At 43.6% G+C, this 288,358-nt stretch overlaps 3 protein-coding genes and 1 long non-coding RNA gene across 6 annotated transcripts; 2 read left to right on the top strand and 2 right to left on the bottom strand.

Moving 5' to 3' along the window:
* Positions 1-112,866: 112,866 nt before the first annotated feature.
* On the top strand, positions 112,867-131,558 carry LOC128846611 (uncharacterized). 2 transcript variants are annotated; one of them, XR_008446802.1, is made up of 6 exons: positions 112,867-112,949; positions 113,052-113,136; positions 120,665-120,817; positions 124,715-124,880; positions 127,558-127,668; positions 131,304-131,558. It is a non-coding gene; the product is annotated as an uncharacterized LOC128846611 (long non-coding RNA). The 2 variants fall into 2 exon arrangements; XR_008446803.1 differs by lacking the exons at positions 112,867-112,949; positions 113,052-113,136 and adding an exon at positions 116,821-117,690.
* Positions 131,559-148,491: 16,933 nt separating this feature from the next.
* YTHDF1 (YTH N6-methyladenosine RNA binding protein F1) lies at positions 148,492-170,650 on the bottom strand. Its single transcript, XM_054045432.1, has 5 exons — positions 170,212-170,650; positions 169,847-169,871; positions 168,162-168,241; positions 159,884-161,404; positions 148,492-149,957 (listed from the first exon to the last, which is right to left on the bottom strand). Exons 1-5 carry the CDS (start codon positions 170,236-170,238, stop codon positions 149,931-149,933), a joined length of 1,680 nt encoding a protein of 559 aa, XP_053901407.1. The 5' UTR covers positions 170,239-170,650; the 3' UTR covers positions 148,492-149,930.
* A 17,087-nt stretch (positions 170,651-187,737) lies between these two features.
* BIRC7 (baculoviral IAP repeat containing 7) lies at positions 187,738-201,025 on the top strand. Its single transcript, XM_054046225.1, has 8 exons — positions 187,738-188,017; positions 191,741-191,840; positions 192,904-192,976; positions 193,073-193,118; positions 197,913-198,122; positions 199,156-199,227; positions 199,703-199,910; positions 200,643-201,025. The coding sequence occupies exons 1-7, from the start codon at positions 187,738-187,740 to the stop codon at positions 199,900-199,902; spliced, it is 981 nt and encodes a 326-aa protein (XP_053902200.1). The 3' UTR covers positions 199,903-199,910; positions 200,643-201,025.
* A 2,858-nt stretch (positions 201,026-203,883) lies between these two features.
* NKAIN4 (sodium/potassium transporting ATPase interacting 4) lies at positions 203,884-288,152 on the bottom strand. Of its 2 annotated transcripts, XM_054044905.1 has the most exons (7): positions 287,917-288,152; positions 246,606-246,743; positions 243,821-243,901; positions 228,763-228,960; positions 213,402-213,462; positions 209,528-209,612; positions 203,884-204,280 (listed from the first exon to the last, which is right to left on the bottom strand). In XM_054044905.1, exons 1-7 carry the CDS (start codon positions 287,968-287,970, stop codon positions 204,271-204,273), a joined length of 627 nt encoding a protein of 208 aa, XP_053900880.1. In that variant the 5' UTR covers positions 287,971-288,152; the 3' UTR covers positions 203,884-204,270. The 2 variants fall into 2 exon arrangements, with proteins under 2 accessions (XP_053900880.1, XP_053900881.1); XM_054044906.1 differs by lacking the exon at positions 209,528-209,612.
* Between the last annotated feature and the right edge of the window lie 206 nt (positions 288,153-288,358).

The following is a 288,358-nucleotide window of genomic DNA, read 5'->3' as shown; positions in this document are numbered from 1 at the left end:
ACAGCAGTAACAAGTGGAATATAATTAGCACTCCTTGTTCCAGTGAATTTTCAGTTTTAACTAGAAACAATTTGCAATGAATCTCCATGCTGTTGTAATTAACTTAACGAATGCACCACACATACCGACGACTGTACTGAGTACTGTAAGAAATCACTGAGGGTTTTGCTGATGGGGCAGAGCTATTGCCTAATTTTGGCCAGCTATTACATGCAAAGGATAGCTTTCCCGTTTGCTTCTCAGAATGCCATTTACAGTTAAAGGCGAGCGTGTCGTTCTTAAAACACGAGGAAGAAATTACAAGAGCTCAATTCCATATGCTTGATGGTTCTGGTGTCCTTTTATAGGGTAGAGTCAGGTCACATATCCTTTCCCAAAGTACTGGGTTTCAGAAAAAAACAACCACCAGAGCTCTGTGGCCCTAAAGGATAGAAAAAGATGCACCAAGCAAGTTTTTCCAAAAAACCCTTTCCTCCGGAGCTTTAAAGCCCCACTTCTACAATACCTTACACATGAGTAAATTTGCTCATGTGAATAGTCATCGACCTCTATGTGGGCTCCTGCCATAATTTAGAGCAGCCCCAGAGGTAGTTGTTAATTATAGTGGCTCCTTGCAGCTGCCCCGAATGGCTAGATCACAGAGTGTTCTGGGCACCCTTTCCTTCCACTATCAACACACTCCCAGTCTGCCTCCTGGCATGCCCTTATTGTGATGGTCTGGTCCTGCTGCCCCTTCTCAGGTAAGACTCCCAGTAGGGAGCAATCAGCCAGCTGCTTCACCAGACAACACGAACCTCGCACCCGCCCTCTCTGAATGTAATGCTACAGTCAATGCCAGGGTGACGACAGAAACAAAATCCTCATAGGATAAAGAGAGATAGAACCAAGGGACCCTGTAGAGAGACTGCAAAGGGAAGTCATGTAGTGTGGTAGATGACCTCAAAGAAAAGGCTCTGGGATAGAGACTGAGAGCGAGACACCAAGGGGTGTAGAGACAGTGTTCATTTCCCCCACTAAAAGAAGCATTTGGTGGTTCTTAGTATCCAAGTTAGCAAATTAATTCCAAAGCAGTCAAACTCTCATACACCTAGCAGCAAGCACATGCTTCCTAGCCATTCTGTGGGTAAAGGTAAAGATATGGCCACTTAGCAGTGTTGCCAACTCTCGTGATTTTATTGCAAGTTTCACAATATTTGTTTGCTCTATCCCAGGTGTGGTTTCCCTGCTGATGCTTTAATTTTCACTCCTTGGAGCCAGAAGGGCATGAATAGATATTAGGGTACTGATTATAAGAATCAGGGTGACTTTGTGTATGGTTAGTGGGCTGCAGGCTGACTTACCTGCTGCCACACCTAAATAACCAGCTATAGTACACATCCCCTCTGCCTCAAACCAGTTTTTCTCAATCTCTAGCTGCCCCAAATTCTGGTCTGAAGACATACTGTATCACCACAATGGGCACATGTCCTCCTGCCTCTTCTACAGGTGGAAACACAGCTTCTTGGCCCTGCCTTCCCTGGTATGTGCTCAAGTGAATGTTTGTCTGGGTAAGTGCTTGTCTCTATATTCAATATTTTACAGGTGTATGTGACCTTCTCTGTATTTTTCTATTCCTCCTTGTCTTCCCTGCACCAGTCAAAATTGCAAGAGGAGACTGGGGTGAAGCATTTGTATGAAACTGCAATGCACAAGACTATAAACATCATGATATTTCGAGCTATTTTGCAAAAAAAAAAGTATGGTCCTGAAAGTTCTATGGATAATGTTTCAGAGTAACAGCCGTGTTAGTCTGTATCCGCAAAAAGAAGAACAGGAGTACTTGTGGCACCTTAGAGACTAACAAATTTATTAGAGCATAAGCTTTCGTGGACTCCTCATTATATCTCCTCATTATATGTTCCATATCTCCTCATTATATGTTCCATTCTATATGCATCCGAAGAAGTGGGCTGTAGTCCACGAAAGCTTATGCTCTAATAAATTTGTTAGTCTCTAAGGTGCCACAAGTACTCCTGTTCTTCTTTTTATGGATAATGTTGAGGACTTTGTACGCAATCACAAACAACATTATAGTGTAAAATTTTACACACACACGCGCGCGCACACACACACACACACATGCACACATACATACAACTATCACTGATTTTGACCCATTCTAGTTACAACATAGATACGGGAAGGGGGGATTCCCACAATGCACCAGTTAAAGAATCTGTGCTGTATCTTTGATAGCTAGAACTAGGCCTAACCAGAGTTGTAGCCAAAATGATTCTAATCCCTCTTTTAAACAGGAGGTATACTAGAGTTGGTCAAAAAAAATTCTACCATAAACATTTTGACAGAAAATGACCTGTTTCCCCCCCGCACCCGCAAGTCATTTTTTTGTGGAACATTTTAATTTCTTCCAAAAATGTTTGTTTTTCAATGAAAAAAACTTTTTTGATTTTCAAACCCTCTACCCCCTTTTTCAGATCTTGTTGCCCCCTTTGTTTTTTCCTATGTTTACCCCCTTTTTATATATATATTTTTTGCCACTCGAAAAAAGGTGGGGCCAAGGAAAAAAATTGAAAAAAAATTCTTGAAAAATTTAAAAACAAATGATTTTTTTTGGTAAAATGACATGTAGAAAATTGTATCTGGTGTTGGAGCTGTGTCAATCCCAAGATATTAGAGAGACATGTTGGGTGAAGTAATATCTTTTATCAAGCTGGTCTTTCTTCCCAACAGAAGTTGGACCAACAAGAGATATTACCTCTCCCACCTTGTCTTTGTAAAAAATTGACAATTTTCAACCAGCTCTCACCTGAGTATTTTTCCCTGGATGGCTGGATTTGATTGAACATCACATTTTGTCTGACCCCAAAGCCAAGCTGAAATCTGTTATGAGCGTGAAAGTTAGAATAAACAAGGAACTGCCCAACCTTAGGATATTTTTCATTTTGGTTTTCAATAATTGGTTTCTTCCATTTACATCCCTGAAGTCATATCAGAGGCCCCGCTCCCAGGATGAGCTCCAATTTGTGCAGAGCTCGTTGCAAGATTGAGGCTTAATTTGGAAATTTACCTACCGCTTTACCTTTGAATCATCTCAAGAAAGAGACTGTGTTTGCAAAGTCACATTACCAAGCAATTGATTTGTAGAAGAGTCCATAGTCTGGAGAAGATGCAAGTCAAAACAAGTTTGGCTCTATGGCCAATAAAATACAATAAAAAAAATAAACTAGGACTTGAATATATTTACAAACCAAGATGACCAATATGAAGATTTCTCCAAGCAACTGCCCAGCCACCAATATAGAGAAAATGGAAAGGAAAGAGAAATAGGGTAAAAATGGTCGGGAATCTCTCTCACTTGCTTTCTTGTGAAAGAAGGGAGATTAGGAGATGGTCTGTCTTTTGGATACCTCAGTAGCAGCCCTACAGAAAGGAAGAAATGAGCTGACACTTTGTAGCAGAGCTTTCTGTACAGAGGGAAGCATTGGCAAGAGAAGTGATAGTTCAAAAGGCTCTGGTGCAGCCCTCTTTAAATAAGGTGTGAGCTTTAAAGAACCACATGGCCAAAACTAAAAGAAAAATCCTTCAGCCTGTGCCTGCAAATATAATTATGTCAAGTGAAAACCCCCTTAGCCGCACCTCACAGAAGAGGGCAGCAAAATGTATTAAGCCATGCTGCTGAAAAACAGTTTTTGACATCTAATTCCTAGAATGCAGGAGAGGTGGGATTTTTTGGTTTTTAAGTATTACTTCATGCCTTATTGTCTTTTTCCATTAAGATCCCACACACGTGGCCATTCATCCCCTCAGCACACAGGAGCCAGATTGTTTGCTGAAGTGATAGATTAAAAAATTCATTCTGTTTTGAGGATGTTTAAACATTCAAAGCAGGAGTATAACTGGCTGCTGCATAACCAGTTTCACAGTTTCCCTGTTGCTGTCCAGCACAGTAGCTGCAAGACTCAGGTTGCAGATTCCATATCGTATTTACGGTCAGATAAAATCAGTGGATTTTTTTCCCCTTTGTTTCTAATATTGATTTTTCAATTTGCAGATCAATTTGCATTGTAGTGTTCCACATTTTATTCTCCTGAGCTGGACCTAGGCTGATATCTTGCTGTGCATAAATGAATGGAAGTCTTCTGATCCAAAAGGAAGCGTCTACCTGTGTGTGCACACACGCGAACACACACACACACACACACACACACACAAATTTTGGTAAATGAGTTGACAGACACTCCTATGAGATCGTGCTTGCAGCCTGAATTTCATATCAAGAAATTTTTTCCTCCACCAGGTTAAATTGAGACATTTGTGTTAGGGAGGCAAAAGATTTGAATACCCAACCCTTCTCCATCCAGTACGTGCTTGCACGCACATGAACAGCAAAGGGGTGAAAATCAGAGTGCCTTGCCAGCAAATATATACTTCACCCCTGCAAAAATCTGTAATCTGTTTTTCCTGTAACTCGACTTCATGATGTCGGGATGCTGCTGGCAGTGTCGAGAAATCAGCTGAGCCTGTGATAATGGAGTTTACATGTTTGACACTTTTTTTTTGTTCTTTTGTGCATTAGGATTTAAAATTCACAGTTTAAGCCAAACCTAATACTTCATGTTCAAAACATAAAATATATTGTGCTGCAGAAACAGCTGGTGCTGTCCCCTGTACTCAGCCATTTCTGTCTTAGGCCAAAAGAAAGAGGTCACCCATCATAATAAGGTCACCCATCACCATGGTATCTGAGCGCAATTGGATTTAAAGAATGCTATAAAAGTCTATGGAAAATGTAGAAGGAAGCAAAGTAAAAGCACTCAGAGTAACTTCAATAATAATTGAAATGCAATTAAGATGTGCCACCAAACTGAGTATTTCAGATCAGAGCTAATCTGCGGAGAGGTTACTGGTATTATAAAAGTTAGAGCCATTAGGCCTGATTATTCTCTCATTTACACTTAAGTCAGTGGGGAATTACACTGAAGTCAACGGAGTTTCATCAGTGTAAAACCAGTGTGAGTGACAGTAGAATCCTTCCCATAAGATATGATCCTACCAGGTGCTTAGTCCCGGTCACTTCTGTTAGTGTCTCCAAGAGCAGTGGGTGCTGAGCCTCATTCAGGATTAGATTTGAAAAGAGAAACACTGCCGGAGGGTACCAGGAAAAAATGGAGCTGCCACATTGAGGCTTTTGGTATATGCTTTTCATGACTTCCTTGCAATTGCAACAGGAAACACATTCGGGATTTGCTTGAGGTTTAGGCATTTAAATACACATGGGAAATTATTTGTCATCAGATCATATTGTTATTTTTTGTTATTGCATTTTTACGTAAGATGAGCTTCGTTTCCACTCTAATAAGAACAAAGGCACAGAGGAGCAGAAGGGTGGTCCACCTAGTCCAGTAGCTTGACTCTGATGGTGGCCAGTTGCAGATGCTTCAGAGGAAGGTGCAAGAAACTCTGTAGTGGACAATTATGGAATTAACTGCCTAGGAGGAAGTTTCTTCTTAATCTCCTTCGGTGAGTGGATGGTTTATGCCTAAGGCATGAAGGTTTGCATTCCTCCTAAAAATAAAAGAGAATAGACGACGACCCTTATGTTGGCCCTATGCATAGGATGAATTTCATCCTTATTGTCTGAAGTCCTGATTCAGCAAAGCACTTAAGCATGAACTTATTTAACCATGTGAATAATCCTGGCCGTGTTCAGTATAGCATGTAAAGTGTGTTTACTTTTAAGCAAATATGTAGTCCAAGTCAGTGGGACTTAAGCACATGTTTAAAATTAAAATTAAGCATGTGCTTTGCTCAATCAAGTTCTGCATTAGCATGCTTTCGCACCCCGATGCATACGACTCCTAAGACCTCAGTCAGGATAACTCAGCAAAAGTTAAACACAAATCCATTTGTAACCGCCATGTTGAAAACTGTCTGTCAAGCTTGATTCCTCCAGAACTGTGCTTGCAACCCTTATCAAGCACGATTGTTGCAAGCAAAGATCTACCAAGGTTTCCCTCTCTACTGTAGATTGGAGTTCATTGTTTGGAGGGGAGGGCATGCTATAGATAACCCCTCCAGCAAAGTCTTAGATTGTAAAGATGGCTTTAACAAGTGTGGATGTAAACCAAAGTACAACTGGGCTAAGTTGTCATCATGTTTAAAATTCCGGTGATAAAATATAGGAACAGCTAGGGTGACCAGACAGCAAATGTGAAAAATCGGGACAGGGGGTGTGAGGGGGGGGTAATAGGAACCTATATAAGAAAAAGACCCAAAAATCGGGACTGTCCTTATAAAATCGGGACATCTGGTCACCCTAGGAACAGCATTCCTCCACGTAGGCTTATCTCCCCTGGAGTCATGGTAAGATGAAGACTAGTGAAAACTCAGGGCAGCTTTGTTGCCTTTTTTATGATTATGAATGTACAGTCTCTCTTGATGTTTATTATGAAATAATATGATTTAAGTGACTATAGTAGTTCATGAAAAATGACCCCAGTAAATGCTGCCTGGGAAACTAGATGCAGTAAATTAGCACATTTCTTAACATGATCATTCTAGTTGTATACTGTATGTTAACTTAAATGTGCCTAAATGGACAGTTCAGTAGCCTATACATAAAATCTTTAAATGATTATCCTATTAAGGGCTATCATTGAAATGGTTTAGGCGTGTGCTGTATCATTTAGGCAGATGAGAGAAAAACTGAAGTTACTGTTACTTTCAGACAAAGTGCAAATAAGCTTTTCGTTGCATATTAATGAATTGCTAATATCACAGCTCTTCCGGACCCATCTTTATGCATATTTTAGTAATGCTATTTGCACAGTTGTATAATTTGAACTCTCTCATTTTGAAGCACCAAGATTAAAAATAGGGAAAAAAAACAAAAAAAAACCCACGCCAGAAATGAAAACAAAACGAATATCCTCCACACACAAATACGGAACTGAATATAAACGTAAGGGTTTAAACTAAATGTAGCTGACCATGTTTTACTTTAAACGTACGCTAACTAATTTTTCCTAAAAAGCGGTTAGTGTAAGATCTAGACCCCAATTTGAGAAAGTATCAGGGGGTAGCCGTGTTAGTCTGTATCTACAAAAACAACAAAGAATCTGGTGGCACCTTAAAGACTAACAGATTTATTTGGGCATAAGCTTTCGTGAGTAAAAACCTCACTTCTTCGGATGCATAGAGTGAAATTTGAGAAAGCATTTACACATCCGCTGAAGTCCGTCTCTATTGTGCTTCCCTGAAAACAGGGCCGGCTCCAGGCACCAGCTTACCAAGCAGATGCTTGGGGTGACCATTTCGGAGAGGGGCGGCACATCCAGCTGTTCGGCGGCAATTCAGTGGTCGGTCCCTCAATCCTGCTCGGAGCGAAGGACCTCCCGCCGAATTGCCGCCGCAGACTGCGATCGCGGCTTTTGTTTGTTTGTTTGTTTGGCTGCTTGGGGCGGCCAAAACCCTGGAGCCGGCCCTGCCTGAAAAGAGATGCTTTCTTGTTTCAGGGCTCTAGAGAATAGTTTTGTTCTTTGGGCCCAATCCTGCAAATACTTACTCACATGAGTAATCCTTATGTAATGAGTAAGGACTATTTGTACAAATAAATATTGAAGATACCAGAATCAAAGCTATGTACTAAATCCAAAATGTTTATTGGCTTAAATAGGAGAAATAGCAAGTTCACATATATAAATGTAAACAATAAAGAAGAGTTAAATGATTAAATTAAGTGTTTATTCCAATAAGAACATTCTTCCAGGACAGAGAAATGTATTAAGAATTACACATTTGACTCTGCACAACTAATAATAAATTTTCATGTATTTTCAGCAAATTTTATTTGGCAACAACATCAAGAAAATAATGTATTTAATTTAGTAAATAATTATAAATTATGTCACCTTCATTGCTTTAGATTCCAGTTTTGTTTTTGTTTTAGTGCTTGCTAATATAACAGCCATATAGTCACTAACAAATATATTATTCCTATAGAAGAATTTTATTTTGAGAATAGGATTTTTGGTTTTCTTTTCCAAAGTCACCTGTTTAACGTGTGATTTTATGTCAGCGTTTCATTATTGCTTTTGATTAAGGTAAGTGCAGTTAGAAAAATAGGGTAATACTGGAGGCAAATAGCCCATTTTGAAACATGTCTTTTATTTAAAATCAATGGCAAAATTATTTGTCTCAAATGCAACATCATTATCAATTGAGCTCCTAAGAAAAAGCTAGATTTTCCATGGGCTGCTCTATTCTGCAAACGATAAAGTGCTGACTCCAGCTCTATTATAGAGGTAGAATAGTCTAGTGGATCAGGCACTGGACAGGAAGCCAGGAGACTTGCATTCTGTTCCCCATTCTGCCATTAACTTGCTGAGTGACTCTAAGTAAGTCACTTCCTTTTTCTGTTCCCCCTTTTGCCTTCTGTCAAAGGGGATAATGATATTTGACTATGATTTTTCCTTGAAGAAGTTCTTTAGGATCCATGGTTGAAAGGCTCTATATACTGTCAGAAATACTGTATGGTTGTTTAAAAGAGAGACATGAAAATATACTTCTTATTGGCACAAGGGCTACCATTAGGAGGCTGAGAAACTCAGCTTTTAAGTAAAATATGGAATTCCAAACATAAAAGCAATTCAGAGCTCAGGAAAGGCAAGACGTATTGCTTACTGGGTGACTATTTTGAAAGCTATGCTGAGTAAATCCAAAGTGATTTCAGCTGAGGGCTAACATTCAAATCAGCATGCCTCGGAGTTGCCATTTGCAAGAACCTGAGCTAAATATGGAGCTTTGCGTGGCAAGTCTGGGGGTTGTGGACACCATTTACTCTGATGTGGACTGAGAGCACCAACTCTTTTCACATGCGCTACCAAACGACTTTTAGAACCTGGTCCAAAGTGACTGCTCTGGCTCCTACTGAAGGCAAAAGCACACCTGATTCCACGTCACTTCTGCTGTAGGATCAAATTCAGCTCTTGAAAACATCCAAGCAATTCATTACCTGCCATATCAAGCGTAAACTTCTCATATACAGAGATCAGTGGACTTGCACAGGTACAACTGGAAGCCGAAGTTGGCCAGTAGGCTGCATTTGAACTAGTGGCATAGAGATAAAAGGCAGTTTAGATCCCCTTTCTGATACAGAGGACTGTCCAGTCCTTCACCGCTATGTTGACTTTCCTGACTTTGGATGGTTTGTGGCTTTACCTGAAATGTCAGTGTAGCGTGGCCTGAGCTCTGTTCTGTTTTCAGAAGATCAACTTATTATTTGTAGTAGTAATTGCTTTATAGCACCTAAAGGTGTATTGGATGCTTCATGAAAGAAAGATATGGTCCTGTGCCTCAAAGGGCTTACTCTAAATTTTATACTTGACACCATGTGTGGGGGATGACAGATAGTAGGGAGCAGATGGGGAGAGAGCAATAGAATCACACCATTACTCAGTTTAGGCATTTGCATTTCGTGGTGGTTCATTTAAGTTGCATTATACAGGTCTCATTCTCATTTTCACTAAGGTCATCTTTGACCCCTTTTGCAATGCAAAGGAACCTTCAAAGTGGGAGTAAATTGTAAATTATATTTGCACCCACTTTAATAGCCCTTTACCTGACTAGTGCAGCATAAAGTAGCTGTGTGTAGATGTATGTGTGCATGCGCACACAAACAACATGGTTAGTTTTCAAAGCGGCCAAAGCTAAAGGTTTTGGACACACAACACACTAATTTCAATGGAAGTTGGGCAATTCAATCTCCTAGGCAGCTTTGAATATCTTACCAGAAGATCACGAATATTCCTGACCCTCTGATTGTGAGCATTTCAGAGGAAAGCTTCACACAACTTTTGCATATACTAATATGAACCCTAACAATGATCTTTAAATCAGATTCCAGTGGCTAATAGTCACTGCTCAGTAAACACATGTGCAATAATTACCATTAGTATTAATGAATGTTCTATGAGAACTCAGAGGCATATGGCCCCTCATTTGTATTTATCCCAGTGATAATGTGAAATATAGCATTGTATCCAGATAGCTGAGAAAAATTAAATTCAGGCCTTTTGTAAATTATATCCAAGGTCAATGGTATTTTTTCAAATAGACACAAGGTTTCTTCTGTGCTTCCTGTTATAAATGAACAATTTAAAATGGCATCATTATTTAGGTTCTCCTTTTTTGTTTAAAATGAAACCTTATTTATCATAGACTCACATTACAGGTAAAATAACTAAGGACAGTACATGCATCATAATGAATATGAGCTGCAGCATTTTACACTGCATAATAAAAGGAATGTGTGCCCATATCAATGTAAAACATACAAATGGCAATAATTTAACGCTGAATATTTTTGTGCCTTTAATTAAAATAAACTAATAAAGATTTCAGAGATGCACTTATTTTAATAGAATGCAGAGTTATAATTGGTGACCTATTTTAAGCAATTTAATTTCCCATGACCTGCTTTCCAAATTAACATAGTAATAGAACAATGTTTATTGTGTTTGGGAATATAAGTTTCTCCTTCAAAGATGACATATGCTTTTGTGATTTGATTTAAAGGTGTATTCTTTTATTAAAATGTTCATATAAAGATCTTGTAAATTATGTAAATGTTTCTTTTTATGGCATTTAATGAGCCTAGAATTTTAAATCAAAGCAGAATCAAAGAAAATAAACAAGGACATCTTGACGATCCAGAAGATCACTATAAAAAATGGCTCAGTTCAGTCACTCTGAATTTATTTGAACTCTCTTTCTCTTAAAAAAAAACCCCATTCTTCATAAAGACAACTTCCCCCAACTATACCATGCAAGCACGCACCCCCACACACAGAGGTCCAACCAGAAACTGCTCTGTATTGGTCCTTTTTTTAATTATCCTAAGCTCTAGTGGCATCGTGTTCCAACGGTGGGTGGCGTAAAATGCATTCCCTATGACCGTGGGACAGCAGAATCATTCTCAAGTGGCCTAGTGAAACTATTATTTCTGGCTCCTGCCACTCCTCCATTGGGATTCTGGGCTCAACTCTGATCTCATTCACTCCAGTATTGACATAGGGCCCATTTCCCAACTTCAGAGCTGGCTTTCAGTTTTGAAACACCCCTCTGGAACTGTTAGCGACATTTGGATCCAGGTGCATTTTTCTGCTTGCCAGTAACGTATACCCTTGCCTGAAACAAAACTCCTATCGCCTTTTCAGTGAATTCATGTTTAAAGAAAAACTGTGACGCTTATGACTTGTTGCAGATAGTATTTATGAAATCAAGTCATTCTTTGAGAGGCAGGCTGAGAGAGACTTCAAGGGAAGTTTTTGTTGTTATTTTTCAACTAGAGTCATACAATGTCCCTGTGCGCCAAGAAGCAAATCATTAATAGGAAGGATCATGTTTATTTAGAAAGAAGAAACAAATGTCTTACCTTTTTATAGGTCCCATTTTATTACAAAAGTGGTATTGCTGATTCTGCATGCTGGAGAGTTGAAAACTACAGCAAAGAAACTTGGTGCATTTATTTAATTAAATAATTTGGGTGCTTTATTAATTATTATTTGCATTACAATAGTGCATAGGAACCCTCTCGATGGACCGGGTCCCCATTGTGCTAGGCTCTGTACAAACACAAAACAAAAACGGTCCCTGCCCCAAAGAGCTTACAGTCTCAGGGCTTGTCCATATTTGAAATGCTACAGTGGCACAACTGCAGCACTGCACCTGCACTTCTGTAGCACTTCAGTGTAGACATTACCTGTGCTGATGGAAAGGGTTCTCCTGTCAGCACAAGGAGCCCATCTCCCCAACAGGCAATACCTAGGTCGACAGAAGAATTCTTCCATCGACCGAGCGCTGTCTACACAGGGATTTGGGTTACCTTAACTACATCCCTCAGGGGTGTGGATTTTTCACTTCTGCAGTGACATAGCTGGGTCGATCTAATTTTCTAGCGTACACCAGCTCTAAGCATAAGACAACAGTTGGATACAGACAGACAGGGAAGTGCAAGGAAGCAATGAGACAAGATTGGTCAGCATGATAGTCCGCCACCTCAGCATACCAGCAGTCTAACCTCGAAATGAAGGAAATGAGAACCAAACCTGAGATGGAACAAGGAGCTGTTTAAATTTTGTGACAAGAACGCAGCCTGTGTTCCTCTGCTAGGAGAAAGACAGTGGAATTTTTCATACAAAATAGCGGTACCAGCATCAGTCCTCAGGCACAGATATGTGCTGGTAGGTTTTACATCACAGATAACCCTGCTGTTCAATACGGGATTAAAAACATGACAGGGCAATGATTTACAGGGCCATTAGCAGGGGCCTCGGGTGTGCTGGGAGGCATGGGGTGAAGGCCGACTGCCTTTCGCCACCTGAGAAATGTATTTATAGTCCACTAAAACACACCCTGGAGTACGGTAATGCTATTTTAATATGGAAGGGTCACTCAAATGTTATTAGATTTGGGGGGGAGAGGGTGTCATTGACTCTAGCATGCCACTGTAAAAATAGTTCCGCTTTGGGTTATTTTAAGTATATTTTGCACTGTTAAAACAACGTCCTTGTGGATCACTCTCATTCCCAGGTTTAGCCACAATGTGCCATTCCATCTTCCTATTTGAATAGGTTTGCTGTTAATCCCCTCTCGTGCGCTTGCACATTTTCTCTTACACGTACTCATGTATGTGTAAATTTGTATGTATTTGAATGTGTGCATATAACTCTTTCAAATGCATGCCTCAAACTTAACTCTAAATGAAGTCATGGCCATAATATGTATGAAATCTAACAATCTAAAAAGGACCCCTCCACATTAAAACAGTACTATTTGACATGGTTTGTTAACATACCAAGGAAGCATTTGGCCTGGCTGAAGATCTATATAGCACTCTAACGCCTTAAAAAAATCACATTTTAAACATATGACTTAATACAGTGAACTTTTAACAGGAGAAAATGCTCTTCACTGCGGTCCTTTCTCCATATATGAGGAGAGTAGGTGAGTGATTTTAACACGAGGTAGATTGTAGCACCAGGTCTCCTAGTGATGAGCATGATATAAACAACTTTCTCTGCCAGTTCCTCTCAGTTTAATCAGACTCAAACAGGCACGTTCATTAGTTTAAGAATGTATCCACCACACTACATGGAGATGTTCTCTACTTGTTATAGCCCCATCTGTTAAGAAGTTATGATCAATGTATCTTTTAACATGGTTTATAAGGTACCCAAGGAACATTTGGCCTGGTTAGACCTCACCATGAGCTTTGCTAGTGACCAGCTGTCTAGCACAATCATTTTAGTATTCTATTTTTTAATCATTTATATTTATTTAAATAAGAATATTGACTGTCCGTATCTCTCTCTCACACACACACACACACACACACACTCACTCGCTCAGCGAAAAACAGCCATGAAGACACAGTGGTATGGGCTTCGGTGCAGCCTGAACCAACCCGCCCGGGACCTTGGGAACATGCCCACGTTGCTAGCCCATGCTGCCATGGTCTGCACTGCAAGTCTGAGCCACATTAGCCAAATTAAAGCTAGCACGGTATGCCCACCCAAGCTCCAATCACAACTCCAGGTAGATGTACCCTTAAGCTCCTATCACCATGGGGACTGACTGAACCTTTAGCCTCAAACCTCACTAAGTGTCAGTGTGTAACTTCTGTTCCACTCCAGGAGCAGCAGAAAGGAATTGAGATTCCTAGAAAAATCACAGTCCCTCCCCGGGTCTCTTCTTCTTCCAGCGTGGGTAAGTTATGGTAGCACTTGAAAGGAGGAAGCTTATCTTTCCCACTCAGGCTTGGCCATATAGCCTGATCAGAGAATGGAGGAGGAGGCAGAACCAAAAGTTCCTATGATTCCCTGCCAATTCCCATTCCCTCCCCGCCCACTTGCTGACAGTGGGGAGTGTTGAGAGAAGAATGACTATGCTCTGATCCAGATCCAGGATCTGCAAAGGGCAAACAAAGGGGCTAGGACCCAGAGCCTAAATGATATTTATGCTCCTATCTTCCATTGTTTTCAGAGGATCTGGGCCCAGGTGACTAATTCCCCTTTACCCTACCAGTCAGGGCAGCAAACCAAAACCTATTAGATAAAAACAAACCATAAAACAGTTAAGGAATGAAAATATTGAGGACAAAGAAACCTGCTAAGAGCATTTATTTTGAGTGCATTGAGAGGTAAAATGCAACAGAAAAATGACCTGATAGAAAAGGAGGAGCCCCAGAGTGCAGACTTTATCCACCTAAAATTCCCCACTGACTTTAGCACTGGAGGATTGGGCCTTTGTAGGTTAAATGAAGTGGACAGATGTTCTGGATCAAACCAAAATAGGAGTCCCTGGTAAGGGACAGTCCTGTTCCAAGAACACTCGTCTTTCCAGCATGCTATGGCTGCAGGGTTGACAATTAAAGGCAAAGGGCCCAATTCTGCTTTTATGCTGGTTTTGCCTCCATGTAACTCTATTGAGTCCAGTCAGATTCCTCCTGATTGACACTGTGCTAAGTGAGAGATCACGCCAAGAACTCCTCCTTTAAATAGATCCTAATCGAAAGCCATAGAAAGTGGAATCAGCAGATCGTTGCATTTTATTTATTCAAGGGGTAACAGTGAAAAGCATTTTGTTGCTCGGAGGGTGTACAGTCAGTGATCTTACCAGTGTATTATATAACACTGTGGAATAAGTGATAGACAGCTGTGAGATATAAGGGAAACGCATCAAAGTACTGTGGTGACGACACGAACCACAAGAACACAGCTTGAGTGCATCGCGCTGTCACTGGCATCTTGTTTCAGTTTGCCTGTCTATTAATTCTTTGCAATGAATTCACCTTGCCCTCCAACTCCCCCCACTGAAAGACTATTCCTGCTCCTTTCCAGATAGTCTCTGCTTCCCTGATAGCCTGTCTCCACCTAGTTCCCAGGCAGCTTTTTCTACTTGGGGCTAGTCTAATTCTCATCCGCCTTCCCTCTCCTGGGAACACTTACATTCAAGATTTAAAAGACCCTCAAAACAAAATGTACCAGGCCTTATCTAGGGCAAAATTTGATGGCTCCGGTTCTTAGCCTGGAACATCCACATGGCTGTCTGCCCTGACCTTATGTGCCTTTGGTTAAGGGGATGTTCCATCCTTAATCCAGCTCAGAGCTGGATTAACTTTTAAAGATATAAAAATGCCCCAACCCAAGTAAGGTGATATATTTGTGGCCAGTTGGAACAGGCAGCCGGCTGTGTGGGGTTAGACAGCTTATGGGAGGTGCTTCTGGATATAAATCCCAAGGAATAAAATAACTAAAATAAATTATGTAAGCAACTAACACCCTGCAGGTCATGCAAGGCAGTTATGAGCTTGCGGAGACATCTGGACATTTCTCTGGGCCTAAGAAATACCCATAGGAGATCAAGCCTGCCCAGCATGGAGAGCAGAGTTACATGAGAACACAGTAGCTTTGATTTTGAAATGAAGGGAATAAAGAGAGAGAGAGAGAGAATCATTAAAAGAGGGAAATAAAAATATCCTGAGTGGTGTGACACTTAAGCACTGATCCAAAGCCCCGCAATTAATGGAAAAAAACCTCCCATCGACTTCAGTAAGCTTTGGAATGGGCCCTGAGCGACCAGTTTCCAGAAGAGGATGCTCTAATGAAACATCAAGAACCCACTTTTGGATGCTCAAAACCCCCCCAAAATCACACTCATTGCAAGGTCTTTAGCACAGAGACCATGCTGCTTTTATAATCTTATTGCATCTACAATGTGCTAGGTGCAATCAGATGCAATGACTGGTAAAATAATAATAATAATGATAATGATAAAGAGGGGTTTGCACATCTACCTGCACAGGAAGGATTTACATGTTCTGTTAAGGTAGCCAGCCACTTTTGAAAATTGAGGGGAAATAAATTATTGTTAATCAAAAGAAGAGAATATATATGCACCTTTTAAAATTTGCCTTAAAATATTTTATCATCTTTAGCTTATGCATCTCAGGCCAAATTTTGACTTTAAACTGCACAAACATTTTGTTTTCTTTCAACCAGTATCTTAACAAGGGAAGGAATGTGAAGATTACTTTTACTTTTTAAATAGATGCCAAGCAGAAATGATCTAGAGGATATTCTAGGAAGGAGATCCGCAGTGAATCAGTGAGACACATTTTAGGCCTACTATTGTTTTCCGCATTCTAGTAAAGTTCCTTGCTCATTGTTAGAAGAAGGTGGCTCTTCCTGTGAGTTTTCCCCCATTTGTCTCCTAAACAAAAATGTACGCAGAGCTGGTCAGGTAATGAGAAAAAAATGTAAATGAGGATCAGATGAAAAGAAGTCATAAAAATATAGCAATTAATTATTCAAGCAATAATAACATAAGTGACCACAAATTGTGGGAAAAGAGGAGCTTGTATCATTTTGTGCGGCATGTATCCTGTGATCAGCTAGAAGGTATATTCTGCCATTTCGAATTTGTGCTTGGATTCCCATGCTGCGCTCATGAAATCAAAGTGGAGCTACTGGCACAGAAGGGCAGAATTTAGTCCCCTTCACTGTACAGACTTTGCATATTTTTGGAGCAATTTTGATCTTCCCACACATAAAGCCCCTATTGAAACACGCCCAGTAGAGTCGGTTTCACAGGATCGCTGCTGTTCTGGAAACAAACACTGCAGCTTATGCAAAATTTAGATCCCAAGGTGAGAATCTGGGGATGGTGGAGCACAGAATCCCATAGAGCACTAGAATAATTAGGAATGCTAGGTGGGAAAAATTGTAATGTAAACAGCTTCATTCATTTTGTTATTGCATAAAATGACACTTATTATACAGAGGCACTGGAAAAAATTTGGTCTTAGTTACACCTGTGCAATTCCACTGAGGTCAATGGAATTTCACCATGCATGTTAGATTGCAGAATTTGGCACAGAACCAGCATCACTGAACCTCTTCTGCATTTTCCAGGAACCAATTCAGAGGACAGTCACATTGTATTATTTCACTGGTTTGGAACTGTGGAAGATAGAAAGACACAGAGAGAGAGAGAGAGAGAGAGAGAGAGACAGACACAGAGAGAATGTACACATGTCTTTTCTCTTTATAACTTTGGCTAAGTCAATCACTATATAACTTTACTAATGCCCAGTCACATTAAACTGATCCGAACCAAGTTCCTTTCATGTGTAACCATAGTTTAATTCTGTTCAACCAGTCACAGTAATTGAGCACAACGCAACTTCATACTGCCACAGTCCTTTATCAGCATCTACAGCTCCTGAGTTTATCACACTGCACCTTCCCTTCTTGTTCCTCTTCCTGCATCATCCTTCCACTCTCACCGCTTTTCTTTAAGGGCACAGGTCACCCTTTTTTACCTGCCTCCCCATCCTCAATGGAGCACATTTTTGTGCACGTTACTCCAGAAAGACTAGAGAGTCAGTGACGTCCATATCACAGAGGGACAGTTAGATCATAACATTCACTCTGCAGCCAGCAACACTATCCTCGGCTGTCTCCTGCCTGCAGGTCATTGGGCACTGATTTTTAGAGGGGGGGAAAAAAGTTGATTGAAAATATTTTTTTAGAGTTTAAAAGCTACAAAAAGTGCTTCCTCTGGAAATGCTGGCTATTTTCCCCAGACTGTGCAGGTGAAGTAATTGGGAATGCAGAAATCTTTGAATTCCAGTTAATTGTTTTATTTGAGCACCTCTTTTGTTTAAACAATTTTCTTCCATTTTAAATGTAAGTTACAAATGCACATGATGGATGTTTAAGAGTTTTGCTCTTTTCTGAGGGGGTATGAGCCTACTATGACTCTGAATCAGCCACATAGAGGTCACCTTGTTTATTCCCATAAATAGCTCTTTTTCTTAATCAGGAAAGGGAGCAAGAGCTGTTGAGAGGAACGAAAGAGAGGCTAGCTCGCTTCCATGGCACTGATTGTTGCCAGGGTTATAACATGCAGAGACCTGTCATGCAAACAGCACGGATACCATATATTTCCAGGCGCTGAGGTCACCTGGTTCCATGACAGAAACACGCGCCATCCAATTTTTCATTTCACTTTTCAGACAGGGATTTGGATGCCTTTAGGAAGCTGGGAAAAGAAACTCCATGGAACTTTCTGCATTTGGGACTGGAGTTTAAAACCCCTAGGAGCTAGACAACAGCCCTGGAGACCAGCCAGGCGATGGAAGTGGTGTTGGTCTGGATTCCAGGAGGTTATGGGCAGAATCTCTGCATTGATGGTTGGTTGGGACAGGGGGATGGATATTGCAGAGGCCGAGGCCAGAGGATCCACTGCTGAATGGAATCTCCCGCCCGCCCTTTTTAGAACATAAGAAAGGCCGTACCGGGTCAGACCAAAGGTTCAGAAAGTGTAAGGAACTTGCCAGAAGGCACTGTGGCCTAGTGGTTGGGAGATCTAGGCCTAAATTTTCAAACTTGCGCATCCAATTTTGCGCTATAAGTTATAATAATTGTTCTGACACTAACTTATTGTATGACCTTGGGCTGTCTGACCCTTAACTTCTCTGAACTTTAGTTTCCCTTTATGTAAAATGAGGATAGTGTTATTTACCTATGTTAGGGTTACCATATTTAAAAAATAAAAAAAGAGGACACTCCACAGGCCCTAGCCCTGCCCCCTTTCCCACCCCCAGCCCCACCCCAACTCCACCCTTTCCCCACCCCTTCCCCAAAGTCCCCGCCCTAACTCCCCCTCCTCCCTCCCAGCCACGCGAAAAGGGCTGCCCGAGTGCTACCGGCTTTACGGTTTGCCGGGCAGCCTCCAGACCCTGCGCCCCCGGCCGGCGCTTCCCCAGCACAGCTGAAGCCCGGGAGGGGAAGCGCCCAGCCAGGGGCGCAGGGTCTGGAGGCTGCCTGGCAAACCATGAAGCCGGTAGCACTCGGGCTTCGGGCAGCCCCTATGCCTCCGGACCCTGCGCCCCCGGCCGGGCACTTCTCCCCCCCCAGCTCCAGCTGCTCTGCTCCTCCCCGGACTCAGACTTTGGCTCTGTTTAAGAGCCAAGCTGTCCGAGCCAGCGCTACCGGCTTCGGGCAGCCCCCCTTGCCTCCGGACCCCAGCCGCCAGCAGGGCACTTCTCCTCCCCGGCTCCAGCTGCTCTGCTCCGGTGGCGCAGGGTCCGGAGGCACGGGGGCTGCCCGAAGCCGGTAGCGCTAGCTCGGGCACCTTGGCTCTTAAACAGAGCCGAAGTCTGAGTCCGGGGAGGAGCAGACCAGCCGCGGGACAGGAAGTGCCTGGCCGGTATTTTTCCCGGACATGTTCGGCTTTTTGGCAATTCCCCCCGGACGGGGGTTTGATTGCCGAAAAGCCGGACATGCCTGGGAAAAACCGGACGTATGGTAACCCTAACCTATGTAATGAACAGCTAATCAGTCAGTGGCATAGGTGGGATTAGTATGCAGGACTTCTTTGCTCCTAGACCAGGGATTAATCCAGTGGTTCTCAAATTGGGGCCGGCGCTTCTTTAAGGAAAGCCCCTGGCAGGCTGGGCCGGTTTTTTATACGTGTCAGCAGGGCCAGCTCCAGGCACCAGCCAAACAAGCTTGTGCTTGGGGCGGCAGATTCTAAGGGGCAGCATTCCCTCGAATCCTTTTTTTTTTTTGCTTCGGTCACCCTGCAGGTTTTTTTCTTTTTTCTTTTTGGTTTGCCGCTCCGGCCGCCCTGTAGGGGACAGCGGCGCAGAGGAGGGGAGCGCCCTGCTGGGAGCAGGCTGCGCACTCCGTCTGCCCCAGCTGGTGCCAGGTCTGTAGCAAGCCTGGCAGGGCAGCCCGCGTCCTTCCCTGCCCGCTGACCAGAGCGGTGTGGCGGGAGGGGCCGCGTGGTGAGCGCCCCGCTGAAGAAAGCCCTGGCCCCCCTTCTCTCTCTCCCCCCTGCTCTTTCCCCCTCCCCCCACTGCCCGGGGCATGTCTGCAGTGCCGGGAGTCCCCCTGCACCGGCGCTCCAGCCGCCCCACAGATTTTTTTTTTTTTTTTTGCTTGGGGTGGCAAAAAATCCAGAGCTGGCCTTGCCTGCCGGGTCTGCAGGTTTGGCCGATTGTGGCTCCCACTGGCCGCGGTTCGCTGCTCCAGGCCAATGGGGGCTGTGGGAAGCGGTGCGGGACAAGGGATTTGCTGGCCGCCATTTCCTGCAGCCCTCATTGGCCTGGAGCAGCGAACCGCAGCCAGTGGGAGCCGCAATTGGCTGAACCTGTGGAGCCGGCCGGTTAACAAACCGGCCTGGCCCTTTCCCTACACAAGCGGCGGCCCCAGTTTGAGAACCACTGGATTAATCCCTTAGGCCATCTGGCAGCTGCTGTTATAGCTTCCAAATTCACATGATTCCCCTCCGCTTCCCCCTCCAGTAAAGGTGGCTTTTTACTTTTCCACAAATATATGTCAAAGCCCCTGGGCACTACACGTTATTTTATTAGGAAAACTTTAACGGTGACTCATATCTGGAAGTGCTACTTTATCAGGATGGTTCTTCCAAGAGAGGTGTAATGCATGTGGCCAAAGAAGCCCAGGCTCTCGGACGGGGCAAGAGCAGCAAAGTCAGATCGGTCTAGAACCAGCTCCGTTCCTCCATATTTATAAAGCATTGAACAGTTATCCAGGTACATTCACTTTCCTCTGAAATAACAGGTGTTCGCTGCTGGAATTAAGACTAAGGCCTTGATCCACCAGCTTCCAATTGGGTCACGCTGGTGTCACCCTGCAGTAATGCAGGGGTGAATCAACCCTTCCCATACTGGGATCCACCATCCCATCTAGCCGGGATCTACCCCCCCTTTCCTTTGACAACATAGGAAGGTCATGATGGTCGTGACCCCCTGACATCTATTTGCAGCCCAGAGGCTGCAAATCACTAGTTTAATCTGCTCGGTAAGATGCAGCCTACGTGCCTTTGATTGCACGGCTTTACTAGTTTTATTCCTTCCTCCGATAGCCGTGACTATGGAATCGAATATAAAGGATGGGAACAGATGGATGTTCCATTGATGTATTCTATACCAGTTTATTCCTATGCCAGGTATTTGTTTAAGTGACTCACAGTATTTTCAAATCAATTCACCATACCCCTCTCTTTCTCCTCCCCCCTTACAAATGTTGTTCCATATCTCCCGCTTCCCCCTCCCGGATTCCCTTCCTTGGACTTCCGTCATGACAAAAAGTAGCAGCCCTCAGCTAGTGTTTCCTTTGTCTTTGCTCTTTAAAAGCTTCAGTTGCTGCTCAAATGAGGTAACAGGCCTCATAACACAAGAAGTACATTTTCAAAACCTAATGTCCTCTGTCACAGATGTCATCCCTGCCACAGGCTCATTAACACTTCGCAACAGCAAAGCCCTGCCCACAAAGGGAAGGGATCTAAAGAAGATACACAAACAAAGGAGGTGAATGTTAAAAGCAGCTAATGAGAAGAAAACTCCACCTTCCGATCGCAGCACTTCAGAACAAGTAGCATTGCCAAGCACTAAGAACCTGGGGATTAAAGAGACAATTTAGGAAGACTTGATGCAGAGAATGGAAATCTCCTGAAAGGTATTAAAGAACACAGAAGATCAGCACATACATTTGGGGGGGGGGGGAGGAAACATGGACAACTTTACAGGGACTAAAAGAAATGCTATTCAGAAATAAACCAGGCATATATCTGATTTCTCATAAGGGAAATTTAAATTAAAAAATAAAATTAAGGGAGCACTGAGAGAGGGGATGTGCATGTACTGTTTAAAGGGCGGCAGGGGAATGTAATTCAAAAGGAACTATTGCAAGAACAAATCTATTTCTTTGTAAACCTGCTTATTTAAAAAGAAATCCTGTTGGTGGTACGAGAAGAAAATAAAAGTGTTCATTAGACACAAAGAAATGAAATCTCCATTTTACTGTTTCATACCATTTATGTGATCTCATTTTTGAAATAAACATTTTCCATTTTTAATTTTTTTCTTCTTTATGTTGCCCTTAGAGAGATTCTGGTTTATCAGCCAGAGAAGGCATAGAATGATAGGACCTGAAGGGACCTCGAGAGGTCATCTTGTCCAGTCCCCTGCACTCATGGTAGGACTAAGTATTAAGCATGACATCTCCTCCTTAGACCTTCTCACCTGAGCATATCACAACACTTTACAAGTTGGATAAATATTATCATCCCCATTTTGCAGATCAGGAAACTGTGGCACTGGGCCAGATTTTCCAACACAGGTTTAAAACTTTTGGGTATTTGGTTATAATAAATACACTAGATGTTTTGTTTCATCATGTGATTTTAGAATGTAATCCTGTCTCAGTGGAGGGGGATAGACTAGATGACCTCTTGAGGTCCCCTCCAGCCCTACATGTCTTTGATTCCTAGAAAGGATGCCACAGATGGGGAAATGAAACACACATGGCTCTTCCTGAAAATTCAGCTGTCGCTTAAAAATAAAATAAGCCAAGGGTTCTGTGACATAGGATGGAGTCGCATTCTCTGCTGGGCTTTGATTGACATAAGAAATACAGATCAGTACACAAAGTTCACAAATCTTATGCCGGGCCAGATTATGGCCTCTCCTGTGCACCTACCCCCATACTTCCTTGCACCAGGTACTGGCATTGCCAGAATGGCATGGAATCTCCACAGGGCTGCTATTCCCTCTCCTGAGCAAGTAGGCAGGGAGTGGGTGGAGCCCAGTCTGCCTGCACACTGGCTGAGACACATACCATGCCAGGCATTGAGCTGGTACAGGGTCCATGTCCCCCCAGCTGCCCTCTGCCTCGGGTAAACTGCAAGGCAGATTGCGACTCTCCAAGTCACTTGTCATCCTCATTGAGCTTTTAAAGAAGAGATTTTAAAATCTGTGCTCACAACACAGGAAACGTGATGGACCTGTCTTGCACCTGGTGTTGTCACACCTGTGCAAAGTGTAAGCCACTCACACCTTAAGGGTCGCATTTTACATCCAGTTGGTTAATGACAGCACAAAGTTTACAAAAAAAAAAAACAAGTGGAGAGCTAGTCCTGGGGTTTTTAGCAGACAGGGGATGTTTCCTCCAGTCCATGCTTTAGGGGCTCAGTAGAACTGCCAGATGAAGGCTACATTGACACTACAAGCGAAGGATGTGATTCCCCTGTGAGTGTGCACACTCGGAGCTAGTGAGAGTACAAATAGCAGCATAGCTGTGGCTGCATGGGTAGTAGCAGTGGAGGCTACGGCTAAGCCATGTGAAATACATACCCATGGGTTTCAGATTAAGCCATGCCTCCACTGCCACTACTACCTGTGCTACCATGGCTACAGTGTTATTTACAGTCACACTAGCTTGCCGAGAGCTAGCGTGAGTGTGTGTACGCCAACAGGGGAATCACTCCTCTAGCTCGTAGTGTAAACATAGCGGAAATATAAGTGTTCTTGGGCTGTGGTATGTTTGTAGTGGGTAGAACTATTGCATAAGGATCCTGATTGTCCTCTAACTTAACTGGCTTCATAGCAGCAGAACTCCCTGGTTTTTAATGGCGCTATTCCTGATTTATGCCAATGTGAGAGGAGAATCAGGCCCGATTTATACAGAGCATTTACTATATTTATTTAACCTGTTGTAAGTCAATGTTCCCTCTTATTAAACAAGAGCAAAGTTTTCAACAAACCTAAAAAATTGATTTTTCACCTTTTCCCATACCAAACCTCATCCAGCTATGTGGGTCTTGGTAAAGAAATAAGGCATTACTGGAGTGAAAAATGCACCAATTTTCACTCAAAAAATTTCAAGCAAAATTGAAAGAAATCATGAATATTTAGTAATTTCCTATTTTCATATTTAAATTTCAAAAGATCTCTTGGGTGGTGGCCATGCAACACTTGGCATTTCTCGTGCTTTTGATTTGCAAATGACCTGCACCCAAACATTTCTGCGTTGCAAATGGCTCAGACTGAAATGATGCATTTTTGGGTCGTCATTTTGCACAGCTCTGCCAATTACCCAGTTCTCTCATGAAAAAAAAAAAAAAAGCCATTCATTTAAAATCCAACCCAGGTTGAAAATGTAACATTTATGACTGATGTACAATTACAGATCAAGATGTTGAGCAGAGTTTATAGCTTATATAGCTCTCAAACATTATATCTACACAGAGGCATATCTCATGAAACAAAGCTCCCCTCTCTGGCCATTCTTTCATCTTGTCTCACTCAAGTACTGAACAATTTCCCTGTATCTTCCAAGGAGGTATGTTACATTTTCTACCTTCTTCCATGAAAATGAAAATTAGGAGGTGCTAGTCATGGGTTACATGTGGTTTGCTTTGATGTAGAGAAGTCAGCCCAATAGCTGTACTGTGCATTCCTGTTATTTGCTATTCCTTGTTAAAATGTTTAATATTTTGGGGATTCATGCAGATGTGATACATAATACCATCAGGATCCCAATGAAGCATGAATTCGTGGCCATGGAATAGTAAGTGTCAAGGACAACGTTTCAAGTTTTTATGAAAGGTGACAAGTGCCTTATTATTCTTTTTCATTATTTGTATCATGGTAGCATCCAGGGGCCTTAACACAATGAAGCCCTGATCTATGGCTTTTTGTTAAGACATGTAACAAAGTTCCCTTGATTTGTGGCATCAGGATGAGGCTAGACTGAATTGCTGGAACAAGGCATAAAAGGTAAGGGCCCAGATCATCACATCCCATCAAAAGAGAGGTGTCTCTGAGGGAGGAAATCTCATTGTTCTATTAGAACAGCAAAACCAGATATGACCATAGAGCCAGTCCTCTAACTCAGCTGTTCCTTATGGATCCCTGGAAGGCCAAGACCACCTGCATGGATGCTTTGTGCCTCCTACACTGGCTTTAGCCCCTGGCATACCCCAACAGCTCCATTGGAGAAGCACTATCAGGGCTTCTTCCCCAGCCTTGGACCTTGTGGGAACTCCACAGAGACGATAATACTGCCCCAGTCTGTGATTTCAATGGAACCGGGAGGAGAACAGTTTGGATCCTAGCAAGCCTTACTCAGCCTCCACCTTCTCACTCATGGACCCCTTTGTGTATTGATTTAAGGGGGCATAATCTATCTTATTCTATCTATTTAAAATGATGTATAACATTTTGATGTAGAAGTGCATAATGAGGAAATCATTCCGGGGTTCAGGTCTTTAACAATCTCCCACTGTTTGAACCGACTAGACAAACAGAACCAGGTCGTGTTCTAGTCTTTATTCCATCCCATAATTCAATGGAAGTTCCTTTGGGTAAAGCTTTGTCTCCCCTAGTTTGAGTAGTGTGATTACCTGCTGCAGTAAAATGGGTCTGAATGCGCCTTGACTTGTTAATTTAGCACTCTTGCTTTCAGATATCACCAGCCTTTGCTGCTGTCATTTCCTATGTCCTTGTGTTTATTAGATACCAGTTACTGTGGCCAACAACGTGCCCCTAATAAATACTCTGAGTTGGTCTCTTTTTTAAGGTTAACCTCTTCATAGTGGGACCAGTTCCACTGAATTGAATCAAATTATGTTCCTCCATTGTTCAGCCTTTGCTGCTTATGGGATGGCAATCAAGACTGAAGAGTATGATAGGGATCATTTTAAAAAAGAGGAAGGAAGATGCATCCGACGGCATTTCAGTCAGTGTGGGTTTGCTATGTAGTCAAGGAACTGAACCGTCTGAGGATATTAACAGGCTCTGCAGGTGCAGGAAAATAACAGACTCTTCAAACACAGGAGAACAAAGAAGCACAGCAAGAAAAAGTTCCCACTGCCCGATTTGCTAGCAAAACTGTTAAACAACTGACAGTAGGTTTTTTGGAAGCAGGACAGGAAAGCCAAATACAGGAAGGTGTGTGGAAACAGTAGCTACAGATGCTTCAGAGAAAAATACAGGATGTTGCCAGGAGGTAAAATTCTACTTTCTGTATATTTTATAGCTTCTTGCTGGAAGCAAAATAAAACGTAGCCCTACTTTAGGGGCGTTTCATGGAGCCCGTATAATTTGTCTTTGGCTGTTTGACGTTGCCACAAGAGCTGAATCTTCCAAGTCAGAAACTTTGAGTTATCTAAAGCTACACACTCTACAAGGCAACTTGAGAACAAAGCACCTTTTACAAAACATTGCCCATCATTTAGTCAAGGTGAATCCCAAATGGCACTTCCAAAAGCCTTTCCCCTTCATCGTGTGTTTTTGGTCTTCATTTGTCTTATTTCAAGTGTGTGTGTGGGGGGGGGGGGAGAGGGGGAAAGAATCTCATGTCATCACCAAGGCTTCTTATAAAAAATGTAAATTAAAGGGAACAAGTGGATATGGCTGTGAATGTAATGCAGTAATAAGAATGCTGAGCTGATCAATTTCAGACATTACATTCCCAAAACACTCCTGAAGCCTCACAGCTTCCATATGGCTCATTGGACACATTCAATAACATGATCATTCAGAACGTTCAGTCCTACATAAAGACAAGAAGAAGAAAAAAATCTCACAACCAGAATAGCTTAAGAGCCTAAGCAAAAGGCGCAGTAGTGAGTCCCATTTCCAAGTCAATCCTCTCCCTGTTTCACAGCAACAGAAGTTCACAGCAAAACATCAAACCTTTGGAGAGATTTTTCATACATTGCTCATTAAGTTCATGGACTAGTGTAGAAGCAATCAGTCCCTCCAGTGATGCATGGCTAGCTAGATGAACCATTTAAGGACCCAGCAAGCACTCCATCTGAGTACTAGGAAACAAAGATGTCATGCTGACCTGAGCTCACTGGGTAGACTTTGAATATCTATGTTGCTAATCAATATGTGAGCCTTCTGAAGTATTATTTAGCACAACAGAAGATATTATTACAAGGAAAAGAGCTAGACCCCTCCAGAACACCACTGCAATGCCCTTCATTTTTTAACATTAACCTTCCAGAATTAATTTGCACAAATGAACACAGCACAATCCTATAAGCAAAGATACTGCAATGAATAGCGAGAATATTAAAAACTGGAGGCCTCCTTCTCTACAGGAGTATGCGTTATGTCATTGACTCCAGTGGGAACAGGATTGGGCCAATGCTCAAATCTTTTTGGACCACCATTGGAATTCCTTTGGGTCACAACATTGTGAGGTCACAGTTGGCAGAAAGTATTAGCTAGCCCTACTCTTATAACCACATCTTTGTTCCTTCTGTGTTCACTGGGTAGTCATGGTCTGATCCAAAGCCCATTTAAGTCAATGAAGAGAACCCCATTGACTTCAAAGGGTTTTTTGGATCTGGCCCTCAGTGAGTTTCCACCACCATTCATCATTCACGTCTAGTAATAATGCAAACTGTTCCACTAGTCTGCTTGGACCTAAATAGATTCATTTCATTTTCCACAAAGATCGATAGGCCAGAAACCATACGGTTTGTTAAGGCATCTTCTCTCTATTTATAATTAAAAATTCCTTCAGTCCCATAAGCTTGAATGAGTATCATTTCCCTTCTTTGTGGCTGGGGTCAAAAAACAAATAAAATTAACTCTTATTTATTCTTTCTCCCAATGTAGATTCCTTCCAACATAATGAAACCCATTTTCAACATCCAAGAATCTTACATCCTGATCCACTGAGGCCTCGTCTACATTCAAAGGTTGCACTGATTTCACTAAGTTTGTTTAGAAACTGATTTAGTTAAACTGGTGAAAGCCTTTCATGCAGATGTTCTTAAATCAGTTTAAGAGTGCTTTATATCAATGTAGCTTGTTTACTAGCCCATTTTCTATATATTTCTAGAACACAACGGGTCCCAACCTGGTTGAGGACCATAGAAACTACAGAAATATAAATATCAGCTCAAGTCAGTTCCATAAGCCATATTGAAATAAGGCACTCAAACTTTTTAAAGAGTTTCTGTACAATACAGTTGTACCAATTTAACTAAGGGGAGTCTACATTTCAAACTGGAGGAGTAAAATCCAGCTCGAGGAGATAATCCACACTAGCTTGGACTGAGCTAGTGCATAAAAATAGCAGGTAGCCATGGCGACATAAACAATGGGAGAGGCTAGCTACCCCAAATACAAGCCTGTCCGAGAGGCTAGTTATGTACTTGGGGGGTAGCTAGCCCCTCCCACCACTTGCGCTGCCATGACTACCCTCTGTTTTTAGCATGTTAGCTTGATCAGCTGGAATTTACACCTTCAGCTCTAAATGTAGACATACCCTAGATGAGTTTCAAAATGGATTTAGTTAAATCAGTGTAATGTGTATGTGTGTGTGTGTGTGTGTGTGTGTGTGTGTGTGTGTGTGTGTGTGTAGACAAAGCCTATTTCAAATCATTTTTTCCGCTCAAGGGGATTCACATCTTTTTCTTCTATCTCTTCTAGCTTCCATGGCTCCTTCTCCCTTCAACTCCCAAAAAGATTTTTCAGAAGCAAGGACTAAATCTTTGTTTCCTGCCAATATCCCTGATCCAAACTTCTGTGCACAATAAAGGCATGGTTCACATAAAGTTCACATACGAGGATTCAAGAGGCCTGGCTAGTTTGGAGAATATACAGAACCAAATCTGACTTTTTTGAGATGCTCTCATCTTGAGTGGCCTTATAACAGTCCTTCCCTATTACCTCCACTAATACATGTTTTATAGCATAGCTTTCAAAGCTCTTGTGACAGGTATATGCAGTATAGTGGAAGAGAAGAAACTGGAGCATGTTAGAAAATCTGTTTTCCATCAGTACCGACATGAGACTAGCAACTGAATGCCAGTTTACTGGCTTCTGGTGGGAAGTATTAATTTTCAGTATTTTTCCCACTGGCAGCAACATTAGGTGCCTAGATAGATAATCAATGACCAGTTAGGACTCCATACTTAGGACGTGATCATCTTGTCATATCCTAATTAGCTGGATCAGCTTGCCTTCTCATTGGGCTCCCAGACTGAAAGCATTCTTCCATTGCCCAGAAAGAGGTCCCCCGTTACTCCCCCCCCCCCCCGTTCTATTCCACTTCACCCTGGGAAGCATTTTGGGATACTTTGTATCTCTTGTAAACCGTATTCTTCTATTTGGGCGTTCTTTCAACTTCATGAAAGTTACACATTGTTTTCATTTCTTCTCAAGTACCTCAGGTCAAAGAAAGACCAATGTCAGTGGCTTTAAAAGCCTAATAAAGACTCTCATCCATAGACCTGCTTGCTGGCAGGAAGTCAGGGAAAACAAACGAAGTCATCGAGTGTTGTTCAAACTGTCAGATCCTTTTCAGCATGCTCTTCCTGCCAGCCTGCGAGCGTGTGTTTGTGGGAGGGGGAAAGGAGGAAAAAAATCCGCATGGCACAAAGCCTAGGGAACATTGGCATCTTTCCAGGGCAGCCTTCTTTCCCCACCCTTCATGGGCACAGGCGTCTGGCAATCTGTTCCACACACATCCCCTCCCCGCACAACACAAGCAAGGGATGCTATGCCAAGGCCAACTAAATGACTTTCCAACAACTTTGCTCACAAGTGCCACTCCGCTCAAAGTTTGGCACCTCGTGCTGTCTCCGCGCGACCCTCCCTTCTCCTCCCCTTCCCTGCCTCCCAATGAGCTGGACAGGTTCCAGTGTTTAAAAGCCCATTTACCACTCCCCTTTGTTTAGAAATGCTAAGCCTTGATCTGATTTTATCGACTCCGCTGGCCAAAAAGGAGAACGATGCTGCGGGTTTCAGAGAATCCAGCAATGCGCTGAAAAGCTTCGTGAGCCCTTCAAGCTTGCACCCTTTACAACAGATTTGTTCCATTGAGAAATCCAGAAAGAGGAGGTGCACTGTTCCCTAGACCACACAGGGCTTATTTTCATTTACTTCCCCTCTCACTTTTGTGTTTCGCCTTTTAACTTTATTATCTGCATGTGTAGGAGCTGAAGGTCAGTGCCATCATCAGATTCTTTCCCCAGGCTTTTTCTCTTGATGGCTAGATGAATGCTAACCCAGTAACTGAGCCTATAGTTCTACACCACCACCACCAGGAGCAGCAGAGAGACGGGGTAATAGGAAATGAAAAGGTTGCAATACCTATATCGGAAAATATTACCATACCATTGACAATGGTGATTTTATTAGGTCTTAGTATGTGCAGAGAGAGATCACAAAAATGAGTTTGCATGAAATACATCCTTCACAGATATTTTCCTTTTTTCTTAAAGCAGTTAAAGTCAATAGGGCTGGATTTACAACTAATCGATTCTTTTTTAGAATGCAGAATTTAGATGTCCTGTTAAGGCCTTCATGTTTGAAAGTTTGGCTTCTCTGCTTTTTTTGTCCCCCGATATGACAGATATGATCTTGCCATTCTTGTCATCTGGGGCAAAACTGCTACTGTTGAAGCTAGAGAGGGCTAAAAAGATCATATGTTAGAAAGAATGACTTGTGGGGTGACAGGAAGGATTTGTAAAGGCCCGCTCTTCCCACACCCTCATATTACTTCCTTGGGGTAGGTTTGAACATCTGTTCAGAAGATGTTAGAAGCAGATCCTCAACTAAGACAACTTAAAACCAGCTGAGGACCTGCCCCACAGTGTTAGTAGACAGTATAGAGGAGATGCCAACCCAAACCATCATGTTCCAAACCTTTCTTATCTGTCGCGTGCGCGCGCTCTCGCTCTCTCTTTACTTTTCACTTCCCACCGAAAAGAAAATGTAAAGAAAGTAAAGATGAACCACCAGCTTTTGTCAACAGCAGGAGCAGTGTTTGATACCATATATGAGATTTCATGCAAAGGCTGAATTTTAGTAGGATCGGGGAGGCATAGCCCCAGAACGATGTCACTAAAAACAAATTTAGCAAAATTATATACATAGGCAGCATTGGAGCGGTTTTGTTTGCTCCAAACAATTGGATAATTTTGACATCCTGCAACTTTATGTAGGATAATAGATGATTGTGTCCAAGTGTTGAAGATCATGTTAGCACTAGCAGGTTATTCCGGTCATGCTAAACAAATACAGTGGATTAAGAGAGTTCCCTTTCCTGCTGCGTGATTTTAAGAGTCTGCAAGCTATACAGACAGCCTGATGATGGTATGCACATTGCATGTCTTGTGCAATGCTTTATAGTGCAGGAAACCCAGCAAGGGGCATCTGCCTTCCTAAAAATTATCATTGACCCATTCCTGTTTAAGAACCTTGAGAAACTGATAGATTCAGCCTGCAGCTATGTGAAAATCTCTTTGCCAAGCCATGCAGAACTTACAATGCCAATACACTGCAGACACAAAAGTATTACCATGACAAAACCAAACTCCCACCATTGATGGGAGACTTTCCTAATACAACAGTCTCTCTATAGTAATATACTAGTGTGCACAAATGATAACACAATGAAATGGATGTGTAACCACTGTAGGATCTCTGTGGTAGTGGTGCACAGCTTTTCAGTTTCATTTTTGTCTTACCAGAGTTGTTAGCTGTTCAAGCATTAGTATAAAGTTCAGTGATGCAAAGCATACCTAATATCATTGCAACGCTATTGTTAATGTACTGCTCCAAGTATTGTTATGGGGAAAGGCATGCTGGCCTCAGTTGTTGTGGCTAAACATTTCTGCAGACTCTGTTCATCAAGAGCATAGTGCCATCCATAACATCATTGAAATCATAGGCTTTCCAATGTAACATTTGAAACTGATTTGTTACCAATGCGGTTAATGCTGAAGCCACCCAAAACTCATTCAAATCGCACCATGTTTCAGAGGCAAAGAGGGAATTTTGCACTAACTAGTACACTACAAGCAGAGATGGATGGGCATTAGATTATCCAAGATCCAAGGATATTGAAAGCTGGGAACAGATGCCAACTGCAATTTTATATAATTTCCACACATACCCTCTAGAAGGCACTACTACCAAGAATAGCATTGCAATATGAGCAAGACAAAGTTTCCCAGATGTATCATCTTTGGGAGGTCATCATTCCAGGGCTAAATTACAAAGATGGTGGTGCTTTCATAAGTAGGTCAAGGCATGGATCTCAGACACTTTGGCCATGGGCTAAGAGACTCTTTGTGGAGTTAAACACATCTCTAGTGAGATGAGATTACCCAGCAGAAAAGAGGAAGGGTTGGGGTAAATTGTTCAATTAGTGCACTGGAGCCTAGGTGTGCAATTACTACTGAAACTAAAATCCAGCACAACTTTCCTTAGTGTCAGTCCTGTTCAGCTGGCAACAGTCTCACCTCTAAGTCAGAAAGTTTGGGGTTCAAGTCCGACACAAGGACTTGATTACATTAAATACATTGCGATATAAAATGGTGCTGCACTGACCGCATCACAGCCATTCAGATGAGATGGTAAAACAAGATTCCTTCTCTTATAGATGTTCACAGGAAAGCTAAAGGCCCCATCGTAACACTTATGAAATGAATCCCTGTATAGTAGCCAACATTTCCTATGAAGAAAAGAAGCCACTAATGAAGAGGCAATATGGTCCAATGGACTTAGGAGTCAGGCAACCTGGGTTCTATCCCTTACTCTGTCCTTGACTAGTCTTGTGAAAAGGAGGAGAGGAAGGTCTATTTATCTAATAAGTCATAAGAACACAAGAACGGCCATACTGGGTCAGACCAAAGGTCCATCTAGCCCAGTATCCGCTCTTCGGACAGTGGCCAATGCCAGGTGCCCCAGAGGGAATGAACAGAACAGGTAATCACCAAGTGATCCATCCCCTGTCGCCCAACCCCAGCTTCTGGCAAACAGAGGCTAGGGACACCATTCCTGCCCATCCTGGCTAATAGTCATTGATGGACCTATCTTCCACGAACTTATCTAGTTCTTTTTTGAACCCTATTATAGTCTTGGAACAACTGTCATACAAATAACAACAACAAGACAAGGTTGTGTACAAAGATACTGCTAAACATATAATACCTACACACTTGCCTGCTAAGTTACTCCACAACCAGGATCTAACTCATTGCTCTGTAAAGTTAACTGGAATATAACCAGAGTATAAAAAGGCACTCGAAGATTACCACCTACCAAAATGTTGCATTTTATTGTAAAATAATAATAATAGTGTGGTGTAACCAGTATAATGATTTGATGGTGGCTCTTCACCAAAGTTTGAAGAAGTTCCTGCTCTTTCCCAGCAAAGAAATTCATTTAGAGCTCCCATAAAAAGTTTCCTGAAAGCATGAAGTGGTAAACCTGAACATTCATCACCAGTGGATCAGCAGCGGTAGATGAGAAGGCAGCAAAGGGAGGCTGCATTGAGCTTGCTGTGTCTTTAAGTCACTGATGGATTCACACATGATGAAACTAGACACAACACAGCACTTACATCTTGCTGCATCAGTGGTTCTGTAGACACAGATCTTCCTCTCCTCCTCTTCCCCCTCCTGGGCCCAAAGGTACTTTTGTCAATAACTGGATACTGTGGCATTCTGCCCACAAGCCCAGCTAATCAAAATGTCCATTTTTTGTTTCAAAGGGCTTTCGGGGCAGAAATAAATATCAGTTTTGTTTGGTGGGTTTTGCTTTTGTTGTTTTGTTTTACAAAGTCATAGTTTTGCAGATTAAGCTCTATAGAATATAGTCAGCTCCATTTTATGAATTTTAAGTCAGCCATGAAACAGAAGACTTGGTTGTGGTTAAACAAATATAAAAATGCCACTCTTTTCTAAATGAATAAATATGATAGGAACAGAATAGCAAAGTCCCTCCCAATGAGCAGCCATAAACTACAAAATCCCCAAATAACCCCCATACTCAGCCGAATGAGCAAACAACAACAACACAGAATGCCTTCCCTTTGCCTTCTTGCTTAAGGCATCATATGGCTGATAGAACGGATAATGTGACAGATGCATCCATTCCTCGTTCCCAGCCTGAACTCCCTTGGCTAATTGTCATCAACATCATCACTGCCACTACTACAACAGCAGCATCTCTACCCAACCTTGGGCCTCATGGGCAGCGTCATATCACTCACGGCCCCACTAGTTTGGTGTAAAAATCAGAACGTACAATAGCCTTCTGCTGAGCCACATGGGTACTGCTTTATTGAAGGTACATTGCATGTTCGTATGACACTACCAAGGTGCCGGTACGTGATGGGGATGTGGCTACAGCATGTGGCTGGAGCATCTTCAAGGGAAGACTGCCTCGTTTCTGGGTTTGATGACCTTGCTCCTGTGGCATGTTTTGAATCTCAGTAGCTGGTTGTAGAGGTAGTTTCAGAAATCATCTGTTTCTCCCCTCCCCAGTTTGGCCCTTTTCATGTGTTTGCATGATTTCTCTCTCCTGACTTCCCCTACATTTTCCTTCTCTTTGTCTCATAACTTCAGCCAGGGACAAAAAGACAGGAGAACAGAAAAACAGCCTTCATGCATCTATTTCTAAAAAAAATAACAAAAATACCTTTTTTTAAATGTCATCTTTCAGCGTAGAACTATTTATAGTTGTTTTGTTTTTTCCTTTTTATCCTTCCATGACTCCCTGGCACCCTCAGATCTTCCTGCCTCAGGGCATGAATGCTCCCAATCACACAGGTAAGATTCAGATGGAGACCTTGCAATGCATCTTTCCAGCCAAATCTACCCCTTGACCTCCAGCTCCCTGTATGCACTACTTTCAGCTTCACTGGAGGAACAAGCCATGAAATGGTACCACGCAATGGTTCCAAGCAACCTTTGCATGAAAGTAGTAAGCATGCCAAACTTGCACTCAGCTTGGCAACTCTACCTTAAGTAACAGTATTTGGGTAGAAGAATATTTCCATAGTTCTATGTCTTGAGAGGGAAAATATACACATTCATGCAAATGCTGACCCCATTGAGCAGCAAATACAGTGCTGGCGTATTCCAAGTCTAGAGCTTGTTTAAGGGACACAAGTTTCTCTGAAAGCTTACCTGTCTCCTTCTCTCCATCATGGGCCGCAGGGACTGTTTCATGGAAGTTTTGGTATCCAGCAACAAATCTATAAGAGCAAACCAAAATAGGAAATTACATTAAATTCACTACTATAAAAAAAATCCCACTCATTTGTATAAATGCTTGTATTGGTTGTTTTGTTTTCAGGGCCGGCTCCAGCTTTTTTGCCGCCCCAAGCGGTGAAGAGAGAGAGAGAGAAAAAAAAAAAAAGCCGCGATCAGTGGCATTTCGGCGGCTGCTCTACCGCGCCGCTTCATTCTTCGGCAGCAATTTGGAGACCGGTCGTTCCCTCTGAGAGGGACTGAGGGACCCGCCACTGAAGACCTGGACGTGCCGCCCCTTTCTGTTGGCCACCCCAAGCACCTGCTTCCTGCGCTGGTGCCTGGAGCCGGCCCTGTTTGTTTTGCTTAGTACTTGAGCTGGTTTGTTATGAAAAACATTCAGGATGAGCATATCTTCATTTTTTATTAGAAAAACTTTCGCCAGACAATCTTGAATTTTTAAACGTTATCTTTCATTCAGAACCCTTCACCATATAGTTTTGATGAATTATTTTGTGACTAGGGGTTGTCTCTGAATTATTCACTTTGACTCTGCTATTTACTGTCAGGGCAGAGCTACACTAATGTAGGGAGAGAGCTACCTCCGCTCATGGGGGCTGGAGTAGTTAAGCAGACAGGAGAGCTATGTCGGTGGGAGAAGCTCTCCTGTGGACATAGCGCTGTCATTGCCAGAGCTTATATCGGTGTAACTTATGTCACTGGGGGTGGAGGTGGGGAGTTTATTCACTCTCCTGAGCAACGTAAGTTATGCTGACATAAACTGTAGTGTAGACATAGCCTTTTTGTTAGTAGTTTGCCTTGTTTGGTTTATCACCCAAATCACAAGGTATGTCTTCTACTCCCTGATTGGCTGATTGAAACAATAACAAAATTTCCTGTAACAAATAAATAACACTTCCAATCACAATAACATTTGTGACATTTTCACAATTCATGATCCTTACAACAAAATACTCAACTGTTGGCCCAATGCTTCTGAAGAACGAACAGTTGGATCCCATGAACTAAACTTGGTGGTTTCCTTTGTGAGCATATTCACAAATCTCATTTTAAATTTTTATTCTTCAGCCAGCTCTTTTTGGCCCTGTACTGATTTAGAAGACAGAAGGTCCAACCCTCCATTGCACTGCACCTTGTGTAGTCATTTATACAAGCACAAAGGGTGAAAAATGTTACTGGCACAAAATGACTACATAAGCAACAGGGCGATGGAAACTCAACTTCTGAGGATAGTAACATTATCCTCAGGATTGATATTTGACAAGACATACCCTATACAAAATGAATTGATCCTATCTGCTGAACAGACCCCTCCAGTTTTCAAAGTGCACTCAGATGGAAGTGGACGGATCCTATTCACAGATGTTATCAACCAAATATGATCGCAAGAACAAGTAATTCATACTAGGCTTTTCCGTTTTTAAAGTGAATGGTGGTGAGCAGAGCTGTTGAATGATCTTCATCAAAATGTTTTTGCAACAAAATAATGGTTTTTTTTTAAACCAAAATTAATTTTTTGTGACAATTTTTTGTCTTGATCAAAATTTTCCGCTTTTTGATGGAAACTGATTTCCCCCCCTTTATTCCGGATTTCTCTCTGCTCCCTTTTGCAGCGGGGAAAAGGGAGAGAATCAAAGTGGGGAAACAAACAAATGTCCCCTCCCCTCCCCGCCAAAAATTCTAGAACACTTTTTGGTTTTCGTTTAACAATAATATTCTGAACAAGATGAACATTTTTCATTTGAAATTTTCTTGGAAAAGTCTCCTTATCCATAGCAACCAATCACAGGCCACTTTAGGGAGAGAGCCTCTTTAATGGTTCTTTCATATCCCACAGAGGCTGGCTGGGAACTTTACCAGTTTGACCTAAGGCCATCGGATCTTTCACACCAAGGACAAAACCTTCCAGAGACTCTTGCCCCCCGACCCTCCCCATTGGCATCACCCAGGAATTTCTTTCACAAACTTGCTGATGAGGACACAGCAGCTTGGAAACAGTATCTTGGTCTGACCCTGGTAGCCTTACACAGGCAAAATGCCCATTAATTTTACTGAGAGCTTTGCCTGACTAAAACCACCAGGGTCCTATTGTGCAGTACCAAGTGCCTTCAGACCGTGCTATAATGAAGGGAGGGATGAGCAACCATTAACTCAGGAGAGGCCCAGTACCTCCTAAGGTCAAGCCTTTTGGTTGGAGAACATGGCACGTTATTTTGATACAGAGGCAGACATATACTTTTGTATGTACTTCGCTTGACCCGTGATAAATTATAAACCATGCTCATGATTCAGGATTTGAAGCCAAAGTTTTAAATTGGCATTCAGCTATAAATGTGTCTGCCCTGCCCTCATCCTACGAGTCCCTATGGCTCAACTTGATCTTGGTAGCATTACAGGACTATTTTCACAGGGATAAAATATTCTCCAATAAATTAGATAAAAATTGGACTCTCCTAATGCACGTGTCCCACAACAGATCGATCCTCATTTATTTCTCTTTACAACCACAATGATTGTTAAGTTTGTTTAATAAAATAAATAAATAAATAAAGGCTCCCCACTACTGCCTAGAGTCAGGATGTAGTATGGATTGCATGAGCCATATGGGAGCTCTGGGCACAGAGGAGCAGGCCTTCATTCTGCATTTTTGACATTGGTGATGGTGGGTGTTGGGAGCAGAGGGAAATTCTCCCTTTCACCCTCAAATATTCAAACCACAGTAGTTCCATCGGATACAGAGTTTGAGGCTGATTACCCTGATCCTGGCATGATGATGATCCAGATGGGCAAGAACAATTTCTCACCCCCCCCCAGGTTGGATTGTTGTTCTTCCATTTGTTCTGGCCAGAATTACCCTCTGGACCATTAGCCAATGCATGATGTGGCTCCCTAAGTACTTAGTGTTATTTCACTAGTGCTCCATAGTCTGTATTGGCTTGCATTTTTTTTCCAGGTGCAATTCCATATGTTGGGACCTGGATGTCAGAAAGCTGGCTCTGCCATGGTTCTTGAAGTCAGTTGAAGCATTTGAGCCAAACATCTCTAGATGTAAATATTAGTGGCAGGGCATTCTCCCAGAAAGCATCTGGAATTCATTCTTGCACCTGCTCTGACAGTCTTGACCTTCAGAGCATAGAGACAGACTCCTCTCTTCTCTCACATTTCCCAGTGTGGTAACACGGTGGGTGGAACAGAGGGTGTTTGTCTGTCTGGGGTGGGAGGCATTAGCTCCTTTCTCTTTCCCCTTTGAACGCAGGTAGATTTTGTCTATTTGCTTTTATTAAATCATGTGCATACACCCTGAGCTGGGAATGCCACTTTTATCATTCATGATAATAATAGAATTATTTAAATATTCGTAATAAGCAGAGGGCAGTGATCGAGCCCAGTTCCTCTCTAAGCTTCTGAACTAATCTTGGACTTGTAACCAAGAAAGGCCCATAAGAAAGGGGGAAAACACTAAAAAAAAGAGTAATTCTTTTTGAAAGCACCTACTGCCTGATCCTCTGAAAGACTCTATTTGGGTTCTTATACAGCTCCCATCATCATGCTATGTCAGTGCCTCACAATGTGCATCACACACACACACACCCTTCAGTCCGAAGGGACTGGACTATTTTGTGTGTGTTTCTTTCTGCAGCCCCCAGCTCCCATTGAAGTCAGCACTACACAGGGTGAGGCCCTTCGTTTGTAAAAGGGTTTAAGGTTACTTAAAAGACTTTGAAAGTCATCATAACCAGTTAAGGGCTCCTGCAGCCCTGAAATGTCTGGGTGAGGCTTCAAGTGAGAATTAGAAAACAGAACTAGGCCTGAAAAACAACTCTGGATCCTACCATCCCTGGACCACGAGAGGGTGTTTTAAATCAGAACTGCAATCTGGGTCTGAGTCTTACAAATAGCCCTTATCTCTATGATGGACTGAACCAAAACCCTGGCTCGGGACACCCCCTTCGCTGCCTTTTCAGTGTTCGAAATCTGGACAGGGTCCGAGTTTTGCTAGTTGAGCCCATCTCTCTTCGGACTCGCACCCTATTTGCAAGCAGGGAAAAGCAGCAATGACTCTGAGGTCTAGAGGCCTGACTCGCCACTGCATTACTCCAGTTTCACATCTGTGTAACTCCATTGATTTGTCATGTAGCTCATTGCCAGAACCTCCTCCTTTATGCAGATAGGAATTAAGTTCCTCCTCCAAATCAGGCCCTGTATTTCTTAAAGCAGTAGATCCCCATTGGGGATTATGCAGATGGAAGTACATTCTTCTCCCTATTGGATGAGGTTCTGGAAAGGAGCCACATAGCTAGAGAACTGGTGTAGTTTTACACCTCTTTGAAAAAGTTTAAAAAAAAACCAAAACACAACAACAACAACGTAAACACCTGATTCTACTGGAAGACGATCAGGCACTCGCCGCCGTAGCCAGAGTTACACAGGAGAAGACAGGAGTGCTTTCCTCCCATTCAATCTCCCTCTCAGGCATATATATCTATACTAACACACACACGCATGCACACACACACACACACAAAAGCATTTTATCTACACTAAGCCTATGGATTACTGGCTCGGCCTTTGCGGGAAAAAAAAATGTTGCTAGGCAACCAGCCAGGGGTTGCTATGGCATTTTCAAGTAGAGCAGCTGGGCCAATCAGTGCTAACTGCAAGCTAGTGAAGGCGTAAAGCCTCTAAATTTAATGTCAGTGCAGACAGGAAGGGAAGCTGTTGAGGCATGCATGATGCTGAGCGTGCGCTTACTAAATGCGGACAACATGGCCCCCATGATTAGGACCAGCACACTAATGAATATTCATTGGGCTGATTAAAGCAAAGTCAATTAACTACTTGACTGCTTGATTTTTTTTTACTGGATTTTATTCTTCTTCTCTTAACCATTTTGCCACAGGGGCTGCTCTTGTTCTCTCCTCCGCCTCCCTCTGTCCTTCTCTGAATCTTCTTATGATGGTGATTGTGTGGGGGGTTTTTTCCCTTTATGTTTTTTACTGACAATAATACATCCTATTCCAGGTTTTACGGCTTATTTTATTTCACCAGTAAATGACGTTCTTCTAGGGTCACTGTCTTCCAGTACAGTTGTAGGTAAGCTAGAAGGTCACATTTTTCCATCAAGTTTTTAAACATGCCACAAGATTTAATTCCAAATACATAGCTAAACAATAATACTGATTTTAAACTACACAATGGGATCCCCCACACCATTCCCAGTTTAATAGCACTGAGGATTCTGCTGTAATGGAAGTCAAGGGATAGAGAATTTTTATTTTGTTGTTAAAACAGGGTCCAGTCTATATGGACTTCCAAAACTGAGTCTTGTGGCAAATCTAATGTGATTTTAAAATAATGTTCAAGAACGATGATTCATTAAAAAGCTTTTTCAGTTTTGAGAGGTGCCGTTCCCTACCCATGTACTAGTAATGTAGTATGATTATGAAGAGGACTGTATATTTGATAATTATCATTTTTCAAAATGTGCCTGCAAACTCTAAAATATTCTATTAAATTAAAATGAAATACAACAACATTATTTGCCAGAAATCAAAATGTGTGAATTCAGCAGCCTCAAAGCACCATTCCGTTCAAAAATCTGGGACAAGACATTTTCTTGCATTACCTTCCCAATCCCTGATGATTTATTTTCAAAACTCTCTCTCAGATTCTTTGTATTATATACACAACCATTTCACAGAGAGATGAGTCTACAGGACACACAGCTATGAATCTCCTTCTGTACTGAGGGATATTAATAGCAGCAATTAATACCTCTGATGGGTAGTGGTGAAAACATGAACGTAGTCCTCTAGCATTTGGACTCTTGTCTTTGTCAGTTGCTGAATTTAAAAGGTTCAGAGTTTAAAAGGCTTTACAGTACAGTAGGGGTTTCTAGGTGATGTCGACTGATCCAGCAATGTCTGTAAATTTCAGGTACATTAAAAAAAAGGGTTTACTTACTTCTTCTGTTCCTTCCCCTTCAGAATAAAAAAGTCGCCATTCAGATTCAAGAATGGCAATCCAGATTACAGGTTACAGTGGTGAGGGGAAAAGGAACATTTAAACCAGATCAAATTTAAAATTAAGTAGCAGGTGCTGGGGGGAGAAAGCGTGAAGCTTAGCTGAATGAGATATTCCCCCCAATGCACAAAGGTTGCATTATTGTTTAACTGCATGTTAAAAATGAATAACCAATTTTCCTTATTAAAAAAAATCCATGGTCACATACATCTTTCTGTCATGTTACTGGAGGACACACGTTCCATATATGTGTACACACACTGGATTGCTATAAATAATTAGTTGCTTTTCCAACATCACTAAAATAAAAAATAAAGAAAAGGAATGAGCTTGGCATTTTTGTTTTGCTATGGAAGTTGTACTCTATGAACACTACAGCCATTCCCTAGGCAAACATACAGTATATTTCAACTTTCTATTAATGTAGTTCCAACTTTTAATCTATTTTATTGCTACCAAATATTTAACACCTGGCATGAATCTATAAATTACTTAGGGTTCAACATGCCATGGATGATGTTGCAGAAAGCATCAAATTATCAGGGTGCTGTTGCTATCACACTCGAGTATAAGTTAGTATTTCCATCATACTGCCCTATTTGGAGAGGTTTGCATTTCAGTCATCAAAATCGGAACCGTGATATACAAACTCTCAGCTCGATGGGGGCACTTGTATTTATTTAGCAAAATGTGAAGAGAAACAATAATTCAGCCATTTGCAAATGGAAGGATGGCAAAAGAAATGGAAGGGGGTAGTTTATGCTGTCTCCTCTTTATCTTAGAGCTAATAAAATGTGTGTCTGGATGTTTTTTTAAAACTAAATTTTTCATTCACGTGGAATAATGCTTCTCTGTCGTTTAACAGAGGAAACCCCCACAAATGCTATAGAATAATTTCCTTCTTTAAAAAGAGAGAGTCCATCTAGGGAACTGAGTTCAAATTCTTATTAGGTCACAAGTGAAATGAAGTCGGTGGTGTCACTGATGTTTGCCTACGATAAAATATAATACAGTGCATTACATCTCTTCAATCTTTGCAGGGTCTGGTCATGAGAGGACATAGCACTCGCAAGCCGGGGTGTTTCAGGTCAGGATTAAGATGCATTAACAAATTCATGTGGCAGAAGCTCGCCCAGCACCTGCCTACGATTTGCCAATTTTATCAGTCCCTCAGTTCCATGTGCATCAAATACTGTTTTCCATTTAGTGAGAGAAGGGGTATCCTAGATGTCCGCATTTTGAACATGTCAATGACAAAAATTAGTTTGCTCAGAAATTTCCCTTTTAGGAACAGCACTTGCACTAAACCCAAAACTCAAAACTGTAGTTTTTATTGCCCGTGATCCTTAAAATATTCCCAAAAGACAGTATATACACAGTGGATAGACATGGAATCAGGAGGGGATTTATTTTGTTTTTAGATAAAACGCAACTTTTATAGTGAAAATCCAAACTCGGAATCTAGGTTTCCATTTGGAAACCTACAGAAAGAACAGTGCATACAGGGTTAAGTCTCAGGATCTTGTCTGATGCTCCCAGCCTTACCTCCTGTCACGATGTATTTTTATTCCCGCACACTGGGGTGAGTTAAGGCTGGTGGCGTCAGCACAGTTTTGAGCCATGTTTCTGAATTTTATAGCTTTTGATCATATAATTCAGATGCTTTAATTGTGCTTGAATGTCGTTTTCAGTGGGGAAAAAAATCTTTCAAATTCATTTTTTAAATCTCACTGATTTGCAGGGAAAATATTTCCACTTGAAATCCCGTCTCTCTCCATACACTGGGTGTGTCAAGATAGCAATCGCTTTAACAGGCAGAGGTGGATGGATAATATAAGAGCTACAAGTATCAGAGGGATAGCCGTGTTAGTCTGAATCTGTAAAAAGCAACAGAGGGTCCTGTGGCACCTTTAAGACTAACAGAAGTATTGGGAGCATAAGCTTTCGTGGGTAAGAACCTCACTTCTTGCATCTGAAGAAGTGAGGTTCTTACCCACGAAATAAGAGCTACAGCAGGTCAAAAGTCAATGAGTTGGATATTTGATCAACATCTCCAACTGGTGGGGGGAAGGGTGTCATTGCAAAACTAATTTGAGTTCCTCAACTATTTTTGTTGCTGTCATTTATAAACAAATCAAATACAACCCACATAGCTAAAAAGAAGCCCATTTAATGTTTCAAGGATAACAAAACCAACCAACCAAAAACACCCCCCCCCCCCGACATCCCTCTTGCAAAACTAGTCTGGCAGGAATGGCTGCCTTATATATGGTATATCCTGGTGCTTCCATAATATAGTGTGTGTGTTTTCCTCTTCCTCTCCCCATATTTTTTTTATATAGATACCTATCTATATCTAGAGAGAGAGAGAGAGAGAGAGAGAGGTGGAGCAGGCAGGCACACATGGATATATAGATACAAACTCACTTTGTTCCCTCTTCAGAATTTGCTTCTCCCTCTCTTTTTTTCTGCTTTCACAGTCTGTTTTCTGATTTGCCCACTCTGCTTTTTTCCATCCCATTCCTCCCCCCAACAGATTTTTTCCCCTTTCTGCCCCTTTTCCCAGTCTTTTCTATGTGGAACATAAGACCAAGCATTCTCTAGTTGGAGTCAAATTTTCTAATATGTGGAGGTTCGAACCAGTTAGTAATTAGGCGAAACACACTAATGAAAAACTACGAGCACCAAAATATCATGTTGAGTAACCCGTTCAGCTAATAATTTGGGGTTAGTATGTCCGGACCCTGAAGTCAGTTCCTTGAAGTTGTTAGATTATAATAATAATAAACACCTAGCTCTTATATAATGGCTTTTCATCAGTAGATCACAAAGTGCTTTACAAAGGTCAGTTTCATTAGCCCCATTCTAAAGATGGAAAACTGAGGCACAGGGAGGGGAAGGGACTTGCCCAGGTCACCCAGCAGACCAGTGGCAGAGTCAGGAGTAGAATCCAGTTTCCTCAAGTCCCAGTCCAATGCTCTGTTCACCAGTTTCTGGCTGGAAGAGACACACAAAGGCCAGAAAACTTGAGGATTTGAGCAACACCTCTTCTCTTGTAGCCAATGAGGTATATAATGAAGTACGTTGCTGCATAGCCTGCCACTCACCGGCTGGTAGCTAGAGGTGCCCCAGGTATATGCCATCCCAATTTATACATGGTGTATTATTCTCCAGGTTGTCCTGCCTATTTTCTGCATTGCAAAAACCATGTTCTCCGGCTGCCAGGAGTAAATCAGCCCTAGACAGTCTAATAGCCCAGAAGTCACCATACCGTAATATCACATCACACTAAAGATTAGAATTTGGTGTAGGGAGTTCAGTGGAAGGGTCAGCCTCAGATTTTATCCAGACCTTGAAGGGTTATGGAGTTAAGATTCTCCTTTAGTTTCTCAAAAGAGAGGGAACTTGAAGCATACTCAGTCACATTCCCACTGCAGGAGGATGTCGCAGGTACCACCGTAGGAGTGTGTGTGAGGAGGAAGAATGTGATCTCAGTGCATGAGACAATAATGGCTCTGATGAATAAGGAAGTAACATCTGCACAGTCCCTCTTTGTGTAATCCTTTAGCCTTAGTCATTAGGTTTGGCAGGATAGTGGGGAACTGGGAGGTCTTGGGGCATGTGCTCTACCAAGATCTAGTATGGGGTGGTGGTGAGGAGACAAAAATGAACCCGATTTCAGCTCATTAAAGTGAGGTGGGGAACGCATAGCCCTAAAGTAGTGGTTGTCAACCCACAGACCAATCAGCATGCAGCTGCAACCCACGTGACATCCTCAGGGTCATACAGGTAGTATAGCTATTGTGTGGATGTGGCCCACATAACACATAGAGAACTGCGTATGGAGCCCACAGTGATAAAGAGGTTGAGAACCACTGCCCTAGAGGCAGATCTCAGCAGAGCAAAGATCACTCAGAAAACTCTCAGCTGCTGGCAGGAGTCAGGGAAAGTAGCATTACAGATGCTGAAGAAGTGGGGGTGGCAGGCACAACTGCAGGCATCTGGTGGCAGCCTCCCCGGAACAATGAAGCAGCGTGAGGGCCAATTTCAGATCTAGTGGTGTGAGACTGAGCGAGGATTATGCAACGTTTGCTCCCCATGCTCTCAAGATAAAAGCACCCAAATCTGGCGAAATGAGCATCATTACAGGCAGAAAAGCTAATGTTGGTATGAAGACAATGCCGCTTCTGTACACATGCAAACACCTGGGTAAAGTGTGTCATATAAACATTAGAATGATAAATAATAGTAATAAAAAAAACAGAAAGGAGAGCTAAGATTGCCACACTCCTCTTAATTCACCTCTCTTCCTCATTATGCTTAGATACTGCAGAACATATGGTACATGGTATCATGTCCTGTTGCAAGACCTCTGTAGTCATAGAATCATAGAATATCAGGGTTGGAAGGGACCTCAGGAGGTCATCTAGTCCAACCCCTGCTAAAGCAGGACTAATCCCCAGCTAAATCATCCCAGCCTGGGATTTGTCCAGCCTGACCTTAAAAACCTCTAAGGATGAAGATTCCACCACCTCCCTAGGTAACCCATTCCAGTGCTTCACCACCCTCCTAGTGAAAAAGTTTTTCCTAATATCCAACCTAAACCTCCCCCACTGCAACTTGAGACCATTACTCCTTGTTCTGTCATCTGCCACCACTGAGAACAGTATTTATACATGATGGTACAAGTCAAGGACAGAGCAATTGCCTTCAGTCTGATACATGCCTGCTTGACAGAATAGCCAGGTGCTGTTCGAAAAACATTATTCAGAAATCTACCCCCGATTTCATTATCTATGATCTGGGATGTGCCTCTCATGACAATACTTATCTCAGGGAACCCTGATGACTAAATCTGCTCACCTGCCAACTAACATTCCTTAGGAAACGTGTGATGGAAAATTACTACAGAAGTTAGTGAAATGGCTCCCATCTGAATCTTGCTAACTGAAATTCTAGGATCTTTTTAAAAGATACAACATTTCAAAGGGTTAAAAATAATAGAAATTTATATGAAGAGCTAGAGATTTATCCCAAACAAAAACCCCAGGATCTGGATCCAAACCTTGCAGACACTCTTTCTCACCAGAAGACACCAACGTCATGTCACCTAAGAAGAATGGCTCATGTTTGGGAATCTCCCTCACATCCTCAGCTGTGAAGACCGAAGAAAAGAATTTATTTAGTTTCTCCGCAATGGCCTTATCGTCCTTGAGTGCTCCTTTAGCATCTCGATAGTCCAGTGGTCCCACTGGTTGTTTCGCAGGCTTCCTGCTTCTGATGTACTTAAAATGTTTGCTATTACTTTTTGAGTCTTTAGCTAGCCATTCTTCAAATTCTTTTTTGGCCTTCCTAATTATATTTTTACACTTCATTTGCCAGAGTTTATGCTCCTTTCTATTTTCCTCACTATGATTTAACTTTCACTTTTTAAAGGATGCCTTTTTGCCTCTCACTGCTTCTTTTACTTTGTTGGTTAGCCACGGTGACACTTTTTTGGTTCTCTTATTATGTTTTTTAATTTGGGATATACATTTAAGTTGAGCCTCTATTATGGTGTCTTTATACATCCTATAAGCGTTCACCTGCACGAACTAGCAAGATTGTTTTAAATCTGGCCTGTGACTTGCCAGAGTGCAGCTTGTAAGACGTTGCGGGCTCCCACACCCAACCTCATCACACACGGAACCAAATAACGGATCCAGTCCCAACTCAGGCAAATCTCCCATTGATGTTAAAAAGCATCCCTCAAGACAAATAGGCAACTTAATATTCAGCCACTGAACAGAAATGTATATCCCATACACAGTATGGCCAACCGCCAGGGCTCAAAAATCATGAGTCAGACCCCTAAAAAAACATGAGATTTTTTAGAAGGTCATATTTATTGTGTTATTTCTTTTGGCTTTCTGGGTTTTGATCATTTCAGGTTCATATATCAAGCTTTTCTCCACAACCATGAGGGCTAGAAACATATGCTTTTTTAAAAATGAACACTTAGGTTCTGGTGTATTCACCCAACGCGAGGTGCTGGTGCCTTTAAGGAAAAGCACCAGATACCACAGGACTCATGAGATGCTAAACACATAAAAAGGCCTGCTGATTGTGTGACTCATTTCGTGAGAAATTTCAAAATTCTTTGTTCCAATTCGGAATGAAAACAAATTTCAAAATTGCAGAATTTTCCACTAAATGGAAATTTTGGTTCCTGCACAGCTCGGCTAGCCAGTGATGGGCTGGGATCCTGAAAGGCTAATTCATGTGCGGGTGACTGGCTGCTCAAGACCTAATGGACCTTCGCTATTACTGAGCCTGCCTCAGTGTACCTGGGTTTCTTTACGGAGCAGCATGCCCTGCTTTGTTTGGGCCAGATTGTGGCTTACACACTGAGTACATTCAAGGGAGTAAGAGCATAAGGCAACCTCAGACTTTTACACGGCCCACACACGATTTCTACTTTCCCCCACCCAACTGGGTGGATGAGGAGTAGGCAGAAAGGGCTAGTGAATAGACTCTGCCTCCAATTCCCCAGCCAGAAGAGCCCAGCCAACATGGAGGGAGAAGTGACTTTTAGCTTGTCAAGTGTAACAGCAAATTACTTCCCCCTGGGAGCAAGGAAGCCATAATTTCTTCCCTGGATGCTCTTTGGGGTGGTGCAGCTATATACTGCTCTTTACTTATGGTGGACCATAAGTAAACATCCAAATCAAAGAAACTTTAAAATCAACACCTCTACCGTGTTCCTCTATTAGCGAACATCGAACCTCCAGCTATCTATCGAGATATAGCCACAGCACGAGAACTTAAAATGTCCTGAAGACTACCAGGAACTTCCCACCTGGCAGGTTATGGACAACATTCCTCAACAATGCCTGAAATTGTGAAAACCACTATGGATCACATGCAACCACCTCATGTCTCTGCATCCAGCCAGGGATTGACAGAGTGTTTGGACCTCATCCACCATCCCAAAAAAGCACATTCCCCCCGACCAAGCAAGCTGCTCTCCAAGTTTTGACTTGCCTCACAGACTTTGGACCACATTGAACGGCATCTGAACAAATCATGGAAGAGGCAGCTCCTTGATGCACAAGTGGAAAAATCAAAGACTCCCGTTTGTGTGACTGTGGTGAGAACATCCAAACTGTTGAACACATTGTAACACAGTGCCCCACATCTGGATTCAAGGGTGAAATGGATAATATCCACAATATCCCAGAAGAGGCCTTGAAATGGCTTATGGACTTATAGCTGCATCTACAGAACGTTGCTCTGCAGATGCCAGACGCATGCAGGAGAGAGATCGTCCTTTCTGTTGCGCTTATGTAGGAGGACACTCAAGTAATTCTCATAATGGTTAAAATAATTTTTCCTGCTCATAAGCCCATCAAACTCGGAAAATCTGTTCCCATCTCCATAAAGATCCCTCCCCACTTCATTATCTGGACATACTGGTTACCTACTGGGGTGCTGGCCCGCATCCATCTCTGTCTGTGGGTGAAATATAAACATTTTACATCTATTTTAATAGAAGAGAAAAAGCACCGAAACCTTGGTTTGCAAGACACTGAATTCAAAAGAAAAAAAAAAAAAAACAGGTGGATTTGGCAAACAGATCTTTAAAAAGGTAAGAAAGAATTGCCTTAAAGCCCCCCCCCCACACACACACACACACAGGCAAACAGACCCATATCAGCCCTGAGGCGCTATTGCTTTAAACCGCTTCTGTGCTTCTCGTATTCTCAGGGCAGCTAGGGGATGGCTCTCATCAAAACACCAATCAGAGCAGCAGCAGGGCTCCTGTAAGTTACATTCGGACTGCAGTGACTGCCCGTCAGGTGAGAATAATACGCGCGGCGCACTTTGGCCGTGACCTTCTTTCCCCCTCCCCACCCACTGGCACACCTCTTCTGCTAGGAGTTTAGGGGAGTCCAGAATAGGACCATTCTGGCATCTCTACAGTGGCCAGGGAGTCCCTGCCTTATTCCAGGTATTCCAGCAGGGCTGTTTCCAGCCCAGTTACACTGCTAGAGCAGCCTAAAAAGTCCACAGTGCAATAGAGAACCAGACTCACCACCTGGAAACTGAACTGAACATTCAAAATTCCTACAAGACTTTACATTTTAGAGCTCATTGTGTTCTCGAAGATTCTGAGTCAGGGCTTCTGGAGATCTCTGGACTGATCATTATATGGCAGATCAGTGCCCCTATAGCATAACAAATGGATGAGAAACCTCAGGAGATAACAGAGGTGTAAAACCAGCCTTTGACTTGGAAGGTCTCCTACAAAGCCATCAAACACATTATTGATAAGTCATAAGCAGGTGAAAATGTGCGAAACTACACGATTTTCATGGTAGTCCCAGGACCACCATGCCTTTGTACACCCCCATTCTTGTGATGGATGATTATGTTTGAAAACATGATGGTGTACTACACCTGCAAGTCAGTTTCATCTTTAAATCCACATGATTTCTGTAAGCAAACACTGTTAGCTCCTGAGGGTAAAGGAACATCCACGCTGGTTGTTTACCAATGGTCTGGAGAGGATAACCACAGACCAGTCTGCAAAAGGCCAGTCTTAGAGAACTTATTCTCAGTTGCTAAACCCCTTAAAGCCAGACAAGAAGGTAGCTAAAGGATCCTTCCCTGGGTGAGAGTACTGGTAGAATATGCACTTGGAAAGAAAATTAAAAAGCTCTATGAAATTGACCCCAACCAATTTCCACGCTTCTGGGATTGGTCTGGGAGCGATGCAAAGCACGAATACTAATATGAGGCTTGACATTTGAAAAGCAAGTTATAAAGAGGTAAAAAAAAGAGTGATTGTGGTTCACAAAGGAATACGGCTTCCCTATAGTTCTGGATGAGGACATTCCAGCTGAAAAGAAGACCTCGTCTCCAAATATCTGGGCAAGAGAGAGACAGACAAACCCTTAACTCTCCTGATAGCTGATAGCCTTGCTCCCTGAAAGCCATGAGGGTCTCATTTTAAACTTCTATCATAGGAATTTGCAGGTTGTCTGTGTAGAAAGTCCACTGGTGCTGAAGAGGGAAGGCGTATGACAGGGTAACCCTTCTCTGATGGCCGCAGTTGGCACATACACCTATTTGTTCAGAAACCCTCCATTTTTTTTCTGAATCAGGCTGGCCCCTTTCTTGCGCTAACACACTCAATGCCATCTCCCCAGCCCCATTAGCCATGTTAAATATCTCCCTTTGCCCTCCGATTTCACCCTCCCAAACAAACCCATCCTTTGTGCCCACTCGCCGCTCGCAAAGCACAAAGACACCCTCTGTGCTGAGTCCAACCCCTTTCAACAAGTGCCATTGAAAACCAATATAACAAGCCTGTGCACCGCGTGCAGGGGGCAAATGTCTGCTGCCATTGATGGAGCCAGGAGCCATGTCACCTCTTGAGGAACGTGTTTGCACTCAGGCAAGAATGTTGAAAAATATCCCTGACCCCCAAACGTTTACCTTTTGATCGGAGGTTTCCAATGTTGCTGCCATGTATTAAAGCGGAGATGCTCATAAAAAAAACCCTTTGTGTCAACATAGTAAATGACTCTAATTAGGCTGGTGGTGCAATGAAAATGCTTAATTCATTCTGATGAGGCAGAAGGAAGAGCTAAAATGTTTATAGACAATGGGTGAACAGGGAGATATAATGCTGAGTGCCAGCTTTAAATGCAAATTACCGCAGAAAATCTTTCCCTCTCCCTTTCCCTGTCGCCAATCCCACACTGTAATCTCCTAGTGCAGTAATTAGAAGTGAAAGGAGCCACGTAGAGGGGCCTCCAACGGCAATACTAAAGAGACTTACATTAAAAAAAAATACCTGCCTTTAATAGAAGGCAGCATCATTTCCAAAGTGCACTGCTGTTGTAGAACTTAGCATGGTAGCAGGATCAGAGCAGCAATAGTTTGGTGGGTATTAGTGAAATGACATGTAAATTTGTTGTGTTTTGCCCCCTATGGATTGTGCATTATCTGCAGTGGACGTTTCAATAGACAGGGACACTTTGCATTCGGGAATGAGGCTGGGCAGTGTCCTCAAATGAAAATTAAAAATGAGAAAAAGTCAACTCTTGATTTATTGGATTGGGCTATTCCCCTCTCTCCCCCCTCCCCCCCCCCCCCAATCACCAAGCGGAAATCAAATTGAGCTGCTAGCAGGCTAGAGCTACACATCCCCTGCAGTGTTCAGTCCGCAAAGGAGTTCATGAACTGAATCAAGCCTTGCAGGTTTTGTGGGGAGGGTTGAACTCAATCCTCCAAGAGGTAATTTCACCCTCCTACATCATCCCTCCTTCCCCCACTTACTTATGGTAAGTGGGTTTGCATTCCTGAGTCTGATTAGAGAGGAGCAGGAAAATAGAATGTCAGCTGCAGATTAGGTGACAGGGAGTTTTATTTGCTTTACAGTGAAAGGCAGAAGGAACCCAGCTTGACTTTCAGATCCCAGGGTGAATTTGCAGCACCGGCAAAAGTATTAGGCCAGACCCGCCACCGCTGTCAGTCATCTTAGCCTCACAGAGTCAGTGGAACTACATTGATTTACATCAAATGAGGATCTGGTCCATCATACTTTGTAAGCCTGAGAGAACTTAAACTACTGAGTGAGAGTAAACGTGGAACCTCATAATATCATTCTCAGAGTCACTTTTCAGAGCAGATGGCTCTCTTTTAATTCGACCAGTCTCAGTGTGCAAGAGTTCTGCATTTGTTCAATGTGGACTCTGGAAGAAGGGAAATGTTTGGGGGGGGAGCAAGGGGAAGTGGGGGAGAGAAGCAAGCAGTGCTGAAATCTCTGCACTAATTAGCTCAAAGAAGACTGGACACCACAAGAGCAAATAAAATGCTTATTGACTTTTGACAGAACTTTTCTACAGAACATGAAATCTTAAAACACTGAGGGGTCCTGTTGGGATCCATAACAGCATGGATGGATGTAAACCAAATAAAATAAACATTTAGGTAGGGTCTGAAGCAACTGAATAAGCCTCTTTTATCACAGAGAGATTAACCATCTAGCTTCAAATTCTACGGAGATGCAGCACATGTTAGTGTGAGTGATCAGAGAATTAAGGGTCCACTAGCACTGGCTTAAGCCAGGCCTATTGTGGGCAAGTGCTGTGTAAACTCATCCTCCATTGCCCTTCTAGTGCATCTCAATATTGATGTTTAACAATTAGAAGGGGAGCTAACTAGTTATGCTGATACAAATTAAATATTCAGTTATACTGTAATGTAACCAGTCACTCAGTTACACTTTGTTGTCATCTGGCTTGGGTAGGGTTCATTACATTGATTAGCCTCACTCCTTCCCTATATCTGGAATGAAATTGAGATCTCCCAGGACCTGGGGAAACCAGAGACAACATTCCATCCAGAGTCCTTCCTTGGTTTCAACTGAACCCCGCATATCCCAGGGTAGGACGTTGGGAGTTTAAGCAGAGTCATACGGTGCAGGCATGATAAATAAAGCTCTGCGTCTTGATTAAGAAAGAATGTAGTAGCCTGGCACAGAACAGTAGGTTGCAGAGCAAAGAAATGGCCTCACTTTTCCAATCTGAATGCCTGCGTTAAGAACTGGATTTGGTCACAAGCTCGGTGAATTTAGTGGTCTCAGTCTCGTTCCCTAGTGACCATTTGTCCATATCCCAGACCGACCATCCATTTCAGCAGAGTTGGAAATCTCTTCACAAGAAGGACAGAACAAGTCACAGTGTCAAGAGAGTGGGTCAAATATATCCCAACTGCAAATCCACGGAGGATAAAGTGTTTACACCAAGGATTTATTGGAACCCTTGGATTAATTAGTTACAGCAAAACAAAATAGTCACTGCTTTCCCCATTTGCAAGTTAGTCTTGATTTTAATAAAGACAAGAAAAAAGAGAGTAAAGCATGACCTAAACTAGACAAATGAGACAGGGTGACCTTTATGTTTTACCAGTAGTAAGTGTTGCAACAGCTATATTTCAAAAGCCATAAGTCATCAAGATCACATGGGACTGATTTGACCACAACAGCCTCTTACAAGTTCTAAGTTTGCTAAGCGATAGAAAGCAGAGGTTGATCAGGATGTGCAGAACGGGTGCATATCAGGTAGAGTTTTCATAAAAAGAGTGGACTGTTATCAGCTTTCCATTCTTTAAGACAAATGCACTGTCTGCTGATAAGGTCATATATTCATTTTGGACTCGTCATGTACCATTGCATTGAATACCATAGTCAAGGTGACTAGCATTGATTAGCGTAACCCACTATTCAGGGCGCATTATGTGCCTCTACCCCTGTGGCTGATCTACAGAGGATAGTTGCCTGCGGTGGCCCTCAACTAAGGAATTTAGTCCTTTAGCTCAAGTGGCAGTTGTCTGTGTTGTAGAGCCGAAGCTCTTGAGTTCAAATCCTGATGCTGGCTTGTGATATATTAGCACACATAGCCTACTTCGAGTTCTTGACTTTCAAAATAATGTAGGTCCTGGAAATGCATAAAGAATACTTCATAACAATTTGTTTCAGGTCAGCATTTGCAGCAGGTAATCAAGATTTTCCCAGATACTCCCAAGTGATGGCAATAGCCGTGGAGTCATGGCCAGGCACGGCAGCCCTTGCAAACAACTGGTAGCACCGCAGCTGAGTTATGCAATCATAATCAGCCAACCTAACAGAGCATGCTGGCCCCAATCCTGCATTCCTCGCCCATGCTAGTCATTCTTACTCATGTAGGTAGGCTCACTGAAGCCTGTTATAGAGCTGGGCCCTTAGAAGGCATGGCTTGGTTTAGCCTGTGATTCGTGCCCAGCGTTCAGATCAGTTCATTAATAAAAAATTCCCTTCCTGACCTTCACAGTAGCAGAAACCCCCCTGGAGTTTAGGTCACACACAAAACGAGCTCTCCTGGAGGAGTCCCCAGTGCACACCACACCAGCGAGAGATCAGTGCCAGCAACTCTCTCTCCCTTAGCCAGGAACTGCAACATCCCACAATGTCTCTCCCCCTCACTCTTTCTCTCTCTCTGTGTGTTTGCTCAGTGAGACAGAAGCAATACCAGTTTGCAGCACAATAAACCATGTAAAGGAAGCATCAATTAACTAGAATACATGGATATAGTATTTAATTAACTGATAGGCTCCACGGTTACTGTATGATGTCATGGAAACCTTGGCACTCTTGGGTGTAACATCACAGATGCCAACTGGGAATTTTAACCATCACATTTATTTTTAATTAAAAGAAGTCAGGATTCAAACTTTTGATCTGAAAAAATATTCTGACTCTCCCAAGTATCTTTTCCACTAACATAAATCTGTGTGGCCTTTAGAGCTGCCAGAGCCTTGGTTTGGTGCCTTTTGCAGCATGGAGGCCAGGTGCATTATTCACTCATTCAGGGCCACTGTGAGTACCTAAGACTCTTTGTTCAGAAAGTTAAAGAAATAGCCCACAAAGCTCTAGGAAACAAGATTTAAAAAATCATTAGGAACTAGCTTGTTAAACCATAACATAATAATACTTTGCATTTATACACTGCCTTTGATCTAAGGATCTCAAAGCACATTACAAACATTAATAGATTTTAAGGCCAGAAGGGATCATTAATATATCATAGAATCATAGAACTGGAAGGGACCTCGAGAGGTCATCTAGTCTAGTCCCCTACACTCGTGGCATGACTAATATTATCTAGACCATTCCTGACAGGTGTTTGTCCAACCTGCTCTTAAAAATCTCCAGTGATGGAGATACCACAAACTTCCTAGGCAATTTATTCCAGTGCTTAACCATCCTGACAGTTTGGAAGTATTTCCCAATGTCCAACCTAAACCTCCCTTGCTGCAATTTAAGCCCATTGTTTCTTATCCTATCTTCAGAGGTTAAGAAAAACAATTTTTCTTCCTTCTCCTTGTAACAACCTTTTACATACTTGAAAACTGTTATATCCCCTCTCAGTCTTCTCTTCTCCAGACTAAACAAACCCAATTTTTTCAATCTTGCCTCATAGGTCATGTTTTCTAGACCTTTAATCATTTTTGTCACTCTTCTCTGTAATCTCTCCATCTTGTCCACATCTTTCCTGAAATGTGGCGCCCAGAACTGGACACAATACTCCAGTTGAGGCCTAATCAGCGCAGAGTAGAGTGGAAGAATGACTTCTCATGTCTTGCTTACAACACTCCTGCTAATACATCCCAGAATGATGTTCACTTACACTGTTGACTCATATTTAGCTTGTGATCCACTATGACCCCCAGATCCCTTTCCGCAATACTCCTTCCTAAGCAGCCATTTCCCGTTTTGTATGTGTGCAACTGATTGTTCCTTCCTAACTGGAGTATTTTGCATTTGTCCTTATTGAATTTCATCCTATTTACTTCAGACCATTTCTCCCGTTTGTCCAGATCATTTTGAATTTTAATTCTATCCTCCAAAGCACTTGCAAAGCACTCTCCTCCCAGCTTGGTATCACCCGCAAACTTTACAAGTGTACTTTATCTGTACTCTATATGCCATATCTAGTCAGACTTCCTTCATTATGCAGGCCATAGAACTTCACCCAGTAATTCCTGGATCAAACCCATAACCTCTGGCTAAGCTACAGCGTATCTTTTACAAAGATAGCCAGTATGGATTTAAACATTAATCAGCCAAACCTCATAACTTCAGTGACATAGACAAATATTATCCAGAGTTTACAGCTGGAGAAACTAAGGCAGAGAGAGTAAGTTGTTTGCCCAGAGTCACATGGTAGGTCAGTGCTGGAAATAGAACTCCGGGGAGTCTGAGTCACAGTCTTGTGTTCTAACAGCTGTGACACTGCTTTGTTAAATAAGCCTACGATAGGTGTGAAAGTCTGATTTCCAAAGTGCTATTTCTGTGGTACAGTCTGTAAAGTTGATTTTCTTTTAGACATTGAAGTTAAATCCTTGCATTATATATACACAAATACCAACTATCAGACACAAACACTTCTGCTCAAAAGAAATAATTCATTTTATGTACCCAATCTGCACATCTTAATGCCCTTTTTCCATTCATTGCAGAACATTTACCAATGACACCAATGTGGGCCCAGTAGCATACAACAGCATATCAACATTTACTGGAGAAGAGTTCGATGAATGCCATTGGCCTGAGACAGGTAGTATGCCTATCACATTCTATTGTCAAAGGAACAAGGAGACATGCAGCGTATTAATGTAGGTAAGTATTATTTTCTGTGAATGAAGGTGTGCATCAGTTATAAGTATCCATTGTCTCTGTTTATATATGAATTACTTTATGGATTGTTCTGACAGAACTACAGCAACCTCCCTTTAGGCCATTGCTGATATATTACCTTTGAAAGAGAATCACAATTTATTAGTCCATACATAAAGCCAGAGATAGATGTGTGCTGGCTTATTTTGAAATATGACATCATATATAAAACGAAATAGGGGGAAGCTAAATTACACAGCTATAATTACGTTGAGTTCAGGTGGCATCGTAAATAATCCATTCACGATTCGCTCTCAGCGTTTATTATGTCACCAAAGCAATGTAATTAACACTGTATAGATGGGTCATACTCCCTGGATCAAACGCATTGTGGCACATGTATAAAAAAAATAAACAAACGTAGTTCATCATTCATAAAAATCCAACAGTTGCACGCATGAGGATGCGCAAATGCTGGGAGAAAAAAAAACCCGCAATTATTCTTCCAAATGTTTAAAGCTTTTATCATACAAACACATAAGCACATGCATCCACTGAGGTTACTCATGTGGAAAGTTATGCCTGTGGTTTAGTATTCACCGTACTGGCACATATATGATTTTGTGCTGACTGAGTTCATGCCAGTTTCTATGTTCTCACTGTGAGTGTTCCCGCAAAAGCATTTACTATCAGAAGCATTAGACAAAACAACAAGTATTGCAGAATCTTTCATGGAAGTGTCTGTTGAATTTGGAAATGGGATTATTCATACTAGAAGTCTGAGTCTACACATGATGCTCATCCAATCAAGGAAGAAATATTGATCATTTGACTTACATGGCCAAGCAAACCAACCCAACTTTGTCGTATCACATGTTCTCAATGAACTACTCACAATTTACAAATCAAGGATTACTCACAAAATAAATGACAAAAAACATTCTAATGAATACATTTAAAAAAAAAGACCTATTTTCAGAAAATCTGAGCAAAGAAAAATTAAATTAATAAAATAAATTATACCCAGTTCTACCCAGGAATCACCAAGTTTGACCCATCAGAGCTTACTGTGATCAATAAGTAGGAGGTTTATGCCATACCACGAAAATACATCTATCAGGATCAGTGAAGGCTTCACTGACAGTCTGAAGAATGGTTGGGGTAAGGTAGTTTGAAAGTTTTCCATCAAGATTTTTTTTCTGGTCTAAATGAAAATTGTTGAGGAAAGTGTCTGCTATTCTTGAACCTTTTTTATTTTATTTTTTTCAGCTGAAAAGTTTTAAGAGTTTTTGGCTGAAAAGTTTCAGTTTTGGTTGCCAACCCCTCCCCTCCATTTTTTTAAAATGAAAAGTAAATTTCCCACAGAAAATATTTTCATTGATTTTGGGGGGGGGGGGGGGGGGGGCGGAGGGGGGCGGACAGGGAAAGCTCTGGCCTGCTGTATGCCGGGGAAAGGGGGAAAGAGAAAGCATATGAAGTGAGGGGAGGATAAAGAGGGGAGATGAAGGTAAAGCTAAAATATCATCCAGGGTTTTTCTGTGATCTTTAACACCATTAAATAATTAAATAGTATTTTTTAATTCTGGGGCTATATTTCCTTCTGGGGCCGAGGTGTCTAGAGAACCCCCTCAAACTCTGTTTATGTGATTTATGATGGGAGCTGAGGGAATGCTCCTAACAAACTCCAAAACCACAAGAAATTTGACTGGTGTCCGATTTTATTAGGAAATCAAAATTCAGACTAAGTTCATGGAAACATTTGCTAAGGGTTCACAAACCTGAGCCACGATTTGAACAAACCAGGGAGCTAGTTTATGATGTTGCATCTAAAAACAAACAAAATTTACAGCTTCACATACTCAGGGCGGCCGAGAGTGGGTTCGGGCCCCGGTGAAATTTTTTTTTCGGGCCTCCCAGCAAGGGCGGACCGGCTAAACAGGGCAAACGAGGGGGGGAGAAGCCAGGCCCCTTTCCGGGCTGCCGGGCCCCGGTAATTTGTACCAGCTTTCTCCCCTCCACCCCCCTCGTCAGCCCTGCACATACTTCTCATGTAAAACAAGGCGAACCCAGAAGTTTCAGATAGCTGTATGCCTCAAGTTAAAAGTGATCTTGACCCCAAAACTCGAAGAAGAACTAAGAAGGCTACAAAATCAATCCATCTCAAAACTGCATAACCCCCAAAGGTAAAACTATTGAGCTGCTCAAATGTCTGACTATGAAAGGACAGATTGAATAGTACCAAAATAAATTAATTAAAGAATAAATAATTTCAAATAGTTTCATTTAACAAATACTATTTCATTACTCAGCAAACAAACTATTTGACAAGTACTTGTTGACTAGTTATAGAGCAGTTTTATACTGCAGAAATATTAAAGGAATAATGTATTACATTAATAACTGAAATATTCAAATGAATTCTTCAACTGCTTCTAATTTGCAGCCTCGACCGCTTTGAATGGAATGGCAACCCCACAATTCACACCTGCCTGTTATTTGTTCTATGAATAAAAGGTTCTGTTAACTATAATTTATTATCTGTTTACTGGACCTATTGGGTCTGTATCTCTCAAAACACTCACACACTTGCTCAACTTTAAGCTGAGGCTTAATTTTAAGCATTATGCACATGTTTAAAAAGTTGAGCAGGTGTAAGTAAGTGCTTTGCTGGATGGCAGCTATAGCAAGGGAGAAAGAAATACTTAATTGCCATGTGTTTTGCTGACAAACGTTTTTCCTTTACACCTATATTGCAATATTTACTTCAGATTCAAATTCACTTTTGCTTCATAGTGTACGAACACTGATCAGTACACAGTCAGGCTCACTCTCTGAGATTTCAGTACCTTTTAGTTCATGTTTTACCACTACAACTCCAGGACATGCACAAACTGATGGCTCCACTGTCCCATTTGAAGGTAATCATCTTTAGGCTTTTTGGAATGCGATTAATTTAGATCTGGTTGAAAATGTTCAAATGTTAATTTTTTGAGGGAGAGGTGAGGTAAGAGGGGTGTTAAAAAAAGACAAGATTTTCATTTGCAAAAACATCTATTTTCTGACCAGTTCTAGGATAGTTATTACAGTTAAAAAAAAATCAAATATAAATAGTTTATTTGTATTGAAAATGGCCTTTTTTAGAAACGAAAATTTTCAGAGGAAGCGCCTTTCTTTCTAATTTTGTGAGATTTGACAAAAACATCTGTGGGTTTTTTTTTTTGTTTTTGTCCACCCCCTCTTTTGTTTCCCGTTTTTTCTCCTCTCTAGCCCCATTCTCCTCTTTCCCCTTTTGCTACTGCCAGTTTCCTGCTGCCATTGGGGGATGGGGTAAGGAAAAAGGGAAAAGAAAGGGGGAAAATAAACATCCAAAAACTCTGAAAAATATTTTTTTTTGGTCAAGAAATTGGAAAACTGAAATTTTTCATTAGACATATTTACCATCATTCAACCAGGCTGAATAATTATTATTCTAGGTGTATTTAATATGCCTTAGTGCAGGGGGATAGACTAGATCCACCCTACATTTTTGCGATTCAGAGGTTCTTTAAGATGCAGTTCTGCTCTGAAAAGGGACTCTGTAATTTATGAGCAAGAGACAAACACACACATATATTTGTTGCCTCTCGTGGTTTTTGTGGTGAAAGATATTTAATTTTTTTAAACAAAAGGACTTTTTTCTTAACTGCCAACTTTGAAAACTTCATCTGGGACTGAAGAGTCAGGCTGGGTTCCCTCCTTGTAGAGCATAAAGATTCTACAGGCCAGACCCTGTCCTCACACACAAGAATAAATACAGTCGGGTCTATTCTTAGAAGGGCCGAGGCCACGTCCCTCACACTTTGCACTTACAGTATGAATTTAGGGGCTCAAATCTGACTACTAACTACCTAATTTACATCTCTGGTAGACGGAAGCATACACACTCCATGTGAAAATCCTGGCTCCATTGAAAACAATGGTAAAATTCTCATCAACTTCAGCAGGGCCAGGATTTCACCCTCAAATTTGTACCTGCAATTGGATCATGGGTGCAAACTATGCTCATTAAAGGGATGCCTCCCTTAGGAGAATTTGGCCCAATAGGTCCACAAGAGACAAAGATACAGGTGGGCTGGCACGGCTCCTCAGCAGAAGAGATGATTCGGGAGGTTAAACTCATAGCAGAGTCTTTTATTAAACAGCGGCTGCCTTTCTTCTGGATATATTACTTGATGCCAAGTGGTGGGGACAATTTTTTTTTAAAGTAAAGAATATTTAACGTCATACACAGAGAAAAACGGCCCCTTAAATTATTTGTGGCATGTCCTCTGTGCTATGGAGGATCAAAGCTCGCTCTCTCAAGGCGCTGCAGCAGAGTTCAGGAGCAGCAATGGTAGTCAGGAAACAATTTATGGTCCTCGGGGAGAGATCTGCTAGGGTCCTGTGGAATAAGATAAAATATTAGATTTTTTTTTCACAGGGGTAGTGGAGATGAGAGATGCAAATCCATTTCACAGGGATTGTGCTTTCCCTCTGTCAAGCGGCAGGATTTGCAGAGGGGAGTTAATAACCAGGTTTGATTTCAATGCTGCTTTTCTTTTTTCTCCTCCCCAAGCTCTGTTCCCAAGGAATTTCACAGCATGAACAGAGCTTCTCCAAAAGTGGCGGGGGAAATGGTGGGAAGGCAACAACAGAAACACATGGAGACTTTGCCCAGCTGATTATTTTAAACAGTTCTGTTTGGAGTGCTTTTGGTTACGGATGTGATTCGTGAAGGACAACACAGGACTCTCAACCTGGGTGTCCTCTAGAAAAGCTGATCACCTTGATGCTCTTGTGCACCATACCCAGATCCCTGTGGGATCCCCCAGTTTGAGGCTTGGCATCACAGTCAATGATTATATCTGGGTCCTGACTGAGGGGGTTCTGGGTACCTCTCCAGAACTGCTGCAGCGTCCCATCCTACACTGGAACGAGCTCATTGTGCGCTGTTCTTTACACCAGTCCTGCACTCACAGAAACATTCCTCATTTTACCAAGAGATAGCTATTAGCAGCTGGAAAGAGCTACGTAAAACTGACACCTACATTCCACTTGCTGAAGAATTACACCCTCATTTAAGACTTCCCCTCCCCCCCCCCGTTAGACAATGTCTTTCCCTCTCCCACACAAACAGACACAGTTCTTTCACACAGACAGTTCAGTACCAAAAAAAAAAAAAAAAAAAAAAAATACCGTGGACCACAAATATACAGGGTCAAGCTTTCAAAGGCAGGCACAGCACAGAATGCGGAAAAACCAAGTGGTGCTGCAAAGGCCAGTATTCTCAGGGACAAATAACTATAGGAAAACACAGAAATGGGCAATTGCTCACATCAGTGCTCAGTTGTGCGCCAGCCACCCACCACTTCAGCCTCCTTGAGGAACACAGCCCTCTGGGAGAGCGGAGCCACTGCAGGGAAGGACATTTCCACGTTTGTCTAGGACAGCAAAATCCTCAAAGCTGGCACTGCTCAGAGAGCATGACCCAAAGTGCATTGAAATCAATGGGAGTCTTTCTCCTGACTTCAGCGAGCCTTGGATCAGGCCTATAAATCGTCTCATTATCCAACATGGTCCTTCTTCCATTTCCACATCATTCCATTTTCCCTGGCACCCAGGAATGCCCAGAGCCGTGCAAATACAAAGGCAAAATGATGTAGTTAGCTGAAGCTTTGTTCCTGTGTCAGGATCCTCTACGGCAGAGGCTGCAGTGCCGGGAGCAGGCAGTCGAGCCCAGCCAGCCCCGTGGGACAGGCGCTGCCACGCGACCCTTTGAAACATTCCGGCGACACAATTTGGGGTCCAGACCTACAGGTTGAGAAACGCCGCTCTACAGCAGACCCCTCCTCCTCGATGGTCTGCTGACTTCATCCCCAGTGCCTGAGGAATTATCTAGAAGAATTGGCAAGATTTTAAAGGCTGACCACTGTGGAGTATGGGGCAAATTCTCAGCTGGTGTGAATGGTCACAGCTCCATTGATTTCAGCGGGACTACAACAATTTACACAAGCTGAGAATCTGTCCCCACAGTGACCTGTCTGACCAAATACAACCAACCAAGGCATCCTGAGTGCCAACTTCAGTGTATCCCCAGCAGCTATTCATGGTCACTCCACAGTGTGAAAACAAAACTGGGGAAAAAATCAAATTATTTAGAATACCAAAGAAACCTGGGGAAATCATAACATCTTTTCCAGCTACTCTCTGAGCAGACAAAAGGGATACATTTACCAGCTATAATATTCATTACAAATTATTCACTTTGCTTTAATAAGTAGCAGATTAATAAATGAGTGTTTGCCACCCAACGCCCACCCCTCTTGCACATATCTACAGAGCTACCTCACTGAGTGCAGGCTGTTACAGCTTCCCTGCTTTCAACACCACCTGGAGCCAGGGGAGTTCAAAAATTACATGTGTGCTTGGAAGAAAGTGTTTTTTCCCTTCCCCAGCCACAATATAAGGATGAAGGCTACAGGCAAGTTTGCTGACCACTCCGAGTAAATAAAAATAACCCAGATTGCCAATGTTTTCAGTTTGCCTCATCTCTATGGGCTCTTTCTCCAAGCCCCCAAACTCAAAATCCTTCATTAAGAGATTGATTTCTCAGAAAATTAGATCATCAGCGAATTGCGGCGCACACTGCTCTGTTACTAGGATTTCAAAACGAGCTGGCATTTCCCCTCCCAGCTGCAGAGAAGTGGAACTAATTACACTGCAGTTTAAGCACTATGGGGCTCGATTCTGCCACCCAGGGTCCCATTGAGAAGCACTTCACATGTAGAGCAGTCCCATTGGCACTGCTGGAGGAGGAAGGTGTTGCTCAGTGGGAGGAAGGGCGGTAGAATCAGGCCTGATTCTATTAAATTCATTTTTTTTAAATGGTTGTGCAAAACTGATGTGAAATTCAATGCAAGCCTATCCCTCTCCTTGCTGCACATGCAGCAAACAGCATCGTCCGATGGAGGCAAACATACCATTGTTTAAAGAACGAGGCGTCCTTGTGGCACCTTAGAAACTAACAAATTTATTTGAGCTTAAGCTTTCATGGGCTAGAACCCACTTCATCAACCCTTCATCATCCAGATCCTCTTGTAGTTTCTCTTCACTTTATGCCCAAATAAGTTTGTTAGTCTCTAAGGTGCCACAAGGACGCCTCGTTCTTTTTGCTGATACAGACTCGCACGGCTACCCCTCTGAAACCTGATACCATTGTTGGAAATTAAAGATGGGTCAGAGCTGCAGAACTTGTTACTGGATCCCTGCTTTGAGTTCTGTAGAGTTTGGATGGAAGGTTTTGGTGAGGCTCCATCTCCCCTCTCAAAGCACTTTGCAAAGCTGGGTGCGTATTGTCATCTCCATTTTATTGGTGAGGCCACAGATAGAAGTGCTCAGTGAATTGCCCAACCTCACACCCCAAATCAAGGGGCTAATCCAAGAAAAGAACCTCGATGTCCTGAAACCCAATCTTTTGCCTTAATTCCGAGCCATTCCTGACTCCCATCATGGTGAGAGCTAAGGATGAAAGCTAATTGTATGTACATATACAGGACACTGATTTTCCAATGCCGGGGCTTTAATCTAACATCCAGATCTCTTTTGTACACTCACAACACCCTAGAGACCCATAACATAGGTCATTTGTGCCTACGCAGTCTCAGTAATAGGATGCACAATCTTAAAATGGCTTAATCTGTAATTTTATTTTTAAGGGTTGGGGGGGGAGAGAGAATTAGCTCACAGGCAGAAACTACATTTGCCAAGTTTCCATCCAGAGAGTTATTTGGATACCAAATTCTATGCTCCCAAAATAGGGCGTTCATATAGCAGGGACTTGTGCCAGCTCATTGGCTATAATTAGTATTTTCCCCTCTCAAGGTCTTTATTGATATCTGGGATTTTTTTTTAAGAGGGGGGAGGAAGGTGGAGGAGAGATTTCATACATTCCACAAACTACGACACTCACTGCAGTTAAAATGGGAAGTTTTAACAACCTGCCAGCCTCTAACTTCACAGGAAATGTCAGTGCCACTATCCAACTTTAGAGAAACCCCAGGGATCCATTACTGCAGTTTGAAGATGTCCCTGCACCTCCCTTTAAAGTGAATGCCAGAGCAGCTTGCTTCATTCAGTTGCTGCTGTGCGCCACAATATTCCTTTGAGGAGATGCTTTGCAATGACAAAATAACTGCTGACAGTGTGGATACTGACTTCATTTTAATTTTGTTTTACATTTTCTTTGGTATGTTTTGATCCCAAAAATCTTTAGAGTGCAATTTTTTTATGATAATAAAGCTACTATTTATACAGTGCCACAGAGTCATTTCTCGGCTGGTCCCCTCAGCCCCCCCTTCCTTGTTTCATTGATTTTTCGAAGGAAGTGAGCTTTGAAGGTATGACATATCCTCAGCATAGCTTTAATAAAGAAAAAGAAATGGAAAGGAAAAGAAAAAAACACCCTAGAAAGAATGTAAGATCACCGGTGACACAAACTAAGGCGACAATTTTTTTCAACTATAAAATAAACAAACACTGAAGAATGTGATAATGTCAACATGGCTGTCAGTGAAGCATGGCCCGCTGAAAGTCATTGCCTGTAGGAGATGGTAGGGTTCCCCCCTCCCGCCCAGAATACAATTGTTTGCAATAAGGCCAGAGTGCAGGAAGACATCCCTATTCAGGGAGGCATCTAAGCACATGCCTAACTTTAAGACCATGCTTAAATCCCTATGCACATGCTGAAGTACTTTCCTGGCCTACATATCCCCAACTTCCTGGGAAGCCATTTTTAAATAGGGTAATTCAAGAACTTTAAAATAATTCTGTCACAGTTCTCTGGCAGCTGCCTGCCACCTAAATTAAAATTCTACCAATCCCAGCAAGTGAACAATTAATCTAATGGCGATGATGCCCCGATACTCTTTCTAGTATAAGAACGAATATCTGATATTCCTCAACATTGTGAACATCGCTGTTAAATGAAGCAACAAGCCATGCTGGACAAAGCCTGCAAATGTTATCCTTGGGCGATAGGAATCCTGAGGGGACACCTAGTCTCACTCATTCTGAAGCTTCCTTAATTGTTCCAGCTGCTGAAAATTTTTAACCATTTCCCCAGCCGCCATGCCAAGTTATGTTAAGCTCTTTGTCTGGCTGATATGCCAACCAAAGGCACAGTGAGATAAGCAGAGCTGAGGGAATTGCTTAAACTCACTTACATGGGGATAGTTCCACAGTCCAGATTTGTTCTTTTAATTTTATCATCAGCTTTGCCGTTTATTATTGTCCCATGCCTGAAGCCACCACCTCTTGCACCTCCAAAGCTGGACACATGGGGACTTGGACAATGGTGCCTTGTGCTCTTTGTCTGTCTTCCGAGTCTTAGATGCTTAACTTGCTGGCAAAAGCATATTGACACTGCCATCAGCTCTACACATCAAAGAAGGGATGGAAGAGCAAGTTGCTTTCTGCCTTGTGCATCAGAATAAAAATCCTCATTTATGTTCTAAATCCCAAATTTGTGCTGCTGCTGGTGGTGACGGTGCATGACACAGAAGGCGCGCAGCCGGATTTCCCAGGAATAGACAGAGCCCACACTTGAACAAGTCTCGTTTCAGTGCCTAAATTGATCGAGATAATCTGCACCCACTTTAGAGCCCCTTCTCACTTCCAGAATGTTGTAAAAGGGCCCCCCGGGTAAAAGGGCCTAAACATGGAAGAGCCCCCCCATGTTAGGCAGACAGTTACATTTCTGGCGCTTCTTTACCTTTTAAAGAGACCATCTACGCCTCAGCTAAAACCTGAAGACCTAATTCTCCAGTGCCTTGCATCCTGTGTCATCATTTCCACCAGTGAACAGCAGGGGCAAAGTGCTACTGGATCAGAATGGCAACCTTTGTCCAGGTAGAAGGCATTGGAGAGGCAGGTCATATGTGCCTATAGCATTAAATAAATCTGTGTTCCCTTATTTGATTTATGGATATGTTCCCCCTTGGGATTATTTCTTATTACAAGAGATATCTTTACTAAACAAACCAAAATCTCTGTCTCTCTCTCTCTTTCTCTCTCTCAGACTCTCAGCCAGGTTTGTTGCCATCTATCTGTCTAGATAGAAAAGTGAAAAACCTTCCCTAAGATCGCTCTCCCAGGATCCAGCTACAACACAAAGGCCAGTGCATTTAGAAAAGGGCTGCGTTTCTATAGCTCTCAAGCACAAAGGTTGAACTCTATTGGATTTTGGAAAGGCGAAATCTTCGCTGAGGATCATTACGTTTAGTCAGTCATCTGTTGAGGGGTTTGCACCTTTAAATGGACCTTTCCCTTCAAGGTCAATAATAGAGCGAAGGATTCTCAGATGGGCTTGATCTTGATGGAGAAATAGGATTGCGTAACTACCCAGAGCATCTTGCAGCTGCTATACAAGCCCCCATTCCTCCTCTGCATTACTAGATACCATGGGCCTGTTTCTCCCCTGTCCTGCACCTTGATAGGGTGACCATATTGCCCAAAGAGAAAATGGGACACTCCCAGCCGCTTGCCTGGGGCTCTCCCTCATCCGCCATGGGCGAGGCTGTTGTCTGTCGCTGGAACCCTGCTGCCCCCCATGCTGGAACACTGTCTACCACCCCAGCCCTGCCTCCCTCCCCGTGTGGGGCTCGCATCTCCGCTCCCTCCCCCCACACGTTCCTTCACACCGCACCCCACTTTTTTGACAAATGCCTCCTTTTGGAAAAAAACTCAGGACATCCAGGACAGGGCTTAAAAAAAAGGGGGGGGGGGATTTTCCTGGCCAAAATGGGACGTATGGTCACCCTAACCTTGGATAGTAATTTACACCTGTGCAAAGCCAAGTGTAAAATGCTATTGAGTCAGTATGTGAGCATTTTACACCACAGTGCAGAGCAGTAGAGACTCAGGTCCCTGGTGCGTGTATCTCTTTCAATAGCTTTTGCTTTCCAAGGATGTCAATAACTTTTCGTGAACGCTTCTCTCCATTTAAGCCCCTCTGATGAGTTGTCTATATACAAACTTGCATGGGCTTAGTTACACTGAGTGCAAACCGCTGCATGGACATTTTTATTTTGGTTTAAGGGCGATTTATTCTGATTTAGCTTAAACTGAAATAAGAGTGTCAACACAGTTTACTGTACTGGCTTAAAAAAAAAAAGTCACAACTTGATTTAAAATTGGTTTGATCCTGAGAGCGGCATTCAAAACGGAGGTCAGATTTTTAACAGAGTGGGTCAAATTATTTTAAACATTTACAGAACCCACATTTTTAAAATAAAATATTTTGCTAAATCCTCACCACACTGTCATGACTGTTTTACATCGTTACATTCCACCCCCCACCACACTTACTATTGAGTAATGGGGTGTATTAATAGAAGCGCTCTCTTTTCTAATGATACATGCTTCTGCTCGCGCGGGTAAGGAATTCAATGGGAGCTGAGAGCATGCCACAGCAGGCATTCAGCACTGCACAGGGTCAAATTTCCAGCAAGGTTATAAACAAGTGTGGGCAACCTCATGATCTGCGCTGGTCAGCAAAATGTTTTGTTCCAGCGGAAATATTCTATAAAAAGAAGTTTTTGTTTTCATCTAAATTTTTCTTCTAAAGTTTTGGGGTTTTTTGTTGAAAACCTGAAAAAAAAAAAACACACCACCATAACATTTTTGGTTTTGCCCATTGAAAAATTTCATCCAACACCCACTACCCCCCGCATTAATTCAGGTTCTGGTTTCTGTTGCCAAAAGCTGCTTGGTTTTCCATGTTTCAATTAAAACCTGGATTTTTTTTTAAAACTGAAATAGCCATTTTGTTGAAAAAGCCATTTTCCATTAAAAAAATATTTCAAGCAAAAAAATGGCATCGAGCTCTAATCAAGAGACAGGCCCATCCAGATGGTCATGATACCATGACCGACAAAGTGACGGGACATTTGATTGAATCCTCCCCTCAGATCTATAGAAGTGGGACATGGAATTTAAGGTTGGATGGCGCAAAAGATTTGGCTAGACCCCTGAAAATCAGGTGGGATCAGGTTCTAGACAAATCTGCTAACAACACTCCAGATACAGAAGAGCCGAGACTATCCACACAGCCCTACCGCCACCCATCGGAAGCATTGACAAGGAATAAATAATTTGCTCCCTAAATATTCATGGAATTTGTGACTCCTAATTTAGTGAGCTGGCAGGACTTGTTCTTAAAAATATTTGTGAACAGTTTGTTTCTGTGTTCATCCACCCCTAGTGCTTGGGGTGCAGGGAAGCGGAGGGCTTTGAGATGCCTGAGAGGTAAGTTGTACTCAGCTAGAGGGGTGGGAACAGCAGCTGAGATAGGCTTCAGTTTAGCTGCCTGGGGCTCCTTTCTTGTGAACACTTACATATGTGCTGAATTTGAAGTATGTGAGTAGTTCCATTTAAATCAATGGCACTGCTCAGGCGTTTACATTCAACCATGTGTGGAAGTGTTTGTGGGATCAGGTCTATAGTTTCTAAATGATGTTACTTAAAATACCTACAGTATTAAGTAGTAATGGCATTTTACTATCAGTCGGACACATTATGATGCAATTATTCCAGTTATTTCCTCTCCTACTACTCCCCCCTTTTCTTAAAAAAAATAAAATAATACAGGATAGTCTTGATATGGGCTTTTTTGTATCTTCCCCCATCATGAAGCAAGAGAGATGCAGTTGTGTGCACATGAGGAGATGCAGAGAAATCAGTGGAGGAAATTGATAGATGTGCCAAATTCATGAACACACACACACACACACACACACACACACACACACACACACACGACGCAAACAGAAGAAGGAACAATTGATTGCACTCAGTTGTTATAACTGCCTTTGCCCCTGTGACATCAGAGCAGAGACCCTGCATCAGAACTGGTCAGTCAGTCTCTATCTGGCAATTCAGTAATTGAGTCTGATCATCAGAAGCAGAATTTTTCTATTTGAGTATTAGGGGTCATCGTGACTTCAGGAGAGGTTGTGCACATATAACTGGGACTGCAGTTGATGATTACGTGTAAAGCATCAAGTGCTGTGACCAGATATCTGTTTTCACTCTTTCAGGTTGAGGAGCACACTGCAAGGTGTCACAGAAGATGACACAGAGCCGGCGTAAATTTGTGTGGCTTTGTTGATTTCAGTGGAGACAGATTGATTTACACCAGCAGAGGATCTAGTCCACAGTCCCTACCCCAAGATGTTTACAGTCAAAGGACTTGGTCCTGCAGTCAGTTACGACCAAGCTAAGCACTTCCTACTGGACTGAACTGGGACCATCCACCAAAGCAAGCCCCATGCACAATACAAAGTGTTTCTAGAAAGTGCCCCTTCAGTGACCCCGCCTGTGTTTTAAACATGAAACAGGAACATTCTTCTTCTGATCTCAAACCCATTTTGCAGCAGGACAGAGGCGATTTACAATCTGACACTGGCCTCCAGTCCAGTCGGTGTCCCAATCTGTGTCACTTTTCAGCAAGATGGTGGCTTGCCAGCAGCAGCAGGCAGCTCAGAAATGCAGCCTGTAGTCTTTAAAAAAAAAAAAAAAAATAGTTCATTTTAAATGCAAGCCGCAGCTTATAGATGCCAAGAACAACTTCTTGCCACATGAAGGTTTCCAGAATGCTGTGCTCAATTAAATAGGTTCAGCGTTTTCAGATCTGCACATGTAAGGAGACAGCTTGATAGATAAACACAGTTACAGGTGCAGACAGCTCTGGTCAGCAGACAATTAAGAGGATGGGAAGCCTAACGTGCCTGGGTCATTTTGGATAGAGAGAGCACAAATTATTCTTCGCAAAGGGATCTATTAGTAATATTTACATAATGCGAATAGAAATCCAGTTACTCAGAAAGACTGTGAGCACAGGATCTATTTTAGTGGATTCATCTTATTCTGCAAACAGATTTTTTTGCTTCATCATCACATTAATTTTGTCCACACCGTCCTCTGGGATGCAGCATCCTTCAAGGACATGTCACAGTAGCAATCTATCCCATCATGCTCTTGCTTTGAGGCCTAGCAGCTGAATCACCCCCAGCCCTATTTTCTTTTGCAGTGTTAGATTAGTGAGAGGGCTTCTGACCCGCCATCTGTCACGGCAGTCTGCTGACTGAGTCTCCGCTCACTGTGCAACATTGCTGAGGAGGAGGAAGGCATTTTGGGGGAAGAGGGAGAAGAATCTTATTATCCTGCTGCCTGCTCCTTGCTCCACAGCCCGTCCTTAAAGCTGCAGCGTACCGAGTTTCAAGGAGAATATACTAGACTCGCTGGGGAAGAAGAGATTTTTATTTTAATGCAGTGACGCAGCGGGTGCATTTGCTATCAGAGGGGCTTTTGCAGCATGACAACAGATCTACTAGTACCTTGGAGGCAGCATGCTATGCGAAGCGGAGGCTCCTGCATGCTGTTTAATCACACCTGCTGAAGCTTCCCCAGTCTTGCCAGAGAGAGCCAGGCAATGTGACCATACATCTGGCTTTCTGGCAAGGAGAGTGCTGCCTCTGGCATCAAGCCAGCCCAGTCCATCTCTTCCTGAAAATAGCATACCATTAAAAAAGAAAAGAAAAAAAAAAACTAGAAGGATATTTCTCTTCTGGTTAATTGCACCCTGACAGAAAAGTTCTGTGGACAATGCTACCCATTCTGAACCATCCAACAGAATTTAATAGAGAATGAGATCACCAACTAACTACAGCATGCTTTAAAATAATTCTACAGAGAGTTCATTCTAGGGAGGGGGCAGAGCAGAGAGAACAGGAGTACTTGTGGCACCTTAGAGACTAACAGGTGCCACAAGTACTCCTGTTCTTTTTGAGGATACAGACTAACACGCCTGCTACCCTGGAGCAGAGAGAAGACTCTTAAAAACACCAAACAGATTTAGGAGCACAACTCCCATTGAAAGTCAATGGGATTTGTGTTCCTGAATCCCTTTGGGGCTTTAAAATCTCATCACAGGTGTTTAAGAGTCTTTCCTATCTACAGACGCCCTCCGACTTACGCAATCGTTCCGTTCCGGAAAGCCTTGCGTAACTCGAATTTTGGGTAAGTCAGAAACGTATACCCATACATTATACAAAAATTTCCACAACTCAAAAATCCCATTTCTGGCTTATGGAACTTTTTCTGTAAGTGCAAATTTGCATAAGGAGGATCCTGCATAACCCGGGGAGCGTCTGTACTCGTGTTACATTTCTATAGAGCCCTATTGGTTTCATCCCTATGAGATTCTGTAGGACTTTCCCATAAGGGCTGAACTGGCTTCTGTTTAAAATAAAATAATTTAAAACATGAAGGAAGAATCCCAAAATAGTTTGATTTTGGTCTAAGTGATGGTACATTCGGTGACCGGTGACATTCCTTCCTATAAGCAGTTCTCTCAACCTCCTCTACACGAGGATCTGGTTGCTATTTGAGTCTCAACATTAAAAATATAACTTATCTGCTTGAATGAGTTTGCAGGTCTCTCATTCTAGTCTCTGGTGCATGTTTATTAACTTCCTAAAACCATAATGCTGTAAGGCACAATTGGCAGTCTCTGGTTAAGCACAGGGTGCTGAAAGCCAGAATTAATGTGCACTAGCAAAGCTATGTGAAGGATCAAGGACTGAGTTGAGCTGACAGAGCTGGGAGTGGGGATCCAGGACTGGGATAGCAGAGTGTGAGAGATCAAAGTATTTGCAGAGCTGCACATGGGCCCAGGTCTGGAGTAGCAAGGGCTATTTTAGGTCAGCATCAGTGTGCATTAGCAGGGTTGAGTATATGTGCTGGCTGGAATGACAGTGCTTCTCCTCACTGTGCCCAGTTGAGCCAGGAATAATACACCTTCACTTTCATAAGCAGCAAATTCATTCACAGGACTAAAATAAAACAGTGCTAATGATCAGGTCTCAGCATTTACCCAGACCTAGAACCCAAGACATGATGAGCTTTTTATGGTTTTTGGAGACAGATTCCCTGAATGTTCCATTGGATTCACTAGTGGTGGAGTCCTCAAGAAAAGCCCGCAGACTGCCCGGTTTTAGCGGATCATGGTCTCTTGCTGAGCACACTGAATGGAGCTCCAGGTAGATCAGCCTTGTTCAGAAATGGATAAGCCCTGCTGATGTTTGATTGCTAGGCTCTCCATTCCCACCTGGTGAGAGAGATCAAAGATGTGTTTGGCTCCTCTCGCTGCACGGGGGAGGGAGAGGGAGAGACAGAGAGCGAGAAAAGGAGGGAGGAACAAAAGAGTTCTCTCTCCAGCACAACCTTCATTGCAACTGCCTTAACCCAAATTCCCTCAGCTTCACAGAGCTCAAATCAGAACAACCGGATCCACAGACACATCCCAGGTACTAAGCAACCGAGAGCGCTGAGGTTAATTAAAAATGGCCTCCCTTGCCAAAATGTTGGTATATGTGAACACGGAGATCCCTCTCAATCCATAGGCAAGAGCAAGTATTTTCATATCCCCAAGGGTGAGAGGACTTGTTTTCCTATTTCTTTCCAAGAAGTAGACCCTCCAACAGATGGCACTGCTGGGAATGAGCTCATAGAACTGGCAAAGCCAGTTTACTTTTCTCTGTGGTGGCTCACGCCTTCACCAAAGAATTCAATTCTGGATATTGCCAAGCACACATAGGGCCTCAGATACGAACACCCACAGAGTTCTGAAAATAGTATTGCTCTCCAGCCAGCCTAATATCGATTACAAAATGGTAGCGCCCAAATGTTCAGCACTGCACATGGAAAAAAAAATGTGCATGAATTTTTGCAGGCAGAATTACCACAACAGCACGTACAGTCATGGTAATGAACAAATGTCAACTGAGCTGCATTATCCCCTCTAGCAACTGTGCATCATGGGATGCTGGAGGAGTATAGTCATTAAAGAGGATAGGACAAAAGGCAAGAGCATGGAGGTGCTGGATAGGAGCCCACAGTGTGATACAACAGAATTGCAGGCTTGCTGCCAGGCTGGAGGCCAGTGAACCTACCATTTTTACGAAGGTGCCGTGGCCTCTTGCAGTCCCAGCCGCACAGGCTGACAGAACACAACCTGTGTGCCAGAGAACTCTTAGATTCTGGAGCTGCACACTAGGCATATAGCTAGGAAAGGCCATTCACACAGTGCAAGCTGAATCCGTCTCAGATTTCCCAGTGAGAGCAAACTGAGCAGAGCATCTTTCCCCTCACTCCTCCCCTGCAACGGGACATACTTTCTAATTCACACCATGGCCCCTACACATAGAATTAGGATGGAGGGGCTTTCAGTAGCTATGTGGTTACAGGGGCATACATAACCTAGCCACTCTGCCTCTCCGTATGGGTCCATTACAGACCATTAGGGCATGTTTACTCCCCTTTGTGCCAAGGAACACAGGGGAATATGGGGTCTCAAGTTATTTTCTAGAGTGTGTTTTGCGCTATGGGGTGCTTGAAACCATCAGCTAAAACCATATGGAACAAATTCTGATGCATTTGATATGCAGAGAAGTGAACGTCATTTGGAAACAAGAGGTTGCATAAGTTACTGTAGCCCCAGGGCTGTAGCAATTTATGTGCTGAGAATTTATATAGGTCATGTACCTATTTACTTTGCTGTGCTCTAAAAAATGCATAGTTTCCTTAGCAACTTTAACATTGCAGGAGAGTACAAAGCTGTCTTAAAGAGACATTGTCAGAAATGGGAATCCTAATATTTTAACTATCTTTTCTCCCACTTCCACTGTCTGCTTACCAGGCATGTATAATACTTCCTGTGTTTTATTTTTCCAAACCAAATGCTTGTTTTTCTAACAAGGACCAGCCAGCAGTCTCACTATTCATAGACTATGTGACAATGAAGGAAAACTTGCGTGGAAAGAAGATTTTATCCATTTCATCGTCCCAACATGTTCTTAAAAATAACTAAGTTTAAAATATTTTTTAAATTTGTGATAATTGCTTCTACTCTGTAAAACACAAAGCATGCTAATTACACCGGGGGGGGGGGGGGGGCTTTTAGACTTTTAAAAAACTCTTTAAAAAGAAATCTAATCAGTAGGCATGGCCATAAGCAGTCAGGGTCCCATATTTGTGATAATTTATAACTGTTTTGATTTATTCTAATCCAGGGGAGGCCAACCTGAGCCTGAGAAGGAGCCAGAATTTACCAATGTACATTGCCAAAGAGCCACAGTAATACGTCAGCAGTCCCCCCACTCCCCAGCAGCTGCCGCCCGCTCCCAGCGCCTCCCACCCACCAGCAGTCCCGCCGATCAGCGCCTCCCCCTCCCTCCCTGCCCCTCCCAATCAGTTGTTTCATGGCGTGCAGGAGGCTCTAGGGGGGAGGAGCAAGGGCACGGCAGGCTCAGGGGAGGGGACAGGAAGGAGTGGAGTGGGGGCCTGTGGTAGAGCCAGGGGTTGAGCAGTGATCCCCCCCCCGGCACATTGGAAAGTTGGTTCCTGTAGCTCCAGCCCCGGAGTTGGTTCCTATACAAGGAGCCGAATATTAACTTCTGAAGAGCCGCATGTGGATCCGGAGCCACAGATTGGCCAGCCCTGGTCTAATCCTTTCCAATGTTTTTCTTTAGATTGATTTAAAGACTCTCTGTTGCTTTTTACAGATCCAGACGAACATGGCTACCCCTCTGATACTTAAAAATAATTGTTTCTCGTAAAAGATAAAACATCATCTATAACGAGGCCCAGATACAAAATATGCTTACGTAGAACATTAGCCCAATGGAAGAATAAAGATATGCCCTCTCCATCCACACAGGATCTGATCCAATACTCATTGAAGACACAGATTAATGCAAAGACCTTCAATCTACTGCCTCCATTACTGGGGTATGAGAGAATCTCATAGTCTCCACTGTATTTATCCTCACAACACCCCTCTGAAGTAGGGAAGGATTATTACTCTCACCGTCCAGATGGGAAACTGAGGCAACGAGTGACTAAGCAACCATCGCCAGTAGAGGAGAAGAGTGCTTAATTTTAATGAAAAAGGTGCCAGGGATCATGCTCTGAGACACTCCCCACTAGCGGGGTCTCAAAGCCCAAGCTCTTGGCTGAATGTCTACACTGCAATGTTATAGCCCCACAGCCCACGTCCGCTGACCTGGGCCAGCAGCAGCTATGCCATGGGTCTTTTATTGCAGCATAGACATCAGTGGACCAATCCTTCAACTAGTGTAGATCAGCATAGCTTCCTTGGAGTCAACAGCACTATGTTGGTTTATACAGTTGAGGATCTAGCCCTCAATTTCTAATGTATTACCTTGTAAATTACTTTGAGAATCCATGTGTATGAAAGGCACGATATCAAACCAAGCTCTGCAGAAAACATCTTCTTTCTTTGCCAATCTAGAAATACACATCTCAGGATTCCATGAAACTGGACTATTTTTATGTTCAATTAAATATATGGCGAGGACGTCTTGAAATAAATGTTAACTGATCTTAACCATAACCAGGCAAAAAAAAAAAAAAAGACTTTTCCAACAAGGTTTAGAAAACAGAAAATGACCATCCACGAATAGTCTGAGTACACTTAATTAACACGGAAAGAATCATAGTCCATCAGTCAGAGCCATCAAATGAGAGTAAAGCAAAGACAGGACACAAAAGTAAATCAGCCAGTGATTGTGCTACAGAAAATGATGGTCTTATTATGAGAACCCTTAAGGACAAAACGAGAAATTGGTCTGTAAATACTGCCACACTGTAGTACAACTGGGAGGGGGGGGGGGGAAATCAACAGCCTGATGCAAGTCATTGTTAAGAATTACAAAATAAAATGGTGAAATTTAAATTTTTGCATCTGTGTGAAAATTAGCCAATTTTCAATGCAAAAAGAGGGAAAAAAAGAACAATGAATTCTCCCCAAAACAACTCCTAATATGCAGTCCTCGATAGTATGTGATAGATTTAAACAATTTAATCCCCCTTTTGATATCTATAATCATGAAATACTTTTTGCACTTTATGACTATAGAAATCATATAGAAAATGCATTATTTCTCCACACAGAGGAATGTATATATGTCTGTCTGTAACTTATCATTTAAATCAGCTTCTGTACCAAATGACTGGAGGATAGCTAATGTGATGCCAATTTTTAAAAAGAGCTCCAGAGGTGATCCTGGAAATTACAGGCTGGTAAGCCTGACTTCAGTACCAGGAAAACTGGTTGAAACTATAAAGAACAAAATTGTCAGACACTGATGAACATAAGTTGTTGGGGAAGAGTCAACATGGTTTTTGTAAAGGGAAATCATACCTCACCAATCTACTAGAATTCTTTGAGGGGGTCAACAAGCATGTGGACAAGGGGGATCCAGTGGATATTGTGTATTTAGATTTCCAGAAAGCCTTTGACAGGGTCCCTCACCAAAGACTCTTAAGCAAAGTAAGCAACCATGGGATAAGAGGGAAGGTCCTCTCATGGACTGGTAACTGGTTAAGACATAGGGAACAATGGGCAGGAATAAATGGTCAGTTCTCAGAATGGAGAGAGGTAAATAGTGGTGTCCCCCAGGGGTCTGTACCTATGGGACCAGTCCTATTCAACATATTCGTAAATGATCTGGAAAAAGGGGTAAAACAGTGAGGTGGCAAAATTTGCAGTTGATACAAAACTACTCAAGATAGTTAAGTCCCAGGCAGACTGCGAAGAGCTACAAAAGGATCTCTCAAAATGGGGTGACTGGGCAACAAAATTGCAGATAAAATTCAATGTTGATAAATGCAAAGTAATGCATATTGGAAAACACAATCCCAACAATACATATAAAATGATGGTGTCTAAATTAGCTGTTACCGCTCAAGAAAGATCTTGGAGTCACTGTGGATAGTCTGAAAATGTCCACTCAATGTGCAGCGGCAGTCAAAAAAGCAAAGAGAATGTTGGGAATCATTAAGAAAGGGATAGATAATAAGACAGAAAATATCATATTACCTCTATATAAATCCATGGTACGCCCACATCTTGAATACTGCATGCAGATGTGGTCGCCCCATCTCAAAAAAGATATATTGGAATTGGAAAAGGTTCAGAAAAGGGCAACAAAAATGATTAGGGGTGTGGAACAGCTGCCATATGAGGAGAGATTAATAAGAGTGGGACTTTTCAGCTTTGAAAAGAGACGACTAAGGGGATATGATTGAGGTCTATAAAATCATGACTGCTGTGGAGAAAATAAGGAAATGTTATTTACTCCTTCTCATAACACAAGAACTAGCGGTCACCAAATGAAATTAATAGGCAGCAGGTTTAAAACAAACAAAAGGAAGTATTTTTTCACACAACGCATAGTCAACTTGTGGAACTCCCTGCCAGAGGATGTTGTGAAGGCCAAGACTATAACGGGGTTCAAAAAAGAACTAGATAAGTTCATGGAGGATAGATCCATCAATGGCTATTAGCCAGGATGGGCAGGGATGGTGTCCCTAGCCTCTGTTTGCCGGAAGCTGGGAATGGGCGACAAGGAATGGATCACTTGATGATTACCTGTTCTGTTCATTCCCTCTGGGGCACCTGGCATTGGCCACTGTCGGAAGACAGGATCCTGGGCTAGATGGATCTTTGGTCTGACCCAGTATGGCCGTTCTTTTGTTCTTAACCATTGCAGTCCTGCTCTGGAAGAATAGAACCAAATGATGGCTCTTAGTAATCACTGGAACTAAAAGGCCTCAGAAGTTGTAGATATTGACCTGATCCCGGTTAAATGAATGGCAAAAAACTTCCATTGAGTTCTCAGGATTAGGCCCATGTGTATGTTCTATAAATGGGCAACATCTGGGGAATAGAAGGAAGGTTTATAACAAAATTTAAATTTTTGCACATAGAACATTCTGCCCCTTCTGCCTCCTAACAAATATGTGGATACCATTTGCCACTAGTTTCAGTATTTCCTATTTGGGTCAACATTTCCAAAGCAGCCTTTGAATTTGCACCCTCACATCAAGTGCTGATCTGGGAGAAGAGTGCCCAATTTCAGACATGTATTTAGAACTCTCCAAAAATGCGTGTCTCCTGGACTGCAAGTCCCACGCACACCACACAGGTGAAACGCAGAGTGCTCCATACTAAAGGGGCAGATTTCCTAAATCGCTAGGCACCCCAAGTAGGGGCCAGGTTTTCAGCTATCCTGCTTCCATTTAGGCATTAAAATAAGTGGTGAGATTTTCCAAACAGCATAGCACTTTGGGCCTTTTTGAAAATCTGGCCATACGTGTCACAGTGGGAACTAAGGGTCCTGAGCACTTCTGAAAAATTCTGGCTTTTATGGAAGCGGAGCTCTTTGGAAAATCAGGATAATCATCAACTATATTATACTCCCCCAAAGGGGTGCTGAATATCTGTGAAGCACTCTGGATGGAAGGAGTCATCTAAGGGTGAGAGCCTGAATCCTTGCACAGGCAAAGTTGCCTGAGCAAGGACTGAATTAGGATTTCCAGATCTAGCCTCTTACTAGTAGACTTGCTTAACGCATGTGACTCAAGTATTTCCTGTTTTGTGATAGCCAAAGCAAATAGGTGGTATTGTCCCACCTGCATCCACAAAAAGGAGGAGACTCTCCTACAACCAGTCTCCGCCCCCCTCCTCCCCCACCGAATAGGAGATGATATCAGCCATTTCTACACCAGCATCTATGGGTCCCATTGTAGGTGCTCCCCCGCTTCTGGAATCTATGCCCAGGAAGTGAAGGAGCCCCAGGAGAAGGAGGGATGAATACACACTAATCACATCATTCCTTCCCACCCCAGAAACCCGCAGGGGATCTGCTCAAAAGAGAATGAAACCTCAAGGTGTATTAATTTTCTCATGGAACTTCTCCATGGCATTCGGCATCTCTGCCCCTTTAGGGAGGCACCAAAAGCAGTGGCCAGTATACCTGTGCTGAGACGGGATGGTGGGGGAGCCGCAGAGAGCCCCGAGGCTGTGGAACACTGGGTCCCCAAAGAGGCTTGGGCCTCTAATGGTATCAACCCCTTGCCCATCCGACAGAGGCACAAACTCCATTGCACCCACCCATCCTCCATTGCCCTGCATGGAATGAGCCACAGGAAACGTGCGGTGGGGGAAGTCTTGCTAAGCTTTTCCTGTTCCTACTCCCAGCCCCTCCCTGTGTGTTTTTCCATAGGAGGCAGCAATCTGCCATCCAGGGGGTGAGCTCAGTACCTCAGGAAACGGGCCACTTCACCAGTAGCCTAAATATTCCTATGCTCTGTCAGCTCTTATGCCCACGTCTGAGCCCCACCACATTAATTCAAGTTGGTAGTTAAAAGTGTCGGGGGGGGGGAGGGGAAGAGAGAGACAGGGCGAAGCATAGCAGATGGCAGAGGACAGATACAGTATCCCAGTCTCTCATACCGTGCAATAAAACTGTTTAACTCACCCTGGTTCACCACCTTGCTCTCTAGTTTTTAAAACACTCTAAAATGCCTATATTGCCACCATCCAAAAATCCAAGGTTTTCATGTTTGTGTTTCCTCCTCGCAAATTTTGTATATTTCAATTTCTGCTGCAATTATTTAGGCAACCTGGCACAATGAGGGTGTGATGGCCAGGAGATAATCACACCCCCAGGGTGTGATTAAGCACCAGGCTATGCCTCGTGCCACCTATTCTCCATGGATGTGATTATACCATGATAACCACACTCCCCAGTGACACCTCACTGCAATTATGGCATTTCTTTCAGGTTTATGTATGAATACATTATTTAAGAAAATTACTTTGATCACTAGAAACTTCCACTTAGTGTTCAAATGCTTAAACTGGATGGTTTACAGAGATGAAGTTACTTCTTTACAATGTCTGACAGGCAAAGAAACTGGCCTTTTAATGTGAGCACCGTGGAATTGGAGATCTGCTCACTAACACATTTTCTCTTAATCGGGATCGTAACTTCTTGCAGTGCCTAACCAATATATTTAATCTGTATTTTGGCTTCTCCAATATTTGTGCTTGGTTATGAAGAACAGCTCCAAATTTGCCCTCCCCCACCCCTTCCCCACCATCACCATCACTCACCTCCCCCCAAAAATGGTTTAATAGAAAGAATACTGGATAGAATTATTGCTCCCTGCCCCTTTAAATAAGAAGAATTCAGCAGATAGCCCAATATGGATAACTGAGATGCAAGGCTTAAAGAGGCAGTGTGAGTTGGGAAACTGAATAATGGGCTGTGTTCTAATGCTGGCTCTGGCCCTGATTTGCTTTGTGGCCTCAGGCAAGTCACATAACCTCACTGTTGCCCCATCTTTACAAGGAGATGGCGCATTCTAAGGGCTGGTCTGCAAACACGCTTTGCACAGATTGGACTAAATGAATGGAAAAACTGTTTTAGCTAAATTTTTGCGGCCCTTAGTGCAGATACAGTTGCAGAAACATCATCATCTTGGTATCAGTGTAACGGCATCCATACTAGGAGGCTGTACTCATTTAAATGCGCTGTTTTTCCTACGGATTAAGTCCAAAACTTGTGCATAGACAAGCGGTAAGCATTAAATAGAAGATGGGCCAGATTCACTGCATCACTTTAAATGGTGGGGGTGGGGGAGATGGAGGGGAGGGGCAACGAGGGGAAGGGACCCAGAACTGCAAAGTATCCTCAGCTTTACTTAGGAGCAATGAATAAGCATAAGGGGTCAGCACAGCTCCAAAAGTGGGCAATGCCAGCTGACAAAAGGGGTGACCAGGAAGACTTTGAGGCCAGGAAGTATTCTACAGGGACCCTACAGGAACCCAGCTGAACCTCACTGGAGAAACAGAACCACCACCTTCACCCTACGTAGATTAATATCCCCTAGGATATAACTGGCTTAACTAGTGCAGAAGGGTACTCCTTGCTCTTCCCTGTGTCCGCTTTGCAGAACATGACCCAAGTTTACAGCATCTGTATTTGATATTAATCACACTAGATGTTCCCCATTGGAAAGAACCAACTAACAGTGACTTGATACAGGTCCCCAGTGCCAGAGAAACAAGGGAGCCGTCAATACCCACAGAAGGGAATGCAGCATAAGTATCATACAATTGTCTTGTAATCCAGTGTGGAGAAGGAACGAGACTACTTGACTTCTGGGCCGCATTTCTCTGCATCCTGCCTTATTGATATTGATTTGAAGCTTTGCTGAAGGCAAGATTCTATGAGACCTTATACCCAAACAACAACGGAGTTCCTCAATAATGTTAGCGAAGGACCGGCATGCCAAAGGGAACCAAGATTTTTGGCCACAGCGTTTTGCTTTGTTTTTCTACTACTCGTTTTTGCCAAATTTGCTAGTCAGTTTCAGCTCAGAAAAGCATTGCTCTTTAGCCCATGGAGGACGTATTTTATAACCTCCGGCATTGGGGAACCACAAAAAAAATTCAGCGTGTTCAGCCCAGCTCACAAATGTGGAAATTGACATGCAGGAAGTCAGTCACTAGCATCAGTCCCCAAATGTGAAAGAAGAATTTGTCATCTCATCATTCAGGATCATTTTAAGTCCGTACTAAGCGGGAAGCCAGGTCTGAGTTCTATGCCTCTTGATTTTATTAGCAATGGACATAAGCTTTTGATGAAAAATACTGGATATGTTAATTATATTACAAACGCTGAAAAGATTAAGGTTTTTTTAAAAATATTAGGCCTGTAAAACATAAAAGCTAAATAACAAAAGAAATCTAGGTTCCAGATTTGCAATCTGCAAAGGAAAGAGATAAATAAATATAAAACAACAGCTTTAAGAGATGCGCAGAATGCTAGCCAATAGTAAAGCATTCCTTTAACCTCCGTACATGGATAAAAGAAAACAATATTTTATATATTTTGTTAATTCAGTGAGTTTGTGCCAATTTCAAGTTAAACACAATCAAAGTTGTTTATTATAAAAGAGGTGGCAAATATCAACGTTCTTCCTATTAATAGGATAATACAACAATTGGTGTAAAGGTTATATAAGAATGAAATGGCAAGGTTCACATTCAGATAACAGGAGCACAGGGAACTACTAGGGAAAACCTGTGAAAGCCGACAAAGCAATATCTGCAAGAAGATTTCACTTCTTGGGACAAAGAATCATGGCTCCACCATTCCATGTGGTTTTTGCACTTATTGAGGAAAAAGATCATCTTGATCGTGTTTTCAGTAGTTCTGTCACTGCCATCACTAATAGAACACAAACATCATTTTAGAGGAGGCAGAGAAGTCCTCTTCTGCAGAAGATCTGATAGAGACTCAATCTGGATGGTTAAGAATGTCTTGATTCTACACTACTGGAGTCTATCGCCAAGGAACAATCTAAGAAATCCCCTTTAGGGAGCCCCCTATACTTCCCACTCTGACACCAGATGCCAATGAGCCAGCGCTTTTCTCCTAGAATCACTGGGGCACTGGGGGAGGGAGGGAGAGAGAAATCCAAGAATATTTCTTGAGAAGGACCCCTCTTTCCAATGCTCCAGTTCAATGAAGTAAAGAAAGCTGTAGGCAACCTATTGTCTGTGAATTCAAACGGGCCACACAGCATAGGCTGAAAAACTACACCAACCTCAACTGGTTTTATCACCAAACCTAATCCTAAAAACAGTTTATACATCTTGATAATACCACAAGCCATCATCTTAATTCCTGTGCAAACTCATCAGAACATTTCCTCTCACAAGGTTTTGCTAATAGAATAATGTGACTCTTTTTACTTTGCAGTGACCAGGAGAGGAGACCTCACCGTTAGTACTTCTGGTAATGGACTCTCCAAATTCCAAGCTTTTCTCCATCATCTCCTGCCTTCTAAATATCCAGACATCCTTCTGTGAGCTTCCAGCATGGAAGAAATAGCTCCTTAGCATTTCTCAAGAGACTAGAGCAATGGTTTTCAACCTGGGAGTCCTTGGACTATGTCTAAGATTTCCAAAGGGGTCCGCACCTCCATTTGAAATTGTTCAGAGATCCGCAAATGAAAAAAGGTTAAAAGCCACTGGACTGGAACTTTGCCTAACCAAATCACCCCATATCAGATCTTCCATTTCAGCTCTGTTTAACAAGGCAAACAATGGGTCTAAAAGGCAATTCAGACGTTTATTTGGGACTTGTAATGAACCAGTCTGACACAGCCGATCTATTAAGGTTCCGTTGCCTTCATTCACATTGGACAGCACTTTACTCAGCGAGAAGCCCCACCGATTTCAATGGAACCACTTATGCAGTAGGGCCCTCTTCAACATGAGGAAGACTGGCACGAAATGGCCCCAAGCAGTTTCTTCAGTTCTATAAATTAAGTGTGAGACTTATAGTCTTAAGTCACTTAGTGCTTTTGAAGATCCCACCCTGCCCGCATACAGTTCTCTGTGGCAAACGTACAAGCACATTTTGAGATCCAATCCCATGGTCAAAGGGAGACCACAAAAGCTCCTGAACTTCTGATTTGTTTAAGACTATCTGCTATCCACTTTGCTTCTCTCATGTTCCCCTTTGCCTTCACCCCACCTGTAGAAATCCATCACAACCTGTACCCTTGTTTTAAGGATTGAGAATAAGGGATCCAGGTGTAGGTTTCAACAGAGTTTCTGAACCTCCGTGTCTCCAGTTGGAACTCTTCCACTCTGTCTTAATAATTAAATATTCATTGGTCCGAGAGAAAGAGACAGACACTGCTTCTATAGCACAGTGGTTAGAGCACTCAACTGGGATGTAGGAGACCCAAATTGAGGTACCTGGGTCTAAACCAGGAGTTTCGCACATCCTAGAGTGCCGCTGCTGTCACTGGGCTATTGGCTATTCTGGGGTGGATCTCTCTCTCCTCTCCTCCATGTTGGATGAAACTTTCTTCAAAGTGGATACATTTCTGTGCAAAGCTTCAGTTCCAACAAATGGGCTTTTTTTCCCCATCAAAAAGTTCCTGACCAACTCTAGTTCTAAAATGATGGGAGTGCATGCAACTCCCATTCAATTATCAAGGATAATTTTGAGTCTGTGGCTAACCACATATCTCACTTCCATTATTGACATTCGGTGAAGGTGACTCTAAGCAGAGGCAGTTTATCTTGTAGTTTACAAAAAGTTAATTGAAATGAGCTTAAAACCAGAAAGGATCAAAAGTCCTACACACACTACCTTGTTCATCTCTCTTCAGTAGCACAGTACTTGATCGGCAGAATTAAAATGCATGGGATAGTATTATTACCAATAGATCTGGATGATTGTGAGGGTGGAGGCGAAGAGGGAGTATTTGGATGTATATTTGTGAATAAAACCCATTGATTCACTTGACTGGTAAACAACCTCTTTTCTATGAAAACATTTGGGAGGACAAGTTTTGACATGCAAGAATGTGCATGGAAAACAAAATCATCATGAAGACAACCGTGAATTCACAACAGTATCCATACCTGCACTGCTTTCTTTGCCATTTTCAAAAGTTCTAGAAAGAACTTTGAACACTAACTAAAGGTGCGTGGACAACTTGTGACCAGAAAAATGGATTCCTTCTGTTTAGGAAGCTTAGGTCATTCAAGCAGGGAAACAGAAGCAATACCATGTGCTTAGGTGACCAATCATCCAGCAGAAATGACGAGTAATGAATAGAAACCATATATTAAAATTTGTTCAGGAGCTACTGTGATTAATGAACAAATTCCTTCATGGCTTTGCCCCACCTTGTCCATCCAATGGTTTATCCAGCTATTAACCACAACCTCCACTAGGCCAAAGAGACCGGTCTGTTTAACCCATCAGTCCAATTTTTCTTCAAGCATCTTTGTTTTTTCTCCCATGCTACTTCTTATGCAGAGGAGAGAGGATCTCCTCGTAAAAATCTGTAGAGCCACCACATCATCCCCCAGAGGCGACAGAAGCTCACTGTGAATGGGGGCAGGGAGGTGATCTGCATGGGGAACAGGGAGAAGTCAGGGGCAGAGGGGGGAAGTCAGGGTGGACGCTGGGGAGCAACTCAGTGAGGGGAATCAATGAGACATGACAGGATGGGGATTGTTTCCTACCTGATCCTGGGCACCATAGCAGCTGCTCCAGGCCCTCCAGGTCACGCATTTGTCTCTGCCCCTACTCCACATCCCCACTGTGCTTGCCCACAGTTTACTGCAGGGGAAATCAATTATTATTTGTCAAGGTCCAAATTTCTTGGTCAAGGCATAGTCGAGGTCCAGACTCCAGAGAAAATAATAATAATAATAATAAAAACAATAATGATAATAATAAGTAACTAAAAAGATGTTCAGGTCCGCTCAAAAGTGTCCGGTGGTCCGGATTCAGCCTGTTGACTACCCCTGATTTACAGGGAACACTGGGCTGGGGCAGAAACCTAGCTCAGCCCCCACAATATTTCCATTGTAGGAGTGCTAGCCTCCTGACCCCCATCCTTAAAACTCATCCTTGCAAAGATGCAAACTATAGCTGTTCTTTTCAACTTTCCATTACGGTACTTGTTGACTATCGGTCTTGTGCCAGTATTTAGCCTTAGATGGAGTTTACCACCAGCTTTGGGCTGCATTCCCAAGCAACCCAACTCCAAGAAGACCCGGTCCTGGCGCGCCGGGGGACGCTACTGGCCTCACACCGTCCATGGGCACCTCTGAACGGTTTCACGCCCTCTTGTATAGCTGGGCAGTGGAGGTGTTCAGATTGCTGATTTTTCATAGGAGAGTTGCTCAGCCGTCCCCCTGCTTATCGGATCCACTTTCAGTTACTGGGGGCAGGAATAGCCTTTTTGCAATTGTTATCATGATTAATTCCTTGTACTGAAGTCACAGACCACGACCCCATCATGTTACATGCCGTGGAAACACAGAACAAAGAAAGAAGGTCCCTGCCCCAAAAGACCTTACAATCTAACTGGTTGGCACATCTGTACACAGCATCTAGCACAATAGGGCCCTGATTCTTAATGGGGGCTTCCAGGAATTACTGCACTGCAAATAATAACTATCACAAATAAATAAAAATCTCAACTTTCTCATGGATAATTTAACAGGAAAAAAAGGAATATGAATCAGCTCTATGATGACTCAAAGGAGATGTTACAGCAATGCCAATCTATAGAGCAGTCTCTACTGTAGTGAGTGAAGGCACATGGAGTAGCCTACCCCATCCTCATATTTACAATAGGACAAAGGACAGTTGTAATGCTGGCCTGCCAATGAAGTCATGACGGAGTCTAGTCCGTGACTGGCAAAACTGCTCCAGCCGCATCTTACAAAATCTGATTCTCCGAAGAAACAATTCCATCCCTGCACCATTTGCTAGGCTGTCACGGCCCATCCTTTCTTGCGACAAAGCCAAAACCTTTAACAGCTACATTTTAAAATAAACGCACAATGAAACGCTATGCAGTCATTAAAGAAATATCTGAAACTCTGCGTTAACACGACATTGCAGTCGACACTTTGCATTTGCAGCTAATCTGCCAGTGATTAAATGAGCTGTTACCGAGCATTTACCCTGTTGAACTGGGTTTTTCATCTCCTTATTAATCATTCATTTTGCACCATGGCAGCCTCCTGTCCTTAAACAAATCTTAAAAGCAAAGCAAATTCAGGTTTCTCTCCTGATAAGGTTCCTTTACAGTTGCAAGGACAGATTCTGACAACAGGCACAAATAAAACACGCCAAAGCTGTAACGTTCGAAGAAAGAATTCTTGGGGCACTAAAACTTATGGAGTTAAAAAGGTAGAGGACGTGGCTAGAACCACTAAGCTCTGGTGTCAACATGGCCATTTAAGAGGATTTGCATACTATTTATTAACCTCCCAAAAGAACTACACAGGCCCCAGTCACTGAAAACAACTGTGTACACATGCTCGTTTCATTCTTGTTAGCGAAATATAGCCTTTGCCACCCACTTCCAAGCCCCTTCTCAGGTAGATAAATGAGGGGGTGAGGAGAGAGATTGCCTATTTCCTATCTAATTTGGATTGTTATAAAACCTTGAATTAATCTGAAATGTCCCCCCTTGGCAAGAAGGGGTAAACAGTGCTGTCCTAATGACTTCGCATTTCTTAAGGTGCAATGATAAAGGAGAAATTCTCTCTTCAGATGCGAGAAAATTTAGGTGCCCTGATTAAAGCCAATCACAGCTAAAGTCTACCCCAGGCCTACTGAGGGTTGGTGCCTTGATGAGTGAGTGTGGTTCAGCATGCAAGACTGGCATTGAGAGACTTCAATGGATCTATGACCATTTGCACCAGCTGAGGGTCTGCTGCCTGGATTCGAGTCCCGTCTCAGCCATTCATCTGCTTTGTGACTTAGACCAAGCCACCACATCATTTTAAGCTTCAGTTTCCCCATCTGTAGATTGGGGATAATAGATCCTTCCTTTGTAAAGCACTCCTTGCTCTATGGTAACAAAAGCTACATAAGAGCTAAGTATTATTTTTATTGCAGTCAAATACTATGTACTTGTTATATAAATCTCAAGCGTTTCATACTAAGTTCCAGGTTATATTTTATGACAGCCTGGAAGCTGTGTTCTGTATCTATTTGCATGGGAATGAGACATTTTCTTTCAAGAGGCGTGGAAGAAAAACACCCCGATAACGAGCAATCATGAAGGGCCAATTTAGTCAGTGGACATGGACAAGAAAGATTTTTAGGGGAAAATTTTCAAAGGCACTAAGGGTCATTAGGCTCCCAACTACCACTGACATTCAACAGTGACAATCTCACCCTTACGAAACACCAACCGGCATTCTTGGATGCCTGTGTTGGACCATCCTTCCTGTCTAACCGCTCCTTGCCCAGTTGTCAGGGTGCAAGCCAGAGACAGGTGTTCAATTCCCTGCCCTGCTACAGACATTCCCATGTGATATTAAGCCCCTCTATGTCTCCGTTCCCCATCTGGAAAGGGGAGATAATAGACCTTCCGTACATCCCAGGGTAGGGAATCTATTCAAGATTGTGAGGTACTACGATAACAAAGCCAGATAAATACTTTAGATATAGCCTCCTTCAAATTATACAGATCATGAATGCAATAAATACTTCCCTAACTCCACCTGCTTGGCTATTTATAATAGAATGTGGAAGGTGCTAGGACTCCGTGGGGAATAATCGGAGACAGATATTAACCCCAAATGAAGAACGTATGGTGTGATCGTTAGCACAAATGAATGGAGGTGAGAAGCATTGGACAGCAGGAACAGCTTGTGTTCCCAACCTAGCTAAAACACTGACTCGTTGTCTGACCTTGGACAAGTCACTTGGCCTAGTTTGTGCTTCAGATAACACAGCTGGGAAAAAATAGAGTAAAATGCAGAACATCACTGAACAGCGGAAACTGAGCTGTATTTAGTAAATGGAGTTTGTATGTGATCCTTTTTCACACACAACTCTACCTTAACTTTGTTATAAAGGGAAGGTAACAGGTTAAAAACCGTATGTTTTTTGTTACTAAACACCACCTTAGATTATTAAGAGAGATTTGAAAGTCTAATTTACTTTAAAAAAATGGTTCGCTTTGTGTAAGGACAATAAACAAACTCATTTTAATGTTTAAGTCAGATAACTAATCAGTTTCATTTTCTAGTTTCTTATAATAGGGTGTTGCAATGTTTGTAGCACAAGCACTGGATGAGAATAATTTTACCTTTATAACTAAACTGTTTTGTGGATTTCTCGCTCTCTCTTGTTTTTAAATCTGTTAGAAACAATGCCATTGATATGGGGTTTTGTTAATCCATTGGCGCTTTTAAAAAAAACAAACTCACTCTACATTTGGATCCTAAATTAACCCAAAACTTTTGCTGTATATAAACCTATTCAAGCAATTTTCAAAAACTTAGAAGAGGTGCTGGTGGGGGGGGGGGGGCGTAGTTACATCTTCCACATTAAAGATACATACAAAATTATAATTAAAAAGTAATGAGTGTAAATCAGGCAACTAAGCAGTTTGAAATCTCTCCTGAAAAGCTTAGTCTTTTTTGTATATTACGAATTTACTTCCAGTGGTTATTTTTAGCTCAACACACATCCAATTACCCATTCTGCTATAATAAGTAATTTGAAATATCTTTCTGAACAATCAAAGAAGGTGCAATGTTCAAGTACAAGCACGGAAGTCAATTTTATCTCACATTTCTCCATGAGGACTTCTGACCTTCCTGATGTGGGCTCATTTGATAGGAGTGCATTGACTCTTTGGAGATCGATGTCTCATGTAAAATGATTATAATAGAAGTTCATATCGTAAACCCCATACAGAATATCATTCTCTTTACCTAAAAAAAGTTGACATTTTCAAGCTCTTACCTAGAGAGCAAAGGACAAATGGAAAAGATCAGACACATACAAGCTACATTATCATGACATCCCATGGCAATTTCTGAGTACTTTGAATACTAAATGCTTCTGTTCCATATCTAAATTTCATATAACAAGAGACCATTTTGAGGCATAAAACATACCTGTATTGCTAATCAGAAACAAATAAACCATGGACATCTTACAGTTTAAAGTGACTCCCTATTTGGGTTTGGTCAAATTCCTCAGTGTGAACGAATTTGCCCAGCACACTAGACAGAGATGTTGCTGATGAAGTTGGATGAGATACCATAGAGATACATTAATACCATGGGATAGACACAAGCCACAGCTACAAAACTGAATCTGACCTTATTAAGAACATAGGAATTTACCAGATTGGGTCCATCTCCTCCAGTATCCTGTCTCTGAAAGTGGCCAATACAAACTACTTCACAGGAAGCTGGAAGAAATCCTACAGTAGACCAGTAAGGAACAACCTGCTCCCAGGGAAAGCTCCTTCCAGTAGAGTTTGGTGTATGCCCTGAAGCAGGAGGATTTATATCCCTTCCAAAACTCTTATAGTAGTAAGGATTAAAACATATCCAACTCTGGATATATTATCTACATAGATGTCCAAACCTTTTTTGAACCCTGAAAAGCTCTTGGCCTCCATCATGTAGCAATGAGTTCCACAGGCCAAAGTATGGGGAATGCTGATCTGGGATTTCTAACTTAGATCTACTTCCTTCCTTACGCAAAGAGTTTAACTACATCAATATAGTAGCTCTGCTACTATTATTATAAACAGTTGTAGCGAGATGACATCATGACAAAGGTGGCGTCACTTAAGAGGCTGAAAATGAAAAGTACTAAACCAACTGAATCTGTGTCTATACTCACAGCAGTGGGATGAATTTTGCCCCACTGAAGTCAATGGGATGGGCTCATCCCAGTATCTTTAACACTTTGCTTGTTTTGAAGAGCTTTTGCCTCGTTTATTTGCTGTCAACTCAAAAACTTGAGAAGACAGTTTGGAGTAAACACCATCAATAAGCAGGTGAAGCCTAATCCAAACCCCAATGGGAGACTTCTTCAGTGGTCTTAGGATCAGGCCCATTATCACAAGGCATTTTATTCCTGCATCTTCTGTGGTAGCCCCTGTAGTAGAAAGGATAACAGGAAAAACTTAATGGAAAACAGGCTTTTGTGTAAGGACCGGCATCCCTGATTTCCTTCTAGAGCTCCTCCCTTCCACTGGGCAGTGTCTTCTGAAGTCTCCAAGTGTTTCTAAAAATTCAGGTTTACACTTAATGCCAGTCCCAGAACAGAGTTTATAAACTGCCCTAAATGCACACCTCACCTTGCCGTGTGTTGACACATTTTCAATGTTACAGCCTCAATTAATATTTTTTGCAGTGATGGCAATCTGATATGGAAATGTCCATTCATAAAACCACAACGAACTCTACGAACAATCACTCCATCCAAACATGGGCTCATGTCCTGCAGTCCTTTCTTGGACCTAACCCCCCCACGATACTTCTGCAGGGGCAGGGGTTGGGGCTGGTTTTACAAGACCAGAAACGCCAATGACTTCAGAGTTACCCCCTGATTTACATGAGCAGAAGCAAGAGGAGGATTAGGCCACGGGTGTCTATAGTCCCCTTGGGAACCCGAAACTACCCCTATAATCTTTGCAAAGCCCTATTTCCCCTTTTCAAATCACTCACCTAAAACATTTATTTATAAAGAAATAAAAACCACCAGGAAAGGCAGTGAATGCCAGCCATCCCAGCTTGCTAAATCATCTCAAAAATACAATCTGGTTTCCTACATTGTTTTTCCCTTACAAAAAAAATCAATTTCTCTATGATTTACAGTAGGGTTAAGGCAAACGTGAGGCCCATATTAAGGCCGCTTGCCCCACGATAAGGCAGCAAAAAGGTCAACAAATTACTCTCCCCCTAATGGTTCATTTGAACCAGTGAAAACAGGATATTTGATCCTCCCGGGTCAGGCCTGTTTAGAAATCCTATGTTCTCTCTCTCTCTCTCTCCCCCCTCTCTCCTTTCAACTCTCTCTCTGAACCTCCAAGGTGACCTTTTCTCCTAGTCCTAATACCAAATGTTCTGGCTGAGTGAAGCTGCGCATTATTGCAGCCCTGGCCAAAAGTCTCCAGCCAACAGGCCTAAGGGCCAGGAATTTCAACTGCAGCCTTATAGGCTACAGCCCCAGCAGCTGGCCCAGGGCAGGGCGAGCCAATGCCAACCCCAGCTGGACAGAGGTGACCAGAGGTATCAGAGAGAGAAGGGGGGAAACCCTCCAGTCCTGCCCTGCTTGGGAGATGCTGAGTTGAGGCTCATCTTACAAAGGCAGGAGCAGGAAGCTCTAATGCTGCCTAGTAAAACCGCCATCACATCTCATTGTTATCCTAGCTGCTGATTGAAGGGGGGGAGGGGGGGCTGCAGGGATTGGAAGTTCAGCAGGGTGACTTGATGCAGTTTTAATGAGACTTGGGGTGGGGGGGCGGTTGCTTTAGGATGGAGATATGGAAAATTCTAGCCAAATATGGCTGGCATCTATGGGGGGGGAGGGGGAGAAGAGTCCTTCAAGGAGACATGGGACATTACAGGGTGTTTCGCGTTGAGATTCTCTAACTCAGGCGCCGGAAAGGACTCGATCCAGCCCAGCCCTCGTTTGCTTCTTTATTCCGCTGCCAAGAGGCAGAAAGGGTTAGTCGGGGGTTGGAGCCGAGAGGCGGAGTCCTGCAGTAACTCCCCCCGCCGCCCTTCTCCCCAGGAACGACCCCGGTGCATAGCCAGGGAAGGAAACGCTCTGCTGGGGAGAGTCAGCTTTGCGGAGAGCCCGGCAGCTGCAGCATGAGCTCATGCATTGCAGAGTTCAAATGCACTTGTCCAAGCAGACTCCGGGCTGCCTGGTGGAGGGTGCAGCAGAACCTGACTCAGCAGATGTGTGTGCTGCCAACGCAGGCTCCCTGCTCGGGAGCCCCCCGCCCCCGCGGAGAGCAGAGCAGGGCCCCCGTCGGTCAGAAAGGAGAACCGCCGCGTTTACTGTCGAATCAGCCCAGATATGGGGGCGGAGGGAAGAGTGGGGGGGGGGTCTTTAAAGCTGGGGTGTCTAGTTGAAACATCCCAGAGGTTTGCATGGAGCAAGGGGACACTGTCTTAATGGTGTGGACATTATAGATCATCTTTTCTTTACATCTGGATCTGGTCTCTTCTTTGGTTCGGTTTCCTTGCAGCCGTGTGCGGCTAGTTTGTGCATTTCGGCACTGTGAAGTGGTGGGGTGGGATGGGGTCCCCCCCCCGACACACACACACGCTTCATCGGAACCAAATTAAAGATAACAAATTAACCCTTCCCAGGAAGTTCTCCCTCCCTCTCTCTCACACACACGATCCTGTCCACAGCCCCAACGTATTAGAAAGTGGCAATCCCTTTTTATAGAAAAGGATCAGCCCATCCTAAAAATATAGGTCCCTGATTTCGCCCTAGGCTGGCTGACATACCCTCTTTTTCTTTTTACAGTTTATCCCAAGACCTGGCATGAGAATAGTAAAGAGAAGAAGGATCTTAAAGAAAGAACAATATTGAACTAAATTATTTTGGTGGAATTTACTTTTAATCTGCAAAGAAAAATGTTTGTTTTCCTGACAGAAAGATCATTTCTCCCCGCAACAGGATGCAATATGTAGCCTGACTCAAAGTAGATTAAAAAAAATCATCTTTATCATTTACACACACACACACACACACACACAATTAATGCACGTGTGAAGTATTAGAGGCACATCAGCTATGAACAACATGTCCTTTAATTCTGCTAATGCTTAAAAACGGAGAAATAGTAAGACAGACCGAGGTCCCTTCATAACAAATGAAGATTCGAATATTTAAACAACGTATCCAAACCTATTCCCATTGAAGTGAATGGAAGTTTCTCCCCAAAACTGATTTCAGTGGGGGGGGGGGAGATATGGATCCTACTTATTATTAAATAATATTGGGTGGGGGGAAATGGACAAACTCAGCTGAGTTTTAACATCTCTCTTCATTTGCTTTAGTTTGTTCTGTGTTTCCGGGAGGGGGTGAGGGGAAATTTTAAATTATGTTCTGCAGAAAATAGATGTGAATCCAATAAAAGAAAAACAGAAGAGAAAAGCCTCTGGAAGTTGCGCGTGTTATTGATACAAAACTTCCCTTGCCCTTTGCCTTTCATTTGCCACTTTGTCATGCCAAAGAAAACGATCAAACCATCACATTCTGCGGGAACCTGGGAATTCTTTGAAGCAGCTCAAAGTGACTTACAGGAAAACTTCACACCGATTTTGTAGCCCTGTGTATTGAAAAACATAAGTATAGCAAAACACACACCGCAGCCGTGCGCTCAGGTTATGTGTGGTCACATTTCTGTACCGTTTGACTGCCGGGTGTCAACAAGGACCTTGAGCATGCATTGGAGATAGGGATTTGTTATTTCTATAGCAATCCATGAGCGGTATTGGGCTGACTAATATCTTTTCTGATTTGCAGAGGACTCTACAGCTTCTCTCTAACAGTTTGGCTTTGGTGTTCGTGCCCCCAAAAAGACAAGCCGAAAGGGGCTACCGTGTTTCCCCGAAAATAAGACAGTGTCTTATATTAATTTTTGCTCCCAAAGATGCGCTAGGTCTTATTTTCAGGGGATGTCTTATTTTTCAGAAATGAAAAATGCCTTATTATCGATGGATGCCTTATTATCGGGGAGGTCTTATTATCGGGGGGATGCCTTATATTACAACGAGAGGCAAAACTGTAAGTAGGCCTTATTTTCGGAGGATGTCTTATTTTCGGGGAAACAGGGTAGATCATCCTCCCATTGGGACAATCAGCAAAACCTCTATTGATTTCAACAGGAGCAGGATCGAACCCAGATTGTTTTATGGAAGAAAAGCCAGTGGAACGTTCTGCCAACGTTACATGCAAGCACAAGACACCGCTCGGCCACGGTTGATTTTTTATTTTATTTTTTACACAGAGATCTCAGCTTAAATCTGATCAATGAAGCATCCTCTTTTCCAAAGAAGGGTTGTTTAAAAAAAATTCTCTCTCCAACATATTCTGATTAATTCTATACTCCATGAAAGATTGGGGAAGTTAAAGTTTCCTAAATAGAGAAGGGTGTAAACATTGGTTTGACGACAATGCTGCATTCCAAAGAGGGGTGTTGGAACAACTTGTTCGGGGGTGTGTGTGGGGGGGGGGCTGAGAGCCATTGAACCAAACTGTAAACCCTGTATATAATGGAAACCCCTTCAAGCCAGGGGGTGTGGCAGCACCCCTAGTTCCAGCCCCCATGCTTCCAGACTACACAGTCCACTTACAAACATTTTCTCCAGTGAAGAGCTGGATTTAAAAAACCACAAGTCTTCTGAGCGTATTGCTAGAAAGAATGCATTTATCGTTCAACAAAACTAAATCAAAAATGCTAAGGAAGGGCTGGGAAATCAATGTGACGTGTCTTGGCATATCCAAGACAGGCTGCGAGGGAAATCAAATGGAAATCCCCCTCCCCCAAAGAGAGAAAAGAATCTTTTACAAATTTAAAACAAATATGAGAGAAATTGGCAATGCAGGGCCATTTGTAACGGAGATCACAATGAACCAATTTTGCAGTGAAGTGCACAAAAGGAATACTCTCAGAGAGAGATGCCTCAAAAAAAAAAGTGGACTCATAAAATACTGTGATGCCCCCAGGAGTTTGGGAAGAAATCAAAACTGTTGCACTGTTTTCATATCGTAATAAGAAATATTTTCTAAACATCCCAGAGGACTGTCAATGTTCTGAACTCTAAGATTCGCTTCTTTTTATGGGGCAGGGTAGATTTTAAAATGGCCCTTAAAGACGTGAACCTTCTGGCTACTGGAAAATATCTGTGCTATCACCCTGTTCTACAGAAATGTTCATCTTTCAGGAGAAAAAAAAAAAGAATACTGAAGGCAAATATGAAAGAAGAGCCCAACCCTGCTTTCTTTACACACTCAGATCTCCTATAGATTTCAATGAAAAGTGCAAGGAAAAGGTTATTTGCCGTATGTGGTCATCTTGAGAACACTCTGCTTGCAGTTACTAATGAAAGGAAGGTTGTAGTTTCTCTGTAGAGCTGGTTCATGTTCCTTTATATTCAAATCAGGCCCACAACAAACTAACAAACCAGGCCACCCACCCACCCACAAAGGCAAAAGTGTACATTTTTGGTTTTAGATGAAGGGAGATGTTGGGAAAGCAGATCAAATCATTCCCCTGCATTGTTTGCAGAATGGGTTCAATGTGAAAGTTAGAAGCTGGCAATGCCAGGGCCATTTGTCTCATATTTGTTTTACATTTGTAAAAGATTCAGTCAATCCAGTCATTCAGACCAAGACCTAGCATGGCTGGACCCTGGTTAGTTATTTTTACTGGCTAAGAATCAGTGTCACTTACAAATATCACAACTTTTTTTTTAAATGATGCTTTCATTTCTACTCCAAGATTATCTGACCAAAACCTTCGAGCACCTACCTTATCCTCCTTACTGAGGCTAAACTCCCAACAACTACTTGATTCTGGTGGCCTATTTACACCTATTTGCACTGGGTTTTTGCTCATTTGATTGTTTCAAGGATCAGGCCTGTATTCCTTGCAAACCTTAAACTCCCACTAAGGTCAAAGTGAATTTGGGGTGTTCCAGGAACACAGGGCCAATCCTATTGAAGCGCTGTACAAATTGTTCCTTCTGTGAGATAGGTGAGCACATACCATTCACCATGACCATCCAAGAGATGGAGAAACAGACTCAGGGAGGTTAAGCGACCCAATGCCAGATAGCAAGGCAATAGCAGAACTAAGCTTAGAGCTGGTGTCCCAGGCTTCATGCTCACTCCACTAGTTAAATCTAGATCGGTGTAGTATATGCAAATGGCATAAGAAATTTTCAAAGGAAACTTTTTAAAGATGGGCTTCTACTTCTGCTTATGCTGTAGCTATTAATCCTTAGATGGAAACAACTAACGCTTGAGTTTTCTTGTGCGCGCATTACCTGGAAAAGGCAAATGAGTTTTGTTTCTGTGCTAAAAACCTCCCTTAGCTTAGCCTTCCTCAAAAACTGGAGGATAGACAGAAATCTAGCACATAAAATGCACATTCAGTATTTCAGTATACAACCTAGCTGCACTTTCCCTGTTATATACACAGAGTGAAATTGCCCCCCTCACAACAAGGGCTAAATATCTGCTCTGGTTCCAAAATGCAGTGGATAGTATGCAGTGGAAATGGGGTATATCCTAAAGATAGCAAAACTGGGATTCTACTCAGTACCTGAACTCACGCATAGGGGTAGCTGGAGCAGGCTAGGGAAAGGACAAGGGGTATGGTCAGTGGGCTTCCAATTATGTGAATGCAGTGGGTTTCACACCTCCTGCACAGAGATCACCTTGGTCACCTAACACTGGCTTTTAAAACTATTTAGCTAAGAAATATATTTACACAGAGAATTTTCTTACATTCTGCAATCCTGATCTTCTACGGTCCCCAGGGGATACAGGGGACTATTTGTCAAATATTTGGCCTGTCCACTGATATATTTTAATTTCATGGAAGCATTTCTATTGGTCTGAGACTTATCTTTACAAAACCTACCCCTATGGCCACATTGGACCAGGTATTGCCCTTTTAAATAAATAGCTTATTTTCTTCACTACTTAACTTGTCCACTAGTGAACTTTATTTTCCTTTGCCATTTTACTTCAACTTCAAGCAATCAGGTATTGCTTAACCTCTAGATCATCAAAAATAAGGGAAACTATTGTAAGTATTGAAAACTGGCAATTTACTGTTTGCTTCCTGTTTAGAATCATCTGGTCCCGGATCAATCTGACTGGATGTTACAGACCAGATCCTCAGTTGGTGCAAATTGGCAGAGATCCATAGACTTCAATAGAGCTACACTGATTTACACCAGTCTCAGAATCTGGCCCTACATTTCCAGTAATTGTAGACTTACAACCTGATCCAAGTTTCACTGAAGTCGATGGAAAGACACCTATTGACTTCAATAGGCATGGACCAGGCCCCTAATCCTGGGAGTTACTAAGCACCTACCACATCCAACTCCGCTCTTCTCAGGATACAGCTCTGCTAATTCCCAAGTGAAATATTACCATCATTGAAAGCAATATAGCGTCTTGTAAGAGAGAGACTTGGTGCTAAACTGTGTGGCAGGAATCCTTTGTGTCTCTTAGATGCTTTGCACTAAAAAAAGAACAAGAGTTGTCAAGAGACAATGAGCCTGTTCTATTTTATTTAACCTTTTACTTCTTAAAATTCCTGAGATACAATAATAGATTGGCAAACAAATTAATGTTTCATCGGGCTCAAAATGGAAGTTTCCAACATTTTGAGAATGGAACTGAAAGATCAGCAAGTATAACTTGAATTTGCCTCTTTTTCTCACTCTCCAACTACCTCATCTTAAGATATTGATGTTATTTTCCCCTCTTTCTTCCATAATAGAAGAATGACACTGTTACAATGGTGTCCTAAGACAATAGCCCTTTCTTCAGTGTCAATAGCAGAGGATCACTAAGACGAGTAACTTTGCACAATTGAGCCCTCAGATTTCTAGTATTATTCTATAGCCGTTCTTATACCACACTCGTCACCATAATATCTGAGCACGTTCCAGTAGTGCATCAAGCAACATGATTGCAAATCTATCGCATTTTTGTTTTCTCATCTTCTCCCGGGAGAAGGGTGCACAGTAGAGTTAGATTAGCTAGATTAATTTTTCTAGCAGAGGTATTGATAGAGTGCCCATCACCATAGCATTCAGGTGAGGGCATACATCGGAGCTTAATCCTTAATGGATCCCTTTTCCCCCCTCAGTTTAGCCATTTGGACTTGAAATTTATATATAAATGATACATTCCCACTCAAACCCTTTCCTCACTCCTCATTGTTCTTCAGCTTCTGTCCTTGCAGGAAGGATGGTGGAAAGAGGAGTTTTGCAATGGGATCTGAAGGTTAGAGTTGTGCTTATTCTTATCTCATCCGGTCAGCAGCTCCACCGATGGCTGCCTTCCTCAGAGAACACACCTCCACCAGCTCCTGGAAGTCTGACCCTGGGCTTTGAGAACTCCACATTCCTTAAAGGATGCAACTGTCTCAGAGTTATGAGTAGGGAGGTTTTCTCTGAGGTAGCCTGGACCCAGCCATTAGAGCTTGAACTATCATGACCAAGACTTTGATTTGGGCCAAGAAATTAATGGAGGGTAGGTACATAGACTTGGTGTGCTCTTGGTGGGTTGCACTTGTCAGGAAGTAGGTATCCACATGCTGCACCATCTGGAGTGTGGGTTAGTCAGATCGTCTGCCTCAGATAGAGAATTACAGCAGCTCAGTCCTGAGGAAACAGCCATGTGGATCATGGTAGCTAGATGATTGTTATGCAATTGATAAACCATTATTGAATTAGGGTGGAGACTAGCCTCCCCCAAAGGCCTTTCACAAAACAAACGGTGTCATTTTCCAGCAAAATCTAGCACTAGGCTCAGAAAGGCCAATAGGAACCAGATGTAAAAATAAATCCATTTCATAGTTGATTCATGGTGACAAGAGCTTTTAGGTGGGAACTCCTGGCAGAGTGCTCTAGGTTCTCAGGGCAACTTTAGAGCAGAAGATGATACAAGTTATTTTATGGATATGTGGAGGATCTGGCTGTGGAAGAGATTTGTGCATCTAAACTTCTGGATAGCTAGCTGAGCGTTTACCCAGACCTATGCCCCCATAGGCTTTCCACTTAAATCTTGCATTTCCGCCATGTGTCCCATTCTGACTGTCCAAGCTAGAATGGTTTTTGTAATTAATTAGCATACCACTGTGACAACTGTAAATAACACCAAGAATAACAAATAATGTATGCGATACCATAGGGCATAGATAGCTAATCAAACAGATGTATAATCAGGAAAAAAAAAAGATGCAAAGGTATACAATGTTCATCCCCAATTCCTATATGCCAGTTGTCATAGTCAAAGGTGAAACAGGCCAGCAGTGATTTGATGAGATAAGAATCAGGAGACCCGGGCTCTATTCAGGCCTCTGCCAGTTAATTTCTGTATACCTCAAATTTTCTCTCTGTAAAATGGGCATAGTAATGCTATTTAAAGTGTGTTGAGCTCTTCAGGCAGAAACCAATAGACATTCTTAGTGCTTTTCACCTACCTTTGGTATTGCTAGGATATCTAGCAGCTGGTGTCTAAGCACTTATTGTGATCAGACTATTAGTTTATATAGGCCAAGTTCTCCAACAGGATTGCCCGGATAAGATGGCAGATTTTAGCTATGCACTTCTCTGTTGGTTACACAATGCTGGAAGCACAAGACACGGGGTGAAGTCCTGGGCCCAGTGAGGCAAAATTCCAGTCAGCTTCAGTGAGGCAAGGATTTCACCCAAGGTCACTTAGCTGCAGGTTGGTTCAGCCAAACTGAAATAAGTTGCATCAAGGGTCACCTGCATTCAAAAGCAGCATAAAAATACAAACACCACAACACAACACACACACCCCTCAGGCATTTTGCTAAATCCATCCAATTTTGGGGAGTCAAAAATCACAGACCTGTAAGACATACTGATCCAGCGAGGACTTTTCTAAGAGATTGGATCAACAGTGAATCACAGAAGCTGCTGTCAACTCCCCCCAAATGTAGGTGACCAATAGTGTCTGGCAGAGACATTTCCTGCTGATCAATTTTAAAGTGGAGGTGTTGGAGAGGTGAGAGTGGAGATCAGCTCCTTCAAACCGGCTACAAGCCAAGCTATTCTCCAGTTTTAATTCACGTTAACCACTGATGAGCTACCATGGGAAGAGGACAGTTCATGGTGCAGGAAAAGGAATCTTTCTACAGAGTGCTTATTGGTATGCGGGGAACTGCCAGACTATTGCACAGATGTGAAGGAAAGCCCAAGCATGGACTATTACCCCATTCTGCTAGGTGCTGTACAAATACAGCACACACTGACCGCACCCCAAAGAGTTTGCAATCATGGAACACCATGCCCTGTGGCTTGTTTTATGGTCTTGTTCTGACTCCAAGCCCTGTCTCATATTGAGGGAAATTCTCTAGGGGCAGAATCAGAGATGCCAGTGGATTTCATGATCTACAGCCAAATGTTTGCTTTGGTGAAGGGGTTGGTGGGGAAGAGGTGGAGCTGCTGGAGATGACCAAAGGGGGGCAGGAAGAAGTGGGAACTCATGAGAGAAAAGGAGGGATTGGGAGATATAAGGGGAAGAGATAAAATATGGGGACTTAGAAGGAGGAAGAGTGAAGCATGAAAGATTTTTTTGCAGGGGGGAGAATGAGAGGAGGTGGTCCTGATGGGTTTCCTTTGGGAAAGAGGATCAGTGAAGGAAGAGTATAAGGCCAAATGAGAGGGAGAGCAAAGTTAAAGCAAAGAGGGAATGGGGAAGCGGAGAGGAGGGGCAAAGCATGCAGAGAGAATGAATGGGGAGAGAGGAAAAGGAGGAGAAACCCATCAGGGAAAGAGAAGGAGGGACTATCTGAGCGGGGAAATGAAGAGGCTTTTTCTGCTGTGATTGCATTGGCCACGATTAAGGGCCCAAATTCCAATACTCCACCTCCCTCCCACAATCCCCTTTCAATAGTCCCCGACCCACAAGAGACGACCCACCCACCCACTAAGAACTCATAGTCTCAGCTCAGTTTGCGTCTTCCATCAGTGCTAGACAGCCATTCTTCTTTTGTAATTTACCAGCCAACTCTAGAGTGCGTGCCTTATACAGATGTCCTGTAGGTGCACTTATTACCGTCACGTGCTTTTACAAATCCTAATTTCCATCAGTCTTTTCATAGTGGTCTCACCCTGTACACAAATGCACATTACTTTTTTAAAAGTGTGAATGAAGACATTTGTCTGCGCCATCCTTTCCAAGGCCATCTCTGACGTGAGATTTGGATTGTTGGTGCATAATTCGTTTTTCTTGCCTTTCTGTCATCTAATCAAAGCCTATATTTTAATACATGCTAATTCTACTGATCCCAAAGTTCTTCTACGTACAGAACAATTGGGAAACTCAAGAGATTTGCTGCATTCCTTATCAACACAAATCTGTAGAAAATCATTAGCATGCGGCATTCATTTCTTTTTAAAAATTTCACAGGTACAAATAGATAGTACACACCTATTACACGTACTGTTTTTCTCACAGACGTGTATTGCACCTATTCCACGGTTTCCTTACAACGGATAAGTCATGGGGGTATTTTTTGCTCTGTTAACGTCTGCGATGACAGTTAAGAAAGAAATTTAAAGGATACAAATTTGGATAATGTGACTTCTCTGCATGACTGAATCGGTCATTAAAAAAAAACTGGACCTTTGCTCTTCATTAATTGTTAGAGCTCATGCAAAATGGCTGAAAGTAAAGAAACTATTTATAGGCCGTCTAGTTTGCAAAAGCTCAAAGGTTGAAGCAGGGGGGGAAATCCATTGGACGTGTCTAATTGCAAGTCATATGTTGCAACAAAATAATCTCTTGTTTTTCCACTGGGTTTCTGTCTTCAATGTATATGAAGCTGTATAAATAGCTACATTTGAATTCTACAGATTTCCTGAAACACGGTCTCTTGTAAGAAAATACAAGATTGCATGTCTCAGCAGAAGGACAAAATGAAATCAACCAAGGAAGCGTTCTTTAAGGAGAAACATGGAGGCTTGTTTTTGAAGACGTCAGATTCGGTTTTGACATTCTTTCAGGCTCTCATTATGACACCTCAGCCTGCTGTCCCTTTGCAGAAACACTCAAAACTAATCACCACCCTGCATAGCCTGGGATGAAGATTCTTCACGGTCCAAACCTCGAATTGTTTCTCTAGGACATTTGAAGTGGTCAGAGATAGACAAACAATCTCGAAACATTACCAGAAATAACAGCTTGAAATAAAGGATGGGGGGGGGGGGGAGAAATACGTAATGATTTCTCTACAGAAAAGAAGTAATACTGCGCTCCATCTGGAAGCTTAGTCAAACATTCACTCCTTCCAATAACCCTTAAAATGCTAACGCCTGGATAAACTGGTTACTTCCAGCAGTCCTGCAAAATCATACAAATAGGGAGCGCCCTTAGGTCTGTTTTTAGAATTCATCGAGGCAAATTAACAAATAGACGTTCTTGCATTAGGTGCTACAATGACTGCTTCGCTTGGTAGCTTAGTGTTTCAAATTTATAAGCACGTTTCTAACGTAAAGTAAAAACATAAACATAAAAATCTACGGATCGGTTTTGCACATGCCCTAAATTCCTCGCCACTAAGTAGCTGGGTCATGTCTTCACTCTAACACATGGTCCCAAACATGGTAACTTTGTGTTAAGAGCCAGCGTACACAGCGACTGAATTCATGGTCACCATGGCTGCTTGGATGGAAGAGGCCAATCAAATCTCGTTAGCACTAGCAGTTACCACACCCCAACACACCATGTGTGTTGATTTCAATGGAGACTAGAATGGGGAAAACAGGGGAGAGGTACTGATCATTCAACCTTTTCCCTTTAGCGTGGTGGGCAAAGTAAAGCAAGGGTTTATAAATGGTCCCCTTCTGTTGCTTTCGGGGCTACTCGCAGGAGTAAATACTCCCACCTTTGCAACTGGGTGAGAGACATCCGCTTCAGGACAACGGGTCACGATTTGGGGTTGATGTTCTTGTTAATTAAAAAAAAAAAATCACACACACACTTGCTGGACTGTATAAACTCCAGCTCTCCCTGCAGCAGGCTTTCAGCTTCACAAAGCTATTGGAGTTCTTGAACTTCTTTCGACCTGTATTTTGGGAAACGTGACATTTTATTGGATTAAACGACAGGGAAAGGGGGGAGGGAAATCCACAACTGTCTTGGAAGTGGCATTATTTAGGTCTAAATTCTTCCTTGCATAGATCACTGCAGACCATGCTAAAAGTTGACTCTGGACAGTTAGAAAGATGTAGTAATGGTGAGGGAGAGGAAAAGGCTTTAGCACGTGTGTGCTTTTCCCTTTACCACTATTCACAAAATGTAAAGAAGGGAAGAACGAGGCGTCATTTCCCAGCTGTTTGGGTCGCTCGCAGCGTGGATTGGATCCGGAAGAGCTAATAAGCGTCATCAGGAAACTGCATTAACAAAAGTTGGATGACACCGATCTATTGTTATGGATTTTTAATCTCTCAGGGCATCCGCGGCGGCTCGCTGGTTTGGTGACATACCTCCCTGAGCCCAGCACAAAGCACTGTTTGAACTTCATCTGGTAAAGCCGCCTGAAACGTTAATTTCAAACTGGCAAGAAGTTGCTGGAAAATGTTGCTGTAAGTCAAACGAGGGAAGCGGGCTGCATAACCCTGCAATGCTCAGTTGACCTCAACAGGCAGCTTAGCTTTGAAAGGGGAGAAAAATGGACAAATCAAATAAATAGGACGTTGAAAATAGCAAATTCACAATACTATATAAGAATTAAGTTGGTAGGAATGAAATTTCCCATCACTTTAGTCCAAGGAGACAAAAACATTAATTGATTAATTACCGAATGAAGGAGTGAAATGACAGTATTTCTGTTTCAGCAAGATGGAAAAGGAATCTTTTATAGGGCGGATTTTTTTCAGTTACCTACCAAGAACAAAATGTTACCTGAAAGCATCAGGTCGTTTTGAGGCTTGTAATAGTAACGGGAGTTATTACTACCAATAAATACAAGTTTCTTCATCCTTTTGAAAAAATGACAAGATTAGAGCACTTTAACTATGTCTTAACTATCAATACTTGGATTTTTTCGTTTCAGCACGTTTTCCTATGAAAACAGATACAGACATTGAGATTTATTTTCTTTTTTTTTTATGTCAAGCCTGAAAGTAAAATCAAGATTATCCGTTAACTTCCCTGAGCTATGCGGGTCTGGTAAAATTCTATAGCCATACATCACACATTATTACGCCAACTAGCCCTATATATCAGAGGATGTGTTTACAAACACACCCTTCCCTATAGAAACTACTGCATTAGATTAGCATAAAAACCCCACAAAGACAGAAACCTATACGTAAAATCCCAACTAGATGGGGCTGATTATTTGACAGGGAATAGCACTGGTCCCACTGAAGAAGAAGTTGAATGCATACCAAAAGGTATATATGTTTTTCCCTAAGAGTCATTCTTAGAAAATATGGATCTGAGACTGACGCTGCATCAGCAAAAGATACAGTAGTGTCCTCTCTCATAATGAACTCTGAGGTGCATTCATTTCAGTGGATTGTCATGCCTGTCACAGAGAAATCAAAGGGAGAGAATGTCTCCTAGAGTGATATTTTCAGGTATTTACACTTGATTTCTTTCCATTAAAGCCGCAGAATAAAGGTCCTGCATAGAATGCAGCAAATATTTTATGGATGCATCCGTCGTTCTAGACGGTGTTTGAATACTAGACACTGAATGTTTGTTTACATGATACTGTAACTGGTTGTAACGCTCCCTTTAATCAAATAGGCTTCTTGTTAAGTTAGAATCCAGTATTTTAAGGGCAAATATTTAAGAGACATCTCTTGTAAGAGGTTTATACCTATCTATAAAATGAATTTCGTGGGAAATAAAGGAACAGGAGGAGACGGTTCTATCAGCCAATGAAAGGCAAAGTGTATTTGTCCCCCCAACAGTTGCATTGTTAGTGACTGAAGTATAAAGGGATAGCACAGACAGTAAGAAACCGTTTCTCTTTATACTGGCGGTTGGGACCTTCCTACAGGAGAGGGGCTCTTAAATGACTTGTAACAACTTTTCTCATGATGAGAATGTCTTAAAACAATACATTTTTGGTAAAATAAAAATCGTTTTACAAGTCACTAAAAGATAGAAATACGTTCTTAGGAATGGTCTCGAAATAAATGTGCCCACATTAGCAGCATAGGAAATTATGCCTGGTAAAGAAGGGAGCTCTTGGCGTTGTCTAATGTGTTGGGATTTTTAATCCAATATAGTTCCCATGAAAAGAGAACTGCTCGCTGGTTTACGGTTCATATTGTTGTTAAGTAGTTGGCCACCTCCCGGATATCAGCCTTTCCAACACACACTACTAGGCATATATGCCAATAATTATTCCATGCAGTGGTGTTGTAGCCGTGTTGGTCCCAGGATATTAGAGACACAAGATGGGGTGGGTAATATCTTTTATTGGACCAACTTCTGTTGGTGAGAGAGCGAAGGTTTCGAGTTTACACAGAGACCTGAAGAAGAGCTTTGTATAAGCTCGCCTTTCTCACCAACAGAAGTTGGTCCAATAAAAGATATTGCCTCTTTTATTACCTCGTCTCTCTGATCATTACTGATTCATTTGACACTTGCAAAAATGGGGGAGGGGAGTTAGTGGAGTAATCACATTTAGTTAAAATAAAACATTCAATTTCCAATTCAAGGCTGACCAAAACCGAATGAATGCATGTAGTGGGAGTTGATTCTAAGCTTCTGCAGTTAACAAGAGCAGTAAAGGCATGTGCTACACACGACAGGGAAATAATATTAATATATGTCAAATACGGAAATAGGGATTTTAAAGAGAATTCTGAGAGGAATCCCTTTCCTCAACAAACAACGACTGTAGCTAGCAGTTTATGTACACAGAAACTGATACACATATGCACACACACTTGAATGTACACACACCATATAATAGGAATAGTGTCTTTACACATCGTATAAACGTGCAGCCAAAGTCATCTGCAGAGGGTGTATCCGTGTTACACACATACTATATCGTGTAGTTCTGTTTGTGGAAACAAAGAAATATGCTGACAAGCATGTACCGTTGCCTATATGCAAAATGTACATACGTGTGCGTACAATGGACATACGTTCATTTGTTACCTCCGTGTAAACAACACTTTCCTAGGTCTAATTTCCTTCTGAGCAGGAAGCAGTTGCAGGCAGGGGATGCGCGGAGACCAGGATAATACAGCATCCCGAACTCAGGCGTTAAGGGCCCGGTTCTCCATGGTTTAATTAAAGGGTCAGGAGGATGGTTGAGAGTTTCGGGGAATGAAACATTTTTCCTCCCACTGGGGAGCGTTGCAACTGCGCGAAGTGCAGTATCCGAAGCAAGACAATCGCTTAAGAACGAAGAACTCTGGCAGAAATTGGGGAGCTCTGAAAGACGGGCTTAAGGGACACCTAATTTCATTTCAAGAGGCCGTAAAGCCACCAGAACTGCCCGTTTAGAAAGTGCAGCATTCGGGAAATCCAAATTTCTCCCCTGGAAGGAGAGAAACCCTAACAAAGGGATGGGGGTTTCAGGAAAGCCACCAACACGTGGGAAATCGCATTCTTTAGCAGAGTGCAGCCCTGCCATGCAAATCCAGTACACTGTAAACCCAGCTCCAAGGTCTCCCCGAATAGGCGAAGCTGATGTGGGTTACCAGAGCCAGTTAACAAGCACATTTCGCTGAAATCAACACATGGCGATCGGGGTAGAAACAGCCCGTTCTTGTTATGATTCTTAATCTCCCTGCGTGGAGACGTTTCAACCGGTTTGGAAACAAGCAAATCACAAGCAGTTGTTTACATGAACCGGCCCTCCCAAACGAGGCAACATCTGGAAGCAGGACCCTCCGAGGGGCTATACACAATGGCTGTGTACACACACGGCCCCGCGCCCACACCCACTACAAGTGCTACCTCGAAATCCACCCAGATCCCAAATAAGATTTCCCAGCAAAGAGTCCGAGCGTGGGGAGCGGTTTGTGCTTACCTGCCAGCCGCAAGCAGCGTCCCCCTCACAACCTGCAGAAGAGGAGAAATCTCCTTTCCAGCAACCCTAAAACTTCCCCTAAGTCCACCCCGGCTTTTATTATTATTATTTTGGAGAGCTAATCAAGGAAATAAAGTTAAAGAGGAGGAGAGTTCCTCTTGTTTGGGATCTGGTTTACTGGGGGGAGGGGAGTGAAAGAGACCAGTTGCTGCCCACTGCTTTGACCAGTGAGGGGATTCAACCCTGATTACCATTTTGTTTTTGTCCAGATTTGAAAGTAGGGCCCCCTGCATTCACATCAGCGCCTTCCACCGTGAGTGTAAAGGACAGGCCTTCGCGGGCCCCTCTGGATTGTCCTCCATTAACAATCCCTTCTTTTGTGGAGGTGTTTCTTTTTCTATTCACACACAGTGCTGATGGCACTTCAGGCCCAGCTCTTAAAGAAACTGTTTGCAAAATTATACCTTTCCGCGGGCTACTCCACAAGGCAGCGGGCAGCTGTAGTTAGGAAAACATTATTGAGGCTTGTAATTTAATTAAAAATGCTGAGGCGTGGGGGTGAGGGGGGAAGGGAGGCAGTGGGAAAGGGGAAAATCGGGGCTCCATTCATGCTATTTTAAAAATTAGAAACACTTTCTCCAACACTGATCAGCACGCTGCTAAGTCTCTGACCAGTCGTGGCTATAAATAAAACACTGATTTGGGGTGTTACAGATGTATACAAGTGTGGAAACATTATACCCTTTATTATATATATTCAGACGCATCTATTGTCTGCCTCTTGTGTTAGACACTATATCCCACACATTGTACAGATACATACGTGGAGGGAAAGTGTATATGAAGTTACACACACATCTGCCATGATATCTATTTGTGTGTAAACATACAGTTTATACACCTTATATGTGCTCGGCCTGTGTGTTGCACACTGTATAGATATAGATACATACACACACATATCTAATACAGGTGTGTGTGTGTGTGTACATAACATTACACACACACACACACACACACACACACACACACCCCTAAACTTGGTTTAAAGAAAAACGCATTTAACAATCCCTTTCCCCTAAGGGGAAGCAAAAAACACCAAAACAAACAAACAAAAAACCCACCACCAAACCCAACTAGGATTAAGAAATTAGTCTCAAATAATTAAAAAACATAGTGAAGGTGGATGCAATGTGCCCCATTTGGCCGCCGTTCATTTCCAGGACCCCCTAAATGTTGTGACCCCTCTACAGATTATCCCCAGCGCCTCCGAAATGCAGAATGTGGTTGGTTTGCTTAGCACTATGTGACTGTCGTTATTATTCCCGTAGCCAAGAGCTCTGGAAATGTTCAAAGAGCAACACGACTTAAAAACAAAACAAAACACATAATAATTCAGCTGGAGAAGCAGGCCAGAGCCTGACCCCCGGCTCCATGGATGAGTGCTTCTGTCGGACCCCTGCTGTGCCAATGTGGACCTTCAGCAGTCGCTCAGAAATTGGTGTGATTTGCCTGGGAAACCAGCAGCCATCGACCAACTGGCCTTGACAAGATGAAGAGGCGATGTATAGAAGACGTTTAATGGGTCGGGGGGGGGGGGGTATATATCCCAGCCAACCCCGGAGAGGAGCATTCCTAGGTAATCTCTTTAGGGCCGAAAGGAAAGGGGGTTGTCGTTTAAACCACGTCGGGGTCCTTTTCCCCCCCGCATCAGGAGCCCCCCCAGAGTTCTGCCTAGCAAGGGGTATTTCCTTTTTCCTGGCTGGGGCCAGTGCAGGAGGATGGGCTTCCGCTAAAGATGGGGATTTCTTTAATATCAGCGAATGACTTGCTGAAGGCTGGCGGGGCTTTCTATAGACGCATGGAGTTGGATTATGCACGCCTAATAGCCCAAATTTCTTCAAGTGATCTTGAAATCACGCTGATGGGCGGCGGAACATTTATAAATAACTGTGCGAGGAGTTAAGATGATTTACTAGAGAGATAGTGGGGAAGCGATTCCCCACCTAAGCAGAATAATAACGAACGGGCTCTGGGTGGCTTTGGCTACTGTGCGAGGTGGGGGGTTATTTCCGTGCATACAGAGTATCACTGGTTTTTAAATTGGGTGTTAAATAATTGCAGTAGCAATGGGCTGCCTCGCGGGTTGCCCCTCCCCCCGGAAGATTTAAAGCCCTGGAGTCACTCCTGGGGCCCCCCATTGTTATTTATATTACCAGCACTCACGGGCCCCCGTGGTGCTAGGAGCTGTACAAATGGGTGGCCTGTGCCGCGGCGCGAGGACAGCGAAGCGGGACCCCCCCACACTAGCACCCTGAAGAGCAGGGCACAGCTCCAAGGAGGAGAGAGAAAGACCCCACCCCCTCCCCCAGGACCAGGCTGGGCCCTTTCAGTCCCTCTTCTCCAACCTGGGCCACCTGAAAGGTCCACCAAGGCGGACAGCCCCCACCCCCGGGTTGCTAGTGCAGTGGGAGCCCCCCACGAGCCACCCCGTCTCCTCGTGAGGCTGGTTCAGGGTCCTGCCTCAGAAGCAGGAGAACAACGTGGGGACAGCCCCCTCTCCAGCCCGCAGGCCCCGGGGTGATTCGTGCTCACACTGCGCCTCTCCCGAAGCGCCATGGCGGGGGGGAGCTCTCCCCGATGCGAGGCAGGGGCAGGTCGAGCCTGCTGGGCAGTAAGACTAAAGCTCCTTCCAAAATCCCGAGGAACAAAAGGCCAGCACTCCCCACCGTGACCAGCAAGCAGCCGGAGCCCGGCTGCCCTCAGGATCCATGCTCGCTCCTCCTTCTGGCTGGAGGATTGGGCCAGCGCCCCTGGAGTCCAGCGGATTCAGGATCGGGTCCGGGGAGGGGGCAGGGCATTCCACCCTGGCTTCTTATTCACCCTTGCCACGTGGTCAGCCTCACCTTACACATTTGGGGAGGGGAGGCGAGGGGCAGGAGAGCAGGTCGATGGGCATTGCTCTGTATTTGTAATACCCGGGGATTACAGAAGGGAACATGCTTTGGCGGGGGACTTTTCTTGAAAAGACTAGAACTCAGGTACAAGGCAGCTGCAAGACAAAGCGGAGTGATGAGGTCCAGGGTGCGCACACACAGACCCAGCTAGAGGCAGGACAAAGCCCGGCAGGCACGTGACAAGGCTGCACAAAACCCCGACACGCAGGCCGCAAGATGCTGCGCTTTGCAAAAGGAAAAGATGGGGCCAGGGCCTCCTTCCATTGAAAGAAGCGGGGGTGTTTGTGAGACACACCCCTAAAGCTCCCCCCACCCCTTTGCAGGTATCCAGCCCTGTTACAGCAAGGCAGAGGTTAGCTGTTGGCCTGTCACAATTCCCTTGGCGCCTTATTTCGGGAGGCACGTGTCTACGAAACAAGAACCCTGGAAACCAGCAGCATGCCTCCAAGAACTGTGCAGTCTTCCAAGAGGCCCACTAGGTCCCTCCTGTTGTTATTTAGGTTTTTGGTCTATTGTTCGCCTCGCTGGACAAGAATGCCATTGGTCTGAGACAGGACAGCCTGCAATGCTTGTGCGGCGTGGAAGGGCCACGCGTGTTTTCTAAGAAGAGATCCACACATTTTCCTTCCTACTAAATCACGACCTTCTGCTTCACGTGGCAGCCACGCCTACCAATACCGCTCTGGGTGGTGTCAACAGAGCCTGGCATGGATGGATGATGCTCTCTGCTTACGGTTAGGAAAACCCAGTGGAAATACATTTCCAAAGGAAGGGGGCCGGGTTCTTTATTTACTGCGACACTCTTCACTCTTACGCATGAAAACACGCATTGAAGATTTGCGCTAACACCACTTCCCCAATAGCTTTGTCACGGCTCTGAAGTCACACCCTGGTCCTTCCAGATATTATGCCATAAAAGAACAATACATCTGTGGACCACACTCTCTTCCCATCACCAGCGACGTGTCGGGCTTGTATTTGGTATACAGATTCCCTTCTCTTTACAACGGGAAACTGAACGGGGGCCAGTGATCAGTTCCCATTTGTATGCAAATTCATGGCTTTCATTACTGGTATTGTATAGTTGGCCTCATTGGGACATTTGCCCGAGCAAGGACTGCTGGTCTCTCTCTTCTTCCCCTTTATTTTGGGATCTCAATGAGGCGCTTTACCCAATTAGACTATCTACGAGTGTGTCCCTGGGTTTCAATAAGAGACATTCTTGCTGCAGAAAGAGATCTAGGGGGGAATTATGGCATTATTTACAAATGGTTTGTTTCATGGACCTAACTTTCTTTCCTAGCGGTTGTTTCATTAATGCCTGTCTGCGGCACAACTGGACTCGGCCACTGTTTCAAAAGGAAAGATGGTGGCCTCCAAAGATCACATGCCACCCAGGTGGTATCAGACCAGTCAGTTGACTGGACATACCGGCCTGTCTCAAGAAATGGAAGAGGATACTTTGAAGAACCATGCATTTGAATTATGCATTTGACTCTTACGGACCGGCATCTCTCTCTTCACTTGTGTTAGTATCTGCCTATGTGTCAAATGTTTTCGTCTGAATACGGTAGATCCAGTTTCTATTTAGCAGTTTCAAGGGTCACCCTTTAAAAAAAAAATCAGTTTCTAGAACTGGATAACAATGGGTGTTTCAGAAAGAGGCGGCAGAAAATCATTTTTAAAAGCCTCAAATATGAAACTAACGTTTAAAGGCAATTTAGCAAGCCTTCCTACTGAAGATACAGATGCCAACGGTATTATAGGGCAAAAAGAAACTATTTCTGGACTAGTGACTGGCATAAGCAAAGTGTGGGGTTGTACAGGGTATGCTAGCAGAGTTGAATAGGAAATCCTAAGGCACTATGTTGAACAACGGAAGAAGCGGTTCTATCCTAGGCTATAAACAACCAGCCAAACAAAAAAAATCTAATCTCTAAACCTGTGATATAACCGCTAAAATCCCCCACGATTTCCCAGGTATTAATTGGACCTTTTTGCATGCTAAACACAATTTTAATTCCTTTCCAAATCCGTGCATGTAACTTTCTTCCAGGGTGATTGAGCGTGAGTGACTCGAGAGTTCTTGAAAATGTCTAAACATTGTTTTTCATTCAAAGCCTGAGATACATAAGTGCAATATTTTATCTACATTTTATAAAAACAATAACCCCGAAATCCAATCAGCAGCTCACGATGCTAGTTGTGCCTTGCCAAGGTGGCTGGAGGGGGAAAAAAAATCAAACTACAATGCACTCTATTTATTGAGAATCCCAAATAAATATCTATAGAAAAACTTGCTCCCGTGCAGAAGCGTGGTGAAAGGAGAAAGAATATTAGGTAATTGGAAAATGACCCAGCTAGTTGATGGACTAATCTTTTCCTAAAGAGGAAATTCTTGACATGAGACTTCTGCCTGGGTCCGTGAAATAACGGGCGGATCAAAGTGAGGGGTTTTTTTTTATGATGATTATATTTTAAATTTGTAAAATCAAGGACCAAGTGGAAGGGAGGGAGGGGGGAAAGGCGAGCTTCTGGCATTCTTCACTTCAGATGCTTGAATGTTTCAAAGTTGCTGCTGTGCTGTTAGCTGACGGCTATTGTGTGTGTTTAAGACTGGGGGGGGTGAGGAGGGGACTTTGACCCCCTGTTGGTGTGGATTTGCTGTCCAGAGACCGTTAGAAACAGGCAGAATGAATTGAATTGAACGCGATTGTAATGCACAAGGCCCTCCTCCTTTCTCAAGGAGCTGTGAGGCCAGGAAAGCAACCGGGAGGAGAGTAAGCAGCTTTCTTACGCGAAGGAAGATGCTTTGCAAATCAGTGAATTGTATATTTCGAGGGGGCGGGTTAATATTTGTATTATTGTTGTTGTTATTCCAGATCTGGGAAAAAAAATCAGCAACCAAGACGACCAAAAAGACAGAGAGGACACACTGGGTAGAGAAGTCTGAATCCCAAACCTCTTGTAAGTGTAATTACTTTCTAAGAAAGCTTTAAGTTATTCTTTTAAATTAACCACAGAAAAGACCAATCTCTACTGAAATCTCTTTTCTATGCCGCTAGATTGTTTGTGCCTGAACTAGAGGCCAGGGATCTATAATCCACCCCTCTATTTCCTTTACTTTTTGAAACAGAGCAAGGCCTCGTTTAAAAATATATTATTGTTTGACTTGTGGGTCGGTTCCGAGCTACTGATTCTGGGGGTGGAGGGTCGAAACGTTGTATTCGATACCTGTGCCCAGTTCCGATGGCAAAAGAGATGCTTGTTAGTTACTTAATCAGCAGAAGGGGGGGAAATAGGAAGACTTTCTGAAAGCAACGCGCTTCTCTGATCACTTGCATCGCCTGATTTCACTGCAGTGTGTGTGCGTGCATGTGTGTGTATATACACATCCACATTTTGCTGCCTGGTTTAGGGGTGATCGCATGTTGCGAGAGGGCTACTATGGATTTCGGGGTATGTGTTTAACATGGTCAGCTATGCATTGCAGAGTTAAGGTCTGGAAAGGGAAGGAAAGTGATAGCATGTTTCTTGTCTCTAGGATCTCTTTGTTCGGGGAACAGTAGGTGGTATGTTTAAAGAGAGACAGAGGGAAAGAAAGAAAGAAAGAAAATGGCCCTTTGCAAGTCATCTGACTATTTTCTTCCGGAACACAGAAATGCTGCATGAGAGATTAGGGAAGAGATGTTCTTAAAACAAAAATGTCTACATGGAGGTGCTATTGAAATAGCCCCAAACCCTACACATCTTTAAAGCCTTTCATACAGAAGGTGGAAAAAGGGGGTGGGGGAGAGAGTCGATTTAATAGCAAATTTAAGAGGGGCTAAACCATTGGTATGGCCAAAAGCGAAGTAAAATCATGCCACCAGCATGCTAAATAGGAAAGTTTTTCCTCTCTGCAGCTTGACACTGCTCAGTTACAACAGAAGCGCTCTTTGCCTTAGTAGGAGGTTAAAAATATCACATCCATGCTGGGGCCACCAGGCTTACAACTCCAGAGTGGCTAGGAACATTTAGAAAGGCAGCACGAATATTAAACAGCACAGTCTGTGCATGGATGACAGGCCGACCCTCCCCCCACCTGAGCAGATATAGGGATGGTCACTTCGCTTCTTAAGAAAGTTTATTTTTAAGTCAATCCGGACGTACACGATTTCGCTGATCAGGATTCGAAGGAAAGGAAAGAAATCTCTATTCAGTACGAAAAAAAAATTGCTCTTAATTATTCCTGACTGTACTATTCAAATACACCTGGAGTTAAATGATACGTTTTAAGTCAAACTGGCACTGGGGGGGGGGGGGGGAATATAGGAGGGGAGGGCAGGAAGAGGGGGCACCGATTCTGAATACTAGGGAGGTGACTGATGTGAAGGGGGGGGAGGTGGGGAGTGGGGGGAGAGAAACCCTATTTCATTCAACACCATGGACAGCGAACCCTTAGCCGGCAATGGAACCAGAGGCCTGTAGCTCACCTTTCTTTTCAGCACCTTTCCCCTGCAGAGCAGGACCTGGTCTCTGTACTCGAATGCCTTCTTCGAAATGAGACGAGGGAGGGGAAAGGAATAAATGTGGGGCCTCAAACCCAGGTGAAGGGAAATGCACAACAAACATGGAAGACCGAGAGTTTGAGAATATGATCATTGTTTCCCAGACTGAAATAGATCTCCCTGTTTTTTTCACTCCGCTGCCATTAGCTGCTCTGTATTAAGAGCACAGCAAGGTGTAGGCATTTGAGACAGGTATTTCTGGAACGCCAACTGGGAACTAAAGGGACAGGTCTAGCTAAATAGAAATGTCATTCTATCTGAAAGCCAGGCTGTTGGTTGAAACCCAATGCACAAAGACGGAGAGCTTTAATATTGTCCAATGAAATAAGCCTAGATCAGGCAAACTAATAATAAATAATAATAATAATAATTTCCCCCCTTCAAGGACGCAAATCCTGGATTTGGGTGTGAAAAGAAAATTAATTCTGAATTTGGCTGAAGATGGGCATCGTGTTGATGTCCAATGCTGGAGAAAAGCGCTCCCTCGCTCACGTTAATTTAGATTTTTCACTTAGATCCACAAGGTACAGATTCGCGTTCATGTAGCTTCTCGTGGACATAAATAAGTCGATAAACAATAATCTAAAATGAACCAGATGAAAAAAGTAGCTTCAGAAGATGGTAAAATGATGCTTAAATAGCAAACTTTCCTCTTGCAGCCTAACAAACAATGCATTTTCGCCTATCTACTATACATGCCATGCACTGTAGCACTATACAAAAGAAAGGAAGTCACACACATACACACACACACACACACACTATTAAGGTGTGCGAGTGTTTGTCCAATGGGCCTTAAGCCTTGAAAGCGATATTTCACATTGCTGCGGAGCATTTCTGATGGCTACTTTATTATATACCTCTAGTAGATACTCTGTCGTGAGATTCTATTTTAAACTGCCTTGAATCGATTGTTTCCTCAATTGTGTGTCTGGGTTTGCGTTTCAGAGACCCTCTATCTAATATAAACAAAACTATCAGAAACAACAACAAAATCCCCGAACAATTGGTTTGATCTAGTGGGAACAAAATGTGTATATAGTTTACAGTTCTACTAACACACCCATCATGTAACTGCACACCCAGGAATGGCAAAGTGGAGACTTTCAGAACTGGAACAAAAAATGATTTCCATCATAATCAGAGTCCAACTCCCACATAAGCATGTAAAATATCTGTGTCCATAGAAGTCCTACTAGAATCAAATCATAGTCTTAAATCATTCTAATAATAGACTGCAGCGTTTTGCTAGCCACAGAAGGTTATTATAGCGGAAAATAACCCACAAATCTGCACTTTCCACCTAAAAATCCTTACATGGGGCGGGGGAGAAAAAGATGCAGAAGTGGTTCGCCATATTTTCTAAGGATAAGACTAAAGTATAATAGGATGTGTTAGAACAGTTCTAAAATACTCATCTCTGATCTGTATATATAGAAGTATTCTATAAAAATAAAAACAATCTCCCCTGAGCGAAAGGACACTGACTCTTAAAAAAATGGCATGACCCTGGGAGTAGGCAAGCACAGCCTGATGAAAGAGGTCTCTAGGCATCATGCATTCATTCACGACTTAAAAAAAAAACATAAAATAAATCGGTTAAAACCATATAATGAAACGCCAGCTATAAATACAAGCAGAGCCCTATTTGCTGGGGATGGTTTAAAGAAGAACCAGCATATTGTATTCCGTGAAATAGATCAAGACTATTTGATGGCATTGCTACATTGTCCCTCTCGGTGGGCTTTTAAAAACAAGACTACTCTTTCGGTTTATTATTTCGAAATGCTCTAGAAGGAACTCCTTTCCTTCCAAACTAAGCAATTCTTAGCTCCGGTGGCTTCCGTGATTATGTAACTTTAAGAAGCTTGATCACAAGGAACAAAAACACATGTAAATAGGGAACCCCTTTATTTTAAAAGTGTGACTTGAAACACATTCTCTTCCTGGAAGTGGGGAGGGAAGAATTCCTTTACAATTTTCTCAAATCTGTTTTTTTTGTTGTTGTTGTTGTTGGGGTTTTTTTTGGTAATTACATCCATGTCAACTTTAAGGAAAATTATTGCTGATGTTTTTTGAGGTAGGGAATATAATTGAAGGATATACAGTCCTCCCCCTCCTGCCTCTGTTTAAAATAAAACACCGCAACAGAAAATATAAAGCTTCTCCGATTAACCGTTTAGGTGCAGATCCCAATGTATAACGTCTGTGTGTTCCTATAAGGACTAGATTCTCTAGCCCTGTAGTGCAGCCATACGTTATAGATGCAGCTGCAAGTGCTCAAAGCTTAAACACTATTTTCCGAAAGCCCGAGCCCCCAGCCTGAGAGGAAGGTTGGGATGGGCTGGGGATAGAGTCTCTCGAATGTTACTCCTATAGTTTCAAGGACATCTTGCTGATGAGGATTTGGTTAATGGAGGAGAACTTATGTCCTAGCGGTGACGTCATTGGGTCCCAATGTAATCCTCTTGTGCTGAACCCAATCAGCAGATGTGCTGAGAGCCTGGACGGAGGGAAGAAGCGCTAATCCTTTAGACTGGATGAGATCAGCTGAAACAGCCAGGACTAGACCCAAAAACCCCTCTGCTAGGAAGATCAAGAGAAAAGGGATAAATTGAGAGAGACGCCTCATAACCCCTTTAAAGAGCTTTGGAGAAGAGACGAGCAGGAGAATGGAAAGATGCGTGGTGCACCCATACAAGTTCATCTGGCTTTTTCCACGCCGAGCGGGAGCCTGATTTTCACTCTGATGAGGTCTTTCTTCATTGTTCCAGGGGGAGGAAGAGAGAGAGAGAGAGAGAGAGAGGTCTAAAATTCAAAAGATAATGAGAGACTAGGCGCTTTTCTTATTCATCTCTAGCCCGCATACACAAAACAAGCATGCTGAACCACGGGAGGGCGTCCGCACTGGATCTGAAAGGACGCGGAGTTTCTGCCGCCTAGCCACAGAGGGCTGCTTCCATTGGAATGGGTAAATCTGCTAAAAGCTAGTCTTGCCGGTGCCGTAATTATGGGGTTTAGGCGACAATGGTGGGAGAACATCCCAGCTCGATTGCTAACTTGGAAGAGCGTCAGGATTTTTTTCCCCCTTCCTCTTTTGCAAGCGTCCTTAATGGGCTTTATCATGATTATTAGGGTTTTTTTTGGGGGGGGGGGGGAGTGGGGGAATTCAGCGGCAAGATCTATAGAAAGAAATCGTCCTAAATTAATAAAGTGCCTTTAACTCCGATGGCCAGCAACGCAATCGCTTTAATCATGGTCACTCTCGTTCGATCCTTATTTAAGAAAGAAAAGCAAAAAAACCCAAACACCCCCCCCCCCCCAATCCAAACCGTGGAGCTATTCTTGTGCCTAGCCGCTGCGGATGGCCAAGGGCACCTCTACGCTATTTCGGTTTCCCTTCTAAAGAAGAGAGATCAGCTCATTTGCATTTTGAGCGGTTTAAATGAAATACGAGGATTATATTAATTATATTATTATAAAAAAAGTAGAAGAGAGGGAAAAAAGATGCCCAGCACTTTGACTAGACCTGTAACTGTCGAGAAATTGACCTATCCCTTGACATGAGGGATCTGTTACGCTTAATTCAGGTCTGTCTTCCTATTAGAAGGTGGCTAACAGCTCTGGGGCGACTGTTATGTGCTAAGAACGTATCCCTTTAAATACGGTATAGCCGGTTATATAAGTTGCAAACCCTCTGTACAGTGTATTATACAAGTCGTTTATGTGGGTATTATATTGAGGTTTATGGCAAAGTTTTTTGCGCGTGTAGGCGGTGTATAGGATAGGGTTTGTTGTATAGGTTTGTCTATGGGTTTACGGTATAGGCGTCTGATCTATAGGGTTTGTCATTGTGTAGAGGTTTATTCTAGCGGGTAGAGCGCAGAGATATTTTACACTGGACGGGGAGGGGGGGGGTTCTTACCTAGGGTTTGTTTTTACATGACAAGGATTTTATACCGTATTGAGAAGTGGGTGTGGGGGGTTCTCTCTCCTCTCGGAGGCTCAGAGAACCCCTGTTCTCTCCCGCTCCGCAGGGGAGCCCAGCCCTTGGCTGGCCCGGGCTAAGCCCTGGGCGCGTGTTGGCGAGAGAGGGGGGGCACACGAGCGGTGCCCCCACGGACAGCATCGCTCCGCGGAAGACGCGCCGGTGCCTTGTTCTCTCCCTGCCCTGCTGCCGACGAGCCCCTCTCTGCGTGTTCACAGCGGACCTTGATTTAATGTCCATACAATTAAGGCACGCGGTGAATGCCAAGAGAGGAGCCTCACAGCTTCATTTTAATGGAAATTGGGGACATAAACCCTCTAATTACACTTAACAGCAGCCACGGAGCGATCTATGGAGCATCCTCGGCCTTTTGACAAATAGGAGCAACAATGGCTCCAACGTCTTGCAGGGCAGCTGTCTCTTTACATTAAGAGTGGCAGGGGGGCGAAGCAGGCCCCTTCTGAATATGCAGAGGTTTAGGGGCTCCTGGCTCACAAAGGGAAAGGGCAGGACAATGCAGGGAGAGCCGGGAAGACAATGCGGTAGGGTGGCTATTATTGGGGGGAGGGGGGTTAAGATGTCCTTGCAACCCCCACGGTGGTAACTTTGCCTCGCTCTAGACGTTTGAAATGAATGGAGAGATCCGAGGGGGCACAGAAAGGGAATTGCACGAGCTATGAGTAAGACAGAAACCCGCCAAAGGTTCAGGGAAGCTGTGCTGTCCCTTGCTCAATGTCGCTTGAACCAAGGTTTGCATTTAATAAGAGGAGAAAGATCTAGCTCTGTCTTAGAGGCAAAGCCCTCAGCTTGGACTTCGTGTCCGAAAAGCGTCGCTTGTATGCTATATATGTAACACACACATCCCTCGACTTCCAACTGGGGAGGAAGGGAAATACGTATGTCCAAAGCACTTTAATGCCCGTTTCTGTGGTTAAGCGCATCGTTTCAAATCTAAGAACAGTGGCAAAATGTGTTGGAATAAAGAGTTCAGCTTCTCTCCTGGTTCCTGGATTAATCGTTGCAATAACGCTAATAAACTCTTTTTTTCAAATGGCAGCCGAAAGAATTTTGTTCTTCCTTTCTTGTTGTTTAACGTCAATTCTTTATCATTATGCAGCAGGTTCAAAGTCGTGCTGCGATTTAAAGAGGTTACAGAGTTTATTTAAATATTTTGAAACCACCACCATTTTGGTGGCTTCTTTAATCGTTTATATACAACGGTATTGAAATGCACAGTGGTTAGTTTTTTTTAAATAAAATTCGTGCTTCTGTGTCTATTATTTTTGTTAAGTTTAGAAGACAGCTCTTGTTGTAATACAGTTCTAGGAAGAGGATGTGGGGTGTTATTTTAAAGAGTTTAGATTTTAAGAACCAAAAATAGTTACGAATGCACTTTGCTTATGCAGAAAGTTTCTAGGTATTTATGTATCTCTAACATGGCCATTCTAAAATTAATTTATATATAAATAAACGAGTAATTCTGTATTTATAGATATGTGCATGTAAGTTTCATTATGTTTATATACAGTGTGTATCTATAACCATGCATATAAAGGTGTTGATATAGGTATCCATGCAATTTATATCAGTAGGATTGTGTGAATGTAAAAAAAAAAAAAAGCTGAAGTTTCTCGTTTATCTATCCCCCTCCCCCCTCTGTGTAAAGACATTTTAAAAGGATTCTCCTAATATTCCCCCTTAATTTTAAAAATAAATTAAATTGCTGGTCTAAAAACCTAGCAGAAAAAATTGCATTTCCAGCGGTTACAGACGAGCCCTCGCATAGCGCCATCTGCTGCTCGCTCTGCTGTATGGCAAGTAATGTCCGCGGGCCAACCGGGCTGTAGGTCGCTGCTGTTTGGAAGGCGAGATGCGTAATCCGCGGGGCTGTGGGCCACGCTGGAGGCAGCGGCCACACCGGTTGGTTTTCTAGGTTCAGATTAATTTTGTGCCGCAGGGTCTCCGATCATCAAGACACAGCGGACCGCATCCCGACTTGCGTAGGCCAACTCCCAACCCTACGGGAGCTTGCTCCGAGCTGGCCCCAGACACGTGCGTGGAGGAAGAGACAGACACACGAAGACACGGGGGGCAGAGGCATCCCCCAAAGGTGTAACTTGGGACCCAGCGCGTGGAGGGTTGGGTCTGGGCCCGGGCCCGCTGTAAAGAAACACAACGGGGGGAGTGGCAAGAGGCTATTTGCCTGGTTTAGGGGTCCCCCCCCCGCCCAAGTTAATTGCATTGTTTTGTTTAATGCCACATTCCCTCCGGGAGAGCAGGTGTCCCCCCCTCCCGCCTCTTGGAAGTCCCCAGCGGCTTGGCGTTTGGCAGGTGGTTGTCTTTGGGGCTGTTTCCCCAGCAGGAGTCTCCGACACTGGGGAAAGACCGAGGAGACGGGCCCTGTGCGATGCCATTGCTCACCTGTCTACACGGTCAGCAGCACCAAGACCAGCCAGCCTCGCCTCAACCCCCCGCCCCCCATCCCCCCGCATGCGGAGCTTGGTGAATTCCTCCAGCACTGCGCCCCCAGACGCTGTGAATTGCCGCGCATATCAACTGCGCTCCGCGCAATCTGTGCTCAAGGAGGGGCGCCTGGCTAAGTAGGGGGCTGGGGAGAGGGACAGAGACCACCAAGACAAACTGACACCCGTGGATTCCCCCCCACCCCACCAGATCAGGCCTGGAAAGGGGAGCCGAGCCTTGCCCCCCTCCCGCCGCTCCTTCAGGCGCTGCAAAACGGGGGTTTGGGCAGATCTGGATCTCGCTCGCACCTGGTATCGGGCAGCCCCACCCGCAAAGTCACCGCGGGGCAAGGCCCGCATGTGCGAGCTCAGAACAGGCCCGGGTCAGGGAAGGCGGGTTCGCCGGCCTATGGACAGGCTCGGGCCGCCAGCGCTCTCGCCCGGCTAGACCCACTGGGCCGCCCCTGCTGCGGGGCCGGTTTCGTTCCCAGAGCAGAGCGGGGGCGGAGAGCGGTCAGACGGCGTCGGGCCCGCCCTGCTCCCCGATCCCCTGGGCAGCTGGCTGGAGGGGCCGAGCGACAGGGCGGTACTAGCTGGGGTGCAAGGGGCCGGTTACCTGCCCGGAGAGCGCAGGGGACGCTCCTGTCCTCTCCACTAGGCAGGTTCCCAGAACTCCCAGGGATCCCAACCACACCTGATGTGCAGCAACCACCAACACTGCTCGGACAACATCCTTGATGCAGTAAAGCAAAGACCAGGTGTGATACACACACACACACACATCCTCAGGGTAGCACGTTCACACCACAGCAACAGCGCCCCCAAGCGCGCGCGGGGGTTGCCCGGCTAGCCTGGAGCTCGCTTAGCTTATTCGCTCCTGTTCTTTCCTAAAAGCCGATGGCGACCGCAGGGCAAAGAAAGCGGGGCCTGGAAATGCCATCAAGTGACACCACAGGCTCCGGGACAAGCGTCTGGAGTTCTTTCCAGGGCCTGTCAGCTACTCCCGTGGACAACGGAGAACGAAAATACCCCATTCTTGGTTGGCCTTTGCCACTTGCAGAAGAGCCGGGTGGTATTGGGGTCTGCTGGACTCCAACCGCAGAGGGACGGAGAGCCCCCAACAGTCCCGAAAGACCCACACTACAGAAATCACGTGAACACCTGCCGCGCACACGCCCGTGGCTCCTGTTCCCAAAACGCCCGATCCAAACCCACTCAAACAGAAAAGGGTCCAAAGCTGCCGGACCTCCCCAGCCCAGCCCCGAGCGTGTCTAACGCCGCCCGGAAGCCTTGACCAACTCACCCATAGTAAGTCCTGCTGGGAGGCCCAGCTGTCTCCCTGAAGGCGAGATTGTCCCACTCCTTGGCAGAGAGAGGAGTTATGTCAAAGAGGTGCTACCAGCCCAAAGAGGCAGACGCTGCATCTTCCCCACACTCAAATACCACCCCAGGCCCCACAGCTGGTTCAGAGCCAGAGGCCACTCTACCATAGCAGGGGTTTCCCCTTGATTAGAGCCTCCCGCGTGGCGAGGATTAGCCGAGACCCTGTGAGCCTCTCACCTGAATCCCCTTCGCCCCCGGGAGTTACTCAGAAGCGGCTGTCACAGCAGTGCACTGCAGAGGTCGCGTTTTGTCTTGGGAGCGGGGCCTCTGCTTTTACACCTGGGATAACCTCATTTCACCCCGGCGCTCCAGCTGCTGGTGCCCAGCCCTGCTCCCAAGCCCAGCAGCTGTTCTTCAAACCCCATCAGCCTGGACATCACTGGAGACGATTTACAGCAGCTGAGGATGTGGGGCCCTATGGACCGAGGAGCAACCATTAAAGAAAGCCCTTTCCTCTCCTCTAGCTTGTCGGTTTCCCAAGGGCTGGAAGGCAGTTGCCCCAGCAGGTTAGGCGTTGCAGGTCAATTAAAGCAATCCCCCAAGCAAATATTGTTCATAGAGGAAGAAGGGGCTGAGGTTGACCCTGATTTATTCCAACCCCCTGAGCCTTGGTTCCATTTTACAGATGGGTACATCCAGAAGGAGGCAAAGGCTCAGGTCCTCAAAGGTATTTAGGTGCCTGATGGTGGGAGTTAGGTAACTGAATACTTTTTAGGAGCTGGGCCAAAAGGATTTACCCAAGATCACAGGGCAAGCCAGTGCCAGAGACGAACTTGTAGCCCTTAGCTAAACACATAGCTCTCTGCTGCTAGGGCTTGGTTTGATTGAAGCAGTAGCAAACCTGGCACTTGACTCAATAGCACAGGATTGGGCCCCGCATGTTGAAATCCCTACAAAAGGCATGATAGCTTCTTATTTCCCCTCCCTGAGTCTGTCCCAGTCGCCCAGAGCCAGAGGCCCATTTCTTTTGTGCATCACAGCAAGTTCTTTGTTCCCAGCGACCCACTGCTACTGCACAGAGAATCAGTCCTCTCTGATTTACCCCGTCACCCTAAACAGACATTAGCCTGTTTGCAAATCCTTGGGGGTGGGGGAAGGTTAAAAGTCTTTACAGTCAAACACTCACGTGAAAGTGGACATAGGAATCAACACAATTCCTTCTCCCTGGTGTAGATCTGCTTTACCCGAAGCCCTTCTGTCAATACAAAGGAGGCCCAGTATTTAGTATTTAGTACCTGATTCCTCACACAAAGTGGACAGAGACTTCCGAACATCTTCTCGCCTCCTCCTGCACCAGCTAGGGAACTCTTTGTCTCAGCTGCCATTTCTTTTCCATGAGCTGCCCCGCTCCTGCAATAGCTCCATAACTCCCTCTTGTGTCCAAACCTGAACCAAGACCATGGCCGGGGGTTAAAAACGACAGCAGTGGACAGAAAAGATGGTTATGTCTATAAAAGCAGGAGCTAAAGCTCCAAGGATGGCCATTCACACTGGTGTGAGAAGGGGAAGAGGCCTGGAAGTTTCTGGTGCATCCCCAATGGTAATGTTAATGAGATAGAGAAGGGTGCTACAGCACACTCAAGGGATTCCCAATTGCAACCGGTATATAGAGGTCACACTCAAGCTGTTGGAGTGCTAAAGTTTTTCTATTGCACTTCTAGGTTTCTATCTATACACACACAGTTCATGCGTAGAAAGAGAGCTTTGGAAATCCGGGTCATTGTTTATTACATTCCCCTTCAGCTGGTTTCATGCTCCATACAGAAAATACACAACCCAGCACTGCCCTAATATGCTGATGAGAATGCAGATGACATGTACGAAGAGGAGAATTTATGACAGAGAATCCTTTCCCCCCAACATTTCCAGCCTTGCTTTATTTCTCCAGAACGTCATATTTTGAGGGGAGGAGGCACAATCAGCTACTACTGTATTAATATTATTTATTTGTTGTCCAAGTAGCACCTAGACACTCCAGCTGAGATCAGGACCCATTGTACTGGCTGCTGCAAGGATGCATCGTAAGAAACAGAGTAGTTCACTCTCTGCAAAGGGACGTACCATTTTTAAAGATGGGGAGGGTTAAGGCTGTCTAGCAAACCAGGGAATAGAACCCACATTCAACTCCAGTGCCTTAACTACATGTCCAACCTTCTCACCAGTGGGGATAATTCCTTGGCTCAGTCCGTAATGAGGGAAGAAAAAGACCTCACCCACTAACCCGACAGAGGAGAGACGTCAAAGCAATATTCACGGAGCTGCCCCCTTCTCAAACTGCTGCACAGTGTTTTGGTCGAATGCCCAAGAGAGACCTCTCCAGAGAAGCAGGTAACTCCCCAGGGGGCCAGGGAAAGTTTGTGTAGGCCAACAACAGAGGACCAGCATTGGCAGGGGTGGGGGGGGAATAAACACACTCTTATCAGAGGGGTAGCTGCGTTAGTCTGTATCCACAAAAACAACGAGGAATCCGGTGGCACCTTAAAGACTAACAGATTTATTTTGGCATAAGCTTTCGTGGGTAAAAAACCCCTCTTCTTCAGACACACTCTTGTTATTCTAGTTGGAATGTGAGCTGAACTTTGTAGTTCATGTATCAATTTTTCCCCATATGGCCCGAGACTCCTGCCTCCTGATTGGAGGACACAGAGATATTCTAATGCATTGGCAGCAAATAAACCTCATCTAAGCATTGCACAACCCAAGCAAACTTTGGAGTTACTTGGTGCCTAGAAGAGAGCAAGGGTCCTTACTTACCCAGGGTACATATTGACCCCCATTACCGCAAGATCTGAGCACCTTATAATCTTCAATACATTTACACACAAAATCCCCTGTGAGGTAGGAAAGTGCTGTTATTCCTGTTTATCAGATGGGGAACTGGGGCCTGGACAGACTAAGCTTCTCACCCAAAGTCTCACAGGAAGTCTGTAGCAGACCAGGAAACTGAACCCTCATTTCTGGCTAGCACCCTAGGCACTGGGCCATCTCTTTACTCTGATTTGCTGGCTCTTCACAACCACAAGTAAATGGTTCATGCCCATGCCCTAGTCCAAAATAGTAGCTGAGAAGGGAGAGACAAGGTCTATACATAGGGCTTGAATGTCTTCTAACCTATGCTGATGTAAATCAGGAGTGACTCCGCTGATACCAATGGAGTTACATCCATGTGAACCTGATGTGCGTGGGAGGAGAATAAGGCCCACACAGTGTAAAACAAGCAAGAAACAGGATAAGGGGTAGTTTAGGACATTTAACCATGAAGTCATCATCAGTAATATTTGTCCACAAGCCCTTTTTCAGCCATTTTCTGAAATAGGAGAGGATGGGATATTAATCCATTTTAATAACTTCTCTTCTCTCTTAGGGAATGGTCCATCTGTCTAGAGACAGAAGCCTACATATGTACACACATGCCTCTAACTGACGAGGGTGATGAATAAACTTCCCATATAGGCCAATTATTCCTTTATTGACCAAAAAAAGTTTGTGAATGGAGGTGGCAGCTTGCATGGGGAATGGGCATGGGGCAGAGTGGTCTACAAGACCATCTCTTAATTGAGGTTCAGTCAACATATTTTGAAAAGCCTGAGCACCCTGGCATTAGTACAAACTGAAGGTCAAAAATCTGCTTGCCTCACTCACTGTCCCTTTGAACTTCTCAGTCTATTTAGTCATAGGCCCAAACCAAGAAAGAGAAGAGAAAGAGAACACATTTCTCTTAAACAAGCCCCAGAATGAAGATTCAAGTGCATTACCAGGAGGACATCAAGGCTCTACCACAGCAGTGTCCCTGCACCTTCTGCCCTACCAGACTGCCATTTGTCTTAACCTCCCAATAGATATTCTCGCATGCCTGGTTTGTATTATTTAAGAACATAAGCTATGGAGGAAAGCATGTTGGCTTAGTCGTCCCATTGTGCACATGGTCAAAAGTGTGCAGAGAAGGAAGGTGTAACAGCCCCTTCTCTTCTCCCTTCTCTTCCCCCAAGGAGGTGGTCAAGTGGTCTGGGAGAAACCAGGGATGGAAGAAGTTCAGCAGGTAGCTCTGTTCCAGTCAAAAGGCCTGGACATTAACATTCCACCTGCCCTACAGAGAGGGAAAAAGTCTTTTACAGGAAATCACCGGTGTTCAAGGGAATTCACCCTGTAGAGTCTGTAGTTTGTTTAAACTGGGCTGGCAGAAGTTTTACGGTGGGAGGGGAGTAGATTTTTATGACATTATGTCACTTTTGGGAATATAGCATCAGTAACTAAAGAACGGCTCTGTGTTTGAAAGTAGATCTTGTGTTGTTTCGCTAGCTATTGTGTGAGTACTAGGATGACATGTTTAATGCAAGAATAATTTTCACAAGACTGCTCAGAACCCTGTAGTTAGTCCCTACAGTGTCAACTGCTTAGTGGGAGCATGCTGTGTAAAGAGGGTCAATACAGTTTTAAAATAAAATGGAAAGAAGGGACAATTATAAAACTGACTCATACATGGAGGGGACTCACACACCAAATCACTAAGAAGGAAAACAGAGCAAGAGATCAGTCCCTGGAAGGAGCCACAGATGACCACACGAGGGCACTACTCCGTATCTGTTACATCTCCTGGAGTTTTATTTTATAGCCTATGCCAGAAACTGGAAACAGACCTATCAAGAGGGCTTTGCTGCAGACAGTGCTTTGGGTGCTGATACGTTATTGCCGGGGTTTGAAAGAAAATGCAGAGGAGACATTGTTTAAAGCTCCCAGGTGGTGAATGTCACTTAGCCGCCAATGAATGATTCTGTACCCTTGACCTATTCAGATGCTGAGCCATGGACTTGGTTTTGAGACGGTGGCTTGAATTGGATTTCACTCTGAGTTGGGGACGCGGTCAGAAGTGACCTAATGCTGCCTCCTTTCCCTAGTCCAGTTTCACTCTCTCTGTGGAGTAAATCTCCTCTCTTGCTATTTATCTGTAGTGTTCACAGAATGAAGCCTGGGAATGGTACGTAATGCAGGATTCTTTCCTCCCCAGCACCTGTTTCCATGATTTTCCTGTCTTCTATTCCAGTCTGACTTTACTTTGGAAACCCTTTGGAGTTTGGCAGGACAAGTAGCCACTGCCTCCCTGTGAGCAACTAACAAGGTATTTATTGATACAGCAAGAAAACTAGAGATTTCATTTCACTCCATTCTTCCTTCATCACAGAACAAACACCTTATCAGCCCGATTCTCCGTTGACTCGCAGTGCTTTAGACAGGTGTAAATGACTACACAAGCAGCAAGGGCCTGGAGAATCAGGCCCCAGGAAGGAACCAGCATAAATCTTTAGCTGGAGAGAAACTCCTTGTGCTGTCCATAAGGTGGCGCCCATTCTCCATTTGAGTGGGGAGCAGGCTGAGTTTTCGGCAGAGAAAGGAGCTACTTGAACAAGATGCAAAGATACTTTGCTTGAGCCTGGTGATGTGATCCTTTGTTTTGTGTTTAGGATCCAGCCATGCAAAAATAAAACAAACACATGTGTACCCAGAAAGCAGCTCAGGACAAGAGACCAAGGCCCAGATCCTCAAAGATATGTAGGCGCTTAACTCCTATCCATTGCAATGGAAGTTAAGTGTCTAAATAACTTAGAGGATCTGAGTCTTCTGTAGGTTGCCAGGCCCATGCGGTATGTCTTACAGATGGTAATGCTGTGTGCCAAGCTCCATGGAGCCACTAAAGAATAGTCAAGGAAACATGTCTTGAAATCACAGCAGCACAATGGGAATTTTAACCCAAGCCACATGCCCTTCCCATCTGTTTGCAGACTGGTATAATGGAAAAACAGAGACAAGCACTTTCACACCCCAGTGACGAAACTTAGGCACCTGAATCCATATTTAAGCCCCTACACATGCTGCTTGTTTTTCAAATGCCCTAAGTTCCCGTGTCTCCTTCTGACAGGTGCTCAGCCGCTCTGTAAACCATTTATTTAGGGGCCTAAATAGAGATCTAGTTGACTAACTTTTAAGCACTCAGGTGCGGCCATATTTGATCACAAGCTTAACTGTGTAGTAGAAGAAAACAAATCAGTGTCTGAACAACTCTGAGACAAGAAGCTCTTTGCACAGAGGTAAAGATCTCCCTCTTTGCAGCTGCAAATTGACTTTACCTTGGGCTCCCTGCATTCTGCTCACGTCCATTATAATCGCCCTCTTTAATGCCCACTTCCCTAGAACAAGCTTGGCTCTCAAATGTCTAATGAAAAGGAGGAAAGCGAGATATGTAAAACTGCTCACACTGTTAAAACAAAAGCTTTGCAATGGCAGCTTGTGTTGCTGATTTCTAATTTACTGAAATACTCTCAGCAATAAACTCTGTCAGTTACCTAAGGAACAGTCCCCTTCATTAGGATCTACCACTGGATAATTGATAGTCAAAAACATAATGGATGTAATGGATGTCAAGGGAAACCACCAGGCAGTAATGTCTGCAATGATAGGATAATTGAACTTTTTTTTTAAATGCACCAATACTTAAAAAAATTATTCTGATACACAAAGAGCAGAATGACATTTTCTCTTAATTTGAATTGCATGGAATAGGCTGTTGCCACAGGTCCCCTGCTGAGGCAAAAAAACAGACATTGATCCAGCGATAATGTTCTCTCACAATGATTTCATTTATATTAGGCCAGATGACTGATGTAGATGTAATCATCTGATCTGATTCATGCTGCTGCAGCTCCAATGTATGGTGGCTCATTGTAGCATTATAGATTGGCTGTAGACACTGGGAGCCAGCCAGTTACACTTCTCTTGTTTACCACACAAGATTTTAACACAGCACTTGAGTTATTTCAATGGGAGCTAGGCTTCAAAATATCTTGGAGGATCTGGGCCTTAATGAGTTGCCCAAGGTCAGACCTGACGTGAACAAGGAAATGAACTCAAGTTTCCAAGTCGCGGGTTAGTGCCCTAACTGCCTCTTCAGCTAATCGGAAAATTGGTTTTTGATTGGCTGAAGTTTTAGGTTTTAACTGTTTTCAGCGAGTAATAACTCTCTACCTAGAAAGCTGATTGGCTGGATTAGATTTTATTATGATAATGTTTAGCATTTATGGAGAACTTTGTTGTGTACAAACATAAACTGAACTTCACAACAGCCCTATGAGCTAAGTCTATTGCAGGGGTCGGCAACCATTCAGAAGTGGGGTGCCGAGTCTTCATTTATTCACTCTAATTTAAAGTTTTGCGTGCCAGTAATACATTTTAACGTTTTTAGAAGGTCTCTTTCTATAAGTCTATAATATAGAACTAAACTATTGTTGTATGTAAAGTAAATAAGGTTTTTAAAATGTTTAAGAAGCTTCATTTAAAATTAAATTAAAATGCAGAGCCCCCCGGACTGGTGGCCAGGACCAGGGCAGTGTGAGTGCCACTGAAAATCAGCTTGCGTGCTGCCTTCGGCATGCATGCCATAGGTTGCTTATCCCCGTGAGATCACTCAGGCCTAGTCTTCACTTACCGGCCGGCGGCACGCCATCGATGTTCTGGGATCGATTTATCGCGTCTGGTTAAGACGTGATAAATCGATCCCGGATCGATCCCGGAAGTGCTCACAGTCGGCGCCGGTACTCCAGCTCACCGAGAGGAGTACGCGGCGTCGACGGGGGGAGACTTCCGGCCGCGTCTGGACCGCGGTAAGTTCGGACTAAGGTACTTCGAATTCAGCTACGTTATTAACGTAGCTGAATTTGCGTACCTTAGTCCGAAGTCCGGACTAAGTGGGGACCAGGCCTCAGTAACAAATGACAACAGAGGGGCAGAACTGAATGAGTTGCTGAATGGCTGCAAAAGGGAGTGTGTAGTAAGCCATTCCCATTAGAAATTGCTTATCTAGGGATGGATTTTCAAAAGATCACAGCACCCAGAAGTTCCCATTGTTCTCTATAGGGGGAGTACTCATTTTCCTTAGTGGGAGCTGTTGGGTGGTGAGCAATTTTGAAAAAAACTTGACTCTAATATTTAATGAATATTAGCACTGACTGATTAATGGGGGTTGAAGAAGAGAGACAACGTTCATAAATTATTCAGATTCCAGATGGTGGTTTGGTGCATTATTCAGTACTTATTTTTTGTTACTTTTTGTCCTGAGGTTTAAAAAGTTTAGATCCTCCAATCAAGGAGAAGAAACAGCATCTTGGGACTCAGATTGCCAACTCCCATTGGCCATCCCATCCTACAAACAGCAAAAAGTGGAAGTTGAATAGGTCATGAACACCACTCAGAATGAAAGTTGTCCTCAAATCTGTTTGCCAAACCCCTACAAACAAAAGACACATTTGCAGGGATCACAAATGATTCCGGAGCTGAAAAACAGGGCTACATTTATCAGACCATGCACTCAGAATTTATCTGTCCGTCTCTATTTTAATACACACAAGACTCAGATAGGTAACACATAAAGACCAACTGGAGCAGAAACCTCCAGAAGGGAAAGCTCCTTTGAAATATCTCTGACATTCCCAGAAAACTGAGTATGCACCTAAAATTGCCAAGACTTCGCAGATAAAAAATATTTTTTTTTCATCACTGTGTTTAAATGTTCAAGGCTCTGGCATTCGCTTCAGGCAGTAATATTTGAATACAGTTCTTTCTAACCATCAGCTTATATCAGCCATTAGCTGCATTTTGTATGTATGCAAACAAGTACCAGGTACCATGCCTTCTTACATAAAAGCATTTGTCCTAGCTATGCTATGACATTTATTTCCGTGTTCTTTCTATCCTTTTTGGCAGAGCTGCTGTCACAGTCTCTCACCCAATGTCAACTCAGCACCTTCTGCTGCTCTTATTGTTGACATCAGCTCTCTGCAGGTTCTGAGACGGGGTGACACTAGAACAGCGAGTGACAAACGAAGTACCATGGGACAAGAAGAAAGGGCACATTACCCCAGGCAAGTTGGAGAGTTTTTCCAAATGGGATTTCACTGGTCTATAATAAATGTTCCAGTCGTAAAAGTGGAGAGTCTCAGTGCTTAAAGAAACACAGGAATAAATAGTTACCAAAGCAAAAAGAGAAAGAAAAATGTATCTCTGTTTTATTTTTTTTAAAAATAATGAAATGTTCTGACCTGAGAGCTTGAAGCCTTCTGTCTTCGGAGAAGGTACTTTATGAGAACAGCACAGCCCTCACTTCCCACTGCAGCCCGCCAATAAGCCCAACCCTGAATTGGAGGGGCCATTTCAAGGCTCTAGAGCTAGTGCTGGTTGGAAAACGGCAATTATTTTTCCACAATAAATTTCCATTTTTAAAAAAATGTATCCAAATTTCAAATGAAAATATATATTTTTTTAAAAATGCCCCCTGCCCCCCAACTAATGACATTTCTCCCATTCAATTTTTGGTCTCCAAAAACTGGTTTTGGTTAAACAAAATCGATGAAAACTTTCACGTTTTTTGTCCAAAAAATCAGAATGTTGTTGAAAATTATATTTTTCCATAAAATGTTTCATTTTTGATGAAATGCCATTTTTGGTCAAAATTACTTTTCAATTAAAAATGTTTTGACCAGCGCAAGTCAGTGGATAGTTCATTCTCTGTGCCTGGTTAGTTCTTGGAAGCTAAGTAAGGCTTTGTCTTCACTGCTAACAAAGGTGTGTTTTTATGTTGGGGTAACTAACGCATATGAACAATTCTGAGGTAAAACACAGTGATGACAAGTTTACCATAGGGTAAATTAGGCCAGGTGAACCAGGAATGAGGGGATAGTGCTGACCTCACTTAGTTTACCTCACGGTAAACATGTATTCACTGTGTTTTTACCTCAGGATTGTTCATATGCGTTAGTTACCCCAACATAAAAACACACCTTTGTTAGCAGCGAAGACAAGGCCTAAGGCTAGCTGTGACATGGATATCTGCCTAAGAGAAAGTGACCTGAGATTTCCAAGCTCATTCATGCAGACCAGGGAATGGACAGATGGTAGAGCTTTGTTCTAGTATAAGTATTTTGAATAGAGATGTGATTTTTTTTTTTAGCCATATTGGCTATGTCTACGTGATGAGCTCGGGGAGTGATTCCCAGCTCACATAGACAAATTCACGCTAAAATAGCAGCATAGGTGTGGTAGCAGGGGCAGCTGCAGCGTGTGCTAATGGCCCTGGGTAGGTGCCCGTGGAGTTCAGGTGGGTTTGTACTCAGGGAGGCGACCACAGTACTGCCACTGCCCATCCTACCGCAGCTAGCTCAAAGTATGCCTATATGCCAGCTGGGAATCACACCTCTAGCTCATGTGCAGACATAGCCACATAGTCATAGTACAACCCCTAGAGTGGATGCAGCTATACTGATATAAATGTGTCTTATGTGTAGCATTCCCCCCGTCCCATACAGGAATAGTGATGTCGTTAGAGATGCACATCTCTTGTGCAAAGACGAGGCCAAGGTCTAGTGTATAACCACTGAGTCAAGCTTGATTTAAGCTATTGATTTAGATAGTTACCTGTAGAATATCCCATAGTTCTGTGGTTAGTGCACTGGCCTGGGATGCCAAAGACCAAGATTCAATTCCCCCACCCTCTCTGCCAGAGCGGGGAGAAAGGATTTGACCAGGGGACCCCCCACCTCCCAGAAGAACCCTCTTACCACTGAGCTATGGGATAGTGTGATGTGGCAGTCCCTCAATCTCTCTGTTGCTGTTCCACCGTGAATAACTAATAAAAGAGTGATTGGAGCAGGGGGAGCGGACTCAGGGTCTTCCACCTCTCGGGTGTGTGCCCTAAGCACTGGACTATAGAATCATTCACATTCTCTCTCCCTCTGTCTCAGGTACAGCAACACAGAGGAACAGTCATTGGGTGAGAGAGACTCAGTCCAGGGGTTTCATTATTTATTTATAGCGGAACAGCTTCCACAGGAGCGATTGAGGGCATCCCCCATCAGAATATCCCAAAGCTCACTCTCCTGAGAGGTGTTCAAATCATTTCTCCCTCTTGGGCAGAGAAGGGGGCATTGAGCCTGGGTTTCCCACATCCTAGCTGAGTGCTCTAACCACTGGGATAAAAGTTATAACCCACCTCTTCCTCTCCCCTACTCCAGGAGGCATTCTAAGATGCCTGTCTCTCCACATTCATTGTATAGGGAGCCTGGACGTCTAACTCGGCTTTGTGGATTGCCGTGCTGTTCCTGTGATTTCCTAGCTGCCTAAAAGTTAGGCGCTATGATGCTCAGTGTTGCAACACCAAAGTCCCTTTGTGGATCCCCTCCCCGCTAACAGCTAGAACAAATAACTAAGGCAGTGGGCTTATACTGTCAGAGTAGGGTGACCAGACAGCAAGTGTGAAACATCGGGACAGGGGGTGGGGGATAATAGGAGCCTATATAAGAAAAAGCCCCAAATATCGGGACTGTCCCTATAAAATCGGGACATCTGGTCACCCTATGTCAGAGCCCAAATGCAAAACTTTGCTTCATTAAACTGAATCCCCTTGCCACTAAATTCAGGTGAAGCCCTTGAAGACAGGAAAGTCACTGACATAGAAATGACTGAAAAGGTTCTAGAGATGCCATAGGAAATTACCGGCCAATTAGTTTCAACGTCATCCGTGGGGGAAGTGTTAGAGAGTGTTTAAGGGATCAAATGTGAAAGCACAGCTTGAGTAAGGAGGGCCAATGTGGTTTGGGGGAAGGAAGGCTGTGTGCCTAATTTGACGGAGCTCTCTCAGGATATTACTGTTAGAGCAGTCCGAGTGAGCAAAATGGGCATCGCCTATTTAGACGTGGTGAGAAAACTGGACAAGGCTCCTCAGAGAAAGTTAATGATCTAGGTGGGGAGTCCCAGAATAAATGAATGGCTTAATGGCTTAATGCACGGGAAATTGGCCAAAAGCAAAGGAACAAGTGGGAAGGTCTTAATGGAACCTTTCGATGTCAGGAGGGGATTGTTACCAGGGTTCCTGTAATGGACCAACACAGCCAGCTCACCTGGCGTAGAACAAAACCCTGCAGGGCTAGATTGTGAGTGACTGAGCTCCCTAGGGCAGGGAGCAGTCACTTTAAGGCTGAAGCACCATGACCTTGTATAAACATGGCTCTCAACAGTTTCATGCACAGCTGTTGGATTTTTGTATTTGTTTTGCACTATCTCTCCCCCATTGTTCTGTCCTAATGGATTTTTTTAAAGCGCTTTTCAGAACTAACAGACGTACAAACAAAGGCAACTGCACATGAGTGACAGGGGGCTCGATCCTGTTCCCAGTCTCTTCTGCGATCGTTTTGCCAGTGGCTTCAATGGGGACAGACTCAAGGCTGTCAGATGGTAAGGCTGGCTGAACACGCCTAGATTGCCAGGGTTGCAGAGTGTGTGCATCACACTGGGAATTGAGGCTGAGATTTTTCTAAGCGAATCAGAGCCCACAGTCCCCTACTCAGTGTTGATGGTGCTGCCTGTTATTTTTAATGGCTGGATAGTTTCACATTAAGGGTACATCAACAGGGTGTGGGCAGGAGACATTTGAAATAATGGTCATTTTATTATCATGGAACCTGATTTTCATAAACTCAAGCTAATTAAACTGGTACACACATGTAGGTGCCAATGCATGCCTAAGTTGCACATGCAGTTACTAGGACTGAGCATAAAGCAGGTAGCCATTGACTAGATCGGGCCACTTGCAACTGTTCCATTTGTGCACATACTGCAATTGCATGCATAAATTAGGCACATAAATGCATGTATTCCAGGATATTTCACTTACTAGGACCAGGAACACTCTGTGTTGCTCTTTGAGCCCATGATCTAGCTGCAGAGCCATATTCCTGAGACATTATGATACAAATAGTGGACTTTCTGATCTCTATACATACCTATAGGCTAACATTTTCAAAAGCAATGGGATACCCAACATAAGTCACGGTGAAGAGAATGTTGTAAATTGGAGAGGGTGCAGAGAAGAGCCATGTAGCAATGCCTGCTCCTGGCCCCTCCACAAACGCAGTCAGAGACCAACTGAAGTGCAGCACCTGTGTCCTTTTATTGTTTGTGTCCATTCCCACCACCTATTATTTACAGATATTTACAGGGACCAACACTCCAGGAGACTACTAGCTTCCCAGCCAGCAAGGATCTAGCACCCACACTCCTCCCTTTCCTCTCACCCTCTGTGACCTGTCTCTTAGCCAGCTTTATAGGGCAGGCTGGCTACCCAGGCCTGCAGGTGGATCCACTCTGGTAATTAGGGCGTGGCCCTTCAGCCAGCCCAACTAATACCCTTCTTCCTCTGGACCAAGGCTAACAGAGGCCTGGCTTGTTTCTCCTAGCCAGCACCCTGTTACAAGTCACAAGAATGATTAAAGGCTTAGAAAACTTGCCTTATAGTGACAAACTCAAAGTGCTCAATCTATTTAACTTAACAAAGAGAATGGTAAGGTGTGACTTGATTACAATCTGTAAGTATCTATATGGGGAAAAATATTTAATAATGGGCTTTTCAATCTAACAGAGAAAGGTTTAACACAATCCAATGGCTGGAAGTTGAAGCTAGATGCATTCAGACTGGAAATAAGGTGTACATATTTAACAGTGAGGTAATTAACCACTGGAACAATTTACTAAGGGTTGTGGTGGATTCTCTATCACTGAAATTTTTTAAATCAAGTTTGGATGTTTTGCTAAAAGCTCTGTTCTAGGAATTATTTTGGGGTGGTTCTATGAGCTGTGCTATACAGAAGGTCAGACTGGATGATCACAATGGTTCCTTCTGCCTTGGAATCTATAACTCAATAAAAGAGGCCTGATTCTAAGAGGGTGGGTGCTCCGCACTTTCTGAAAATCAGTCCCCTTTTAAGGCATCTCAGTTCATCAACCCCAAAATTGATACCACTAAAATCACTAGTTAATATAGAAAACCTTGGCCAGAGAGCTCATGCAATAACAAACAATATGATAGATATCAACAGGCTAGTAAAAAGAATCCTCCCCAACCCCAGCAATTGAACTTGAAACATTTTCAAGGACATGGAATGAGTCACGAATAAGGGGTTAGAACTTGGTATCTGAATGTAATCTCCAAAAACCCAAATCAAAACTGTCTAACGGGAATGAAATGCAAGATAATTGCTTTCTTAGGGAATTCTCCAAGATGCAGCATAGTCTTTATCAGATTACGTTGTTATCCACATACAAAAGGCATCAGCAGGTCATAATGCAATGGTAAGGACAGCACTTGAACCCAAGCTTTAATGCCAGGGTAACTTTTGTTAGAGGAAGAAAGTAAAAGGGGGTGTGCATGTAGGGTTGGGTTTTGTGGTAAACAGAATTGCTAGTGCTTGAAGTAGGATTTCTATAATACAGTCAGCACTGTCTGTCCAAACTCGCTATCCTTTTATCAAATCCAACATCCCATTGTAATGTCTATTGCTATGCTGATATCATTAGAAACTCTGCTGGAAAGTTACAAACATGAAATGCTGTGGCTACCTGTAAAAGATGTCCAGGGATTTCTCTTCCTGCCCACTTGACATTTGACTGCATCTCTCACTTCCATCTTAATACAAAGTATGCTGTAAAGTACCTCACCCTGTCTCTGGGAGAAGGCAAAAATCCTCACTTAAATACAAAACCAGAGCATCTTAATGTTGATTTTTTTTGTTGGCTTTATTGTCCTTATCAACTGCTGCAGACTGTAAGCTTTCATATATATGTCTATATGTGTATACATATATATATATATATATATATATATATATATATATATATATATATATATATATACACACACAGAGAGAGAGAGACAGGTGTGTGTGTGTGTGTGGCTTGATTTTCAAAACTGTTATGAGAACGCACAGCTCCCATAGAGGTTAATGGACATGAAGTCTTATGCTTCTAGCATTGTGGAGGTAAACTTCAGAATGCCACTTGATGCAATATCATTGTACTGAGTTGCTGACTAGACACACTGAAACGATGGTTTGGAGAGGCATGAACTGCTCCCATTCAACTCAGCAGGACGATGAATTTGAAGTCTGCCCATGACCACTTAAATGTCATTGTTAACTGTTTCAATGACTATCAATTCAGCAGAAACATCTGGCGACTGTGATTGTGGATGCAGATTTGATGGGGTGCCACCACTTTTCTCAACGGTTTTAAGCAACAGAAGAACCACAGGTGCCCGCCATCTCAGCTTCTTTTTGGCCTTCTGCAAATTCCTGCATATGACAAAACCCATTCTTGCAGATCTACCCTTTTATGGATGGCTTCCAGACAGGGATTGTTTGATTTACTTTTACAGCATAACCAGCTGCTCATCTTCTTATGTTCCTCTGATTAAGGCTTTACAAAATGTGAAAAGCTTTTCTTGCCGGGTTCTATTTTATTTTATTTATGGTGAATCGTTCAGACCTCTTCCTCCTCCTCCACATTTTGTCTTTTTTCTACATTCCCCCATTTCATCTATTGTCATCACATTGTTTTAGTTCTCCAAGCCGGTCTCAAGGTCCCTGCAGTGTGGTAAGGCCAGATCCTCAGCTGGTATAAATCAGGATAGTTCATTGAGTGATGTCAATTTACATCAGATCAAGGACTGACCCCTAGTGAACATGGCGATAAAATCACTCACCTATCTGTATAGAGCGAAAGCTGGTGCTATTTGTCACTGTATTTGACTCTTCAAAATGCAAACCAAACCAAAACATTAAAAATATTATGCCTGGTTTTTATATCCTGGGTTTAATAAGATCTCTTTGAAGAAAGGAATAATTCACAGGAGGCAGCATGTCCTGTTCTACCAAGGATAGAGTCTCTGTAGCATCATTCAGTCTGAGCAGGCTGCAAGTTTAACTGCATTAGAAGTGAGGCAATTAGATCATCAAGGACATTTTAATTGACAGGGCTGTGTCTTCCCTTCTTTCTTTGTACAATATATTTTGCTCGCAGACCTCCATGAGCCACAGAACACCACAGGCAGGGGTACAGCCTATAAATCCCACCTTCTTTGTGACTTGCTAGTCCTTGTAAGGCATTTTTAAACTGATTTAAGGTCTGTTGTAGTTACTATACTACAGGGGCCCTCTGCCTCTGGACAAACTGTACTAACGTGACTAATGGAACAGTTGGTCACCTTGGAATAACTTTGATGATTTCCTTATCCGTACATGAGCTGCACCTGCAGCCATCCTTCTTCTTTTATAACCACTAGGCAGTCAGGATGGCGTGCCTGGGTTTACACTGCTGGTATGTTTGTCTTTTACAAGTCGTGCAATAACACTGCACGAAGGAAGAGAATTCCTCATACCTCAACCACTGACATTTCACACCAACGATTTACAGTGTGCTCCGTTGTCCCCCAGTTAAGGGTCTTTTGGATTGGGTTCAAATGTCATGAATCTGTGAGCCAAAATACGGTTAACTGTCCAAAAAATGCATGGATCTGAAGTCCCAGGGAAATGTCACAATACTGGGTTAGTTTTAATCCATTTCCTGTTCCGTGGAGTAGCAAAGTCTTTCAGTACAGAGAGAGGTCAGTATAGGTGGGTATTTCAGAAGGACCTCTTTGGACAGTGGTCTCACTTCTTATCCTTTTGCCTCAGATCTCCACTGTGATTCTATCCTTCCTTTAGTAGGGTTGAGCTGCATGAACTAATACGACTTTTTTTGTGTCTAACTCTTATGATCCTATTCAGGCACAGAAGTATTTACATGGAGATTTCATTATATATGGCACAAAAGGTTTGAGACATTCACTTCAACTTCACCACCCCCTCCTTCCCAATCTCCAATCCCCTTCCAAGTCTCCCTTCCCTTCCTGTCTTTCACTAGGCCACACCTAACGTGCCCTCACACAAACCACAACATCAAAGTCAAAATCATGACACTAACATGTTATTTGCTGTCATCACCTTCCTCTGTTGCATGGCGTGTGGGGTCACTTGCTGGGATTACCTGGGCCTATCTCAATTAATCGATTCCCTGCTATTGCAGGGGCCCCGGGCACTGGTGCGCCTCTGTCCTGCCTATTCTCTGCCTGTGGCACATTGTAGTCTAGTCTCCGGTGGGCTGTAATACTTAGCTCTAATTTTGGTTGGTGGGTTTAGTGTATGGGCGCTGGGTGGTATTGGTGATCTGTGATCACATCTTTGGAGATCCCTTTTGGCCTTAAACTCCATGACAAACTCCATGACAACTCTCACACTGTTCGCTTTGCTTGTGTGTTATACCCCTTCTCCCGTCGCTGTTTGTCTAGTGTAATTACTTTGTAAACTCTTTGGGCAGGGATTCTCTTTTACTCTTTATGCTTGCAAAATGCCCCTGCTCTGGGATTTTAACAAATAATGACCTCAGCCTACAGCATTTATGAATTAACAACTATACAGGTTCAATAGCCTAAAAGCCCATAAACCCCTCCCAGTAAATGCCTTATATCTGGTTACTTACCATTACCAAAAGTAGATATTCACCAATAAATATCTGATCATCAATACTTCCATCCTGTCAGTCTCATTCCTCTCCACTATTACAGTGGACCACTTATTCTTCTATAAAAATACTAGCCAGCTAGTGGGAGGTGATTAAGAGCAGTGTGCTTAGCACATTGCCCAGTAGTGCTCGAATAAGTCATTTCCACCATAGCAGGAAAGGTTTTTGTATATGTTCGTGAAGCTGGACTTCTCCCTGCAACACAATCCACAGCCATTGCCTTAGTATCAGGACGTGTTTGAAATGTAACAAAAGAAAGGAGTATCCATGTGATTGTCTCTACTGTGACTTTAAACTTTCAGTTGATTATATTTATTATTTAAAACAAACCCACAAAGATTAATTAAAAACCAATCTAAAGGCTCTTCTGATCCACCTCTCCTTACCAATCCACTTCTTCCAGGACTGGTCTCCAATTCTCACACACTTTAAAATTGTTCAGCTTGCAAATATCTGGTAGATTTCCCCCCCAGCAGACTCAATATGTCAAGGAGGAATTTGAAAATGTCTTGCTCATGAATGAAAACATTTTGATAATTGACTCATGGAGTCACTATTCATCACCCATCAAGTTCTTTACTCATCACTGGTAGATAAAATCTCCCATAGGAGTTCATTATGTATCTTCCTGATTTTACACCAGGAAATGTTTTGGAGCTGTTTGTTAATCCCAGCTGGTAAAATATAGATTTCTCCCTGTCCTCCCCCCGCCCACCTTACTTCCCCCTCCCCCGCATTAATTTTGAAACAGCATCATTAGAAAGAGCTTTTATGGACACAAAACCTAATGTCTGTGACCTTGGAGATAACTTTAAAGACTGAGTGTTATACGAACTGAATGTACACCAATGGGACAATGAAGGATGCACTTATTTGACTGAAAGGTTAAAACCAGGAGCTCTTCTTTCATTACCTGTCAGATCAAACAAAGAATCATTATTATTTCTGTGTCATAGTCACACTACACATTTTACGGGTCAAATGTATAAAACTAGAGGACAGGAAATCTTATTTCCCCCCCCACACACACACACTTCTTTAAACACTGCACATTTCCAACACATTGATATGTTTCCTTAATTATTTCTTTCAATCTGGGTTTCTCGTGGCTAATGCACTGTCAATGAAAAACAAATCACTACGCCGGGATGTTTCCAAAGCTTGCATATGATGCACGGCAAGCCAGCTCAGCTTGCTGCATGCTATACAGAAAACAATAAATATCGTTTAAAAAATCAATGCAAGTGATTTAATTTGATGACATTTTGCACGTGCTTGCTTTGCCACACAGGAGTTCACTTTAATCGGAAACTGCCATTAAATAATGTGCGTTAAAGTGAACTTTGTATAATAGTTAAGCAAGCACCTCTCATATTTTGGGAAGAGGAAAAAGGTTAAATATATTTATCATTGGGTTGAGCGAGCAACGTTGCTACCGTATCTCACGATCTAATATAATTCTAGAATTCATGATTCACTGGTGACTTCTACCCACAAATTATTAAACCTCTTGCTGCCATTGTAACATCTCACTCAACATCAGCAATTCTTAAATCCCACTGTCAGTGTTCACACTTGTGGATTTGAGGAAGCTGCAACATGGTCAAGACAGGCTATTTGATACCTCTGTTCTCTATGCAATCTTTAAGCACCTGGAGGTAGAGCACAAAACAGCTTATTGAGGGATCAAGCTCTACCTATGAGCTGAGTCACTATAAAAAAGAAATCTGTGATTACAGCATCTTCATCACTATGCTTTTCCACATTTGTCCTAGGAATAATCCGTGATTGCTTTCCAGAGTTTGGCGTGTCTCAGGATGTGCTACTATGAACGGGAGGCATTAAAAGGTTCTAAGCTCCAAACTATTCTAGAGTTTAAAACCAGCCAAGCTCCAGAACACTGCTATGTAAATAATTGATTATTTGATTCGGTGGCTGAACCAAAAAATTGAAAATTAAATTTAGTTTTGGGTTGAACAAAACATTTTGTTTGAGTTTTTTAATACCTTTTATTAGAAAATACAACTGAGGTAAAATGTGAAACAAAAAGTCATTTCAAACTGCAAAAGCCAAACACATTTTGATTTTTTTCAGAATTTTGTTAGGTGTTTTTGGGGTGTGTTTTTTTTGGTCAGCAAATTCAACACACATTCGTGAAATATTTTGTTCTACCCAAATCTATATTTTTTGTCTGAAAAAAGTGTCTACCGAAATTTTTACCCACACAGCAACAGCTATTCTTGTCTCTTATAGTTTATTTCTGATGAAAGGTGCCAGAGTGGAGGCACTAGAAATTGAAGTCACTTTCATAGTTAGATGGGACAGCTTTCAATTAGAAACACCACATCATGGGCCAAAGTTTGCAAAACTCGGAATCTAACAGTGTCTTCAGTTCACACTGAGATGCCTGCCTGATTTTCAAAAGTGCTGAGCACCCAATAGTCCCCTCAGGGTAAGCAGCATTTTTGAAAATCAGGCAGGTGCCTTAACAGAGACTAGGAGCTTAACTTTAGACTCCTCATTTTGCCAACTTTGGCACATTGCAAGTCTATACAGCTAAATGTGCACTGGCTGCTTGTTTACTCTCTTAGCTCTCGAATACTGAACTTAGTATGGGTAAGTTTCTAGTGGGGCATATATATACCTCTATTTACTCATTCCATTACCCCAAATATATTTATTTATAACTAATATTGGGTTAAATATAGTTTCTGCAGAGCATGTTCTGTGGAACAGTACAATTATGATCAATAATTCTGGTGGCACAGAATGTGTTTAGTTCACCTTCGCTCTGTCTTGTGATGCTGCAGGAAGAGAGTAGATGACAGAAGAGATGCAAAGCTGAGAACAGCAAGAATACTAGCAACACTAGCAATTCTGTTACATTGAAAGTACATATTTACCTCAGCAGTGTGATAAAGCACTGAGGGGTGGTCCATCAGAATAGACAAATTACCTTGGAAACACTCCTTACCAATTTCAATACAAATATTTAATTCTTATCTTGAACCTATTTATTTTCCTCCTGTTTTGTAATTATTTTTCAATAAAAAAGCAAAAATAGGTCGTGCTGGTAACAGGGTACTCTTCTTGCAGGTGCAAGGCAACTGGTATTGTAACAGTACTTGGGGAGAATATATTTGGCAAGACAAATATTTGCCTCCCATCAGGGCTGTCTTCATGACTGTAACCATTGTGTAACATTATCAAATCCTATCCATTGCACAGTAAATTATGGTGGTGCGGGAGCACCACTAAGGCCAGGTCTACACCACAAACCTCTGTTAGTATAACTACATCACTCAGGGGTGCGAATAATCCATATACCAACGTAATCCCCTGTGTAGACAGCACTATGTCAGTGGGAGAAGCTCTCCCGTTAACCTAGCCACCTCTCAGGGAGGGGGATTAACTATGGCGATGGATCCAGCTACGAAGTGCTACAGTGGCGCAGCTGCACCAGAAGACACAAAGACAAGCCCTATGTTCTGGAGATATAAGCCTCGAAAGAAATAGTCATTTAAAACAAAAGTTGCTAGATTGGTTCCTTCCTCCACCCACCTCCCTGACGTAGAGATCAAACCGTTGATGAGCTATGGATCAACATGGTGTCAAGCTGTTGAGTGTTACCCAAGATAACTCAAGGCACTTGCCAAATCTGTGGAGGCCCCAAATTGGGGATGGTATTTTTGAAAATGCACATATGCTAAGGCAGGACAATGGCTAGAATTTCCGTTCCCACCATTTTATATGCTTTAAAGCTCAACTCTTCTAAGTGCTCTAAGATCCAAACGGTTAACTGGATCGCTTTGAAATGTGGTGTGCCTCATGGCAGTGTGGGGTAGCATTAGTGATCCAAATTTGGGGTGCCAGGGGTACTTGAATAACAGCCCCCCCCCATGGGTTCCTTTGGTTACCTTGTACTGTTAAATTGAGAGGTATTTACTAATGACTGGATGAATCACAGATCTTGATTGCTGTGAACTCGCCCTGCCATTAATATATTTAAAGACAAACTAATCACAAGCCCTCACCTAAGAAAGACAAAAGGAGTTTTGAACGGAGTTGCTGGATTTATTACAATTTGTGTCATGGGGAGCAATTTTAGTTTGGGGGAATGTAATCAAAGTATTTAGATTAAAAATTAGACCCGTGAATGCTTTCTGGAACAGAAGAGGCATTGCAGGAGGAGCGGGGGGCTGGGAGGAGAGTGGACTGCAAGGCAATGAGGGTTATGAGTCGAGGATAAATGGGGATAGGTGGGTGGTAGGAGAGGGCCAAGAAGCTGGAGCTTCAGGTAAGAGAGGCATGGAACTCTCCAGGTGTCAGTGACCCCAATGCCTCTGCACCCTCAGCTCTGCCACTGTACCCCAAGTCTGCCTGCACCCCAGAGCTCTGCCAGTGCATCTCAACTCTGCATTCATAGCTCTACCAGTAGTGAACACCTGTCCACAGCTGTTTCTAATCTGAATCTTTGTACACCTGTGCAATAGAGATTTAGGAACTCATATTCCTTGCTACAACATGGTCAAAATGGTCTCACATGATCATTTTTTAGTCAATCTAGTCCATGGCACCCACTAAGTTTTTGGAGGAGCCAAATTCTGAGCAGTATTTAGGAACATGTTCACTTCTTCATCTGCATATATGTGTAGTCTGGAAGGATTACAGAACGCATGCACCCATTAAGAAAAATATCAAGAGGGTTACTTTATGCCACCCTGGGTAGTTCAAATAAAGATTTAATAAACTCAAAAAAGTTGATTGCTACAAGTTGTCTGTGTTATAATAGAACCTATTTTTACTGTGAGCATAACAGAATAGTCAGCAGCCAATCTAACCAAAATTGTAATAGTGTGTGGAGCAGAAGCGGGAGACAAAGGACTGTGCACTTGCATGTGTCCAGTTTAGCAACTGCAGGGTTGATAAAGGTGTGTGTGTTAAACAGGGCATAGCGGAAAGAGGGAAGGGTGAAGAGGGCACCTCTACCTCTACAGTTCCTGTTTTTTGGAAATTTGTATTTTTCTCAACCCAGTATTCTGCCGGGGAACAATATACAACCGAGTACCCTCAACTCTACATTCATAATTATTTTGCCATTGAATTAGGAATCTAGTTGGTGAAGACATTGCCAAACAGTCTATTGCCATGGTAACATTCCAGGTAGAAAGAGTTCCTTTGACATGTTGTAAGCCAAGTAACGGTAAGATGACAGACAGCAATAAAATGGATTTAAAACAATTGAACAAGATGTGGCAAACAGTAATTCAAACATCAGCTCTTCAAGCTTCTAGTTGCTGAACAAACTGAATGCGCTAAAACATCAAGGTCTGCTTCATGTCATCAAACACTCACGTCAGGTATTTGTACATGGAGGAAGAGTAGGGAAAATTATAAAGGGCGAACAAGAATGAGATAGAATAGGAGGTGGTGCCCCTTTGCACGTACATAGGACTTTCCTGAGTCTCCCAAAAGAGGTTAGTAAAGGATCACTAGGAGTAGCCTCAAACATAAAAAGATGAGTGACTTAAATCACCCAACAACCCTGTTGGGAATAGAACCCATCCGCTCAACTCCCAGACCCCTGCTCTAACCTCTAGCCCACACCAGGAATTAAAAACACTGAAGTCAACACTCATGGGAGGGGATGCAATAGTAATATTTTCCATTTTTGTTATCGATTTTTCCAGGCGGGGAGTTTTGAAGGGAGGAAAGAGGCGAAGTCAGTAAGATATCCAAATGCAAGCAGGAAAATCAAATTCAGAGGGAGGTGCCAAGAAATATAAACTGTGGAATCTCATGAAATAGACAGCAGCCACAGCATGGTTCAGTGGACAGGACAGAGCATCACAGGTCAGGAAAATGGTGTTCCACCCCTGCCTCTCTACCGGCTGAGTCACCAGCTTGGTCAAGTCACTTCACTTCTCTGTGCTTAGTTTTCCCCGTCTATAAAAGGAGACAACACTTAACCTTTGTAATGAGATCTATTCATGAGACGTGCTATGTAAGAGCTAAGTATTATCATGAAGGACAATAATATGTCAAGAGGCAAGTTTATGTACTATCACCGTATCAAGCTCCACAGAACAATATAGCTTTGAGTCTCCATTACTTGACAGTGGCACTGGAGCTGAATTCTGATTTGCAGGCAGTATTTCTTTAAAAATTGCAAGTACCTTTCTGCTAAATAGACCATACACGGTTCGCAACTGCAGATATTCTTGGAAGCCAGAGGTTTCCCAAGCTTAACGGATTACACAATACAAGGAACACCAGCTCAGCCGGGAGACCAGTTGTGAGAGTTAAGAGGGACTGCTTTGTCTTCCATTTTCTTGCTTTACTTTCATGTTTATTTCATGTTAAATAAGATCCCACCCCATTTCTTACAGGAATGTCTGCACAAGAAGCAAACAGCACAACTGCTGTACAGCAGGGTTTGCTTTTTGGGGGAGGGGTTGCATTTTTTGTTGGGTTTTTTTTGGTAGAGCAAGAAAGGCTGACACTTCCTTGCCATTTCATATACTGACTCAGGGAGCTAAAACTGTTCTAGTGCGTAGTGTAGCTGAGATTCTCTTTTTCCCCTGCATAAGGTTAGGCTGGAAAGTAACCCCTACACATTATTAGATTGGAAAAGACGACACATGCTGCTTCACGTAAGTTACCACCTCCCTAGTGTGTTGTCGTCAGTTTAAAACAAAGAAGCGTACACTGTTCCTTTTAGCTTAAGTCCTGTAGCACATCTATGAGTAAATCTATGGCTAATGCATAGGAAATCTAGAGCCAGGAAAGAAGTGCCAGGCAGAATTAAATCTAATAATAAAGCTACTTTAAAAATGCTTTAGATAAAAGTTTGTTGGGTTTGCTGTAAAACTACAATTGCAAGCTTTTAAAGTCAGACTATTGGGGTGTGAGGAGAGAAAAAACTTGGGACTTACACATCACACTCATGTACCCCTTCCCCAAGACCTCACAAGTTAAAAAAAAAAAGCCACCATATTTTACAAACGCACTCAGTTAAGGTCGCAGTGACAGCTTTTATCCTTTATTTCCCTACTTCTGTCAGCTTGTTTCAATCTTAATGTAACATCAGTTAGTTTTGTTTGTTCCTTGTCATTTCTCATACAAGTCTAAGTTGTATCAAGCCCTCATTAATCAGCTGCAAGTGTAACCACTATGAAAGTTAAGCAACTGAAAGGCTGGTAATGTTACCGTCTGATACAGTTGTACTTGCAGTCATGAATCATTTTTTGATAACGCTGCGATGTCTATAATTATAACCATAGCTTTAGGACATGCAAGATGTGCTGCTCTGGTTGCCTGTCTGTTGCATCAGAGAAATACAAGTAAACAAAACTCTCATTCTTTGAGAGAAAATACTTCCAAGCATTACTAAAATATCAGACCAAGTAGAAGCACAGCAAGTGATTCAACTTTAACATCACACATTCTATAGGACAGGAGAAATATTGCTGCATATTTATTCTACAACACCTACTTACGGATTTATTCGACTTGCTAATTTAGTGCTGGTCATGGCAAAGGTGAAACAACAATTTGAGTCAGATGCTATTCAAGCTTCCTCTCTGAGCCAGCTACTCCGGGGACTGCATAGTACCACATTGATAACTGCACCCCTCTGCCATGTCTGGGAGAGAAGCCTATCATAGCAGCTTATGGTAGTTTTGTGATGCCCACAAAAGGGACAGTAGGCTGACACACACGGAATCAGCTTTCCCACTTGTCATTGAAACCAGCCTAATTACAATGGTTCTATTCCTTAAGAGACTAAACCTTTATTTTCTAGGTTAGCAGCAGCAGCACCAAAGCAGTGATACTTACATATTTTTGGTTGGAAACTAAAAATGTGTGCTACCAGTATCCGACTGCTGTTTGGGGACTAACGAGAACTGCATTTCTTTTTGGCGGTGGAATGCTTGGCTGCATGAGCCCAACTGATGGAAAAGAGAGGGCCAGAGTTGTGCCCTGTCAGGATGTCAACAGGGCAACGGACTTTGAAGAAAAAGGCAGCTTTTTAAAATCCACCAGGTTAAATCCTAGAACATAAGGAGCAGCGCAACATTGTCAAAAGCCAGCAGGTTCCATAAAAGAGTTTACTTGGTTTATTCCTAATTTTGAGAGTTCTTTCCTCATCACACTGATCCGTATTTGTAATGTCCTTGTATGGACTGTGAATCCTGCAGACCAACTTTCAATTCCTTATTAAGCTTCTCAGACGTACAAGCAGAATAAAAACTATTACAGTTGTCAGTTAATAAATGCACAAGAACCCCACACTAGAGGAAATACTGCAAGTAGCTTAGACATATTCTTAAAACACTTCCCAAGAAAGATCCCCGCCAGAGAGAATGTGTGTTGACCAACTCAGATGTTTGCAATTCTATCAGCATACTAACTACTCTAATTGGTCTTGTGCTCATGAGTTTGTGTTACATGGCTACAATATATGCAGGTGTTTGAGTGTAGGGAAAAAATGAAAATGACATCACACTTGCTAAATATGTATTGTTTATTAAGGCTTGTATTCTCCTAGAGGAAAAAAGTTAATCTGATGCTGTCCATGAGTCCTTACAGGCAGTGACAGTCCAGAGACAAAGTTATACGTTCTAAATACAAGTCTAAATGATACAGCTTAAACTTTATTTAAATCAGAGGTCCTTTTGGAGTAAATAGTTTTCAGAAGAAGATATTTGCTTTCTAATATAGTAAAAGATCCTCTACAATAAACACGTGCAGATTCAGTGTGCTAGAGCAACAGGCATGAGCACAATTTTTCATGCTTAATTGAAACTCCAGTTGGTGACGAGTTCTTCAACGGTTCCCTTATTCCACAAAAACATGACAGCAAATTCAGTTTCTTAAAACATTTTTTTTTACTCATCCAACAGAAAAAAAATTAGACATACACAGTCGATTTTAAACATCTGAGGCATAATCCATCATATTGTCCATACTATTAGTTTCTACGTTAAAGCTCAGCATTATTGGTATAAAAACTTTAAATGGCATTGGGATTTTGGGGGGAAAAGAAAGGGAAAGATTAAAAATGATCTGCAATTAACTAAACACCTGAAAGCTGAAACAGGTTTAAACACATTGTCCAAAAACCCTGCAATGTTGATAGCATTTACATTATTATTTAATTATTAAGCTACAAAAACAATAAAGCAGAATTATGGCTGAGAGAAAGCATCTCACTAATTCTCTGCTGGATATGGGTATAACAAATGCACACTGAAGCACTGGTTAACAGAATGTGAAAGGGAAATATTTTCAGAGTTAAACAATTTCACTGACAATCTGATTTTCTTTGAGACAGAAAATATCGAAGTGGCATGTTAGCATTTTTAAAAGTATAATTGTATAACTAAATTAAAAAGTGATCTTAAATTGAATTTATTTCAATATTCTGAATGCAGTATTTCTCTTAAACAACATTCTTAAAGTGACAAAACTCAATGATTTCTTATGATTGCAATGAAGAAACAGGGTTTGGGATGAAGAGGAGAGAAATTCTGTCATATACAAAATTATGGTGAATATCAGAATAGGAACATAATTTGTGCCAAAATAAAGTCTTTGGGAAACACTGACATTTTTAGGATGCTCATTTATAGTTCCATATTAGGTCAGTATAATTGTTTACTAACTTAAAAAATAAAAAGAGATACACCTTTATTAATGGATTCTAGAGCATTTTACATAGAAAAGATACAAATTAATGCAGATCCACCTGGGCAAAAACAAACTACAATGTACTTAAAGATGCAACAACTTAATTCCCCCTGCACGAGAAGAAATATTGGAGCTGAAAGCTTTAGTTTGTCCTGATGCCAGGATATAGCACCAGATTACGTTTTTAAGATTTGTTTTTCATAGTCGAATTTAATATCAGTTCTATTATATATAGCAAATTGTATACGTTTATTCTTATTGTTTGTTTCGATTCTGCCGTTCCTGTAAAAAGAAAAAAAACAAAGTTTAAAAAAGTCAAGAAAAAACAGATATTTAATAACACTAAAAGTTTGTTCATGACAATAGCTAAAAAAGGTGAAGATTTTTTTTTTTTTTTGATAAATGCAATTACCGGTGCAGCCCAAAATTATGTCTTACATGTCATTTTAAAATTACAAGAGCAATTATTTATCATATATATTTGACACATACAAGGATACGGGAATCAAATGAATCCATGAAATTTCAAGTGGAGTGGCTGAATGCATGCAGAGCAAATGTACATGCAGCTAGAGCAGTCACTCAGGCCCCAAAATGGTAGCAGGTGAGGGCTACAGAAGAGAAAGTAAGTATGGAAAACTAAAATTCATAACTAAAGAGAAGATCTGCAATATTTTGATCTCTAGATCAAGTTAACCACTGCAACAGCAGCTGGATTGGTACAAGGGTAGGAACAGACTGAAGGGATTCACAGAATAAGTGCAACATTTTCAAAAGTGCCCTTGTGATAGGACCTTAGGTCTCATTGAAAGGCAATAGAACTTTGGCTCTTAAGTGCTTGTCACTTTTGAAACTTGCCCCAAACCTTTTTTCCCTCTGCTACCTTACTACTCTGCTTGGAAGATATTCTGGGAGACTTCACGAGTCTGGTAGAGAAAGTGCTGCTGGATGAAGCAAGCAAGACTTGTAAGATGCTATGATGCTGAATGAAGTAAGATGAAAGATGTTCAATATCTTTATTAATGATCTGGATGATGGGATGGATTGCACCCTCAGCAAGTCCGCTGATAACACTAAGCTGGGGGGAGAGGTAGATATGCTGGAGGATTGGGACATGGTCCAGAGTTACCGTGACAAATTGGAGGATTGGGCCAAAAGAAATCTGATGAGGTTGAACAAGGACAAGTGCAGAGTCCTGCACTTAGGATGGAAGAATACCATGCACCGCTATAGGCTGGGGACCGACTGGCTAAACAGCAGTTCTGTAGAAAAGGACCTGGGGATTACAGTGGATGAGAAGCTGGATATGAGTCAGCAGTGTTGCCCTTGTTGCCAAGAAGGCTAACGGCATATTGGGCTTCATTAGTAGGAGCATTGCCAGCAGATCAAGGGAAGTGATTATTCTCCTCTATTCGGTACTGGTGAGGCCACATCTGGAGTATTGCGTCCAGTTTTCAGCCCCCCACTATGGAAAGGATGTGGACAAATTGGAGAGAGTCCAGCTGAGGGCAACGAAAATGATCAGGAGGCTGGGGTACATGACTTATGAGGAGAGGCTGAGGAAACTGGGCTTGTTTAGTCTGCAGAAGAGAAGAGTGAGGGGGGATTTGCCTTCAACTAACTGAAGAGGGGTTCCAAAGAGGATGGAGCTCGACTGTTCTCAGTGGTGGCAGATGACAGAACAAGGAGCAATGGTCTTAAGTTGCAGTGGGGGAGGTCTAGGTTGGATATTAGGAAACACTATTTCACTAGAAGGGTGGTGAAGCACTGGAATGGGTTACCTAGGGAGGTGGTGGAATCTCCATCCTTAGAGTTATTTTAAGGCCCGGCTTGACAAAACCCTGGCTGGGATGATTTAGTTGGTGTTGGTCCTGCTTTGAACAGGGGGTTGGACTAGATGACCTCCTGAGGTCCCTTCCAACGCTGATATTCCATGATTCTTCTGTAAGTAGAAGCCAGGGGCTCACTGAAGTCTCACTGAGCTTCTGATAACCACCACCAACAGGAAAGAGCAAGGGACATTAAAGGAAAGCTCCAGACAGGGCTCAACTGTAGAAAGGGCAGTCTACTTAATTTGTGCCCCAAATGCAGTAAATGTGGAGACAAAGGGCCTCAACAAATCTGTGACAATGTCTCTCAGAGAGCAAGAGGAGCAGCTGTGCTCTCCACTCTTCACTGGAGGTAGTGAACAAGGGATCAAGCAGGGAAGTTCCGGCAAAAACAGGGGAAAATGGTAACAAGCAAGAAAAACAGAGGGACTGTTCAGTAACTGCCTCTGGAACAAAGAAATTGTCAGAATATCCCAGCAAAAGCTTATGTACCCATTAATATTCCTTAAAGCAAACTATTTGCATAATGTAAAATACAAGGCATTAAGAACCACAGTTTAATAAGACTTTACATTTTGAGTGACTATTGATAAGGCACTGGTTCAGATGAACCACAAATCACACTTTTCAATTTAAAGCCTTTTCACATAAATCCCTTCCACATTTTCTCCAAACAGGGTGGTAAAGGGATATTTACACAGAGCTTCATGTTGAACTATTCTAATCTTAAACTTGTGATAACTAGAGAGAATGAAACCAAAATGCATTTGTAACTGGGTTTTAGTCTTCAGGCTACAACCTGCTTCTGAACAAGACCTGAACATTTATGATGATTATTTTTTGCTCTGGAAAATACAAATACAACAAACTGATAAGGACTAAATTAAATGAAAATTGAAAAGTCAAGAAGTCTGTAGGATTTGTAAAGCAGATAATTTTTTTTAAAACTAGAACAGTGTAGAGGGCAGGCTCTCATTGGCTGAATTATCAATTGCCAATGAAGTGAGGTTTGTTTCTTAATTATAATAATTTTAACAAAAGTGATTGTTCTTAAACCAGGGGGCTCAGACCTGCGGCTAGCATTATTGGCATAATTATATATTGTTATTAAGTTTTCCAACCTATACTTGAACTGCTTAAGTCAAGACAGTGGTTTTAAGCTCCAATCTTTTGATGGCAGATGCCCTTCTCCACTTCACTGTTCTGACATTTACTACCATGTCTCCAATCTATTCTCTCTCTTCTAAGGGAAGAAAATTAAAAAGGTTTCTTTTTTTTGTTTGTTTTAGTCATCTGCTGGCTTTCCACACAAGGTGGATAAAAATAAAATTGGATAGTTAAAGTACGTATTTTAAAAAAAAAAAAGTTTAAATTATGACAACCTATATTAAAGGCCTACATTTACTATAGTTTATTAAAATCATTTACATTACAAAAACTATTCAAGAAGTGTGTATTTACTATTGCCAAAGTTCTAAATGAAGTCAAACCATTGAACTGGAAGCCACAAACTGAGCAGCTGGACCCAGAGTTTCTTAAAGTGCTAAAGCAGCTTTTGACAACGGCAGGCTCATCTGGAGGTGCGGAGAGAGTATTTTCTTCGTTTGTTTTTAAACTAGGTCAATTCAATGATTAGCTCATTCAAAGTTGAGAAACTGACTGGGAGCTGAAAAAGCAGAGATGTAAGAGGATGAGATCTACTAGGTCTACAATCTTGACTGACATGGTGACCAGAAACTACAGATATTCCTTCCTTCCTTTGTAGAATACATTTGATTTATCAGCATGTTTTGCATTTAAACTTTTTTCTTAGATTTCCATCACATTTAAGGTAGTTAGTTTAACTAATAAAAACAATTTGGAATTCAATTCAAAATACACAAATCCATTTCCCACCCAAATGTAGCTTGACATAAATAATGAGTAAAATACTAATTATCTACTAAATAAGAAATGGTGTCATTCAGCATTTTCTAACAAACGTAAAAGTTAGGAATCTGAATAAACATCTGCTAAACTACATAACTGTTTACATAAATGTAGTGTATCCTCCTCCTTAACAGACAGTAGTACCAAATGTAGTGTAAAGCAGTGGTTCTTAAACTAGGGCTGCCGCTTGTTCGGGGAAAGCCCCTGGTGGGCCGGGCCTGTTTGTTTACCCGCCAGGTCCGCAGGTTCAGCCGATCGTGGCTCCCACTGGCCACGGTTCACCGCTCCAGGCCAATGGGGGCTGCAGGAAGGGCAGCCAGCACGTGCCTCAGCCCGCAGCCAGTGAGAGCTGCGATCGGCCAAACCTGCAGACATGGCAGGTAAACAAACTGGCCTGGCTCACCGGGGCTTTCCCTGAACAAGCGGCGGCCCTAGTTTGAGAACCACTGGTGTAGAGGACATATTTAATTGAAAATCTACATGTTTTTATGATTATCAGCTAATGAAAATAACTTAAAAAGTACAAATGCAATAGAGGATTAAAACAGTCTATTTAAATCAAAGTTTCCTGTTTGCAAATTTGAATAACTACTAAAATTGGTGATTTTAAAATCAATCCATCCCGCTCCCACAACCCTGTTTCCTTCAAAAAGCTACAAGCTCCTTAAGGCATCCATTGGTGGTTTAGCAGGATGAGGCTGCCTTCGTTCTTGAGGTCAAGTACCACAGGAGCAGAGAATGGGCTACTCCCTGAGCTTCCAGCCCTACATTTCAAAGCAGAGAAGGAAGACAGATAGTTTTCAAAGAGCCATTTTAGATTTTGCCAGTAGTCAAAAGGTGATGTGAAACAGGACAGATTTGTTGTGTATATTTCCCTGCCCCCACCACTCCTTTCCTGTCCCCTGGACTAATCTGGAGACTCTTTTTAGAGAGGGGGACTGTACCCCAGGTTGAGGCACACTGATGCGTCACAGCTTATGCAATAGATCTCTCAGTGAACCATGCAGCTAGTTACAAGTTCTCACAAGTCTATTGTTCTTCGGCCTGACTGAAAATGTGAAAAATGTGGAGGTGACTTATTAATGAAAGCAGAGAAGCTGAGAGAGAAAAGTTCCTCAGCTGGATAATTTGGGGGAACAAAGACAACTATCTTCCCAGCCCGAGACAGTGAAAATTGCAGAAAGGGATGAAGAAAAGGCCTCCAATTCCTTATAAGAACTAGATATAGTTTTGAACTTATTGTTCCCAGGCAGAACTGTCAACCCTTCTACCAAGCCAGGGTCAGTGGGATTATTAATTATGATTATTATTAATCACAACCAACCAAGAATGGGCCCCACTGTGCTCAGGACTGTCCAAACAGAGAGCAGCAGACACTTTCTGCCCTGAAGACTTTATAATCTAAATTAGTGGTTCTCAACCAGGGGTCCTGGGCCCCCTGGGGGGCCACAAGTAGGTTTCAGGGGGTCAGTCAAGCACAGCTGGCATTAGACTCGCTAGGGCCTAGGACAGAAAGCTGAAGCCCTGCCACATGGGACTGCAGCCCGGACCCTCAAGCTCACCACCCAGGGCTGAAGCCAAAGCAACTTAGCTTCGTGGTGTCCTCTGTGGCATGGGGCCCCAGGCAATTGCCCTCCTTGCTACTCCCCCAACACCGGCCCTGGCTTTTATATGCAGAAAAACAGTTGTTGTGGCACAGCTGGTCCATGGAGTTTTTATAGCACGTTGTGGGGTCCTCAGAAAGAAAAAGATTTGGAACCCCTGATCTAAACAGACAAGACAGACACAAGGTGGGGGCAGGGGTATAACTCACAAGTAAAGTGAAGAAATAAGATGGCACCAAACAGCATGTTAATTTCACTATTTTTGTTTGTTTTTTGGGGGGATAAGTTTAATTAGGAGGGGACAGGCTGGATGAAAACACAAGTGAAGGGAGGGGGCAGGAGTGAGGTTAAGTTGAGATGAAAGGACAGAAAAAGGAGAGAAGGACAGAGTTGGAACAAACAGCCAATAAAAGAGCCCATTAAATCTTAATTGGCATTCCTCTTCCCTACCACTAAAATGTAGACTACACAAAACAAAAGCCTCTACCACAGCATAATTAAAATCAAGAAATGTCATGTTATAAGCATTGGTCTTAAAAATGCAACTGTAATTATCAGCATTTGAGGGTGCGGGAGAGCAGGATGCACTCCAATGCCATGCACTTTCCATCCTGGAAACCTCTAGACCAGTGAGCCTTCCGACAAGAAACGGGGCATGCAGCTCCCCCAGAGCCCCTCATTGTTGCGCCTTCAGTAAATCCAACAAATCCAGACTAGGATTTGGAAGATGTTAACTGGCACATGTTAACACCCTATTGTAGGCAACTCAGTGTGCCTTTACCTTGTAACCAGTTAAACATATGTGATAGTCACACTAACTGGTCTACACTAGGCTGTTATCACGTGCTAGCTAACATCTGCCAAATCCTAGCCTAGATAAGGCCAAAGTGGACACCCGGGAAGCTAAGAGGCACAAAACGACCTTGCCTTCTTGGGGTGGAATGCACATCCTCTGCCACACACTTCAGACCTTCTCCTTCTGCAATATAAGAGCCCCTGAACTCAGATCCCCAAGATACTGGCATACTGTGTTGTTACTAGACTGCCAAACCAGCTACGATCATCAATATAAGACGATATCTGTAAAGGTTTCATTTTCATCTCCTAGAACATAAATGCCCCTCCAACCTCTGCCCCAAATTTGTTCCAAACAAAATACACCCAAAAAGCCATAATACACAACAAGTTCGTTTTGTTTGCTAATGTCACATCAAGATTTTTTATTTTGAAGAAAGATTTTGTAGTTTAAAATAAGCTTATTTACTGGGGACAATTCATAAACTATTAATGCCTTGTGGTAAATTTACAAAATCTTCTATTTAGAGAAATTTGCCCACGTTATGAAGTTTCAATCTTTTTAATTTTTAAGTGCACAATGTTGGATCGCATGGGGTGAAATTAGAACCCTTCCTTGGCACAAAAACCAGAGTAAACCGGCTATCAACAGAAAACTCAGAGGTGGTAAGCCAGAGTGAATACATGTCCAACCTTCCCTCGCTATTTTGTTATATAGGGTGAAATAGCCGCCAATGCCCCTCCTCTACCGTATGGAGTGTTTTAGGCCATTGGAGCTGCACTAGTACAATTCTATTATTCCCTCTCATCTTGCCTTAGCAACATACAGGGCTACAAGTGTGATTATATCTTTCCTTCATCCACAGAGGGCAATGCAGGTCTTAAGTGATGCAGAGGACCCTGGATGAATCTTCTGCACTCTGGTAAATGTTACCCAACTAGATTATGCTACACAGCTACTTAGTCCTCATCTGAGGTCATAACCCTTATTTGACAAGTTATAGTTACCACAAATGTAAGATGTAGTATCACTTTAGATTGACTTTAGTTGGAGAATAAGCAGCAAGGGGGTGATTAACTTCTAAGGAACATGTTCTGCACATGCCCTTGGTGATTAAACTGTTAAAGCAGCACTGCTCATATTTGTAGGCAAAACTGTCTAAAAGGGATTTTTAATATTTCTTAAGATATCAGTGGCTTTATTACACACAATGATTGATTTTCTCAGCAAAATAGGAAAATACATATTTGAATAGTATAAGATTTTAAAAAGCTATCTTTATGTAATTATGACAACAATATAGATTCATAGATTCTAGGACTGGAAGGGACCTTTTTTAAACGAATGATTTGACCGCTAAACCAAATACGATGAATAGACAGATACATTAATCTGAAAACCCTTTACAGTTAAATCTGACACACACATACGTATTAACTTTAATTGGCAAAAAGTTCCTGTATATAATATTTGCTTTTTAATGGAAGGTCTGTTTAAGACAGTTCTCAAGTAGGTTAAATTTCAATAGCAGGTGCTTTGACTCTTCATATGTTTTAGAAGGAAACTCTTACAGCAAGCTACTGCACTGCCAACATTTGTTTACACCTCGGTTAAAAATAGATGCTTTCCTCTCAGAATATAATTTATATTGACTGCCGTAGTCTGATTATTTTTCACTATATCATCTGTCATCTTTCTCAGCCTATTCCTATTGTTTATACACAGCTCAGTTTTGAAAGCTATTCAGATATAAGAAATGATGCCTTTAGAAAATATAAATCTAATATTTCTGTAATTAAACTGAATCCCAATGTTCCCTCAATATTAAGTGCGGCAGAAAACATGCATTAATTGTTGAGAAACTGATCCTATTAGAAAGTAGTTCTCGGGATAGGCACATTTTGTTTATATATTTAAAATTAAATAGAAGCAGAAAATGAAAGTCCATATTAAAGTAATGCAGAGGTGGGGTCAGCTCAGTGGTCTGGGCTATTATACACTGAGCTATTATAAAAGAGCTAAATATTCTAGAGAGCTCTTACAAAAGAGAGGTGATAGTATATGATCCCATTCATAAAGCTAGCAAGGTTTGACATAGAATTAAATATTTTCTCCTGAACTGAGAAGAAGAGAGGCCTGAAACCACTTTCAGTGGTTGACACAAGAGGCACTCCCGGTGGTGGGTTGTGTTTGTGTGTGTGTTAAATCTTAGCATTATCATGGAGAGGCTAAGTGATTTGCCTTAGCCATCTCACATCTCATCTGTGGTAAAGGAACACAATGCAGATCTCCCGACTCCTAGCCCAGTGTTCTGTCCCACTGTTTCAAACTGCTCCTTCTCAAGGCTGTGGTTGGGGAAAAGTGAGAAGAAACAATTCTCAGCAGGCAGAAAGTTTGCAGGGATGTGGATAAAGCTTTTGCTCCAAAAATCCCAGAGGACATAAAAAGCTAATTCAGAGAATTGAAGCTAGTTACCATTGGCCTGAAATTTACATGTGTATATACTGTAAGATGGCTAGACTGAAAAAGTGGTGCTAAAATTTGAATGAAAGCCTTAAAACTGAATTCCCCTGAATTTGTAAGAGTAGGTCCTAACCAAACAGTATAAAGCAGTGGTGGGCAACTTACGGCCTGTCAGGGTAATGTGCTGGTGGGGCGCGAGACAGTTTGTTTGCATTGACCGTCCACAGGCCCGGCTGCCTGCAGCTCCCAGTGGCCGTGGTTCACCATTCCCGGCCAATGGGAGCTGCGGGAAGCGGCACGGGCCACAGGGATGTGCTGGCTGCCGCTTCCCGCAGCTCCCATTATCCAGGAACGGCGAACTGCGGCCACTGGGAGCTGTGGGCAGCTGTGCCTGTGGACGGTTAATGTAAACAAACTGTCTCGCGGCACGCCAGCACGTTACCCGGACTGGCCACGTGCGGCCCACAAGTTGCCCACCACTGGTTTAAAGCCATTTAAAGGGTGGTAAAGGGAAAGCCCCATATTACTGCAACTTCCATTTTCCTTTAGGACACTTCATCTAAGTCTGTGCTTAAAAAATGTTTTGAAGCACATGTAAATGCACTAAGCTGAATTGGCAAACTTCTACACTCCTGAGGAACTACAGAAAAAACTATACACTGAAACACTAACATCAGTATCAAACCATCTTAAGTGTCAGCTAGCCATTACGTTCTAACAGCTCCTACTGAGTCAGCCCATAGTGTATATAGAGAGTCACTGATGTTAGACATTTGGGTCCCGTTCTTAGGCCTGGCTGAGCTGCACTTGGCATAGGACTTGAGGCAAGGGTCAAGGAGGTAGCTAAATCTTTTCAGAATCACACTTTCATATAAAAATAGGCTACTTAATGTGGAACTCCTTGTCTGGAGGTTCCCCCCACCTCCCCACACCCTACTCTAAAAAATCCAGTGATTTTTAGTGTTGGAAGGAGGACTCAAATCCTTCATTTATCCACAGAATAGATACAACAAACAGCAGCAGCAATACAAGCTTCCTCACACTGTAATTTTCCTCAACTCTTGTTCTGGAGAAGCCAGGTAATGGGATGAAAATAGTTCAGTGACTATTCAAACCTTGGCCTCACTGCTGAAGATACAACCAAAGGTGCCAGTTGTGACAGAATATTTGACTACGAACTGGACTGATACCTACTCATTCACAGAAGCCAATGAGCTATTACATGGCAACCACTGACCTGGACCAACTTTGAAACAGTCATAGGCTCTGTATCCCACTAACAATCCCAAAATAAAATTTCAAGCTCCAGTAGAATTGGATGTAACATACTTTACTTGTATATTTAACTTGGCTTAAAAAAAACAAACAAACTTTACCTGAGACTATGAAAACCACAAACAGAACCGAAGCACAGGTTTTTGTTTTAGTATTAAACACACTTAGGACAACCATGTTTGAACGCATTACAAATATTTTAGAATCTCTACTTAGCTCCCCCCACACACACATACACACACTCTCTCACGGCAGCATTCACATTTTTCCAAGTATGTCTTTTTAATTTTTTTCTAAAAAAAGCAAGTTTACCTTCCGCACCACCTCCTCCTCTTCTTGGCGCTTTTCATAATGGGAAAAGTCATCAAAGATGGAGGTTGTGTGCTTGTAAGTAGCAATAATTTTAAGCACTTGTTTTGCTTTTTCTAAGGGCACCTCCTGTGTGTCACGGGAGTTTGTAACGGGTTTGTTGTCATTGTTCTCCAGCCTGATGTGTCGGAGCTGGTTGTTGGGCACGTCCTTCACAAAGATCCATTTGACATCAAATTTCCCCTTCCATTTGTCCTGAGACCAGACGCCAGCACTAGTGCCATAGTCCACAGGTGATTTCATTTCTGCTACTCCACAGAAATGTCCACTACCATTAACACTGAATAGTAAGTAGACCGGGCCCTTACTATTCATGGATCGGAAAGCGCTGTCCAAGCGTTTGTTGCCATGTTCTGTGCTACACCAAATAGAATATTTAATGGAACGATGAATATCATCCTCAGAATAGCTCTTTATTATGAACACACGTCCATTTTTAAGATTCCATTCAAAATCTTTCGGGTTATAGCTATGAGCAGCTTTCAGTTTTTCAAGAACGGGATGGGATTCGCCACTTGGGACAGAGTTAGGCTGGGTACTGCCAGTCGAGTTGCTATCATTACCAGTTCCTCCACTTTGGCCAAAAGCTGCATTTCTGTTGCGGGGAGCCACCCAGCGGTTTTGGGGTGGTTGCTGAGGACTTTGATACTGTGGCTGGGTCAAGGGAGGAGGTTGAGCTGGAATAGGCTGAACCATTTGTTGCTGTGGGACAGACTGAGGAGATGGGATCTGCTGGGGAGCAGGAACTTTTGCCACAGGGCCCTTATTATCCCAAGTACCTATGTCCATATTATGTTTTATAGGTGGTGGAGGTAAAGCTCCTCCAATTACCGGCCCAGTTTTTGTTTTCATTTTAGGTTGTGGTTTGGCAGGCTTGCTGGCAATAGCAGCCCAAGAGGTTGGTTTAGATACTGGCAAGTTTACACTGGATCCACCATTCCCAGGAAGAGCACCTGTCATTCCGGCATTGTTGACAACAGAACCTACTGTTTTCACAGCAGAAGTTGTTACATCTCCACCAATCTTAAGTCCAACCATTCCCTGTTCAATACTATTCATTCCAGGTGCTTTATTCAAAGTATCATTATGAAATCCTGTTTGTCCATCCACAATCGTGCCACCCAGTGAACTAGGTGGGTAGCTGTAACTGCTCCCATAAGCTGAACTTTGAGTCTGCTGTCCTTGGGATCCACTTGTTCCCCAAGCTGAGAAAGCAGGATTTTCAGGGAAAAAATTAAATCTGTGTTGGTAGATGTTATTTCCCAGACCCCCAGGCTGTCCAAAAACAGCATCATGCATAAAATGATGGTCTCCATTACTGAGCTGTCCATAGGTGGTGAGGTATGGGATAGGAGGATCTCCTCCAGTAGACCACGGTGCTTCATTGAGAGAATAGGGAAACCCAATAGATGGTGGATAATAATTGGACAAATAGGGATCAGTCATTGATGGATAGCTATTATTCTGTTAAAAAAAAGAAAAGTAATTTCAGATGTATGCACTTTTTCATAAATGACTACAACATTTGCATACTAGTAAATAGAAAAGACGATAAGTAGTAACCATTGTTTCAAACTCCAAGTTACACAACTTATTATTCCATGGCCTGTTTAGTCTAAGTTAATGTCATTGCATCTTGTATAGTCCTATACCAGAAATGCATTCTCCTTCTCCACTTCTTGTAGATTTTTAAACAGTGACCACCACTCTCAGATGAATGCTAGTTGACCCCATGACCTCGAACTCACTTTTACTACACTGCAGATAATTCATCTAAGTCATGAAAATTCGAGACTTGTAATTGAGAAATATATTTGTTCTATGAGTATACGACCAAATACTTTCATATTGTACTAAAAGTTTAAGATATTGTGTTTAATCATCAGCAGTATGCAATGGTTATTAAAAACAATTTTAAAAATGCAGCAAGACCAACTCTCAGAAATTAATAGGATCTAGAAATTGCACAAGATTGAAGATAATTCTATTTGAATATTAAGATTTACTCAAGTTTGTACTAACAGAACATTCTGAAAAATACAAAATTAGTGATTTTAACTCCAAAATCAAGAGAAAGATGAATAGATAAGCAGGTTTTGCTGCATAACATATCCAAGAAATAATATATGTGATTTGTATTATATAATTCATACATTATAGCCTTTAAATCTATTAAGTTACACAAAAATGTAGTACATACTACCAAATGTTCATGTGAAAATAGCATAAAATACTTTATAGAATGTGAAAAATTGCTCTGCATATGTTGCATGATGTGCAGCCTTCATCCTTTTCAGAATTTTTTTTTAATGTACAACTTAAGAAATATGATGTTTATCTAGGGAAGTGCTATGAAATAGAACACTGTCCTCATACTGTGCACTATATGCATGATCTATGTTAAGTACATTTTTAATTTGTCAACTCACCTTTACAATTATGCACAATATCTAAAGCTCCAAGTTTGTTTTGGAAAAAGGAAGATCTGACTAGTATTTGTGACTGCATTGTAGTCACAATGGCTGTGTTACTGGCTGAATGCCAGACCCACAGAGGGGGAGAATAAATCATTTGGCTTGACCCAATTTGACTGTGGTTTGTACTACAATTTTAAATAGTGCGTGATGAGTATTTGGGGCTGTATGTAGAGGATATTAAAGTAACTGAAATTTGGGGTGTAAAGACAAATGCTTGACTTCAAAACATGACAATATTCAAGCTTGACTGTAAGTGAGACTGAATATATCGGCATGAGCATTTAAAAATGCATATGATATATGTAACTTCCTCAGGAGTTACAAAATGAGAGTAGATTTTAAAAAGAATAGCTGTGTACTGGGGAAAAAATAGTTCTGGAAAATCCCTTCTTGACCCCTATATGGCAACTGGAAAGAGAAAGTCTGGAGTCAAAGTGGTTAATATTGAAAATCAAGGATTTGTATCTGTAAAAGCATCGAGTAATAAGATTTTTCCATCTACCTTGTTGTGTTGCACAACTACAGAGACTAGAGCCAATGAGGCTCCACATGGGTGTCTGCCCCAAGCACAGCTGCAGAACGTTAGTTAGAATGCAATTTAAGTGACAACTCAGCTTATAGTTTCCACAATCCTCTCAGCAGGCTAATTAGTTAATATGGAGTTTGTAGACCAAGCAGGTATAGAGAACATTAGAGATGTTAGGAAACTGGTACAGTACATTAATACCTCTGATTTTTCAGAGTCACCTCATTAATTACTTTTCCTGATTGCCAAATATTATAGAAAGATCTTCTGGAAGAAGTCTATACAGAAGAAATTTTAAGTACAGTGATTTTATTTTGTTAAGGTGAAGAATATAATAAAAAGCTGGTTACAATCTTAACTATGGAGTTGCTACCATGGCTTCATAATTCCTAACAGACAAGAAGTTTGGAAGTGTAATTTTTCTGTATTTGTAAACAAGTAGTAAAACATAAGTGAAGTGGTAACAGATGTAATGATTAGTCCACTGGACTTCTACCTCTGAAGACTTAGGTCAGAGACCAGATGGAGGTCATAAGCAAAACTGAGTCGGATAAGAATGGGGGTTTGCTTAAATAAATCCTGGTGTCAAGGCATTTCAGTTTACAGAGTTTATAAGTATGCCAGGGATATAAACATACAGACACAAATTCTGCATCTGACATATGCATGTAAATCACTCAGGTTTTGTTCAAGACAGTCCCTGGTTACTCTTTTCCACCAAGGTCTCATTGCCCCACGCAGCAGTCCAGTTACAGAAGCTTGGAGCTCCTCCCGCCAGCTTTTTCCCAAATCTGTCTGACCATCTTTTAGAACCCTATGAAAAAAAATCAGCTGGCTTGTAGCAGCATGGAGATTTTGCCTTAAAGCTGCTCCAGGGACAAGTTCATCATGTGTGTCCCCTTCCCCCTACCTCTTAGCTGCTTTTTAGGATCAGGCATTCAAGTTTTCCCCTCTATTCTCTTACCAAGTGTTCAATTGACTCTTGGTTTCTTCCACTTTCTTCACTCCCCATCACATAATAATGCAGAAGTACAAATAGAGATTAAAAATATTCTGTAGTAAATTTAAGATTAAGTTACTAGTAAAAATTACATAGAAACAAAGCTTAAAATTAACACTATTCAAGATGATGAAAGTCTTATCTTGTCTCTTGTCCAGAAGTTGCCTCCTGTGGACCTACCTCTCCTGCAAATAAGTCTAGGCATGGTAACAGGCTATAGCATGTCCTAGCCACTTGGGTCTGAAAGTCAGTGATGGGGCTTCAACTGCAGCAAATTAAAAGTTAATAGAAAAAAAAAAGTAGAAGCAGCACTTAATAGAAATAATGGACAATGGAGGCCACCCATCTTATTTAACAATATGCCAAGCAAAAATCTGCCAATGTAAAATGATGGCAAGAAAGAAGGCAGATCAGAGAAAGGTGACGAGGCAGCTTGAGAAGGTAAGGTACTGGTTAAAACTCAAAGAACAGAATATTCTCCCTCCTTTCTCCTCCCCCAGACAATGCATACAAAAACTTATGTTCTTCGAATCAGGTACATTTTTCTGTGCCTGATGCTTTACATACTGGAGACAAGAGAAGCATTAGACTGCAAAATACTGTATTAGCATTTCTTGCCAAGGGGCTCAGCCAAGTTGTACAGCAATTAGCATTCCCAGACACCAAACAGATCCTTCATTTATGAAGGTTAAGAACGTTTTTTTTTTTTTTAAACTTTTAGCAAAAAAATTATTTCCTTGAACCTTTGACCCTTAGTAAGTTCATTTGAGACAAACATCTGTTAAATAAAATGAAAGAACATCACCCCCCAAAAAGGAAACCAAATCCAAGTTCATTTCTGCAACCATACAAAAATGTTAAGAAACTGATATTTCAGGAATTTCACAATATTCATTTTTGGGGGTTAGGATGAGCTGTGGCTGATTTCATAAGGAAGCAGATTCCATACACTACAGAGCAAAGGGCGTGATTGCTTGTTAAAATCGGCTTTCACAAGTAACCTAGTCTATTTGCTTCAAGGTATACCTTGAAAACACTAAGAAAATTACTTAGTGCCACAAAAGTAAGTAAGGATTGAGATTGACTCCTCTCCCCAAAAAGAATGAAGACATTCTTAGGATAAGTATTTCTATGGCCTTTCACATTCACTACAAATTACCCTGAGCACAATATTATGTGTCAGTAAATGGAACGTTAAAAAAAAAAATTACACAAGTTCAGAGAAGAAAGGGTTGCTTCTGATTTGTCACTTCTATTTTGATACACTGAGATTTTACAAGTATGTGTATTTTACATTTACACTAAAATTTAAGGTTAACTTAAAAACATTAATCCCCCCCTGCCCTCCCGCATAGATGAAGTTGAATACTTTTAAGTACTGCACCTTCCTCAGAGTTCCCTTGTCAGTTTTTACAGTTTTATAACCAAAAAAAAAAGCAAAATTTTGTTTCTTTCTGGAATTGCTCCAAGAACCAAATAAAAAAGGGGAAACTGAGTATGCATTGGAAAGAGTAATGTCTACACATGGAGTGACATCAGATGCACAAAGCACAACTGAAAAGAAATTTCCTTCCCTCTGGTCTACTTCAGTTATAGCAAGCTTAGATATTACAAGTAAAAAAGAGTGGACAAATGTGACTTAAGATAACATTACCCCTTTAAAATGGCTCTAAGTCATTCAAAGAGAGAGGGAGGAAGAAAAGGGGGTATTTCTTAGGTGGAAAAAAATGTCAATCTCAACGGCAGATACTTCTATGCATTGTTTTTGAAATCTGATGGGCTTTAGTTACTATGAGACACTAAGAATACTTCAATGCAAGACAATTATAATGGTTAGCATTTTTCCTAATTTATTCTAAGGAAACTCATGAGAATTAAAAAAACAGCAATGCATACAGTGTGAACTGTCACAAATAAGCAAGAATCAAATAGCAGCTACACCTTTCTTACTCATGATCAGACCATTATAAGATTCTTGAAAGGAGACTGACAGACTCCAAGTTTGGAATCTAACCATGGCTTGACAGAATAACAGTTGTCTTTATTAAGATTCCAGTAGAAGCTTATTTTTTAGTTCTTCACCCATAACATCACTCTTTCTAAACTCATTCTGAAACCTATGCAGAAATTTCTTGCTAAAAAGACGTGCTGAATACCAAATCTGATTCAGTGAACGGAGTAATCTGTACAACTCATCCTTCCAGTGACTCCCTCCCACAGCACTCCTAAGTATGGTGAAATCAACATAGTGAATCACCATGTAAAGAATTAATCCATAGAGTTCTAACACTAAGAGATACACTAAGCCTTTTTACTATTGAGAACATTCACTAAAAGACATAACATTCAATTCTGGTTTTGTGTTTTCTGCAGTAGTGTTTCTTGTGCCTGGATTTTCAAAACCTCTTGGACTAAAGGAATAATACTCAGCACATGAAGACATTTTCTGAGACCCATTATTTTGTCTGACACTGACATCAATGTCTTATTTTATGCCACAGTATTCTTGATGTCTTCAAAAATGTAAGCACCAATAATACAAAAATGGAAGTGGTTTTTTCCAACAACACTTCAAACTCTGTAGACTTAACTCTCATTCTTAGCTAATCTGCACCATCTCCATACACTCCGTGACAGCTTAGATCTTTTATAGCTCTAGCTAGAAGGGTCCTTGACTATAAGTGATTGAAATCAACAGGTGTTTTGTTCCAGAAATATGTATGTTCTCCGAGCCATCCTAACCAAATTCCTTGGACTGTCACCATCTAAGCACCCAGTGTGGAAAGTTTCCACATGAATCCTACCAGAATAAAGAATTTCATCGGACATCTTAACAAAGCATTCAGTCTATTTTGTTTGGCTTTATGCCACAGGGTGTAAGAGAAACCCTGAAGGAAGTCAGTAGTGATCATTTATTTCAACATACTTATTCTTGACCTTTTTGAGCCCCTCCCCCAGTTCTCTTTACTAATCCTTTGTATTAATTGGGAACAGATTATGTATCTGCAGATATTTTTCTTGGTCTATCACTTATGACAGATGTTCTGGCTGGCTGTATATTTGGACTGATTTCTTCATTTTTGTGTTGGAGTGCTATACAACAGCAATACCTACCAATAAAGGGCTAATACATTTTAGCTAGTATTCCCAGGCACCGGAAATTACAAGTAGTACAATCTGATATTTTAGCTCAATTTCCACATGGAAGAACCACTATTTTACAAAGAAAAGTGTGCATAATTGCGTGGAGTTCTGTGACACAGAAGTGAGGATAGGAGAAAGCTAGTTTCTTACATTTGTGGGCATTTAAACTTTTAAGCATCATTTTTTGGAGTTGGATTTACATTTCTTAAAATAAGCTTGCACATTAAGTTATTAGTGTGAGTAAAAATTTACTCTTTATTTACATTGTTTTTAAATTTCCAGCATTTTTTTCACACAGTAAATTTTAGTTATTCAGGATTTTTAACAAAATGTAATTTGTACTCTTGGTTTGAGTCACATATGAATGTATAATTTACACTATTTTTACAATGCCCTCAAGCAGCTCATCTTTCGTTAATCATCTCTAGATAATATGCCTCTGCAAAGAGGTAAGATTTGAGAACTTCAGTAATTCAGCCAGAGATTATGGACCTACTGCAAGAACTGGTGGGTGAGGATCTGTGGCCTGTGATGTGCAGGAAGTCAGATTAGATGATCATGATGGTGCCTTTTGGCCTTAAAGTCTATCAGTCCTCGTCATGGCATCTTTAAGAGTTTCAAATGATGCTGTGGTCACTTACTATTTATTTCTACTTAGAGCACAAGGGTTCAATCCGCCAGTCATACAGAAGCAGAACCCCAATGACTGCAATAATGGGTGATTTGTTTATTAAAGAACTGAAAGTCGAGGGCCCTTGGCAGGCTGCCAACTATGTCAGATTTTACAGGAATTGTGTCATTTGGTAAATGCCCAGCAGAAACTAGGATTTCTAAGCAACTTCATTTCCACAAGTGAACAAACTAGATATAAATAATAAATAATAATACCAGTATTCTGACCTAAAATGCTAATACCATTACGCAGTAACACTACAGGCACTGTAGCTTTTTCTACTTCACTTTAAAGCTATGACCCCCCAAGCATAAACAAGTCATATTGGTGTTTGCTGTACAAGCAGCACTACCCTCCATATACCTAAAAATAGCCACCAAAATTAACAGAGATGCACTAACCTGATTTGACTGTCCAGAAAGGTAAGGTTCAAAATCGTTGTCATGAACTGTGTCCTTCTGATGCAATGAACCATTTTGTACTAAAACAAAAAGTTGCAACATATTATAACATTGCCTGACAATGTTTCAGTAAAGAACCTCACCCTAGAGTAACTTGACAAAAATAAGTTAGCTCCCTTCCTTCTTGTGGCATTGTTAATAACCTCGGGAAGGCAAAGGGGTCAGATTTCACCAGAATGAGAACTTCCACATGCACTCTAAATGTCACTATTGCTTACAAAACTGATCTGAATGACAGTTACAGAGAGTCAGAGGAACTTGCAATTTTAGTAAACGTAAGTATTTATACTTTCCCCATAAAATATTTTAAAACCAAATAGACAACTTTTGACATGAACATGAGAGAGGAACTGGAGGACATAGCAATATCTTCTGTAAAAGCTGAGCAGCCTCTTTAAAAAGTAATGTTAAATCATATCAGAGGTGGAACAGTAAAATACTGGCTGTTGAGTGTTTGACATCCTAATAATATTTACAAGCTTTAAATTCAAGCCTTGGTTTTCTTGTCTGTAAAAGGGAGATAAAACTTCACTAAATCAGAGATATTTGAGACTCAATTATTATTAATATCTGTAAATCACACCGAAATCCACAGCTGGAAGATGCTACATAAACAAATTATTAAAGTCACTTTGTTCTTAATTTCCATCATTTGTTTCAAAGCATAAGTCACATTGTATACATTAAGCCCTTGGAAAGTAGTTCAAGAGTTTCACAGGAAGGCTAAACTAAAAATATTGCTACAGGAAAAAGAAATACAATGCTAAAAAATAAAACTAAAGTGGGGATTTCAAAGAGATCTGCAAGTGTAAAATAATGTTAGGAAGACTCTTCAGAGAAAATGGATACATAATAAGAAGGGTTTATTGATAAACTGGGAGAAAATATGAGCTTGTTGGGACTATAGCTGTTTGAAACACTGATAAAGTGAAATTCAAAGAACCTTAACACTGAAAAGATGTGCCTATGTAAACTGATGGAAGTATCTGTTTCCTTTCTATTCTTAAACAGTTATGTATTTGGTAGCAGTCATAGTACCATACATAACATAGTTTATAAAGCAGGCCATTTACTTGAAAGACAACTTGCTTTTGAAGTTTCATTGGTGACAATGTGCTAGAGATCACACAAAAGTATGTCACATTATCAAAGAACTTTTTTTGCTTCAGACTGAAATTTCATGAAAAAATTTGTACTGATGTACCACCTGTCATAATCTATAAACTCTCATTTGCCAATACCAATCCAGTAACAGAACAATAATTATATAGCAGAATAATACTGTAAAGCAAGTTTTGATACTTTTTAAATCTGTCACTTAAGTAAATGAATCTCCTAAACTGTATTTGTATCTCTATTTGTAACTGTAACAATGTGCTTTTCTTAAAATGTTATTAAATACTGAAAGCATGCTTAGTACTGTACAACCTTACAAATACAGTGGCACTAGTGGTATGCAAAAAAAACCCTTAGGAACCAGGTTCCTTTAAAAAAAAAAACACACTTTGCTCCATATTTCACCAGAGTTTAGATTAATACCTATTGGCTCACCCATCACTGCCTGCCTCCTTCATCTACCTTCAGCAATAACAACTCAAGTGGAAAAATCCCAGCATTCGCCTTACCTTTATTATCTTGTCCTTTCGGTCGCTGTGATGCCATGCACATGATTGCAAAGAGGAAAACAAAGACAGAGGAGAAAGTTAGTTTTGGGAAATGCTCTGGTCTCACTGCAGACAGGGTTGTGGGGGAGAAATAACCATGGGGGGGGGGGGAAGAGGAGGAGGGCTGACAGATTTATTATTAGGGGCTGGCCGTCACTGGAAATGGCCACTGATCAGGAGAGGGAAGAGGAGGGAAGAGTTAAAGGGAGTGCCTAGGGCCCAAGGAAGCCGAGAGGGACCTCTCGGGCCAGGCACACGGGGTGGGGGTGGAGGGACGGGGGGGGAGAAGCCCTCGGCCCCGGGCCCAGCTGGGCTTCCGCACTTACCTGAGGGTCAACGCTTGTGGCCGACATAATTCATGTACGGGGCCCCCGTGGCTAGCAGGGAGCGGGGGAGGGGCAGGGCCCGGCCCCCTCCGCGCAGAGGGGAGGCGCACGGGGAGAACGCGGGGGAGGGAGCTCCTGTCCCCTGGGCCTGCGAGGGGCGCTCCGGCCTGGGCCTGGGGGAGGGGCCGGCTCAGCGTGCAGGGGCGGGTCCCCGTGTGGCCCGCCCGGCCGGGGCGGGGGGGGGGGTCTCTCCTCAGGCTAGGCCCCCCCGGGGACGGGGAGGGGGGGGTCGGTCCGGTCGCTTCTCGCCCTGCCGGGGCCCTTCTCCTCACATCCCCGCCCGCCCTCGCCCCGCGGCCTGTCCCCGCGCTGGCCCCGAGCCGGGATGGAGCGAGAGACCCTCCAACTCCAATGGCGGCGGGGACCGGGCGGCGGTGACGTCAACGCCACCGCGCGCGGGGCACGCCGGGAAGACACGACGAGGCGGCGGGGTGAGGGTGGGGGCAGGGAGGAGCAGAGGGAAGGCAGCACCTGCCGCGCATGCGCGGTGCGGCTCTGCTGCCAGTCCTCCCTGCTCCCCTGGCTTGGGGGGGAGTGGGGAGCAGCAGGGCCTGTCCTCCCCAGGCTCTGCGGGGAGGGGGGGGGGGCTTTACATGGGCTCTCCCCACTCCAAGGCATGGCCAGAGAGCAGGGCTCCTGGCTCTGCATTGCAACACCCCCCACCCACTGGGTCAGACACTGCCCCCAGACCCTGGGCTGTGGCCCCCACACAGGAGATCAGCTGGCGCCATGTGATGCTACCTGGGGTCCAGAGTAGCTCCTGCAGTTCCACGCCACAGCGCCCCATAATTAGGTTCTGGGTGGTGGCCTTTAGGGGCAGCTCGCACGGGTCTATGCTGGACACCTCCGGCCATGCCGTTCAACGGAGCCTAGGTCGCGTGAACAGATGTCCTGATTTTATAGGGACAGTCCTGATTTGGGGGCTTTTTCTTATACAGGCACCTATTACTCCCCCACCCCGTCCCGATTTTTCACACTTGCTGTCTGGTCAATGTAAGCCTAGGTGGCTGTCGGAGGCAGCTTGTATCTGTATGCATGGGGACACATCTAGCCCAGCTTGTCCTCTATCGCAGTCCCTGTGCTGAGGCTTAAAGGCAGACCTAGGGTCTGGATTCAAATGCAGCCTGCATGGTTCTATGCCATGGCTGTCACATGGGGTGGGGATGTGGGGTACAATTTAGGATTGCCAACTCCTCCAGGATATTCCTGGCGTCGCCAGGAATTAAAGATTACTCTTTAATTAATTATGCATCCGAAGAAGTGGGCTGTAGTCCACGAAAGCTTATGCTCTAATAAATTTGTTAGTCTCTAAGGTGCCACAAGTACTCCTATTCTTCTTCTTTAATTAAAGATTATGTCATGTGATGAAACCTCCAAGAAGAAGTCCAACCAAAATTGGCAGCCCTAGGTACAACCCGCACTGTTCTGCTCTGGAGCAAATGGGCAGTTTTAAACTGTTCTCCCCCCCGCCCTCACCACACAGCGCTGCAATCTATGGGATTCTACTCCGCAGCCCCTATGCTTGGAGTCAAATGCAGCCAGCACAGTCTGTACCACTGGCCCTGAGCGTGGGATCAGATCAGCTGGCTTGCTGTGTTCATGTCTGTTTCTTGCAGTGGTGTAGCCTTTTTGCTTGCAGGACATGAGAGACAAGATAGGTGAGATAATATCTTTTATTGAACCAACTTCTGTTGGTGGAAGTTACAACGCTCAAACGCTTTTACCTTTCACCAGCAGAAATTGGTCCAACATATTATCTCACCTACCTTGTCTTATGTCTTTTTTTGTCATACAATTTTACCTACTACAGTCAAGCCTCAAATTGGGACCCTTTAATCTATACGTAGCAGCTTCCTTTCTCTCTCTTTTCTCTGTCCCCCTTCTGTCTTTTTTCTTCTGTTTTCTTTTGAGGTTATTGTTGCTTTGGAAAGGTTAAACTAACAAAGTGAAGTTTACAATTTTCTCTGAAAGAAATGAGGTCTGCGGCCAGTCTTGCCTGCATCCTCCACCAAAAAGATGTTCTGTAGTCCTAGCAAACAGCTGGGAGAGCGCTGTCCCCACTCGCATGAGCTGTCTGCTTCTCTTCGTAGATAATGATATGGTATTTCAGAGATGGGTGGGATGTTTAATAGCTAGAATTGTTATTAATTATTATTATTGTTTCTTCTTTGAACTGTGGTACTGCTTAGGAACCCTAGTCATGGACCACAAACCCATTGTGCTAGAACTGAAAAATAATCCCTGCCTCAGAGGCTTACAATCTTTTAAACTGCTGTATTGCTATAATGTGAAAGTCTAAGGTAATATATTTGATACCATAATAGCAAGATGGGGAAAAGGACACTGAAAAATCTGCATGTGTTATCATTATAGTGTTATTAGTATTGCAGTAGTGCTCAGAGGACTCAGCTGGGTTGGGGCCCCCTTGTGCTAACCACTGAACAATGACAGTCCTTGCCCAGAGGAGCTATGATCTAAAATCACGTGGTGCTTTAAACAGAGGCATTACCTGTAGGTCACACAATCCACCTAATGCCCAAATATAGGATTCCTCCTCTAATTGGTAAAGAATCTGTAACACTGTATCAAAAACTTTCATCCTCCATGCACCCAACTAATAGTGATGTTGAGAGAGAACCACAAAGGGCTTGCTTTTAATAATCAATCAATAATAATCAAATTATTTGATAATAATCAAATTATTAGTTCACCATTCTCATCTTGTGTGAGGCACATGTGGCTGCCGAATAGGCAGCATGAATGACCTGGTAGCTAACTTCATGCCATGTAATATTTTACACATGTGCTTGTCATCTGGCTGGAGAATGGGAATAAAGGAGGTTTACACCTGACAGGAGCAGCTTTAAGATGCACTGCTGTTTATGCCCAGAAATCTGGCTTCTCATGAAGGTATCCTACAACATGCAGGAATTTGCTTTGATCATAGCCTCTTTTTAAGCCTGAAGATACCTTCTTTTGGTAGATTCCCTAACATACACATGCAGCATCTGGACACGGACAATAACAATGCACCTAAGAAAGAAATCAAGATCAAACCATTGAGGTATGTATAACATACTGTCTAATTGTTGGAGCTAAGTGATGACATATAATCTGCTACATATTACTGAGGGTTTTTTAACCCATAGTTTTATTGATAAAAAATAAAAAGAAATAGATGCCATGTTGTTGTGTATTTCTTCAAATTAGAGCTGCTATTACTGGCTGGGCATATCAAAGTTTTCATGTCCCAATCCTGCTTCAGCCAAGAATCCACTCAAAGAAGCTGATTGCTAGTTTCTAGCAACAGGATATTTTACTAACTGTAGCAGATGGCTGTTGGAAGTCTTCTGCATTTTGGGATATGCCTGAGCTGGGCCACGATCCAAATTGGATGTTGTTAGTATCTAATAGCATAGTTGTGGAACACAGATGTCCAGAACTCTGGTAAAATTGGTCAAGACTTATGTACCAGCAGGTAGTCCTATCTGCAACCTCCACATTGTTAGATTGTTAAAAAGAAGTGTATTCTAGTGCTCATGAAAGGTGCCTGACTAGAGAACTCAAAGTTTTCTTTAGTTACAGGTACAAGACAGGCAGCAGTAGTGGAAGCTTTCCTTCTGTTAAAGGTTCCAAAATTCTTATGTTTAGGCATGTGCTCAAGGACCCTAATCTGGAGTTCCTGTCTGCTGTTACCATTCAGAATGGATTCCCCCTCCTCCCGACCCCCAGATGAATGGTCTGGTTTCTTCATGTCCTCTTTACAACTCATCATCAACTGAGGGCTGGTCTATACTGGGGGCGGGGGTGTCGATGTAAGATACGCAACTTCAACTATGGGAATAGCGTAGCTGAAGTCGACGTATCTTATTTCGACTTACCTCGGATCCTCACGGTGCGGGATCGACGGCCGCAGCTCCCCCGTCGACTCCGATACCGCCGCTCACCCTGGTGGAGTTCCAAAGTCGACGGGAGCACGTTCCGGGATCGATATATCGCGTCTAGACGAGATGCGATATATCGATCCCCGATAGATCGATTACTATCCGCCGATTCGGCGGGTAGTCTGGACGTACCCTGAGAGACAAAGAGTCCAGGGGATTGGTGCAATAGTCTTTTACCTCTGGATGTCGGAGTTCTGATTCTGGCTTAGTTTGCAAGTGATAATTGGTTTGGCTAATCTCTGTCTCTTGTGGGTATTTTTGTCCACATCTCTAAACCAGTATACAGTTTGGCATAGTTGGCAGTCTAGGCTCTGGAGAGGTCCGAGAATGAGACAGAAGGGGTTTGACGCATAAGAACAGAGTCACAGAGACAGAATTGTAAGAAGAAGCAGCTGCTACTACTGTTACTACTAGCAGGGTCGGGTTGGAGAGGAAACCTAACTGTAGCGCCCCCTCTCCACCTGGTTACCCTCTTTAATGCCAATCTGCATACAGGGTTTTGATAGAAAGATATGGGTTCTTCTGGATACCACCACCCACTCAGCAGGGTGTATCTTCTTTATTTTTTCCTATGAGTTTATTTGGCGGTGCCTCTACGCCCCTCGCTCCTTCCTGGCATGGTCACCAGGGCAGCTTGGGAGGGAAATTCTAACCACGGGGTAATCCCAACTTATTTGCCAGATAGTTGGAGACTTCCAAGAAATAACACAAACACCTGCAATATATTCAGCACAATAACTATATTAAACAGGAGACAAATATAACATCACCGGTGGCCCACGCTGCTAATACCTGTGACTTTCCCCAGTTATGTGACTTGATGTAGCGAATGTAAGATCAGTGTCCCGTGGTACGCGTACTTTGTTGGGGCCCTTGATGACCAATGACCTCAAAATTCTTCTCTGCAGGGGTTTAGCAGTGTGGCTGACTGGGTTACAGCCCAAAGGACTCACAAGTGAGAGAAGGTGGTAAATCCATCCATAGGTTTAATATGCAGCAGGTTGTAAAATCCCCAAACCCTCACTCCCTGGCTTGGGGACACAGTTCAGGGAGTAGGGGGTCCCCAAAACAAGTTCCCTGACTGACTAACTAAAAGATGGTGCACTCACAAACTCCATGAATTATCCTCAGGTTCAGAGTGGACTCTGGACTTCTCAGTCACTGCAGAGGGGCTGATCTCTGCTGGCAGGGATCTTCTTCAAGCAGGAATCAGGCTGCTTCGGTCCCAGGATTTTCCCTCATCACAAAGGGCTGCAGGGCTCAAGGTGCAGGTTACACAACTGTACTAAGATCCAAACTGTAATCTCCTAGCCCAGCATCCAGACACACACACACAGCAGGCAGCAGCCCTGCACTAGCAGCCAGAGCAGAGCTGACCATGTGGTGACTGGTCTCACCTAGGGAGCTGGAGAACGAACTCAGCCTGGCTGGGGAAGTTTCCCAGCAAAACTCTACAAACTGGGAATTATCAGTGGAGAGGGAAAAACCCAGCTGAGGGATCTGGCTTTCAGGTCCCTAGAGGCCAGTTCTCAGGGGGAACCCCGCCTGCAGGCCTGGGACTCACCAGCTCCCCACACAGCCAGTCCTGCCCTTTTCCTGGCTGGCTCCAGACTGCCTCCAAACTGGCTTCTCCCCTTTCCTGAACTCCCTGGGAGGGGCATCTCACTCCCTATTGGTTGCCGGGCAGACGCTGAGTTTGCCTTGGCTTTCCCTTTCTACCAGGGAGAGTGCGCCTCTCCCTGAGCTGTCAGCAGACAGAGCCCCAGGAATCTTGGTAATCTCCTTGAGGGTTACATAACTATGGAAAATTAAGAAAAGCAAAATAAAACTGCTTCGTTCACATTAGAAAAACACGAGCTATTTCACTAGGAGGGTGGTGAAGCACTGGAATGGGTTACCTAGGGAGGTGGTGGAATCTCCATCCTTAGAGGTTTTTAAGGCCCGGCTTGACAAAGCCCTGGCTGGGATGATTTAGTTGGTGTTGGTCCTGCTTTGAGGAGGGGGTTGGACTAGATGACCTCCTGAGGTCTCTTCCAACCCTAATCTTCTACGATTCTATGAAAAATTCCCTCCCCCTCCCGCCCGCCCACTATTCTAAGGTCCATTGAAGTCAGTGAGGGCCTTTCTGGAGGAACCACCAAAGTTAACTGCAGCCCAGGAGACAGCAGTGAAGGTCACCATCCCTCAGGGTCAAAGATCGCTGTTGATAAGTAAACTCAGCAGGGGAGCGGGGAAGATTCAGTGGGTGAACTCCTGGCCCTGTTGGCATCAATTTCTAACATCAATTTGGCCAGGATTTCACCCTTGCTGTCTTCCTCTTTGTGCAGCCAGCCCTGTGCAGATGCAATCCAGCCCTTTATCTCTGTATTGAAAGAAAAGACATGTCATCATGTCCCCTCCACTTTAAGTGAGAAGAGGTAGCCAGGAACTCTTTCATCCATTTTGGTGGATTTCTCAGTCTGTAATTTGCTTTCTGTGCTCTCACTTGCTCCCTGCTGCAGTTGGTTTCTCCTTTGGCTTTAGTTTTTTGTTTAGGTTCTTTCCCCCCCCCCCCACTTCCTCTCTCATTTGCTTCCCCAAGATAGTTTTTTCTCACACACACTACATTTTTCTCACACAGTCTACATGCTCTCCTTGTTAACTTCTCAGCCCTGATTCTTCCCTGTCTCCAGGTGCCTTGGGCGTTCTGCTGCTTTCACTACACTGTCTGTACTGGGCTATCTTGATTATAACTTCAAAAGTTTTTTTTCCTCTTACTTAATTGGCCTCTCAGAGTTGGTAAGACAACTCCCACCTGTTTATGCTCTCTGTATGTGTGTATATATATATCTCCTCAATATTTATTCCACTCTATATGCATCCGAAGAAGTGGGCTGTAGTCCACGAAAGCTTATGCTCTAATAAATTTGTTAGTCTCTAAGGTGCCACAAATACTCCTGTTCTTTTTACACTCTCTGCAGTTTTCTTCTTTTCCTCACCAACTGCCCAGTTTTAACTGACACCCCAGTTCCAGAGTTCCCCAAGTTGCCCTTTTCAAAAATGCCCAGTTCTGCAACTATGATTAAATAGCCCCAGACAAAAACGGCATCAAGATGGAGTGAAGGATGCGAAACATTCCAGGGATGTTGTAATTATTCAAAAGTGGTGACACCATATGATAACTATACATTTATGATTAAGACATTCTAATATTTGTGGGTCCGTATTAAATGATTTTTAAAGACACAATTTCCACTTCTATTCCTCCAATCCCTCTAACAGCTCAAGAGACTGATGGGGGAGAAACACAGCAGGTGAGAAACCGCAGCGTCCAAGGCAGAGAGAAGTAAGCGATTGTTAGGAGGGGAAAGACAAAGAGGAGGAAATAAGGGGGAAGGAGGGAGATCACAAGGGGTTTTGTTAATTTTCTCCTTGCAGTCAGCATGATCGAGCTCAAAGGGGGCAGCGAGGGAGAGGGTCATTCCCAGCTGCCCAATTCCCAACTTCCCTGTCCAACTGTCATTCCCAAATGCCAGTCCCAATTGCTATTCCTAACTACCATTCCCAGTTGCCCAAGTCTCAACTGCCGTGAAACCTTCTGGAACTAAATGTGTCCAACATTCTGTCACTCCTTATCTCCTAAAGGCTTTTTGGTGTTAGAATAGTACCTGGTACCTAATGGAATATTTTTGATAACTTTCAGTATCTCTTCTATAACATGCCTTTTCTGTGTGTTGTTTCCTCTCATTATTTTAGAGCTGGTTGTAAAGTGGTAAGTATATTTTATGGAAAAAAAACTAAATTTTTTGGGGGGAGAGGGTTGAAATTTTTCATGAAAAATTTCAAAATGTTCAGATTTTGGTGGTGAAACACCCAAATAATGGTCAATTTTTGATTTTTCTCCCCTTTTCCTTTTCCCCATTGTCAGTGGCAAAATGGAGGGGGGCGGGGGAGATGAAGGGAGGAAGGGCAAGAAAGAAGAAAAAACAAAACAAAAAAACCCTTTTTTTCAGTTTTGAAAACCAAATAATTTTTGCTTTTTGGGGGAAAAAATCAGAAAATAAAAACAATTTTTTCAATGAAACTTTTCATTTTGTAATAAAGGACCATTTTTCATTACAGTTTCATACAAAAATAATTGAGCTGCTGTGCTACATATTGAAAAGCTATTCTTTACAACTCACTGGTTCCTGTAGTCATTGCTGCATATGAAGTTCTGAACCTTACGATGAAACCTCACAGTTGGGTGCAGTGTAACATTTAGAATGTCACAAATTGACATTAATAAACTCAAGCGGGGAATATACTACAGCAGGGTTTCTCAAACAGGGGTCGCCGCTTGGGTAGGGAAAGCCCCTGGCGGGCCGGGCCTGTTTGTTTACCTGCCCCGTCCGCAGGTCCGGCCGATCGCGGCTCCCACTGGCCGTGGATCGCGGCTCTGGGCCAATGGGAGCTGCTGAAAGCGGTGGGCAGGCCAGCACCACGTCCCTGTGGCCCCGGGGGGGCAGGGGGAGGAGGGGCAGAGGGCTTCGTGTGCTGCCCTCACCTGCAGGCACCGTCCCCCGCAGCTCCCATTGGCCGGGAACGAGGAACCGCAGCCAATGGGAACTTCAGGGGAGGTACCCACAGGCAAGGGCAGCACGTAGAGCCCTCTGTCCCCCCCACCAGGGGCTGCAGGGATGTGGTGCCGGCTGCTTCCAGGAGCAGCATGGGGCCAGGGAGCCTGCCTTAGCCTCGCTGTGAGTCACTGCCACCCTGGAGCCACTCAAGGTAAGCGGTGCTGGGCCAGAGCCTGCACCCAGAACCCCTCCTGCACCCCACACCCCAACCCCCTGCCCTGAGCCCCCCCCGAACCCTGCACCTCTCCTGCACCCCAACTCCCTGCCCTGAGCCCCCTCCTGCACCCCGCACCCCTCCTGCTCCCTGCCCCAAGCCCCCTCCAGCACCCCACACCTCTCCAGCACCCCAACCCCTTGCCCTGAGCCCCCTCCTGCACACCGCACCCCCTCCAGCACCCCGCACCTCTCCTGCACCCCAAAACCCCTGCCACACCCCTCTTGCACCTCAACCCCCTGCTCTGAGCCCCCTGATGCACCCCATACCCCTCCCTGCACCCCAACCCCCTGCCCCAGCCCAACATTTATGGCCCTGTATGCAATTTCACCACCCAGATGTGGCCCTCGGGCCAAAAAGTTTGCCCACCCCTGCCCTAGCCTCTGTTTGCCAGAAGCTGGGAATGGGCGACAGGGGATGGATCACTTGATGATTACCTGTTCTGTGCATTCCCTCTGGGGCACCTGGCATTGGCCACTGTCAGAAGACAGGATACTGGGCTAGATGGACCTTTGGTCTGACCCAGTACGGCCGTTCTTATGAAAAGGTTCTTTTAACAAATGAGGACCCGACCTGCAAACACTTATGTACGTAATTAACTTTACTATCATGAGTAGTTTTCTCACAAGTATAGAAATTTCCAGAGTCCCTTCATGCCCCAAATTTCTTTCCACTCCTTGTGAGGGATTTGACCAGCTTTCTTCCCATAAAATGAAGTGGAAGGCCAGGACTCATACTATAATTCTTAACAGTTCAACAAGATGCTGTCTGCAATTGCAATCTGATAGGCATCCGGCCACACTTCCTCTTTCATTTGAATTCTAAGCATGTTTGGTGATTGTAAGCTTTTTGAATATTATTATTATTGGGTCTACACTATTCATCGGGACTAAGCATGTTAGTTTCCTGTTCTTCAAAATCACAATAGGATTCTGAAGGCATTTCCTGTATCAGGAGTTCAGATATCTGCAGAGCTTTTCAAACTTCTTTAATAGAGACTCTCTTCCCCAGGCGTGGCCTAACAGCTAATCATAGTGGAGTCTGAGTAACTCCCTTTGCTAACACTCCATGCTGCATCAATGCTATTGTAAATATTACAACAGATAAAATACTTTAAAGATTGTGAGGTGTTCAGTTAGTACTATACTGGTTAGGTTATAGAACCACCTAAGTTTGATAGACTATTCAGGAGACAGTCTGACAGTGAGGGACTGAGAGTCAGGACTCTTTGGTAAGTCACATAACCACACCTCTGTACTTTAGCTTACCCATCTATACAATGGTTATAATAATATATACCCACCTCACAGTGGTGTTTGGCAGGCTTAATTAGTTAATGTTTGTAACCTTCTTTGAGAGCTTTGGATGGGCAATCGATTTATTATTAATTGTTGGGTCTGTGTTGGCTTTGCTTATTTTTTATTATTGAAAAATCCAGTGATGAATTAAAAATAATGATGAATGATCAGACTGTGGGAAGACCTTGAGCAGGTGGAAAGCCCTGACTGGTAAACGCTGATGGGGAAGGAGAAGTGCTCTGCACGTGTAGCAACATGCATTGTGATGGGACCAAAAAAAAAAAAAAAATTGGCAGGCTGAATAGAAATCAAAACTAGACATTTTTGCCCCCAGCCTGAAGAAGTGATTCTGTGGCCACTGTCTGTATGTACAGTCTTTTCTCAACACACCTTGTTACTATTCATTAGGTTGGAAGGCACTGTCTTTTCACAGTGGACTCTTGCATGAATGCCTTGGAATTTCCTGTCAGACAGCGATACTCTTCGGTCCATCAGCGATGGCTGGCAGGCTCCGATGGGAGCTGCAACAGACAGGCACCATCAAAGATTTTACTGATGAGGGAGAGGTGGTGTCATCAGCTCCCAAGGGCACAGGGAGCCTGGGTATTGTTCTGCTCCAGGATGACAATCAGCTGGTCATTCAGAACTGAAGGGAGCTCAAGGACATTAATGTGGATGAGGACAATGGGCAGGAAAGTGACAGTCGTAAATGGGGCGGAGGGAGGGGGAAGCCTTCATGAAGCAGATATAACCAGTGCTCCTGCTTCTAAGATCCCAGATTTCATGAACCTACCACATTGTCCCAGCCTAGTTGGGAGTTGTACAAAAAGGCCTCCCCATATCTCCTTCCATCATGTCCCCTCCCCAACCACAGATCTTTACCCTCATGAATAGAGCTGGTCAGGCGTTTTTCAGTGAGACACTTTTCTGCTGGAAAATTCTATTTGTCAAAATCAAAACTTGGTTTTCCAAAAATGTCTCAGTTTCAACGAAAATCTCGTCAGGAAGGTATCTCGGGACCAGGTCAGAACTTCTGGTCAAACCGAGACAGAGACAGAATTGCCGATAGTCCAGTGATTAGGGTGTTCGCTTGAGATTTCAACATTGGTTTTCTTTCCACATAGGAACAAAAACGAAACCTTTTGATTTTTTTGGGTGGGGGAGGGGAAAGGGTGAGTGAGACCCCAGAATATCCCAGTGCTTGGGGCACTCACCTGGCATGTGAGAGACCCAGCTTCAAGCCCCTGTTCTGCCTGATTCAAAGTAGGGACTCAAAGCTGTATCTCCCAGGTGCCCTACTTATTCAGCTACGGAGTCAGGGTATGTCTACGCTGCAATAAAACACCTGTGGCTGGCCCAGCTAAGCTGACTCAGACTGGGTCAATAAAACCAATAAAACTGCAGTGCAGACATTTGGGCCCAGGCTTTGAGACCCCACAAAGGAGGAGGGTCCCAGAGCAATTGTATAGCCCCGTGAGCCCAAATCAGTTGACCCAGGTCAGTCCCAGGTGTTTTATTGCAGTGTAGACATACCCATAGTCTCTCTCTCTCTCTGGCATAGTGATTATTTAATTATTTGCACAAAGTGGAACAGCTCCAAGAGGAGAAGTTGACTCTATGGCCCGATGAGAAAGAGCCTTCCCGAATCATGGCTGAATCATCCTGAATCATCAAGTGAACATGCACAATAGTTTAAAAAAGAAAAAAAAAAGAGGAAATTGCATGCCTTTTCCTCCATATTAGGGCAATTGGGGTTTAGTTTGAATTATTACTATTAATACTTTTTAGACGACTTACAAAACAAGTTGCAGCGCATTTATCAAAGTGATTAAATCTTGACTGAAATGTGGGCCGCGACTGTCAGGTTTGGGATAAGGAAATCATTGGGTGTTTACATTGCTAAGAGAATTAAGGAGGTTCTATTACAGCAAGCATTGGCATTAAATCTACCTCATCTTATGGCCCTTACATTCCAACTCTCGGTTCCTTTGAAGCCTTCTACAGCTCCCTCCTTTTTAACAGGCCTGATAATTAAAGCCAAGGCCTAAACATCAGGAGACCTGGGCCTGCGCTTGACTCTGCCCAAACTGCTGCATGAGCTTGGGTTAAGTTACTTAACTTTACTGTTCTGCAACTTCCCCATCTGCAAAATAGAGATAATAATACTTACCAACTCTCCCCAGGCACTTTAAGATCTGAAAGATGCTTCATAAAAGCAAACCATTATTCATCGCTATTATTATTTATTAACAGGCACTTTGCTATAACTCACCAAAATATCCCTTGTAATTGGGAATTTGTCCGAGTGGCTTTTGCAGGTGTCTTAGATTTTTAATGTATGTTCTGCAAAATCCATATATACTTGTAAGGGATAGGACCAGAGGAACAGAAGCTAATGGGCAATTGTGTATGTACTCAGGAAGGATTTTTTAAAAAAACCCACATCCATCCACAACAGCATTCTCGGAACAATATTGTAAATAAGCACTGCCCTCTACTGTTTGTAGCATGTCTTAGGTTTCACCTTCAAGATTTTAATTAAAACACATTTAAAAAAAATAAGACAAAGTTACCACCTCAGCTGGTTATGCTGACATTTTAATTTTAAAAACACACAATTGTTTTATAGTCTTGTTTGGAGAAGGGGATTTTGGTTAATTAGGGGCAGTGCATGATCCAACAGGTTTTTTCTTAAGATGGGGAGTAGCACATTCTGTTTTCTCAAATGGAAAATGTGGCAGGGGAGATACAAGTTTTCAAATCCCTGTTCCATTCAAGACCCACCTTAAAATCATTCCATGACCACAGGACAAAGAAAGATAGAGGGAGTGTTCAAACTTCAGGGATGCTGTGGAAGCTAAAGATCATTCTCTTCTGCAAAAACATAGCTGAAGCAAACAATTCAAACCTCTTTGAGCAAGTCCTCCTCCCTTTATGGCTCCCATCACGTGTTTATTTTCCAATACATTTTGTTGAAAATGAGAAGACGGCACAAAACAGGTGAGGATGCTACAGAAAAGTGCAAAATATGAGCTGATACCAACAGATATTAAAAGAAAGAGAAACTATTAATTTCAGAATCATGGCAATCCAAAGAAGGAGTAGCACTACAAAGTGAACTGCACATGCACAGTGTATGAAGCTATGCAGTTACACCGCCACCAAGGTTTGGCGTTCCAAAATCTCTCACACTGACCCAGCAGGTAGCAGTCCAGACTCTCCTGACAAAATGGTTTTGAAATACAAGTTCTACCCCAATCGGTGAAGCATGTGAGCTACTCCCAGATATTAATGGGCCGGTCTCTTTGGCAGCGTGAAGTGGCCTTAAAATGAATGTAAATGTAATTTGCATCCACTTTAGGGCCCCAGAGCAGTCCACAGGGGGCTTAGTGTGAATGATAATTATGTCCTAATGAATTTATCCTCATAACACCTCCTATGATGAAGGAAAATGTTATTATTCCCATTTTACAGATGGAGGCACAGAGTGGTTATGGCCTGCATCTTGCAAATCCTTACCTAACTTTACATACACAAGTAGTCCCATCGAAGCAGGGGCTTTAGTGTTTGCAGGATTAGGGCCATAATCAAGCTGTAGGTACAGCTCCCAGCACAACGTGGCCCAAGTCAGGCTGGGGACCCTGGGGTGCTACCACAATATAGATATTCGCTGCTGCTAATCAATTTGTATAATTATTTGGGTAATTATTTGTGCTTTTCTGAATTTTTCAGTGGCTTTTTGAATTTTTATACAGAAATATATGGTACTGGGATCTAGAGCTGCAGCAGATCTGCTAGCCCTGAATTGGTCTCCAGGGTGCTGTGGGGGCTAAGAGTGAATCTCCAAGAAATCCTCCAGCACACAAAGTTAAGCATCCCTCACTACATCCTTCTCCAAGAGAATCTCTCAGCCTGCTGTTCAGCTACCACTTTTAGTGGGGGATTTGGGGGGGGGGGGGCGGGAGGGGAAGGGAAGGAGGAATGACAACTGTGGGTATGTATAGGGAGTATCCCAAACAGCAATATAGGGGGTGAGGTCTGCTCTGGCTACCTGAACAGTTACTTACTGAAAGACTAGTAGGAGACATGGCTGAATGTTCACATGGGCCCTTTCCCTCACAGGCAGAGTGAATGGAGATGAAAGGTAGACCAGCCAATCAGAGGAAAGCAGCAATAGGCACTTCCCCAGCAGGTGAAATCACTCAGGTCTTGCAAGGTGTACCACACCCTCCAGACGGGCAGCTACAATGAGCTAGAGAAAAGAGAAACAAAGCTGACCTGTCTCAGTCACAACACAAGGCAATGGGCCCTGGAAGCTTTAAATAGGGTTGGGAAGACAAGCTAGCTTTTCTAGGAGGGTCTTGGATGTTAGAAGTGCTCCATAGGATGCGGATTAGTAGCTGGTTAGTTATGGTTTTGTTTGGTCAATAGTCTGCTGAGTAGAATTGGAGGGAGGCCTTTGGATTCTGGCTAGATCCCCGTTTGAAATGGGACTGCTAATGAATGGGTGTCTAGCGTTAGCTTTTAATGGCCCAGAGTTGAGTAAGTACTCTGAGGAAGATGATGCGGGGGGCTTAATCTATGTTTCTGATGCCCCAGGAAAGTGTGCATGGGGTGGTGGAAATATTGGCTTTCCCTTCTGTGACTTGCCATCTCAGTCTGGTCTTGGGGAATTCAGCTGCTAGGAAAGCTCCTGTCTAAAGGGGTCCCTGGCAGGATCAATAGATTATTTCAACATAAGTAAATTAATGGGGGCTTCCTTTGGGGGAGGGAAGAAGGAAGGGGTGAGTGGCTGTGATTTATGACTGGGGGGGCATAAACTGGATGGTATCTCCTACTTGTCCTAGTTTAAAACCAACTCAACCCCACTTCCCCCAAGAAAACCACTCCAGCATACTAACTGCCTGGTGCTCCCCCCTCACTGACGAAGTCTAGCTCTGCTAGTGAGTGTTGGATGAGGTAATCCTCCTCTTTCTCCCCCCACCCCTGTCCCAACTGGGGAAACTTGTTCCAATGTATGGTTCAGTAAGTGACAATCCCTGGTGATGGCTCCCTGCAGAGAACAATGCCTGCTACAGTTTGACATTCACTCTGACTTTTGCTTTGGCAGAGCCCAGGACTGAAATAGTGCTGGAGTTGCAGAACTGCCCCAAACAAGCAAGTAGCTCTGAAGCTCTTCTGAGAGCCAAATCTGGTATGTAGGTTAAAGCAGCCTCCAAGTACCTTTACCTTCACTGCTCTGCAAATCCCCCAAGTCTCACTGACTCTCTAGCAATTTTATATGGATTTCTTTTACACCAGTTCTTAAACAATTACTTCAGTGCATTAAGCACAAACACCCTTTCTTTTTAGCATAGGCATTCAGGGCCTTTCTCTCCTCCACTTAGGTTTGTCCAGCTATGGCTATGGAAGGAAATTCCAGCTGTCCTGTTAATGTTTTTTTTTTTTTTTTCTGCCTTGTTTTCTGTGGGGGAGAGGTGCGGGTGAGCAGGCTCCACTGAGCAGCTGGGGCTGTCTGTCAGTGAATGGTGAGTGCCCATGAAATACTGGACTCCTACTAATGGTGATTTCAGTCTGTCACTCGTTGGACATGTATCTCATAGGCAATGCCAGAGTATTCTTCTCCACACCCACCCACCAATGTACTGCAACCCTCTTCTGGAGGGACTTTTACTAGGGTAGCTAGGACTCCATATCACCTCTGTCATTGGCCTCTCTGTGAACAAGGTACTAATAGTAAAGAATGGGCCAACAATGTGCTAGGTCAGGGGTTCTCAAACTGGGTGTTGGGACCTCTCAGGGGGTCATGAGGTTATTACATGGGGGCGTTGTGAGCTGTCAGCCTCCACCCCAAACCCTGCTTTGCCTTCAGCATTTATAATGGTGTTAAATATATAAAAAGCGTTTTTAATTTATAAGGGGGGGTCGCACTCAGAGGCTTGCTATGTGAATGGGATCACCAGTACAAAAGTTTGAGAACCACTGTGTTAGGTGCTATACAATTCCCCTCAGGCTACCAAAAGCTCCCAAAGGGTAAAGGAAAGGGGTGTACCGTGCCGTAAAGTGGGCAAGGTGATAGTTGGCCACATCTTGATAGTAAATGTCTTTAGAATGCTCTGACTCTTGTTAAATAATAGCTCCTGTGTGAGCGAGAGAAGATTTTAGGCCCAGAGCCTTTTTGCGTCTACTTTTGCTGGCAATACAGAAGTGGTGGTAGCCCTGCAGAGCTGCTTACAGATATCTGGGGAATATTACTTCAGTTTGAGTGCGGGGGAGGCTTGGATAATCAAGTAATATATTTTCTTTAATTTCAGCCTTCCTTTGATATAGGACTAGTGAAGGCAGCAAACCACTACCACCATTAACTGTGACATCGGGAAACCAATATAGGAAAGTAGGCCTCAACATTTTAGGCTACTTCTGTAGTGGTTCTGCTGCAGTGGTGGGGTGTCCTGTGACATGGGATGGATAGGAATGATCAGTCACAAGCTGCTGATTCAGCTTCAGGCCACAGACTGCCATACTAACAAATACTAAATGTATGCACATCATGGGAAGAGAAGCCTGCTAATTGAATAGGCGACCTGTGTAACTGGAGGCTTGTTTGGTTATAAAAGGGATAATATGAGGAAACGTTTGCTTGGATCTTAGCTATTCTGTGTAGGCTTCTGGCTTGTTGAACACGTCTCTCTAGAAAAGCAAACCGAGGAATTTAAATCCCTTTTATACTTCTGTTAAAGGCTAGAGAGGTGACTGAGTATTCACTGCTCAGACCAGAGCCTGAAAGCTGGAGTGACTTTGTCCAAGTACATTGAATAGGCCTTGCCTTGTTTTTGCTTTTCTTGCAAACCACTTCAGCTTCCCTGTGACTTGAGAGACTGGAAGAGAAAAACTGCTGGTCTCTTACCTCCAGACACTAGTGGGGACAGATGTAAAGGGGTAAGAGAAAGCAGCAGCAGGACATAGACAATCTGGATCTCTGGTTTGGCTGCAATTCAGGAACATGCTTGGCTTTGTTGAGACCATGAGCTTTCTAGAACATGTAGCAGGATGAGCTGTGGGGATGTGAATGCAGACCGGCAGTCTGAGTGCTGCCTGACATGGGGAATACAGCTGGCCACTGAGGGATTGTCTTGTATATATTTTTTTTCTCTCTCTCTCAGTGCTGGGACATGGAGGACAGCTTTCCCCCAGAGGAGATCAGGTCTGGGCAAAGGTATTTTCGGCTGTCTAAGACCAGCATGCGGAGCGAGGAGAAGAGACTGAGGACTTTCCGGCAGTGGCCAGAGAGCTCACCTGTCTCTGCCACAGACCTGGCTAAGGCTGGCTTTTTCTTCCTGGGTCCTGGCGACCGAGTGCAGTGCTTCTGCTGTGGCGGTATCTTGAGGAGCTGGGAGGCTGAGGATCAACCCATGCGAGAGCACCAAAAATTTTTTCCTACCTGTAAGTTTATCTGTGGTGAAGATGTTGGCAACCAGCAGATGCTCCCCTTTCTGGAGATCTTGGACTATGTGGATGGGCAGATCCTCAGCCTTCTGCAGAGGATGGATGTAGAAGAGGCAGCCCTACCCAGTCAACCAGAATACCCGGAGATGGAAACCGAGGCGATGCGACTAGCCACTTTCCAGAGCTGGCCACCGTACACAGAGCTGTATCCTGAGCAACTGGCCAGAGCAGGGTTCTTCTATACAGGTAGGCATGGCAGGACTAGAGCTTTATTGGTAAATGTCGATATACATCAGTTTGTGCACGTGCAGTGAAATTGACAAAAAATATTTCCATTGATAATAACAATTTACAGAGAGGCAAATAGTTGCTTGAGACTTATTAGAGTTTGATTTTTAAGGATATTTTACTCTGTATTTTGACATGTGAAGTTGACAACTTGCCTTTTAATAGTTATAAAGCTTTAACGTTTTTGAATCTCCACATCTACTGTTTAAATAATTCTGACATCCTTCTCCCTCGCCCTCCCCCAAGATATCCCTCTCAGTGAAAAATTAAATCAGCAGTTTTCAAGTTTTTGAGCTGAGCCCTTCTTTGAGTTACAATTTTTGGTCCCCCCCTCAGGTTTACAGGGTGGGGGAAGGGAGGGGTGTGTGTGTGTGTATGTGTGTGTGTGTGTGTGTGTAACGGTCTCTGGGGGTGGAGCCAGCGCTAGGTGTGGAGGCTGCCAGGAGCATAAATCAGCACGGGGCCATGGTGCATGTTGACACTGATCCACGGGCTAGGTGGCCCCCTGAGATGAGTCAGGGGGTGGAGGTGATGCGCCCTCCCTGACCCCTGCCATGTGGGGCTAGTGTCACCCAGGGCCGGCTCCAGGGTTTTGGCTGCCCCAAGCAGCCAAAAAAAAAAAGCTGCGATCGCGATCTGCAGTGGCAATTCGGCGGGAGGTCTTTCGCTCCGAGCAGGAGTGAGGGACCGTCCGCCGAATTGCTGCCGAATAGCTGGACGTGTCGCCCCTCTCCGGAGCGGCCGCCCCAAGCACCTGCTTGCCAGGCTGGTGCCTGGAGCCGGCCCTGGTGTCACCGTTTGTTTCCCCTGCCCCTGAATGTTCCTCTGCCCTCCTGGGGGGGGCACACCCCACAGTTTGAAAACCTCGAATTTTAATTAAAAAAAATAAAGCTTATTAGCTATCAAAATTATATAAAAACATTTAATTCTGCCAAGGCTATATACAGGTACCTAGGGTAGGGAAAGCCTCCCTCTGTGTGCAACTGTAGAGCTGCATGATGTGTCCTGTTAGACAAGCTCTATTTAGGGTATTTTTATACTGAACCATATACTGTGGTACATAAGCAGGGGGGGTTGGTGCCAGCCATACCATGAAGCCCTCTCCAGTAGAGCCACAACTTGACTCTCCTCTTCTAGGTGTGAGGGGCCACAGAGTTCTCCTTAACTGGACCCTCCTGAACAGCAGAGACATGAGATTCAGACACAGCTTATCCCCTGCACAACATTCTCACAGCACTGGGACAGAGTTAAGGCCTAAACTGCAAATGCCACCACTGTGGGGAACCTAGTTAGAGCACACCCCTTTCTTACGACAGTGCCCTGTGAGGTCAAACTCCATTGTTTGGTAACTTGGCATTGGGGCTTTCCAATTGCATTTACACTTATTTTTAATGTAGTAGTCTCAGTTGGGATTGGGAGTCTCCTCTTCTTGGTAATGTGGTACTGCATAGGAGCGCTGGGCATGGACCTATGATCCCATTGTGCTGTGTAAACACAGATCAAAGACCTCTCACTTCCCCACTGTTGGGTCAGGTTTGGCACAAACCTATAGTGGAAAGCCTCTGCTTTGAGGAGCTTATTTTAAGTTTAAGACTAAGCGCAACAAGGGGTGTGACAGACAAATGAGGATAATGGTAACAGCAATGAGGGGACATAACTGTTGACTTGCTATGTGCCTCGTTTGTACCACACTCTTTCATATCTGAGCACTTGGCTAAATGTGAAGTGTAACATGAGTTAACACCTTCAAACAGTTCAAGTAGAAGCAAAGTAGAATGTGTTATGGAGGGGACAGTGTGGAGTTTTATATTTATTCCTTAAAAAGGAAGACTCATCTGTCTGTAGGTGTCCCCTCTTCAGAAGTTGTTTTGGGCTCCATGGATCCCAGCTAGTTTCATGCTCTTGGATAGAGAAGTCTCTTAGGCTCTGTCTAGCTCTCTAACTACCTGTAATTCTGAGTCATGAATGGAAATTTGAGTTTGGGGCTTTTCATCTGAGGAATCACTTTGAAAACTGCTCAATTTTTAACTCTAACTCTAAAATTTTAAATCTGCATTCTTTGAATGCTATTCCTGTCTTGGTCTGAAAACTCCTACTCACGGGGCGTCACCAGTGTAAGGACTCAGGTTTTTCTGGCTGAAGTGTGTGAGCTCTCCCCCCCCCCCCCCCCCATCTGTTCATAACATCCATGAACTATAGCCCCACATGCTTACAGAGATGGTGTCTAAAATTCCTTGGTTTGTTCTGTGACAGTTTATCTAATCTCTCTACACATGCAAGCACTGCATTTGTACCTCCATGCCTTCCGCAACCTGTATTTCACCTATAGTTCTGTAGGGGTTGACCCAGTGAGCTGCTGTTCTGGTTTATCGCATTGATAGAATCCCTCTGTGGAACTAAAATTCTTAATGTAGCACTAGACATGTTGTTCCCTTCTATAGTCTAACTACGTGCACAGTATTTGTTTACTATATATTAAATACACATGAATACTAACGGAGCCTAAATGACTCTCATTGAGTTCCTTGAAGGCTTTGCAGTGTACTTCACAAGAAATGGTGTGAGGAGGTACCTCTTATTACTAGTCCTGAACTGAGCAACCAGATGTGAAATCTCCACGGTGTACTAGCTCATAGCTTTTCTGGAATTCTAGTTCTGTATGCTCTAGAGCCAAACACTACTGACAAAAGAACAACCCGCTCAGGAAAACAGAATAAACCAGAAGGCAGAGGTTTTAGTTGGAACCCTCTGTCAGATTTGCTTTGGAATTTATTTTCTATCTGCAGACCAGCTGTTGAAAACATAATACTGAGAATGGGGATCCATCGGGAAACAATCCAACAACATGGCAAAACCAGAGGTCACTTAGACTGGGCAATTCCAGAGCATTGCCAGTCATCTGATCCACATAGTTCCCTTGTTTTAGAGCATTCAAGGACTTCTGAATGCCCAGTGTTTTGGAACAGCTGTATTGAAACTCCTTAAGGGGTCCAGCTTATAACTGGAAGGCCTATCCACTCCCAGAAATTCTCTTTTTAGTGGGACCCAAGTATAGCTCGCTGAGTGGGAAGGTGTAACTTTATATATAGCTTTATTCAAAATCATACCCTGTAGCAGGCATGCTGATATTGTTAAAGCAACTGAATCTCTTGCCCAGTTTCCTCCCTGGGCTGGATGGCTTGGGATCTTTATAATGAGGACTCCTATTACTAGGGAGAGTGGTGTAAACCAATTTCATGGACCCCTAGTTGGCAGCCTTCATGGGGGAGCAGTTTGCTGGATGAAGAAACAGGAGGGGATAGCTGTGTGCAGTGGGAGTGGCCATGAGCCCACAAAGGGGATGTACAGAGAATCCATGAAGTTTCCACCTGAAATGTTCATTGACCCAACACTGGAATCCCAATAATTGATTGGTGCAACTTAGGCAAGCCAGCTAGAACTCAAAGCTCTAACTTGACTCCCTGTCTCTGAACAGGGGCAAGCGGCAGAAGTCGTGAGCCAGAGTCCTGGGACAGTTGTGATGTGTGCGCAACAGTTTGGTCTGGTAGCCTGTTATGGTAACAATTAAACATACTGTACCTCCCCCCAGCTCTCCTGGTAGCAACATCAAATTGCCTGTGAGTTAGTGTAACTAGCTGCTCATGTACCTGACATCTGATCTTCTCTTAATGCTCCTTTCAGGTCAAGGTGACACTGTGAGGTGTTTTTACTGTGATGGCAGCTTGAGGAACTGGGAGCTTGGAGATGACCCCTGGAGGGAACATGCCAAATGGTTTCCAAGGTAATTCATGGTATACTAATGCTTGTTGGGGCTGAACTACACATTAGCCAGTTCTATACTGAATGGTCCTTGCTCCACAGTCCAACCTCATGCCCCAGGTGAGATTTAACTGGATTATTAGTATGTAGAGCCGTCTATCTCTGTTATCATTTCAAATCCAACCAGCTCAATAGTGAACAAATAGTGCTGCTAGCTGATAAGCCTATGTGAAATGAATCTGGTGGCTTATGTCCAATTTGCATCATAAAAACTATATCCTGGAACAGCTTGTGGTCAAAGCAGGCATTTTAGTGAGGTCAGTCTCTTGGTAGTTCCTGAGAACTACCCCAGAAGCTCCCATCCTAATAAGCTGCATTGTTACTGTTACAATCTTTTCTCTCCCTCATTCAGGTGGTGGTGGTGATAATCACTGTACACGTCTATCATTGTAGCCCCTCCAGGCCATAACCAAGTGGAGAGCTGTTGGGTTAGGCATCGTACAAATCTACACGACATGCGTCTACAAGTCTAATGCTTTTCAATCGAAATCACACACTAGAACTCCGCCTGAGCTGTGGAGTTCAGACCCCAACATCTATAGAGTTTATGGACAGTGATCTGTGGGTCAATCTCTATTACCACTGCTTCATGGTAACTTTAACACTGCCCTTGTCTCTTACTGGCATCAGAGCAGCCCTTGTATTCCACTTGTATTGGCCTTCATGTGTAAATGGCAGGATGTCATACACCTAGTCCTGGTGTGGTGGCTCTTACAGGTGAGGCCACAAACCCATTTTCCACGTAATCCAGTCTGTCTGAAAGGTTCAATTGCAAAAGCCAATCTCACAGGCCTAAAATGAAGTCTGGCCTGTTCTGGGGAGATCAGGAGCCTCAAACCACCAGTCTTTCTGCTTGACCAGGAAGATTTTTTTTTTACAGCAGGGAGGGCCTGTCCACTGTGGCAAGAATGACATTTGTGCTTTGTACACCCTGTTTCATTAGGGAGCTTAGTACCACCCTCATGATCTTGAATTTCAGACAAGGTCTGCTGTCCTTCACTGGGTATTTGCCTTTTTCTCCGCAGGTGTGAGTTTTTGCTGCAGTCCAGGGGCAGAGACTTTGTTAGCAGTGTTCAGGACTCTGACTTCAACGCTCCAGTGAGTTTGAAATGGATTTTTTGTGCAGTGGAGGGGGGAAAGGTTTAAGGAGACACTTCCCTCCTGTGACTGTTTTGTGTCTTGTGATGTTTGCAGGGAGGCTCCTGGCAACGGGCTGAACAAGATCCCCCTGTACCCCAAGGTTTGTGTGGAAATGCATATTGTCTTGCCTTTTTGATGAAAGTGCTGCAGATCTGTTGCTCTGGCTTCCACATATTCTAGAGTTTGCAGGCGGAATCCCTTTCTGAGAGGCTTGCATTTTGATGTGAAATAGCTTCCAGAATTATTACTAAGAAACTTCCTCTGGGACCTGAAATCCAGGTGAGCTCTGCTGTTGCAAGTGTCTGCTAAAGCTGGATATTACTTTTCAGCCAACGCTTTTTTGCCAAAAAATGCAGATTCAGGTTGGTGAAAACGTTTAGCAAACTTGTGTTGAATTTACCAAATTGTCTTGGTTGGGGGGTGGGAAGCCCTCAACTTTTGAAAAAATCAGAACATTTCATTTTGACGCTATTAAATTGAGTTTCAATTTTTTTATTCAAACAACTTTCCAACTATTTAAACTGATTAAATTTTATTTCCTACAAAATGTTTCATCTCATCCCAAATTATTATTTTTTGTAACTTCTCAGAATGGCCAGTGAACTAAAATCAGTTAACTCTAGTTTCTTGAGCGACCAATTTTGCGGACAAGACACATGGTTAACATTCAGAATCTTGGGTGCTCATCTCGATTTCTGTAGGCTCCTCCATTGCTAGTGATAATATTGCCTGTGTCCTCAGAACCCACAATGAAGGTATTTGAAAAGTAAATCTGCCAGTAGAAGAACTTGCGAGTGGTTCTTGGGTGCCTTTTTGAGGTTAATATGGAGGAGAGTTTAAAGCCAGCTGTTTCTGGAAATGGTGGTTGGGGGTGCTAGATCTTCAACACACAGACCTTTGGAAGTTGGGGATACAAAAGCCACTGCATTCTAAGTTTGAGGAGTAAGGGAAGAAAGCTACCCTTTCAGGCTTGGGGAGTGGTGGCAGCCTTGTGGCAGCAGCATGTAAACATGAGACTAGGCTAGGGAAACAGTTTCTTCTTGGCGCCCATCTTGTCTTTCTGAGAGAATTTTCCACTGCTTGCCTCAGTCCTATGAACTTTGCCATGGGTGCACTAAGCAGACAGGATTTTCTGCAGGTCTGTCTTTATAATGCTCCAAATCTCTGCAGAGAGGAACATGGTGGCAGGTGGTGGCTAAGGCCAACCCAGAAGCATTTCAAAAGCTCACGCTTAGGAAGGAAAAGTGAACCAATTCAGGCTGTTCCAAAGCCTCTGCTGGGGTTGTCTGAGGTGTCTGCCAAGGGACTGCTAAGTGATCTAGAATAAGATCTTTCCAGTTTCGCTATGAATCTTCAAATGATCTACATCTCCGAGCTAGGAGGGGGATTGCCCTGCTCGTGTGCACATAGTTTCACTAGTTCAATGAGAACTAGTGTGAGCAAATAGTAGTATAGCCACTGTCATTAGGGCAGCAGAGGCATGGATGAGACACGCTGAGTACAATCCCACCTGAAATGGTGGCTGCACACTTAGCACCGCTCCGCTGTTCCTCTGTTGCTGCCGCCCAGGCTCCTGCAGCTGTATTATCACTTACATTTGCACTAGCTTTCATTGAGCTATGGCGAGTATACGTACACGGGAAGGGGAATTGCAGTCCTGGCTTGTTGTGTAGACATAGCTTCCTCCTCAACCTATCGCGGGCTATGGAATGACCACCACTGTGTACTGAGTAGTAACTGTCTGTTTTGTTTTAAACAAATGTTGAGATCCTTGCAGAAGAAATTCCAGGAGCATGCTAATGCAGCACTGGTGATTTTATTCGGTCCTACCCTTTTGTGTGTGCGCTTTCCAAGGACTGAAGACTTGGCATGAAACTGGAGGTTTTTGGCTAGGATAGATATGGAACAAGTGCCTTGAACTGTGCTCTGAAGGGAGCTGACTGCTCTATTGTGGTTCCTAGATCTCTTAAGTGCAAAATAAAGTGAACTCTTCATGACTAGGACAACACCAATTACTGCACTTTCAGCCCCTTTTCTTGTTAGAAGTATTATGTGCATGCTTGCTACTGGATTTGCTGGTGACCTTCATCTCAGAGTAAAATACTCCTCAAATGGACATGCATTGGAAGTGTTACAGTAGGTAGGTCATGGGGAACATGCCCTTGTGTATTTAGGAAGGAGGAGGGGCCAGAACTGCACCTCTTCTGGGGAAGTTAGAATCCTCAACATTCCATGCCCTCCAGGCAGGTAAATGGCATATACAGGTATTGCCAAACTTCAGAAAGTAACTTCTTACAGATTCAGAAAACAGTTGGGACTAAAGTAACTCCTAAGTGATTGGAACAATTTCAATAATCTCTTCTAACCATGCACAAAATTAACGTGAACCACTCTTTGTAACAGTGTGTGTCAATTTTACTCCTGAAGGCATTCGGTGCCAAAACATTCAGCTTTTTAAAATATTGCATGCAGAATTTTGAAAGTTTTGTGCATTAATAAATGCTCCAGCATGGCAGTGGGGCGCACAGACCACTGGCTGCATGAAGGTGGGAGGTCACCCAGCAGCCCCCTGCTCCCATCCCTAGGACACAAACTCAGCAGTGAGGCTGCACCTGTTCCTGACACAGCACACCACCTGGGCCTGCCCCAGAAACAACCAGGGCCCTGTCCTTCTGTGCCAGGTGCACCAGGTGTGGGGCAGGCAAGCTCAACCAGGCAGGATCCAAGTGTGGAGGGGCTCAGTGTGGGGGGGAATCCAGGTATGGGGTAAGAGGGTTCTGTGTGGGACAATCTGGGTGCAGGCAGCTCAGTGGGGGTTCTAGTTGAGGGGGGTATCTGGATGCACAAAGGCTCATTGGGGAGGGGGGGATTCCAGGTGCAGGGGTAATGGGACTCTGCAGGGGCTTCCAGGTGAAGGTTGTTGGGGCTCAGCAGAGGGGTCTCATTGGGGAGTGCTGGGGGAGTGGGGCTTGGGGTGGGGATCTGGGTGCAGCTAGTTGGAGGTCCAGTGTCATGGGAGTTTGGATGTGGGGGCTCAGGGTGGTGCAGGGGGTTGGGCATCAGAGTGGGGGGTTTGAGTGCAGGGAGCTCAGTGGGGCATGGTCTGGGTGCAGGGGTGGGGGTCCAGAGGCATGGGGTCTGGGTGCAGGGGTGGGGGTCCGGAGGCAGGGGTTGAGGTTCGGTGGGGTGGGGTTTGGGAATGGAGGGTGATGGGGTTTGGTAGCAGTGTCTGGGTATGGGAGGATACACGGGGGTTGGATGGAGGAGCAATGGGGACAGGAAGCAGGGGAGGTTGCTGAGCTTCCTGCAGCTGGGGGAGGTTTCTGGGGGTGGGTCTGACACAGCCCCAACAACTCCTAGTAGGGAAGAGGAAATCCCATCTTCTGCCTCCAGCCCAGCTGGCACTAGCAGCTGATCCTGGCTCAGGAACAGGGCCACTGGTTGGGATATCCTCAGCTCTGTGATGATTTGCCTCTCTGCTGGCTGCTCCAGGTGCCTGAAACTATGTACCTGCACTGCTAGGGAGTGGTGTGTGACTGCTCTTGCAGCTTTCCTTTGCTTCCCTGTGAGAGAGTCATTTTCCTGCAGGGAAGCAAAGAAATCTGTGGAGGACATGAATGCTTCACACGTTCAGTGGTGCAGAATTCCCCCCAGGAGCAGTCAATGGGTTTGAAGTCCAAGGGAATGCTTTAGGGTTCAAATTAGTTAACTGAGAACAAAAGGAGCTTGGGGACATAACTTCATTCACAATTGTCTGCATGTATTTTGGGACAGAATATAGCTGAGAAACTGAAGCCAACTGTTAAGTAGCTGCGGTCTGGTTTTCATACATCTTAATAGAAGGTTCCCTCACTGAGTTGAAGTGTTCAGCTATCGAATCTGCCTGTCCTATAAGGAGGGCCTTTGAAGAGCCTACACTTTGGGATGGGATCACTTACTTAGGTATTTTATTTTAGATTCTCATGGAAAGGCCTTTCCTTGAATGGGACGGATTGGATCAGGGGGGAGAAATTTACAGTTGCATTTCCCTTCCCCCTTCCCCCAGCCTTTTAGTTCCGAGTCCTCTGTTTTGGGATGTGAAAACTGTGATTAAAAGGGGCAATTTTTTTTTTAAACGCCAGTGAAACCAGAGCTCTTATTTAATGGCATGAGGAGTGCAAAAAGAATAACTGTCTGAAACCTAGGGACTGTCTTGCCAGAGCTGGTGCCGCTAGTGCAGTTTTCTCTCTCTGACAGTGAACTATACCCGCTGCTTTAGAAGAAGCTGTAAGAACCTACTTGAACTGGGCAATCCAGGGAGGGGAGGACTGCTTTTTGTTCCTTACCACTGCCTGTTGGTGCATGTTGTGAAGCATGCAGGTTGATATCCCTTCTATGCTTTTTCTTTAAATTCTGTTTAATGGAACTTTGGGTGAAAGTTCTGCCTCTGAGCACCTCAGATGCTTAGGGTCAAATCCTGACCTCACTGAAGTTAACTGCAATTCTCCCATTGACTTCAGCAGGGCCAGGATTTCACCCTTTATTCCAGGGTCGTTTGAGTCCCTGCAGTACTGGATGGGAGAAGGAAGGAGGTATTTGATATACAGATTGTAGCATTCTAATGGCCATAGACCAATATTTGTTTTAAATCTGTTACTATGATGGAATATGGCATGACCTATGGGATTAGTTTAAATTTCATAAATGGCCTCATGAAATGTGGAACTACATCTTGCCTATATAACGCTATCATACAAAATTGGCCGTTGGATAGTTACAATATTCTACACTGAGAAAGAGAACGCCGTTAGATTAGAGTCCCTGGCCATATCCTGCCACGTATGGAGTTGGCTACTTCGTAGCCTGTTAAGCTCCCCCTCTTTTTTGTAAAGTGTCTCCTCCCTGTGCTTTACAGATTCTGTGGGGAATCGGGAATTGTCATCTCCTCTGGATCAGTCTTCCATAGTGCAGAATGTCCTGCAGATGGGCTTTGACCACAGCTTGGTGATGAGCTTGGTCCAGAATAGACACCTGCTGACTGGCACCTGCTACTTATCTGTGTCCGAACTGGTCTTGGATCTGCTTCAGGTAGATGGGGAAGAGAGCAGCAGTGCGGAAGAAAGAGGTACGGCCGTTTAGCCTCTTGAAACCTCACTGATCAATCTAATCGCATCCCACCTCCTCCTCTGATGGTCGCTGAAGTTTTAGCACTTCAGTGACGCGATCTCTTGGGTCTACACTGGCTCTTCCTAGACTAGAATGAAATGTAATAATGCTTCCTTAGTTCATAGCCCTGTGATACTGAGGAAAGTGGTTCAGTTGTAGAAGGTCTGCAGAGTGCCTAGTTATTGGAACATTTGTTACATTAGCGGTCTCCCAGCAACCTGGAGTCTCGCTGCTTTTCAATATTTCTCTATTACGTCTTGCTTTAAAAGCTGTGGTACTACATTAAGACTTAGGTGTACACCCAGTGCTAACATTGCAGCAAATCCAGAAATGGATTCCTTTTGTGCCTGCTATTTAAACTGGATGATTCAAGAGGGCCATTCCATCTCTGTCTGATTTGAGGTGCAGTTGGGGGGGGGGGGTAGAAATGTGCTAATAACATGATTTATAGCTTAAACTGTGAGGACACAGGCAATTGTTAAAGGAAGATTTCTAGGGTTAGTACCCCCCCACCCTATAACTGCAGTTCTACATAGGAAAGAACAAATGCTGCTCTACATCACTCCTTTCTATCTCTAACGTGCTACAACGCTGGCTGCAATCTTTCTGACCAAAAATAGCCTTTTTATAAAATACAAATCTTTCTGTTTAGAAAACCAGAATTTTGTGTGCACTTGTTTGGGGGGATGGCACTCATCGGAGTTGGATTATCTGATTTATGGTTCCTCAGCAAGTCTTGGTGTTGCTATGAGAATCTGAGAACCCCGCTTTGCTGTTTGATTCCAGGCTGAGCGTGCAGGGTTAGCCGCCTCCTAAAGAGAACCACTTTCATTTAGCAACACAGCACACTTGAACAGACATCACTGAAATCCCAGCAAAGGACCCCACTGTGTGTGTGTGTGGTTTTTTTCTTATGTTTTTTTTTTATTATTATTATTATTTTTTAAGCATGGGAGCATTAATGCCATCTCCATTCCTTCTGATTTCTATAGAGCGTACGGAGAGGGAGACAGGTTTGCAAGGACAGAGACGAGACGCACAGGCTGAGTGCTCAAAAGAATCAGGTGAGGTAATAAAATCTGCCTGGGCTGAACCAAAACCGTCGCTACAGCAGGAAATGCTAAGGCTCATTACCTCCCATGTAACAGTTAAATTGCAAAATAATTTCCTCTTATTATTCAGAATGTGGTAGCACCTCCAGGCCCCATTCAGGGAATAGGGTCTATTGTGTTAGGCAAGATTAATACACCCAAAAGAGTTACCATGGATTCCCCATACATCACAGTTCACTAACTGTATCCTCTCTCCCCCACTGTTCAAATCTCAAACCCACCACCTGTGGACAAACTCTGAGGGGCCCAGGACTGGAATAGCAGGGGTTTGTCCTGGTCATTGTCATGGTCACAATCTTGAACAAAACGAGGAGGGAAAACTATGGCCCTAAATCCAGCTCTTGAACTATGGAACAGAAAGATCCTTTCAAAAAAAGTTCAGATAACACTGCTCTGTAACAAAACTTCGGTATGTCTCTTTCAGCAGAGCCCCCACTGAGTACGGAGGAGCAGCTGCGACGGTTGCAGGAGGAGAGGATGTGCAAAGTGTGCATGGACAAAGATGTGTCCATTGTCTTCGTTCCTTGTGGCCACTTGGTGGTGTGTGCGGAATGTGCCCCCAGCCTGAGACGATGCCCCATCTGCCGAGCGGTCATCAGGGGAAGTGTGAGGACTTTCATGTCCTGAACTATGGGGTGAGTAAGGGGGAACATGGGTGGGGGGTACTGGGTGGGTTTTATAGAAACATTTTGTTCAAATGCCTTGTGTATAGTTCAGATGGATTGGAAGGGTCTTGCTTGTGCTTTGTAAAAGCAGTGTAGTTATTTTCTCTAGCAGGGTAGATGGTCTGAATTTAGACATCTACTTTGTGCACCAGCTAACAACCACTTCCTTCAAGACTTGCCACTGAGCTGTAGCCCTCTGATTTTGCAGGAGAACCTGAGCTCCAAAAGGGGGTGGAGGAGAGTGTCCGTCTCCTCTAAACTTGGAAGGCTTTGGTCTTTTTTGGAAGGGGAAATTCTCCTGCTTCATCACTGTTAACAAGGATGGGAATCCCTGATTTGTGAAAAGAGCACTGAATTTCCTCAACAATCTGAGGCCTTGCGTGTTTTCACTGAGTAGCTGTGTTTGGGGACTGGAAAGCTGGCTAGAAATGATGTTCTGGCACAAATCCTACATTGAAGGAAAAGCTACAAAGAATCTAATCTTTGTTCAGACCTTGATTTGTCATAGAACTTGTCTTAGAGATGTATCTAGCAGCAGTGATGTCCTAAATAAGCTCAGGACTCCACTGAAGAAGCAACGTTCTATTCTGAACAGGTCATTAACTGCACGGAGGAAGGGAAAGGACTAGAGAAGTTAAATTGTGTAAATGAGGCGTTCCTCACAGAACTCGAATACCGTGAAAACTCCTTCTGTCTTTGCAGAATCTCCGGTCTCTGACTTCCACTGATGGCAGCCCCTTTTCCAACACAGAAGGTGCTCCATGAGGATATCTCACTAGAAATGATGTTCCCTAGTCTATTACTAGCAGTCTGGGTTACTGAACAACCTCCCAGAAGTGTCCTGCAGAGCTTCTTCCATGCTTGTTAGGAACCATCCCTTTGCTGGAAGATGACCATGGAAAAGTTCAGTCCTAAATTTTTCCATTTACAGGATGAGTGGTAACTTCTTTTAGTTTAAATCTGATGATTCTTGTCTGGAATTGTGATTTTATTTTTAAGAAATTGTTAGATCTTGGAGCAGATAAAGGAAAGTTTGCAGAGTAACTTATTCATGGGTTTGAAAAAATGATTTGCTAAGTCTGTAGATTTATACTTCACATTTTGGAATAAAAGCATCTTGTGTTACCTTTTTAGACTGGTCTCTCATGTAGTGTGGCCTATAAAATGCTTTAGTACAACATTCCATCGAGGTTGGGATCCGAGGGCTTGCCTACTGCATCAGATTGTAGGGTTACTTAGTCTGCTAGCCCATATCCTCCAGTACCAGATTGTTGTGGGGGAATGGAATGGTGTCCCTAGCTACCTTTCAGGGTAAACAGAGCTCTTCCCCTGTCTGGGGCATGAACCAGACTCCAACAAAACATCCTGCCTCTTCTAAGGTGTAAGCAGAACCACACTCTTTTGTATCCCTTGAGTCAAGCCTTTGTCTTTCTTTTAAGCATATCAGCTGAGACTGAGGATTGACTGGGGAGAAGATGCAGTTGCTTACAGCCTTTGTCTGGTTCCATGCACCTACACACCTAACAGGACCGCAGGCCTTGGCTATATCTAGGTGAGCCCAGTTAAGCTGGCTAGAGTCTTCTCAGAGCCCAGATGGAGGACATGCTCCATCACACCACCTCCTGCAGAGGCAGGGGAGATTATTCCACATAATATGCAGAGGCAAGAGGAATTGATATTTGAACTACTAAAATCTTTCCGTGGAAGCTAATCAGTGGAGATGGGTGGGGTGTTCATAGATTTCAGCACTACCATAGAATAGAAGTGAATTTTTGTACTTACAAGGCTGTTTGCATCCATTACAAACCCACAATGGCTCTAATATGCATTGCTAACTAATCTGGGGGTTGTGCCTCGTTTAAATAGTTGTATTAATCTGAAAAGGAATATTTTAAATCTTGAAACTGACTTAAAAGGCTGTTCAAGAATAAGAACCAGCTTCAATTCAGAACTTGGCTCATGTTATTGTATTATTAGGAGGATCACAGTATTGATGATGGATATAATTAGAGTAGAAACTGAGATCCTGAAAGAAATCTTCTTGTAAAGTTAATCCAGTGTAGGCCATTTCTTTCAGCTGTGAAAGGCTGCCTAGGTTCACGCATTGTTCACACCAGTATATGTCCCTTTACAATGCCATGCAAGAGACTAGTGTGGATTTTAGTCTGTTAAATTATGCTTTTAGCCAGCAGAGGGTACCATTAACCTAACTATAACAGGAGCTAGAGGCTTGAAACCGTCAATTGCTCTTCATTCCTATAACACAACAGACGTGAATGAAATGTAGTTTCCCATGTTAGCAAGATAGAGTATTGCACGGGCATACAATGAATGGCATTAGTGCACCAGAAACTGGAAGTGATTTTGTGCCCTTGCTAATGATAGAAATCAACGGAGGGAAAAGGAGGTTATAAGTGGTAAAATAAAGTCCCTAGTAGCTTGTCCTGATCTATTTCAGGAGCATCTGCCCTATTTAGCGCTCTCGGCACAACACCTCCCTTTGTCGTAGAACCTGATCTTGCACGGAGTGGGATGAGGAAGGTCCTCCAGGCCATCCTTAATTCCAGGGACACTATTGCCATGGACCTAAAAGGTGGCACCTACTCAGTCTAGTCTTTAAATTCCAATGGATCGCTAAGGTTCGGTCTATACTGCAGCTGAGAGGGAGCTTCCTGGCCCAGGTAGAGGGACTTGCCCCACGAGGGCTCAAGCTCTAGTGTGAAAAATAGCCGTGTGGACATTGCAGCTCTGTCGGATACTCAGCCTAGCCCCTCGATCTCCAACGTAGGGCGTTGGGTGGGCTGAAGAGCCTGAGCTGCCGCCTGAGCCACAACATCCACATTGCTACGTTGAGTGTTGCAACCCAAGTCTGTCCACCTGGCATGGGAAGTTGGCTCCCAGCTGCAGTGTAGACACACCCTAGGTGGGGATTAGCAGAGACTCGCTGTACTTCCTCTTGGCATTCATCCACCTATTCACACCACACCGGCAGCATACTTGCTTTGTGGAAGGGGAAGAAGGTCCACCCTAACTCTACATATCTTCTTCCTTGGACGTTAACCAGGAACGTTCTAATTCAGTGAAACAGAAACAAGGAACTCTCCCTCATGCCAAATGTGGCTTCAGGCTTCATGTGTTTAAAAGACTCTTAAAACTCATGTTTCCTTTTTGTACAAAAAAGCAGCTTGTCTTGCTGAATTGATCTAAAATAGTGAGCAATATAATTGCACTCAGGTCATTATAGTGGGACAAGTTGATGGCTCAGGGGGTGATCGCGGTAGTAGATGACTACCTTGCTCCACAGGAGGATTTCTTCTCATGCCTTGATCCTTACATGGTTAGGAGGGGCAACTGCTTTAAAAACAAACAAAAAACCTTTTCCAGGAGGTGGCTATTGTATTTTTTTTAATTACTGTGGCCAACAATGCAATTTAATTACAGTGATGTGTATCCCCTCTATTCTCCCCCCCCATCCCATCCCCTTAAAATTCTTCTCCACAAATTCCCACATGGCTCAGGCCAGTCCTGGAGTAAATTTGACCGCTTTGTGGGTCTGTACAAGAGGTCTCGAATGCATCAAGAATTTGGCCTTAGCCTCTGTCTACAGCAGGAGCAGCCGTGTCAGTTTAATGTACACAGACAAAGTTGCTGTAAGCTACAGTGTGCACTGGTGTGGCTCACCCAGCCTTGAAATTGGGCTAAGTTGTACCAGGAGCAAATCATGGCTTTGCCGGTCTACAATTAGGACTTTTTCACCAACATAGCTGCCCTGGTGGCTGAAATCAGGCCACACTTCCCATGTGGACAAATCCTTAGGTTATAAGGGAGTGGAGAATTCTCAGTAAATGCTAATAGCTTCCTCCCTGTCCCCCAGAGGTAGGGAGGGATGAGATTGGGTTGGGGGGCTTTTTGTCCATTTAAAAAAAAGTAAACTACAAAACTGTTGAAGCCAGAACCACTGGGATTGGCAGGACTTTATTCTTTATAGATCCATGGCGGAAGGAAGAAGTTCCCAGCTGTTCAACTCTGATGCTCAAAGGATCCTGAAGGGTTCCTGTTGGACTTGATCATCTCAGCCAAGCCTGTCCCCTCCATGGGTCAGCAAGGCCAGGCCATGGACTAACGGTTCATCAGGACACTCACAAACTGAAAACAAACCTAGAGGCCATTCATCAATGTACATTCATTGTGTAAAAAAACTGAAGTGGAATGGATTTCATTATCCTAGCGTTTCCTCTGCTACAGATCCAGACCAAGGATGGCTTCATTTCTTGCAGCGCCTTTGATTGCTGGGTGCAAAAGGTTTATCAAGCTTGTAGATCTTCCTCACTTACGCAGGCCTGGGGGGACGGGAGGGGGAAATCTATCAACTCAGAAGGCAAAGGTGAAATTTTCTGCATAAGACAGTTTAAACAGTATTGAATCAGTAAGAGCAAAATACCTTTTGTCCTCCAGTAGTGCACCCTATATACATGTGTTCTGCAGGACAGTTGAATGCACACTGGATGGGCCATCTATGAAACTTGCAAGCTTTAAAAATCAACTATGTATCTCCACCACTAGGGGCCAGATTTTAAGAGAGATTTAGACACGTAGTGACACCTAATGGGATTTTCAAAAGCACTTCGGCACCTAACTCCTAGTGTGGGGCATTAGGCTCCTAAGCACTTTTAAAAATCCCACTCCCTGGCTATGTGCATCTTTAGGTGCCTAAATACTTTTGAAAATCTGGCCCTAGGACTTGGCATGCTCTGCTAGCAAAGCTGGAGGAACATGAAAACTCTAGTATTACTCTTTCTGGAGCTAGGCTCTTACAAGCTCACCTGACAACTTAATGTCGTGAAATGCCCCACAGTTGTGAAATGTTAAGGTTACATTGGTACAGCAAGGGGGGGAAAAAACTGTGTGTGTGTCTATATATATATATATATATATATATGGTAGAAAATGCAATAATTAAGCCAGATGAAACCTCTGTAATTCACTAAACTCACTGTAGAGGCAACAACCAGCAGCTGTGGTACAATGATTTTTTTAAAAAATCAGTAGACAATTCCTAACTTGACTTTTTGAATGCTTCAGACCAGAGCTGAGGATGATTGCACTCCCGGTGGATCCCAGTATGGTAAAGGGCGCTAAGAGCTGCTCGCCTGATGTGTCCAGATCTACTTCCACAATGCACTTAAACTAAAGATAGGCCTGAACCAAAGTGGTGGATCCAAATACTCCTGGCAGCACTTATATATTTTGGGGTTTTTTAGAAGTTGGATCCGAGTTTGTACCTTGGGCCTATCTCTAATATAAAATGGCCTCTAGGTTGTGATGACTGCCTTTTTTTATGTAGCTGTGATAAGGCAGAACTGCTCATGTGTCTATCAGGTACTAGGTGACCTAGTACAGTGCTGCCTTAACTCAGGGAGTACACCTGCATGTCATGGGTTCTATTCCCATTAGCCAGTCCTCAAATGCTGCACGTGGGTGTCAGTGTTCGTGTGGCCATGCTCAATATTTGAGAACTGTCTGAAGCACAGTGGGATTGGTTAGAAAGCATTAAGGAGTGGTGACCCAGAGATGGGTAGAGCACTTCTGTCCCTCCAGCTGTGAAAGGACAGGCTGCCTCACTCACAGGCAACCAGCTGCTGCCCAACTGCCATGCTTACATTGCAGGGACTGCTCCAGTGTTTGATATGAAGACAGTAACGTTTAGCAACAAAACAGCTGACAAATACAGAAACCTAATGTATTTATTTTTTTTATGCTGCAGTAACGGTCAGTAAAACTGGGCTAGATGCTCACAATTGAAACCCAAAAGCTGGTGGAAATGTGCAGTTGTAACAGAACCAGAGTAGGTTTGTAGATAGGTTCTCCAGCACTTGTGAACCTCTGGTGGAAACCCAGGGCTAGTTCCAGGCCCCTGTGGGAGCAGTTTCTAGCATCAAAATGATGTGAAATAAGTTGGAGACAGTTTTGATGGAAAATGAGGTGCTCAAGCACAGTTCCACTTCGAGATCTTTTCACAAACTCAAAGGATAAGGATGGTCTCTCTCGAACAAACAAAAATGGACTGGCTCTGACACAACAGGTTTGAAGTGATGGCAATGGGTCCTGATGGGTCTAAAGCTCCACGTGTCTGAGAGGGCAGCATTGCTACTTGAGTTCTTAATGGTATTAAGTGTGCATTAGCATTAGTCATAGACGCTTGTTCAACATCATCACAAGAGCACTCTGCATGCTCCACAGGGCAAGAATTGTTTCAGGTTACAGACCTTGTTGAGTAGTAGTTTTAAGTACTGTAAAATGGCCCTGAGCTGACACCCAGTGTGGAGCAGCCTCTCCACACAAACCCCAAAGAAGACAGTGTCGCAAAGAGACTTGGCCTGAATTTCAGCATAGCTAATGAAGGATAAAACTGTTGGGCCTTCTATCCCTCATTCATGAAAACTTATTAGGCTGGGAATGCTCTCTGACCTAGCCTGGGGAGAGGGTTGCTCTTAGTTTTCAATAACTCCTTTGTTATCCTGCTCTTTAATATTTTGACCCAGATGCTCATGCACTGAACATCCTCCAGTCCTAACTTACTTTGTATCCCCATTCCTTAAAATATTAGTATTAAAGTTAACCATTAGTGCAGTCCTTTGATGGGCAAGTAGCAATTAGATTGATTAAGGGCAACTAACTTTCACGGTAAACCTTCACAATTTTTTTCCTACACTCCGTTGCATTCAAAAGCAGTTTAATACAAAACACCCCCCAAAATAATCCTTACGGCCAGTACAGATTGAAATAGAAATAATTGTAACCTGCATGTATTTATAAAGACTTGTTGCTGTGTATGTGTGGCAAAGGAGTGCTAATTAAACATATTTAAATATTGCAATTGTAAGCAACAATGCAGCATGCCAGTGGGGTTTTTAAGCAGAGAACTAACAAACAGCTAGTGGTTGTTTGTAAGAGTGTTCTCTGTTAATTGGAAGCCTACAATCACAATTCAAAGCAGCTCAATCTATTTATTTTATCCAAGAGAAGGTTAAAAGAGGACTTGATCAAGGTCTACGGGTATCTACCTGGGGAAGAGATTGTATAGTAGGTAGCTCTTTAACATAGCGAAGACATAATGAAATCCAATGATTGGAAGTTGAAGCTAGACCAATTCAGACTAGAAATGAGGGACACATTTTTAACAAAGAGGGCAATTAATCATTGGAGCAAGTTACCTAGGGTCATGATGGATTCTCCATCGTTTGAAGTTTTTAAATCAAGGCTTGGGGTCCTTTTCTAAAAGACACGCTACAGCTTAAAAAGACACTACAGGCTTGATGCAGAATTCAGTGGGTGAGGTTCTCTGGCCTGTGTTGTGTAAGATAAGCTAATGGTCCCTTCTGGCCTTAAGAGTCTGAGAATTCATTAGCATATTCAAGGAGGTGGGGAAGAGAGAGGAGACAACAGAAAACAGGCTCCGAGAAAGGGAGCATTGGGAGAATAGAATGGTATGTGAGCCCATCGGGAAAAGGACAGGTACATTACAGAACTATTATAAAGATATGGCTCTCCCAGGAAAAGAACCCAATAATGAGGCCCAGGATCCTATTGCTCCCAGATTACAGGATGCTCTGGCATCAATATATAGAAATTGTTCATTCTTTGTGTCCAGCTCCTTCTGCTCCTCCTCCTGCTAGGCGTGTGTGGAGGAGGGGTAAGAGCCCAGACTGGTAGTAAGCAAAAGTCATTATGATCTGGTGGCTTTTGTGAAATATATGGGTGCTATCCAGTGCTTGGTAGCTAACTGCACACCCCAAATTAAACAGTACAGTACCACCGGGTACAGTCTCAGCCGGAGGATCATGGATTGGAAATTGAATGAAGACTGTGGGGTTTTGTAAGGAAACTTACACTGACACTCTCCATGCTGCTCCAGCTTGTGAAAGAAGCTGACGCTGATAAGTGAAGTCTTATAGCCACATAACATACAACTATTTTTAAGAGAAAAGCAACCTAATCTTTTTTTTTTTTTTTTTTTTTTTTTCAAAAGTGCAGTTTTTCTCCACTGCACCAGGTCAGTAAATCAAGGAGCTGCCCAGGAACCCTGCAGCTTCCACAGACGCAGGAAAATCCCATCCCACAATGACAAAGTGAGAGGGAAAAATCGATATTTAATCTCCAGCCCCGTCCCTCCTAATAAGGCCACTAAGCCCCTCAGTTATGAGAAACTGAACTTCTTTTCAAAACTCACCTGTTCGCCTGCAGTGACATAGTGCGTTTGAGTGTGCCTGTGCATATGCATTTTGGGAGTATTTGCCCAGATCTATTTTAAGGTCAATTTCCTCCTTTCAGCCCCACCTCTCCCCCACCTTTTGCTTTTTGGGAGAATTCTGCTATAGCATCAAACTTAAAATCATCCTCCCTTAAGAGATTCCGCACACTCAGGTGCTCTCCTGAAGAGTCCATGCCGAGAGTAACAGAAATTCAATGTCTATAGTTGCTAAGCACAGATAATACTAGCCTTTAAATGTAAGTATCTAATTAAGAAGCAGCTCTCAAGTGGACCACACAATAGCTCTTGTGCAATGAATAACAAAATGGGGATTATCAGAGGGCAGGAGTTAGAATTCAGTGACGGATCTATCAGGGCCGGCTCTAGGCACCAGCGTTCCAAGCATGTGCTTGGGGTGGCACTTTTCAAGGGGCGGCATTTTGGCCCTTTGGGGGTGGCACTCCGTTTTTTTTTTGTTTTCGTTTTTTTTGTTTCGGCAGCAGCACTCCAGCTTTTTTTTTTTTTTGCTTAGGGCGGCAAAAAACCTGGAGCCGGCCCTGGGATCTATAGGAGGAGGGGGACAGTTGTGAAGTGACTGCCTTTCACCTGAGCTCTACTACAAGGACTGTCTGTATAAACCACTGTTTCCATGGGAAACAGAATTCCAGCAAAATGAACTCATAAAGCCAAACCTGTATGATCCTGCATGTAAACCATAAAACACCCAAACATGGGGGAAATGCCCACTTTCCACTGCACAGGGTGGCTGAGAAGTGGAGAATCTATACAGGGAGACCATGCCAGCCTCTGCATGTCATGGAGCCAAGTCTTTAGGTGGTCACTCCATGGGAGAGCAGAGGGCTTGTGGGAGGGGCACTGGCAAAGGCCTCGACTGGAACTGCACCGATGTAATAGACTAAAACTCTGTGTTACGATTGGCTGGGTGCAGAGCTGCGATGTAGTTTTAATAGCTGGGCAAGGGAGGGGAGGATTCTCTACCACCCTTCCCCAGCATGCACACAGTTACCTTGCACAAGGCTCTCTTACCGCATCTTAGCACCAGGGACTAGAATTTACTCCATCGTGAGAGGCCGTAACGATGCCATGTTTGAAACCAAGGATGGCCGCACTAGCATTCACAGCTTGAGCCCAACCACACCCTGAGGTTGAAAGGAATTGACTTCACCTCTCCCAGTGATCTGCCCCTGTCAAGTGTCAAACCCTGACAAGGGAACACCTGCTAGAGAAATCCGCCGATTAGAGAGTCAACAGAGCAACCTTGAGCCACTGAGCTGAGAGGCACCACATGCTTCTTAGCACGGTAGCCAATACTTACAGGTACGTCTGCTTGCACAAAAGGTTGGTGGGTTTTTCATTGACATGGTAGAGAGGAAATGGATCAAATCCACCAATGAAATCAACTGAAAGAAATCAAAACCCAAATAATAATAAATAAATAAATAAATAAAACATGGCAGGGATGGCGACAGGAAAGCTGGTGCATGGCATGACTTAACAGAAAACGGTGCAAAGAACAGAAAGATGATTACCAACAGCCCTTCGTTTGGCACTTATCTATGTACAGGGGACCTAATACAGACTGGCTATAAAGACCACTCAACCTAGACCTCTTGGGAAAGGAAACTGTTCCGTGTGTGAACTCCAGAATTTTCAAACATGGGGGTGGGGAACACCTGAGTCACCCCTCCCCACTTCAAATCATCATCACGTTGTGTCACAGCGCATCAGCCATGAGTGGACAAAGCAGACAGTGGCCTTTCAGAAATGTGCTAACAGAAAGACTCTGAGCGATGATAAGGGAGTGGATGTCTGCATGAAAGCAGGTAGCAAGCAGTATCTCTGAAGGTTGTCTCCCCACGGGCGATTTGTTTGCTTGTAAGAAAACAAGACAGTGACAGCAGCAACTGGTTTATTATAAACCACCCTAGTGCCCACGAACTTGATGGTTTTCAGATTTCTTCAATTTGATTTCTTTTAAATCCATAAAAATATTTAAAATGCTTCCTTTTCCCAATGCTCAAATAATGACAATGGAACTGGTCAAAGGACTTTTTATGACACAATTTCCCCGCTGCCCATTATCAGAGTTTTCCAGATGACCTGACTGGGAAAATTTCTCAGGGTTCTTCTAAAATTAATCATATTTTTAGACTCTGTGGCTCCAACAATATATTTAAAGATTAAGGTTGGGATTTTCAAAGGAAAATATGGGAGTTAAATTTCAGTGGGGCTTGGTTATCTAACTCTCTTGGGCTCCTTTGACAATTCTACCTAGAACATTTTGTAGATGTTCAACTTAAGGAAGAATCTCAGAGAATGCCAGACTGGATCAGACATGCTCCACCCAGTCCAAGTATCTGATCTTCTACAGCGACTATAATACCAAGTAGTATAGGAACTTATGGAATAGTCTCTCCATAGGGAAAGTTTCTTCTTAAATCCCATCAGTTAGAATGTGGTTTACGCCCTGAAATAAGAAAGTTTATATCCCTTCCAAACATATTTTTTAAAAATATAACTCTGGATATTCTCATTAACCATATAACCATTCCATTTTTCTTTCCTGAAGGTGGCACTGTTCTTTTAAGCTTCTGTTACATATTTTTAAGGTTGTTGGTAATTAAATATTTTGTCAACACACAACCTAAAATAGAAAGAGAAGCATGAAAAACATTACAAAAATGTTTAAAAATATTTAGAAATTGAATTCCCCACCAGCCACCCAAATCTTTTTTCTGACAGACAGCAGGACACTGCTGTTGTGACATTGGAATGACTAGAACATAGGTAACATTTTCAAAAACACATAAGCAACATAGGACCCTAATCCCAATGACTTTCAATGATACGTAGGTTCCTAGGGCCAGATTTTAAAGGAATTCAGATGCCTAACTCTCACTGATTTCAAAATACCTTTAAAAAACTGGCCTCTCCCTGCCTAAGTCACTTTTGAAAAATAAGATGTAGGCACTCAAGTCAGTTAGGTGCTTTTCAAAATGTTCCCTGATAACTTCAAAAATAAAAATTGGCCAAGATTTTCGAAAGTGATTTTCTAAAGTTTTGGTTGCCTCTGTTTTTGTATATCCAACACCAGAGATATTAAAAAGGCCTGTCTTTCTGAAAATGCCTATCACTTGCTCCCTGAAAATAAGTTTTCTCAAGTTTGGCATCTAACAACTGAGGCACTCAAAATCCTAATCATTTTATAAAATCCTGATAATAATTCACAGGTGATACCATCCATAGATTGCACATCTAAAACACTCTTGCCCACAATCCAGGGTTAGTGGATCCCATTGCTGTTTTTTCTCATGAAAATCACGTTAGCACTGGCCTCCTGATTAATGTGTCTCAGCACTCATAATTACTTCATGCTGCACATCAAAGGAACATTTAAAAGAAACCACAAATGGAAGCGAAAATTAAAACGCAGTTCAAATTTGTTCAGGTCACTGGAAGGATCTACTGCTGTGACTGTGAAATATTGATGGTGTGTCATTGTTAATTATTCAAGCTGGCATTTCAACTCTGAGCCTGAGAAACTGGGATGGAGCAGAATTTTAAAAATTCTGAAATTAACAGCAGTATGTTTCTAAATAATTCATTCTACTTGTAATGGCTTCTGGTGATGAAACCATTGTATTTAAACCATGTTTTTAAAAATAGTATTTAAAGTAACATTGAATCTAAAGCCCTTTGGGTAAAACATACAGATGACATTCTTAGTGAGAGAGGGGAAAAGATGATGTTTTTTCATTAGTTGTAATACAGGCCTTTGTTAAACAGCTAGCTAGCTCTAAGCAAGTAATCAGTAAAGCCACTGTGGTCGATACAGCCACAGAGAGAAATAGAGAGGACAAGCCAGACTAGTAGTATGTCTCATTAAACCCATTTGAAATAAACTTTCTCACTTACCTTCTAACATCTAATTCAAACCCATTATTTTTCAGCAAACATCCTTGGCAGAGAATCTTTATACGATAAAGCTTCTCACATTAATGTGAAGGGCTAGAAGCCTCAAAGAAGGAACACTGGTATATAAAGCCTTTGGGTCAGATCCTCAGTTGAAGTAAATTGGTGTAAGTCCATTGATTTGAACAGAACTATGCTGACTCACACCAGCTGAGGATCTAACCCAAAGAAACACACTTCTAAAGAGCAACAGAGGGTCCTGTGACACCTTTAAGACTAACAGAAGTATTGGGAGCATAAGCTTTCGTGGGTAAGATGCATCTGAAGAAGTGAGGTTCTTACCCATGAAAGCTTATGCTCCCAATACTTCTGTTAGTCTTAAAGGTGCCACAGGACCCTCTGTTGCTTTTTACAGATTCAGACTAACATGGCTACCCCTCTGATACTTGACTTCTAAAGAGAACATCCTATATTGCTATTTAGAATCAATGGACCCAATCTTTGTGCGCCTAAAATCGTGTGGTTCAATGGGAGTTTTGGAAATGCAGGAAAAGGCTACATGTAGGTGGGTAAATCCAGCTGACCTGATAATCAAAGTGGCTTTCCTTTGGCTCTCTGCTTTCCTTTGGCACTGTAAAATTGAACCCTAAGTACCTAAGAGAATTGCAGATCAAGCATAAGGAGAATTAGTTCATTCATCTTCTCTACAGTCCAGGTACAGGACCATCTCTGTTTTGCAAGTTAAATGCTCAGTTCAGTTATTTGGCAATATTCTTGCCCTCTATTTTATCCTGAGCTTATATCATGAAGTGCCTTCCTGCTCAGTTGAACATACTGGACCTGATTCTCCATTCACTTACAATCAAGTTTACACTGTTGATACTCCACTGATCTCAATGGCATTATTCCTAACCAACACCAGTGTAAAAGGCGAATCAGCTCCCCTGTTTCTGTCTCTAATACCCAGACACGATCAGTGGACAAAGCCAAACCTTTGTGCTAAAATAATCAGAGAAGACGATATGGGAGTTCAAGACAGAGGAAAGGATCTCACGGTAAATTTGTCCTTGTCAGGCAGATGTTGCAGTGATGCCATTTATGTGGTGAGATGGAAAGATTGATAAGAAAATGTCACCTCACTTCCCCTGACTTTCCTCCCTCTTCATTCACTGGCTGAAGGCCTATAGCACTAGCTCACAAGACAACATCCTTGAGAGAGAGAGAGAGTGGTTTTTTTACAAAAACGGTTGCCCAGGAATTTGTTGATGAATACTTACAGCTGTCTTCTTCTTCTGTAAAAACACTGACAACGTAACAGGCATAGACAAAGCCCACCAGCTGGAAAACAGAGAGAAGAAATCATTCAGCACTTTTACAGCCAGACTTCAGCAGCCACCACTGGAATGGTGAAACCAAGTAAAATTTGCAGTAAGGTATGCAGTGCAGGAGTCAGACTGTGGTGGCCTATTTCTCCCTAAATTCTTTCCAAAAAAATCACAAGCACCACTCACAATCCCAGAGCAGCAGGATACTTCTGCTAACATAATCAGTACTGAAATTACAGTTTAAATGGCAACATTGAATCTGTGTTATCACTGAACTTCAGAGTTAACACCTGACTGAGATGAGTCATTCACACCTTATGTTCACCCCACCCTGAGAGCTATTGTTTCAGGTTCTCTGTTTGCAGACAGCACTGCTTAGGTCACATTTAGGTTTTCTTCCCCATAAGGACTGGAAATATTTCTTTTTGATGCCGATGCCAGAGAAGTACTGGTACAATCAGGGCCGGCTCTGGCTTTTTTGCCGCCCCAGGCAAAAAAGCCTCCCACCCCCCGGCGGGGAGTGCGGCAGGGGAGGGCACTGAGCGCTGGGAGGAGGGCAGAGAGCCCGGCCAGAGCGCCGGGCCCGGCCGCAGCCCTGCTCTCCCCGTCTGGCCGGAGCGCTGGGAGGAGGGCGGTGAGCCCAGCCGTGGCCCCGCTCTCCCCGGGTGAGCGCCGCCCCAAGCACATGCTTGGAGGGCTGGTGCCTGGAGCCGGCCCTGGGTACAATGTGCCAGACAGTATCCACTTCATACAACCCCTTGTACAATAGCAGTCAAATAGACACATGGAAGAATACGGATTTCACTACTGAACAGGATGCAAGGGGAGGAGAACTCATTGGCTAAATCATCCTATAGATATGGTCAAGCCTTTAGGGGGTAAGTTAAGAGATAACTACCTTGGTATTATCCATCAAGAGAATGGGACCAAGTTCTGTTTTGCTTTCATAGAAGATCAAGGTTGGAAGGGACCTCAGGAGGTCATCTAGTCCAATCCCCTGCTCAAAGCAGGACCAATCCCCAGACAGATTTTTGCCCCAGATCACTAAATGGCCCCCTCAGGGATTGAACTCATAACTCTGGGTTTAGCAGGCCAATGCTCAAACCACTGGGCTATCCCTCCCCCCCCTTTGTAGATAGAGGAGATGGACAATTACTTTTGAAACGGGAATACTTTGGCTGTTTAATGTAGTGACACTGAACTCTCTTAGACTTGGAAATGGAGAAATGATTGGAAGGAACAGTGAGGAAACTTAGGGCAAGATGCAGAGTCAGACTCCATGTCCATACAAGGGAGTAAGAAGAAACCCCACACTTCTTAAAGCCCTGCTGGGGCTCCCAGACCTTGGGTCCAGTGCATAGCAGAATATGGGGTTGTTTTCTCTCTCCCAGAAGCAGGTTGGGTGGGAAATGGGCAAGATCTTGACTCCATCTCCTCTACTCACTGGCCAGATGAGCTGAACCAGTGGGTGGTGCTTCATAATTCATGGGGTAGTATAGGCCAGCTTTAAATTACTATCTCCTGTGAGGAAGCAGGGAAGGAAGAATGACTCAGTGGGGTGTCTCTGGAGTCACGATGCCTCCTGAAGCTGCTCCTGACTTGGTGCTGTTTACACATTGCTCATTGCCCAGAGTCAGGCCTAAAGTAAGAAAACAGACTTGAAATTTCAAAACTAAAGTGGACCATCACCTCAGAACCTCAAAACAATTTTAAAAAACTCACACAGAGGCTCACCACTTTGGGGACATTCATAGAAGCTCTAAAATGTGCCAGACCCTGTTGTCCTCATGTTCAGCAGCAAGGAAATACCCAGCTTGAGTACGCAAGGAAGAATCTGGCCCTAACAGAATGATCCTGGTTCAGCAGATTTGTATTTTGCTCTGTTTTCTGTTGATCAAATATCTCCTCCGCGCCTACTATTGTGTCCTTACATAACACTCCAGTTAGCAAGATCTTGGTTGACACTAACCACATTATTAAAGTTATTGTGAGCCACAATGATTTGTTTTCCACCGTGAACTCAATGCTCTTTAACAAGAGTTAGAATGTGGCAAACAATGGCTCACTCCAAGGGAAGACAGAATGATGCATGGAAGGACTCAGAAAGTGGAGTCCATTCATTTTTAATATGACAGAAAAATACATCACACCAGAAAACAAAGGCAGAATAATGAGATTTCTATTGAGGGATTATAAGACTTGCTTGTGTGCTGCAGCTCTCTGAAGACAAGAAACACCTTAGCTGGAGGAAACTAAGTAATTATTTTTACAGCCCCACCAAACCTTCTATTTCTTTTAAACTTCCTATTAAAAGTTAAAAGCAACAACAGAACCATCAGTTTGCTCTCTTGAGCCTTGTCTCGTTCCAGGGAGGTACAGTCCAGCACTGCCGTGATGGAGAGACCGCTTTCATCACTCACTTATTTTCTTGCTGCGTCGTTTCCAAGAGAGGGCTACTTTACCCCTTAGTCTCCATTAACTACAGTTTACTTAACTCAGAAAAGAAGCCAACCAGTTGCAATGGCAATCATAAAACCACACGACATACAAAACTAATTATGCCCGGGGAGCTTTCAGAGAGTTATCTGTTTAAGTGGCACCACTGCTCTCTACAGGCATATGAGAGAAGAAGAATGAATAAGAGTTTTCTTCTAATTGCTTTTCTTTGTTTGTATTATGTTAACAGGGAAAAAAGACGTATCTTTTTTTGGTTTTGGGGTGTTTGCTTTGTTTTGCTTGTTTAAATTTACGTTTGTTGAAGGAGAGAAATGTACCTGGAACTGACCATGGTGCTGAACAAAGGCAGCAAGCCATACTCCTTTATTAAATTAGGCAATATGTATGGCTATTAAATAAGGGACAAATAAAAGCTATTTGTGCGACTACACTCCAAATGGCTTATGAGCATTTCTCCATGCAAGACTCTCCCATTGGTCCCTCTAGTGTGTCACTGGTCCATGCTTTTCAATTTGGGGTGACTGCAGTCAGAGTGCTGGCACCATCTTATGGATAGGATCTGTTGATCAATCCCTAGAAGGGAGAATTCAGGTGTGATTAAGGTGCAGATTCTCCTTTGTTACTTCTCCTCAAAGGTCCTTTACCTCTTCTCGGGCTGAACTTCAGTGAATTATCCAGGAGCTAAGATTCTAAAGTGTCTAAGCAAAGCAAACATTTATAAGTAAATTAAGAGATCATCAAATTAAAGATAAATACTTTGAAGAAACCTATTTAGATTCATTGAAATAGCTCCTTTTACAAAAAATATGCTCTTATCTTTAGCATGCTATGTCTGTTAATTTCTCATGTCTTCCCTCTTTCATTCCAGCATCTCTGATCTCCAGTTCTAGGCATAGTGACCTACAATCTGTTGTCCACGGAGGATCTAAAGAGAACTGGAATGATAGGAAGTAGGGCCAGTTAATGTCAGGATGACAAAATGTCCCACTGTTTTCTGGTTTTCACCAACATCCATTGTTCGCTTGATCTGTGAGACTTAAAGTTGAACATCACAATACAATTGGGCAAGGACAGGTATTTAAAATTTAATCACCGTTATAAAGATAAGCATATTTGATGCAAATTTTTATAACTTCCTGTGTCTTTGAAATGATGGTAAGAACCTGGAGACTTCTATTTATTAATTTCTTAGTATGTTAGAGGTGAGTTTTGGCTTTTGGTTACAGCAGCGAGCCAGGACCCCTGGGTTTTATTCCTTGATGTAACATTGACTCACTGTGTGGCTGTGGACAATCACAGTTGGTGTAAGTTTATCAATCTGTAGAATGTACATAATAAGTAAGTCACATATGTCACATGATTACCTGGAGTCAAATTAAAACCATCTATTTCACATGAGTGATGTGAGACTTGACTAATAGATGTATGATGCTCTTTGAAATCCCATAATAAGAGGTAATTATGAGGCATTATTATTTAGGACCTGATTTTTCAAAGCACAAAAAGTCTAGGACTGCATGCACAAGTGTGTGAGCATTTCTAATCTGCACATGCTATTACCATCTCTATGTCTACACATGGAGCTAGGGGTACAATTCCTAGCTCACACAGACATGCTCATGCTAGCTGGTATTGAGCTACTGTGCTAAAAATATGGTGTAGCCACAAGTGCATGGGCAGTGGCAAACAGCAGCATGGACTAGCTATGCTGAGTACATACCCATGGGGTTCAGGCACATTTGTACCTGGGGTCGCTAGCCCATATCATCGCTTGCTGTGTACCATGGCTACACGACTATTTTTAGTGTGTTAGCTCAGTGAGAGCTAGCATGAGTATATCTACATGAACTGGGAATCCCACCCCTACTTCATATTGTATGCCTGTGTGTGCAAATTTGACTTTTGATAGAGGTCTCTCTGGCTGTTTGCACACACAGAACTCTGATGTGTGTGCATTCATGTAATTCCAGGTTCAGATTCAGAGTACAAATACACACACACACAAACCCCCATACAGGGCCTGACCTTAGTGGGCTTTGAAAATCCTGCCTTTAGTATTTTATAGGGATCAGTATAAAATAATAATGATAAAGCCAACTCATTAGACATTCACTAAAACATCCAGGAATGGATATTGCATATCTACTGCTTATCCTGATTCACAGGAGATTCCAGCTAGGCCTTCTTGTATCCTCATACATTGCCATCATAGAATCACAGGACTGGAAGGGACCTTGAGAGGTCATCTAGTCCAGTCTCCTGTACTCATGGCAGGACTAAGTATTATCTAGACCATCCCTGACAGGTGTTTGTCCAACCTGCTCTTAAAAATCTCCAATGATGGAGATTCCACAACCTCCCTAGGCAATTTAGTCCAGTGCTTAACCACCTTGACAGGAAGTTTTTCCTACTGTTCAGCCTAACCCTCCCATGCTGCAATTTAAGCCCATTGCTTCTTGTCCTATCCTCAGAGGTTAAGAAGAACAAATTTTCTCCTGTCTCCTTGTAACCACCTTTTATGTTCTAAAACGGTTATCATGTCCCCCCTCAGTCTTCTCTTGTCATGGTCTTGTCCAACTGTGAATTTTGGATTAACAGTCATGCCAAACTTGGTTCCTAATGGTGCGTACTCCATATAATACACAGATAAACCTGATCTTAAGTTGTTACTTCTGTCATCTGTGTCAGAGAGGTCCAGGGCAGCATTAAGAACGAGAATGAATTATCTCGCACCATAAAGGTAGAATTCACATAAATGCTTATATCAGTCATGCCACTAGGGTCAACCTGTTAAACCTCCTAAAAACTTGTTCCACAATTAAGAGGTATTGAGTTAGCAATAAAGGCTGCTAGGAAGTTTTCTTTGCAAAGAAATTTACCTCCCCCCTCCCACTAAAACACCCCTTCTCCATATAGCAGGAAAAAACAAACACACAAACAAATAAAACAGTGGACAAAATGAACTTTACCAGATCTCCTAATCCCAAATCCTTGGAAGCCTGAGTCGTCTTTCTATTTCTGTTTTCCCCTCGACATTGTTTCAACATAGCCTGCTTTATGTTTCAAATTTACTCTGTTTTGACCTTATAACCCATGACTTTGTGGCATGGATTTCATCAATTATAAATTACTGTTTATTCAATGACTTATTTCCGTTTTCTCTAAAAAGGTTACATTAGCCTCCCTGCTTAGCCGGAAGGGGGAAGTTTCTGGAGCGGAGGGAGGAGGGACATACAATATAAATGTGTACTGCATTTTCATGTTGCCTGAACTAAGCTATAATTAAACCTATCACTTCAGGGATAAAGTGAACTCCTGGGATCTACACTATGTCTTGCCTCATGCATGAATTATGAATGAAATAAAGCCAATAGAGATGAAATAAAAATTCCCATCACCAAGTCTGCTTTCAGCGAGAGTCTGCTTGACTGTGGGCTGAGTTAACTCCAAAAGGCTCAAAGCTTTTAAAGTGGATTCATTGCTAATTGTTTCTTCACTGAACTTGAGAATTAGGGGATGGGTTTATTCCATTTCATGTGTAATGAATATAAATCCTTCGAAAGAATTAAAATCGTAGTGTGACAAACAGCCCTGTTTTTAATAATGTGCTTAACTGGACTGCCAGGGGTTCATGTTCTTTTAAGATACCCAGGCTTTTGGCTGTTAGGAGGAACATCACTGGAATTCTGGGATTTCCAAATTAGGAGAAAGACGTGTGTGTGGCACTCTGAACAAAGCCTCAAAGACACCAGAGTTCACCTCATGGCTCTTTACAATGTTGGGTGGAATAAGTAGGATGGGAAGGAATTCAGTGGGCAAGCCACTGCATCAGGAGACCCACCATGGATAGCAGTTGTTCATTTACATCACAGAAGCCTCAGGAGAGAAGTCAAAGATCATGGCTGTATTTCACTCCTGTGTAGGATGCTAAGTCAAGGCTCACCTGCCACTTAGACTGGGTTGAAGTGAGACCTATCATAAGCCCTACAGTCACATTAGACGATGACAGAGAAGGAAATGCAAGATTATACTCTCCCATTAGACACTGTTCCTTGCCCTTCAGGGTACACTCTTCAATCTGAAAACCAAGGAAAGCAGTGGATTAAACACCACTGAAGCCACCTCAAGACAAACAGGGGAGAAAGAAAGAAGGCCCACTGGATGGTAACAATAATAGAAAGGGACACTTTTGTGAGAACACATTCCATAGAGCAGCTTTGCACACAAAGCCCCACCACACATTTTTGATGCTAGAGAAATTCAAGGAGAATGGTGAATAGGCACCAGGACAAAAGGATGGGGGGAGGGTTTGTATGTTTCTTTGGTGCAGAATAGAAAAACTATTCAGTTGCTGTTAAACATGTAAAGGCTCTAACAAAAACATCCTCCAGCTACAACTGGAATAGATCTGATTTGCTGAAATTTAATTTTTGCCTCAGCAGGGAGGGGAGGGAGAGGCAGGAAGAGAATTTACACCATTTTGATCTATTAGCTTCTTTTATAGCATCATCCATCAAGGTGTTTGCCTACATGAGAAAATGTTCCAAGGTTGATGTATACAGGGAAATATCAAGAGCAGACTCAGGACAAAGGGAGGAAGAATATGAAAATAATCAAGAATCAATGGTGATTTTAGTGGCACATGAGAGACTGTGGCCTTTAATGGGGTTAGGTTAGACTCCCCACCAGTTGTAACACCTTTTGGGGTAAGTTAATTATTTATGCTAAAATTTAGTACCTCACTTGTTTCCAAATAGATTAAGCAATTGAGTTCCAGGAGATCTTGGATTTATTAATTATTAGCATAGCACCTACAAGTCCTAGTCATTGACCAGGACCCCACTGTGCTACGCATCGTACACAAAGAGGTCTAGAGAGGATGCAATCACAGAATCTCATTCTCCACTTGCACCAGTTTTACAATGGCGTAACTTAAATGGAGCAATTCCTGATTTATACCAATGTAAGCGAGAAGAGCATCAGGCCCAAGATCTCTGGAGGATGGTTCCTCTCACAATGCTCATTCAACAGTGCTGCCAGTAGAAGCAGCAGCAGCTGGGCATGTATCCCTCCTCCCCCACCTGATTGGCAGCTGCAGAAGTGTAAGAGAGGAGCAAGGCAAAGGATTCATTATGGCCTCAGGAATGACAGAGTGATAGAAAGCTTACAGGCGCCACACTTCAAATTGGAACCAGTTGTGGCAGAAGAGCCCCATTTTCACCACCTATAAAACCGAAAGGAAGCGAACAGAAAAAGCATTGCAGATGGCCAAGAAGCAATGGATTGAAAGTAGTTTTCTCCATAAAATTCATAGGGGGTGATCCCCCTTTATTAACTTCCTCCCAGCACAAGATGTGCATCTTTGACTGATAAATAAAAGACAATGGGTCAAATATTGCTCTTAATTTCTCTGGTATAATCTGGATTCACACTAGTGTAACTGAGAGCAGAACCTAGAACCCTGTTCCTTCCCCAGAATGGTTATAATTTGAGCATGTTGGGAATTTTCCTTCTGAATTATTTTTGATGAAAAATGCAGTTTCAGCAAAATCAATTTTTTTTTTGCAAAAATTAAGATTGTGCTAAATTTTTTCAAATGACCTCCAGGAAAATCAAAACAAAATATTTTGTTTCAGGTCAGTTCCAAATACTTGGGTTTGCTGACACTGTCACACAACTTTTAGTTTTGAGTCAGTTCAACATTAAACTGCATTTTCCTATGGTAGTGCCTCGTCTCACAGGAATTGTAGTTTAGATGCCTGATGCCCCCATTCTCTCTAATGGGCCAGGCTCTCTAACTGGCCAGGCTACATGTTCTATGATGCTACAGAATCTCCCCTTTGACCAAGCAGTGTGGTGCATCATGGGAGTCACATGGCTGCAAATGTATCATAAGAAATATAGTCCAGCCATGGTAAAATAGTTTAATGTTGAAATGACTTGAAATGAAACATTTTGAGTCAGTTCAGCAAAGCGAAATGAAATGGTTCAGTTTGGGAATATTGAAATTTTTAATTTTGATCAAAAAAGCATGAACAAAACATTTTGCCCTTTACAAACCGAAGTTTTTCATTCTGTGAAAAATTTCAGTCTTTCAACTTTTTGTCCTAATTTGGAATGAAAACAAATGTTAGAACATCCAAATTCCCCAGAGGACAGAAATTCGCATTTTCACTCAACTCTAAATACAACCTAGGGAAGACAAGATGTTAACATACCATGGATACGAACACAATAAAAGGAGAGGCTACAATGAGATCGCTTAGGCTGGCGATGCACACGGTCTTAAGAGATACAAAGGATTGTTTTGGTTTTAGATACTATTATTTGGAGGTTTGTAAGCCTCACGGTTGATGTGTATTGATTGAGGAGAAACTTGAAAGAGGAGAAGGGGGAAGCATAACAGGTGGGCTGAAACAGCAAGTGTTCCTGTCCATCCTAGTCAGCTGGGGAGCTTTTTAGGGCTAGCTTCAGAGGAGAAAGAGAGAAGCTGCAATTCAGCTAGAAAGCTCTGAAGACAGAAGTACGACTTCTGTTGCTTTGTGCTTTTAAACAATTCTGGTCTTTGGCATTAATGCTTTAAATTGCATGAAGGGAACATGTCCAGAGAGCAAAAGCACTTTGGAGGTGCTTTTTGGTTGCACAAGAACCCTATACAAATAACAGGAGTACTTGTGGCACCTTAGAGACTAACAGATTTATTAGAGCATAAGCTTTCGTGGACTACAGCCCACTTCTTCGGATGCAGCATCCGAAGAAGTGGGCTGTAGTCCACGAAAGCTTATGCTCTAATAAATCTGTTAGTCTCTAAGATACCACAAGTACTCCTGTTCTTTTTGCGGATACAGACTAACACGGCTGCTACTCTGAAACCTATAAAAATAAAATCCCAGAGTTTTCTTGCAAAAAAAAAAGGGTCAGGGATGTAAAATGACACTAAGCTATTGCTCTAAGTCCTCCAAGAATGCTCTTGTGCTTTAGCTTCTGCTGCTGTTTCTCCAGATAACCTCAGCACCAGCTTCCTCCAAGGCATGCAAGTATCCAATTAAGCCTTTGATTAGGAACACATGTCATAGCCAGGTGGGTTCAATCAGCCAGTCAAACAGCCTGGGAAACAACAGGCTGCGGAACAGAAGAAATGATGCATCTCGGTTGTCCCACACATCAGCTTCTTTTATGATGAAAGTCTGTTTTCACAGACCAATGGATGGAGGAGGATGCTGAGCTGGGACCCCTAACCTAATCCTGTGGTGGTGAGAAGACACGCTTATTTTATACACAGCGTGCAGTTTGCTTTGAGTGAGGCCAGTGTAGCCGAAACACAAGTAGGGGGATCATTAAGGTAGGCTTGGCAATAGACCAAGGCCTAAACAAGGCTGTCACCAGTCTTGGGCTGCTGATGGGGGCCTCCTACTGTACAAGCACTGAAAAATCCACAGGCCATCCCCATCTGCCTAAGTACGGGTCTTTGTGATACCAATTGAGTTAAATAGCGCATGTGTGTTTGAAGGGGATGGGGCTCTTGGCTCCCATTCCCCTAGTCTCTTTTATATATGTTCAGATTCTGTATTCCCCAAAGGGGTTGAGGGTAGTGGCACCAACTGCCTGATGGCTCTCTTTGGGGCTTGCCAAACCTATTCGACCTGGCCAGCGTACCAGGCTTATTATCTCCTTGTAGGGATGGGGAGGAGAGGAGAGAAGGATGGTAAATGACCCTCCTAAGTGTGGCTCCCCTGAAGGCTTCCAGACTACCTTGGGAGCAGGACAGCCACCCTCTGTTCTCTTCCAAAGCAGCCCAGCAACTGCTAGCACAGGGGTCGGCAACCTCTGGCACGCAGCTCTCCAAGGTAAGTCCCCTTGGCGGGCCGGGCCAGTTTGTTTACCTGCTGCATCAGCAGGTTCGGCCGATCGCGGCTCCCACTGGCTGCCGTTCGCCGCTCCGGGCCAATGGGGGTGGCGGGAAGCGGTGTGGGCCGAGGGATGTGCTGGCCACGGATTCCTGCAGCCCCCATTGGGCCAGAGCGGCGAACCGCGGCCAGTGGGAGCCGCGATCGGCCGAATCTGCCGACGCAGCAGGTAAACAAACTGGCCCGGCCTGCCAGGATGCTTACCCTGGCGAGCCGCGTGCCAGAGGTTGCCGACCCCTGTGCTAGGACCTTCCTGCTTTTCAGCCCTTATTCCACCCTGATACGATTGACAGGGCTTGAGGGATGGGGCCAGGGTTGCCAACAGCTGCTCTTTAACTCCTCCTTCGTGGGTGTGGGGTTGATACACCCTCTCACAAAAGCCTAGCAGTTAAGAGTTTGCTAGCATAAGACTTAACACAAGTAAGTGACATAGGGTTATAACCTTTGGCAATAAGAGCATTTTCATAAACAATTGCAAGGAACAAAATAATGCAGGCTTAATGGAATTTCAGGGTTTTTTTGAGTAACATGTACCCTGGCAGCTATCCACACTGACACACTGGAAATACTGATCAAAATACTGATGCAAATAGCTATATCAACATTCAGAAATCCAGGTATGGTTACCTGGATAGCCACATATTGAGAGAGGACTGAGACCTAATTAAATATAGTAATAGATATGGTGATGTGTAAACAAAGGGTATAAAAACTGATGCATGGATGCTGACCAGTGGTTCATCAGAATGATGTAGTAAGCAACAGCCACCACTGTCATTACCACTTAGGGTGACATGATCAATTCGGTCTTTGTTTTCATCAGTCCATGATGTTCTGAATACGTCACCTTTGTGGACTGCTCTCTTCTTTATATCCATTTATTTGCTCAGTATTTTTCACTTGTGGATGAGCATGGTTCTTGATTAAAATTTTTAGGTCTCCCTGTGTATCTAACCAATCTCAAAATTCAACCTGAATAAAATTTTCTTAAGTAGCCATTTGAGTGATGAACCTGTTATTTGTAAAAGTAGTAACTCAGATTTATCATTGACTACAAGGAGCAAGAGGAAAGGCAAGGGAGGGTAGAATGCCTAATGAAGCTGGAAAACTAGAGCAGGTCCCACACCACCCCCCTTTGCAAAGTTCTGCCCTGTGGGCATGAACTATTCAAAGCTACATTCAAACCCTCCCTTTCATTCTTGCTTGTGACAAGAGCAGCAGAACAGAGAGTCTCTGCCAAGACCCCATCTCTTTTCTCCATGAGACAGAAGTACTGTAGGTTTCATTTCTAGCTTGAGAGTCAGTTGATCATGTTTGCCCTCTCACAAACATGGGATGGGGGACGTAGGAGGGAAGAGGGGAAGACATTAATTTCTCGATCATTCTTGAGTTTCTGGAAAGCTCTTGCTGGCTGGAGAAAAAGGGATTGTGATCAGATATCCAAAGCGACAACCCACAGCATTTGATTTCCTGACCTTTTTTGCTCTCAGGATGCAATTATTATCAGTGAAAATGTAACACAAGCCATCAGCAAAACATGTCTTGACTTGCTTTCCACTGTAACATCTGCTGTCAACCTTTGCTTTGCCATTTTCTTGGGAACCTTCCAAGCTGTCATTTTGAATGAAAGCAGCAGACAGGCAGGCAGAAAATTCTCCCTGTTGGGGAGACATTTCCAACCTCCATCCCACACCATGGACCTTTGGAAAAAGCCCATCCCTCCCCACTCCCAGAGCTGCCATATGGACAGACCAAAAGTAGGCCAGGTATTTAAAACAGAAAATGAACCTCCAACATCTGCCTGGCAAGTTGGGGAGTTGTACGGTGGACATTTGCTAAATTGGAAAACAAAGCAACTTTTTTTTTGCAGATGACTAGGACAAATATTATTTCTGCTGCATTTTTATGGGGTTCGTATGGGCCGGCGGCACACTGACAGTAAATGAACTAACCTGCATATGCTAGTATAAAATCACTGCTTAAGATGTATGTTTCCATTAAGCATCTCTCTCTACTATGTCCCTTCACAATGTCCTTTGTTCTGGTATATTTCAGTGGGTTGGTTGGGATTAGAGGTATAGCCCCACTTTTCTGTCACATAACCCAGTATTCATTCTGTCATGATAGTATCTATGCCCTTTGCACTTTCGAGATGTGGTGTCAAATCCTGACTGAATGACATTTGAAAAGGAGTCTGATGAATTCTTAAATTAGGCCCTAACAGATATTTGTGCAGATCAAGAAACAATCACATCTCATCACAACTGACAGTCTTTGGCCTGGATGCTGACCTCATTCACTCCAGATAAAGTTGGAAGCAACTCCATTAACATCAGGGAGTTTGCCCAGTAGAATTTGCCACAAGTGAGATCAGAATCAGGTCTTTAGTGTCTGTTTTTCTTCCAACAAAGGCCCAGGATTGGAAGAGCTGGGTGACAGTCAGGAACATAGTGCATTAGCAGAGCTATACAGGAACGCTTCTATGGCACTCACTCACCCTGGGTGAAATTCATCTCGAGTAAAGATGGGGTTCATGCAGAGCAGCTACACAGGGGATTTGACCTTTTTATCCTGTGAACAGGGCTCAGGGCAGTTCCACAGCTGCTATTACAGCCCACTGGTTTGCTTGGAACATTTTTTTTCCATAATAAGGTCAAATTTAATGAGGGGGGTGGGGATGTTTTCTGGGACGAATCAACCTTCCCTCAGGGGGAGTACACAGCAATGTTACTGTGCCTCAGTGTTCCTGAGGAATAATTATCTCCTGAGGATTGGACACGTGGTCATGTCTTATTTGTTAACGAATATGAATTTCATATCACGGATATGATATTTCTAAAGCTGCTGAACAAACTTCACAAACACAGGAGAGGAGGCTTTGGGTCCCCCACCCCACCGCTGTGAGGTACTGAGCATTCAGTTCTCATAGATGCCTGACAGACAAGGAGGGAACAAGGTCAGAGCCTTTGCTGCATCTCCCCGTTCTTCAGTTCTTAGGGAGACATGATCAATAATACAAATATATATATATTTACTTTCTGTCTGCAGCACTGAGGCCTGCAAAGCATTCTGGGATGGACAGCAGCCTGTAATAAAATCTGCCTGAAAATGAGATAAAGAGAATAGCAAAACTATTGGCAAAGTTCAAAGAGTTTGGTTCTCAGAGACTAAACGGGAAAAGGACTAGCAGTAGTCGGCTATTTTCAGGCAGTGCCTGACTGAAATAATGAAAAGCCCTTTAAGGTTTCCTTTCTGCTCTCTCTTCAAGGAAAAGCTGTCTAGTGTCCAGTAAGATTATATGAGAACTTCAGGGTCCCCAGGAGATACAGACCTGGGGCTTTAATATTCCACCTTTACTACAGGAAAGGTATGTCCCTTTTACAGAAACTCACCATGTATGTCAGGAAATCCCTAGCAGGAGCTGTAGGGACTTCTGCACACAAAGGTGCTTGAGCTTGTATCCCAGTTTCGGGGCTCAGGATGCACAAAAGTAGGATAGGAATCCTCTAAGGTTTATGGAATGGGGGGAAACAACTTATAAATATTTGCCCCAAACCCATTAATTTCTTGCCCAACCTCAATCAATTTCCTCTCTCCATCTGGCAAGCTGAGAACACTCACTCTGAACTCATGCTCCCTTACGCATTTGCAAATCACTACATGAACTTACAGTGCTCTGTAAAAAAAAGTTAAGTAGTATCAGTATACCTAGCTCAGAGGCAGGGGCTGTAACCCTGCCTGCTGTGTTTTGTTGTGGCAATCTATCTTGGGGCCTCAGGCCTAAGTTATCAAGATCCTATAAAACCAGAGCCAATCCTAAGCATAACATAGGTCCTGCCATTTGTTGACTGAGCCCTTCTCCTTAAGTCTGCCCCTGGGAGGACTTTGATGTTTCTTAAGTCAGCCAGAGGGAACGCTATTAAGTGAGGTATGACACTTCTGCTCTCTCAACGGTTCAACGTTCAGCCTCCAGAGCACACCTATCATTGGTTGGCCTGGAAAGCAATGAACTAAGAAACACAGCTTTGGTTTTCTTTATGGCAGTACTGGGAACTACCAGGAGAACACTGGTCAGTAAAACATCTATGAGTAACATACAGACTAACAGTCTTCATAAAAAGGGCATATTCCCTTGAAATATGCACTGTGTTCCAGCACGTATGGGGTTACATTTCTCACATCCTCCTTTCTCATGCATACAAGCCAATGTCAGGTGCAGCCAAACCTCTTATTTGAAGCACCCCAATGGGTTAAAAGCACAGTTCCCAGCTCTAGTAGAACGTGTATGTATTTAAAGCCGCTAGACTAACAAAACAGATTAAAAAGATGTGATTCAACTACAAAATGCATGAGCACCAGTGGAAATAAACAGGACAATGGACCTTTTGTTTCAATTAATTTCACATGCAAATGAGAAACAATTAATTACTGGGGAACATTAAGGACAACACATTACTGCAGTATATTTAAAAAATGCCAGTGAAAGACTCCAATGAGGCAATGTTTGATGGAAACTTAATACAAATCACGGGTGTCAGCAGGAATAAAACATGCCGCTTTCGGGATCTATCAAAAGTTGTTTTGTTTTCTGAAGGAGGATTTTATCTTCATGATCTCCCCTCCCCAAATCCTTTCTATCAGTTCACACTCACACATAACCTTCAAATATCACACAGCGACTATCAGAAATACAAAAAGCTAGGTCTCTTGCCTTACTGAAATGTGTTTCCCTTTCCCAGTCATTGATTTGTTATTGTAGAGGTACATGTGGCTTGTTATGGTAAGTGCTAGGCTGCTGGTGTCGATTTCTATTTTTAAAAAAATGGCTTGTAGATATTTAAGAAAGAACACAGAGTTAAAAAAACAACCACTCCCTTTATGCTACCCATTAACATTCTACTTGGATGGTTTTACTTTGTTGGAGACCAGACCCACTAGGAAGTACTCACCGCTACCAGAATCTGGACCGAGCTGTGCATGACTTCAATGTACCGATACTCTAGAGCACAGCCAATCACAGAGATGTAAGAATGGCTGTCCAATCCCTTTATGCCAGCCATGGAAGCCTCCTTCCTTACGCAGCCAGGGCCATTTTCACTCCACCATGACTGATGCTGGGAGATATTAAAGGTCAAAAGTTCACTGTCCTGGGGAGAAAAAAAAAGATGCAAAAAAATCTTCATTTACAGAGGAATTAACTCACTAGTCCCATTTAGGGGGAAGAGTTGCAAAAATGCTTAGTGTTGCCTTAAAAATTGTCCATTAAAAAAAAACTGACCACTAAAGTCAATGGGAGCCTTCCTAGGCTAGCGCTGACAGCTTCTGAAAAACCCACCCTCAGTGAGCGCTAAGAGGCTCAAAAGGTGTTTAGAAGCATTTTTCAAACAAGCTGATAAATCAGTAGGAACTGGACTAAGGTCTGTCAATGGGACACAGTGCTGCAACATTGTGTCAATCAGTCCCACCTTAACATGGTGATGTCTGGATGCAGTCATGAGCATGAGGTAGCTTCAATACACCATATTGCAAGGCCACAACAGAAAGACACTTTATAGGCACCCAGACTAGTTTGGGGACCCAAGAGCATGTGGCTAGTGGTGCCTGGAGGAGAAAAGAACTGTCAAGAAATTTGGAATATCTGCAAATATCAGGATAGAGGCAACACCCTAGATCAGGGGTAGGCAACCTATGGCACGCGTGCCAAAGGCGGCACGCGAGCTGATTTTCAGTGGCACTCACACTGCCCGGGTCCTGGCCACCGGTCCGGGGGCCTCTGCATTTTAATTTAATTTTAAATGAAGCTTCTTAAACATTTTAAAAACCTTATTTACTTTACATACAACAATAGTTTAGTTATATATTATAGACTTATAGAAAGAGACCTTATAAAAACGGTCACGTGAAACCTTAATGTATTACTGGCACGCAAAACCTTAAATCAGAGTGAATAAATGAAGACTCGGCACACCACTTCTGAAAGGTTGCCGACCCCTGCCCTAGATTCACAAGTTATCTTAGATTCAAACAAATATAATATGTCAAAACATGATGGGTTCTTGGAGTAGGTTATAAACTTTCAGAGCAAGGCATCCTGGAGATTTTTTTTCATATTTGATATACCACTCTGTTTATTCTAATCTCTCTAATCATACTTTGTTATTGACTATTACAGATGTGGTTGCCTTAGGAACAAAACACATTCTCAACACAGAGCTAGTGCACCTTCATTGCACCTGGACCAGAATGAGCGCTCTTAAAGTTCCATCCACATTAGGAAATCGATCCATTGTTGAAAATTATTGTCAGCAACAAGTCCCAAGAACACTTTCTGGAATGATGCTGGAAATGGTTCATCTTGTCTGCAGTGGTTTACATGAATACCAAATTATGATGACTTTGTCTACTGCATACACAGGGCCGGCACTTCCATTTAGGTGACCTAGGCGGTTGCCTAGGGCACCAGGATTTGGGGGGGGGGCGGCAATTCGGCGGCGGGGGGTCCTTCCACGCTCCAGGTCTTCAGTGGCAATTCTGCGGCGGGTCCTTCACTCGCTCTGGGACCCGCCGCCGAAGTGCCCCGAAGACCGGGAGCGTGGAAGGACCCCCCCACTGTAGAATTGCTGACGATGACAGGGAATGCGGAAGGACCCGCCTAGGGCACCAAAAACCCTGGCGCCGCTCCTTTACAACATCTTTACTTTGCTAAGAACTACGACAGTAGTCAGAGACAGCAGCCATTTTGTTCCCAGAGCTGCTGCAGTTTGTCATGGACACACAAGGACACACTGTCTTATGGAGACAGATTCCATGTTTGTTCTTTCTTGCTGCTTTCCTTTAAACTACGATATGTTGGAGGTAAATGGTTGCTCAGAGAGATTAAGGAGGCTATAAAAATAAAAAAAAAAACCTCAATAGTAATGGGGGATTTCAACCATCCCCATATTGACTGGGTACATGTCACCTCAGGATGGGATGCAGAGATAAAGTTTCCTGACACCTTAAATGACTGCTTCTTGGAGCAGCTAGTCCTGGGACCCACAAGAGGAGAGGCAATTCTTGATTTAGTCCTAAGTGGAGCACAGGATCTGGTCCAAGAGGTGAATATACCTGGACCGCTTGGTAATAGTGACCATAATAAAATTAAATTTAACATCCCTGTGGTGAGGAAAACACCACAGCGGCTCAACACTAGCATTTAATTTCAGAAAGGGGGACTACACAAAAATGAGGAGGTTAGTGAAACAGAAATTAAAAGGTACAGCACCAAAAGAGAAATCCCTACAAGCAGCATGGAAACTTTTTAAAGACACCATAATAGAGGCTCAACTTAAATGCATACCCCAAATTAAAAAAATAATAATAAGAGAACAAAAAAGGTTCCACCATGGCTGAACAAAGTAAAAGAAGCAGTGAGAGACAGAAAGGCATCCTTTAAAACGTGGAAGTTATATCCTAGTGAGGAAAATAGAAAGGAACATAAACTCTGGTAAATGAAGTCTAAAAATATAATTAGGAAGGCCAAAAAAATTTGAAGGACAGCTAGCAAAAGACTCAAAAAGTAATAGCAAAAACTGTTCTAAAGTACATGAGAAGCAGGAAGCCTGCGAAACAATCAGTGGGGCCACTGGACAGTCGAGATGCTAAAGGAGCACTCAAGGATGATAAGGCCATTGCGGAGAAACTAAATCAGTGTTTCTCAAACTGGGGCCACTGCTTGTGTAGGGAAAGCCCCTGGTGCTCCAGGCCAATGGGGGCTGCGGGAAGGCGGCGGCCAGCAAATCCCTTGTCCCGCGTCGCTTCCCGCAGCCCCCTTTGGCCTGGAGCGGCGAACCGTGGCCAGTGGGAGCTGGGATCGGCTGAACCTGCGGACCCAGCAGGTAAACAAACTGGCCTGGCCTGCCAGGGGCTTTCCCTGAACAAGCGGTGGCCCCAATTAGAGAACCACTGCACTAAATGAATTCTTTGCATCAGTCTTCACGCTTCGGATGTGAGGGAGATTCCCAAACCTGAGCCATTCTTTTTAGGTGACAAATCTGAGGAACTGTCCCAGATTGAGGTGTCATCAGAGGAGGTTTTGGAACAAATTGATAAACTAAACAGTAATAAGTAACCAGGACCAGATGGTATTCACCTTAGAGTTCTGAAGGAACTCAAATGTGAAATTGCAGAACTACTAACTGTAGTTTGTAACCTATCATTTAAATCAGCTTCTGTACCAAAAGACTGGAGGATAGCTAATGTGATGCCAATTTTTAAAAAGGCCTCCGGAGTTGATCCCGGCAATTAAAGGCTGGTAAATCTGACTTCAGTACTGGGACAACTGGTTGAAATTATAGTAAAGAACAAAATTGTCAGACACATAGTGGAACATAATTTGTTGGGGGGAAAAGTCAACGTGGTTTTTGTAAAGGGAAATACCTCACCAATCTACTAGAATTCTTTGAGGGGGTCAAGAAGCATATGGACAAGGGGGAACAGTGGATACAGTGTACTTAGATTTTCAGAAAGCCTTTGACAAGGTCCCTCACCAAAGGCTCTTAAGCAAAATAAGCTTTCATGGGGTAAGAGGGAAGGTCCTCCCATGGATTGGTAAGTGGTTAAAAGATAGGAAACAAAGAATAGGAATAAATTGTCAGTTTTCAGAGTGGAAAGACGTAAATAGTGGTGTCCCTCAGGGGTCTGTACTGGGCCCAGTCCTATTCAACATATTCATATATAATCTGGGAAAAGGGGTAAACAGTGAGGTGGCAAAATTTGCAAATGATACAAAACTACTCAAGATAGTTAAATCCCAGGCAGAAAGTGAAGAGCTAAAAAAGGATCTCTCAAAACTGTGTGATTGGGCAACAAAATGGCAGATGAAATTCAATGTTGATAAATGCAAAGTAATGCACATTGGAATACATAATCCCAGTTATGCATATAAATGCATATAAATGATGGGGTCTAAATTAGCTGTTATCACTCAAGAAAGAGATCTTGAAGTCAGTGTGGATATTTCTCTGAAAATATCCACTCAATGTGCAGCGGAGATCAAAAAAGGAAACAGAATGTTGGGAAAGGGATAGATAATAAGACAGAAAATATCATATTGCCCCTATATAAATCCATGGTACGCCCACATCTTGAATACTGCGTGCAGATGTGCTTGCCCCATCTCAAAAAAGATATACTAGAATTGGAAAAGTTTCAGAAGAGGGCAACAAAAGTGATTAGGGGTATGGAACGGCTTCCGTATGAGGAGAGATTAATAAAACTGGGACTTTTCTGCTTGGAAAAGAGATGACTAAGGGGGGATATGATTGAGGTCTATAAAATCATGACTGGTGTGAAGAAAATAAATAAGGAAGTGATATTTGCTCCTTATATAAACACAAGAACTAGGGCTCACCAAATGAAATTAATAAGCAGCAGGTTTAAAACAGACAAAAGCAAGTATTTTTTTCACACAATGCACAGTCCACCTGTGGAACTCCTTACCAGAGGATTTTGTGAAGATCAAGACTACAACAAAGTTCAAAAAAGAACTAGATAAGTTCATGGAGGATAGGTCCATCAATGGCTATTAGCCAGGATGGGCAAGGATAGTGTCGCTAGCCTCTATTTGCCAGAAGCTGGGAATGGGCGACAGAGGATTGGTCACTTGGTGATTACCTGTTCTGTTCATTCCCTCTGCGGTACCTGGCATTGGCTACTGTCAGAAGACAGGATACTGGGCTAGATGGATCTTTGGTCTGACCCAGCATGGCCATTCTTTTGTTCTTTGTGTGTGAAAAAAATAGATCATCCACACTAACAATTAAACTATTTCCAAGGTTGGTTCAAGGGAAAAGTTCCTGACAATGGTTTACGCAAAGAGGTCATTTGCCATAGAAGCCACAGAAGGAGAATAAATATGGAGCACTGAGTCTACTCACAGAATCATGTCTGAACATATCCACCTGACAAGATTAGAATTAGGATCTACAGCTGGAGTAATAATGAAAAACATTTTTGAACTAACACTTTAATTTCCTCTTTGCCTCTAACTGTAAATGTATCTAATAAATTCCCCTCCCATCTCCATCTCAGTATTCAGATTTATTGCATTTCTGGTTCTTCTATTGACCTTAGTCACTATCAACCTCTTGGGTCAAATTACTCTGACAAACTGACCTACTATCAACCTCTTGGGTCAAATTACTCTGACGAACTGACCTCCACTGTGATCGATAGCTTCGTAATTAACACTCGCCCAAGAACTCCACATCATCTCTGCCTCACAAGCTACCTTTCACTTTGCTTCCCTCAGCTTCGTTGGTTCAGTGCACTAAAGCATGCAGTGCTGGGTGTCACACGGTGAAACACCGCATGGGTAGTCCAAGGGTTTGACAGGCAATGAGGAGGTAGCACTTCCAACAATAACAAATCCCCCTTCCTTTGGGAAAAATGATACCTGAGTAACTTGGAATCACAGCTGCAACCCCTGGGATATTGCTTTGGGACTTCTAGCTTAAATTTCCCTGCAACTGATGAAAGACAAATTTAGCATTGTGGGGAGAGCAGGGGATGAAAAGATAATAGTAGCCATACTTAGCGGGGAAGTGCTAAGTGCCCAGTGCCACTGGGACCCCAACAGACCTTGCATGTCACTTTGATGTAGACTCAACAATGCCGTTTGGCTCTAGCAGCAGATAGGAGAGGGGTGGAAGGATTTATATGCGCCTGTCCTAGAATCTAAAGACCTCTTCACTATAGGAATAAACACAGAATTTACAATGCAAGTCCAACAATAACTACAGGGCTTCTTGTACTTTCCTCTAATGCATCTGGTGCTGGCTGCTCTCATTTAAGATACTGGACTGGCCATTGTTCCTGGACCGAGACAGGGGATGGGGTGGGGGAAATAGCAAAAATCAGAGTCTGGATCCAGGCACATCCCAAGTAGCAAACTGGGCTTGCAAGTGGAGCTGATCTGAACTCAGCTAATTCTTAACCAAGACAGATTTTGAGAGGCTACCTGACATAGACTTTAATTTTCCTAAGCTGAAGCTCATGTATAGCAATAATTCCTACTTCCAAAGTCCCAGGAAGCCAACCACCCCAGTGTGAATCCTATGTAGACTAGCCTGCAAGCCCACGACAAGCTAGCACTCAGTAACAAGTTTTGGAGCAGTTATGAAGTGTTCTGGGAAGCACATCTTGGGAGACATGAACAATGAAATTAGAAAAAGACAGCTGCCAAATTCCTGACGTGAGCACAGCAAAAGATGGGATGTGCTTTGCAGGGGACGGAGGAGGGTGCGAAGCTGTGGTGTGCTACCCATGCCGAAGCAGCCCCAATATTAAAGGAAAGACAACAGAGAAAACTCCATTAACAGTGTAGAGCTTACCCAGAATCCTCTGCATTTTGGAAGAGGGGGGGAATAATCAGATTGCCAGCTACGGGGTAACAAAGCTAATGTAAGGTGCTGGGTGCCACAGGTTCTGTGCTGAGGGACACCTGGGGAGAAGCTTCTAGTGACCAATTTCCCTCCCCTGCAGCCTCTGGAAGCTGCCGGACTTTAGCGGGAAAGTCACTGGCCTGCTCTCTCCAACGCGAGTGTTGCTCCCTCACAGATTGTACACATACGTTCTCCCCCTCCTTAGAGTCATGCAGTTTTTCCTCAAGTTTGCTGCTCCCCTGCACTCGCCTCCTATCTTATACAGTCCCTGGGACACATGATTATGCCCCATACAAGTTCCCCCTTCAGTGAGAGCCAGCCAGCCAGCCTGCCCAAGCCGCTGCTGTACAGTACAGTACTTCCCCTCAACCCTCTCTTCCCTGACCCCATGAGCCAGTGAGCAGCTCCACCAGCTGGAAAAGGCAAAACCACGCTCCAGACAAGGACTCTGCTCCAGCTCTGCTCTGGTCTTTCCTTTATTACCACAGATACAAAGCGATTCAAACAGCCTCACTGCCCCACAGGGTCTTGTCTCCAGGGCATCACTCTCCCCCCATTCCCCCAGCTGAGTCTGCCCCCAGCTGGCACCTGCTCCTTGCAGGGGTCTCCATCAGCCTTTTGCCTGACTGATGTGAAGAGCCCCTTCCAGCTCCGTCCCCGGATTCCACGGAGGGTAGACTGCCTCTACTGAGAGCGGGCAAGAGGAAAAACAATGGGACAGCTTTCCTTCCCTTTGGAAATCCTCACAGAGTCAGCGCTTGCTTCCCTCTGCTGCCGAAGATGGACTTTTAGTCACCAGACATCAGCACGCCTCATTTTGAGCTGAGCCTCGCGAAGCTGCAGAACAGATGTCAGATATGGCAAGGAATTAGGCAGGTAGAAGAATGCTAATTACAAAGTCAAAGTGCTCCGTGCTAGGGCATACACATAGCCTCAGCTGCATGCACAAGCAGAGTTGATGCTAGCAGAAAGCAGAAACGACAGTGCCAAAGTTGAGCGGTTCCTAGAGAGACACCCCCACCCCCCCCAGTTTTTAAGAGTTGCTTGGAAAAACGTGGGCACATTTGCACGTTCAAGCGGAGCAGGCAGTCACACACACACACACACACACACACACATGATCAGTCTAACCGACCATTACGCTTGCACATACTGGGTTTGAGAGTGGCCTTGTGTAAGCAGATGTGAGTGACTTTTTGCACACATCATTCTGAAAAGGTGATGAGGCATTTTGGCAACAGTGTTTTGGGGTAAGGGACAGGAATGGAGGTGTTGCTTTCTCAGCGCACTGAGATCAATGCCATTTTTTACTAGTGCCCCTGGCAGTCACTCTTTGGGGGACACTTGCTGTGACCAAGCATCGTAAAAGGGCATTCAAGGCAAACCTTTGATTGACCTCTGTTTGCTAAGCTTTAGTTGGGAGGCCAGGGGAAGTATCTCTGGACTCCTACTGCAGTCTGCTAACATTTTGTTTTCCTTATTGCAACAAAAAAACAAAGGGGCAGCTAATTAGTGTTATATGAAAATCACAGAAGCAGCTCATTAAAAACAGGGCAAAAGAACAGGAATCAGGAAATGATTTCAGAAACAGAGACAAACATATTCCGTGAAGCATTTGCAATGTTCCTAAAATGCACAAGAAAAGGTAACTAGAAGTGTGAGATGCGTTGGGAAATACTTATCAGTTCCCAGTTATTTCAGTGAGGAACAGAGATCGGTATATCTCTACAGTCCCTCCATTTCTTGACAGGTGGCTATTTAAAGGGTTACTGCTACCTCCTTAGCCTTCAATCTGAAAAGAAATATGAGAGAAGCGGTGATACAAGCTCCCTCTCAAGAGCACGCTGAAGGCCAGCCAAGCTCACATTTCAATGTAAACTGTCGCCGGATCTTGTTGATGCCTATTTTCAATTCTCCAGCACTGTGGTGGTGCTGTGGGGAGGAAAAAACCCTAAAATCTAGTACAGCATGAGAGTTTTTCCTGTTACATCTCCTACACCTTTATATTAGAGGCAATTCCCCACCCCTAGCACCCACAGAATCAGCTTAAGAAAGGCTGGTGCTATGAGGCTTAAAGATCATCAGAGACAGCTGTGTTTCTTCGTTCACTACCTGCCTTCTGAAGCCCGCTCCCCCTTTCATTCATTTTCAGGCAAGGCAGCAGTAAATGGCTCTCAAAACAAGTTCAGCCCAGCCACACAAGCCCTCAGAGCTTGATGGCAGAATAATTTTGCCTCTTTTAAGTTGGAAACATTTATTATCAAAAAGGGAAACAATAATTCTTATCTCCTAGCAGTGCATGCTAAGTGCCTGCATTTCACTGAGGCAGCAAGGGAATTACTTTTATCATTGCTTAGACTCACATTGTCTGTTCACAATGCTGTAGTACTTAAAGGCCAAGTAATGGATTTCTATTCTCTGAATTCAGGAAGAGGAGTGGGGGAGTAATTATTATCAACAGTGCGTTTCCTCTCACCTCCATCTGATAACATTTGCTCAGGTACCAGAGCTATCCCAGAGAAGCTCTACCTATTTTCTTCTTGAATGCAAATAACTCCCATGATGGCTAACAAAAATTATGCTCCTATAAGTGATCAGAACAGTGTTGGTAGAGAGTTAAGGCCGAGCATCAGGCCTGGGTGGGAAAATTTAAAAATCACCATTCCATGATGAACAGTTTCCAGATGAAAAGAATGAACAGAGGCAGGTTTAAAGGTGACGCCCAGACACAAACTGTCTCTCAAAAATGTTTCAGTGTCCTGAGCATATGATGAATAATCAATGTGGCAGCTGAATAGACAGAGACATGTACATTTTAGCAGCCTGATTTTAATTATTAATTTAGATTGGCATTTCCCACTAACCTAAAAAGTGTGTTTGGGTAAATGGGCTGTGTCTTCATGCTTCCAAGGGGATCTAGAGAAGTTTATTGTGATATTTGGATCTGTATCCAAGATACCACGGTGATGCAAGTATTATAAATCGCTAGCTAGATGGATGCATAGACAGAAAGAAGAGGGAGAATGTGAAAAGGCATGAGGAAGAGAAGCAGCGGTCTGGAAGTGGAATCGCAGGAGTTGCACCAATTGCAGTGATATAGAGCAGCTGTACAAAGCGCTCAGAGAAGCAGTATGTCACCATGATACTGCGAGCGTGCTCCGAACAGTGAACAGAGACAGTCAGGGGTCTGCACCAGACCTGCTAGGAAGCACATCAGCATCCCATTGCTGAAGATGAAAAGCAACATTTCAGTTCCAGGTCTTCCATGTTTCTTGTCTGACCAAATCATGGTCATAAAAAAACTGGCACAGCTAGACCTGCTTTACAAAGACCTTTCAAAAGATCATTGCAAGGGAGCAGGAAATGTTTTATTAGACCTTTGTCTGCCAATCCATGTGTCTGCTGTCCACCTAATGAAGTTCTGGCAGACAATATTTCATTCCTTTTATTCTATGAAGGAAAGATATCGAAATATGAAAAATGACAAGGTGTAAAAAAATCATCACAATTGTCAGACTGATTTTCTTGTTCAAGGAATAAGGAACCAATGTAAAGTACTCAGGAGATGAGAGAATTTTCCTTTTGGACAAAAATAACTCAGCTTGATATGGTGTCAGATGAGTCTAGGAAAAAGGGAAACGAAGAGGGTTCAGTTTAACTCCAGATGCAACATCTGGGTCTAGATATTTGGAACTGCCTGTATGCTTTTGCACACACGGTTACTGCCATCATGCACCCATTCACTAATCACATGCCCAAATGACTTGTTAAATGCATGTTTATTGCAACTGCACATGCAAATTAGGTAAAAATATGCATGGATTTTTGCATGTGCAATTATGCCTATAGTTTTGGAAATCTGGGCCTAAATTTCTCAGGAATATTAGCAGCACTTTGGCTACAATTTATAGCCACCACTCTTTTCTCTCTTTAATGTTTTGAACATTTGTACATAAAGTATCAGAGAGAGAGCCTCAAAAAGCTTGGAGGTTGCATTTGGGCTAACACCTGACATTTCAGATGCTTCTCATTTTTTCGGGTGGCTTGCAAAATTGAACTGGAGACATTGCGAGGCTGGCTGTTCTGATGATATTTTAGCATTTTCTTGGTCAACACCAGGATGTAGTGGCTACTCTACGAAAGGGGAGTAAAAGACAAAATGAGAAGAAGAGATAGAGTCTTGCTTTGAGTTGAGGAGACACCTAGACACCTAGATCTGGGTGTCAAAACACTTACCAGAGACTGTGGTTTCGTCTACTCGGCAAGTTAGGGGTGTGATTCTCAGCTCCCACAGACATACTCACACTAGCTCTCATTTGAGCTAGCACACTAAAAATAGTAGCATGCAGTGGTAGCATAGGCAGCAGTGGCATGGGCTAGGTGCACTGAGAACAAACATGACTGAACCCCCTGGGTACATACTCAGGGTGGCTAGCCTGTGCCATCCTTTCTACTGCTTGTACTAGCAAGGGTACACTTCTATTTTTAGTGCACAAGCTCAGATGAGAGCAACTACAAGTGTGTCTATGCAAGAGAATCACACCCCCTAGCTCATAGTGTAGATGTAGCCTGAGAGGAAGACGACCTTCCCCCATAATTCACAAGAAACAAGCCTGCGCCTAAAAACCTATTGGTGTTCTACAAATAATGCACAACAGCTGCATAATTTCTCTTCTCTGTTTCCCTGACCCTCTCAATCACCATCCTCTCTCCCTGCACCTTCCCGAAATCAGAGCTATTCACCAGACCACAAAGAATATACAGCAATGACATGTAGCCGTTTCCTCGTTGCTCATATTTTCACCTCACCAGGCATATATTACACTTGTTAAAGCAGAAACAATCAGGATTCTTTTCCCCCTGGTCTCCCCACCGGAGTCTTCACCTGTCTGAACTGGACAGGGCTGTCATTACCAGCTGCCATTTTAACAAACTCCATTCTTTCTAGCTCACTGCCCTTGCTGCATTTTGTCATTATAAATTAACCAGCTGCTGACACAGCTATATCAGCCAGGCATCTGACACTACATCATTGCCAGAAATGAAAAGGAGAAGCACTGGGGTGGTCAGAAATGCTACATGGCTTCCTCACCCTGCCCCATCTATCTTATAGGGGTGCACATGGAAAGATGGGTGAACAGTCAATACAACACACAGACCTAGGGACAGGAATCCCCCTCAGGTACACACATGCAGGGATACCTGCCCCACTGTGGCATCACCATACAATGCTCCTCAGCAAATGGCGGATACTGCAACGCTCTTGCCATCTTCCAGAGGTGGTTCATCCAGTGAGCTCACGGGGCTGGGTACTGAACTGAATACAGTTCTTATGGGGACTGAGCTGAAGCCCATTTAAGTCAATAGGAGTTTTTCCACAGACTTCAGTGAGCTTTGGGTCAGGCCTCTGGAGGTGCAGGAGGACATGGTGGTTCTCACATAGACCAGGATAGAAACCTGTCCACATGCAGAGTTGCATCAATTTAGATGTGACTTTGAACCGACTTAGTCAAACTGATGCAAAAAGGCTTTGTGGACATTTTGATTTCAGTTTAAACTAGGTTTGTTTCAGTTTAACGTAGGTCGATAAACCTTGTCTACATACAAACATGTATCAGTTTAATTAGATCAGTGTAAAGTCCTGATTTCAGTTTTAGAGTGGTTTCTTTGGGTTTAACTTAAATCTGTTCACAATCAATTCACAATAAGCTTAAAAGCAAAACAAAACAAAACAACCCTAACAACTCAAAGAGATAGAATAGCATCCACACAGGGATTTGCACTAGTTCAACTAAATAGTTTCATATTCACATATCATTAACGTTTTTCTGTGCAGTTAAGCCCTTTGGAACAGGTTTCAGCTATACTGAAATAAGGGAGTCCACACAGGGGTTTGCACCAGTTTAAACTTTGGGTTTGTCTACAATGGAACTGCAAGCTGTAATTTCCAGCTTGAGCAGACATACGTGTACCAGCTCTGATCAAACTAGAGTGCTAAAAACAGAAGTGTAGCTATGGCAGCACAAGCTGTGGGAGGGGCTAGCTACCCCAACAACAATCCCATTTGAGACCCAAGGTATGTACTTGAGTGGCTAGACCCTTGCACTGCTGCAGCTACATGTCTATTTTTAGTGTGCTAGCCCAATCAGAGCTAGTGTGGGTATGTCTACTTGAGTTGGAAATGACACCTCCAGGTCCAGTGTAGACATACCCTAAACCAGTGCAAAATGTGTGCGTAGACAACTGCTAGGTGCACGTATCCATCTTGTTCACACAGACTAGTAGAGTCCCCATTTAATGAGGTCTTTGGAGAGAAAGAGATTCTGGGACAATGCATCTTTAAAGTTTCCTCCTTTAAACCACGAAGCACACCCAAAATTCTACCTTAAATCCCGGAATTCATTTCCACAAGCATGCCGCTGACAAGATCTCTCGTTTGTTCGTTTATAGACATAGTTTGCCATTCTTAGGATGCAAGGAGTTTCTCATAATTTAAAAAAAAAAAAGAGCAAAATGGCATTTTTTCAAACAAAAACAATATGTGAAAAATCAAAGCTCAGCTCTAAATTATTGTGCTCTTTCATGAAACCAGCAACATTATTTATTTTTGCCAGTTGCCACCCCCTCAATGGTGTAAACTCTGTTACAGCTCCAAGGAAGAATCCACTAGGAGACAAAATAGAAGTGTTATACAGTGCAGCTCAAATCTATAAACTCTTATTCACACAAACAGTCTCCCACTTATCTGAGTAGTTCCATTGACTAAATAAAGATTGGCAGCAGTAGAAACATAATCACATAAAGTTGTGAGCTTTGCTAAAGAGTCCCATGACACAAAGGTAGTGGGTTAAAGCTCATTGGTAGGTGGCAGAATGGCATTTGTATTATCCTGTTTGAATTGCAGAGTCTTTTTCCAAGCCGTAAAACTCAGATAATGTAAAACAGGTCAAGGGTAGCAAACATACATCAGAGATGGGCTGCTAGAAAACAGGAGTATCAGTCAGTGAACCATCAAAGGGACAGTTTGATCTGAGTTTTACTGTTTCCAGAAAGGTGCTTTCAGACTGTTACTAACCAAAACTAGATTCTTTTATCTAACTGATTGCAGCCAGTGTTGAAGTTACACTTTGGACCAATGATAATCACTGGTCCAGGTGAGAGCTCTCTTCAATGAGTTTCTGTGGCTACTTCAGAAAACAGAGATTAGTTGGGGAATTAGGAAATTAAAGTTTCTCCTATCTGCACCAGGCTTTTTGTGACCACTCACTGAGTTAACATAAACCCGATAAAACATAGAGCAGTTCCAGTTAATGTCTGTAATTTAGACATATGACCTGAGAATTCAGGTCAAATGTAAAGTGTTCTAAAGTGAACCAAGCTCCTCTAACCACTTTGAGCTAATTAAACTACAGCAATATTCATTAGCAATTCACGGCTTACAGCCTGGGCTTAGGTTAGGAATTGTCTCCAATTGCTAGTATTTCTGACTCTGTCCTCATGCAGCAGACCATAATATTTAGCACCTTTCATCTTCAAAGAACTTTGCAAATATTCACTAATTTAATCCCCACAACATCCCTGCAGTAGGCACGTATTACTAGCTCTATTTGTAGATGGAGAACCTGAGTCAGGGAAGTGCCTAGCCTACGATAAGCAGTCACCTATGTTGCCACATTTATGGAGATGCCACAATGCATCTACCTGGCTTCCTTCAGCTTTACTCTTCATATAGGACACAGAGAAGGTGTTTTACTGAACTCTCCAGAGAGGTGTAATTGGAAACATGGTGTCCCTGTTCCTAAACTGTCTGAGGGCCATTAGCAGGGCTAAGGGTAGAATAAAAAGAGAGAAAACCCCTTGAGTGAGTTATTGCAAGAAGTCTGGTTTAACCCAGCTGAACACCAACTGGGCTAAAGTCCCTAAATGCATTCCTTCCCTAGAGCAAACTCAAAAATGCAAACGGTACAAGGCAGTGATAATGATTCCCTAGAACTCCCTGCTTTGCAGTCTGATCAGCACAAACCCTTCTTTCTCTCCCCTCAGAGCAATGCACCCTTCTTCTAAAGTGTTATTAACCCTCAATAGCCTGGGCTGCAAGCTAATTAGCTCAGTCTCCCAGAGTTGCCTTTGAACTCTGGCTAGGAATTAACCCCCTCTCATGCAATGGTCCCCCCCCCGCATCTTGCCATAAGAGCTCTTTCCCACTTTCAGTTTGAAATATTATTTGATTCCATTGTGTCCAGGGACCGATGGGGGGAAAATCAAGCCACCATTGACACTTCTGCTAGGGGACACCAAGAAATTCGCCCTGGTTTTTATTATTATTTATTATGTACCTTTTTACAAAATTCTTGCAACATGTTTCTCTCCCCCAGAGAGCCTCTAAGCATCGGCCTGCATTAATCGATGCAAGAAGGCAGCACTCTTCCCCTTTTTCCTCTTTAATTTTAATCATCAAGAGGGCAGGCAGCATTTTTCTCCTGGCAAGTCCCCTCCCCCACACATTGTTCCCCAGCAGGTTCCCTTCCATTTCCTTTGATGCACAGGCTGTTCTCCAATCAGCCAGGCTCACCTTCCTACTCACCTTTGAAAGTCCTCCCACCTCCAAGTAAAAGCAGATGATGAAGATGTTCCAGGTGACCCAAATGGCAGTCCAGATGGCATACTAGAAAGGAAAGGGCAGGGGGGAGAGAATTAATGAACATCGGGGTGCCCTGGGAAGCTGGCATGCTTTGCATGTGATACAGCTGGAGACAGTCAAATGTCCCAAATCAGTCTCAGACTCGCTTTCTGCTCTTCTGGCATTTGACTACATTTCAATGAAGCTATAGCTCTCAGGTGGTTATGGAGCTCTGATCTGGCTCCCAAAAGGAGGGTTCATGGGCAGTAGGCTGCATCTGTCCTACTCTGCAGCATGGCATGTTAATGCAACATCCCCCCACCATTCCCCGGTGAAAGTTCCCTCCACTGGGATCACTCTATGTATCCCATTGGTGTCAGGGGAGCTGTACTGATAAACCCCAGCTGAGGATCTGGCCCTGAGTTTTCAGCTGGCTAAGCTAGGTTTGTCAGACCCAATAACATTTTAACATCAGGCCCCGGCTGGCTCTGGTTCCCCTCGCAGGGCAGGGGTGTTCAGAACTCACATCATGAGTGGCGGGAGGGGCTAAGGTGTCTCACGCTTCCCATTACAGCAGCCTGCCAAGGGGAGATGACAGACTTTGGAGGGAGTCACATTCATCTGTCCTCAGTTCGAAGATAGTGGCTGCTGTTCAGGGGCTCACAGGGCAGAGTAAGGCCAAAAGTTAGGAGGAATGGGAGGCTCCAACTGAGCTCCAGGTGACTTCTCAATTTCAAAACACCACCAGACAAATAACCTTGGCATTTTTTAGAACAAAGGGCAAGTGCAAAATGGGCCCCATTTCTAATTCCTGTGACCTGCTCCTCTGAAGGCTGCAGTTGTTATGTCACTCATCTCCATAAACATGCTTAGAAATACATAAATGAAAGAAACAAACTCTGCCAGACAACCAGCCAGCAGCCTGTGGGTCCCTTCCCTTGGGCACCAGATCAGCAATTAGAGTCTTGGAGGAAATGGTGCAGCAGAACCTAGCATCCCAGGGGAAGAGGAACAGCTGGTCTCAGGTGTGTGATGTAGAAACTGAGGCGAACTCAATGAACCCACGCTATCTGTCTTACTGACCTGTGGCTGGAAAGCCCTGCCCTGCTGGATTCCTACTTATCCTGACTCAAGAAACGTCCTTCAGCTAAGCCTTCTATGCAGCTGGTAACTCTTCATATGAAGTGTGACCAGAATGCATTTTTCGTGTTCCGAGACGTTTGTTAGTTGATTGGGTTTACTTTGAATGAAGTCTGAAAGCTGTCACCATGTAGGGAAACTGAATAAGGACAATGTCTGTAGAAAAATCCCAAATTCCTCAGAAAAATACTATTCAGACCCCTTTAAATTAACTTCCCCTGGCATTTTCTATTCCAATACTTAATTGTCTTCCACCCACGTCAACAGGTACATTTCACGCACATCAAGAGTGTACACTTGTGCTAGAGGGCCCCAGTATGAGGCTAGGAGGTTGTCAGATAGCCCGAGAGTCACAACCTGATCTCCATCTTGTCAGCTTCCACAGAGAGAGGGGACTGCAAACTGTCTCCTGCCAAAAAACCTGCCAGCTGGCAGAAGTTTATTACTGAAGTCCCTGTCCCTGTCATTGAGGATTTTATCTGTCCAATAACTGACAGTGATAAAGCGGAGCTGAAGGGGAACATGAATCATATAGAGTTTAGGTCAATTACAAGGCAGTAGATCCTGTAAAGAGAGATGCTTGCTGGCATCAGAATGTGATTCTAAGTATCTATAAAATATTTCTGAATGTTGGTTTTCAAAAAAACACGTTCCAGTCAAAAATGGTTTCTAACCAACAATGAGCAGAGCCAGTAAATGAACATTCCATTCCGGGAGGCTTCTGAAAAGATCCAGTGGTCACTGACCATGAAATCTGACTTGAGCATCTACTTATCAAGAAAGGATGATTTCATAGACTTTTAAGGCCAGAAGGGAGCATCGTGATCATTTAGTCAGACCTGCACATTGCAGGCCACACAGCCTCGCCCATCCACTCATGTAATAGATCCATAACCTCTGCCTTGTTATGAAGTCCTCAATGATCTTGTGATTAAGACACAAGATTGGGACTCAGGAGACCTGGGATCATCTCCAGTTATAGACAGTCAGTACCCAGCTCTGTATCTGGCTCAGCACCCAGTTCTGCTGCAGACTCCCTGTGTGCGCGTGGACAAGTCACTTCATCGCTCTGTGCCTCAGTTTTCCCATCTGTAAAATGGAGAAAAATAACACTTCCTTTCTCCAGCCCTTTGTCTGCCTTGTCTATTTGGATGGTTAATTCTCAGTGGAAGAGACTCTCTCTTACTATGTGTCTGTATACCACTCAACATTATGCGACTCCAGTCTCAGTGGTGGCCTGTAGCTGCTACTGTAATACAAATAATAAATATGATTTAATCTCTTCCAAAAGTGCTGAGTAAATATAGCAAAGAGTAGAATAAATGGTGTGCTCTTTACAGCAGCACAGGCAGGTACAGATTAAACAAACACCTGTCAGGGATGGGCTAGATAATACTTAGTCCTGTCATGAGTGCTGGGGACTGGACTAAATGACCTCTCGAGGTTCCTTTGACTCATACGATTCTATGATTCTGTGTGGATAAAAATCTCTAATGGTTGAATATCTGTGCATGAATGGATTGGTTCCAGCCTTAACCCAGTGCCCACTAGACCTGATCACAGGCTTGGCTGGGTAATTGTAGCACAGAAGAAAGCGAATGCTACTTACCACCACTATGTAGCGTGGCCTATACTGAATAGTACCGAAGAGGCCAAGGATAACGATGATGATGTGGAGGAAATTGGCTAGAATAGGAGCCCATTGATAGCCCAGGAAATCGAACACTTGTCTCTCTAATGCAGCAAGCTGGAAGAAAAGGAGCAAAAGATGAATTACAAATTCATGGCTTGTTGCAAGGCTTTTAATGTTCAATCTCAGATTCACTTCATCACCCCAGCTGCCTCTGGTGTTTTCCATTTATTGGTTCACCTGGGTACATCCACCGGGATAGCATGGGGAAGGAAGGAATTCCCTCCCCATCAGAAGCACTGCCCTCCCCCCACATATTTAGCTCTTTTCAATGCTAATATATTAGTTTAAGGTAAAATCCATAAATTGTTAATGCTTTACTTCCAGATTTTCAGAACAGTCAATGCAAAAATATGTGCATTTTGGGCACATGTGTTTACCAGCACTGTGCACGTAACAGCAGTCAATGTATCCAGCTAGACTTGTAGCTGGCCATCTGTGCATCAAATTGCTACATAGAGCAGGCAGCTATATGTGCAAATCAGACATGCAATTGCACAAAAACAAACAGACAACCTCCTCCCCTGAAGCCTTTTCATTGATATGTTCACAGCTCAAGCAAGGTGGGGGTGAATGGGCTAGTGCCTCCCCCCATCCCTTTAACGCCATGCCTCTGGCACATACACTCTTCTACATAGAATATCAGGGTTAGAAGGGACCTCAGGAGGTCATCTAGTCCAACCCCCTCCTTAAAGCAGGACCAATCTCCAGACAGATTTTTACCCCAGTTCCCCAAATGGCCCCCTCAAGGATTGAACTCACAATGCTGGGTTTAGCAGGCCAATGCTCAAACCACTGAGCTATCCCTCCCCCCTTGCGCCAGCCCAAACATGCTATGTCCAATACCGTGACTGGTACCAAATCCTTAGACAGTGGGATCAGCTATAGCAAAACAAAGGTGCTTAACAGCATTCAGAGTACAATTGGTATTTATTTTTTACTCACAAACCAGTTGCCAAAATTTACCAGCAACGCCCAAGATTAAGTGTATAATATCCAGTATTTACTCCCGCACTTGCAGGCGGTAGCCTTGAGCATCCAAAGGGCCTTTGCCATCCCCAGCTATTCGGATATATTATACTAGCTTTTAGTGGATGCTCTTAGTCTACTCCTCGTAGTCACATCTGAAGTGCATCTTTTCCTGGGTGTACTCTGCACGCAGCTGGGCACCGGACAGTGGAACTTTTGCAATGGCTTAACGTATTGGGGGGATGCTCATTGTATCCCCGTGAGCTATGCATGCCCCAGTGAAGCAGCACGAAGAGGTGTGCCACGCTTATCCAATGACCATTGTTCCGCCTCCTCCCTGGGTGACACAGTGGGGAAATCATTCATATGCCTCCCCGGGGCTCAGAATGTACAGGAAATGGAACTACACCCAAAGGAACGACAGGTAGATACACAGGCACACAGTTCTCTTTGCTGAAACCACTTGCTCGGAAGACAGCGGGGAAAGTTCAGAAGTATCTATGTTTCAAAGGGGTAAATAAACAGTGTAGCTGCTTACAGGAGGAGATCAAAAAGCCTGGCTGCTAAGCAGTTTTCCCTCAATGACAGCTCTCTGCATTGGAGAAGGGGTGCCAGAGAAGCAGGGGGTGGGGAGAGCTGGCTCAAAGTCAGGCTGTATTCTACAAAACAAATTAATCTCCCCTTTGAAGTAACGCACGCTGTCATATTTTGATCCTTTTTAACTAACTGGAAGGTGCTGTGAAACGCGGCAATGCTGCCATTGTGCTATCAGGCTGTGCCTTTGAAATGGGAACAGGGAGAATACGCCGCATTTCACAGTAGTTCAATTTGGTATCCTCCCATGAGTGCAAAAGATTTTCTATATCTCATCAGAACCAGCAGTCAGAGGTTAAATGCTTAATCTTTTTAGTGGGGAATTAATGTTCATACTATAATGACATTTAGAATTCCTGAACCCTGATTGGCTGGTAACGGGTCACTTGACTTTGACCACTTCATCCAATCAGGCATTTAATTGGCTTTGTGTGTGACATTAACCCTGGAATATGTACCATATAGAGCCAGCACCACAGTATATCAATTAGCCGTTAGACAAGGGGACACAATGCGGTGTGTGTTGTAAAGAGATAACACCCTGCCTTAGGTGCATTAGGATGAAATATTCAGCTTTGCCTCTTGCCTTCAGCCACTGTAAGAAATGGACAGATATAGATTCTACCCAACAGTGCATTATTGCCACTAAGAATTGTTCTTATTCGTCACCAAAAAAATCATACTTTGCCTGTCCAAAAAAGTGTTCCTTTTTTTACAACAGAACATTTGCCAGCGTGGTCGTTGGAGGGGATAGCTAGCACCAGCCATCGATCACCATCTCCTTCCAGCAGTGACCTCTGTTGGGTTGTTTAATTCACAGGAATCTGGCAAAATGGGTCTCATGCCATCTCTGTTAGAGGGAATGATCCCAATAGTCTTAGGGACTGATTCATGATTGCTCTGTAGCTACAAAGCTGCCACCCAGGCCTGCAGGGACTATCCCCTGGTGTAAGATGCAGAGACAGAATGGCCTCCTACAAAGACTAGCACAGAGGGTTGGTAATAGAGAGGGGGGGGGGGGTCTTAGGCATTGGCAATTGTGTGCTGTTGTCATGCCCCATGAAGGCTGAACTAGCCCCCACCAGCCTCTAAATAGCAGAGACTCCTCTTCTCGGTTCCTGTGCTGGCTCTTGCAGGTGTGAATTCCCCATTTGTCTCCCAGGGTCAATTCATGCAGTCTGTGCTCCAGATAAAATTCCCAGATGGTTCTGTAGTCCTTATTCAGGCTGGATTTTGCCCTGTTATTTGAGGAGCTATGTTCCTCTTCATACTTCCCTTTCTCCTACCTGCTACCTTCTTTGTCCCGCTGGCTGCTTCTGTCCCTGCTTCTTCCACAGTGAACTACACTGCTCAGAAGATCTTTGGGAATTTTCAGTCCATTTCACCCCATTTCTCTTTTTTTTAAAACTTCTCTTCTCTTTTGCCCATCCCCATCCTGGACCATTAGGTGCCTTTGCCATTTTCTTTAGGCCCTGTATTTTTAAACAATGTTTTGTGACCTTCAGGGCCGGCTCCAGGCACCAGCCGACCAAGCACGTGCTTGGGGTGGCACCTTGGGGCAGGGCGGCGTTCGATTTTTAAAATTATTTATTTATTTATTATTCGGCGGTGCGGCACTCAGAGGGGGGTGGGGGCTTCGGATGGCGTAGTGCTAGGGAGGCGGGGCTTCGTGCGGCGCGGCGCTCGGAGGGGAGGTGGGGGCTTCGGGCGGTGTGGTGCTGGGGGTGCGGGGGCTTCGGGCAGTGCTCAGGGGGCGGGGCTTCGGGCGGCATGGTGCTCGGAGGGGCGGGGTCTTGGGGGGGCAGGGGCTGGCGCGGTGCAGCGCTCGGAGGGGGGGAAGGGGCTTCGGGCGGCGTGGCACTTGGAGGGGATGGGGCTTCAGGCGGCACGGCGCTGGGGGGGCTGGTATTTCGGCAGCGCTCGCGGGGGCGGTACGGCAGGGCGGCTCTCTTCCTTTTTGCCTGGGGCAGCAAAAAAGTTACAGCCGGCCCTGGTGACCTTATGAATGGACATAGCAGATTGCTACAGCCTGCCTATAGCATGACTGGTTAGAGCAGGAGAAAGGGAGCCAGAAGACTTGGGTTCTGTTCCAAACTGCTGCTAATGCAATGGGTGAACTCAGCAAGTCATTCATCTTCATGGCTTTGTTTCCCCACCTGTAAAATAAAGACACTACAGGGCACTTTAAGATCCTCAGATGAAAGATGTTATGTGGAGGAGGGATAGCTCAGTGGTTTGAGCATTGGCCTGCTAAACCCAGGGTTGTGAGCTCAATCCTTGAGGGGGCCACTTAGGGATCTGGGGCAAAATCAGTACTTGGTCCTGCTAGTGAAGGCAGGGGGCTGGACTCGATGACCTTTCAAGGTCCCTTCCAGTTCTAGGAGATGGGATGTGCAGTAAATACAAAGATTTACTGGGGTTGTTAATGTTGCCCAAGCAATGAGTGCTAAAGCCACAATCCAGGTTTCAGAAATGAATTCCCAAGCGGCATCAAGGCTCTCTCTTAGTTATCACTGGTCCTTGGGTGGAATTAACAAAACATTTGCTAAAGCAGAATAGATAAACAACCGTGTAATTCATTAGGCTACAATTCCGCGTGAAGGACATAACTGTTAAACTCTGCCAAGGCTAGGAGGTAAACTGGGTAACTCTTGCATGGTTTCAAGTATCAGGGGGTAGCCGTGTTAGTCTGTATCTACAAAAACAACAAGGAGTCTGGTGGCAGTTTCTCCTTTGGCATGTATGGATTTGGTCACCCTGATGAGCTCAGAAGTCTTCCCATTCCCTAGGTGCACTGGTGTTAGGGTGACCAGATATTCTGATTTTATAGGGACAGTCCCGTATTTGGGGCTTTTTCTTATATAGGCTCCTATTATCCCCCTCCCCCACCCCCCGTCCCAATTTTTTACACTTGCTGTCTGGTCACCCTAACTGGTGTGGATAAGGAGGGAGTAGGGGGGAGCCAATGAATGAGTCAGAGGTCACCTGTAATCCTTTTATGCGACATCATTTTTATCCCACTATCCAGGCCACGTTAGCAACTAGATTTGTTCTTGCTAATGTATTATGTTTTTAAGCCCCCTAATCTTATTCGCTTCAGATCTGTGTCTTTTATTGCTTTTCTGGAGTCACTTGGAAAAAAATAATAACCATTTGGATGATGATGAACTGACTGTGTGAGAGAAACAGACCTGTGACTTGGCTATGCCTACACCATATATCACATACATCCACACCTCTGGGTTCTAATAGCAATAAAGCTGCTTTGACACTTTCCAAGTTCAGCTTTAATAATTAAAGAGAAATTTTTGTTTAAAATTTAATAGCAAAATAGAGAGTGCAAGCATGAAACAGAGGAGCAGCTGGGAGGAAGTAACCCTGTATGCAGCCTACAAGGATCTGTCTCCTTGGGAAGAATATTTGAAGGTTGTAGGTTTGAGTCCCACCAGAGATGGAATCAAAGGTACACTTTTTTATGAATCACTATGGAGGTGGAAAGATTTCTCCAACAAGCCAAGCAAATTGGTCTCTCGCTACAGTTTCCCAATGTGTTAATGGATCCAGGCTTTACAGCAGGCTGATGGGTTTTAAAGAGGCAAGAAATATGAAAATGGTATGTCCGGTTCTTATTTACACGAAGTCCTCTTTAAACCACTCTGCCAGTAACCTACTAGAGATGGGCTCTAGTTTAAAAAAGTCTGGATCCAAACCTTCTCAAAGTTCAGGGCTGTTTGGCTCTGGGAGTTTTTTTCAGTCTGACTCTGTAACAGACCCTTAAGCAAAGTGACTAGAGCTGCCCAGAAAATGGTTTGTTTTTCCATGGAAACAAACTTGTTATTGAAAAACAAAACAAAACATCATTTTCATCTGAAAAATGAAAGTTTTGAGGTGTGTGTGTGTGTGTGTGTGTGTGTGTGTGTGTGTGTGTGTGTGTGTGAGGGGGGAAATTGAGACAAAAAGTCAACATTTTCCATAGAAAGCAGACACTTTTTGCAAACAAACAAACAAAACCACTCCTCTTTCTGTCCAAAATCGCAATTTTCTGTTAAAAAACAGTTTTGATGGAAAATTTTCTACTAGCCCTAACAGTGACACAGCTTTAAAATCTTTTCTCTCCTACTCCTCCATGCTTCCATCTCCTTGGACACCCAAAGCACTGATGGCCACAAGGCACTGCTGAGAACTCTGCAATGCCCCTTTAGATGAATATACATGGAGGCCTTGGATCCTGAGGACACGTGTGCCTACAGTTTAGAAATAGCCCAATTCTGTGACCTAATTTTATTTGCTCTCCCTTTGACCTAACTCAGGACAGAGATCCAGCCAAAGCCAGAGTTTTTCAGATGTGTCTTTGTTTGATAAACTCCATCACGCAAGTTATTAAAAGTCTCAGCCAACTTTAAAGTGGCAAGAACTTCCATAGTTATAAACCTTCAGCAAGAGTTTGAAATTGCAGTTCTTACTCAGGCAAGATTCCCATTGACCTCAGTGGGTGTTTTTGGCGTACAAGGGCTGCAAGGTCAAGCTCGGTGCACATTCACAATGTTGCCAACTCTTACAATATTTTGTGTTTTTCTTAAACCCCCAGTTCCTGGAGTCCAAGAGACTCTCAGCTGTCCTTAAAAAGTAAAAAGTTCTTAACCCTCTTGGTTGCAGAAACAAGCTTGAAATTGTGAGTCTTAAAGGCTCATACATTAGAAGGAAATTAGAAAACCTCAAATTTATTTTAAAAATCTCCTGATTTTTAAGCCAATCTCAGGTTTTTTGGAGCCTGCCTCATGATTTGGGTTTGATGATACTGATTATCCATTAGCCAGCCAACATGATGCCTAGCCGCCTTGCAATTTTGCCTTCTCATCTTTGGAAATGGTGAAAATATCTAGGCCTCAATAACTCATGCTAAGCCTGGGTAGGGGGAAAAATCCCTTATGGCTGAGCAGAAAATTACCTTCTATTTGTCTCAGGGTGAACTGCAGTGTGGACAAGGTGAATTCTGTGGGTACTGAGGTTATTTATTTAAACAATAAACCGCTTCTCTACCACAGTGAATTTGTCTCCACGCAGCAAAAAAGGAAATTCTTTAATTAAGTTTATTAGGGGGAAAAAAAATTGGTCCCACCCACCACTTCAAACTGTCAGAGCCCGATCCTGCCGGGTGCTGAGTGCTCTCAGCTCCTCCTGAAGTCAGCGTCATGGCCGAATATGCAATTGTGTTCACGAAATCTCATTTTTCTTCCATAAGTGTTGTCAAGGAAACCCTCTTTGGGGCCTCGTGATCCACAGCTCCCTTCCTAGCATCCTGGGCTGAGCCACAGAGGTCAAGAGACTAATTGAACAGGAGGGTTCTGTTTGTCGCCTTGTCTCTGAGATATGTTTGGTCAGCACTGCCATTTAATAAAATAAACACCATTCTCTATTAAGTTTGGTCTGTTTGCTCCCAAGGAGCTGCTTGTATTCCCCAGGTTCATTACATCCAGAAGCACACAGACATTAAAGTGGCCGGAAGGGTGTTCAAATCAGATGCCATCTTTTGAGTCTTCTAATTATTAATGCTGTAGAAATAAACCTGGGTCATTCTGGGGGCTTGTAAGGACAACTAGCTCCAACTAAGCAATCATCCATTAAACAACTCCATGTACATATTTGACACCTTCATTCCCTTTAGTGTGGTATATGTGTGCTAAGATCTCCTACCCACAGGATCATTCTTTCAGTTGACAGCAATGCTGTCACTAGTCCTTTGGCCTCATTTCCCATGTACTGTGTCACTGGGCCCTTTCAGAAAAATCCTGGATGTAAGGCTATGTTGACTTGCACTATATTATTCAGTTATCAGCTGTCTGTGTCTATCATTGACTTCTTGGCAGGGTATGTTCCTTGGTAAACATAGGAGACAAAACTGGGACTCAAGCTGTGTGGAAGCCTAAACTTTCCTCAATAAATTTCTCCTGCTTGAGAGGGTCTGATTCTGCATGTCATGATACTGAATTTACTCCATGGGAATACACTTGCTACACAACCACTGATGAACAGATAGTACAGCTAAAGAGGGAGAGGTTTGATAGCTATTACAAATTTTAGGATGAATTTAGTCTTCGAGAAAGTATGAGTCTAACGGGATTAGCTAGAGGTAGGCAGGTACTACATACACTTCTCTCATACAGATATATTAATGTACCTCAGCCCGGGTTTGCAAGACCCCCTGTTATATCAGTGCTTAATCTCTATGAAACAGAGACTAACGTTAATAAACAGATGGTTTTGTCATGCAGACAAAAACCCACTATGATCTTATCGGATGCAGAGCTTGCCAAGCCAATTTGCGGCACCCTCCTCAGTGAAGTGCAGAGCCCTCAGACCACCAGCAAATCTGGCCAGAGGCAGTCGTCAATGATGTGTGATATTGTCTGTCTTTGGCCACAGATGCATGTGGGATCCTCTTGTTGGCCCCAGGCTGGCTGCACATTGATCCTGGCCCATTTGAAATCAGGTCAGAAGGGCCCACAAGTGGCGTGGCAAATCAAAGCCGGGTACATACATAGTTGGGTCAGTTATGAGAGACTGGTTTCTGATGTCAACTGCAGACCATTCTTCACACCACGTTGACATTTCGAGTGTGTTCTATCTTTACAATGCCAGAGCAGACCAGGAACTCAACATCTTTCTCAATGGATATCCCTTGAAACACGAATCCCACCCAGTCTACCTCAGAATAACTCTAGTTCAGGGATTGACAACCTTTGGCACGCGGCCCATCAGGGAAATCCGCTGGCGGGCCGGGACGGTTTATTTACCTGCAGCGTCTGCAGGTTCGGCCAATCGCAGCTCCCACTGGCCATGGTTCACCGTTCCAGGCCAATAGGGGCTGTGGGAAGCAGCGTGGGCCGAGGAATGTGCTGGCTGCAACTTCCTGCAGCCCCCATTGGCCTGGAACAGAGAACCGCAGCCAGTGGGATCTGCAATCGGCCGAACCTGCAGACGCTGCAGGTAAACAAACCGTCCTGGCCCACCAGCAGATTTCCCTGACAGGAAAGGCTGCTGATCCCTGCCCTAGATAGATCTTTCACATATCTGAACCACCTCAGGATAACTGCAGCTAAGGTGAGGATGCACAACAACCTTCAGAGCAAATTGGTGGGCACTTCATGGGGATCAAATGCTCAAACTCTCCGATCATCTGGTTTAGCCCTCTATGACTCTGCAGCAGAACGCTGTGCTCCGGTCTGGCTCTCTTCGTCTCTCATCAGGTTGGTTGCCACAGAACTACGCTTACCCATGTGCATCATCACTGGGATAATTCAACACATACCAGTACTGTGGTTCCATTTGTTAAGCAGCATCACTCCTCCACCCTCTATGATAAGGCTGCCGAACTCATTTGATTTGTGACCTAAGCCAACATCGGAACCTCGGCTTCCAGAACTTAAACGCCAATTAATTTAATGTATTGTACCAGCTTTGGTCATCCTAGAAAAACCTTGTGACAGACAGAATGGCCATTGAAATGAATGGGATGTGATTGGATTTGTACCTGGCAGAAAAATAAGAGTTTTCTTATTCAGAAAGTGCCTGACGTTTACGTCCTGCAGGCACATGGCGAGATTTGCGATGCATGGCCTTCTTGGATAGCTGTGTGCATCCGGGGGGCATTGTCTAACACAGGAGGCCAGCAGTAGCACACGTTTATTGAGGGTTGAGTTAAGGCTGTGCTAGTTCCTTGCCAGACATTTGCACAGGGCAATTTGCTACTGTTTATGAGGCCATCTGAACATTATAAAGACCAGGAGGCAGAGCAGTGCTACAATATCAGCAGGAATTACATGTTCTAATTGAAAGATTTATTCCCACTAAACATGGCATTGCATCCCTGCACTAGGCTAGCCAACGTTGTTTGCAAGAGAAGGGATGAAAGAATATGAAAAATAATTCCAATCTCAGTCTTGATAACTAGGTAGGCAGGAATACCACAGAAAAGGATCAGAGAATTATAGTGCATCACAAAACGAACAGGAGCCAGCAATGGGATGCGGATGCAACAAAGGCTAATATCACGAGGGTGTAATAACAAGAGTGCTGTCTGTAAGATACAGGTGGTAATTGTTCCACTCGACTCGGCAGTGGTGAGGCCTCCGTTGGAGTACTGCCTCCAGTTTTGGGCACCACACTTTAGGAAAGATGTGGACAAACTGGAGAGAGTCCTGAGGAGAGCAACCAAAATGACAGAAGATTTAGAAAACCTGACCTACGAGGAAAGGTTAAAAAAATGGGCGTGTTTAGTCTTGAGAAAAGAAGACTGATAGGGGGCCTTACAATAGTCTTCAAATATGTTTTGGGAACTGGAACTTCAAATATGTTCCTTTGGGAACTGGAACAGTTTGGGGCTAACTGTAATTCTTGGTAGTTTTGAAAATGATTGTGATAAGATTCTGATAACATTGAAGTAAGTGGATGTTTTGCCACAGACTTCACTAAAAGCAGGAGCTCCCCTCACACAGTGATGGCAGCGTGATACATGTTAACTGAGTGGAGTTTTCATTTGTACTATTTATTGGTGGATATGCGTCATGTGCACAAAGTCTTGCCCTCAAGTTCTTAGCTGAAAGCAAATGCAATAACCCAAAAGCTAATCTACATTGTGTGCGCTTCCCCAGCTACTATTCTCATGAAACAAGAAACAGTCTCATTACAGTTCTTGAAAAATTCACAAACTAAAAAAGAACAGTCAGGAAATTCAACTAACTGCAATTAAAGTCCACTCTGCTGATGGCATGGCAACCTTTTCAGCAAAAAGTTTTTGAAAAGTTCCACTTTGTCAGTGTAGAGGCTGTCTTATCCCCCATAGTACATACCAGGTTACCCTCCGAAGAAGCGAAAAGGCAGCTGCATGCTCATTCAGAGAGCTTTGTTTGTCTGCCAGCTGAGATCAACCTGGATTTGTAAATCCAAATACAGTAAAAATGCACTAAGCTCTTGTTAAATACACGCTCAGTTAGAATATTGCTTGGTCATCACCCTCACACCGTTCACTCTCAACCAAATTGCTAAGCATTATTTAAATAACTAAGCACTTAAATGCATTTCCTGGCAAGACGCTGGCAGCCCAACCACTGTGCTGCTTATTTTAGTCCGGCTTATGGCTTCCTAGTTACATGTGCAACCGACTAGGAAACGTAGCTATGGATACTAAAGTGTAGATAAGCCCTTTGGGCGGGGACTATTTTTTCATGTTTGTACAGCACCTAGGACAGCAAGGTTCTAGTCCGCATCTGGGGCTCGTAGATGCTACAACAATTCAAATAATAATGCTAATAACATAGTTTGTCTGTGATGTACAATGACCCTAACTCTATTTGCCTGGGATAAACTTAGAACTGGGTTCATCAACTGGATAAACATCAGGAAGAGGCCAGAATTATAAGGTAAGGGCCAGGTTCAGCCCTGGAGTAAGACCACAAACTTAATTTGCACCTGTTTGCTCCAGGGTTAAACTAATGTTCTTAAATACACCTCTACCCTGATATAACACGATCCGATATAACACGAATTCGGATATAACGTGGTAAAGCAGCGCTCGTTCGATATAACGCAGTTTCACCTATAACGCGGTAAGATTTTTTGGCTCCCAAGGACAGCGTTTTATCGGGGTAGAGGTGTATTTGAGTCTTCAGTTTCTTAAAGGAACAGCAGAATCTCCATAAGGAAACTGACTTGAATCTTGAAAGGACTGTCTCAATTCTTCCTTTGTCCCTTCCACACACAGCTCAAGAAAAATCCATCATTTGAGAGAGACAAAAAGGCAAAAATTTGAAATATACTTAGCAAACCTTCGGAACAAGCCCCATTTTGTGAGCAAAGTGATTCCCACTCTGTCTTTTTACATCATCCCCAAGAGTTTGAATCATGGCAATGTATCACCATAGTATCTTCTAAGTAGTTTCCTACCATACCGAGACACAATTTGTGATCACCTGTAACGGTGCAGGACTCACCCCTGTGGCGCCTCCTGCTGGTCATCCAGGGAATTAGCGTTTCCAGCCTCCGGAGCGCCCTCTGCAGGCCGGTGTCCCGCTTGCCACTGGGCCCAAGTCCCTCCTGGACCCGGGTGCCCCTTTCAGGCCAGGGTACTGCCCCCTACCCCACAGATCTGGGTCTCTCCTCCCCAGGGAACCCCCACCCTCTATCCCCACCTCACCTCAGTCCATGGCCACTGCCAGTCATCACCTAGCCCCCGTTCCCTGGGGCAGACTGTCAGTGGCATCAGGAACCTGTCACCTGACCTGCTACAGGCTACACGGGTTACTTTGCTTGGCTAGCAGTTTCACATTGCTTGAATATTCTTTATAAACAAGAAATGACAGAGGTGATAATCCCCTTATAACACTCCTTAATCATGCATTCTATTGGGAGATTGACACTCAGACTAATGCAGTCCTCTGTGCATGTCACAGGCTCTGGATAAACATCAGGCCGAGGATACTGCGCACATCTATAAAACTAAACTTATTCCGAACTAATGTAACACACCTAAGTTCTAAATCCTAGAAAACCAGAAGTTATGTGTTTAGACCCTGGGCCTAATACAGTGATGAGCCAAACGCATTTTTCTCTAAACACATTACAAAATAAATGAACAGAACAACATGTTGATCTTGCTAACTCCTAAAGTCTCCCCTGCTACAGGCCCCATCTACCCTCCTTCTCCCCCACACAACAGCGACTAACAATCCTCTGAGCTCCTATTAGCATCCTCCATCCAAGAACCTCCAAGCACCTTACGATGGATCAAATTCACTCACAGTAATGCAGGAAGGGGCAGTTTGCCAGCGTAGGTGGGACGAGATTGACTCTCAGGGGAAAGTGTAGCCAATGCTGCCCTCCATCAGGAGTTCTATCAGCGTGAGGGCAGCATCTTTAAGTTATGCCCAGTCCTACCTAGGAGACCTGCCAGGAAAGCCTGCAGTAAGCATGAAGTGGATCAATGCAGATCTAGCCACCCCAGCCATAGCTGTCCCCCAGCTCCGGTCGACAGCACTCACTTTTAGGGCTGTGCTGTGTGACCGTGATTCTTTCTCCTCTCTTTTTCCAACCCCCACCATCCAGTTTTCAAAGCTTAGGGCTTAATCCTGTTCCCCGTGAAGTCGATGACCATCCCCACTACTGACTCCATGGGACCAGGATCATTCCCCTAAGTTTTAGGCAGAGCTCTAGCAGCTGATCCCTCTAATTAGGTCACAAATGGATCACTTGTAAAACACTTACACAGGCCAATTTCTCCCCCGGCCAAGCTAGCCTGACGTGTTGTGGGGGGAAGGGAAGATTAGACCCTGTGTGGACCTGTTGTTACAGACGAAACAAAGCTTCTAAACATTACCCATAAGGAAAGGGGAGAGCCGTGTTTTAGCTTCTCTTAAACAGCTGGGAGGGTTACCCTCACCCTGACATTGCAGCTAAGTGGTAGTGTCGCTTTAATTTCCTTTTGCTCCTGCTGCAGCTCCAGATTGCTCAGATATTCGTCAACAGAAGGAGTTTAATGAAAATTATAATTAGAGCCCTGTGGTGCTCTAGCAGGTCGCCTTTACACTGGGGTGCCAATTTACATTACAAATCAGCCCGGTGTCATTGCAGAGTCCACGGTAACAGAAGGGAATTCATTAAAAGAAAGCTCAGGGTGGGAGAGAAATAGTGGATAAGGAAAATGATATTAGGATGATTATTAACAATAATCATAAAGGAAATTGAGATCTGCCACAGTCTCCATGCAGCTTTGCTCAGAGCATAAAAGCCCTTTTGTAATCATCCTGAGGTGGAGGAAGACAGAGCAGCAGTTTGGAATTTTCCGTGGGCAATTGCTGTACAAATGAACCCTTTTCAATCCAGCATCTGTTTCCCCAGGAAAACAAAAGGGCAAAGAAGAATTTATCTCCCCCACCGGGATACGGAAAGTGCACTCCGCACTTCTGCCTTCCCGCATTTAGTGTTGCACAGCTGGATGGTGGTTGGGATGAGTGAGAGACTCTGCAAAATAAAATGCAAGCCAAAGAGACTAATTCACCAGGGTTTTACTGATTTCACCCTCCTTTTCTTACCCCCAGGCAGCAGCTAAGCACTGTGCTTCCACCCGATTGCGGTGTCATGATCAGTAACATCTTAAAACCAACAGAGACCCTAATTTAGCAGAGCACTTAAGCACGTGTGTAAGTCCCATTGAAGCCAATGCTTAAGTACATTGCTGAGTCAGGGCCTAAGGGAGCAGTGGTGATCAGAACCTGTAAGGAACGGTGTGGTGTGAAGGCTGTCTTCTCAGGGTACGTCTTCACTGCAGAGAGAGCCCAGGTGATCAGCACCCAGGTCTGAACACCCATGTTGGCCTAGCCCACGTGGGAGCATCCACAAGGCAAAGCCTGGCTTGAGTTACTGTGTCCTCACTGGTACTGCGACCACCAGTGTGTGTCACTAAGACTTCTGGGGACATACTCCCTGGTTCTTTGTGTTGCAGTAAGATGAGCCACTCAATGATCTGTCCCTAGTGAATTGTGAGAGAACTTGTTTGTCCTTCTGGGCACCCGGTGGAAATTGTGGAAAGGCACTGGAGGACTATCAGCACTCAAGTGGTTTAAGCTGTGACCTCACTGAAAAGCGGGCAGGTTACCAACCTGAGTGAAAGGGGAGCCCATGCTCTACCCCACTGCCCCAGCTAGGCCAACTTGGGTGCAAGGATTTTGGATGGGAGCTGAGTTAGGTGAAACACCAGAGGAAGAGGATAACTGCAGTGTAGACAGACTCATAGTTTGAGCATGTCAAGCTGCTTCTTCTTCATAACAGCAGCTCCTGGACACACACACACACACACACACACACACACACACACACACACACACACACACCCCAACTCTTGCAATTTTATCATGAGTCTTGTGATAGTTGTTGTTTTATTAAATCCCCAGCCTCTGGAACCAAACTCTCTCATCTTTCATTTTAAAAACTGAAAAGTAAATTTCCAGCCTTCACAGTTGCTGAGAAAAAGCTTGAAAACATGATCTGAGTGCACTACAAAACCTCAGACACTGGAAGGCAAACAAAAAGGAACCCAAAATATATTTTTAAGACGATCTCATTATATAGGGGGGCCTGATTCCTGATTTTGGAACACTTGGGATTGGCCATACTGCAAACATTTTACTGCGAACCAAAAGTGGAAGTGCTACGTGTAACACAACCCAAAGCTACAAAGGGTCTATTGCCTTCTTAATCTCTTGACAATCCAATCTTTTTTATCTCACACCTTAGAACAGGGGTCGGCAACGTTTGGCACGTGGCTCACCAGGGTAAGCACCCTAGTGGGCCAGGCCAGTTTATTTACGTGCTGACGAGGCAGGCTCGGCCGATCGCGGCCCCCACTGGCCACAGTTCGCCGTCCCGGGCCAATGGGGGTGGCGAGAAGCCGTGGCCAGCACATCCTCGCCCGCGCCGCTTCCCGCCACCCCCATTGGCCCGGGACAGCGAACCGCGGCCAGTGGGGCCGCGATCGGCCGAACCTGCTGCGTCAGCAGATAAATAAACTGGCCCGGTCCACCAGGGTGCTTATCCTGGCAAGCCGCATGCCAAACGTTGCTGACCCCTGCCTTAGAACTTGATAATTGACCTCAATGTACAATTTCAAGGTAAGACGCCAAGAAGGATTGATTGTCTTTTATACCCCAGCCCTGTCGTCATTTGCAGGGAGTAGCAGTAGCTTGTACCAGGGCATCCGCTACTCTCAGTGCCAGTCTTTGAGTGTGCCAGGCTGCTGAGCTGGGAGAACTGTCTGCCTGTTTTGAGGTTTTCTGTAATACCCATCACCTTAGTATCTGGGCTCAGCTCCCAGGAACAGCATCAAGGCGCCAGGCAGACGCAAGCTTAGTGCTGGCATGTCACTTCTAGCCAAAGGGCCCTACCTGCACTTCGTCATGGCTAGAAAAGCAGATAAACAGCTCCCGCGGCTCGGAGGCATCTAAGGGTATGTCTACACTGGAATTAAAAACCCGCAGCTGACCTGTGCCACCTGACTTAGGCTCACAGGGCTTGGGCTGTTTAATTGCATTGTAGATGTTCAGGCTTGGTCTGGAGCCCGGACTCTACGGGAATGTCTACACTACCCACTAGACGCAATAAATCGACCCCCGAGCGCTTTCCCGTCAACTCCTGTACTCCAGCAGCGCGAGAGGCGCAGGCGGAGTCGACAGGCAGGGCCGGCTCTACCATTTTTGCCGGCCCAAGCAAAAAAAAAAAAAAAAACGCTCGAACTGCCGAAGCGCAAAAAAAAACCCCAAAAAACTGCTCGGACTCTGCCGCCACAAGAATGGATGGAATGCCGCCCCTTAGCATGTGCCGCCCCAGGCTCCGCTGGTGCCTGGAGCTGGACCTGTTGACAGCGGCAACAGTCGACTCACTGAGATGAAGACATCACGATAAATCGATCTAAGTACGTCGACTTCAGCTACATTATTCACATAGCTGAAGTTGCGTAACTTAGATCAGGGCCGGTTTCGTGCCCTAGGCAAAACTTCCTCCTTGCGCCCGCCTCCCCCCTGCCCTGAGGTGCCCCCCCGTGGCAGCTCCCCAACCCCCTCCGCCCTGAGGTGCCCCCCCGTGGCAGCTCCCCATCCCAGCTCACCTCTGCTCCGCCCCCACCCTGAGCCCTGAGGCAGCTCCCCACCCCCGCTCCGCCCTGAGGCACCCCTCCCCCATGGTAGCATCCCCCCCACCCGGACCGGTGGCCAGGACCAGGGCAGTGTAAGTGCCACTGAAAATCAGCTCGCGTGCTGCCTTCGGCACGCATGCCATAGGCTGCCTACCCCTGGTCTAGGCCTTTCCCTTTCAGACTCTTTTCTACCCTAATATTTTGCAGTTCTCTTATAAAAAAAATAGACAAAAAAAACCCTGTCAGATTCTTAATTTCCCCTGGAAAACAATAACTTGCACTTCCCTGACTGGGAATGAAGAATGTGACTATATGGGCAGAGGAGAAAAGAAAAAGCAAGATGAAAACTGATTTGAAGGTCACTTTGTTGGTGGTCCTGACCTCCAGTGTATCTCAGCAGATCTTTTTTTTTTTCCAACACCAGAACTTACTCTCCTAGCCAGTGTGCTGCCTCCTAGCTTCAGAAGTAACTGCTGGAGAGGAGACATGGGTTTGCTGTTAAGGCAGAGAGAAGATGTGGTCTCTGTTCTTGGCTCTGCCATATGCATCCTGTCTTACCTAGGGCAAGTCACCTAGGGTGTGTCCACACAGCAATCAGAGGTGTGACTGATGCATGTAGACATACTCGAGTTAGCCCATGTTGCCATGGCTTCACTGCTGTTGGCACCTGAGCTAGCCTGATTAAAGCTAACTCGGGTATGTGTACATGTGCTGCAATCACACCTCCGACTGCAGAGCAGATGTGCCCTTAGAAGCAGATTTTCAAAAGTAGTTAGGTGCCTAAAGATGCAGATAGGTGCCTAGTGGGATTTTAAAAAGTGCCCAGGCCCTAACACCCATTGAAATCAATGGGATTAAGGGCCTAACCTGCTTAAGCACTTTGGAAAATCCCATCTGCATCTTTAGGCTGCCTAAATATCTTTGAAAAACTGCCCCATTGAGCGCAATTTTCAAAAGTGACCTCTGATTTGGGATGCCTCAGTTTTCCAGTGCCCAATTTGGGACACTTTGTGCCCAATATTGAGAGATACTAAGCAGTTCCCATCGATTTTATTCAGAGTTGCTGGTTTTCAACATTTCTGAAAATCAGGTATGTCTAGTTGGGCAAGCACCCCAAAATTGAGGCCACTTCTGAAAATTTTACCTTCCCCCCTTTCTACCTCAGGTTCCCCACATGTAAAAAGGCGATAATGAACACCCAAGGGACTTAGGAGCACAAGACCCACTGGGAGTTGTACTCCTAAATCACTTAGGTGTGATTTTGTAAGGCACTTTATACTGATAAGGTACTTTATGATTCTGAATTGAAGGATATAAGTGCAAAGTATTATTATGACAGCTTGTCAGAAAATGGGTGTGTGTGTGAATTTCTCAAAATTTTATTTTTGCCCCAAATTTCTGACTAGTATTAGTTATTAGGGCTATGGACAGAAAAAAGTTCCATTTCAAGCAGGAAGCTTCCATTTAAAGCAGATTGTCTACACTGCATGTTCCCGGATGTGAACATTTACACGCTATTTCCAGTTGATTCCATCTGCACCTGGAGATACAGGTCTAAAAATTCTATCCTCAGACGTTTTGGCCTCAGCTCCAATGAGAAGTATCGTCACATATCATGAATGCAGAATATAGACAGTGGACAATCTATTCAGTTGGGGTCATTAGATACTAATGTAGTATAAATGCTAAGTATATATTGCACCTTGGGATGTGGTGTCTGCCATGGCTAAAGAAACATCCTATTTAGTAATTAACAGTGAGAAATTTGCCTTTCCAAGTTTACTTAAATAAAATACAAACAAATTAATGTAAGATGCATATGAATCATTTTTAAAAGGTCTGACTTTTTCTCCTGTAAAACGTGAGTGTGCACCTCTTTACCTATACAAAACATGTATTTGCATATGCAGATCAGGTAACTGTGTTTCTATCTCACTGGCTTAGGTAACTGCCATTTCTGTGTCTGTGAATAAGTACACATTATGATTTTGTGTGCACAAATTTCAAAGTCCTGCTGAGAATGTGACCTTCAATCTAGAGCCTACAGTTAATATTGAGCAGTCACAATTTCATGTCATTTTACACTCACAGTGTCCCTTATGAATACAAAAAATTCAGGTGGCCAGTTTGTATCTGAACTGTCAGGCTCCTAAGTGAGCTGAAAACATTCTATATATTGCTAAGGGATGTGGAAGAGAAGATTCCCTCACTAAGATTTGATGTATAAACCTGAACATTCCTGCTCTGGGAGCTCATCTATTCTGTACTGAGTTTCCAGCTGTTTATTAAGCTTCCAGTTGTAGCCCTTTCATGTGAAGGGAAATATAAGATTAAGAACTGGAGAATGCAGAAATAATAACATTATTGGTCACCTGTTTTTGACAAGGTCCCACACCATAGGCTCCTAAACAAAGTAAGCTGTCACGGGATAAGAGGGAAGGTCCTCTCATGGATCAGTAACTGGTTAAAAGATAGGAAACATAGGGTAGGAATAAATTATCAATTTTCACAGTGGAGCGAGATAAATAACGGGGTCCCCCAAGGACCTGTATTGGGACCAGTTCTGTTCCAAATATTCATAAATGATCTGGAAAAGAAGGTAAACAGTGAGGAGGCAAAGTTTGCAGATGATACAAAATTACTCAAGCTAGTTAAGTCCAAAACTGACTGTGAAGAGCTATAAAGGGATTTCACAAAACTGGGTGACTGGGCAACAAAATGACAGATGAACTTCAATGTTGATAATTTCAAAGTAAGGCACATTGGAAAACATAATCCCAACTATGCATACAAAATGATGGGGTCTAAATTAGCTGTTACCACTCAAAAAAGAGAACTTGGAGCCATCATGGATAGTTCTCTGAAAACCTCTGTACCACCTCCAGCAGCAATCAAAAAAACTAACAGAACATCAAGAACCATTAGGAAAAGAGTAGATAGTAAAATAGAATATATCGTAATGCCACTATATAAATCCATGATACACCCAGACCTTAAATACTGCATGCAGTTCTGGTTGCCCCATCACAAAAAATTGGAAAAAGAATTAAAATATTAGAATTGGAAAAGTACAAAGAAGGGCAACAAAAATGATTTAGGAGTAAGGAACAGCTTCCATATGAGGAGAGATTTAAAAGACTGGGATTGTTCATCTTAGAAAAGGGACAACTAAGGAAGGATATGATAGACGTCTATAAAATCATGAATGGTATGGAGAAAGTTAATTAAAAAGTGCTATTTACCCATTCACATAACACAAGAACCAGGGTCACCCAATGAAATTAATAGACAGCAGACTTAAAACAAACATAAGGAATTACTTCTTCACACAACACATAGTTAACCTGCGGAACTCATTGCCAGTGGATGTTGTGAAGGCCAAAAGTATATCTGGGTTCAAAAAAGAATTAGATAAGTTCATGGCAGATAGGTCCATTAGTGGCTATTAACAAAGAAGGTCAGGGATGCAATCCTGTGTTCTGGGTGTCCCAAAACCTCCAACTGCCAGAAGTTGAGAGTGGATGACAGGGAATGGATCACTCAATAATTGACCTGTTCTATTCATTCTCTCTGAAGCATCTGATGCTGGCCACTGAAGGAGACAGGATACTAAGCTAGATGAACCATTCGTCTAACCCAGTACAGCTATTTTTACGTTCTGATGTTGCTAATCAACCTTGGGGGTCTAACGCATATGATGTATTTGCCCGTGGATACTTAACAGAAATCCCAACATTCTAGGAACTCAGGGAAATGCTTTATCCCTATCTATTGATATTTAAAATCGATGGGGTAAAATCCTGGCCCCACTCAAGTCAATGGTAAAACTTCCATTGACTTTAATAGGGACAGGATTTAAGGAGATATTTGGGGAGAAAACAGAAGATCCAATGTTTAGATGCAATAAAGTGCATTCAACAAGGAAAAGTTTTAGAGGAGGTCAAGAAGGCAAACAAATATTCTGTTAAAAATGGCAACTGTCAGCATGTTCACAGAGAGAGCATTCCCAAGGTTTTCCAATAACTACACTCCAGTCCCAGTATGCCCACAAACAACTTCCCTTCTATAGAGTGGCTACAAAATTAATCAATCACTATTGATTTTCATCGCCTGATTGCACTGAGGTAAGAAAATCCAACGTAGTTGAATGATTGATTAATTACTTCAATAATTACAGGTAACAAATCTAACTCTCCCTCCATTCCCTCTGGATCTCTATTTTTTGAACCAATATTTATAAAACTCAGGATTTTTAGGTTTTCAGATCTATTTGGGGCTCAAAGCCAGTTTTGTATCTCTAAGGAGCTGGAGAGAGAACAAAGCTGTACAACTGATTCTGAATTACTATCTCTGAGTTCTCACCAGCAATTCACTGTTCAGGATTCCTAAATGTTTCGAAACACTCTTATAAGAGTTCTGTCCCAAGAAGCTTTCTGTAAGTTTGGAGGTCCTGACTGGTTCATTGGTTTTCCTCCTGATGAAGCATTCCAGTAGAACACGGGGTGTTCTGTCTTGTGTTTGTTTTGTTTTAAATAAGTTAATAAAAACAAAAAATATAGATACTATTAACTGCAGAAATAAATTAAATATATAAATGTACCATAGTAAGTTTAGACATACAGCTAGGGTTGAAATTCAACCTATATATTTTTATAGGATTTTACGTAATGTTTGTAAAGTATAACAGGCTATGGCTAATCCACAGAGGATAACAGCCTACTAACTGCTGTGAGCTACTAGATTTGTTACTTTATTAAGCAGTAAAGGCCCGCGCTTTGGGGCTGAAAGTCCAATGTTCAAAACCTGCATATGAGCCTTAGAACATAAGAACGGCCATACTGGGTCAAAACAATGGTCCATCCAGCCCAGTATCCTGTCTTCCGACAGTGGCCAATGACAGGTGCTTCAGAGGGAATGAACAGAACAGGTAATCATCAAGTGATCCATGCCCTGTCACCCAATCCCAGTTTCTGGCAAACAGAGGCTAGCGACACCATTCCTACCCATCCTGGCTAATAGCCATTGATGGACCTATCCTCCATGAATCTATCTAGCTCCCTTTTGAACCTCGTTATAGTATTGGCCTTCACAACACCCTCTGGCAAGGAGATAAGCTTCAACATAAAATAAGAGCAAGCGGCAAGTTCTTCATTCATTTTGGCTACACATTCTTCTTAGGATGCAGTTCCTGCCATGATGTGTTTGCAATGGAAAAGATCCATTCTGCTCCCATCCCTACAACTCAATTAACTAGGATAGAGGGGGATTTTTTTCACTCAGTGTTAAATAAGGGTGATGGGAGGGGGAGAATAAAAATGAAAAAAAAATCTTACTTATTATAGGTAAAAAATGTGCAACTCAGAGTTTCCAGCGGATGTTGTCCAGCCTTCCAATTAGAGAAGCCGAGACACACAGTAGTGCCATTATATGTAACTATTTATACAGTGTCGCTCAAGCATTGTTTATCTTATGAGCATAATTTATCTCTTCTGCAGTGCTACCCAATTTGTTTTGATTTCCAGTGGCCCCTCCACAGTCTAGTCTAGTGTTTTATTGTATATATATTTTTTGGCCGCCAACCAAATGACTCTCCCGTTATGTTTCCATGCAGGCCCCACAATAATCAGGCCCCTCCTGCTCTACAACTTTCACATCGTGTTTATATTCACTTTATGGGTGAGATGGTGTCCCCTCTATTTCTCCTCCTCCCGCACCAACTGGCAGTTCCTCTATGGCTCATGTTTTATGCAAGAGCAGAACTGAATTTCTCTCTTTTTTTAAAATGTAGTGGCTTGTGAAAAGGTCCCACCACATCAGCTCTGGAGACTTAAATTCTCTGTCCACAGAACATGCCCAGCATAAGCAATAGCAGAGCAAACCTAATGGTGAGCTGGGATAGGTCATCTGCAGGGATTGAATCCAGGACTTCTGGAGCTAAACACAAGAGCCAGCAAAAGCAGGACCAGATCTATTAGTTCAAAGGACTTAGCAGACTCATAAACCCTTTATAACTGGCCTACCCTCTAGAGGGGGACAAAAAGCCACATTTTGCATGGGTTACCATAGCTTCCTCCACAGAGCACTGCCAACATACCTCCTCCCTAGCCCATAAAGCTCACTTCTAGGGGTGAGAAGATCACTCAGTTTCCATAGTTATTCCAGCCTTGGCCTCTCTCTATTCCAAACTTGCCAACAAGCTTGCCCTAGTGGATGTGGGTTTCTAATGTGCAGACATCTGTCTTCTCAGAACTAGACTGAGGCCAACTACATCAATGTCTTACTCCAGAGAAGTTTAATCCAGTAACACTCTGAAGGGAGCTCCCGCTTTGAGCTGGTGCATGCATGTCGCTCAGCTGCTTGTATTAGTGTGAAATTCCTTAATGGCGACAGGCCCTACTCACCACCTTTTCTCATCTACCCCACCTAAATCCAATCAGGTCGTAATTTTTGGCCAGTCTTAATCTGGGTTACAGTTTAAGTGATGACCTGCTGTAGCATGGAAAGGATCCTTATCCCTTTATCAACCACATGAGCAGGATTTTCCCCCTTTTTATATAGGAAAATATAGTTAGCATTTGACCATCAAAAAATGAATTCCATCTGGTTTGGCTTATATATGTAGGGCATTGCCCTGACGCGTAGGTTGGGAGGCACAGCTTACATGGCTGTGGTCACCCCTCATGAAAGAACCTAGCACAAATGAAACTGGGGGTTACTTCTTATGCCAGGAAAGCATTCTGTGGCTAAGCAATCCGCAGATAAATTCCCTCACCCTCCCACCTGCTGCCACCATAAGCCTCTTCAGAAATTCATTGTTTATGAAATGATTACTCAAGTATCCATTCGATCCCAGTGCATAGGATTGCAGATCTTTTATTACACAGCTGTATATGTAGCAGGAGAATAGTTCACAGCAGGTGTAACAGGCACGGTCATCGAAGAAATAAACCAAAGCACCATTAGTCAGCTGGTGGGAGATGCAGTCTTTATAGTTTGAAGCAATGCAGAAGGCTTTATACCACCCTACCTATTCTCTGGCTGCCACGCACCTCAGTTGTAAGCTATTTTGTTGGCGGCTCTGAAAGTCTGAGGGCTCATGTAACTTCCCACATCTAATTTCCCACTTTGTGCCATTTAAAACTGACCCCACAGTCTCTTGCTTTCGATCTGAAGCCCACAGGCTCATGCATTGCCCTGTGTTGTGAGCAATTAGCTGCCATGCATATTTGCAAGTCACACACAGACCCACTCCTGAATATCTTAAAAGGCAAGAGGCTTTGGTCTGTTTGGCTCACAGTACGTTTAAAAGAAAAAAAACTGACTGTCACCTTTCCTCAGACTCTGAGTGCGTGAGAAACCCATCGCTTTCAGCACAACGGCAGGATAGACAGTCTGTGAAAAAATACCTGCTAACAGAGCAGCAGCAATTACTGACCAAACTGTAGACTGGTGAGTTACTGCAGAAAAGAGGCCCATAGTTCTACAGTGGCTCAATGCACAGCTGCAGGGAGGATGGGATAGTGATTGCCAGGGCAGTAGTGCTAAAGCATCCAACCCACTGCGTGCTAAGAAGACTGTGACTTCAGCACAGGTAGCACTGATTAGACTTTTATGCAGCAGAGCACCTGCTCCATCCAACAAACAGAATTTCTCTTGAAGGAGAGAAGCCCGATAAGAGTACACAGGGCAACAGGGTCATCATTACACCCAGGGCCAGCTCCAGGCACCACCTAAGGAAGCAGATGCTTGGGCGGCCAATACAAAGGGGCGGTACTCCGTCCGCTATTGGGGTGGCACGTCCGGGTCTTCGGCGGGAATTCGGCAGCGGGTCCCTCAGTCCCTTTCTTCCTCTTTGAGCTGCCGCCGAAGTGCCGCCGAAGAGGAAGAGAGGGAGTGAAGGACTCGCCGCCGAACTGCCACCAAAGAATGGAGCGGCACGATCGGCTTTTTTTTTTTTTCCGCCGCTTGGGGCGGCAGAAAATCTGAAGCCGGCCCTGATTACATCCAATCCATTTGCTCTGGTGGAGGGAAGCAGCATGCAAACCCATTCTAGGTGAAAAGGGCTCCTTACTCAAGCCTGCTCCAGTGACACAGGGGCAAAGACCTCATTTTCTCTCATTCAATTGGAATCATTTGTTGGCTGATTTCTGTGGTACTAGCTAGTGACTGATGGGGTTTGTGCCTCAACCATCACCTCCAAACACGGAAGCAACACACACACATAGCAGCCAGCAGTCCGGGTCCGGCCAGGAAAGTCCCAAGTTTCTACACAAGGTCTTGTGAACTGCTATCCCTGCCACTGTAGTGGGACATTAAGAGAGTGAGTGTTCTGTGCCTCTGCAGTCATTAGTGGTGAGCTAGCAGTGGGAGGGCAGCTGTGGAGAACTGCACCTTTAAGGGGCTTGGGCATTATACCTTGAAGGGTATGTCTACACAGCAAAGAAAAAACCCCGGCTCACCCGTGCCAGCCAACTCGGGTTCGTGGGGTTCCGGCTGCAGGGCTGTTTCATTGCTGTATAGACTTCTGGACTTGGGCTGGACCCCAAGCTCTGGGACCCTCCTACTTTGCAGGGTCCTAGAGCTCGGACTCCAGCCCATGCCTGGAAGTCTGTAGAGTAATGAAACAGCCCCGCAGCCCAAGCCCCATGAGCCCAAGTTAGCTGGCACAGGCCAGCCGCGGGTGTTTGGTTGCTGTGTAGACAGACCAGAAGAGGTTCTGCTCTCCACAGCAGCTATTGCGGGATCCTGGGAGACCAGCCGGAGACCTAGTTGCAGGGTAGCAGCTCTTACTGATGGTCAGGATTCCTGCCAACAGCAGGACAGTAACTGCACTGAGTGAACCCTGAGCTTTGGTAGGGGGAGAGAGAAATAATGGGCAAGTGTGTGTGAGAGAAATGACTTCTCAGTGATGGAGAACACACTGTGAGACTGCAGACTGGGACTCTCAGGGGTACACAGAGAGATGGAGGAAAAACATTAAACCTTCTCAATTCCCAGGAGAGAGACACAACAGAGTACAAGTCTGGAGATTCTCCTGATGGAGAATGTGCAGGAGATGCCCCCTGAAGAAAGGAGAAAAGGTCTACAGGTCCTCTCTCCTCCCTAAAAATCCCCAGAATATATATATATATAACCTCCACCTTCTCTGGCCACCCAAAGACCCAGCCTCCCTCCAGTATTGTCCCCGGAAGATTTCCTTTTACAAATTATTGTTAGCTACATGCCCCTATAAAGCCAGTACAAAGTTACTGTCTGATCTAGCCAGGGGTGTATTACTGCAGTATCTAGAGGCCCCAGTCATGAATCAGGGCTTCATTGTGTTAGGTGCTGTACAAATACAGCATAAATAGGTGGTCCCTGCCCCAAAGTGCTTACAATTGTCTGTATTTGCACAGAACATGATCTGCTATCCCCTGCCATCAAACCTGCCACATGAAGCAGAAATCCAGGAGGCACAACATGCCCTGTTTGGGAGCTGCTGAAATTTAATATTTGCTCCTGGGTCAAATCCTGAAGGTTAATTACAAGAAAACAGGAAGTGCAGGTATGTGTGGCAAATTGTGTGTTAGCAGCATAACGGGAGGCCACCTAGAGTAAAGGGCAAATGGTTTTAGCCTTTGGAAGCTTGACAGAAGAGAACTGCAGAGAGAAAGTCAAATTCAGCCCTGGCATGAGTGGTCAGGACTCCCCTTGGCGCCAATAGGAACTGCACTGTTTTTTTGCCATGGATGAATTTCATTCAGGGTCTAGGGGGCAGAGATGTTCCCCAAATCATGAAACACCCAAGTGTATAATGATCATGTGTTCACTGTAATGTTAGATGAATAGCTACTGACCACAGTAGCTGAGGGTGAAGGGAAACGTGGGGGTTCACTTGGGTTCTGTCAGTGCAGCAGACTGAAGTAGAATGGAGGCCCACTGAAGAGGTGCTGAGTATCTGCAACTCAGTCATTGATGTCAACAGGACTGGCCTTTCAGAAGAAAGAAATCCTGCTATAAACCACCTAGGCACATTCAGTGAATCAGAACGTATTGCTCCAGCACAGCTGGACAGCTCTGCCCACCCACCCCTGCCCGGCCATTCTAGTATCATCCAGTCCTAATGCAGAGGTAAATAAAATTACACCAATCTGCAGTCTAGGGAATAAGCCACCAGCTATTCAACACTCCGATCAGCTATTCATCCTTTCATGCTGCATGTTGGAGGAGAAGGGGGTGTTTTAATAAGTGGCTAGTTGGGGTCTTGGATCCTAATTGAGCAAACTGTATTATTTGTCAGCATCCGCTCAATCACTATACAGAGTAGCAAGCGAGTGTCTGAAAGGACATTCTGGGCAGGCAGATACTAATTGTCCTCACAGCAAGTCAGTCACTGGCTTTCTTTAAACATGTTTCCTTCTTAACAACGAGGAATGAGGTGGAGGCAGGGGAGAGGTGGAGTGGGAAATACCTTAATTAATTTCACAGTGTCTGTTTTAAGCATCGTAATCCTGTTATCTGTGTCTCTGGTCCCCAATTTTCACTCTCCTCTGCATGCTTAAATGCAGATAATGTAAGTAAAATACATACAGTAAAACCTCAGTTATATGTACTCCCACTATCTGAACCTTCCTTTCTAGTGAACTGCCAGCATATCCCCCAGTCTGATTATCCAGACTCCCAGTTATCTGAACGTATTTAGAGTGTCTAAGAAATTCGGATAATCAGATTTCTACAGTAATTTTATATGTACAAACTATAATTGGGTGTATTTTCTTTCCTGCTATCATGTCACAAAATACAGTTTACTATATGTACTTAGCAGACATATACTGCACATGTGCACCAGTTCTTAACTTCACACATGGGACCAATTGCCTAAAGAGTTTATTTGGAACTATGGGCCAATCCCAAAAAGTTTGGAATTGGGTTTGGTTTGGATAACCATCCAAGAGTTCATATGCGCATTCAATCTACTGAGATGTGCTGAGTCTGCAAAGTTGGGCAAAGATCTGGAAGTACTTTTTCCAGTCCCTAATAGAAACACTGCAAGAACAGTTGCTCTGTTCTATGGATAAACAGAGGACTTTAGTCTCCAGGGCCACCACTAACATTAATATTCAAACAAAAAATGTTGAGTCTTTTTTTAAATTTTACTTTGGCTTTTATGTATCATCTGTCGGATAGTAATGACTTTGTGATGTCATGTGCCTACAGAAGGCCAGATCAGAGCTGGTGCCCTTGAGGTAAAAGGCTCTGTACTCCATTGCCAATCCCATGTGCCAACCAGTTCCCTAGCTGGACAGCTAAATGATGTAAGGGTTATGCCTTACTGTGGAGAGCTTGGTTGGATGTGGGGCGACACCTTGGCCACAGCCCAGGACCAGTAAAATGGTTGCTGCTGAATTATCTTCTGGAAGCACTATCCCTCTGAGATGGTTCATCTATAAGCACAGCGTCAGCTGAACAGAGAAGAAGGTGATAAAGGACACTAAAGATGGGGACAGGGTATTTTATTACCCATGAGGAACTTATAAAATTGAGTGTAACCTTGCATAGGGTGCTGTCTCTGGTGTGTTCATCCTCAGGGATAAACAGTTTCACTGCAATTAATAGCGTGTCATTGTCTGCCTGTAGCTTTGCCTGTAGTACTCAGAATCTAGTCTTGTCACCAAGAAGATGGACCAGTCTGGAGCTCGGTGAGAACCTAATTACCATCTTATTTGGTTATGTCCTTACTTGTCATGCTTGGGCATCATTTCTGTGACGCCACAATAATTGTATTGCCTGTTCTATTCAAAATGGCTTTCTCTCCCTGGCGAGGCCATAAATTGGGAACATATTGGGTTTGATTCCAGACTATTCACGCAAAACTTTGCCCCCCCCGCTCCCAACCACCCAGAAGCTCAGCAGGTAGCGCCGTCTCCATGTGAGGGCACTTGCCATGATCTTTCCCATTGGAGATGCAGCATTATCACCCAAGCAGAGGTCATATGAAACATTTGATAAGAGGAAATCTCCCTTGCTGTGTGTGCTTACTGTACATTCACTAATAGCTACATATGCATTTAAGTACCAAGATCCCTTTTTACCGAGTATGTTTTGCTCTTGATGGGAAGTTTAACCAAACTCTCCTCAGTAACGCTGAATCCTTACATCATTTATCTGTATGGCTGGGGTCTGGCTGGCACATGGGATTGGCCATGAAGTACAGAGCCTTTCACCTCAAGGGTACCAGCTCTGATCTTCTGCAAGTGAGTGACACCCCAAAGTCATTACTATCTGACAGAGGACCCATAAAAGTCAAAGCAAAATGACTTTTCTCAGGAAGTGGGGTGAGAGAGGTGTCCATGTCACAGAGAAACAGTTAAAACTGACAGCACTGTTGGTGATCTTGGCGTATGTCAACTGGAATTGGACCCTTTCAATAGCCCAAAAGTACCAAATCACAGCCCTTTCCTTGACCCCTTGTAGCAGGGTGGTCACCCATTCCTGTCATAAAGGGCTTAAAACAGCCCAGGAGAGGGTTGTGGCTGGAGGCAAGCAGCCCAGGTTGATTGGGGAAGCAGCCTCAGCTATGGCCACACCCCAATGAGGGCCCAGCTGGCCCTTATAAGAGGGCAGTGGGCTAGGAACACACAGACACACTCTCTCTCGCCTTTGGAGAGGGAGGGACCTGGCTGCTGGGGAGTGTACCAAGGTATCTGAGGTAGAGCAGGGCTGGGGGAAGGCCAGAGGAGCTGGGGGACTCTGGTCTGGAAACCCCCCAGGTTGCCGGCCTAGTCTAAAGCCAAATAGGTACTGGGATTGCAGAGGACAGCCCAAGGGTAGACAGAGGCAGCAGGTCTATACCCCCATTGCCGGTGATGAGTGGCTTATATACTGCAGCCTGCCCCAGTGAATGGGGGCTAGATGGGGACTGGGCAGTAGCCATATACTGAGGTGGGGATAGGGGGTGGGGGTTCTCCTGGAAGGGGAAGACCCAGAGACTGTGAGGTTACTGCCACGGGGCAGCACCCCAGTGGAAAGGGACACCAGGGTCTGGGAGGGACACAGGGGCCCAGCGGTAGCTAGACATTGGCCAACAGAGGGCGCTCTGGAGGCTGGAAGCTAATTCCCTGAGAGACCAGCAGGAGGCGCTGCAGGGGTGAGTCCTGCATCACTACACCCCCATGCACCAGAACCCCCTATTTGGAGTTTCTGGGGGAACAGGCAGTGTAAAGCAGGTCACCAGGGGATACCCTTATGCCAGGGAAATCCCCAGCAGCCTTTGGGAAATCTCTACATCTCCTTTGTTCTATTGGAGCAGCACAAAGGGGAGTAGACAGGGGCTGAGAATCTGTCCCTAGGTGCACAATCATGCATGCAAGTCAGGTGTCTGTATGCACAAGTCCTGTTGCATGTCTCAGCGGATCACTCCCTGCAGAAGTTAGCCACAGAACTGTGCTCCCAATTTTTCAGAAAATCTGGACCTGGCTGGAGCGTATATCCTCTCCTCACCAGCACAGAAAGTATGACGACTGTTCAGGTTTCAATTAGTTCCAACTATTTGGGAACAGAATGTATTCCTAGAGGGGGAAAAAAATGAGGGAGAAAGCAAAAAACTTTATTAGTCAAGCTCCGGATCTGAGAACAGCTGGTGCATTTTCCTGCTGAGTCGGCCGGTCACTGAAAGGTGGCAAAGGAAGCTGGCACAACAGTGCCAATTGTTTGCCTTCTATGAGCAGGTGACAGAGGCAAGCTGGTGCATTGATTCTCACATTATATTTTCATTAAGCCATGGCAGATGGCATTTGAGACCACAGTTTACATATCATAATTTCAGAAGAAAGGTGGCAGTGAAATTGATGCATAAATTACTCAACTTGGATTCACCCAAACAACATGCGGGAGAAGTGGAAGTGATAGACAAGAGGGATCATAAAAAGCTGCTGTCTTTATTTCTGCATTGAGTCCTCACCACATAATGAAAATCTGGGGCATCAGTTTCTCTGCTAAGCAACATACCTATGTCTAGCATCCTGACACCGAAGCAGCTGTACTGATGGCAAGCCACAGACACGAGGGAAATCGCAATTTTGCCCTTTTATAAATGAGGCCAAAAGTACTGCTTGGAAAACGCAGTTTGGGCCAGCTCCTCAGCTGGTACAAATCAGCATAATTGAAGTCAGTGGGGTTATGCTGATTTACACCCATGTGAGGACACGATCCTTTGTTATTAGATTTCCCCCTTAAAGAGACAAATTAAAATATATAAAACTCAGAGTGCAATTGACATCAAACTTCTGTTCTCTATCGGTTTACATAGACATTTAGGGTCACGTTCTGATCGCAGCTGTCCCAGTGAAAATCCAGAGAAACAGTGCTGCCTACTCTTACGGCTTTATCATGGATTTCACAAAATCTGCTTTTGCTCCGAGAGCCCCAATTCTGGGAGTCATGTTATCCACAGAGAATCTCAGCTTTTTTTGTTTCTGGTTTTTTGTTTTAGAGCAAGATTCTTGGTGGCAAAGAAAAGCTTGAAAATGTGAACACTAAATGCTCAAGAACCAGAAGGCCAAATAAATCTCAACCCCAAATTCATTATTTTTTTAAATCTCATGCTTTTTAAGCCAATTTCATGATTTTGGGGGGCCTGAATAATTACTTTTGAATGCTTCAGACTAAAGATACTGCATAAATTGGTTTTGATTTCATTTTTTTTAGATTTAAATAATAAAAAAATGTCCAAAACCCATTCAATACTCCTACACAGATAACTGATTAACCAAAGCAATGAAACAGCTCATTTCTCCCTTCTTTTCTCCACTGCAGGAAAATATCCTCCTTCTTCTTGCAAAACCCCATCAGATTAATGGTTTGCAGAGTGCCCAAAAGGTTAGCAATAGAGCTGCATGGAAAAGGGGGGAGGGTGTTTCTCATGGAAAATTTTGACAAACACCAAAACATTTTTCATTTTTGTCAAAAATTGTAGTGAAATTTTTAAACTTTTCATTAAAAAAAGATAACTGAAAACATTGCAGGTTTTGACAACCAATTTTGGACAAGCGCTGCAGAATACTAACAAATCTTTGGTGGTTTTTTTGCCAGAAATGTTGCCAGACAGAAAAAATCCAAAATTTTTGAGGAAAGCAGGGACTTTCTGTGTAGGTGACCATATTTCCTAAAGTAAAATCAGGACGTTCGGGGCTCGCCCAAGCCACACACCACCACCACCCTGTACAGGGCTCGCCAGAGCCACCTCCCACTCACGACTTGGCCTGAATGCCTGAGCCCTGTGCCGCCCACGGCTGGGACTGGGCTGAGCGCCCGAGCCCCTGCTGGGGCTTGAGTGCCCCCCTGAGCCCCGTGCCGCTCATGGCTGGGGCTGAACCTTGTGCCACCTGGGGTTGGGGCTGACCCCAGAGCCCCACTGCCTGGCACCTTGCGTTACTGCCCCCCTCCAACGTTCCTCTGCACCCCCCTAGGGGGACACACCCAATATTTTTTGTGAACTGGGCATTAGTTTGTTTGATCTTGGCAACTGATCTGTTGGCAAGAGCAAACAGGACAAATGCCAGTTTTTGTCAAAAAGTTGGAATGTCCGGGACAGGGCTTTAAAAAGGGACTGTCCCGGCCAAAACAGGCCATATGATGACTCTATTTCTGTGGAGATTTTCATTTTGTCGATAACCAGTGTTCTATCAAAAAACATTTAGACAGAAAATTTTCAACCAGCACTAGTCGTCCTGTTCGGGCTGTTTTGGACCATGTGGCGAGCGGGAACAAGTCCCAAAGACTGAGGCCCTCTGCTGGTAATGCCCTGTCCCCATCTTCTCTTTTATAAGAAGGCGGAACGAATTTCATTGCTCACAACTGTGGTGGTACATCAGTGGGGAATAGGCATGTCCCATGTCATTTAGGATTTAATAGGTCATGAGCAACACTTTAGACTATCCCTACTGCAGTGGAGTTACTCCAGATTTACCCCGGTGTAGCAGAAATGAGAATCAGGCCTTTTGCTCTCTAATTTATCCTTCCCAGATCTCCTGTTTGACAGTCCCCTGCAGCAGGTGCTTGGAAATGCTGCCTTTTACATACCAGTGAAAATGTACCTAGTCTCCTATGTAACACACACTGGAACAACCTCAGCTCTGCTCGTGGGATGTCACTGAGCTACCCTGGATGTTCCCTTGAGCTGACCGCCCCATTTCCAGTGCCATTCCATCTGAGCCAGCGCCCAGACACTGCAAAGAGCAAAGGGGCTGAACCCTGGGATAGCAACAGACCCTTGTCCGTTCTTATGGAAAATAAAAGAAAGTAAACCACAAAGCAGAGTGCAGATCTGTAGAGATGAGCTACACCTCAAGCTGGTATGATACATTTCAGGGATGGAGGGGTGGGAAAGAGAATGAAGAATACCAGGGTCACTCCACTCCTCACAGAAACATTTCACAATTCCGGACCTACCTAATAATGTTCTCTCCAATGCAGCTAGAGAGGTTCCTTGTCTTTGTTATTTGGACTCATCTTTTCTTTACGCTGTAAGCAGAAATGGAAGCCTGATAATCTGCTGCCACCGGGGCCCGCTATTTTCCCCTCCAGGATCATCTTGTGCTGTTGTATTCACATTCACCTGCCCATGTAGCAGTTAATTAAGCGCAAGAGTTATGAAGAACGCAGCATAGCATATGGGGTAACCGGACAGAGCATGGGAAAGAGGTCACATGATAAAATGGAGCGGTGCAAGGCACAGCCTGTTTGCATCCTATGCGCCACTGATTAGGCCTTGTCTTTTTATTTTCTCTCTCTCTTTTGGGAATGGGGGCAGGACAGTTTATAAATAAAATCCATCAGTAGGGCTGGATTAAGAGGCAAAATCTATAAAATCTGTGCCTTGGAGGCATAGAGGCCCATCAGAAGAAACAAATGAGAACAGAGCAGCAGGCTGTGGCCAGGCAAGGCTGTGACAGTTGCCAGCCAGATACATGAAGTGGGATGGATTTTATCAGCAGGGCCTCAGAGGTGGGAGGAAAAATGAGAGCCACTGGGGAAAAGTCAGCCTGGGGGCCCCCAAAGTTTTGGGTGGATCCAGGTCCCAAATAACCTTAATTGCTTTATATGCCAAAACTCAGGTGAGGTTCTCTTTATCTGTTACTTATAACTGACCCAGTTTTGCAGCCCTTACCCTGAGTATCAAACTACTCATGGGCATAATCCTGTTGAGTTCAATGAGATTGTTTGTTTGAGTACTTACTACTCAATGTGAGTAAGGGTTGCAGAAACAAGCCCAGTGCAAAGAAAGGCAAGCCCCGGTCTGTTGGCAGAGCTGTGTCGTAAAGGCTCAAATGTACGGAGAGAAGGGAGAGATGAACGGTAAAGCACAGAGGTGATATGAACAGGAAAACCTAAACAAGGGGCAGCTGAAAAGTGCAGGGAATATGGTGATAAAGGAAATACCCATGAAGTTGCATCTCCAGTGATCTCATCCCAGTGGCAAAGTAAAATTTAAAGAAATCAGACAAGGCACCTAGAGTGAAAGCAGCAGGAGCGAGAAGTTGTTTTGAGTCTGAAGAGGATATTCTTGTGTTTGGCCAGGTTGGACTTTTTTACACTCAGTGCAGCAAGGCTAACCATACTATATACCAGGGGTCGGCAACGTTCGGCACGCGGCTCGCCAGGGTAAGCACCCTAGTGGGCTGGGCCAGTTTATTTACCTGCTGACGCGGAGATTCGCCGTCACGGGCCAATGGGGGCGGCAGGAAGCCGCAGCCAGCACATCCCTCATCCGCGCCGCTTCCCGCCGCCCCCATTGGCCCGGGACGGCGAACCGCAGCCAATGGGGGCCGCGATCGGCCGAACCTGCTGCGTCAGCAGGTAAATAAACTGGCCTGGCCCGCTAGGGTGCTTACCCTGGCGAGCCACGTGCCAAACGTTGCCGACCCCTGCTATATACCACCAGTGGATTTAATCACATAATATATATAGTCCCAAATGAAGTTCTTGGTTTAGTTATAAATCTGTCACAACAGGTTGGATTATGTGTAGGGCCCTACCAAATTCATGGCTCATTTTGGTCAATTTCATGGTCATAGATTTTTAAAAATCGTCAATTTCATTATTTCAGCTATTTCAATCTGAAATTTCACAGTGTTGTAATTATAGGGGTCCTGACCCAAAAAAGGAGCTGTGGGGGGTTGCAAGGTTATTGGGGGCAGGGGGGTTACGGTACTGCTACCCCTACTTCTGCACTGCTGCTGGTGGCGGTGCTGCCTTCGGAGCTGGACAGCTGGAGAGCGGCAGCTGCTGGCCGGGCGCCCAGCTCTGAAGGCGGAGCCACTGCCAGCAGTAGCACAGAAGGGTGGCATGGTATGGCATTGCCACCCTTACATCTGTGCTGCTGCTGATGGGCACTGCCTTCAGAACTGGGCGCCTGGTCAACAGCCGCCGCTCTCCAGCTGCCCAGCTCTGAAAGCAGTGCAGAGGTAAGGGTGGCAATACGGTGACCCCCCCAAAATAATTTTGTGACCCCCCCAAAACTCCCTTTTGTGTCAGAACCCCCAAATTGAGAAACACTGGTCTCCCCCATGAAATCTGTATAGCATAGGGTAAAAGCACACAAAAGACCAGACTTCATGGGGGGAGACCAGATTTCATGGTCCGTGATGCTTTTTTCATGGCCGTGAATTTGGTTGGGCCCTAATTATGTGGGATGAAATACAGTTAGAAAAATAACAGTACAATCCAATTACACACAACCCCAGAATATAGTATAAACCCACAGCATAACGTCACGTCCATCAGCACAGTGGCAGAAGTCAGAGAAGAATTTCTGCTGTGACTTATTTGTGCTTCCAACCCATTTAAAATGTACAAGAAGATCACAAAAGAATCAGACCAAGCTTGTGCAAAAACACTTTAAGAAAAAGAGGTTGAAGGGTGGAGGGAATTGTTTTTATTTTGGACTTTCCTAGATTCCATTCATGGTCTGAAACCTTGGAATGGGTTGGTTTAGAGAACACAAAAGCATAGGATTCCTGGGAGTCACTGGCAAGCTACTCCAACAGTGGGAAGTATGAATCTGGATTGTCTGAGCAATGTGAACTCTGGATGCAAGCACCTTTGAAATACTAAATATTGCACAAGAAACACTGCACTTGTGCTGCTCTCCTGCTTTGCAGTGGAACGCCCTGTCCGAATCATTACTGACGAGAACGGCTTGGAGAACTGTGCTTTTCTCCACACAAAATTTTGACTTTTTGTCAAAAAACAAACCAACCAAAACTGGAACGTTTTCAGCCAAAACGTTTTTGGGATTATGACGAAAACTCAAAATTGTCCATGGAAAGCGGACACTTGCCATGATGACATTCATTTAATCAAAACCTCAGTTTTCCACCAAAGACCGGTTTCAGTGGAAATTTTTACACCAAGCCTGTTATTGCCACAGCCTTAACTTTACTTTGTCTGGCATTCGCACTCAGGAAACAGCTTCTGTTTAATGTGTCTCTTATACTTATTGTATAATTTGTGGCAGTGCTTCAGGACCACAGATGGGGACCAGGGCCCCTCTGTGCTAGGAGCTGTACAAACATAACAAAAAGACAGCCCTTGCTTTGAAGCATTTACAATCTAAGTATAAGGTGAGAGTCAACAGGTGAAGGTGATAAAAAGCTGGGGGAGCACAAGGTAACAATGAGATGATTCTGATCAGTATGATAAGCAATGGGCACACTGCTGATTTGGGCACCTGCTTTTGTTTTAACTACTCTGGGTTCAAATCTGCCAGTTAGGCACAGCACGGCATTAGCGACTGTGTGAAATCATCCCTTCCAGCCCTACATGCCTATGTATCTATGATACCATCTGGGGGAGCCTCAGGGAGCATACAGTACCTCTTCAGGGGATGTATCTAACTCTCCCAGCAGTGCTGTCTCTGCTCCATGGGCTGGTTGTGTGGGAGGGCAAAGGTGAGAATGTCCCTGCCTCCTCCTCCCACACAACTTTGGCATTCTGGGCACCCCCAGAGAATAGCGAGGGAGCAATCCCTCTACTTCCAAAAGTTCAGGGAATGTACTTCCACTTGGCTCTTAGCCAGGCTACGCAAAGTGCAGGGGAAGGCTCTTTATACCCTCTCTCCCAACCCCCACTCATGTAGAGGCCTAGCAGAGTCTAGTACTTGATTGCTATTCAGGGCAGACAGTGTGCTTGGGACTGTAGGACATCAAAGAGATAGTTCCTGCCCCAAGGAGCATATGAATTACAGCTGACAGGCTGGTGAAGTTCCCCAAAGTTTTGGGCTGCTTGGTTCAGCTCAATATATAAAGAGGGGCCAAGAGCCAGCGGCAAAGTTGGGACCTGTATGTGAATCCAAATTTTGCCTGTGTTGGGGATTGAGAGTGGGTGGATCTAAAAATCAGCATCCAGGTCTGTTGCTACCTTTAATGTAGGAAATGGAGTGGGAAGTTTATAAATTTCATAAAGTTCAAATATTTTACATGTTCGTTCATTTTTTGGCCATATTCTGTTCTGATTTACACCCTGTGCAATCCCAAAGGCCAGTGTACCTTTTTAAACATTTTCCAGTGTTTTAGTTTATCAACTTTCTGCTAGATCAAGCTGATACGGCCATGTTAGTCATTAGAGAAGGTTGCTAGAGAAGGATCTATACTGGTTTCAGATAGTTTCCAGAATTGATCACCCACTTCTGTAAGAGATTAAAAAGACATTGTCAGAAAAAGAGGTTGGGGAGTGGGGGGAGAAGGAGAGAGACAGAAAGAAGAAATAAATACATGGATATAGTTATTTTGGGTTTGTTTCTGTGAGTAGAAATTCTGTGTGGGCTCCTCTCTCACTGTTAATGGGAAATGTTTGTCATTTTTTCCATCTAGAGCCTCTGAGAAGAAGGGGTTCTAAATGTATTTGTAAAATTGCCTCCAGGTTTATGCTTGGCATCTATACTCCCAAACCATGGACTGAATTTAAACAACAATTACTTGATTTGTTGGGACAGATTATGGGGAGGGAGGGAATTTTTCCATGCCTGGTCTGGTTGAAATAAATTCAGATGGCGCCGTCAGCACACACAATCACTTATTACTCGAAGAAATATACTATTGTGAACAATCTGCTTCCTGGCAGGGAGGAAGGACTGGATCACCAGTTATTAACATTTTTCCTGTCTGGAACCTAGCAACTGAACTGTCCATGGTTTTTTGCTGGGACCCACCAATCCCACAATGTTTTGGGGGTCCTGGTGGATGTCCCCTAGTGATGCTCTCTGCAGTATTCCACATAGGTTGTGAAATCCTGCACTAGAAATCTTTTCTATCATTAATTTCTATACTGCACATTTCTCTAACAAACTTCACATGGATGGAGTCCGGGTCCCATTCCCTCACTGGGAAAAGATACAACTTGTTCAGGTTTTGCTTAAGCTTTTCCTAATATTCTTATTTCAACAAAGATTCATGGGGGGGAGGGAGGCGGAGTCCATTCGGGTAACATTCGTTTCTGAGTTAAAGGGATGTAAAGACAATAAAATCAGTTGTGTCCATCCATCCTTAATTCACACTACTGGGCCCTTACAGTGTGAATTAAAAGGCCAGATTGCCAATCCTAGAACCAAACCCTCCCTTGACAGGCACAGTGATGGGGACCAAAGATACTGCCTTGTGGTTTTCTGCAGGCAGATCTGGGGCACCATGCTGTGGGAGTAACAAAGCTTTCTGTCCGGAGCAGAAATGTATTACAGGGTAGGTGTATTAGTAGCTAGCCATCAACCTACTGAATATGGGTTCCCCCTTAGGAATGTGAGGGGCAGGCTGCATGTTAACTGAGCCCACTTCATACATTCTGTGCATTATGGGCCTGATTTAGCAACACACGTAAGCATGTGCTTAACATTAAGCTTGTGCTTAAGTTCCATTGAAGGCCACGCTGGATCATGACCAGTGGTGCTACCTTGCCCTGCTGCCCGCATAGGGGTGGCAGGGAAGAAGAGCACCAGAAGAGCCCTTTCATTCACTATGCTCACCAGTACAAAGCCACGAAGGAGCAAAACCTTAATTTGGAATGTTCAGGTGCACGACAGTTTAAGATTAGAGTTAGTCAAATTATTCATTACAAATGTAGCCTCTTTCTGATCAGCAAATCAGCTGGGATTCAATCCTGATTATCTTCAAACATATTCATTAGCTTGCTCTATATAGTTTAGACAAAGAGTTTGCAGCCTGTGCATTGCTGGTGATCTATTTGGCATTCATGGGGTGTAGGTGATCACCTAATTCACATGTTGTTACTTCTGCTATCCAGTTTTTAATCAGGAGAACAACAAACAACAATGATTAATATACTCAGATATTTTATTTTTTCAGGCATACAATTGTGCTATAATTTGTGAACATTTCAGAATCTGTGAACACTTCCACGCACAACTGACAGTTATCCAACTACTTGCACATAAGGAGTAATAGGACCTCCACAAGCCATTGCAAATTGAACTCTTGCTTTTCTTGTATTTATTATTTATAAAAACTCCCAATAAAGTCAGTTATTGCACTAGAGAAATATATAGTAGAATGTGCAGTTTCCAAACAAAGTAGTATAAAAGCATGCAATTCAGGTTTGAAGTACCAGGGGTGAAATTCTTACCCCACTGACGTCAACGGCAAAACTCTCATTGACTTCAGTAGAGCCAAGATTTCACTCCAGGACTTTTGTTGTGGGAAGCACAGTATCTGGAAATACTAAGGGAAGAATATAGAGAGATCAAAATAGCAAGTGAAACAGAACAGAGACATGCGACGATCAAAGAAAGTTCACATCTTTATAATTTATTAATGATGATGGTCTGATCGCTTCTGGTTTTTGTATTAATTGATTCCATTACGTACAGTATCTCATTCTATTGCAGCTCACTTAGCTATATTGCTGAATAAATGACGTGACAATTTACACACAAGGAGAGCTGGAAATGTAGCAGGAAAAGGTCTCACAGCTTCCCCCAGTAACTTACTGGGAGTTTAGCCAACAGCTTATGATCACATGCTCATCAGGACACAGTTTCAGGAATTCCCTCCCCATACTTTACATTTTTCATCTCTACCAGTTTACCAAGGCAAATGCCATGGGAAATCGCCAAGATAGAGGCATCCAAACTTGCTAAAGAATGGGCAAAGAAGCTGATTCTTTTCTTCACGGAGGAGGGTCCTAAGGAAAAAAAATGTCCGGGGTTCTTTGTTCCAGTATCCTGGATACCAGAAAACTCCCACGCTTGTCAAAAATAAGAGCAGCACCAGCAGTTTTTTTAAAAGCAGGACGATACACTGCTGGATTGAAGAGACAATTAGGTGTTCAAACACGAATTTATTCAAATGTTAACATGGTTACAGTCTCTTTCTTCTGTACAGTATGGGTGAAAAATTACAGGAAAGAACACACACACTAAAAGACTAAATACTCACTACTATCATTATCATCATGATGCATAAAACACGTCTAGTAATATGCTTCATGCAAACAACAGAACCTCATTCCTTATTTTATTTATCCACAAGTCAAATCTTACATCTCTTCGTTAGGCTAGTCACAATGAATAGCCTAAACTTTGCTCTCCACACCCAAATTTTAGACCAGTGGTTTATGTTTTAAAAACTAGCAGCTTCCCAGTTTCTGCTAGATGAGAGATTCTTTCTTCCACAGAACTGTCCCTTCGGGGAAAATAAATTACTGTTACAGTAAACAATTCCAAAACACAGTTTTAGCTAGAGTACTCAGTGGCACCAATTTACTACTGAGTTTAAAATCAACTGGCTCCTTTCCTCAACAAGATCTAGAGATTATGCTCCAAAATAAAACAAATTTAGAAAAAAACGCGCTTCACAATTAAATAAAGGAATGGCATTTCCTTTTTAAGGCAAGAGAAACCCTGCAGCCTATTAGCAATTGACAAGGGGAACCTCCAGATACAAGCTGGATGCACAATCATAAAACAACCAGACCTTTGTTTATCACAGTTCAGCATTGACATGTATGCAGATGTGATAGAAAGCCACGATGTCTGAAAACCAGTATTTCAGGCGTTAAAGGAGTTTGCTTCTGACTATATATACTTGTACAATTAATGAGGAGAATGTTTTAAATAAGTAGTTTTAAATATGCATGGACACATACAATCAGTGAAGAAGTGCATATTAAATTAATCTTTCATTGCAGCCTTATATATTAGTACCTTTGGCCTCTTTGATATCTTGATTATTTCAGCACTTTTGAACTTTTTGCTGTTGCTGCTGATGATCATTATGAGAATTCTCGACTTTTAACATCAGGTTTAATTTTTTTTTTTAAAGGAGGGTGACCTTACAAGTTCAAGACTTTTTAAAGGTGCCCCTTTAAATAAACAAATAAAACAATGAAGCCACCCCAGAAAAGAAAAGTAACTGGCAATTCAGGATTACATCCGGACTCCCCCCACCCCTTTCAAACGATCAATCAAAAGTTAAAAGGGACCCAATACTGTAATAAAATGAATAATTCTAAGAAACGATTATTACGAAAGCAGCAGCGTGGGACTTACATTTGCAATCTACCCACCAAAAGTCGGGGGCTCCCTAATTCTTAACAATGCACTTTGGGAGTGGAGTTAGATCCCGGGAATCTTTTGTTCTGAGCCTGCTGGCTGGGCCCCCTGCCGGGTTCGTGCCTGATCGCTCAATCAAAGCGAGTTGCTTCACTTGCTCCCCTTCTGTTTGAGAAGCAGGGTTGATCCGGGCGCAGACAGACACAACAATCTCCCCCCCTCCATCCACTCCCTTCGCCTGGGGATGTAGGGAATCGGGGCCAACTCGGGTCGATTCGGCTCCCGGATCAAGTTGGACTGGAGCGGTGTGGAAAAGTTTCCCTGGATCCGCCACCCTCCTGGGGGATAAGGGGGTGCGAAGGGGGTTCCCCACGGGGGTGGCTAGAACCCGGCTAATTGTCCCGGCGTGGGGAAGAGCCGCGAGGAAAGAAATTGTCCCGGGTACTCACCAGCTGTAAAGTGCAGAGGAAAATCAAGGTACAGCGCCCGGTGCAGCATCCCATCCTCCCCAAGCCCAGCGGGTCCCTCCAGCCGCTTGAAGCCGAAAGCACCAGACCAAGAAGCGGGGCTGGTTCACTGGGACCTGCCCGCTACCATCTCCGGGTCCAACTGCCTTCAGCCGCATCCAGGGACCGTCTCTGCCAGCAGCCGGGCTGAGAGAGCAGCTGCCTCTCCCAGCCGTGAGGTCGTGGAGCAAGTGAAAGAGCCCCCTCCAGGGAACCGCTTGCTGGGGAGGAGGGGGAGGAGGGCGGGCGTGTGGGGTCACATCTTAAAAAGGCAATGCCTGATAGAGGCTCTGATCCAGCATCTTTGCCAGCAGTGTGGGGAGCCTTGCCATTGACGTCAATGGGATTGGGGTCAGGCCCTGCCAGTCAACTTGGGTAGCTGCAA

Source organism: Malaclemys terrapin, chromosome 12 (genome assembly GCF_027887155.1).
Source record: "Malaclemys terrapin pileata isolate rMalTer1 chromosome 12, rMalTer1.hap1, whole genome shotgun sequence".
NCBI lineage: Eukaryota > Metazoa > Chordata > Testudines > Emydidae > Malaclemys > Malaclemys terrapin.
The sequence above is the reverse complement of the archived record's forward strand: the minus strand, read 5'-3'. Positions and strand labels throughout refer to the sequence as shown.

Coding starts and splice junctions, on each gene's coding strand:
- BIRC7 (XM_054046225.1), top strand. CDS start 187,738: ATGCGAGAGCACCAAAAATTTTTTCCTACCTGTAAGTTTATCTGTGGT. Junction 188,018..191,740: donor AGCAGGGTTCTTCTATACAG/GTAGGCATGGCA, acceptor TGCTCCTTTCAG/GTCAAGGTGACACTGTGAGG. Junction 191,841..192,903: donor CATGCCAAATGGTTTCCAAG/GTAATTCATGGT, acceptor TTTTCTCCGCAG/GTGTGAGTTTTTGCTGCAGT.
- YTHDF1 (XM_054045432.1), bottom strand. CDS start 170,238: ATGTCGGCCACAAGCGTTGACCCTCAG. Junction 168,242..169,846: donor GAAAGGACAAGATAATAAAG/GTAAGGCGAATG, acceptor TTTTTGTTTTAG/TACAAAATGGTTCATTGCAT. Junction 149,958..159,883: donor AGGAGGAGGTGGTGCGGAAG/GTAAACTTGCTT, acceptor TTCTTTTTACAG/GAACGGCAGAATCGAAACAA.
- NKAIN4 (XM_054044905.1), bottom strand. CDS start 287,970: ATGGGATGCTGCACCGGGCGCTGTACCTTGATTTTCCTCTGCACTTTA. Junction 246,744..287,916: donor TCCTCTGCACTTTACAGCTG/GTGAGTACCCGG, acceptor CTTTTCTTCCAG/CTTGCTGCATTAGAGAGACA. Junction 243,902..246,605: donor GGCCACGCTACATAGTGGTG/GTAAGTAGCATT, acceptor TTTCCTTTCTAG/TATGCCATCTGGACTGCCAT.